The sequence below is a fragment of the Thalassophryne amazonica genome, chromosome 15 (assembly GCF_902500255.1).
Source record: "Thalassophryne amazonica chromosome 15, fThaAma1.1, whole genome shotgun sequence".
NCBI lineage: Eukaryota > Metazoa > Chordata > Actinopteri > Batrachoidiformes > Batrachoididae > Thalassophryne > Thalassophryne amazonica.
This window is the reverse complement of record NC_047117.1, coordinates 84,865,731-85,088,394: the sequence shown is the minus strand read 5'-3', so window position 1 is coordinate 85,088,394 and position 222,664 is coordinate 84,865,731. Positions and strand designations below refer to the sequence as shown.

General features: G+C 41.4%; 1 protein-coding gene across 1 annotated transcript; it reads right to left on the bottom strand.

Annotated features, from left to right (window-relative positions):
* Positions 1 to 38,593: 38,593 nt before the first annotated feature.
* On the bottom strand, positions 38,594 to 158,369 carry LOC117526659 (multidrug and toxin extrusion protein 1-like). Its single transcript, XM_034188713.1, has 16 exons — positions 158,220 to 158,369; positions 151,848 to 151,949; positions 150,520 to 150,588; positions 137,867 to 138,015; positions 126,290 to 126,332; positions 126,122 to 126,166; positions 125,949 to 126,046; positions 125,083 to 125,180; positions 120,642 to 120,823; positions 119,025 to 119,133; positions 107,893 to 107,968; positions 40,176 to 40,245; positions 39,941 to 40,073; positions 39,757 to 39,851; positions 38,928 to 38,991; positions 38,594 to 38,826 (listed from the first exon to the last, which is right to left on the bottom strand). The coding sequence occupies exons 1-16, from the start codon at positions 158,367 to 158,369 to the stop codon at positions 38,594 to 38,596; spliced, it is 1,716 nt and encodes a 571-aa protein (XP_034044604.1).
* Between the last annotated feature and the right edge of the window lie 64,295 nt (positions 158,370 to 222,664).

Genomic DNA, 222,664 nt, shown 5'->3' with positions numbered 1-222,664 from the left:
TGACACCAAGCAAATCCGAAAACTATCACACTTCACATCAGCATGCGAGCAACAGTCAAAGTTCAATCAAATCCAACTTTCACAGCAGCACATTGTGCCATATATTCACACAACCACTATAAATGAGGCATCCAGCCCAAAACATGGAAGACATCAAAGTGCAGAAGTGATGTCAATCAATCAATTTTATTAATCCCACAAGCGCAATTTCATTTGAGTAGTCTGTTAAAAAAAAAAAAACAATAACGTACAACATAAAAACAATCAAACTAATAAAAACAAATAAAACATACTGAATGAGTTAAAATGAATAGCAAGAATAAACTAGGACTGCAAGCAGTCATATATGGGCCCTCGTACCGCGCGACCGCCTGCCCAGGCTAAGGCATGCCCTTGTGACCAGATGTGGGCATGTGCGTACAGCGGCAACCACTCATACCACAGTTCAAATTTCATGCAAATCACACAATGCCTGAAGGAGTTAAGACATGTTGATGCTTCATCCACTAGGGGGTGCTCAGTGTACAAACAGAGGGGCCAGGTGTGTTGAGGGGCCAACTGTCATCATACATGTGAAGTTTCAAGTCAGTTAGGCAAAGCATGAAGGGATTATCATGACTTGATGTTCCATGGCGAAGGGTCAAAATGGCGGCACCATAGCGGCCACAGCCTTCAACATAGGGAAAAGCTTTTGATAACTTTTGGTCAGTATCATCTCTGGATGCTGTTAAAGAAATTTGAAGTGCATTGGACAAAATCCCTAGGAAGAGTTTGTTCAAATACAATGTGTGGAAATCATGGCAAAATGACAAGAAAATTAAAAATGGCCGACTTCCTGTTTGGAGTAGACCAATGGTGCAAGAGACTTTTTTGTACGTCTATGCAAGTCACACATGTGTACCAATTTTCATCTCCCTACTCCAAAAAACCCCTATGGGGAGGGGTTTTTGAATGTTTTAAGGGGGCGCTATTGAGGCATTTTGCCCCACCCATGGGTGACGCCCCTATGAATTGTAAGAGGTTGTCGTGCTCGACCTGTGTATCAATTTTCATGATGTGACAAAATTAAAGCTGTCAAAAGGAAGAATGGAATTTCATGGCGAATGGGCAATATTCGGCACGCTGCCACACGGACGCCGTTACTCGTAACTTCACGGCGTTCATTGCCTAGATTCACCAATTTGTTCTGCATGTTTTAGAAGTGGAATGAAGTTGATTGGGTTAAGTATGTGACATCAGGACCTCTTAAAGTAAAAATAGGACATTTCCGCCACCACCGGGGGGCGCTATGGCGCAGGTGGGAACTTAAGATATGTAGACGTTCAGGGCGGAGCCCTCATCATGTCCAGCAAGTTTGAAGGATCTACGATGAAGTATGTGGGCGTGACAGCCGTTCGAAGTGAAATGGCGTGCTCCGAAAAGCTCACCAAAGTTTGACGACCCCTAGCAGCCACGCCTTTTGACTTAATTAGAATCTTTTGATAACTTTTGATCACCATTGTGTTGTGATCATTTTGGCCAAATTTGAAGACGATCGGATGAAATCCCAAGGACGGTTCGTTCAAATGTAAGTAGTGGAAATGGCCAACAATGGCAAAAATTTGCTCAAAATCGAAACTTAAAATCAAAATGGCCAACTTCCTGTCGATATTTCACCATGACAGTAAGAGACTTTTTCGTGCGTCCTGGCATGGTAAATATGTGTACCGAATTTCGTGAGGCTACGACGAAAAAAAGCCCAATGCGGAGGGGTTTTTGAACATTTCTAGGGGGCGCTATTTCGCAATGTTTCTGCAACCATGTGCGACGCCCCGAAAATATCGAATTTCGTATCCGGCCGGACGACTTTGGAAAGTTTGGTGAGTTTTTGAGCATGAGAAGAGGCTGAAATTTTGATTTCAAAACTGAGAATAATAATAATAATAATAATAACAACAATAACAAATAATAATAATAATAATAATAATAATAAACAGCGCAATTACAATAGGGTCCTCGTAGGACGTTGCCTACTCGGGCTCTAATAATAATAATAAACAGCGCAATTACAATAGGGTCCTCGTAGGACATTGCCTACTCGAGCCCTAATAATAATAATAATAATAATAATAAACAGCGCAATTACAATAGGGTCCTCGTAGGACGTTGCCTACTCGGGCCCTAATAATAATAATAATAATAAAAGTGCAATTACAATAGGGTCCTCGTAAGACGTTGCCTACTCGAGCCGTAATAATAATAATAATAATAATAATAATAATAATAAACAGCGCAATTATAATAGGGTCCTCGTAGGACGTTGCCTACTCGGGCCCTAATAATAATAATAATAATAATAATAATAATAAAAAGCGCAATTACAATAGGGTCCTCGTAGGACGTTGCCTACTCGGGCCCTAATAAATAAATAAAAACTTGGCAGACTGACAGAGCATTTAAAAGTCAAATCGTCAAAAGTAATAAATGACTTTAAAAAACGGTTGGTTCTACACACCGGGGAAGCATAACAGCGTCCTGAAGGAAGCAGAGAAAACTCTCCTAAAAGAACATGACCTGACAAGGACAAGATGCTTTCAGCCTTCAGGAGGATCTGTTGATTACAGAAAGAGTGTCAGTCTCTGTTTCACTCCGATAATCTTTAAACAGATTTTAACAATGTTGTTCAGGCTGTTTCTGTCTTTCACTGAGAGACCAGCAGATAAATGAAAAACACAAACGTCTCTCAATAAAGACTGATAAAAATGACAAAGGAGTGAGAGGAACGGTCAGAGGTCAAGTGTACACATGGCAAAAATGCTTACAAATTTACATCCATGGTTTATTTAATTTTCATTAGGAATGAAAAAAAATGGTTCTAAATTACAAAACTTTGTTTCTATGTCATTAATACCATTTCAAGTTAAAAAAAAATATACTGGAAAATTTGATGTTCCTCTATAAATTACACTGAACAAAAATATAAACTCAACACTTTTGTTTTTGCTCCCATTTTTCATGAACTGAACTCAAAGATCTAAAACATTTTCTACATACACAAAAGACCTATTTCTTTTAAATGTTGTTCCCAAATCTGCCTAAGTCTGTGTTAGTGACACTTCTCCTTTGCTGAGACAATTCATCCCACAGCACAGGTGTGGCATATTAAAATGTTGATTAGACAGCATGATTATTGCGCAGATGTGCCTTAGGCTGGCCACAATAAAAGGCCACTCTGAAATGTCCCGTTTTATCACACAGCACAATGCCACAGCTGTCACAAGTTTTGGAGACGCGTGCAGTTGGGATGCTGACTGCAGGAATGTCCACCAGAGCTGTGGCTCATTAAATTAATGTTCATTTTTCTACCATAAGCCGCCTCTGAAAGTATTTCAGAGAATTTGGCAGCACATCCAAGTGGCATCACAACCATAGACCAAATGTAACCACACCAGCCCAATCCAGCATGTTCACCTCCAAGATCGTCTGAGACCAGCCACCCGGACAGCTGCTGAAACAATCAGTTTGCAGAAAAAAATGCAATGTTTGTGCAAAAAATGTCTGCACAAACATCAGAAACCATCTCAGGGAAGCTGATCTGCATGCTCGTTGTCCTCATCTGGGTTTTGACCTGACTGCAGTTTGTTGTCGTAACCGACTTGAGGGGGCAAATGCTCACATTCAGTACTGTCTGGCTGCTGATTAACTCTATGCGAAGGCAATGTGTTGCACTGCTTGAGGCAACTGGCAGCCACACAAGATACTGACTGGTATTCTGGCCTCCCTAGATTTGGGAGAGGTGATGTCTGGGTGCATGGCAGCACCCTGACATCACCATCGGTGTGTCTGTATGAATAAGTGATTGTGAGGCATAATTGTAAAGTGATTTGAGCTTCTGATGCAGATGGAAAACACACTATATAAATGCAGTCCATAATATGTACAGTTTTAATTCTTGTCCATTCATTCATTCAATAAAAAACCCCAGTAATATAATATTTATTATAAAAACAGGAAATTATTTGAAAAATATGGTAGTGTGCCTGTTAAAGAATAAAAATACATTTGCTACAGTCATATCATTTACTCTTGATGACCATTTCTCAATACACTTGTAGTCAAATGGTGATAAACTACAAGATGACAGATTTTAATTTAGGAATTTCAGCATTTAATTGCATCATCCTCATTGATGATGCCATTGTCTTTAATGTTGTCATCATTACAGAGTGAACACAAAAATATGAATGACTTTCTTCATGTTGTCCGCCCTGTTTTTTATTTTGTTTGTCTGTCTGTCTATAATGAGCCTGGAACCCACAATTTATCATTATGAAATTTTTACACAGGATTCCTTTCCTGATAGGCAAGAACTGATTCAATTTTCAAGTTCATAGATCAAAGGGCAAAGACAGGAAAAATCTTTGAAAATTGGAAGAATCCCTATATTATACCATTGAATGAATACCATTGAAAACAAATTAATACCTTTGTCAAAAAACATTGAATTTCTTTCATATTTGAGAGTGTTATGTGGGATGGAGTGACAAAATTCCCCAAGACACAGGTGAAAAATAGGTGTGTGTGTATATATATATATATATATATATATATAGACAAAAGGTACAGGTTAAAGATTCAACAATACCAAATAGTGCTGGTCTCCTTTCATTATTATTGTGTACTTCAACAATCAGACAGTAAAATAAATAAAATAAATTATGTAAGTTATTTAAAATTATTTATTTGTTTGGCCTTATAATAACAGCAGTAACAAATTAAAAACCATTATGGTTTGAATTTATTGTGTAAATAATAAAAATCTCAGAATTTACAAATATAATTCATGGTCTGATAGTGATTACCATACAGCTGCTAAAGACTAGGCTAATCTTAGCTTTTCAAGCTGAGTCTTCAGTGGTGCATTAACATCATGTTTTATTTTCATAAGGTGTTTATCCACCTTAGACAAACTTTTAGACAAACTTTGTTGTTGCCTGTCAGGTTTTGCCCCTGCTCGGTCCGAGCCCGTTATGTTTTGTTGTCAGTCTCTTTATTGATTTCCTTTTGTCTGCTTTTTTGACAATCTGGTTATTTTGCTTTTGTCACAGCTGCTTATTTTCTGTTCATCACGCTATAGCCACATCTTGACTTCCGTTCTGGTATAGTTTAGTCTTTCAGCCACCATTTTTGATTTTTGTTCATCATTGCTTTTGCCACAGCTTTTCTGTTCATCATTCGTCAGCCACTTGCTGAGTTACATTCTGGTTTAGTTTTGATTACTTGTGTCACTAAGTTTATCAGGTTTACCACATTTGTCTTCATTTATAATATTCATGTCAGTTCTGTTCTAGTTTTAGCTTTTGATTTTCTAGTTGTTTATTTGATTTTGTTCATATTTAGTTTCAATGCGGTCTTCGGATATTTTAGTATTGTTAGTCATGTCCATGTTGTCACTACACTCCTTTGTCTCAGTTCTCATGCTTTCACATTCAGTTTCATTTGGATCACAGTCACGCCCTCAGATCACTCCACTCTCTTGCCCATCACCTTCTCAGCTCTGTTGGCCATGCCCAGTTTTGTTTCCACCTCCTTGTCCACCTGTCACTAGAAGTGGGCGGATCGATCTTAATAGATACCAACACTGGTATTGATAATGAACGATCCTCATGTAAAAAGATCGATACTCAAGCTTTTTTTCTCTCCCACACGCACTGACTGCTGCACACGCAGATTCATCAAAGTCTACTCTCTGTCTGTAAGAGCAGCGCTGCACTGTGTCACACAACACGGAGCAGCACTGTGCACCGTTGTATTGTGATTTGTCAGCCCTCTACCTCAGGAGATTTTGTTTTAAGTCGTGTTGAGTGATATTTTTTTAAACAAAAATGTTGATTGTGATAATAAAGTATTTTGTTGTCACATACAATGTTTGGCGAAATTCTATCCTAGGTCTTTTGGATCCTTTGGATCGATGAAGCTTAAATATGAAAAAGTATCGGTATTGACGATAATGGGCCTGTATTTACTTGGTATTGGATCAATACCAAAATTCCCGGTATCGCCCACCTCTGCCTGTCACAGCACTCTCTTGTCTTGCAGCCCGCATCTCTGTTAGTCCACGCCCTCCTCCTGCCTGCACACCACACCTTCTCCATTTCACTTCCTAATTAACTCAGTGTATTTAAGCTCTACAAGTTTTCTTTTCAACTGCTTTCTCGTTGATCTTGTTATCTTCGTCCTGGCCCTCATCACAGTTTCTTGCTCTCACATTTTGCTCGACCTTTCTTGTGTTCTGGATCTGGATTTTGTCTTTACCCATGTTACATTGTATTGCTGTGTTATGGAACCCTGCCTGTTTTTTTGATGATGCCTCTGCTTATCACCTGCCTGTACCTCCGCAACGCTGACTGCCATTCTGTGTACCAGACCGTTCCTGAATTATCGATAAAGCATTCCTGTGTGTCTGCATTTTGCTCCCTACCACCTGCTGTGCCCTGACTACCTCTGAATCATGACAGTTGCCAGCGTTTTGGCTGCCTCTCCCCCCTTCCTTTGTTTTTAACCTTATGTGTAGTTTGTGAGTTTTTCCCCCAGATGGCGCACTCAGAGTCAAGGAAAACCTGCTGTTCATCACTGCCACACACCTGACGTGTATGAGCAGCTGATCATCAGCAGCTTACAAAAACTCTGTGATCCACCTCTGATTCTCCATGATCATGTGCTGACCTTGATCTCGTCTTTCCTTCCTCTTTCATGCGCTCAGACGACGGAGCTTTCCACGGCTATATTCAAGGTAACCTGGCAAACTAATTCCTGTATCAGAGCGTGTTGATTTCCCTGGTGTTTCCAGACACTATCCTGTGCGGCTTCCATGCTGCATCCAGTCCTGGCTCTACAGCTACCTACACAACATCACCACTTTGGAACTCTCCAGCTCAGAGTGCTAAGCTCTGCCCCGCTTCAGTTAAGCTCCTTCATGTTTCTCTGGTATTCTGCTCTCACACATTCCTGCCGGTGACTGTGCATGACTAAGAACTGTTCCAAGAACTGTTTTCTAAGAACTGCATGGACTCTGATAGTGAACTACAAAGGAGTCTCCAAGTTGTTTCTAAAATCAAGTCCTGATTAATTGGAACTGCGTCACAAGACGCGTAGCAAATGACCTCAAGATAATCCATGAACTGGCAACGATTCCTGAACAGCAAACCTTATTTCCTAAGCAGAGAACACTATTTCCAGAACTGTCAACATTCCTGTTTCACTGTCTGTTGTTAAAGGCTTCAGTGTTACGGGTGCAATCACTCACCATCTTTCTCCTTCATTCTCTTAGTTTCTGTTCTTGGCTCTGTGCGTCTCACCTGGCCCCGGCTCCAGAATTCAAAAACTCCAGGATTTCAGTTCCCTTTCAAGACTACTTGGGAACCTGCGGCTCCCTATTTTCCACTGCTACAAGCAGGCTGACTCTCCACTCTGCAGGCAGCCCCAGCACAACATTATTATTTTCCTTCTTGTAAATAAATATCTTTTCATTCACAACCATTTCTGTTTCCTTGCTCCCTGCGTTTGGGATCATAGCCTATACTGGTCCAGTCCCGTCCAGACCTCTAACCATAATGAACTTGGTGTGAATGTGTCATATGTCCAGACTTGGAGAATGTTGGCTTAGTGAGAAAACTTCTCTCAGCATGCTGAACTCAATCATAAACACCACTAGTTCTTGTGATTTGTGTTGCTCATCTTCTGGCTCTGACTCACACACTGAGTGCTCATGGTGTGATCCCCTCCCCATTTGAGGGACACATGGGTCTTCATAACCAGGGTAAATTTCAGACTTGTGACAAAGAAAACTCCACCTCCTTTGTTCAATCAGAGGGGGTATTTTCCGCATGCAGTCGGGATGTATTGTGCTTCTATTGCATCTAGTGTGGACAGTCTTTTAGGGTCTTCCTGCTCCAGTCATATTCTGTGTTGGTGTGATGGATGTTCTTTAAGCTCAGTACATTGTATTTTTGTCTCCACTAAACTCGTTCCTGCAGACGTATGGCAGCGGTAACTTGAAGCGTGTGGGGGTGATTCTGCAGAGAGGGATCCTGATTCTGCTGCTGGCCTGTTTTCCCTGTTGGGCTCTTCTCATCAACACTGAGCCCATTCTTCTTGCTGTCAAACAGATTCCAGAAGTAGCCCGGTCAGTCTTTTACTTATTTCCTCAAATATCTTAACATCTAATTCAGAGTGACCCACACATTTTTATTTATTTTATTTTATTTTTTTTACACAAGCAGATTTTGCCTTTTGTAAAATAAATGTTACTACAATCTGTAGTTGGAAATGAGTATATTATACAAAATACTCTAGCTTCTAGAGTAGACGTACAACCCCAATTCCAGTTAAGTTGGAATGTTGTGTAAAATGTAAATAAAAACAGAATACAATGATCTGCAAATCCTCTTCAACCAATATTCAATTGAATACACCACAAAGACAAGATATTCATTGTTCAAACTGATAAACTTTATTGTTTTTGTGCAAATATTTGCTTATTTTGAAATTGATGCCTGAAACATGTTCCAAAAAACCTGGGACAGTGATATGTTTACTATTGTCTTACATCACCTTTCCTTCTAACAACACTCTATAAGCATTTGGGAACTGAGGACACTCATTGTTGAAGCTTTATAGGTGGAATTCTTCCCCATTCTTGCTTGATGTACAGCTTTAGTTGTTCATCAGTCCGGGGTCTCTGTTGTCATATTTTGTGCTTCATAATGCGCCACCCATTTTCAATGGGTGACAGGTCTGGACTGGAGGCAGGCCAGTCTAGCACCAGCATTATTTTACTACAAAGCCATGCTGTTGTAACACGTGGAGAATGTGGCTTGGCATTGGCTTGCTGAAATAAACAGGGACATCCCTGAAAAAGACATTGCTTGGATGGCAGCATGTCTTGCTCCAAAACCCTGCTGTACCTTTCAGCATTGATGATGCCATCACAGATGTGTAAGTTGCCCATGTCATAGGCACTAACACACCTCCATACCATCACAGATGCTGGCTTTTGAATATTGCGCTGGTAACAGTCTGGATGGTCTTTTTCCTCTTTTGTCCAGAGGACAAAATGTCCATGATTTCCAAAAACAATTTGAAATGTGGACTCAGACCACAGCACACTTTTCCACTTTGCATCTGTCCATTTCAAATGAGCTCAGGCTCACAGAAGGCGGCGCTGTTTCCGGATGTTGTTGATGTATGGCTTTCACTTTGCATGGTAGAGTTTTGACTTGCACGTGTAGATGTAGTGACGAACTGTTAACTGACAATGGTTTTCTGAAGTGTTCCTGAGCCCAAGGGGTAAGATGCTTTACACAATGTCAGTTGTTAATGCAATGCTGGCTGAGAGATCGAAGGTCACGGGCATTCAATGATGGTTTTCTGCCTTGCCGCTTACATGTAGTAAGTTTTCAAGATTCTCTGAATCTTCAGATTATATTTTGGACTGTAGATGATGGAATCCCTAAATTCCTTGCAATTAAACATTGAGAAACATTATTCTTAAATTGAACTATTTTTTTTCCACACAATTGTTCACAAAGTGGTGATCCTCACCCCATCTTGTGAACAACTGAGACTTTTGGGGATGCCCCTTTGACACTCACAATTACTGTCCTCAGTTCCCAAATGCTTTTTGAGTGTTTTTAGAAGGAAAGGTGGTGTAACAGTGGTAAACATACCACCGTCCCAGCTTTTTTTGAAAGGAGTTGCAGGCATCCATTTTAAAATGAGCAAATATTTGCACAAAAACAAAGTTTTGTACTCCATCTTATACTGATGTGTGACTTGTACTCCAGAAAATGCTGCAAATTTTAATTTAGTTGAAAATGGCCTTTATTGTCATTGTAGTAGATTTTGTAAAATGGGTGGAAATGAATGTGGTGAATACTTACTTTAAGAAAAGGGAGGAGCACAGGGTAACATAAGAGTGGAGGAAGGTGCACACAGGTGGACTACATTCTTTGTAGGAGATGCCAGCAAAAAGACAAAGGAGACTTTGTAAGGTGGTGACAGGAGAGAGTGTAGCTAGACAGCATAGGATGGTTGTTTGTAGGATGACTTTAGAGGTGAAGAAAAAAAGTGTGAGAGCTCAGCAATGGATCAGATGGTGGAAGCTGAAGGAGGAAGACTGTTGTGTGAAATTCAGTGAACAGGTGAGAGAGGCACTTGATGGAAGGGAAGCAATTTTCAACATATGTAAAAGCACTGCAGATGTGATAAGAGACAACTGGGAAGGTACTGGTTGTGACACCTGGACAGGGAAAGCAAGACCAGGGGCCTCATGTCCAAAGACTTGCGTTGACTTTCTAAATGTTGGCGTACGCAAAAACCCTGAATCAGGCATAAGCACAAATATATTCAGATGTATCAAAGTGTGCGTAGGCATGAATCCACGCACGTTTGGTTTGTACATCCTACTGAACGTGGAATCAAGCACATCACACACTAAACTCCTCCCTGGCCACGTCTCTATCTGAATATGCAAATCTATTCAAATAGTATGTCATGCTGACAGCACAGTAAGTGTGGAGTGTTGTGTGTTTGACACCCACCACTGTCAGTGTTGTTTTGTGTAAAAAAAAAAAAAAAAAAAAAATTCTGAACTTTCAGAGACATACACAAACAAGGAAAGCTGTGAGATTTTCGTTCTCTCAGTTCGCTGTCATGTAAAACGGAAATTAAATGAGTATGTTTGTGTGTAAATGTTGAACTGAGCTGCACACACACACACTGAAGTAAAAAGATATTAGGTGCACGGCGGCTGTACGTGTGACATTAACATGATGCACGCTTTTATTGACAAATACTGAACACAAATCGGGGCTTGTTAAGAAGCTCATCTCTAGTTTCACCATCAAGAACAAGAAAACTAATTTAAAAAGGTCTTGTAATTGAAATTGGTTCATGAGCCAATTATCGTCATTTGCAAGTAAATCCTCGTGTTCCCTGAGTACATGCTCACATCAGAGTGCACCATTTGTAAGGTCCTCTAACAATGCGAACACAGCTATTGTTCCATTTTATGCATCACTTTGCGTGTGCTTTTATATCCATCCATATAATTGCAAACACGTGGGTGTGTTAAATGTTCAGTGTGCCTCTGATGTGCACATCACTCTGACTTCTTGTTTTCACACTATTAACAGTTCCCCGCATCACCTTTACATGTCCACAGTGGAACAATAGCTGTAGAAATGTGTGCACGGCAGCCTGGATTTTTGTGTGACACCGCACATTTCCATGCTCACATCACTTTTGATACCTTTGGATGTGGAGACGGGTGTACGCCAGGTTTTTGTGAGTAAACTGGTGATTCCTAGACTACGGGCACTTATGTCCTTTGATCATATTGTATGAAAAACATAAAAAAGGGTAGATTTCACACTTTTATAGTTATCTTTACAATGAAAGTGTGTTAAGAAATTTGTTCTAGTAGTCTGATGACTTTTTTTACCTTTTTTCAGCATCATTATATGCAAATATTGCCGTTTTGTGCTTGTCCCACACCCAGACTTTTGATCTTCAATGATAAAAATGAATGGTAAAGAAACGTTTTTTCTAATGTTTTAAAATCTCTGAATAAAATCAGTAAAATAATCAAAACATAATTGGAGTATTCAATGTCATACTACTTATTTTTTTAAAACAAAAAAACCCCACTATTGCTGTAATTTCCACCACAACACTGTAATGTCTTTTTGAACAATTTGTATGAAAGATTGTTTGGGTAGTTTCTATGGAGATAAACAGTGACATCAGAGCACATGTATATAGCGCCAAATCACAACAAACAGTTGACCCAAGGTGCTTTATATTGTAAGGCAATGGTGTGGTGGAAATTACATTTACAAGGCCAATAGTGCCCGTAGTTAAAGAATCACCCAAACACGCTTTGTACATGTGACCCCCGGTGACTTGGTGGTGGATCAAAGATGCTCAGAAAACATAAGGAGAAACAGGCTGATTAAAAAGAACTGGGATAATTACAGATATGAAGAAAGCACCCAAACCTCTGGTGGCAGAGCTCTTGATTTACTGATCGATCTACGTTATGACCCTCAAATATGGTCATGAGATTTGGATCATGACCTCAAGAACGAGATCACGAGTACAGGTGGCCGAGATGAGTTGCTTCCGCAGATGAGGGTGGCTGGGCGCTCCCTTAGAGATAGGGTGAGGAGCTCAGTCACTTTTGAGGAGCTCGGAGTCGAACCTCTGCTCCCCCACGTCGAAAGGAGCCAGTTGAGGTGGCTCGAGCATCTTTTCCGGATGGCCCCTGGATTCCTCGCTGGAGAGGTGTTCCAGGCACGTCCCATTGGGAAGAGGCCCCGGGGAAGACCCAGGACACGCTGGAGGGACTACGTCTCTCGCCTGGCTTGGAAACGCCTCGGGATTCCCCCCTAGGAGGTGGGGGAGGTGTGTGTGGACGGGAGGTCTGGGCGGCTTTGCTTGAGCTGCTGCCCCCATGACCCAACTCCGGAAGAAGATGGATGGATGGAAGAAAGCAGACATGATTCCAAGGAGATGCCTTTATTTATTTTACTTTCTCCATGGGTGTGCTGCCTGTTATTGCTGTGTTGGCAGTGCACTATGAAACATCAAGACTGATAACACTGTTGATCATGATGTGTCAAAGTATAATTGACTTCTTGTGAATTTAAAGAGAAACAGTAAAACTTGTCCTGCATTTTGTGATAATCAGTCACAGCACATATGAAACAAAGTCCCAGAAAATGCGAACAGATTGAATGACTCTTGTTTGATGTATCCTATACAGATCAATCAAAATTGCTGGTGACTCAAGAGCATAAATTGAGGCCTCATTGTGTCGTGAAGTTTTTATTTCTGTGAGTGGGTTACTTGCTCACTTCCGGCCAAATGTGAATTGCACTCCAACCTTAATTTTAGTGTTGTTCAGTTACTTGTAATGACTGTCATGCTTGTCACTGTACAGGTTTTTACCAAAAGTATTTTTCAGATTGTGAAGAAAACATGAAATGTGGCACATGTATCACAGGGTATATAGGAAGTAATTTGGGGTGGACACCAGTGAAATTCATCTTCTTAAAGGGTGTGGCAATGTTTTTTTTTGAGTGCTAAATTTTTTTTATTTTTTTTTTAAATTGTTCTGTCCTTGCATGCTTTGTTTTTTATGACTGTTGAAATTCTTTTAAAAAACCTCACAAAGCAATGTGTTGCATTTTGAGAAGTGCATTTTCAGCATTTTTAACCCCCTGCCTTTGACTTTCACACTGCATTTTTTTTTTGTTCGAGGCATGAGTATAACGAACTCTCACTTCTCAGCAACTCAAGCATGCAGAGGGTTGTGTAAGTGCAAATGAAATGCCCCGATTTGCACCGAATGATGTGCTTGTGAAGGAGGCTGTGCAGAGTAGATTAATATATATTACTGTATAGGGGAGGTGATGGTCTAGTGGTTAAGGCGTTGGACTTGAGACCAGAAGATCCTCAGTTCAAATCCCAGCCTGACTGGAAAAATCACTAAGGGCCAAGGGTCAGAATCAGAATGCCTTTTATTGTCATTATACATTGGTACAACAAGATTAGGGCCATCCAGTTGCAGTGCAATGAAATAGAATAAAAATAGTGTTAAAAAAAGAGATAAAAATAGTGCAAGAGTATGTATCAAAAACAAGATAAAGAAAAATTCAACAATGTAAGGAAAAATATATATACAATTGACACTAGTGCAAGGTGCGGCTAGGATATAAATATATTGCACAGAAATGTATATTGTCCATGGGTGATTGGGTTATTGCACATGGTCAAGGTCTTTAATCCCCTAGTTGCTCCAGGTGTGTAATGAGCCCCATGTATGGCAGCACCCTGACATCGGGGTGAATGTGAGGCATTATTTGTAAAGCACTTTGAGCGTCTAATGCAAATGGAAAAGCGCTACATAAATTCAGTCCATTTATGACACATTTTGTTGCTTTAATATGTACAACCCCTGGCAAAAATTATGGAATCACTGGCCTCAGAGGATGTTCATTCAGTTGTTTAATTTTGCAGAAAAAAAGCAGATCACAGACATGACACAAAACTAAAGTCATTTCAAATGGCAACTTTCTGGCTTTAAGAAACACTATAAGAAATCAAGAAAAAAAGATTGTGGCAGTCAGTAACGGTTACTTTTTTAGACCAAGCAGAGGAAAAAAATATGGAATCACTCAATTCTGAGGAAAAAATTATGGAATCACCCTGTAAATTTTCATCCCCCAAATTAACACCTGCATCAAATCAGATCTGCTCATTGACATTGACCCTATGCCATGACATTGACCCTATGTGTCTTTTTGCAAGGAATGTTTTTGCAGTTTTTGCTCTATGGCAAGATGCATTATCATCTTGAAAAATGATTTCATCATCCCCAAACATCCTTTCAATTGTCCAAAATATCAACATAAACTTGTGCATTTATTGATGATGTAATGACAGCCATCTCCCCAGTGCCTTTACCTGACATGCAGCCCCATATCATCAATGACTGTGGAAATTTACATGTTCTCTTCAGGCAGTCATCTTTATAAATCTCATTGAAAAGGCACCAAACAAAAGTTCCAGCATCATCACCTTGCCCAATGCAGATTCGAGATTCATCACTGAATATGACTTTCATCCAGTCATCCACAGTCCACAATTGCTTTTCCTTAGCCCATTGTAACCTTGTTTTTTTCTGTTTAGGTGTTAATGATGCCTTTCGTTTAGCTTTTCTGTATGTAAATCCCATTTCCTTTAGGCGGTTTCTTACAGTTTGGTCACAGACGTTGACTCCAGTTTCCTCCCATTCAGTCCTCATTTGTTTTGTTGTACATTTTTCGATTTTTGAGACATATTGCTTTAAGTTTTCTGTCTTGACGCTTTGTCTTCCTTGGTTTACCAGTATGTTTGCCTTTAACAACCTTCCCATGTTGTTTGTATTTGGTCCAGAGTTTAGACACAGCTGACTGTGAACAACAACATCTTTTGCAACATTGCGTGATGATTTACTCTCTTTTAAGAGTTTGATAATCCTCTCCTTTGTTTCAATTGAGATCTCTCGTGTTGGAGCCATGATTCATGTCAGTCCACTTGGTGCAACAGCTCTCCAAGGTGTGTTCACTCCTTTTTAGATGCAGACAAACGAGCAGATCTGATATGATGCAGGTCTTAGTTTTGGGGATGAAAATTTACAGGGTGATTCCATAATTTTTTCCTCAGAATTGAGTGATTCCATATTTTTTTCCTCTGCTTGGTCTAAAAAAGTAACCATTAGTGACTGACACAATCTTTTTTTCTTGATTTCTTATAGTGTTTCTTAAAGCCAGAAAGTTGCCATTTGAAATGACTTTAGTTTTGTGTCATGTCTGTGATCTGCTTTTTTTCTACAAAATTAAACAACTGAATGAACATCCTCTGAGGCTGGTGATTCCATAGTTTTTGCCAGGGGTTGTATATACATGCAACTGCTGATGCAAGAGTTAGTATCTCAACTTCTGTCTGGTTGTCTTTCCTGCAAAGGACGGAGTCAACCTGTTTTCACCTTCTGACAGTGTTACACATCATCTTTTGTTCCTCCTTCTTCCTAACATATGTAACAATGACTTCCTTTTCCATCATTTTTGCAAACAGTAGTTATTAGGAGAATCATCATATGGATTTCAGTTTTAAAATCACTGCAAAAGAATATCTACAAAAAAGTAAAATCATGTCACTGAAACGAAAACAAGATTTATTTTCAAAATTTGTGGCCTTTTTCCAGTGATGCCGCCTCCTTTCCAAACCCTGAGACACTTACAAAGATTTGAATTAATACATAATTAGTAACTGCAAATTAAAGGTCACTGTATTAATATTTGTACTCACTCTGCTGACGTGAAAATATATCCAATGATATTTCTTGTGATGATCAGAATCACTCCAACGACATGCGATTATCACTATATGATTGGGGAGAAAAAAATAAATAATAAAAAAAAATCACATCGACAACATGTTAATAAAACTAGACTGTGTGAAAGTATGTGAAAAGGAAAGGGGGGGGGGGTACTGAACACTATTAATATATTCCTATTCATGGTTCTGCAGATGAAACAACTGCTGAGCAGCTGAATAATATTGCATAATTTAATTTTACTGTGAGTGAAAGATAAAGTGGAAAGGGAGAAAGAAAGCTAAAACTATTTTTTGGAGTGGCTATAAAGAAAGATGGTTAAATGGTTAAAAAAAATGTTAAAAATGGTTAGAAATGCTTTCAGAGGCCAAAATGTCCAAATTTTCATAAATCTCCCAACTTGAGAAAGCGATTTCTGACTAACTGCAGAGAGCCTGCTTGTGGAACTTTTTGTGGACAAAGTTTAACTATTTAACTTAAAGAAAACCACAATAGAAAGTATTTCCCATTTTACTGGAACAGGAGTCAAATTTTAAGCTCTTCCTGAGAGCTAGCCTATAGCCTAAAAGGTTTCACTGTTGCCAAATGCCTCAAATGATTAAAAAAAAAAAAAAAAAGATTTCACCACCGCTGCAATTTGATTGTCCATTTAAAGATCACCATCCATCTTAAAACGAAGATTAAGCATAACCGGATTAAAATATGCTCCCAAGGGTCCCAAATCGACAGAGGAGGTCTCACAAAGACAACTAGGTCCAAATAACACCACCTCTCTTTTCTTTTCATTGAACCTTGGGAGATTCAAGGTAAGCCAGGCTTTAATATCCTCTAAACATGCCAGGATCTGGCATGTTAACACTGTTACCTCACAGTGAGAAGCTCACAGGTTCACTTCTCACACGATCCTTTCTGTGTGGAGTTTAGGATTAGGATAATATTTATACTTAATATGATTATAAATTACTTTGGACATATTGAAAAATCTAGAGGACCAGTAATTTACTGTTGTGTGTTACCAATGGCAACTTTATTTTATATGAATTTTACATGTATGAAACTTATTGAAAAAATATTCTGTTCAGATCAGTGATGAACTGGAAGGGTAACTACTCACACTTCATTCACACTCACAGGCTTTAATAAGTGTGCTTTGGATATCTAATAGATATTCAAAAATAGATTTAAAAAAATGATAAAAAAAAAAGATTTAAAAAAAATGAGGTGGGCTTCATAGATAATTGGCAAAGCTTCTGGGGAAAACCTGGTCTTGTTAGGAGAGATGGCATCCATCCCACTTTGGATGGAGCAGCTCTCATTTCTAGAAATCTGGCCAATTTTATTAAACACTCCGTGACTATCCAGGGTTGGGACCAGGAAGCAGAGTTGTAGTCTTACACACCTCTCTGCAGCTTCTCTCCCCCTGCGATCCCCCCAATACCCCATCCCCGTAGAGACGGTGCCTGCTCCCAGACCACCAATAACCAGTAAAAATCTATTTAAGCATAAAAATTCAAAAAGAAAAAATAATATAGCACCTTCAACTGCACCACAGACTAAAACAGTTAAATGTGGTCTATTAAACATTAGGTCTCTCTCTTCTAAGTCCCTGTTGGTAAATTATATAATAATTGATCAACATATTGATTTATTCTGCCTTACAGAAACCTGGTTACAGCAGGATGAATATGTTAGTTTAAATGAGTCAACACCCCCAAGTCACACTAACTGTCAGAATGCTTGTAGCACTGGCCGAGGGGGAGGATTAGCAGCAATCTTCCACTCCAGCTTATTAATTAATCAAAAACCCAGACAGAGCTTTAATTCATTTGAAAGCTTGACTCTTAGTCTTGTCCATCCAAATTGGAAGTCTCAAAAAACAGTTTTATTTTGTTGTTATCTATTGTCCACCTGGTTGTTACTGTGAGTTTCTCTGTGAATTTTCAGACCTTTTGTCTGACTTAGTGCTTAGTTCAGATAAGATAATTATAGTGGGCAATTTTCACATCCACATAGATGCTGAGAATGACAGCCTCAACACTGCATTTAATCTATTATTAGACTCAAATGGCTTCGCGCAAAATGTAAATGAGTCCACCTACCACTTTAACCATACTTTAGATCTTGTTCTGACTTATGGTATGGAAACTGAAGACCTAACAGTATTACCTGAAAACCCCCTTCTGTCTGATCATTTCTTAATAACATTTACATTTACTTTAATGGACTACCGAGCAGTGGGGAATAAGTTTCATTACAGTAGAAGTCTTTCGGAAAGCGCTGTAACTAAGTTTAAGGATATGATTCCTTCTTTGTTATGTTCTCCAGTACCATATACCAACACAGTGCAGAGTAGCTTCCTAAACTCTGTGAGTGAGATAGATTATCTCATCAGTAGTATTACATCCTCATTGACCACAACTTTGGATGCTGTAGCTCCTCTGAAAAAGAGAGCCTTAAATCAGAAGTGCCTGACTCTGTGGTATAACTCACAAACTCGCAGCTTAAAGCAGATAACCCATAAGTTAGAGAGGAAATGGCATCTCACTAATTTAGAAGATCTTCACTTAGCCTGGAAAAAGAGTCTGTTGCTCTATAAAAAAGCCCTCCGTAAAGCTAGGACATCTTACTACTCATCACTAATTGAAGAAAATAAGAACAACCCCAGGTTTCTTTTCAGCACTGTAGCCAGGCTGACAGAGTCAGAGCTCTATTGAGCCGAGTATTCCTTTAACTTTAAGTAGTAATGACTTCATGACTTTCTTTGCTAATAAAATTTTAACTATTAGAGAAAAAATTACTCATAAACATCCCAAATACATATTGTTATCTTTGGCTGCTTTCAGTAATGCTGGCATTTGGTTAGACTCTTTCTCTCTGATTGTTCTGTCTGAATTATTTTCATTAGTTACTTCCTCCAAACCATCAACATGTCTATTAGACCCCATTCCTACCAGGCTGCTCAAGGAAGTCCTACCATTAATTAATGCTTCGATCTTAAATATGATCAATCTATCTTTATTAGTTGGCTATGTACCACAGGCTTTTAAGGTGGCAGTAATTAAACCATTACTTAAAAGCCATCAGTTGAACCAGCTATCTTAGCAAAGTATAGGCCAATCTCCAACCTTCCTTTTCTCTCAAAAATTCTTGAAAGGGTAGTTGTAAAACAGCTACCTGATCATCTGCAGAGGAATGGTCTATTTGAAGAGTTTCAGTCAGGTTTTAGAATTCATCATAGTACAGAAACAGCATTAGTGAAGGTTACAAATGATCTTCTTATGGCCTCAGACAGTGGACTCATCTCTGTGCTTGTCCTGTTAGACCTCAGTGCTGCTTTTGATACTGTTGACCATAAAATTTTATTACAACGATTAGAGCATGCCATAGGTATTAAAGGCACTGCGCTGTGGTGGTTTGAATCATATTTATCTAATAGATTACAATTTGTTCATGTAAATGGGGAGTCTTTTTCACAGACTAAGGTTAATTATGGAGTTCCACAAGGTTCTGTGCTAGGACCAATTTTATTCACATAATACATGCTTCCCTTAGGCAGTATTATTAGAAAGCATTGCTTAAATTTTCATTGTTATGCAGATGATACCCAGCTTTATCTATCCATGAAGCCAGAGGAAACACACAAATTTGTTAAACTGCAGGAATGTCCTTCAGACATAAAGACATGGATGACCTCTAATTTCTTGCTTTTAAATTCAGATAAAACTGAAGTTATTGTACTTGGCCCCACAAATCTTAGAAACATGGTTTCTAACCAGATACTTACTCTGGACGGCATTACCCTGACCTCTAGTAATACTGTGAGAAATCTTGGAGTCATTTTTGATCAGGATATGTCCTTCAATGTGCATATTAAGCAAATATGTAGAACTGCTTTTTTGCATTTGCGCAATATCTCTAAAATTAGAAAGGTCTTTTCTCAGAGTGATGCTGAAAAACTAATTCATGCATTTATTTCCTCTAGGCTGGACAGTTGTAATTCATTATTATCAGGTTGTTGTAAAAGTTCCCTGAAAAGCCTTCAGTTAATTCAAAATGCTGCAGCTAGAGTATTGACGGGGACTAGAAGGAGAGAGCATATTTCACCCATATTGGCCTCTCTTCACTGGCTTCCTGTTAATTCTAGAATAGAATTTAAAATTCTTCTTCTTATAAGGTTTTGAATAATCAGGTCCCATCTTATCTTAGGTACCTCATAGTACCATATCACCCCAACAGAGCGCTTCGCTCTCAGACTGCAGGCTTACTTGTAGTTCCTAGGGTTTTTAAGAGTAGAATGGGAGGCAGAGCCTTCAGCTTTCAGGCTCCTCTCCTGTGGAATCAGCTCCTAATTCAGATCAGGGAGACAGACACCCTCTCTACTTTTAAGATTAGGCTTAAAACCTTCCTTTTTCCTAAAGCTTATAGTTAGGACTGGATCAGGTGACCCTGAACCATCCCTTAGTTATGCTGCTATAGACTTAGACTGCTGGGGGATTCCCATGATGCACTGAGTGTTTCTTTCTCTTTTTGCTCTGTATGCACCACTCTGCATTTAATCATTAGTGATTGATCTCTGCTCTCTTCCACAGCATGTCTTTTTCCTGATTCTCTCCCCTCAGCCCCAACCAGTTCCAGCAGAAGACTGCCCCTCCCTGAGCCTGGTTCTGCTGGAGGTTTCTTCCTGTTAAAAGGGAGTTTTTCCTTCCCACTGTCACCAAGTGCTTGCTCACAGGGGGTTGTTTTGACCGTTGGGGTTTTTCTGTAATTATTGTATGGCTTTTGCCTTACAATACAAAGCGCCTTGGGGCAACTGTTTGTTGTGATTTGGCGCTATATAAATAAAATTGATTTGATTTGATATCTGATTATATCAGTGGATAATATTACTGGTCTGTATAAAAGGCTCCAGTCATGTTTCACTTTTTGACAAATCAGTGGTTTACAAGTGTAATATGTTTGACTTTCCAGCCCAGGGTCACATTTTTTTGTGTGCTCCCGTCAAGAAATGAGTAAAATTTGCATGACTTTTTTTTTTAACTCTATTACTAACCCTACTCCTAGTGCTTCCCCCAACCCTAACCACAACCTCCCACCCCCACCCCCCGCTTCTCTTTAAATTTTGTGCAGCCATCAGGGAATGAATTTTTCCTGCCGTGACGAAAATGAGGCGCATTTTGTCAAAATATCATGAACCGATAGATTAATGCATATTTTGTGCTGCTGAATCACAACTTGCCATGAGACCAGGTTTGACTTCTTATTCAGGATCTATTCCACCTCAGCAAAACATCATCGTTTTAAATGTTTTGACAGGCCAACTACAACCAGAGAAGCAAAAATGTAGCACTGAAAATGTATTTTATTTTGGGTTGTTAATACACCTGCTACCACATGTGGAAACAAAAGGCTGATGCTCAGGAGTGGCAGTTGGCATCAAAGAACACACATAACAGTTGTTCACATTCACTTCATTAGCCAAAACATATCTGTACCACATGTTCATTTGATATGGGTTATGTGGTGTATCAAACATCCACTCAAACTTCATGGTTTCACTTGCTTCTGGTCTGAATTGTAACATGGTTCATATATTTTTTCATACCAATACACAGTAAATGCCACAATTACAGCAATAACTGTCAAGATCATTAGCAGAGTGTGTGCTCTGCAACCCGCTCTAGCAGCAAATCTTTCCATAGCTAACACAGTCTTTGAACAACCTGTTGATATTTATCTCCCTCTCTTTTGTGTTTTTTTTTTTCTCTTTTATTCTCGGGAGAGAGAGGACAGTTCTGGTCTTAAAGTTGTCTTCTTTATTTGGTGACAGTTCAAAAAATCAGTTTGTCTGGGCTTAGGGGCTGAAGATGACAGTTCACAGTCTCAGTTCAGCAAGGAACTGAGGGAATCAGGAACTGTTTCAATGTTATTTCCCTTCAGCTGTAGTGCATAAATCTGTGCTATCATCAGTATGTGTAAAGCATGCTGCAATTGGAAGTAAAATAATGTGTCATGCGCTCTGTCCTGTGCCCTGTTCTTGACATTTCTTTAAATGCAGGTACACAGGAGTAGAACAGGATCTTCTCGTGTCTCATTCTCAAAGAAGTGGATTTGTCTGCTTCTTTGTCCAGGTCATCAGTGCTCTATTTCAAGCTTGTAGTCCGTCTGCTTCTAATCCTGGCTTGTGTTGACAGGATCCTCCTTGACTATTGCTGTTTTCTCGTCTGCTTCAGGACCCTGGATAGGCTTAGGTGTCGTATCTGGTTCAACTTTTGGTTTTTGTCTATTTTCACTCTGATCACAATCCCTGTGCTATTATGACATGCTTCCAGCCGTTGCTGGACCTGTAGGCCATCAGCCGAAACTGTTACACATCATTCTCCTTGTCTGAGTCAGGATCTTTCAGGTATGTTTGTCTTTTGCAGTGGGATAGATGCACCCAAGATGACCTCTCTGCAATTTTCAATGCAGTGGGGGTGGCTAGCAACACTCCGAATGGACCGTCCCACCTCTGAGAAATGATGACTTGGTGAGGGCACAAAAGGGGAGTGCCGGAAAGCCGAGCGGAAATGGCACAAGTCAGTTACAGAGTCATTATGTATAAAGAAATGCTATGTGTGTTCAACCAAACTTTACATGAAACAAGGGAGAGATAGTTTTCCGATTACAAAGTGCAGCAATAATTCCAGAGTCCTGTTTGCCACAGTAAATAGACTGACAAACCCTCCAGTCACACTGCCCTTGGAACTAATTTCTACATCTAAGTGCAATGAGTTTACAATATTTTAACGGCAAAGTTCAAGGCATTAAAAATGGTATAATTCCCACAGCACAAATGAAAACCCCCCAGTCAGTTAAACATCTAGAGCTGACACATATCACACCTGTCACTGAAAATAAAATTGAAGAGGTCATCTCCAGTCTGAGTTCATGTACATGTTCTCTTGATGAGCTACCCACAAGATTTCTGAAGTCTGTGTTGAGCAGTTTGTTACCACAACTTGCTCACTTAGTAAATATTTCACTACATACTGGTACATTTCCAAAAGATCTGAAAACTGCCATTATTAAATTTCTTCTAAAAAAGAGCATTCTTGATACTACAATTTTAAACAACTACCGACCCATCTCAAACCTGCCATTCTTGGGTAAAGTCCTGGAGAAAGTAGTCTGCCAACAACTTATTAATTTTCTGCATCAAAACAATGTCTTTGATACTTTCCAGTCAGGTTTCAGCCCCCATCACAGCACTGAGACAGCTTTAATTAAGGTCACAAATGATATCCGCCTGAACACAGATGGAAGCAAAGCCTCAGTCCTAGTTTTGTTGGACCTGAGTGCTGCTTTTGACAAAGTGGACCATGTGAATGTACCACAGGCTTTTAAGGTGGCAGTAATTAAACCATTACTTAAAAAGCCATCACTTGACCCAGCTATATTAGCTAATTATAGGCCAATCTCCAACCATAAAGACATGGATGACCTCTAATTTCCTGCTTTTAAATTCAGATAAAACTGAAGTTATTGTACTTGGCCCCACAAATCTTAGAAACTTGGTGTCTAACCAGATCCTTACTCTGGACGGCATTACCCTGACCTCTAGTAATACTGTGAGAAATCTTGGAGTCATTTTTGATCAGGATATGTCCTTCAATGTGCATATTAAGCAAATATGTAGAACTGCTTTTTTGCATTTGCACAATATCTCTAAAATTAGAAAGGTCTTGTCTCAGAGTATTTCTTCTTGGCTGGACAGTTGTAATTCATTATTATCAGGTTGTTGTAAAAGTTCCCTGAAAAGCCTTCAGTTAATTCAAAATGCTGCAGCTAGAGTACTGACGGGGACTAGAAGGAGAGAGCATATTTCACCCATATTGGCCTCTCTTCATTGGCTTCCTGTTAATTCTAGAATAGAATTTAAAATTCTTCTTCTTACTCATAAGGTTTTGAATAATCAGGCCCCATCTTATCTTAGGAACCTCATAGTACCATATCACCCCCAATAGAGTGCTTTGCTCTCAGACTGCAGGCTTACTTGTAGTTCCTAGGGTTTGTAAGAGTAGAATGGGAGGTAGAGCCTTCAGCTTTCAGGCTCCTCTCCTCTGGAACCAGCTCCCAATTCAGATCAGGGAGACAGACACCCTCTCTACTTTTAAGATTAAGCTTAAAACTTTCCTTTTTGGTAAAGCTTATAGTTAGGGCTGGATCAGGTGACCCTGAACCATCCCTTAGTTATGCTGCTATAGACTTAGACTGCTGGGGGGTTCCCATGATGCACTGAGTGTTTCTTTTTCTCCACCTCTTTTTGCTCTGTATGCACCACTCTGCATTTAATCATTGATCTCTGCTCTCTTCCACAGCATGTCTTTTTCCTGACTCTCTCCCCTCAGCCCCAACCAGTCCCAGCAGAAGACTGCCCCTCCCTGAGCCTGGTTCTGCTGGAGGTTTCTTTCTGTTAAAAGGGAGTTTTTCGGGAGAGTAGCGTGATGAGCGCTGAGACGTAGACGTGCATTTTTGCTCTCCACACTGAATGTGTATTAAAGTAATTATTTTTGGCTCATATTTAATCTACAATGCCCCAAGCGTGTGTGTGATGTCGTTGGATGACTTTATTGTGCAATCTGGATCAAGTAAGAAGAGAGAAATGGGCAGACAAGGAGCCAAAGCTAAAGCTAACAATAGCGACATGCTAACATGCAACAGCCCCGGGCAGGAGTCTGCGGGCGAGGCCGAGGATGCGGGCCTACCAGGTAGCCAACATGAAGACGAAAGTGACTCAATCGTGTGTAAAGTAACCGCCAACATATCCAAAATACTTGACGACAAACTAAAGCCCTTAAACGAGATCTCTGGGAAGTTTGATAGTTTAATAGAGTGGATGGACACGGTTGAACAGAGAGTGTCTGACTTGGAAGATGCAGCGGTGAGTGAGTCACGTATCAGCGCGCTAGAAACACAGCATCAGAGAGCGCTGGAAAGAATTGATAGTTTTGAAAATCAAGGCAGAAGACAAAATGTGCACATTTTTGGCTTGAAAGATGGATCTGAGGGGGCATTGCCAGTGGACGTTTTCCAAAAGTGGATACCAGAAGTTCTCGGCTTGCAACATGACAGTGTGATCAACAGGGCCCACCGCAGCAGGCCTCAGACGAGGCTTGCGGGATCAATGGGACCGCGAGCTGTCCTGGTTCGGCTGCACTACTACACTGATGCGCAAAAGATTGTCCGGGCTGCCAGGGCAAAAGGCACAGTGGTCACCGCGGCAGGTACAGTGTCATTCTACCAAGATTTCTCCGCAGCAGTGGCGAAGAAAAGACAGGAGTCAGCTGGTGCACGCAGAGTGCTCCGAGATGCAGGGATCAGGTACTCCTCCCTGTACCCAGCCACCGTCAAGATATTCAACTCTGATGGAACCAGTCTCATACTTAAGACCACGAAGGAGGTGAATGACTTTGTGATGAGGCTGCCAGGAGCCAAATAACTGGAATTGCAATGACCTAAACACCTGAAGTAGGTGGATCGCTTGGGGCTTATATTTGTTTTATCATAATTTGTATATTAGTGAGCCATTATGTAAACATTTAAGTTAACTCAGTGTAGGGACACATCTGGACTCTCCTTTAGCTGTACTTTAGTGTAGAGTACATCTAGTATGTTATTCCTGTGTATAGTGTTGTTTTTGTTTAATTCTCATTCCTAATGAGAAGTTCTTTGGATCCAGGCATGTTGTTTAGGTTTTGCCTGGCTCCTGTTCTTTTTGAATTTATGTTCGATGCTACAGACTGGTCTATTTTTAGTAGGGTTTACATTAAAGGAAAAATATGGGTAAAATGCTTCATATTTACTACATATGATATTGAAGATAAGTACTTGGAATGTTAAAGGGTCCAATAACATGATTAAGAAAAAGTCTATTTTGAATTATCTGAAAAAAGAATCAATTCATGTTGCTTTTGTTATGTGTCGACGCGGGTTGAGGAGCGGACCTGCGTCTGACGGAACCCAGCGCTAAAATAACCAGAAAGCGGTTCCAATAACAAAACAATTTATTATTTCCACCCTCTGGTGCATAACAAAGTGAATGAACAAAAAATGCGTCAGTCTGGTGGAGTGAAGGCTGGCACGCTCTTCAGCGCCTAAAAGGATCGAAGCCCGGCGCTTCTGGACAACAAACCGACTCTCTGCGAAGGATAGAAGAGGTGAGGTAAGTCAGCAGTTACAAGCAATATCCTTCAAAAGGCACACACTATCAGCAACACATTCAGGTCTGTATTTAAGCTTTATGTAAATGAGCAGCTTCTCACAACAGGTGGAGGATCACCAGTCCGCACGCCACGGCAGTGAGAAGCGAGCTGCACAATTCTCATCACAATTCAAATATAATAATAAATACCAAGTTACTATCAACAATTAGTCAAACAATTAATCACCTCTGATGTGTGCTGACAGCATGTGTCCCTCACCCTTCTTCCTTCACAGGCACGATGTGTCAAACCCAGGCGCGGTCCTCAGCGTCTCACAAACGAACATCACAAGGTCGAGTTCCCGGCAATTCTGCTTGAATCACACATGGCTTAAATGCAGAACGCCATCTAATTATCTGCTTCAGCTGAAAGTCTTTAAGGTTGCATGTGAGCACCATCCACAGGTGCTGCACATAACGTTGATGAGGGTGAAGGACTCTTCAGCCAGCACCTTCTCCACAGACAAATCAGTTTTCATACCACCTGGAGAGCAAAGAAAAGAAAAGAACACCAAAATGTCCAGCCACACCCCCCCAACACACAACAGTTTTCCTGCAGGAGACTCATTTAATGGATGAAGAGCATAAGAAATACTGTAGAGAATGGGTGGGGCAAGTATTTTATTCCTCTTATTCTACAAATAAAAGAGGGGTTATCACTCTAATACACAAAAATCTCCCTTTTACTGCTATTTCCTCCCATAAGGACAAGGAAGGGAGATATATATTTGTCAAGGGGGTGTTACATGGGGAAAATGTCCTTCTCTGGAATGTATATGCTCCAAACTTACAGGATGAGGAATTCTATATAACGCTGCTAGCAGAACTGATAAACATGGAGTGTGATAATGTGATATTGGCCGGGAATTTTAATTGTACGTTATACCCAGAACTCGATAGAATCCCCCCACAATCAGTTCTTACCAAAAACTCTAAATTATTGTTGCAGTTACTTGCTGATCTTGATTTGGTTGCTACTTGGCGCCATCACAACCCACTGGTGAAACATTTTAGTTTTTACTCAAATCCTCATCTCTCTGCTTCCCGCATAGACTATATTTTCATGTCTAAACATATTTGTCAACTGATCACAAAGGTGAACATAGGCATTATAGGTCTTTCAGATCATGCTTCAGTATTTCTCAGTATGCATCCCTTGCGGGCTACTGAGCACTCTAGATCCTGGAGAAAGAGCACATTGCTTCTTCTAGATGATAAATGTATAAATTTTTTAGTAGAGCAAACAACTTTGTTTTTAGAGATCAATGATACTGAAGACATTGACCCAAGAATCTTATGGGATTATTATAAGGCTTTTATGAGAGGAATAATTATCTCGTATACAGCTTACAAGAAAAAAACAAAGGCTTGCACAACAATTAGAACTGGAAAATAACATAAAAAAGTTAGAGAAACATTATTATAAGACACAGTCACCTGAAATATCAACTGAGATCAAAAGTGCTAGAACAGCTTTAAATAATTTGATACAACGTAAAGCTGAAAAGGATGTTTTATTTGCCAAACAAAGACTCTTTGAATCAGCCAAAAAACCCAATAGATTTCTGGCTAGAATTGCAAAGAATGCGCCTTCAAATACTTATATAACAGCTATAAATGATTGTAATAATGTAAGGCATACAGGAAATCGGGAAATCAATAAGAGGTTCAGAGACTTCTACTCAAATTTATACAGCTCTGAGATGGACAGTTCAAAGCTTAATTCTGGCTTTTTTCTGGATAGCCTGAAATTTCCCAGTCTGTCTGAAGCTCAAGCCAATTTTTTGGAGTCTCGTATAAGGAAGGGGTAGTGGTTTCTATGGATGCTGAAAAGGCATTTGATAGAATTGAATGGGAGTATATGTTTGAAACACTGAGAAGATTTGGCTTTGGTCACAGTTTTGTGGGTTGGATCAAATTGCTGTACAAATCCCCAACAGCGTCTGTCTTAACTAACGGTCTGCTCTCTTCTCCTATTGAGATGGGCAGAGGTACAGCTCAGGGCAGTCCCCTGTCACCATTGCTGTTCGCTTTGGCCATTGAGCCACTGGCCATGGCTGTTCGACAAAATTCAAATATTCACGGTGTTAGGATTGGTGAGGTAGAACACAAGATACTACTATACGCTGATGATATACTGCTGACAATGACAGATCCTACTAAGTCTTTACCAGTCCTGATTAGTTGTTTTGGGGATTTTGGTCTTATATCTGGCTATAAAGTGAACTTTGACAGGTCAGTCATTATGACTCTATCTGATTCGGGAAATGTAGAGCCTTCTTATGTGAAGCCCTTTCGCTGGGAGCCATTGGGTTTTACATACCTGGGAGTGAGGGTTACTCCACGGGTGAATCAGTTATACACAGAAAATATAAATGGGACGATCAGGAGCATATGTGAAACAATGACAAGGTGGAAGGCTCTCCCAATATATTTTCTAGGCCGAATTAATCTTATAAAAATGGTTATCCTACCTAAAATATTATACCCTATATGCATGCTGTTTGTTATTTTAAAATCTGAAGACATAAAAATCATCAATAAAGCCATGGTGGATATGGGCAGGGAGAAAAACAAAAATCAAACTGGAGACACTTCAATTGCCTAAAGAACAAGGCGGTTGGAACCTACCCAATATAGAGTATTACGTTCTTTCAGTACAAGCTAGGATTTTAAGTGTGTGGATACATGAAAACTCAGACTCACCGTGGTTTAATATTGAATTAGTGTTGTGTAATCTATCATTGCCTATCAACTTAATATGTGCCAAATTGAACACCCTATCAAGCAGAGTTAAAAATAACCCTTTACTATGTAATGTATTATGGACCTGGGATAAACTTTGAAAACTTTTTAAATGCAGCCAATCATCTCCAATTTTGTCCAAACTGGTGGGTAACCCAAATCTCTGGTGCCAATTTGCAAAATTGGCACCAGAGATTTGGGTTACCCACCTGGCTGGGATCCATAGGTTTTTTTGACCTGTTCAAACAAGGAGAGTTCAAATCCTTTGAATCTCTCAAAGCTCAATATTCTCTACTGAATAAGGACTTTTATAAATATTTACAACTAAGGCATTATGTACAAGAAAAGATTAAATTTCTTAAGTTTATGCCAGATACATATCACTTAGAGATTTCCCTGATTAATAATAAAGAACATAAACATTTTATTTCTAAATTTTACTCAGAAATATATTAACTTAGTGTGGACAAACTTTCTTGGCTGAGAAAATCATGGGGAATCCTGTTTAAATGTGAGATAAGTTTACAGGTATGGGACAAGATTCTTACTTTGCCATCAAAAGTTTCAATTTGTAATAGGTTTAAAGAATTGCCTTACAATATCTTGCACAATGTTCACATTTCTCCAAATATTTTTAGTAAATATAATGTGGGTATGTCACCAAATTGTTTAAAGTGTAAAATTCATGTGGGTACAAGGTATTACTGCTTATGGGAATGTATTTATATCCAGAAATTTTGGAACAAGGTCTGCTCTAATATAAGTAAAGTTATAGGACAACAGGTAATTGAAAATACAATGATGTGTTTGCTCGGTCATGTCCCTGTTTCAATTACAAAAAATGAGTGTTGTTCAGCCAACTGTTGTTGGCTAGAAAAAGTATTATGATGAAGTGGGTGGGGGAGGACCCTCCATCTATTTCTTTATGGAAATCCTTGATTGTAGACCTAATGACTATGCTTAAACTTGGACATTTCATTGATGGCAAAACTCAGTCATTCATAAACACATGGAGGAAACCCCTGGAAGCAATGGGACTCAGATTTCAAAGAGACTTTGACAGGTCAGTCATTATGACTCTATCTGATTCGGGAAATGTAGAGCCTTCTTATGTGAAGCCCTTTCGCTGGGAGTCATTGGGTTTTACATACCTGGGAGTGAGGGTTACTCCACGGGTGAATCAGTTATACACAGAAAATATAAATGGGACGATCAGGAGCATATGTGAAACAATGACAAGGTGGAAGGCTCTCCCAATATATTTTCTAGGCCGAATTAATCTTATAAAAATGGTTATCCTACCTAAAATATTATACCCTATTTGATTGCCTCTGACACACGAGAAAACTGCATAACTGACACAGTAGCATTATTATGTTTCTTATTTGATAATGGCCACAAAGTGAGTAAAAACAAAGTTCAGTTGTGTAGGGATAAAGTAAAATATTTAGGACATGAATTATCAGCCACAGGGTGCACGATCCTGTCTGACAGGAAGGAAGCAATTTTGCACGCTCCAAAACCACAGACCAAAAGGCAGATGATGTCATTTCTTGGACTGACTAATTACTGCAGGGCATGGATTCCCTGTTATGCAGAATTGACTAGTCCACTTTCTGATTTGATGTACAAGGATGATATTTCAATGTCAACCGTGTTGGAATGGAATGGAGATGCTGAGGAAGCTTTTGTAAAAGTAAAACAAACATTAGTGTCATCCACAGTTTTGGCACTACCAGATTATAGTAAACCATTCAAACAGTTGATTGTAAGAATAAGTTCATGACTAGTGTTTTGGTTCAAGTGTATGGCTCAACATTGAGGCCAGTTGCCTACTACTCATCTAAATTGGATGCAGTGGCAAGTGCTCTACCACCATGCGTACAAGCTGTTGTTGCAGCCTCTATGGCTGTTCAAAGTAGCAGTAATGTTGTTCTATTCCATCAGTTGACACTGAAAGTTCCACATGCAGTTTCTGCACTTCTGTTGCAGACGAACATGAGCCTCTTGTCCCCAGCAAGACATCTTTCGTGCATGTCCTTGCTATTATCACAACCACACCTTACGGTAGAGCGCTGTACAACATTGAATCCCTCCACATTGATACCTTTACCTGAGGATGGTGAGCCGCACAATTGTCTTGATGTAGCAACAGTCTGTACGAAAGCACGCCCGGACCTCCGGGACACACCCATCCCAAACAGTACAATTGTGTATGTGGATGGTTCTTCCACTAAAAATGCTTATGGACAAACGCAATCTGGATATGCTGTTGTCACAAATTCAGAAGTATTGGACTCTGCTTCATTGCCATCGTCATTTTCAGCACAAGCAGCTGAATTAGTTGCTTTAACTGCAGCTTGCTATCTGTTTAAAGGTACGGCTGTATCAATTTATACAGACAGCCAGTACGCTTTCAGCACAGTGCATGTGTTTGCAAAACTGTGGGAAGAGCGTGGAATGGTGACATCATCTGGAAAGCCGGTGACTCATGCCACTCTCCTAACTGCACTACTGCAAGCTGTGAAATTGCCTCAACAAATTGCTATATGCAAATGTGCGGCTCACACCAAAGGCTCTGACAGTGTTTCAAAAGGAAATGATTTTGCTGACAGAGCAGCAAAAGAGGCAGCAGCAGCTTCTATTTTTGTTGTACAGGAAACCACTCCAGATTTGCATTTAGGTCGTACACTGCTTGCTGACATGCAACAGCAGGCAACTGACAGAGAAAAACAAATGTGGATAACTAAAGGAGCTACATATGCAAATGATTTGTACGTGTGACCACAAAGGAAACCCATATTGCCAAAAAATATGTTTAAATGGGCGGCTATTATGAGCCATGGCGTGACGCATGTCTCATCAGGGGGTATGATATCGCAATTGCAATCTATTTTTTGTCTTTATGGGTTCGATGCATATGCAAAACAGCATTGTAGAGCATGCATGACATGTGCAAAACACAATTCACAAGGCAATTTGAGACCCCAAAGAGGCAAATTTCCAACACCACAATATCCCTTTCAAGTGATTCATATGGATTATATACAGCTGAGTAAACATGAAGGGAAGGAATTTTGTTTAGTTGTAATCGATGCCTTCTCAAAATGGGTAGAATTGTTCCCTACAAAACATGCAGATGCACTTACAGTGGCTAAGGCATTGTGCAAAGACATCATTCCACGATTTGGAATACCAGAAACAGTTTATTCAGATAATGGAGCGCATTTTGTTAATACAATAGTGCAATACGTAGGAGAAGCGCTACAGGTCAGTCTCAAAAATCATTGTGCTTATCATCCACAAAGTGCCGGATTAGTGGAAAGGATGAATGGAACAGTAAAAAACAGACTTAGAAAGACAATGGAGGAAACAGGCAGACCATGGACACATTGTGTAGATTTGGTAAAAATGTATATAAACATAACTAGTACCATGGGGTTGACACCGTATGAAACATTGTTTGGCAGAAAATATCGATTGCCATATTATGGGCAAATTTGGGATGTACCTGAGGAAGCCAATTTGGCGGATTACATGAGAAAAATGTTAGAAGGACAACGAGGGAGAGTTCCAAACACTGATGATCCCATTTCTCCACAGGAGGACCCTAAAGTGGTACCTGGAGACTGGGTGTTGATAAGAAGCATCAAGAGAAAACACTGGCATTCACCTAAATGGGAAGGGCCCCATCAAGTACTACTCACAACACCCACAGCCTTGAAAATTGGGGAAAGAAGTACATGGATTCATTTAACTCACTGTAAGAAAGTCATTTCTGCAGACACAGACAAACAGTAAGAACAGTAGGACAAGACTAGTAATAGTGTGTGAGCTTGGTGTTAAGATCCAGGTTAGACACGAAAGCTAGCAGAAGACATTAAGAAGCCACTGTTCTGAACATAGGTGTGCTGTAGTGTGCAGAAATGGCGAAAGAAAAAAACAAAAAGAACGAGGGTTTCTGGACCCCATGGACAGTCCTTGTTATGCTACTTTTCTTTTTTGGATTGGGCTTATTATTAAAAGCCATAAGCACGGGACATGATAATAAGGATCACCTCCGCAGATTGCAGAGACCAAAAAGAAGTAACGAAGACCCCAGTCCGATAATAAATGCCACAGTACATAGCTGTGATAGGAACAATGCGTACCGATTTGGTATACAAGCCTGCATTCCTAGAAATGCTTCTGTGGTCATCTCTGTACCATATAGTGCTCTTACCCATGGAATATGGGATGGTGGGGATGGTGACAGAGGGACTAATTACGGAAATAGTTTCTCATGGTATATGACCAATGATCAACAAGATAAGAGATGGGAAACGTTGGTAGCCGATGAATGGAGTAGATGGACACCAAGATGGGCACAAACCGAGTGGGCTAAGTACCAGAGTCAAATTCTCAAAATGTATCAAACAGATGATAAGCTGTCTATAGTGGTGAATACCACAGAAAAAGGAACCATATTCCCACCTGATATAGAGGGAGACTGTTGGTTGTTCCTCCTTTGGGTATACAAACCAGGAAAAGATCCGTATTTCCATTTTTTCCTCTGTGAAACAGATAGAGTACAGCAACCAATATTGACAGAATTGAGTGCGCCAAAGGGGGTGTCCATACAAGCAAAGGGGGTGTCCATACAAGCAAAGGGGATGTCCGTACAAGGCACAAAAGACATGAAGGCAGATGACTGGTTCCTAGTAACTACAGGAATTAGTGGACAAAATAACAATTGGCTTTTAATGGCAAAACAAGCAGGACTAGCAGCAAAGAAGGACTGTGTTGTATGTATGGGACCCAGACCTATATTACAGGTAATACCGGCAGCATTACCCAAAGACTGTCTGCTGACTGTTATGACACAGACATACATTGCAGCAAACAACAATTGTTCTAAGTGGGACAAGATCTATCCATTGACCAAATTGACTAAGACCAAACCGTTATTTTCAAGCAAAGTTGGGCATGCTAACCATACATGTGTACACTTGACAGGGACAAGTAAGACTTTGGGTAGCTTAAACCACACTGCCTGGTGTAAGAATGTGGTCCATAGTACTCCCACATTCAAACCTGTCGGTAGGAGTGACGTATGGTGGTGGTGTGGTGATAACAGAATCTTTGACAGACTGCCACGAAATGTGTCAGGTTATTGTGCATTAATATCATTATTGTTACCAGTTAAAGCTATACCCATGACCCCTGAAGACGTTACGACATATGCAGCCTCTCTTATTCCTGAAGATTGGCAGAAAGGCATAGCCAGACATAGAGTAAAAAGAGATTGGAAAGGAGTGGGAAATCCAACATATATTGATGCAATAGGAGTCCCCAGAGGAGTGCCTGACGAGTATAAACTGGTTGATCAAATAGCAGCTGGATTTGAATCTTCCATCTGTTGGTGGTGTTCAATTAATAAAAACGTGGACAGAATAAACTACATCCACTACAATGTACAGAAATTAGGAAATTGGACTGAGGAAGGATTTAAGGCTGTCCATTCACAGTTAGAAGCCACGTCCCTTATGGCCTTCCAGAACCGTATTGCTCTGGATATGTTGTTGGCAGAGAAAGGAGGTGTTTGTGCCATGTTCGGAGAACAATGCTGCACATTCATTCCCAACAACACGGCTGCAGACGGCAGTCTCACTCAAGCCATCGACGGGCTGAGGACGTTGAACAGGAAGATGAAAGAGCACAGTGGAGTAAACACCAAAGGCTGGGATTGGTGGCTGGAAGGGATGGGAAGATGGAGGTCTTTGATTTCTTCACTATTAGTGTCTATAGCAGTATTTGCTGCAATTCTAACATTGTGTGGATGTTGTTGTATTCCATGTCTCCGAGGCCTTGTAAATAGAATGATAACCACAGCAATAAGTCCAGGACCAGGAGGGGGACCAGCATCATATCCACTCCTGGGGCAAGACGACACCGAGGAGGACGATGACTCCCATGACCTGTACCCAGACCAATGGAAGTATGATGACCCAGACACCGATGATGGTGACAATGATGACATCACCTCTGGGGTGTAAGCCTATAGAACATACCATGATGAACCTCTTAGTGAAAATCTCAAAAAAAGAAGTGCTAAGCTGGGTGATGCCTACTGTATGTTTAACAGGCGATAAACAGGAGGGGAATGTTAAAGATTTTGTACATATGTTATCACTGTTAAACATTTGTACCTTTGTCTTCTTTCTCATGAGAACGGTGTTGTGCTGTTTTGCACCTAACCCTGAGACTGTACGTGTTATTCAACCTTGTTTTAGCATGCTGGGGTCAATCTGAACTGGGAATGAAGAGCTGGATGTACTTATTATTATTATACAACTTGTTTTTGTAGCCGCTAACGACTGGGAGTGAAGCATGACGGGGTCAGGCTGAACTGGGAGTAAGAGAACTGAAGGTTGTTTTGACTGTTGTGATGTGATGCTTAGTGTGAAGGAGTGTGAAGGACAGGACACTTCAGGCAGATGCAGAACAGCTGATAACTGCAACAGACGAATGAGATGTGCTGACCTTCGACGATAAGAGTAAAAGAAAGAAACTGTTTTTCCTTACAGCTGCACTTATTGACGTATGTGTTTATGTTACGGGAAGAAACTTGTCTCGCGTTGTCCCCCCCCCCCCCCCCCCCCTTAGGACAAGTTTTATGATGTAATGAGGGCTTCTCTAATAAAAAGAGCGGGAGCACAGGCCAGACTTTAGTGTAGCCTTGGTGTACAGCCTGGCCGCACTCCGCGCGTGATTAATTTGACTTTCTGTCTCACTGGTGTTTCTTGACTCTGTTTGTCTTATCAAGGTTTTAAGAATGTTTGGAGGAGAAAATACCCAACACCCTATATGCATGCTGTTTGTTATTTTAAAATCTGAAGACATAAAAATCATCAATAAAGCCATGGTGGATATGGGCAGGGAGAAAAACAAAAATCAAACTGGAGACACTTCAATTGCCTAAAGAACAAGGCGGTTGGAACCTACCCAATATAGAGTATTACGTTCTTTCAGTACAAGCTAGGATTTTAAGTGCGTGGATACATGAAAACTCAGACTCACCGTGGTTTAATATTGAATTAGTGTTGTGTAATCTATCATTGCCTATCAACTTAATATGTGCCAAATTGAACACCCTATCAAGCAGAGTTAAAAATAACCCTTTACTATGTAATGTATTATGGACCTGGGATAAACTTTGAAAACTTTTTAAATGCAGCCAATCATTTCCAATTTTGTCCAAACTGGTGGGTAACCCAAATCTCTGGTGCCAATTTGCAAAATTGGCACCAGAGATTTGGGTTACCCACCTGGCTGGGATCCATAGGTTTTTTGACCTGTTCAAACAAGGAGAGTTCAAATCCTTTGAATCTCTCAAAGCTCAATATTCTCTACTGAATAAGGACTTTTATAAATATTTACAACTAAGGCATTATGTACAACAAAAGATTAAATTTCTTAAGTTTATGCCAGATACATATCACTTAGAGATTTCCCTGATTAATAATAAAGAACATAAACATTTTATTTCTAAATTTTACTCAGAAATATATTAACTTAATGTGGACAAACTTTCTTGGCTGAGAAAATCATGGGGAATCCTGTTTAAATGTGAGATAGGTTTACAGGTATGGGACAAGATTCTTACTTTGCCATCAAAAGTTTCAATTTGTAATAGGTTTAAAGAATTGCCTTACAATATCTTGCACAATGTTCACATTTCTCCAAATATTTTTAGTAAATATAATGTGGGTATGTCACCAAATTGTTTAAAGTGTAAAATTCATGTGGGTACAAGGTATTACTGCTTATGGGAATGTATTTATATCCAGAAATTTTGGAACAAGGTCTGCTCTAATATAAGTAAAGTTATAGGACAACAGGTAATTGAAAATACAATGATGGGTTTGCTCGGTCATGTCCCTGTTTCAATTACAAAAAATGAGTGTTGTTCAGCCAACTGTTGTTGGCTAGAAAAAGTATTATGATGAAGTGGGTGGGGGAGGACCCTCCATCTATTTCTTTATGGAAATCCTTGATTGTAGACCTAATGACTATGCTTAAACTTGGACATTTCATTGATGGCAAAACTCAGTCATTCATAAACACATGGAGGAAACCCCTGGAAGCAATGGGACTCGGATTTCAAAGAGACCTAAATGGGCAGCCACTTTGGACTTGATCAGCCCTGAATATCTTCGGACTCTGTATTGTCAAATACCAATACATGTCTGACCAGTCTATACTGCTTTTGTTTTTGTTATTGTTATAACTATAATAGTTATAAAAAATATATTTCCCACTGTCGCCAAGTGCTTGGTCATAGGGGGTCGTTTTGACCGTTGGGGTTTTTCTGTAATTATTGTATGGCTTTTGCCTTACAATATAAAGTGCCTTGGGGCAACTGTTTGTTGTGATTTGGCGCTATATAAATAAAATTGATTTGATTTGATTTTACTACAGAGGTTATAAAACTGGGTGGGAAGCTCAGGCATTGCTCTACGCTGGTTTAAGTCCTACCTGGAGGACAGGACATACTTTGTTGAAATTGGTAACTATGTCTCTGATAAAATGGCTGTGACCTGTGGAGATCCCCAGGGATCTATTTTGGGACCCCTTCTGTTCAAGCTATATATGCTTCCATTGGGTCAGCTAATATGCAGCAACAATGTGTCCTACCACAATTATGCAGATGACACTCAGATTTACGTGTCACTGACGGCAGGTGAACATGGGCCTGTAGATTCACTCTGTAGCTGCATTGAACAGATAAGTGTGTGGATGCTAAACAACTTTCTCCAGCTAAACTCAAACAAAATTATTGTTTTTGGTCCACAGAAAATAAGGGAAGGTGTTATCAGCCACCTTGAGTCTCTGTCTGTAAAACCTAAAAAGCAGGTCAGAAATCTAGGAGTAAACATGGACTCAGACCTGAATCTAAACAACCATATTAAATCAATAACATCAACATCCTTTTACAATCTGGAAAACATTGTTAAAATTAGAAACATAGTGTGTAAACCAGACTTAGAGAGACTAATTCACACATTTGTTTCCAGTAGATTAGACTACTGTAATGACTTACTCACTAGTCTCTCTAAACGTGCTGTATGACAGCTGCAGTGCATTTAGAATGCTGCTGCTCGAGTCCTGACTAGAACCAGGAAATACAACCATATTAGTCCAGTGCTCGGGTCTTTGCACTGGTCTCTTGTCGCTCAGAGAATAGATTTCAAAATAGCTCTGCTTGTTTACAAATCTTTTCATGGTCTTGCCCCAAAGTACATCTCCTGTTGGTTCCCAGAGTGAGGACTAAACAGGGAGAGGCTAAGTTCCAGTTTTATGCAGCTAAAATCTGGAACAAACTTCCAGAAATGTTTAGACAGGCTTCAACTTTGACAATGTTCAAATCTAGGCTGAAAACAGTTTATTTTACCTGTGCATATGACGATTGAAAGTATTTTATTAGCTTTTTTCGTTTTAATGTAATTTTTAATGTTTTTTTTTTATTTTATGAATTGATTATATCTGATTGTAAATTTATGTAATTGAAAAGCACTTTGAATTTTCTTGTGTATGAATTGTGCTCTATAAATAAACTTGCCTTGCCTTTTATTCATTGCTGAATTTATGTGATATTATTAATTTTAAATGTTTTTATGAACCTTTCCAATAACTTCATTCTGCAGTTATTTAAACAGCTTCATGAGGACGTTTTTGATGATGATTCCAGCAACGAGGATGAGGATCATAATCAGGACAGTCAAGGAACGGCGTAGAAGAAGTTGTTTCAGTGGCAGAACCTCTCCCACAGTCATGGTCATGGATTCATTCTGGACTGGACCTTGCAACTCGTGCTGTGTGCTGTTTTCCTCAACTCTCACATGAGGATTCATGACCAGATCTGGGCCTGGATTTGAGTCTGGAGGTTTAAAAGAAGTGTTCCACATTAACACTGGACTGTGACATAAGACACATCATGCAACTACTGCAACATACAAAGTGATAATGAGTCTTTGTTACCTGGATTTTCCATCTGGTCCACTTGTTTTCTTTGTGAGGTTTTGATTCCGGCTCTTAAAACAGCCTGATCGGAGACACAAAAATACTTCAGAGTCGGTAGTTTAATTTGCTCAAATGAATGAGTTGCAAACTGTAGCTTAATTTTTATTCGCAATATCACCTGTGACCCACAGGGGGCCACAGTGGTGAGAATGACGCCTTTGCTCCAGATCTTGACCATCTGTACATTTGAACTGAGGCCAATTCCACGCGTTTGCATGTTCTCTCCATGTTTGTGTGGAACCTTTATAATTGTCCGGGTCTACCTTGCAAAAGAGGTCTCGACCTCAAAGGGACTAACCAGGTGAAATAAAGTAATTATTTGTTCGACATAATGTAATAAATGAAAACACAGAAGTGAGACAAGAAAACTTTAGTTTTTCATTTGTATCATAATTCTGCACATTAATACTTGCCTAATAATTGTGCACACATATATTACCATGAGAAAGCCTAAACTCAGTTTTACTTTGTTAAACATTCAGATTTGAGAATTTTTGGACTGACTGAGAACACTGTATTTGTACAACAATAAAATCAATCCTCAGGAAAACAACTTGCCTAATAATTAATCATGTATTATAAGATGCACACTGCAAATGGGTTAAAGTTAGCCACTTATTTCATTTTTTTTTTCAAGCTGTGATATGAAATAAACCAATTCCATTACATTCTTTCATAGAATCCAAGTAGACTGTGGCACTGACTGTGAAAGTGACGTGTGCTGGTTTGTGCCAGCTGTAAGGTTGGACATTCATCATTCTGAGTGTTCTTGGTTGTATTCACGAACCTCTTCAGCAGCTTTCTCCCAATTCAGCTTGCAAAAAAACACAATATAAAAAATTGCTTGCAGAGTAACAGAAATGGTCAGTCCAGTCCACAGACCTAGTCCAGAGAGAGAAGAACGTTCTGGTTACGGTGTTCTCTGATGATTGCTGAAACATACCAGAGAAGATTACAACACCTGTGCTCACCTACAATACCCATATGAGCTGCAAACATCAGTGACACGCCAACGGGGAAGCCGATGACGTAATATCCCACCAGGCTACACGCAGCACCAATCAGCTGTTTCCCGACTCCTCTGACAACACCTCCAGCCACTCCCTGTGGACATCAAACAGATCAAATCACATGCTGTCTCCATCAGTATAAGATGTGGGACATCATACTGACAATCAGAAAGACGGATTTAAAATTATTTCTCACCGCAGCAGTGTCAGTAAAATGCATGAAGCCATATATAAATATCACCTCACCAACCCTCTGGACGATGTCTCTAAAGACAAGACAGAGTCACATTGGACACCAACGTATATTCAGACAAGGACAGTGACAAGAGAGGAGATTTTTAGTTCAGTGCCATCAATGAGTCTCATATGTTGTAGTACCAGTTGATGATGATGTGACAGAGAACACCAAACTGAAAGAGGAAGAACTCCACCCCCTTTGTGGGGAAAATCTGCTGTTTAAAATCATTAGCTCGAAAAGGGATTAGAATTGATGAGATGTTATTAATATCAATGATGCCAATGATTTTTTCCTCAATTCCTTTGATTTCTGATAGATTCTCTGTCTGGAAAATGTACCTCTACAAAGGTTTTCAGCGTCACTGCAGCCATTTACCTTGTTGTTCAAGCATTTGACTTCATGACGTCACGTCTGATGTCGTGATTACAAGACTGAACAGTCAGAAAAACATCAGGCCATGATGCGAAACAGTGATGCAATGTCTGAGGCACACAGTTCCATTGGGCTTAAAATTTGGGACTGGTTCGCAACTGGAACCAGTTCTCTATTCCCATCTGTAGCGAAGATACTCTCATTCAGAATTAATGCCAATAGAGTACATTAATTCTCTTTCACAAAACGGCTGATGTCTCAAACTGAAAAGACCGTTGTTACACATTTGTCCTGATGTCCTGGTTTCACTTGGGAATTTCTGTTATATGTCGGACGCAGCCCGGAGAACCGACCAGCGTTTGAAGGACCCAGTATGAAATAAGCAGAGCACGGTACAAAGGATAACAGAGTTTAATAAACATAACAGTGAAGTGATACGAAAACAACAAAAGAGTGCGCGGTCTGGCGTGGTGGATTGCGGTGCGCTCCCAGCAGCGCTAACGGTTCGGAGCCAGAAAACTGTTTGGACCCAAGGACCCCGCCGACACCCCCCAGGTGGCCGCGACAAACCGAGTCTGTGAAAGAAGAAATCATTATGTGAGTCCACACTCAACACACAGAGAGACCACTCAAAGGTGTACAAACAGCAAACACTTCCTGGCTTAATTGCAAATCAGCTTCCCACCCTGCAGGCATAGAACACCCTGTTCACAAAACTCCACTGCAGTGGAAGCTGATTTAAACGACTAACATACAGCTCAATATAATAAGGTGTGAGGGACACCACATTTACTGACTGTATAAATGTTAGTCACAAAACCAAACGTACCTCAGGAAGTGTGCTGACGAGTGTGAGACCTCACCCCCTCCTCTTTCACAGACCATGCATCAAACCTGGATGTTCTCTGCATCCACTGATGGGAGATGGCTCTAGAGACGACGATCTCACCCGTCTGGACACAAGGTCGAGTCTCTGGCAAACACACACTGTGCACTCCAGACTTAAATGCCACCATGTTCCAATCCGTGTAGATTCACCACAGCTGTGAGTCCTGACGAGCTGCACGTGATCAGACTCAGGTGATCAGGGTGAGGTCCTGATAAACTCAGCTACACAGCCACTCAGTCCCAAATGCGCACCACCTGGGAGGAAAACCAAAAAACAGGAACAGAAGACACACAAAAGCCAGCCAGGCACGCCAGCCACAACAGCACCCCACCCTCACGGGAAGCCTCCCGGCGACCACACAAACCTGGCCCAGGAGAAACACCCCCCTCCAGGGACCATGGCTGGAAACCATATCTGCATTCGTCTTCCAACAGAATCTTCATTTAACAGAACGGTTGATGTCTTCTCCTCTGGCTGCATCTTTGCCTTTGTTTCTGTCAGTCACTTAGCACAGGTGTGGCCAGGAGTTCTTAAACCTGTGCGGTCAGCCTTTGTCCAACCATGTTCAGTCTGATTAGTCATAAAACAAAAAAGACAAACATAAACAACCAAACCACCCCCCCCTCCCCAGGGGACGGTCCCATCAAACCCCGGGAGGAGGAGAAAAGAAAAACACAACCCAAACTTAAGCTTGCAAATAAAAACGCTAACACCCACCCCCCCCCCCCCCTCCCCAGAGGACTGTTCCATCAAACCCCGGGAAGGGGAGAAAAGAAAAACCCAAACTTAAGCTTGCAAATAAAAATGCTAACACCCCCCCCCCCCCCCCCAATGACATGTAGGGACCAACACCCCCCAGAGGACATCCTGCCAGCTCCAGGAGTAATAACCACAGCCGAGGTCCCTCTGGGATCCAATGTCACCCACGGGGACTCCCAGCGCCTCCCAGAGGACCATTCCATCAACCCCAGGAGACGCCTCCCCTCATGACCAATGGATCCAGCCCTGGCCATCTATGGCTAGATGGACCCACAGCCCTTTCCCCCCCAGAGGACGCCACAGTCACACCCTGAGGGCGGAAACTGGGGGGAAAAACAAAAGGAAAGAAAAAAAAACATACAAACAAAACAACCCCAACCCCACCCCCTTGGCGCAGTGGAAACTGGAAGCACGTCCAGCGTCACCAACCGTGACTATACCCCAGAAGCCAACTGGGAGGAGTGGAACAGCGGTTATGGCAGACGGCACAAAACGGCGCCACTCCTCTGACTCCCAAACCAGCCACCAGCTGCGGGTATATTCTACTGCCCCAAACCTCAGCCACGCCGATGGCAGACGGCTCAAAGGCGCGCTGAAGCCGGAGGTGGAACAGGGAATCAACAAACAAAAAAAAACAACAACACCCCGAACCCCCCCCCCCCCCTCCCAGGTGCAGAGGTTACCTGGGAAATGCCCAGCATAACCAAACTGCACCACTCCAGCAATGCCGACACGTACGGCTCACCCGGCTGGAGTCAGAGGAGAAGAGAGGGCATAACAAAAAACAAAAAAAAAAAAAGAAAAAAGAAAAAACAACCCAATTACCCCCTCATCACCCCCCAGGGGACCGTCCCATCAAACCCTGGGGAGGTGAAACTAAAAGAAATAAAAAGAAAGACTAACAGACTAACATAAAGTCGCTTGGGTCCTTTTTGTGCTCCAAACAGACTGCAGGGACACGACCCCAGACACTAATAGTGTAAAAAAAAAAAATCCCACACAAAAACCAACTCAAAAAACACCCACACAAAATGAACTAACACAAAACTAATAAGTGATTTATACCGTCAAGCTCAAACAAATGGAACACACCTGTTCCAACTTAAGAGCTTAACAGTAATGTGACTCAGTCACCAAAAGAGGGAGCCAGAGTGCTAAAAATAAAAACCCCTTTGGTGACAGAGAAAACAAACTCAAGCTGCTTTTCTGTGCACAGCTGTGTGTAACACACAACCAAAATGTGTTTCAACTAAATAACGCCGGAGCTGTCACAACAGACGCAGTAGTTATCTTCATCCGGGGAAATGGGGCTACAACTGTAACACGGGAAGCTCAGCGACCCATGCCACAGAGCTCCGCCGTGCGCATTCACCCATTACAGACACACTCTTGCAGCTCCCGTTCAAACCTCTTATCCGGTCGGAGCGCGACGCGAAGCCGTTGCCAGTCACACTCCACCACGACCCACGGATAAGGCACAAACACAGGAAACACGGCTGCAAGAGAGCACGAATCAGCACTCAGCAATGGGCCCTCAAACACGCACCATCCAGGCGGAGAGCACCCGCAACTGATCTGGATAACTTCTGAACGTCTGCTGCCGCCTTCCCGGCGCATTACCGTCTCTGCTACCGCTGGGTCCGTGATGTTTGGCCAGAGACTACTGTTATATGTCGGATGCAGCCCGGAGAACCGACCAGCGTTTTGAAGGACCCAGTATGAAATAAGCAGAGCACGGTACAAAGGATAACAGAGTTTAATAAACATAACAGTGAAGTGATACGAAAACAACAAAAGAGTGCGCGGTCTGGCGTGGTGGATTGCGGTGCGCTCCCAGCAGCGCTAACGGTCCAGAGCCAGAAAACTGTTCGGACCCAAGGACCCGCTCCGACACCCCCCAGGTGGCCGCGACAAACCGAGTCTGTGAAAGAAGAAATCATTATGTGAGTCCACACTCAACACACAGAGAGACCACTCAAAGGTGTACAAACAGCAAACACTTCCTGGCTTAATTGCAAATCAGCTTCCCACCCTGCAGGCATAGAACACCCTGTTCATAAAACTCCACTGCAGTGGAAGCTGATTTAAATGACTAACATACAGCTCAATATAATAAGGTGTGAGGGACACCACATTTGCTGACTGTATAAATGTTAGTCACAAAACCAAACGTACCTCAGGAAGTGTGCTGACGAGTGTGAGACCTCACCCCCTCCTCTTTCACAGACCATGCATCAAACCTGGACGTTCTCTGCATCCACTGATGGGAGATGGCTCTAGAGATGACGATCTCACCCGTCTGGTCACAAGGTCGAGTCTCTGGCAAACACACACTGTGCACTCCAGACTTAAATGCCACCATGTTCCAATCCATGTAGATGCACCACAGCTGTGAGTCCTGACGAGCTGCAGGTGATCAGCCTCAGGTGATCAGGGTGAGGTCCTGATAAACTCAGCTACACAGCCACTCAGTCCCAAATGCGCACCACCTGGGAGGAAAACCAAAAGACAGAAACAGAAGACACACAAAAGCCAGCCAGGCACGCCAGCCACAACAATTTCTCCTGAAACACCTCCATCAGCCTCCACATTCCAGCAGAGGTATCCTACCTATAATTAAATGTTTTTTCAAAGAGGTTCCTTGAAGGTTCCTTTCAGCAAGGGACTCCGACAAGGGCGGTTGCATTCCCTCCCCAATCCCCCTCCTACCCCCATCAAACTCCCCCCACGCCTGCGTCTGCTCATGTCATTCCTTCCCCCTTCTGCGGGGGTGGTGCAGTTTTAGCTGAAGTTGTCCTCCGTTCCTCCCCCCAAGCTGATGGTGGCGGCGCATCTCAGGGTTGCTGCGTGGCCTTCACCCACTTGCCTCAATTCGGATAATGGACTTCTTCAAACTTAGTGCACATAAACAATGTCAAATGTGAAGGTGCTGTCTTTAATTCTGATGTGTGCCATTATTATGGTAAACAAGTAATAATTGTGGACTAATTGCTGTCTGAGGTAACTGGAGTGTAAACATAATTTCTCCACTGTGAGATCAATAAAGTATATCTAATCTAATCTAATCTAAACTGTACCAGGGAGTGTAAATTATCAAACATTTTAAGTGCCACACATCAATGAAAGAAACTTTCCAGACCAGGCAGGGTGTCTCTCCATTTCACTTCAAAAAACACAACCACTTTGTCTTACAAATAACTTTATTTTATCCAACTGTAATATTTTTCTTGTGTTTATAAGTACGCAAAATACATTACATATTTCCCAATTTAACCTGACATGTTTTCTTGTATAACTTGACGTATGTTCAAGGTGATTCTTGAATTATTAATGCTTTGCCATGGTGAAATGTTTTTCTTTGGTTTGTAAAAGGTATTTAGAAAACTAATTACATTTGTGGTAGTGAAACGAGCCTAAGAACAAACTGTATGTCAATATATTTATTGTCTTTAAGTATTTTAAACTCCTCTGATTGTCTCTGCTTGGCAAAACTACAAAGCAAATGGCTGGAACTTTTAGTGATGTAGAGTCCTCTTTAAAAATTCCAGAAAAAAGTTGTTCTTTTTTTCTCTCTTGTTGTGTTTTCTATTATTCTCTTATTTTGGCTCTCTCTTGCCTCTTACCTCTGGCTTACTTTTCTTTGTGGCTGAACAGGCCTCATAAGCTAAAAAGCTACCATGTGGCTTCTTTGTGAATATTATTTGCTCATTATTTTGTATGTTTTGATAGCAACGCACCAGCCTTTTTAAGAAGGATGACCCATGGTCGAGGGATAACAGACAGCACACTGACTAAAAGGGTGCATGTAATGTCTCGTGTTTCTGTGTGCAATGCTTTGGAGAAGTTCAGTGGTGTGCACACTGCTACTTCTGAAAGACCTTCGTCCACTCAGGTTGCAGATGTCTTTTGCCAGTGGCTTGAAGCACATCCACCATTTGCAGGCTATCAGGCTGATCACCTTGTGTCTATTTCCACTGGTGTTTTTGCTGACAAGTCCATCAGCTGTGACAATGCCTTTCAGATTGGTCAAACAGCAGCATCTAAAACTGCAGGGAAGCCATTCACAAAGATCACTCTGCATCGCAGTGATAAAGTCAAAACTACGGGAGACAGGATCAGTATTAACATGAACCCACCCTTTGTTTCAACAGGGTCACGTGTGTTCTTAGGACAAGTTCTGACATGGAGCAGTTCCTGTCCTATGAGCTGGCTCCTCAGCCTCCATCTTTGTTTCAAGATGATGCCATTGGGAAAACCAAACAAAAGTGCCTTGCGTACTCCCCTCAAATCATTTGCTCTGTTCAACCCAACAGTCCAACTGCCAAATTGTCATCGATGGGGGCCATCTCTTACAGTCAGTAGTCTGGCCAAGACCAGCAACCTATGGATGTGGTGGCAGTGCTATGTTACCTATGTCCTCAAGCACTATGGTGCTGGTGCTACTACTGTGTTTGATGGATATAGCACCATCTTGACCAAGGCAGCAGAGCAAATGTGCAGAACAAAGAAGTCAACATCACGTGATATCCTCTTTGATGAGAACATGCAAACCACTACTACTCAGGCTGCATTTGTGGCAAATTACCACAACAAGCAGAATCTGATAGAGATACTCAGTGGCATGCTGACTCAAGTGGGCATCCTTGTGAAGCAAGCAGACACCAATGCAGATGCCTTGATTGTGTCAACTGCTCTGACCCTGGCCAAGTCTGGCAAACCTGTTGCTGTAGTCGGCACTGATACTGGCCTGCTTGTAATGCTTGTGATTCGAACAAACACAAACAAGAACATGCGCTGCAAGAACCCTACAACACTCTACAAAGTTTAAGACATTCAAAGAACCACTGGTGACACAAGATGATGTTGTTGCATGCCATAAGCGGATTCGACACTGTGTCTACTCTACATCGCCAAGGAAAGCGCAAGGCATTCAATCGGGTGCACACCAATAATGACTATGACTTACTCGACAGATTCATCAACAGGGAGAGTACTCATCAGCAAGTACAAGAAGCAGGTGAAAGCTTTCTTTTTAAACTTCATGGTGCATCCAGTTGTGAATCACTTGACCAGTTTCATTACATTGCCTACCACAAGGCAATCATCAGCACATCACTTTCCTCAAACTTTCAGCTGGCTACACTGCCTCCAAAAAGTGCTGCAGCCAAGCAACATTCCTGCCGAGCAGATGGCTGTGGAGTGTTGTGTGGTTGCAGGAAGATGGGAGTTCACTGCTCAGCCCTGTGTTCAAAGTGCACAGGTCAAACATGCAACAACACAACTCCAATACCTCTCCAGACAGATGTTGAGGGAGATTCTGAGAAATCAACTCAAGTTTCTCTGGAGTATGATAATGATGCTGAAAAGTTTAATGAAGTTAGGACATTGTATGAAATGTAAATACAAACACAATACAATGATTTGCAAATCCTCTTCAACCTATATTCAAAAGTTCAAACTGATAAACTTTTGTTTTTGAGCAAATATTTGCTCATTTTGAAATGGATGCCTGCAAGAAATTTCCAAAAAGCTGGGACAGGACAACAAAGACTGGGAAAGTTGATGAATGCTCAAAGGAGACCTGTTTGGAACATTCCAGAGGTGAACAGGTTAATTGACAACAGGTGAGTGTCATGATTGGGTATAAAAGGAGCATCCCCAAAAGGCTTAGCCGTTCACAAGCAAAGATGGGGCGAGGATCACCACTTTGTGAACAACTGCTTGAAAAAATAGTCCAACAGTTTAATAACAATGTTTCTCAACATTCATTTGCAAGGAATTTAGGGATTAGGAGTTGTAAATCATCAAGCAGTGACAGGCCTAAAAAGACCGAAAACCAACATTGAATGCCCGTGACCTTCGATCCCTCAGGTGGCACTGCATTAAAAACCAATATTGTGTAAAGGATCTTACCATGTGGGCTCAGAAACACTTCAGAAAAGCATTGTCAGTGAACACAGTTCATCGCTACATCTACAAGTCCAAGTTAAAACTCTACCATGCAAAGCAAAAGCCACACTTAAACAACATCCAGAAACACCGCTGCCTTCTCTGGACCCGAACTCATTAGAAATGGACAGACGCAAAGTGGAAAAGTGTGCTGTGGTCTGATGAGTCCACATTTCAAATTGTTTTTGGAAATCATGGACGTCGTGTCCTCCGGACAAAAGAGGAAAAAGACCATCCAGATTGTTAACAGCACAAAGTTCAAAACCCAGCATCTGTGATGGTATGGGGGTGTGTTAGTGCCCATGGCATGGGCAACTTACACATCTGTGATGGCACCATCAATTCTGAAAGGTACATCCAGGTTTTGGAGCAACACATGCTGCCATCCAAGCAACATCTTTTTCCAGGATGTCCCACCTTATTTCAGCAAGACATTGCCAAGTCACCTTCTGCACGTGTTACAACAGTGTGGCTTTGTAGTAAAAGAGTGTTGTGTGGGCCGCCAGAAGAGGAGATACTGCTGGCCCACCACCAGAGGGCGCCCTGCCTGAAGTGCGGGCTTCAGGCACGAGAGGGCGCTGCCGCCATGGACACAGCCGGGGGTGACAGCTGTCGCTCATTACCTCTTGACAGCTGTCACCCATCTACTCAACATCATCTCACTCCATAAAGACCAGACGTCATCTCCACCTCGTTGCCGAGATATCATACTTCATTGGAGGTAATATCCTCAGCCGTTTTGTAATTGTAATATTTGTATTTTGTGAGTGTTTGCAGGAGTACCAGTTCCTCCGTCGGTGGAAGCTGTGAGAGCGCTGAAGGCACTCTTTTCCCCTGAGGAATCCACAGTACTCTGCAAGTTATTGAGTGAGAGGTGGAGGTGGCATTCCCACCGTTATTGTTACTGGGTGTACACACACCCACACTTGACTGTCTTTGTTCTTCACCAGCAGTACCAGATCTGACAGTCGGGGACGGTGATCACCTGGGAATTCGGGACTTGGCGGCTCCAGTATTCACCAGGTTCTGGGGCGGCGGAAATCGTGTGGTTCCGGCTCTTCTTAGGACAGACGTCTTCTATCCTCGAGCCTGCCCACACGTCACCTTTGTGTATTGACTGTTATGATATTCTGAGATTGTCTGTATGTTTGTTGTGCACATTCACAACATTAAATTGTTATATTTTGGCTCATCTATTGACCGTTCATTTGCGCCCCCTGTTGTGGGTCCGTGTCACTACACTTTCCCAACAGGATATCTCGGCCAGCGTCATGGACTCCGAGGGGTGTCACCCAGCTGTTGAACGACCAATGGGAGAGCAGGGAGCGCAGGCGTCTGCAGGAGACATGATTGGTGAGCTGCAGCACATTCTCACCGCCTTTACGGCTCGGTTGGATCAAATGACTGAGCAAAACATCCTCCTGAACCGCAGGGTGGAGGCTTTCTCCGCGCAGATGGCGGCGAGCGCTCAGGGCGCTGCTGCAGCTCGTCCTCCTGCCGACCCTGTGCAGGATATAAACGTTCCAGTGGTGGTTCAAACAACCCCTCCCACCATCCCCTGAAGCATACATAAGCCCTCCTGAGCCGTACGGAGGTTGTGTGGAGACGTGCGCGGATTTTCTTATGCAGTGTTCGCTCGTCTTCGCACAACGTCCCGTCATGTACGCGTCAGATGCTAGTAAAATAGCTTATGTGATTGCTCTGCTTCGGGGTAAAGCACGCGCCTGGGCTACGGCGCTCTGGGAACAGAACTCACGGTTGTTATCAGCATACACTGGGTTTGTGGGGGAGTTCAGAACAGTGTTTGATCACCCTAACAGAGGAGAGACCGCTTCAACAGTGCTGCTGTCAATGAGACAGGGACGCGAGAGCGCAGCCGCTTATGCAGTCAACTTCCGCATCGCGGCTGCGAGGTCCGGCTGGAATAACGTTGCGCTCCGCGCCGCCTTCATAAACGGACTGTCGTTGGTTCTGAAGGAGCAGCTGGTAGCTAAGGAGGAACCGCGGGATTTAGATGGGCTTATCAATCTCGTTATACGGTTAGACAATCGGTTGGAGGAACGCCGTTGGGAGCGAGGCGAAGGACATGACCGGATACGCGCCGCCCCTCTCCCTTCCGGGTACGAAAAGGGGCCGCCCTCCCCACGCTCCTCAGCCGCAGCGCTTTGTGGGGCAACAGCTCCCCCTGCTGACGTTGTTAGCGAAACGCACAGGGCCAAAATGGGGAGGCTGATCCGTGGAGAGTGTTTTCTCTGCAGCTCAATTGAGCACACACAGAGAAACTGCCCCAAACGGCCAAAATGACAACACTCGCCCTTAGAGACTGGGCTAAGGGGGGGGTCAAAACATTCAAGTGAGACACACACAAATTGCCACACGACTCCCAGTCACAATCCTGAGCGGGGATTTAACCCTTCAAGCCCGAGCACTGGTGGACACGGGGTCAGAAGGGAATCTGCTAGACAGCAGATGGGCAAGGGAGGTAGGGCTCCCTCTGGTGGCGCTTCCTTCGCAGTTGCAGGTGCGGGCACTAGATGGCACCCTCCTCCCTTTACTCACACACAAGACACAACCAGTAACTCTGGTGGTGTCTGGAAACCACCTGGAGAAGATTGAGTTTTTTGTAACTCCTTCTACCTCCCGCGTGATTTTGGGCATCCCATGGATGTTGAAGCACAATCCCCGGATTGATTGGCCGTCTGGGGTGGTAGTTCAGTGGAGAGAAACCTGCCATCGGGGGTGTTTAGGATCCTCGGTTCCTCCCAGTTCACAGGCTAAGGAGGAGGTCAAAGTCCCTCCCAATCTGACAGCAGTGCCGGTTGAGTACCACAATCTTGCTGACGTCTTCAGGAAGGATCTGGCACTCACCCTTCCCCCGCACCGTCCGTACGATTGTGCCATTGATTGGAGTTCCCGTCCAGCAGGCTGTACAACCTCTCACGACCTAAGCGCGAATCAATGGAGACCTACATCCGGGACTCATTAGCTGCCGGGCTGATCCGGAACTCCACCTCCCCGATGGGGGCAGGTTTCTTTTTTGTGGGCATGAAAGATGGCGGACTTCGTCCATGTATTGATTACAGGGGTCTGAATGAGATTACGGTTCGCAACTGATACCCGTTGCCATTGTTAGATTCCGTGTTTACCCCCCTGCATGGAGCCAAAATCTTTACTAAGCTGGACCTTAGAAATGCGTATCACCTGGTTCGGATCCGGAAGGGAGACGAATGGAAGACGGCATTTAACACCCCATTAGGTCACTTTGAGTACCTGGTCATGCCGTTCGGCCTCACCAACGCCCCCGCGACGTTCCAAGCCTTGGTTAACGACGTCTTGCGGGACTTCCTGCACCGATTCGTCTTCGTATATCTGGACGATATTCTCATCTTTTCTCCGGATCCTGAGACCCATGTCCAGCATGTACGTCAGGTCCTGCAGCGGTTGTTAGAGAACCGACTGTTTGTGAAGGGCGAGAAGTGCGAGTTTCACCGCACGTCTTTGTCCTTCCTGGGGTTTATCATCTCCTCTAACTCCATTGTCCCTGATCCGGCCAAGGTTGCGGCAGTGAGAGATTGGCCCCAACCAACAAGCCGTAGGAAGCTGCAACAGTTCCTCGGCTTCGCTAATTTCTATAGGAGGTTCATTAAGGGCTACAGTCAGGTAGTTAGCCCCCTGACAGCCCTGACCTCTCCAAAAGTCCCCTTCACCTGGTCGGATCGGTGCGAAGCCGCGTTCAAGGAGTTGAAACGACGGTTCTCTACTGCGCCAGTTTGGTGCAGCCCGACCCTAGCCACCAGTTCATGGTGAAGTGGACGCCTCTGACTCAGGGATAGGAGCCGTGCTGTCCCAGAGCGGAGAGACCGATAAGGTACTTCACCCGTGTGCCTACTTTTCACGCAGGTTGACCCCGGCTGAACGGAACTATGACGTCGACAATCGAGAACTCCTTGCGGTGAAAGAGGCTCTTGAGGAGTGGAGACACCTGTTGGAGGGAGCGTCTGTGCCATTCACGGTTTTCACTGACCATCGGAACCTGGAGTATATCAGGACCGCCAAGCGGCTGAACCCCAGGCAAGCCCGCTGGTCACTGTTCTTCGGGCGTTTTGACTTCTGGATCACCTATCACCCCGGGACCAAGAACCAGAGGTCGGATGCCTTGTCCGGGTACACGAAAGAGGAGGTCAAAACTGCACTGTCGGATCCACCGGAGCCCATCCTGCCTGAGTCCACTATCGTGGCCACCCTCACCTGGGACGTGGAGAAGACCGTCCAGAAGGCCCTGGCACGGAGCCCGGACCCAGGAACAGGTCCGAAGAAACCGTCTGTACGTCCCACCAGAGGCCAGAGCTGCAGTCTTGGACTTCTGTCATGGTTCCAAGCTCTCCTGTCATCCAGGGGTGCGAAGGACCGTGGCAGTTGTCCGGCAGCGCTTCTGGTGGGCGTCTATGAAGGCAGACGTCCGGGAATATATCCAGGCCTGCACCACCTGTGCCAGGGGCAAGGCAGTACACACAAAGGCCCAAGGACTCCTCCAGCCGCTGCCGGTGCCTCATCGCCCCTGGTCCCACATCGGCCTGGATTTTGTCACGGGCCTCCTGCCGTCCCAGGGCAACACCACCATCTTCACGATAGTGGACCGTTTCTCCAAGGCGGCCCACTTCGTGGCCCTCCCAAAGCCCCCAACAGCCCAGGAGACAGCAGACCTCCTGGTCCACCACGTTGTCCGTCTGCATGGGATACCCTCCGCCATCATCTCAGATCGTGGCCCCAGTTCTCCTCACACGTCTGGAGGAGCTTCTGCAGGGAACTGGGGGCCACCATGAGCCTCTCGTCCGGGTACCATCCACAGACGAACGGACAGGCAGAGCGGGTCAACCAGGAACTGGAACAGACCCTCCGCTGCATCACATCCGCGCACCCGACGGCCTGGAGTAACCATCTGGCCTGGATCGAGTATGCGCATAACAGCCAGGTGTCTTCGGCCACCGGCCTCTCCCATTTGAGGTGTGTTTGGGGTATCAGCCCCCGTTGTTTCCCGTGGTGGAGGGAGAGGTCGGTGGGCCCTCGGTCCAGGCCCACCTGCGGAAGTGCCCTCGGGTTGTGGCGCTCCGCCCGCTCTGCCTTGTTGAAGGCCAGGACGAGGGCGAAGACCCATGCAGACCGCCGGCGATCCCCGGCCCCTGCTTACCAGCCCGGGCAGGAGGTGTGGCTTTCCACGAAGGACATCCCCCTCAGGTGGACTCTCCGAAACTCCAGGACAGGTACATTGGCCCCTTCAAGATCCTCAAAGTCCTCAGTCCTGCCGCAGTGAAGCTCCAACTCCCGGCTTCACTACGGATCCATCCGGTTTTCCACGTGTCACGTATCAAACCTCATCACACCTCACCCCTCTGTGCTCCCGGACCAGCGCCCCCTCCTGCTCAGATCATCGACAGGGGGCCGGCTTGGACGGTGCGCCGGCTCCTGGACGTCCGTCGGATGGGTCGTGGGTTCTAGTACTTGGTGGACTGGGAGGGGTATGGACCCGAAGAACGCTCCTGGTGAAGAGGGGCTTCATCCTGGATCCGGCCCTCCTGGCCGACTTCTACCGCCAACACCCCGACAAACCTGGTCGGGCGCCAGGAGGCGCCCGTTGAGGGGGGGGTCCTGTTGTGTGGGCCACCAGAAGAGGAGGTATTGCTGGCCCACCACCAGAGGGCGCCCTGCCTGAAGTGCGGGCTTCAGGCACGAGAGGGCGCCGCCGCCATGGACACAGCCGGGGGTGACAGCTGTCGCTCATTACCTCTTGACAGCTGTCACCCATCTACTCAACATCATCTCACTCCATAAAGACCAGACGTCATCTCCACCTCGTTGCCGAGATATCATACTTCATTGGAGGTAATATCCTCAGCCGTTTTGTAATTGTAATATTTGTATATTGTGAGTGTTTGCAGGAGTACCAGTTCCTCCATCGGTGGAAGCTGTGAGAGCGCTGAAGGCACTCTTTTCCCCTGAGGAATCCACAGTACTCTGCAAGTTATTGAGTGAGAGGTGGAGGTGGCATTCCCACCGTTATTGTTACTGGGTGTACACACACCCACACTTGACTGTCTTTGTTCTTCGCCAGCAGTACCAGATCCGACAGTCGGGGACGGTGATCACCTGGGATTCAGGACTTGGCGGCTCCAGTATTCACCAGGTTCTGGGGCGGCGGAAATCGTGTGGTTCCGGCTCTTCTTAGGACAGACGTCTTCTATCCTCGAGCCTGCCCACATGTCACCTTTGTGTATTGACTGTTATGATATTCTGAGATTGTCTGTATGTTCGTTGTGCACATTCACAACATTAAATTGTTATATTTTGGCTCATCTATTGACCGTTCATTTGCACCCCCTGTTGTGGGTCCGTGTCACTACACTTTCCCAACAAAGAGTGCGGGTACTAGACTGGCCTGCCTGCAGTCTAGACTTGTCACCCATTGAAAATGTGTGGTGCATTATGAAGCGCAAAATACAACAACGGAGACCCCAGACTGTTGAACAACTGAAGTCGTACATCAAGCGAAAATGGAAAAGAATTCCACCTACAAAGCTTCAACAATTAGTGTCCTCAGTTCCCAAACGCTTATTGAGTGTTGATAGAAGGAAGGTGATGTAACACAGTAGTAAACATACTACTGTTCCAGCTTTTTTGAAATATGTTGCAGGCAGCCATTTCAAAATGACCAAATATTTGCACAACAACAAAGTTTATCAGTTTGAACATTAAATATCTTGTCTTTGTGGTGTATTCAGTGGAATATAGGTTGATGAGGATTTGTAAATCATTGAATAATGTTTTATTTACATTTTACACAATGTCCAAACTTCACTGGAATTGGTATTGTATGTTTCAAAACTTTGACATTTGTAATTTTTTTGATATAATTATCTGAAGTTATGTACCTATAAGAATCCATGAATATGCAAATGTTACAGTTGGGTTTCTACAGTATTACTACCATACAGTGCAGTTGTTTTATAATTTCTTGTTTAAATGCATATGTTTTATAGAATCCTTAAATGTTGTTGAAATTGGATTCCTTGCAAAAAAAAAAAAAAAAAAAAAAAAAAAGAGACATTTTTAGGCACATTATTTGCATCTCGATGATGTTTACAGTCTGAAATTTGAGAAAATCTCAAACCGGTGGCCATCTTGGATGCCATCATTAATTGAACAAAAGTCACGGGGTGGATTCTTGGGTACTTTTAGCATGTTATTTATGACAGTTTTATTAACATATTCTGAAATGTTCAACTTGTTACGAATTTGTTTCATGTTGAACCCTAATGCTTCTGAACTAAAAAAGCTAAGTGACCCATCAAAGATTCATCAGGGCTTTGTTCAGTGGTACAAGGTGGCTTCATACAGTTTCATTTGATCATTTTCTTAATAATCATTGGCTTCAAAATTCTTACCTAAATACCAATTAGATTTAGTCACTTAATTCCTTAAACTTTTTTCCACTTTGTTTTTTTTTTTTTAACTTTCAACATCTCATGAATAGCTACATGCATCCATCATTGTTCATATCCTCAAAATACCAGTAACCTGTTTATCTCTTGTATACTTGTAAATAAAAATGTAAATATCCCTGCAGTGGTTTTATTGTTTTCTGGTGGAAAAAGCACTGGTCAATCACTGAATTTATGACTTTTAGATTTGAGACTGATTAATGATTATTGATTAATCATTAATGTCGGGCAGCATGGTGGATTAGTGGTTAGCACTGTTGCCTCACGGCAAGAAGATCGTGGGTTCAATTCCCGTGGCCTTTCTGTGTGGAGTTTACATGTTCTCCCCGTGTTTGCGTGCATTTCCTCCAGGTGCTCCGGTTTCCTCCCACATCCAAAGACATGCAGGTTAGGTGGATTGGAATCTTTAAAATTGTCCTTAGGTGTGTGTGTGTGTGGGTGTGTCTGTGTTTGTTTGTCTGTTTGTGGCCCTGCGACAGACTGGCATCCTGTCCTCGGTGTACCCCGCCTTGCGCCCTATGACTGCTGGGATAGGCTCCAGCCCTCCGCGACCCTTAATTGGACTAAGTGGTAGGAGATGAATTAATGAATGAATAATCATTGCTTAAAATAGATGGTGCCTTTAAAACTTTGAGGCAAATAAAAATCATTCCAATTAAATACTGTCTTTACAAATGAGGCATGACTTACCTTGGTCCCCATAAGGAAGACCTTTCAAGATTAAAGATTAATGAATCTTAATATTCAGATTTGTTACATTTTTTTTTTTTTTTACATTTTTATCCAAATAATTATTAAATAATCAAATTGTTAATTATGTTGGTGCCCCACTGATCTTAATAATGATTAAATATTCAAACCTGCTACATCTTATGTTGCTGCCATGTGCATCCAAAATTTAAACTGCAAACTAGACCATCCATTCGCTGTACTGCACTGTTGTGACGAGAAGGCAGCTGAGCCAAAAGATGAAGCTCTGTATCTGCTGGTCAATATTCATTCCTACTCTTACCTTTGGTCATAAGGATTGGGTCTTGACCGAAAGAACTACATCATGGGTACAAGTGGCTGAAATAGGCTTCCTCAGGAGGGTCGCTGGCATCTCCCTTAGAGATAAGGTGAGAAGCTTGGTCATCTGTGAGGAGCTTGAAGTAGAGCCACTGCTCCTTCGCTTTGAAAGGAGCCAGCTGAGGTGGTTTGGCTATCTGGTAAGAATGCCCCTGGGTGCCTCCCGAGGGAGGTGTTCCAGGAGACTCCTGGGAAGATCCAGGACTAGGTGGAAAGATTATATCTCCACACTTGGCTGGGAACACCTCGGTATCCCGCAGTCAGAGGTGGTTAATGTGGCCTGGGAAAGGGAAGTTTGTGATCTCCTCCTGGACCTGATGCCCCTGTGACCTGATCCTGAATAAGCAGTTGAAGATGAGTGAGTGAGTGATATTTTCATATGCATATATGGATGTATGTATATATGTATATACATGCAACTGCTGATGCAAGAGTTAGTATCTCGACTTCTGTCTGGTTGTCTTTCCTGCAAAGGACGGAGTCAACCTGTTTTCACCTTCTGACAGTGTTACACGTCATCTTTTGTTCCTCCTTTTTCCAAAAATATGTAACAATGACTTCCTTTTCCATCATTTTTGCAAACAATAGTTATTAGGAGAATCATAATATGGATTTCAGTTTTAAAATCACTGCAAAAGAATATCTACAACAAAGAAAAATCATGTCACTGAAACGAAAACAAGATTTACGAGGTAGGCTGAAAAGTTCTAAGGCTCCCCATGAAGGAGTAATGCATTAACTGCATTATAGTGAGCCTTAGAACTTTTCAGCCTACCCTCGTATTTTCAAAATTTGTGGCCTTTTTTCACTGATGCCGCCTCCTTTCCAAACTCTGAGACACTTACAAAGATTTGAGTTAACACATAATTAGTAACTGCAAATTAAAGGTCACTGTATTAATATTTGTACTCACTCTGCTGATGTGAAAATATATCCAATGACATTTCTTGTGATGATCAGAATCACTCCAATGACACATGCAATTATCACTATATGATTGGGGAGAAAAAAATAAATAATAATAATAATAAAAAAAAAAATCACATCGACAAGATGTTAATAAACTAGACTGTGTGAAAGTATTTGAAAAGGAAGGGGGGGGGGGGATTCTGAACCTATAATATATTCTTATTCATAGTTCTGCGGTTTGAAACAACTGCTGAGCAGCTGACTAATATTGGATATTTAATTTCATTGTGAGTGAAAGATAAAGTGGAAAAGGAGATAAAGAAGATAAAACTATTTTTTGGAGTGGCTATAAAGAAAATAAGGGCACATTTAATTACTTTGAGTGTATGCATTTCATATTTTGATTTTCATATTTTGATTAATCTTGAGCAGATACATCACCTTTTGCTGACATTTCTGCTTCTGCACATATTATTGTACATATCATAACAACAAAAATCTTTAAGTGATATTAAATCTTAAATACCAGCCCTCCTTTTGCATTCTTGGGATACAGAATTATTATGTGCCATGAAGGTTAAAAAAGAAGTCAGCAGTCCACAGAGCTTTCTCCTATCATGCACATGTTCTGTGGAATGCTCTACCTGCTGAGATAAAACAGTTTGATTCTTTGGAGTCCCTTACAGCTATGTTCAAAACTATACATACCCTGGCAGTATTTTTATTTTTTAGCCATTTTTATGGAAATATAAATGATAACACAAAAACTTATTTTTGACTTGTGGTTCATGGTTGGGTGAAGCCATTTCTTGTTAAACAAGTGTGTTTACTATTTTTAAATAATAATGACAACAGAAACTACAGAAATGACTGTGAGCAAAGGTTTACATACCCCTTTTCTTAATCCTGTGTATTGCCCTATTTAACATCAATGACAGTTTGGAGTCTTTTCTGGTGGTTGTGATTGAGGCTCTGATGGTAAAGCTGCAACTAAATACAATTGTAATCAAACGTTTGGGCACCACTGATCATTTTCATGATTTTCCTTTATAAATCATTGGTTGTCTGGATAAGAAATTTCAGTTAAATATATAATTTAGCAGATGAACACACTGATATTTGAGAAGTAAAATGAAGTTTCTAGTCTTTACAGAAAGGGTGCAATCATTATTTATTATTGATTTGAAGACATGTAGCACTAATCATTGGAACACAAAACTGGTTGGTAAGGTCATTGACCCTTGACCTCCTTACACAGGTGAATCCAATCATGAGAGAGTATTTAAGGTGGCCATTTACAAATGTTTCCCTTCTTTGCATCTCTTCTAATGAGTGGCAACATGGGAGCCTCTAAACAACTCTCAAATTACCTGAAAACAAAAATTGTTGGTTGTTGGTTTAGGGGACGGATACAAAAATCTATGTCAAATATTTCAGCTGTCAGTTTGCAGTGTGAGGAACATAGTCAGGAAATGGAAGACCACATGCATCATTCAATTATACATCACACATTGAAAAGGAGATGCTGTAATGTAGAGGAGGCCTTTCTGCGTGCACGCTACAAAACAGTCATTGAGGTATGCTAAAGCACATTTGGACAAGCCAGCTCATTGTGGAATAAGGTGCTGTGATTACACTAAAATTGAGTTATTTGGACATAATAAGGGGCAGTATGCATGGCTGAAAAGGAACACAGCATTCCAAGAAAAACACTTGCTACCTACAATAAAATTTGGAGGTGGTTCATCATGCTGTGTGGCTGTGTGGCCAGTGCAGGTACTGGGAATCTTGTTAAAGCTGAGGGTCACTGGATTCCACTCAATATCAGCGATTTCTTGAGAACAATGTTAATGAATGAGTCACAAAGTTGATGTTGCATTGGGGATGGATCTTTCAAAAGAAAACAACCCTAAACACTGCTCAAAATCTACTAAGGCATTCATGCAGATGAATGAGTACAGCGTTGGAATGGCCACCTCAGTCCCCAGACCTGACTATCATTGAAAATTTGTGGTGGGGACAGTAAGTGGGCTGTCCAGGACAGCTCTCCAGAGGGTCGTCACCAAGCCCAGGAGATCACGGGTTGTCTCTTGCCTTCATTAGAGTAACTGTATACAGTTGTTGTCTCAGGAAGGCAAGGACTATATCAGAGACCCCTCCCATCCTGGACACTATTTATTTGAATTATTGCCATCAAGCAGATGATACAGGGCACTTAAGGCAAGAACAAACAAACTTAAAAAATAGGTTTGTGGGAAGAGCTATTTGTGCACTGAATGCTGCTGGACCTGCCATTTTATGATTGTGATTAAGTAAGTGTTTTAACTAGGTTTATGTAGACTTTTTAGGGTTATTTATTATTCTATTTATTTATTTTAAATGTGCTTTTAAGAGATTGTTTTTAATTTCATTGTCATGCACAGTATTTTTTTTATGGTGTCATGTACAATGATAATAATAAATTCTATCTATTTTATTCTATGCTCGGAAACCAACAAACCTGAGATGTTTTGTAAAGAAGAATGGTCCAAAATACCTTCAACCAGAATCCAGAATCTCATTGGAAGCTATAGGAAGTGTTTAGAGGCTGTTATTTTGCAAAAGGAGGATCTACTAAATATTTTTATATTTTTTTCTGCTGGGATGCCAAAATGTATGTACCTGCCTAATCTTGTTTAAATAATTATTGCACAATTTCTGTACATCCTATAAACTTCATTTCACTCTCAAATATCACTGTGTTGTCTGCTATATGATACAGTGGGGCAAAAAAGTATTTAGTCAGTCGCTGATTGTGCAAGTCTCCTACCTAGAAAGATGAGAGAGGTGCTGTAATTTTCAACATGGGTACACTTAACTGTGAGAGGACAAAATGAGAAAAAAAAAATCCAGGAAATCACATTGTAGGATTTTTTTTTAAAGACTTATTTGTAAATTATGGGTGGAAAATAAGTATTTGGTCAATAACAAAAGTTAAACTCAATACTTTGTAACATAATCTTTGTTGGCAATGACAGAGGTCAAAAGTTTCCTTTAAGTCTTCAATCAATCAATCAATAAATTTTTTTTATATACTGCCAAATCACAACAAACAGTTGCCCCAAGGCGCTTTATATTGTAAGGCAAGGCCATACAATAATTATGTAAAACCCCCAACGGTCAAAACGACCCCCTGTGAGCAAGCACTTGGCTACAGTGGGAAGGAAAAACTCCCTTTTAACAGGAAGAAACCTCCAGCAGAACCAGGCTCAGGGAGGGGCAGTCTTCTGCTGGGACTGGTTGGGGCTGAGGGAGAGAACCAGGAAAAAGACATGCTGTGGAGGGGGAGCAGAGATCGATCACTAATGATTAAATGCAGAGTGGTGCATACAGAGCAAAAAGAGAAAGAAACAGTGCATCATGGGAACCCCCCAGCAGTCTACGTCTATAGCAGCATAACTAAGGGATGGTTCAGGGTCACCGATCCAGCCCTAACTATAAGCTTTAGCAAAAGGAAAGTTTTAAGCCTAATCTTAAAAGTAGAGAGGGTGTCTGTCTCCCTGATCTGAACTGGGAGCTGGTTCCAAGGAGAGGAGCCTGAAAGCTGAAGGCTCTGCCTCCCATTCTACTCTTACAAACCCTAGGAACTACAAGTAAGCCTGCAGTCTGAGAGCGAAGCACTCTATTGGGGTGATATGGTACTACGAGGTCCCTAAGATAAGATGGGACCTGATTATTCAAAACCTTATAAGTAAGAAGAAGAATTTTAAATTCTATTCTAGAATTAACAGGAAGCCAATGAGAGAGGCCAATATGGGTGAGATATGCTCTCCTTCTAGTCCCCGTCAGTACTCTAGCTGCAGCATTTTGAATTAACTGAAGGCTTTTTAGGGAACTTTTAGGACAACCTGATAATAATGAATTACAATAGTCCAGCCTAGAGGAAATAAATGCATGAATAGTTTTTCAGCATCACTCTGAGACAAGACCTTTCGATTTTAGAGATATTGCGTAAATGCAAAAAAGCAGTCCTACATATTTGTTTAATATGCACTTTGAATGACATATCCTGATCAAAAATGACTCCAAGATTTCTCACAGTATTACTAGAGGTCAGGGTAATGCCACCAGAGTAAGGATCTGGTTAGACACCATGTTTCTAAGATTGTGGGGCCAAGTACAATAACTTCAGTTTTATCTGAGTTTAAAGCAGGAAATTAGAGGTCATCCATGTCTTTATGTCTGTAAGACAATCCTGCAGTTTAGCTATTGGTGTGTGTCCTCTGGCTTCATGGATAGATTAAAGCTGGGTATCATCTGCGGTAACAATGAAAATTAAGCAATACCGTCTAATAATACTACCTAAGGGAAGCATGTATAAAGTGAATAAAATTGGTCCTAGCACAGAACCTTGTGGAACTCCATAATTAACTTTAGTCTGTGAAGAAGATTCCCATTTACATGAACAAATTGTATCTATAGACAAATATGATTCAAACCACCACAGCGCAGTGCCTTTAATACCTATGGCATGCTCTAATCTCTGTAATAAATTTATGGTCAACAGTATCAAAAGCAGCACTGAGGTCTAACAGAACAAGCACAGAGATGAGTCCACTGTCCGAGCCATAGGAAGATCATTTGTAACCTTCACTAATGCTGTTTTCTGTACTATGATGAATTCTAAAACCTGACTGAAACTCTTCAATAGACCATTCCTCTGCAGATGATCAGTTAGCTGTTTTACAACTACCCTTTCAAGAATTTTTGAGAGAAAAGGAAGGTTGGAGATTGGCCTATAATTAGCTAAGATAGCTGGGTCAAGTGATGGCTTTTTAAGTACTGGTTTAATTACTGCCACCTTAAAAGCCTGTTGGTACATAGCCAACTAACAAAGATAGATTGATCATATTTAAGACGAAGCATTAAATAATGGTAGGGCTTCCTTGAGCAGCCTGGTAGGAATGGGGTCTAATAAACATGTTGATGGTTTGGATGAAGTAACTAATGAAAATAACTCAGACAGAACAATCGGAGAGAAAGAGTCTAACCAAATACCAGGCATCACTGAAAGCAGCCAAAGATAACGATACGTCTTTGGGATGGTTATGAGTAATTTTTTCTCTAATAGTTAAAATTTTGTTAGCAAAGAAAGTCATGAAGTCATTACTAGTTAAAGTTAATGGAATACTCAGCTCAATAGAGCTCTGACTCTTTGTCAGCCTGGCTACAGTGCTGAAAAGAAACCTGGGGTTGTTCTTATTTTCTTCAATTGGTGATGAGTAGAAAGATGTCCTAGCTTTACAGAGGGCTTTTTTATAGAGCAACAGACTCTTTTTCCAGGATAAGTGAAGATCTTCTAAATTAGTGAGACGCCATTTCCTCTCCAACTTACGGGTTATCTGCTTTAAGCTACGAGTTTGTGAGTTATACCACGGAGTCAGGCACTTCTGATTTAAAGCTCTCTTTTTCAGAGGAGCTACAGCATCCAAAGTTGTCTTCAATGAGGATGTAAAACTACTGACGAGATACTCTATCTCACTTACAGAGTTTAGGTAGCTACTCTGCACTGTGTTGGTATATGGCATTAGAGAACATAAAGAAGGAATCATATCCTTAACCTAGTTACAGCGCTTTCTGAAAGACTTCTAGTGTAATGAAACGTATTCCCCACTGCTGGGTAGTCTATGAGAGTAAATGTAAATGTTATTAAGAAATGATCAGACAGAAGGGAGTTTTCAGGGAATACTGTTAAGTCTTCTATTTCCATACCATAAGTCAGAACAAGATCTAAGATATGATTAAAGTGGTGGGTGGACTCATTTACCTTTTTGAGCAAAGCCAATAGAGTCTAATAATAGATTAATGCAGTGTTGAGGGCTGTCATTCTCAGCATCTGTGTGGATGTTAAAATCGCCCACTATAATTATCTTATCTGAGCTAAGCACTAAGTCAGACAAAAGGTCTGAAAATTCACAGAGAAACTCACAGTAACGACCAGGTGGACGATAGATAATACAAATAAAACTGGTTTTTGGGACTTCCAATTTGGATGGACAAGACTAAGAGTCAAGCTTTCAAATGAATTAAAGCTCTGTCTGGGTTTTTGATTAATTAATAAGCTGGAATGGAAGATTGCTGCTAATCCTCCACCTCGGCCGTGCTACGAGCATTCTGACAGTTAGTGTGACCGGGGGTGTTGACTCATTTAAACTCACATATTCATCCTGCTGTAACCAGGTTTCTGTAAGGCAGAATAAATCAATATGTTGATCAATTATTATATCATTTACCAACAGGGACTTAGAAGAGAGAGACCTAATGTTTAATAGACCACATTTAACCGTTTAGTCTGTGGTGCAGTTGAAGGTGCTATATTATTTTTTCTTTTTGAATTTTTATGCTTAAATAGATTTTTGCTGGTTATTGGTGGTCTGGGAGCATGCACCGTCTCTACGGGGATGGGGTAATGAGGGGATGGCAGGGGAGAGAAGCTGCAGAGAGGTGTGTAAGACTACAACTCTGCTTCCTGGTCCCAACCCTGGATAGTCACGGTTTGGAGGAGGATTTAAGAAAATTGGCCAGATTTCTAGAAATGAGAGCTGCTCCATCCAAAGTGGGATGGATGCCGTCTCTCCTAACAAGACCAGGTTTTCCCCAGAAGCTTTGCCAATTATCTATGAAGCCCACCTCATTTTTTGGACACCACTCAGACAGCCAGCAATTCAGGGGAACATGCGGCTAACAATGTCACTCCCGGTCTGATTGGGGAGGGGCCCAGAGAAAACTACAGAGTCCGACATTGTTTTTGCAAAGTTACACACCGATTTAATGTTAATTTTAGTGACCTCCGATTGGCGTAACGGGTGTCATTACTGCCGACGTGAATTACAATCTTACCAACCTTTACGCTTAGCCTTAGCCAGCAGTTTCAAATTTCCTTCAATGTCGCCTGCTCTGGCCCCCGGAAGACAATTGACTATGGTTGCTGGTGTCGCTAACTTCACATTTCGCAAAACAGAGTCGCCAATAACCAGAGTTTGATCCTCGGCGGGTGTGTCGTCGAGTGGGGAAAAACGGTTAGAATGTGAAACGGGTTGGCGGTGTACACGGGGCTTCTGTTTAGAACTAAGCTTCCTCCTCACAGTCACCCAGTCGGGCTGCTTCCCGGCTGCTCGGGATCTGCCAGGGGGTAACTAACGGCGGCTAAGCTACCTTGGTCCGCACCGACTACAGGGGCCTGGCTAGCTGTAGAATTTCCAAGGTGCGGAGCCGAGTCTCCAATTTGCCCAGCCTGGCCTCCAAGCTATGAATAAGCTACACTTATTAAAAGTACCGTTACGCTAAAGGAGGCCGAGGAATAACTAAACATTTCACACCCAGAGCAGAAAAGTGCGGGAGAGGAAGAGACAGGAGAAGCCGCCATGCTAAATCGGCTAAGAGCTAGTAGCTACGCTAAGCTAGCGGATTCCTAAAAACACGCAAAGTGAATAATGTATAAATATTTAGAGGTGATTCAGCAGGAGTGCTTTAGTTAAGGCACGTAAGATACACTGGGAAACAAATCGTAATCTAAGATAACTAGATCAATCTAACTGCGCAGAATTAAACAGCTAACAGATACAGAAAAACAACCGCTGTGCTTCCGGAACAGGAAGTGATACAATACCGCAGTGAGAGCCAACCACCAATAGAGGCAAGCAAGGAAGTTTGCACACACTATAGCTGGTATTTTGGCCCATTCCTTCATGGAGATCTCCTCTAGAGCAGTGATGTTTTGGGGCTGTCGCTGGGCAACATGGACTTTCAACTCCCTCCACAAATTTTCTATGGGGTTGAGGTTTGGAGACTGGCTAGGCCACTCCAGGATCTACAAATGCTTTTTACGGAGCCACTCCTTCGTTGCCAGAGCGGTTGTGTTTGGGATCATTGTCATGTAGGAAGACCCAGCCATGTTGCATCTTCAATGCTCAGACTGATGGAAGGAGGTTTTGTCTTAAAATCTCACGATACATGGCCTGTTCATTTTTCCTTTAACACGGATCAGTCGTCTTGTCCCCTTCGCAGAAAAACAGACCCAAAGCATGATATTTCCACCCTCATGCTTCACAGTAGATATGGTGTTCTTGAATGCTCAGCATTCTTCTTCCTCCAAACATGACAAGTTCAGTTTTTACCAAAATGTTCTGTTTTGGTTTCATCTGACCACATGATATTCTCCCAGTCCTCTCTGGATCATCCATATGCTCTCTGGCAAACTTCAGATGGGCCTGGACACATACTGGTTTAAGCAGGGGGACATGCCTGGCACTGCAGGATTTGAGTTCCTCTCTGCATAGTGTGTAGCCTTTGTACTTTGGTCCCAGCTCTCTGCAGGTCATTCATCAGGTCCTCCGTGTAGTTCTGTTATTTTTGTTCACCGTTCTCATGATCATTTTGACCCAGGAGTGACATCTTGTGTGGAGCCCCAGATCGAGGGAAATTAATGATCTTGTATGTCTTCCATTTTCTACAATTGCTCCACTGTTGATTTATTCACACCAACCTATTAACTATTGTATATTCACTCTTACCAGCCTGGTGCACATCTAAAATTTTCTCCTGGTGTCTTTCAACAGCTCTTTGGTCTTGGCCATGGTTGAGTTTGGAGTCTGACTATTTGAGGCTGTGGACAGGTGACTTTTATACAAATAACAAGTTAAACAGGTGCCATTAACACAGATAACAGGTGGAGGACAGAAGAGCTTCTTAAAGAAGAAGTTACAGGTCTGTGAGAGCCAGACGTCTTGCTTGTTTGGGGGTGACCAAATACTTATTTTCCACCATAATTTACAAATAAATTCTTTAAAATCCTACAATGTGATTTCCTGGATTTTTTTTTTTTTCTCATTTTGTCTCTCATAGTTGAAGTGTACCAATGTTGAAAATTACAGACGTCTGTCATCTTTCTAAGTCGGAGAACTTGCACAATCAGGGGCTGACTAAATACTTTTTTGCCCCACTGTGTATGTAACTGAAATTTATGATCCAGATCACCAATGATTTATAATGCAAAATCATGAAAAGTATCAGGGGTGCCCAAACCTTTGCAGACAACTGTATGTCTTGGACTTTATTTGCATCAATTATGAATAAACACAAACAGTATGGCACTCTATGATAAATCTGCATGGACTAGACAGTTCTTAAAAAAACTGACTGTGCAAGAAGGAGAAGAATGAGGAAAGCCACCCAGACACCCAGACAACCCAGAAGAAGTTTTAGGCTTCTGTGGCTGTGTTTGGAGACATTGTGCAAAGTGTAATCTTTGCATATTGTATCAGGAGTTACACAACTTCATGATGAAGTGGTATAGGGGAGGGTTAAAAAAAAGTCCTGAAAGTTCAGCTATAACTTGCCAGAATGTACATCTGAGATGCAAGCATAGATTTGATATGTTTTGGTGAAAAAATATCCATCTTTGCTCAACTTCACTATGAAACTAAGAGTGGTGATGCAAAATGCAAAATTTGCACTATGCGCAGTTTCTTGAATTGTTCCCTCTGGATACTGAGAAAAGAAAATTTGCTACAGCATAATTAATAAACAATAATTTGTGTGGTTTACTCTGTCAGAGTCTGCAAGTACCTGTAAATGTGCATTTAAATGCGTTTCAAAACATCATTTCAGTGTTTTCATTTCATGTAATAAAATCTAGTAAGTGAGAGTAAGACCACTTCCTGGTTAAGTGGTTGGTGGTCATAGAGTCTCTGGAAGGTTGTAAACCTTTCACAGTCATGTGACCTGAAGCTGGGTTTTATCTTGAACATTAAACCTTTCCTCAAGGATGCAGCGATTTGCATTGTTTTTTAAAGGGTTTTATTGATCTGAATTTACTGGACACACGTTTGCGGTGTCCAGTATAGCCTGCCCTCAATCTGGCTGGAAAAATGATTGGTACATTGACAACCACATGGGCTTTGGTGTTCCAAGTCCAACAGCCAGCTGCTTTTTTTTATTTTGTGTCCTTTTGCAATTTTCGTATGACATCATTCAAAGCAAAGATCAGCTCAAAGCACTCTTGGAGTCTTAAAAATGCACTTCAAAGGTATCACTCCAAATTTTTTACTATCTGAAATCAAAACAAGAAGCCGGCAGTAAAATAACACAGCTGCAATACCTAGTTATCAATTGATAATGTTTGATATCATGTTGGATGTCACATAATATGAAAGAAGATTGCAGCAAAAGCACTCTGGAGGATTTGCTTTGAATCAAAGCTATAAATTCAAGGTTGTCTCACAAGCTGAAATCAAAACAAGTGGATGGTGAGCAGCTGGCAGCCGAATACTTCAACAGCTTCATCAGACAGTGAGCTTAAAGCACCTTCACAGTTTATATATCCTAACAGAATAATATTAACACCACACTGTGAAGGGCCACCTGAAAAGCTTATAGTGGTTCTACACCATGATCATTACTAAGTCCCTTCAACTGCTCCTTTGTTTGCACTCGGGGTCACAGTAAACCCAAGGTGGATCTGCATGTTGAATTGGCGCTGGTTTTATGCCAGATGCCCTTCCTGACGCAACTCCACATTGCATGGAGAAATGTGGCAGGAGTGGGGTGTAAACCACAACCCTGAGGCACGGAAACCAAGTGCAATAACCCACTTGGCCACCAACGCTGCTATGCCATGATCATTAAATGCATTAATTTTTGTTATGTGATGGCAGGTGATACTCCCTATGTTTGTGTGTGTGTGTGTGTGTGTGTGTGTGTGTGTGTGTGTGTGTGTGTGTGTTGTGTGTGTGTGTGTGTGTGTGTGTGTGTGTGTGTGTTGTGTGTGTGTGTGGTGTGTGTGTGTGCGCGTGTGTGAGTGAGAGAGGGGACTGAGCATGGTTGGTCTTTTTGGCTAATAATACAAGGTATAAACTCAGTTGGCAGTTTATTAGGTACACCGAATGAAAAGTAACAGCCCTGTACCAATAACCCCATCATGAAGAAGCAAGGTGCCCATCGTCAAATTCAGTACTGTCCACCTCCACTGGTTCAGAGTGCAATATTTATGTGTTTTTATCAGCCAGTTTATTTGGCTCAACTGAGAAATACATTATTTTCCTGAGTGTGTGTGATATAAAGCAAATATGTTCTCATGAATGCACTGACTCACATGTACAGATGATGGGGACTTTGGAAGACAGTCTGGCCTGCTCTATGTTTCCCGCACCAAGTGCACTCCCAACACGTACACTGGCAGCAGCAGAGAACCCAAATGGAATCTGTGGCAGAAAGTTGCATATGTAACATTATTTGTGCTCATCTTTATAGCCCTGTGACAGCTTCATGATTTACAACCCCCTAATCCCTAAATTCCTTGCAATGAATGTTGAGAAACATTGTTGGACTATTTTTTTCATGCAGTTGTTCACAAAGTGGTGATCCTCACTCCATCTTGCTTGTGACTGGCTGAGCCTTTTGGGGATGCTCCTTTTATACCCAATCATGACACCACACTGTTTCCAATTAACCTGTTCACTGTGGAATGTTACAAACAGGTGTTCTTTAAGCATTCATCAACTTTGTCCAGCCTTTTGTTGCCCCGTCCCAGCTTTTTTGAAACATGTTGCAGGCATCCATTTCAAAATGAGCAAATATTTGCACAAAAAACAATAAAGTTACCAGTTTGAACATTAACTATCTTGTCTTTGTGGTGTATTCAGTTGAATATAGGTTGAGGAGGATTGCAAATCATTGTATTCTGTTTTTATTTACATTATACACAACGTCCCAACTTCATTGGAATTGGGGTTGTAGTCAGCATATGCCGACTTATGATAAATTTAGCGAATACGCTGGATACATTGAATATGTTATGCAGCTGTCACACCATGACAATTTAGTCAGTGTATGCAGACAGCCCTGTTTTCACTGAGTGGTCTGGTTGGTGTGGTACAGGTCTGAAGGGTTTGGTTTGCATTTCCACCACCAGTAACAGCCTTTTGTCTGGTAGGCGGAGCATACAGATGTTACAATGCATGTAATCGAGCATGCCGTATGCTGTGGCGTATGCTGTGGTGCGGCCTTGCCCCTCCACAAGGAGGCAACACAGAGTAATTTAATATTTTCAAATTTTATTTAATTTTATTTTTGTCTTGTGGATCATGGGATTTATTTCATCATGTGCCTGATGTCTAGTAAACACTGACAAGAATGAATGAGGTGCTGTGGCTCTTTCAACTTTTTAAATACATAATTTTGTCATTGTTGCACAATTGCTGACATTCTCTGGATCAGACTCATAAATGCACCCAGAGCAGACAAAAACAGAGGGACTGCTTTAAAAACACCATGGTTCTTCAGCCATGAGGAGGAACTAAAGTATGTTCAGACACCATTTTCCAAAATCAGTGTATGAGTCATACACTGGCATGCGTCAAAAATATTGTGCATGTCCAAAATTGACAGACTCACCGTAATACTACGTACATACCAATGTGCTTCAACGTGCTCTTAACTTATTCAAACATACCCATAACTTATTAGACACAAGCCAGCATATTCAGCATGTTTTTTGTGACAGGTGTGACAGGGCCATGAATAAAGTTTTTTTTTTCTTTGTGCAGTCAGTGTATACAGTGGCCTGTAATACTTTGGCATACTTGGAGATTGATACATTTTATTTTAAGTTCTTGTCATATCCATTTTGATAACTTCATTTTTTTTTCTTCCATCCCTCACACCCATCATCTGCAATCTGTAATTAAAGTGAGGAAACAGAGGAGTTACCATATAGATTATGAAGGATATCTGGCATGATATGGACTGTGCTCCCACTTCAGCTTCACTAATCAAACCGGACAGGAATCCTCCCAACTCAAATATCCACCACTCCAGACAAAGCATAAGCATGCTGGGAACAGCCAGTTTAATGAAGAAACCCCACTCCTGCAGACAGTCCAGTGACCAACCTGTGGGTCAGAGGTCAAATGTAAAGTCAATGTATAAAATTAGATGAGGGTGAAATTTATTCCAGGAAGAATTTTACTTGAACATGACTTCATAAAATTCTTAAAAAAAACCAAAAAAAAAAAACCAGAATGGTTCTCATGTTCTGGCTGTGCCTTCAGTAGATTTCTGCACTTGTTAGATGTTTTCATGCCTTGTGACCTCCTGTCAGTACCTCTCAGTGTGTATATGTGTTTGTTTTGTCTCCCTGTCATTGCTCTCTGACCTGCACACCTGTTGTTGATTTACACATCATCCATTCAGTCTTCACTTTGCAGTATTTCAACTCCGGCTTTTTTTCATTGCCAGAAACTGAGTGAACTTCCCTGGACGTCTGATAATCACCTGCAGTGTCCTCTTCTGCCTTCCTCTGTTTCTCTTCCTGTCATTCTGTTTGTTGCCTTCAGTTTTGTCATTGATATGTTGACATGCTTGTTTTCTTGCCTGCAGCTCCATCTAACTTCACCAGTACTAGCGGCCTCCTGGTCAGCTCTCACAATCACTGTCTCCAGAAATCATCTCACCAGACTTACACATTCTCCTGCAAAGTTTTGCTTCCACCCACCACCCTTTCAAAGTAAGCTCCAAAATGATTTTTTTCATCTGCCCATCCATCTGATGATTCCAATTTTTATTTACTTCATCATTCCAACAATCAATATCTTTGCCTTCCTTCCTCTGTCCAGATGTTGCACTGAGTACCTTCCTATTTGTTTCCCTAACCACATCTGTGGTAACTATCCATTTATTTAGCATCACTCTATCTCCATCCACTGCCTGTCTCACCTCCTCCCTGAATCTCACATGACAGTGATCCACCTTTCTCAGAATTACACCCGATGCCCTTCTTGATGCAACCCTACACTAAAAAAAAGAGAATGTTTGAACCACTTTAAAAAAGTTTACAATTTGTAAAAACCTGAATGAATTAAGTGTTTAAAGTTAAGTTTGAAAGTTAAATCAACTCTAACTTACAAACTTAAGTTCAACAACTTAATTTCCTGGGCTTATTTCCGAAGATAATACATTTGTTTAACCTAAATGAAGCGATCATTTATTTGATCAAATCTCTATTAACATTTGTGTAGTTCCATCTCCATCATGTCCAGGAGCTATCCCAAATGATCCCCACTACCAAACACAGTCGTATCATCAGCAACAAAATACATCTCACAGACTTGGAAACCAAACCTATATCATTAATATACAACAGAAACAGTAACAGCACAAGAACTGAACTCTGGGGCACCCCACATGTATTCCTCAAAATTTCAGAATTTATCCACCCAAAGTGGACACATTAATACCTGTTGCATAAATAGCTTGCTATCCATTCAAGGGCTAGTTCTCCAATACCATACTTCTTTAATTTGTCCATTAGTAAAGTGTGATCTATGGTGTCAAATGCTTTCTGCAAATCAAAAAGAAGTCCTACAGTGTATTTCTTCTTCTCTATTGCATCTGTAACTTTTTCAACAAATCAATTAAGCCAGTGAAGTAGTATGATTTTTTTTTTTCTAAAACCAGACTGCTGTTCACTGAGTATGTGATGTTTAGTTATGAAATTGTTCAACCTCTTACAAGTATCTTTTCCAGAATTTTTGAAAACTGTGGTGACAATGAGATTGCCCTGTAGTTTGAATAGACATGTTTGTCACCAGATTCGAACAGGGGTATCACCTTAGCTATTTTCATTTTGGAAGGAAATTTCCCAGTCATCAGTGACAAATTACAACTATAAGTCAAGCGTTTATAATACAATTAATAATATTTTTTATCAAAAACATATCAAGGTTGTCACTGTCAGTTGATTTTTTGCACTTTTAGCTCATGAAATATGTTAATAATTTCATTTTCATCTGTTTATTTAATATACATTGAATCCAGAGTTGTATTAATTGTTTTGCTGTGTCCAAAGAGCATGTTTTTGAGATACAATTGAAGTTTTTACCCACATTGACAAAATAATCATTGAAATGATAAGCAATAACTATTTGCTTTTATGATTTTTCAGAATCTGTAGGAAAATAAGATGGATAATCTTTAACAACTTTTTTCTTTTTAATGATTTCATTTAAAAGCTTCCAAGTGCCTTTAATGTTGGTTTTATTTTTTCCCAATAAATTGTAGTAATACTGCTTTTACACGATTGCATAATGTTTGTTAATTGTTTTTGTATGTTTTATATTTGCTTTCAGCTTCTTTTGTTCTGAATTTTATGAACTTATAAATCTGGAGATCCTTGGTAACCCATGGTTTATCAGTTTGTTGCTTATTTCCAGTTCTTAGCACTAACAGGCAATATTTGTCATACAAGTTGGAAATAAATAATTCCTACGATTTGTTAATATCCTCACAATAAATGCCACACCAACCTTGATGCATTAAGTCAATATTAACATCATTATTTTCCTTTGAGATTTGTGGTTTGCTTTTGATCATTTTTATCAGTTGATGATTAAAAAGCTACGAAAACTGGCAAATGATCACTGACATCACTAATGAGAAGTCCACCTGTTATGTTCCCTACAGTAGCATTTGTTAATAATATTGTTGATAAGTGTTGATGTATTCGTAGTTATCCTAGTTGGATGTGTGATCACTGGATACAATCCCATACAAAACAGAGTTTATGAATTCTGTTATTGTAACTGACCATGAGGATTCAGGAAATCTATATTTTTCATGCTCCTGCCCATGAGGGTTTCATTTCATTTCCTGAATCTTGTATTTTTATTTATGATATCAGGTTGCCATTGTCATGCTTCAGTTATGTTTTGTCTTGTTTTTATTTATTTTTATGTTTCATGGGCTTGCCACGTATTAGTTTTGCTTAATGTTATTATTTGCTTTCACTCTTGATCCCTTAGTTGCTTTAGTCTTAGGTTCATTCTTTTTATCACATTTATTATATTGTGCTGTTTCATTATTGCATTATTCTGTAGTCATCTGGTTTGTTTATTCTCTGTTTGTCAGTAGTTTTATTTTTGCTCATCTCATTTGTGATTTCAGTTATGCTTTAACGTCAGGTTTTGTTTCCAGTTCCATGTTCATGTTCTGTTCCTGATCCTGGTTATAGTTGCATTTTATTCTGTCCATGGTTTTTGTTTTGATTGCCCCTGCACCAGAACTTGTGTCTTTGTCTGTCACTATGACTCTTTTTGCTCTGTGTTTTCTTCCACTTCCACTCTTGCACCTGCTCACGTGTCTTTGTTTCTTTCATCACTCCACTCTGTGTTTTCCTGCCTTCACTTTCTTGCACTGTGCACAATCTTGTCTTCCTCGGTCACGCCCCTTCTAGAACCTTCACTGACACCTACATCTTGTTTCACTGATTACACCACCATTATTTAAGCCCTCACAGTCTCACAGCTCCACGCCAGATTGTTGACTTTGTCACTTTCCAGCCTCTGTCTCATGTCTTGTTTTGTCCAGCTTATCAGTATTTTGACCTTGCCTGTTTTTGACCTAGAGTTTTGTCTTGCCTTTGATTGCCGGTATGTTGTGTATTTTGACCTGTGCCTGTTTTGACTACGCCTCTGTTTCTTGTCTGCCTGCTACCACTGCACGCTGCTGGACCACACGTGTACCGACTACCTGCCTGTTGAGCCAATTAAATCCCTTTTTGAACTCTATCAGTCGTGTGAGTTTGCAGTTGTGTCCTACAGTTTGTGCCACGCTGATAATATTAAAGTCTCCACAGACAAATAAAAGCTTATTATTATTAACTGTGTTGTACATTCAGTCAAAGTATCCACAAAAATATCTATATTTGACCCCAGAGGTCTATAAACACAGATTATAATTATGTTTTTTGATTTTTCACATTTCCACTGTGACACATTCCATAATATTTTCCAAAGAAAATGACGTTTTGGTATATTTCACTTTGGAAATTTAAACATACATTTAGTGCCACACCACCGCCCTGTTTTTTTTTTTTTTTTCTTCATCCTATTTGTGGCAAAAAAAAAACATCATAACCCTCAAGATGGACAGAGTCAACATCTCCTCTCTCAACCAAGTCTCAGTAATTGCAATAACAGGGAAAAAAAAATGTTTATTAGATATTTTCAAGCAGTCCTGAATTTTTTGAAATGTTCATGAGAAGACTTCTACTATTAAAATGTATTATTGAGGAAAATCACATTTGTCAAAGAATAATCCTTTGTTCTTCAGTAAAGTATTTACAATATTTTCACAAAAAAAAAAAATCCAGATTAATATTATTATAACACAACTGACCTCCCATGTAGATTTTAACAGCTGCTTCCACCAGATGTACGTGTATAAGAGCCCCAACAGACTATACTGTGCGATCGTATTGGCTGCTGCAGACCCACTTTAAGGAGAAAGACATGATAAAAACAGGTTTTAGATTTCCCAAAGGAAATAAAAGTAACCACATAATGAACTTTTTTTAACAAATCCATATCTGTTAATATCTGTAAAACATGACAAGACGTCCCCAGTCATTCATGTCAATAACTGTTAAGAAAGTAGCAAAGAGTAACAAGAATGAATGAATTATTATTTTTAAATAAAGTCCCTTGATCTTTTAATGCAAGTGAAAACAAAATAGACAACATTACTTAAAATTATTAAAAACATGACAGAATCTTGGATTGTACTCTCTTTAATACATCACAATTAAATATCCTTTTTCAGTGATGCGGGTTAAACATGGACACAAAAACCATGTATACATGGAAATTTAAATCATTTCTCATGGATTACAAGGCCATAAACCATGTCAGAACAACATGAACAACATACAACTTGAAAAGTCAGATTAATTAGTTTTTCACATTCTATCACAGACAGAACGTTTGTGCCATTTAAACTGTGCAGACTTTTAATGACAGATGGACAAATGTAATAAATTTAAAATATTGTTAAAATGTACATTATTTTTTTATATTGATTACACTGGAAAAAGTGTTTCTAATTTTGTGTTCACTTTATAGCTTCCCACCTGTTATAAAATCCATGAACATTTTAACTCTAATTAAAGCAGTTCTCATTTAATCTGCCAATATAACCAGGTGTTCAATAGTACAGTCATACTTTGGAGCTTAAAGACAAGAAAATAATGAGACAGGAATACTTACACCACTCCTAACTGCAGATAATAAAGAAGGACGGCATTGATGATGATGTTAACCACATTGCTGCTGCTCCAGTTATAACCTGAGGCCATACAATCCCCTGTAACGAGCGTCGACTGGGATTAATTTACATTTTAACAAATGCATTTGATGTCTGATTGTGTCAGAACATCACCTGGTTTTGAAGATACCGCACTTGTAGGTGGAACATAAATGCAGCCTGAATAAGCAAAAACACAAGCTTGCAACTTTATCATGACACAAGCACATGTGAAGTCCAGAAAAGGAATAAAACCCTCAACAAATTTCTATTTACTATGATTATGTGTAGGATGCACTCACAGGCAGAGCAGGCATGATGATCTCCACATACAGCTGGGCGACACTTCATGTTAGAAAAAAATTGTACAAATTGAACTGATTTGCAGCTTTACACTTTCAAGGTTTATCAGTTTGAACATGAAATATCTTATATTTGTGTTGTATATGAATGTAGGTTGAAGAGGATTTGCAAATCATTGTATTCTGTTTTTTATTTACATTTTACACAATGTCCCAACTTCATTGGAATTGGGGTTGTAAATAAATTTACTTTATTTCATTTATATAGTGCCAGATCACAACAAAGCTGCCTCAAGGTGCTTCATACAAGTAAAAGGTCTAATGTTACCAACCTCTAGAGCAAGCACACATGTGTGGTAAGGAAAAACTCCCTCTGATGATTTGAGGAATAAACCTGCATACCAATGATAAACACTCTTTTTTGCAAATAACACAGCTTGAACTTGTAAAAAATTGTTGTGAATAACATAATTAACATTAAATACTGAACACATTTTATATAATGTGGCCTTATACAAATCCTATACAATGGCGCCAAAAGTTACATTTTCGGTCTACTTTGTATCTGAAGCACTCATTGTAAAGAATAAACAAAAAAGGTATTACTGCTGACAGTAATATGATGGAAAAGAATAGGCTCATCATCTGTGTGGTGATGAACTCAACTAATTAGGATTATCATGTGGGCTTGTGAGGTGGGCTTCATAGATAATTGGGAAAGCTTCTGGGGAAACCTGGCTTGTTTGGAAAGACAGCATCCATCCCACTTTGGATGGAGCAGCTCCCATCTCTAGAAATCTGGCCAATTTTATTAAACCCTCCAATCGTGACTATCCAGGGTTGGGACCAGAAGCAGAGTTGTAGTCTTACACACCTCCCTGCAGCTTCTCTCCCCCTGCCATCCCCACCAATACCCATCCCCATAGAGACCTGCCTGCTCCCAGACCACCAATAACCAGCAAAAAATCTATTTAAGCATAAAAAAATACATATATATAATATAATATAATATAGACCCTTCAACTGCACCACAGACTAAAACAGTTAAATGTGGTCTATTAAACATAAGGTCTCTCTCTTCTAAGTCCCTGTGAGTAATGATATAATAATTGATCCAAACATATTAATTTATTCTGCCTTACAGAAACCTGGTTACAGCAGGATGATTATGTTAGTTTAAATGAGTCAACACCCCCGAGTCACACTAACTGTCAGAATGCTCATAGCACGGGTCGAGGAGGAGGATTAGCAGCAATCTTCCACTCCAGCTTAATTAATCAAAGACCCAGACAGACTTTAATTAATTTGAAAGCTTGACTCTTAGTCTTGTCCATCCAAATTGGGAAGTCTCAAAAACAGTTTTATTTGTTATTATCTATCGTCCACCTGGTCGTTACTGTGAGTTTTCTTTGTGATTCTTCAGACCTTTTGTCTGACTTAGTGCTTAGCTCAGATAACATAATTATAGTGGGTGATTTAACATCCACATAGATGCTGAGAATGACAGCCTCAACACTGCATTTAATCGATTATTAGACCTAGTTGGCTTCGCTAAAAATGTAAATGAGGCCCACCCACCACCTTAGCCACACTTTAGATCTTGTTCTGACATATGGCATAGAAATTGAAGACTTAACAGTATTCCCTGAAAACCCCTTTTTGTCTGATCATTTCTTAATAACATTTACATTTACTTTAATGGACTACCCAGCAGTGGGGAATAAGTTTCATTACAGTAGAAGTCTTTCTGAAAGCGCTGTAACTAGGTTTAAGGATATAATTCCTTCTTTATTATGTTCTTCAATGCTATATACCAACACAGTGCAGAGTAGCTACCTAAACTCTGTGAGTGAGATAGATTATCTCATCAATAGCTTTACATCCTCATTGAGCACAACTTTGGATGCTGTAGCTCCTCTGACAAAGAGAGCCTTAAATCAGAAGTGCCTGACTCCGTGGTATAAACCACAAACTCGCAGCTTAAAGCAGATAACCCATAAGTTGGAGAGGAAATGGCTTCTCACTAATTTAGAAGATCTTTATTTAGCCTGGAAAAAGAGTCTGTTGCTCTATAAAAAAGCCCTCTGTAAAGCTAGAACATCTTACTACTCATCACTAATTGAAGAAAATAAGAACAACCCCAGGTTTCTTTTTCAGCACTGTAGCCAGGCTGACAAAGAGTCAGAGCTCTATTGAGCCGAGTATTCCTTTAACTTTAACTAGTAATGATTTCATGACTTTCTTTGCAAATAAAATATTAACTATTAGAGAAAAAAATATTCATAACCATCCCAAAGACATATCTTTATGTTCGACTGCTTTCAGTAATGCTGGTATTTGGTTACACTCTTTCTCTCTGATTGTTCTGTCTGAGTTACTTTCATTAGTCACTTCCTCCAAACCATCAACATGTTTATTAGACCCCATTCCTGCCAGACTACTCAAGGAAGCCCTACCGTTAATTAATGCTTCGATATTAAATATGATCAATCTATCTTTATTAGTTAGCTATGTACCACAGGCTTTTAAGGTGGCAGTAATTAAACCATTACTTAAAAAGCCATCACTTGACCCAGCTATCTTAGCAAATTATAGGCCAATCAATTGAATCATATTTATCTAATAGATTACAATTTGTTCATGTAAATGGGGAGTCTTCTTCACAGACTAAGGTTAATGATGGAGTTCCACAAGGTTCTGTGCTAGGACCGATTTTATTCACTTTATACATGTTTCCCTTAGGCAGTATTATTAGAAAGCATTGCTTAAATTTTCATTGTTACGCAGATGATACCCAGCTTATCTATCCATGAAGCCAGAGGACACACACCAATTAGTTAAACTGCAGGAATGTCTTTCAGACATAAAGACATGGATGACCCTCTAATTTCCTGCTTTTAAATTCAGATAAACTGAAGTTATTGTACTTGGCCCCACAAATCTTAGAAACATGGTGTCTAACCAGATCCTTACTCTGGATGGCATTACCCTGACCTCCATAATACTGTGAGAAATCTTTTTGATCAGGATATGTCCTTCAATGCGCATATTAAGCAAATATGTAGGACTGCTTTTTTGCATTTGCGCAATATCTCTAAAATTAGAAAGGTCTTGTCTCAGAGTGATGCTGAAAAGCTAATTCATGCATTTATTTCTTCTAGGCTGGACTACTGTAATTCATTATTATCAGGTTGTCCTAAAAGTTCCCTGAAAAGCCTTCAGTTAATTCAAAATGCTGCCTCTTCATGTTAAAAGGGAGTTTTCCTTCCCGCCGACGCCAAGTACTTGCTCATAGGGGGTCGTTTTGACCATTGGGGTTTTTCTGTAATTATTGTATGGCTTTTGCCTTACAATATAAGCACCTTGGGGCAACTGTTTGTTGTGATTTGGCGCTATTAAATAAAATTGATTTGATTTGATTTATCACGTCAGTGTATGTAAAGTTTGGTGTTATCAAGTCATATCACATATACATCTGCATATGCCTGATTCTACTTGTACAACAGTCATCAGTTGGCTATTCATCAGACAAATCATATTTGAACAACTTTAACCTCAATCCATTCCATTTATACAGTACCAGATCTAGGGTGGTTCAAAAAAATAAAAGTTCATTTATGATGCTTTGGGAAAAAAGAAAGCCTGCCAAATATTTTTGTCATACATTAATATTTAGAGGTAGCACATCATAGCTGAAGGTTGTAAATATATCAGTTATCGCTGCCCGAGTGCCCGTGCAATAGGTTATCCAGTATCTAATCACATCACTTTATATTCAATTTAAAACTATACCTGGGTTTAACTATTTCTCACAACAACATACTTTCAAAAGTGTTATTTTAGGCTACAAGCTGAAAATTTTGCTTCAATTCACAGCTTCTTTTCTTTCAGATCTTTGGTGATGGTGAATCTAACATGAGATAAATGTAAAAAAGACACTTGCTGACTTAACATGCTTAACCATTAACTGGAACTTCAGTAAAACATGTCAGCTACTAGAAGTAGAACATTTGTATACCTTATTGGTTCCACCGACTGAAATAAAGGGAAACAAATTGCCCTCAAATGGGCAAATACTCAAGGTATTTTCTTCAAACACACTGATTTGAAGAAACCTGTCCATGATGCTGCTGTGACCTCTATAGACATGGCAATTCCTTTTTGGGACAGAGCTAGAATCCCACTGAGGACAAAGCAGCATCTGATCACAAAGTTAGAAAAGGTGTTCGGAAAATGGAAAACATTGAAAAAGACCAAGAATCGCAATACAGACAAGCAGAAGAAAGATGAAACAGTGTTTTGTGAATCTTTGGAGGACTTGTTTGACATGGCACATCAGGATGTCCTAACAATGATAAAGTTTGAAGATGACAGACACTTCCTACTTGCTCAGCGAGAGAAAGGTAGAGGATGCATGACAGGCATAGATAAAATACAAACTGCCAAAGAACAAAGAGCAGAAAAAAGGAAAGCTGCAGAAGCAAAATACAAAGAGAAACTGGAGGTGCCTGGACCATCTAATGTCTCACTACCTGACACTGTCTCCAGCCAGAGTGAAGAGAACACAGAAAGTCCAGATGAAGAATTTGTTATGCCAGTGCCACAAAAAGCCAGTAAAATTAAAGCTGTTGTAACACCAGGACTTGCAGCAGCATTGGATAGGACCAAAACAACAGACAGAAGTGCCACCTATATTCTGACTGAAACGGCAGCAAGTCTTGGTCATGATGCAAGCAACTTAAATATCATTATCATGTAAAGGATGTTCTCTTATGTTACACAGCTGTATAATTGGTTCTTGTGCTGATTCATACATTTTTGAATATTAAGTACTGCAAGGCATAAAATTATTGTTTGGAGTGAGATCAAAATATATGTGGAAATATATAAAGCATAGACTTATTTAAATTTATCAATAATGAAACAGTATTTCATCAATAAAATGAAAATGCAATGTTTGATTGTTACAAAATCTTCGCTACCCCAGTATGTAGGTATTGTAGGAGCATGATACATGTACGAGAAGAACTGCATCTCACAATTCATGTTTTAGTGTTAACTATTTTATGGGATATGAAAAGATTTGATTTTCCAATGTATTGCCATAATTTCTGTCCTGACATATCAATATTAAACTGACAGAAATAATTTGGAAATATCTGGAAATGACCATACTATATGACAAAGTTATTGCGAGCAAAATCTTTAAGGGCTGTGTGCTACCAGTAAAAATTAGATTTTATGAAATTGTACATGATGTGTTTTTATGTTAGGTACAACACATTTAGAGGGTGAGACTTGAAGTTTTTTGAAAAAAATTTTTTGACCATTTTTATGGACCAACCTAACCAGATCACAACAAAGTCACCTCAAGATGCTTCACACAAATAGAGTCTAACCTTACCAACACCAAGAGCAAGCCACACGTGACACTGGCAAGGAAAAGACTCCCTCTGATGATTTGAGGAAGAAACCTCAAGCAGACCAGAGTCAAAAGGGGTGACCTTCTGTTTGGACCATTCTACCGACACAATTGACAATATGAATATACAGGAAATTTTGGAAGTCCATGATGGTGCACAGAACGGGAGGCCTGCAGAAGGCACCCACTCCCATTTCTGGATGGAGCTGCAGAGAGAACAGAGAGAAAAAACAGAATCAGGCAGCCAAAAGACAACAAATACAGTATAATCTGTCAGTATTAAGCGACAATAAAACCAGAAGAAATAATAGGTGATTGCCGGCCACTTGCCCTAAGCTTCACTAAAAGGCTGAGACTTTAGATAAAGTTGAGGCCGCGGCCCTCTCTGTTTCCTAATAAAGTGAATTTAAAATGGTAGAAAGCATAGTAACATACTATGCCAGTATGCTAGCCATACGAAAGGGAAAATAAGTGCATCTTAAGTCTGGATTTGAAAGTCTCTACAGAATGTTATTGTTTTATTGTTGAAAGGAAGATCATTCCACAAAGCAGGTGCATGATAAGAGAAAGCTCTGTGACCCGTTGACCTTTTATTCACCCTAGGGACACAAAGTAGTCCTGCACCCTGTGAACGTAAAGCCTGGGCCGGTACGTAGGGTTTAAGTAGGTCAGCTAAGTAGGAAGGCGTTAGTCCACAAATAATTTTATAGGTTCATAGCAACTTTGGAATTAATCTGTGCCTCGTTCCTAACATTATCAACTACATTACATTGAAGCGCATGGTGGGGTGCTTCTAGTTGCGATGTCAAATGTCAGAAACATCCAAGTACTCACGAGTACTTTGTTTTGTCTCCTTAGCTGTTTCTTCTGAATGCCGTATACTTTGAAATCGGTTACGGAAGTGCACAAAGTAACCCTGGTGGATCACTGGATGGTCACTAACAGCCTAAATATTAATTGTTATGATTTTGGTGTGACATGTCCTTTACAGGTTATACATGTCACAATATACATATTAAAGCAACAAAATGTGTCATAAATGGACTGAATTTATGTAGCACTTTTCCATTTGCATCAGACGCTCAAAGCGCTTTACAAATAATGCCTCACATTCACCCCGATGTCAGGGTGCTGCCATACATGGCGCTTATTACACACCTGGAGCAACTACGGGATTAAAGACCTTGACCAAGGGCCCTTAGTGATTTTCCGTCAGGATTGCATTTGAACTGAGGATCTTCTGGTCTCAAGTCCAACGCCTTAACCACTAGACCATCACCTCCCCTATACAGTAATATATTAATCTACTCTGCACAGCCTCCTTCACAAGCACATCATTCAGTGCAAATCGGGGCATTTAATTTGCACTTACACAACCCTCTGCATGCTTGAGTTGCTGAGAAGTGAGCATTCGTTATACTCATGCCTCGAACAAAAAAATGCAATGTGAAAGTCAAAGGCAGAGGGTTAAAAATGCTGAAAATGCACTTCTCATAGAATGCAACACATTGCTTTGTGAGGTTTTTACCAGTCATAAAAAAACAAAGCATGCAAGGACAGAACTGTTCAAGGAGAGAACTATTAAAAAAAAAAAATCTTTTTAGCACTCAAAAAAAAAAAAACATTGCCACACCCCTTAAGAAGATGAATTTCACTGGTGTCCACCCCAAATTACTTTCTATATACCCTGTGCTACGTGTGCCACATTTCATGCTTTCTTCACTATCTGAACTTTTGGTAAAAACCTGTACAGTGACAAGCATGACAGTCATTACAAGTAACTGAACTACACTAAAGTTAAGGTTGGAGTGCAATTCACATTTGGACAGGAAGTGAGCAAGTAACCCACTCACAGAAATAAAAAACTTCACGACACAATGAGGCCTCAATTTATGCTCTTGAGTCACCAGCAATTTTGATTGATCTGTATAGGATAAATCAAACAAGAGTCATTCAATCTGTTCGCATTTTCTGGGACTTTGTTTCATATGTGCTGTGACTGATTATCACAAAATGCAGGACAAGTTTTACTGTTTCTCTTTAAATTTACAAGAAGTCAATTTTACTTTGACACATCATGATCAACAGTGTTATCAGTCTTGATGTTTCATAGTGCACTGCCAACACAGCAATAACAGGCAGCACACCCATGGAGAAAGTAAAATAAATAAAGGCTTGGAATCCTGTCTGCTTTCTTCCATCCATCCATCTTCTTCCGCTTTATCTGGAGTCGGGTCGTGGGGGCAGCAGCTCAAGCAAAGCCGCCCAGACCTCCCGATCCACACACACCTCCCCCAGCTCCTAGGAGGGAACCCTAAGGTGTTCCCAAGACAGGCGAGAGACGTAGTCCCTCCAGCGTGTCCTGGGTCTTCCCCGGGGCCTGCTCCCAATGGGATGTGCCTGGAACACCTCTCCAGCGAGGCGTCCAGGGGGCATCCAGAAAAGATGCCCGAACCACCTCAACTGGCTCCTTTCGACGTGGAGGAGCAGCGGCTCGACTCCGAGCTCCTCCCAAGTGACCGAGTTCCTCACCCTATCTCTAAGGAGCGCCCAGCCACCCTGCAGAGCAACTCATCTCGGCCGCCTGTACTCGCGATCTCGTTCTTTTCGGTCATGATCCAAATCTCATGACCATAGGTGAGGGTCAGAACGTAGATCGATCAGTAAATCGAGAGCTCTGCCACCAGAGGTTTGGGTGCTTTCTTCATATCTGTAATTATCCCAGTTCTTTTTAATCAGCCTCTTTCTCCTTATGTTTTCCTGAACATCTTTGATCCACCACCAAGTCACCTGGGGTCTCACGTACAAAGTGTGTTTACTCACAAAAACCTGGCGTACACCGGTCTCCACGTCCAAAGGCATCAAAAGTGATGTGAGCATGGAAATGTGCGGTGTGTCACACAAAAATCCAGGCTGCCGTGCACACATTTCTACAGCTATTGTTCCACTGTGGACATGTAAAGGTGATGCGGGGAACTGTTAATAGTGTGAAAACAAGAAGTCAGAGTGATGTGCACATCAGAGGCACACTGATGAACATTTAACACACCCACGTGTTTGCAATTATATGGATGGATATAAAAGCACACGCAAAGTGATGCATAAAATGGAACAATAGCTGTGTTCGCATTGTTAGAGGACCTTACAAATGGTGCACTCTGATGGAGCATGTACTCAGGTGAACACGAGGATTTACTTGCAAATGATGATAATTGGCTCATGAACCGATTTCAATTACAAGACCTTTTTTAAATTATTAATATGTTTTCTTTTTCTTGATGGTGAAACTAGAGATGAGCTTCTTAACAAGTCCCCCACTTGTGTTCAGTATTTGTCAATAAAAGCGTGCATCATGTTAATGTCACACGTACAGCCGCCGTGCACCTAATATCTTTTTACTTCAGTGTGTGTGTGTGCAGCTCAGTTCAACATTTACACGCACAAACATACTCATTTAATTTCCGTTTTACATGACAGCGAACTGAGAGAACGAAAATCTAACGGCTTTCCCTTGTTTTGCATGTTGTCTCTGAAATTCTTTTTTTTGTTGTTTTTACACAAAACAACACAGAGACAATGGTGGGTATCAAACACACAACAATACACACTTACGGTGCTGTCAGCATGACACAGTCGAATATTTGACTAGATTTGCATATTCAGATAGAGACGTGGCCAGGGAGGAGTTTGGTGCGTGATGTGCTTGATTCCCGTTCAGTGGATGTACAAACCAAACGTGCGGGATTCATGCCTACGCCACACTTTGATACATCTGAATATATTTGTGCTTATGCCTGATTCAGGGTTTTTGCGTACGCCAACATTTAGAAAGTCAATGCAAGTCTTTGTACATGAGGCCCCTGGTCTTGCTTTCCCTGTCCAGGTGTCACAACCAGTACCTTCCCAGTTGTCTTTCTTATCACATCTGCAGTGCTTTTACATATGTTGAAAATTGCTCCCCTTCCATCAAGTGCCTCTCTCACCTGTTCACTGAATTTCACACAACAGTCTTCCTCCTTCAGCTTCCACCATCTGATCCATTGTTGAACTCTCATACTTTTTTCTTCACCTCTAAAGTCATCCTACAAACAACCATCCTATGCTGTCTAGCTACACTCTCTCCTGTCACCACCTTACAGAGTCTCCTTTGTCTTTTTGCTGGCATCTCCTACACAGAATGTAGTCCACCTGTGTGCACCTTCCTCCACTCTTATGTTACCCTGTGCTCCTCCCTTTCCTTAAAGTAAGTATTCACCACATACATTTCCATCCATTTTACAAAATCTACTACAATGACAATAAAGGCCCTTCTTAACTAAACTAAAATTTGCAGCATTTTCTGGAGTATAAGTCACACCTCAGTATACGATGAAGGAGCACAAAATAAGTACAACCCCAATTCCAATGAAGTTGGGATGTTGTGTCAAATGTAAATAAAAACAGAATACAATGATTTGCAAATCCTCTTCAACGTATATTGAATTGAATACACCACAAAGACAAGATATTTAATGTTATAAACTTTATTGTTTTTGTGCAAATATTTTGCTCATTTTGAAATGGATGCCTGCAACAAGTTTCAAAAAAGCTGGACAGTGATATGTTTACCACTGTGTTACATCACCTTTCCTTCTAAAAACACTCAATAAGCATCTGGGAAATGGGACAGTAATTGTGAGTGTCAAAGGAGCATCCCAAAAGTCTCAGCCGTTCACAAGAAAAGATGGGGTGAGGATCACCACTTTGTGAACAATTGTGTGAAAAAAAAAATAGTTCAACAGTTTAAGAATAATGTTTCTCAATGTTTAATTGCAAGGAATTTAGGGATTCCATCATCTACAGTCCAAAATATAAACTGAAGATTCAGAGCATCTGCAGAATTTTCTACATGTAAGCGGCAAGGCCGAAAACCAACACTGATTGCTCGTGACCTTTGATCTCTCAGCCAGCACTGCATTAACAACTGACATCGTGTAATGGATCTTACCACGTGGGCTCAGGAACAACTCAGAAAACCATTGTCAGTTAACACAGTTTGTCACTACTTCTACACGTGCAAGTTAAAACTCTACCATGCAAAGTGAAAGCCATACATCAACAACATCCAGAAACAGTGCCGCCTTCTGTGAGCCTGAGCTCATTTGAAATGGACAGATGCAAAGTGGAAAAAGTGTGCTGTGGTCTGAGTCCACATTTCAAATTGTTTTGGAAATCATGGACAAAAGAGGAAAAAGACCATCCAGACTGTTACCAGCGCAAAATTCAAAAGCCAGCATCTGTGATGGTATGGGGTGTGTTAGTGCCTATGGCATGGGCAACTTACCCATCTGTGATGGCATCATCAATGCTGAAAGGTACATCCAGGTTTTGGAGCAAGACATGCTGCCATCCAAGCAACGTCTTTTTCAGGGACGTCCTTGCTTATTTCAGCAAGACAATGCCAAGCCACATTCTCCACGTGTTACAACAGCGTGGCTTCGTAGTAAAATAATGCGGGTACTAGACTGGCCTGACTGCAGTCCAAACCTGTCACCCATTGAAAATGTGTGGCGCATTATGAAGCACAAAATATGACAACGGAGACCCTGGACTGTTGAACAACTGAAGTTGTACATCAAGCAAGAATGGGGAAGAATTCCACCTACAAAGCTTCAACAATTAGCGTCCTCTGTTCCCAAATGCTTATAGAGTGTTGTTAGAAGGAAAGGTGATGTAAGACAATAGTAAACATATCACTGTCCCAGGTTTTTGAAATGTGTTTCAGGCATGCATTTCAAAATAAGCAAATATTTGCACAAAAACGATAAAGTTTATCAGTTTTGAACAATGAGTATCTTGTCTTTGGTGTATTCAATTGAATATTGGTTGAAGAGGATTTGCAGATCATTGTATTCTGTTTGTATTTACATTTTACACAACATCCCAACTTCACTGGAATTGGGGTTGTACTTCTACTCAAGAAAATAGAGTATTTTGTATGATATACTCATTTCCAACTACAGATTGTAGTAACATTTATTTTACAAAAGGCAAAATCTGCTTGTGTAAAAAAAAAAAAAATGTGTGTGTCACTCTGAATTAGATGTAAAAATATTTGAGGAAATAAGTAAAAGACTGACCGGGCTACTTCTGGAATCTGTTTGACAGCAAGAAGAATGGGCTCAGTGTTGATGAGAAGAGCCCAACAGGGAAAACAGGCCAGCAGCAGAATCAGGATCCCTCTCTGCAGAATCACCCCCACACGCTTCAAGTTACCGCTGCCATACGTCTGCAGGAACGAGTTTAGTGGAGACAAAAATACAATGTACTGAGTTTAAAGAACATCCATCACACCAACACAGAATATGACTGGAGTAGGAAGACCCTAAAAGACTGTTCACACTAGATGCAATAGAAGCACAATACATCCCGACTGCATGCGGAAAATACCCCCTCTGATCGAACAAAGGAGGTGGAGTTTTCTTTGTCACAAGTCCGAAATTTATGATGGTTATGAAGACCCATGTGTCCCTCAAACGGGGAGGGGATCACACAATGAGCACTCAGTCTGAGCTAGAGCCAGAGGATTAGCAACACAAATCACAAGAAGGTGGTGGAATAAGAATAATGCTTTATTGATAATTTAGGCACGGTCTGGTACACAGAATTGTCAGTCAGCGTTGCGGAGGTACAGGTAGGTGATAAGCAGAGGCATCATCAAAAAAACAGGCGGGGTTCGATAACACAGCAATACAATGTAACATGGGCAAAGACAAAATCCAGATCCAGAACACAAGAAAGGTCGAGCAAAATGTGAGAGCAAGAAACTGTGATGAGGGCCAGGACGAAGATAACAAGATCAACGAGAAAGCAGTTGAAAAGAAAACTTGCAGAGCTTAAATACACTGAGTTAATTAGGAAGTGAAATGGAGAAGGTGTGGTGTGCAGGCATTAGTAAGGCGGGGACTAACAGAGAGGAGGACCGCGAGACAAGAGAGTGCTATGACAGGCAGAGGTGGGCGATACCGGAAATTTTGGTATCGATCCGATACCAAGTAAATACAGGCCCAGTATCGTCAATACCGATACCAATACTTTTTCATATTTAAGCTTCATAGATCCAAAGGATCCAAAAGACCTAGGATAGAATTTTGCCAAACATTGTACGTGACAACAAAATACTTTATTATCACAATCAACATTTTTGTTTAAAAAATATCACTCAACACAACTTAAAACAAAATCTCCTGAGGTAGAGGGCTGACAAACCACAATACAAGGGTACGCTGCTCCATGTTGTGTGACACAGCGCAGTGCTGCTCTTACAGACAGAGAGTAGACTTTGATGAATCTGCGTGTGCAGCAGTCAGTGCGTGTGGGAGAGAAAAAAAGCTTGACTATTGATCATTTTACATGAGGATCGTTCAATACCAATACCAGTGTTGGTATCGATATTAAGATCGATCCGCCCACCTCTAGTGACAGGTGGACAAGGAGGTGGAAACAAAACTGGGCATGGCCAACAGAGCTGAGAAGGTGATGGGCAAGAGAGTGGAGTGATCTGAGGGCGTGACTGTGATCCAAATGAAACTGATGTGAAAGCATGAGAACTGAGACAAAGGAGTGTAGTGACAACATGGGCATGACTAACAATCCTAAATATCCGAAGACCGCATTGAAACTAAACATGAACAAAATCAATAAACAACGAAAATCAAAAGCTAAAACTAGAATGGAACTGACATGAATATTATAATGAAGACAAATGTGGTAAACCTGATAAATAAACTTAGTGACACAAGTAATCAAAACAGTGGATCAAAACTAAACTAAACCCAGAATGTAACTCAGCAAGTGGCTGACGAATGATGAACATAAAAGCTGTGGCAAAAGCAATGATGAACAAAAATCAAAAATGGTGGCTGAAAGACTAAACTATACCAGACCGGAAGTCAAGATGTGGCTATAGTGTGATGAACAGAAAATAAGCAGCTGTGACAAAAGCAAAATAACCAGATTGTCAAAAAAGCAGACAAAAGGAAATCAATAAAGAGACTGACAACAAAACATAACGGGCTCGGACCGAGCAGGGGCAAAACCTGACAGGCAACAACAAAGTTTGTCTAAAAGTTTGTCTAAGGTGGATAAACACCTTATGAAAATAAAACATGATGTTAATGCACCACTGAAGACTCAGCTTGAAAAGCTAAGATTAGCCTAGCCTTTAGCAGCAGGCTGTGTTAGCTTTTGCTAGCTGTATGGTAATCACTATCAGAACATGAATTATATTTGTAAATTCTGATATTTTTATTATTTTTACACAATAAATTCAATCCACAATGGTTACACACACACACACACACACACACACACACACACACACACACACACACACACACACACACACACACACACACACACACACACACACACACACCCACCTATTTTTCACCTGTGTCTTGGGGAATTTTGACATAACACTCTCAAATATGAAAGAAATTCAATGTTTTTTGACAAAGTTATTAATTTTTGAAAATGCATTCAATGTTAAAATATGGGGATTTTTCAAATATTCAAAGATTTTTCCTGTCTTTGCCCTTTGATCTATGAACTTGAAAACTGAATCAGTTCTTGCCTATCAGGAAAGGAATCCTGTGTAAAAATTTCATAATGATAAATTGTGGGTTCCAGGCTCATTACAAACAGACAAACAAACAAAAAAAAAAAACAAGGAGGACAACATGAAGAAAGTCAGATTCATAGTTTTGTGTTCACTCTGTAATGATGACAACATTAAAGACAATGGCATCATCAATGAGGATGATGCAATTAAATGCTGAAATAACTAAATTAAAATCTGTCATCTTGCAGTTTATCACCATTTGACTACAAGTGTATTGAGAAATGGTCATCAAGAGTAAATGTATTTTATTCTTTAACAGGCACACTACCATATTTGTCAAATAATTTCCTGTTGTTTTTTAATAATATTTATATTACTGTGGTTTTTTATTGAATGAATGAATGGACAAGAATTAAACTGTACATATTATGGACTGCATTTATATAGTGTGTTTTCCATCTGCCATCAGAAGCTCAAATCGCTTTACAATTATGCCTCACAATCACTTATTCATACAGACACACCGATGGTGATGTCAGGGTGCTGCCATGCACCCAGACATCACCTCTCCCAAATCTAGGGAGGCCAGAATACCAGTCAGTATCTTGTGTGGCTGCCAGTTGCCTCAAGCAGTGCAACACATTGCCTTCGCATAGAGTTAATCAGCAGCCAGACAGTACTGAATGTGAGCATTTGCCCCCTCAAGTCGGTTACGACAACAAACTGCAGTCAGGTCAAAACCCAGATGAGGACAACGAGCATGCAGATCAGCTTCCCTGAGATGGTTTTCTGATGTTGTGCAGACATTTTTTGCACAAACATTGCATTTTTTCTGCAAACTGATTGTTTCAGCAGCTGTCCGGGTGGCTGGTCTCAGACGATCTTGGAGGTGAACATGCTGGATTGGGCTGGTGTGGTTACATTTGGTCTATGGTTGTGATGCCACTTGGATGTGCTGCCAAATTCTCTGAAATACTTTCAGAGGCGGCTTATGGTAGAAAAATGAACATTAATTTAATGGAGCCACAGCTCTGGTGGACATTCCTACAGTCATCCCACCTGCACGCGTCCCCAAAACGTGTGACAGCTGTGGCATTGTGCTGTGTGATAAAACAGGACATTTCAGAGTGGCCTTTTTATTGTGGCCAGCCTAAGGCACATCTGCGCAATATCATGCTGTCTAATCAACATTTTAATATGCCACACCTGTGCTGTGGGATGAATTGTCTCAGCAAAGGAGAAGTGTCACTAACACAGACTTAGGTAGATTTGGGAACAAATTTGAAAGAAATAGGTCTTTTGTGTATGTAGAAAATGTTTTAGATCTTTGTCTTTAGTTCATGAAAAATGGGAGCAAAAACAAAAGTGTTGAGTTTATATTTTTGTTCAGTGTAATTTACAGAGGAACATCAAATTTTCCAGTATATTTTTTGACTTGAAATGGGATTAATGACATAGAAACAAAGTTTGTAATTTAGAACCATTTTTTTTTCATTCCAAATGGAAATTAAATAAACCATGGATGTAAATTTGTAAGCATTTTTGCCATGTGTACACTTGACCTCTGACCGTTCCTCTCACTCCTTTGTCATTTTTATCAGTCTTTACTGAGAGTCGTTTGTGTTTTTCATTTATCTGCTGGTCTCTCAGTGAAAGACAGAAACAGCCTGAACAACATTGTTAACATCTGTTCAAAGATTATCGGAGTGAAAAAAAGAGACTGACACTCTTTCTGTAATCAACAGATCCTCCTGAAGGCTGAAAGCATCTTGTCCTTGTCAGGTCATGTTCTTTTAGGAGAGTTTTCTCTGCTTCCTTCAGGACGCTGTTATGCTTCCCCGGTGTGTAGAACCAACCGTTTTTTAAAGTCATTTATCCCTTTTGACAATTTGACTTTAATGCTCTGTAGGTCTGCCATGTTTTATTTATTTATTTATTTATTCTTGCTATTCATTTTAAATCATTCAGTATGTTTATTTGTTTCTATTTGTTTCATTGTTTTTTATGTTGTACGTTATTGGTTTTGTTTTGTTTTTTTACCGGACTAACTCACATGAAATTTGCCCGTTGTGGGATTAATACAATTGTTGATTGATTGACATCACTTCTGCACCTTTGATGACTTCCATGTTTTGGCTGGATGCCTCATTTATAGTGGTTGTGTGAATATATGGCACAATGTGCTGCTGTGAAAGTTGGATTTGATTGAACTTTGACTGTTGATCGCATGCCGATGTGAAATGGGGATAGTTTTCGGATTGCTTGGTGTCACTCACGCCTCTGTGAGGGACTTTTGTGTTAGAGCAATGCGTGCCATGTTTTTGCATTTTGTGTGAAATATACGGTGGCCCTAAGAGGCCAAACGCACAGCAACTTAAGAAAACACCAGCAAACACAAAACACTGCAAACAGAAAAATGCTGCAAAAAAATAAAAAAAATAAAATAACCGCTGCAAACAGAAAAATGCTGCAAGACAAAAAAACAAACACAAAAAAAAAAAGCAAAACACTGCAAACAGAAAAAACATTGCAAAAGCACACAAAACAAAATGGAAGTTGGAAAAAGAAAATGGAAGTCTGAAAAACAACACGGAAGTAAATGCACTGCAATTGTAGAAAACACCAGCAAACACAAAAATGCAATAAATAAATAAATAAAATTAAAATAATCGCTGCAAACAGAAAAATGCGGCAAACAGAAAAATGCTGCAAAAGAAAAACAAAAAACACAAAAAATACTGCAAACAGAAAAACGCAGCAAACAGAAAAATGCTCCAAAAGAAAAACAAACAACAAACAAACAACAAACAAAATGCTGCAAACAGAACAACACTGCAAAAGTACACAAACAAAATGGAAGCTGGAAAAAAGAAAACAGATGTTGGAAAAAAGAAAACACAAATTAGAAAAATGAAAACAGAAGTTGGAAAAAACAACACTGACGAAAATGCACTGCAACACAGAACACAGAAAAACACTGTAAAAAGGAAAAAACGCTGCAAAATTGAAAAATGCTGCAAAAACAAACAAAACAAAACAGAAGTTGAAAAAATGGTGGCGGTCGTGCCCCATGTCCATTTGCAAACCGCAGATCAACTTGACAGACTGTATTGAGGAAGTTTTTTTTTTTTTTTTTTTTTTTTTTCTGTTTGCAGCATTTTTCTTTTTGCAGCATTTTTCTGTTTGCAGTGTTTTTCTGTTTGCAGATGCTTTTTTAAGGGCCCCTTCACACATATTGTGAATTTGGTCGATTTGAGCATAAAGTGTGCATGAAGCAAGAATCGAGTGCAAAACGTGTAAAATCGTAGCTGCCTCTAATGCGTCGTACACCTGTTGCTGCAAGTATTTACGCACACCAGCGGCTGAAAGACAGAGTGTACACTGTGCGAACCCATTGAACCCTCTTGCGGCAGGTGTTGGCCAAATTCCAGGTGACACACACGGACATCTAACACCACTTGTTTGGCACTTAGAAAATGTGCGGCCATTTGCACTATGGCAAAACTAGTCAGCAGACAGTCACTGTTGAGCTGCATGTGAAATCTGTCTCGTGTTCCCACAAGTGTGGAGTTGCAAAAAGCCACACACATGTGGTGCATGTGTCTTGCACGTCTCCACAACTCCCCCAACACATCTTGTTTGCGCTGTGTGTAACACACAACCAAATGTGTTTCAACTAAATAACGCCGGAGCTGTCACAACAGACGCAGTAGTTATCTTCATCCGGGGAAATGGGGCTACAACTGTAACACGGGAAGCTCAGCGACCCTGCCACAGAGCTCCGCCGTGCGCATTCACCCATTACAGACACACTCTTGCAGCTCCCGTTCAAACCTCTTATCCGGTCGGAGCGCGACGCGAAGCCGTTGCCAGTCACACTCCACCACGACCCACGGATAAGGCACAAACACAGGAAACACGGCTGCAAGAGAGCACGAATCAGCACTCAGCAATGGGCCCTCAAACACGCACCATCCAGGCGGAGAGCACCCAACTGATCGGATAACTTCTGAACGTCTGCTGCCGCCTTCCGGCGCATTACCGTCTCTGCTACCGCTGGGTCCGTGATGTTTGGCCAGAGACTACTGTTATATGTCGGATGCAGCCCGGAGAACCGACCAGCGTTTTGAAGGACCCAGTATGAAATAAGCAGAGCACGGTACAAAGGATAACAGAGTTTAATAAACATAACAGTGAAGTGATACGAAAACAACAAAAGTGCGCGGTCTGGCGTGGTGGATTGCGGTGCGCTCCCAGCAGCGCTAACGGTCCAGAGCCAGAAAACTGTTCGGACCCAAGGACCCGCTCCGACACCCCCCAGGTGGCCGCGACAAACCGAGTCTGTGAAAGAAGAAATCATTATGTGAGTCCACACTCAACACACAGAGACACCACTCAAAGGTGTACAAACAGCAACACTTCCTGGCTTAATTGCAAATCAGCTTCCCACCCTGCAGGCATAGAACACCCTGTTCATAAAACTCCACTGCAGTGGAAGCTGATTTAAATGACTAACATACAGCTCAATATAATAAGGTGTGAGGGACACCACATTTGCTGACTGTATAAATGTTAGTCACAAAACCAAACGTACCTCAGGAAGTGTGCTGACGAGTGTGAGACCTCACCCCCTCCTCTTTCACAGACCATGCATCAAACCTGGACGTTCTCTGCATCCACTGATGGGAGATGGCTCTAGAGATGACGATCTCACCCGTCTGGTCACAAGGTCGAGTCTCTGGCAAACCACACTGTGCACTCCAGACTTAAATGCCACCATGTTCCAATCCATGTAGATGCACCACAGCTGTGAGTCCTGACGAGCTGCAGGATCAGCCTCAGGTGATCAGGGTGAGGTCCTGATAAACTCAGCTACACAGCCACTCAGTCCCAAATGCGCACCACCTGGGAGGAAAACCAAAAGACAGAAACAGAAGACACACAAAAGCCAGCCAGGCACGCCAGCCACAACAATTTCTCCTGAAACACCTCCATCAGCCTCCACATTCCAGCAGAGGTATCCTACCTATAATTAAATGTTTTTTCAAAGAGGTTCCTTGAAGGTTCCTTTCAGCAAGGGACTCCGACAAGGGCGGTTGCATTCCCTCCCCAATCCCCCTCCTACCCCCATCAAACTCCCCCCCGCCTGCGTCTGCTCATGTCATTCCTTCCCCCTTCTGCGGGGGTGGTGCAGTTTTAGCTGAAGTTGTCCTCCGTTCCTCCCCCCAAGCTGATGGTGGCGGCGCATCTCAGGGTTGCTGCGTGGCCTTCACCCACTTGCCTCAATTCGGATAATGGACTTCTTCAAACTTAGTGCACATAAACAATGTCAAATGTGAAGGTGCTGTCTTTAATTCTGATGTGTGCCATTATTATGGTAAACAAGTAATAATTGTGGACTAATTGCTGTCTGAGGTAACTGGAGTGTAAACATAATTTCTCCACTGTGAGATCAATAAAGTATATCTAATCTAATCTAAACTGTACCAGGGAGTGTAAATTATCAAACATTTTAAGTGCCACACATCAATGAAAGAAACTTTCCAGACCAGGCAGGGTGTCTCTCCATTTCACTTCAAAAAACACAACCACTTTGTCTTACAAATAACTTTATTTTATCCAACTGTAATATTTTTCTTGTGTTTATAAGTACGCAAAATACATTACATATTTCCCAATTTAACCTGACATGTTTTCTTGTATAACTTGATGTATGTTCAAGGTGATTCTTGAATTATTAATGCTTTGCCATGGTGAAATGTTTTTCTTTGGTTTGTAAAAGGTATTTAGAAAACTAATTACATTTGTGGTAGTGAAACGAGCCTAAGAACAAACTGTATGTCAATATATTTATTGTCTTTAAGTATTTTAAACTCCTCTGATTGTCTCTGCTTGGCAAAACTACAAAGCAAATGGCTGGAACTTTTAGTGATGTAGAGTCCTCTTTAAAAATTCCAGAAAAAAGTTGTTCTTTTTTTCTCTCTTGTTGTGTTTTCTATTATTCTCTTATTTTGGCTCTCTCTTGCCTCTTACCTCTGGCTTACTTTTCTTTGTGGCTGAACAGGCCTCATAAGCTAAAAAGCTACCATGTGGCTTCTTTGTGAATATTATTTGCTCATTATTTTGTATGTTTTGATAGCAACGCACCAGCCTTTTTAAGAAGGATGACCCTGGTCGAGGGATAACAGACAGCACACTGACTAAAAGGGTGCATGTAATGTCTCGTGTTTCTGTGTGCAATGCTTTGGAGAAGTTCAGTGGTGTGCACACTGCTACTTCTGAAAGACCTTCGTCCACTCAGGTTGCAGATGTCTTTTGCCAGTGGCTTGAAGCACATCCACCATTTGCAGGCTATCAGGCTGATCACCTTGTGTCTATTTCCACTGGTGTTTTTGCTGACAAGTCCATCAGCTGTGACAATGCCTTTCAGATTGGTCAAACAGCAGCATCTAAAACTGCAGGGAAGCCATTCACAAAGATCACTCTGCATCGCAGTGATAAAGTCAAAACTACGGGAGACAGGATCAGTATTAACATGAACCCACCCTTTGTTTCAACAGGGTCACGTGTGTTCTTAGGACAAGTTCTGACATGGAGCAGTTCCTGTCCTATGAGCTGGCTCCTCAGCCTCCATCTTTGTTTCAAGATGATGCCATTGGGAAAACCAAACAAAAGTGCCTTGCGTACTCCCCTCAAATCATTTGCTCTGTTCAACCCAACAGTCCAACTGCCAAATTGTCATCGATGGGGGCCATCTCTTACAGTCAGTAGTCTGGCCAAGACCAGCAACCTATGGATGTGGTGGCAGTGCTATGTTACCTATGTCCTCAAGCACTATGGTGCTGGTGCTACTACTGTGTTTGATGGATATAGCACCATCTTGACCAAGGCAGCAGAGCAAATGTGCAGAACAAAGAAGTCAACATCACGTGATATCCTCTTTGATGAGAACATGCAAACCACTACTACTCAGGCTGCATTTGTGGCAAATTACCACAACAAGCAGAATCTGATAGAGATACTCAGTGGCATGCTGACTCAAGTGGGCATCCTTGTGAAGCAAGCAGACACCAATGCAGATGCCTTGATTGTGTCAACTGCTCTGACCCTGGCCAAGTCTGGCAAACCTGTTGCTGTAGTCGGCACTGATACTGGCCTGCTTGTAATGCTTGTGATTCGAACAAACACAAACAAGAACATGCGCTGCAAGAACCCTACAACACTCTACAAAGTTTAAGACATTCAAAGAACCACTGGTGACACAAGATGTTGTTGCATGCCATAAGCGGATTCGACACTGTGTCTACTCTACATCGCCAAGGAAAGCGCAAGGCATTCAATCGGGTGCACACCAATAATGACTATGACTTACTCGACAGATTCATCAACAGGGAGAGTACTCATCAGCAAGTACAAGAAGCAGGTGAAAGCTTTCTTTTAAACTTCATGGTGCATCCAGTTGTGAATCACTTGACCAGTTTCATTACATTGCCTACCACAAGGCAATCATCAGCACATCACTTTCCTCAAACTTTCAGCTGGCTACACTGCCTCCAAAAAGTGCTGCAGCCAAGCAACATTCCTGCCGAGCAGATGGCTGTGGAGTGTTGTGGGTTGCAGGAAGATGGGAGTTCACTGCTCAGCCCTGTGTTCAAAGTGCACAGGTCAAACATGCAACAACACAACTCCAATACCTCTCCAGACAGATGTTGAGGGAGATTCTGAGAAATCAACTCAAGTTTCTCTGGAGTATGATAATGATGCTGAAAAGTTTAATGAAGTTAGGACATTGTATGAAATGTAAATACAAACACAATACAATGATTTGCAAATCCTCTTCAACCTATATTCAAAAGTTCAAACTGATAAACTTTTGTTTTTGAGCAAATATTTGCTCATTTTGAAATGGATGCCTGCAAGAAATTTCCAAAAAGCTGGGACAGGACAACAAAAGACTGGGAAAGTTGATGAATGCTCAAAGGAGACCTGTTTGGAACATTCCAGAGGTGAACAGGTTAATTGACAACAGGTGAGTGTCATGATTGGGTATAAAAGGAGCATCCCCAAAAGGCTTAGCCGTTCACAAGCAAAGATGGGGCGAGGATCACCACTTTGTGAACAACTGCTTGAAAAAATAGTCCAACAGTTTAATAACAATGTTTCTCAACATTCATTTGCAAGGAATTTAGGGATTAGGAGTTGTAAATCATCAAGCAGTGACAGGCCTAAAAAGACCGAAAACCAACATTGAATGCCCGTGACCTTCGATCCCTCAGGTGGCACTGCATTAAAAACCAATATTGTGTAAAGGATCTTACCATGTGGGCTCAGAAACACTTCAGAAAAGCATTGTCAGTGAACACAGTTCATCGCTACATCTACAAGTCCAAGTTAAAACTCTACCATGCAAAGCAAAAGCCACACTTAAACAACATCCAGAAACACCGCTGCCTTCTCTGGACCCGAACTCATTAGAAATGGACAGACGCAAAGTGGAAAAGTGTGCTGTGGTCTGATGAGTCCACATTTCAAATTGTTTTTGGAAATCATGGACGTCGTGTCCTCCGGACAAAAGAGGAAAAAGACCATCCAGATTGTTAACAGCACAAAGTTCAAAACCCAGCATCTGTGATGGTATGGGGGTGTGTTAGTGCCCATGGCATGGGCAACTTACACATCTGTGATGGCACCATCAATTCTGAAAGGTACATCCAGGTTTTGGAGCAACACATGCTGCCATCCAAGCAACATCTTTTCCAGGATGTCCCACCTTATTTCAGCAAGACATTGCCAAGTCACCTTCTGCACGTGTTACAACAGTGTGGCTTTGTAGTAAAAGAGTGTTGTGTGGGCCGCCAGAAGAGGAGATACTGCTGGCCCACCACCAGAGGGCGCCCTGCCTGAAGTGCGGGCTTCAGGCACGAGAGGGCGCTGCCGCCATGGACACAGCCGGGGGTGACAGCTGTCGCTCATTACCTCTTGACAGCTGTCACCCATCTACTCAACATCATCTCACTCCATAAAGACCAGACGTCATCTCCACCTCGTTGCCGAGATATCATACTTCATTGGAGGTAATATCCTCAGCCGTTTTGTAATTGTAATATTTGTATTTTGTGAGTGTTTGCAGGAGTACCAGTTCCTCCGTCGGTGGAAGCTGTGAGAGCGCTGAAGGCACTCTTTTCCCCTGAGGAATCCACAGTACTCTGCAAGTTATTGAGTGAGAGGTGGAGGTGGCATTCCCACCGTTATGTTACTGGGTGTACACACACCCACACTTGACTGTCTTTGTTCTTCACCAGCAGTACCAGATCTGACAGTCGGGGACGGTGATCACCTGGGAATTCGGGACTTGGCGGCTCCAGTATTCACCAGGTTCTGGGGCGGCGGAAATCGTGTGGTTCCGGCTCTTCTTAGGACAGACGTCTTCTATCCTCGAGCCTGCCCACACGTCACCTTTGTATTGACTGTTATGATATTCTGAGATTGTCTGTATGTTTGTTGTGCACATTCACAACATTAAATTGTTATATTTTGGCTCATCTTTGACCGTTCATTTGCGCCCCCTGTTGTGGGTCCGTGTCACTACACTTTCCCAACAGGATATCTCGGCCAGCGTCATGGACTCCGAGGGGTGTCACCCAGCTGTTGAACGACCAATGGGAGAGCAGGGAGCGCAGGCGTCTGCAGGAGACATGATTGGTGAGCTGCAGCACATTCTCACCGCCTTTACGGCTCGGTTGGATCAAATGACTGAGCAAAACATCCTCCTGAACCGCAGGGTGGAGGCTTTCTCCGCGCAGATGGCGGCGAGCGCTCAGGGCGCTGCTGCAGCTCGTCCTCCTGCCGACCCTGTGCAGGATATAAACGTTCCAGTGGTGGTTCAACAACCCCTCCCACCATCCCCTGAAGCATACATAAGCCCTCCTGAGCCGTACGGAGGTTGTGTGGAGACGTGCGCGGATTTTCTTATGCAGTGTTCGCTCGTCTTCGCACAACGTCCCGTCATGTACGCGTCAGATGCTAGTAAAATAGCTTATGTGATTGCTCTGCTTCGGGGTAAAGCACGCGCCTGGGCTACGGCGCTCTGGGAACAGAACTCACGGTTGTTATCAGCATACACTGGGTTTGTGGGGGAGTTCAGAACAGTGTTTGATCACCCTAACAGAGGAGAGACCGCTTCAACAGTGCTGCTGTCAATGAGACAGGGACGCGAGAGCGCAGCCGCTTATGCAGTCAACTTCCGCATCGCGGCTGCGAGGTCCGGCTGGAATAACGTTGCGCTCCGCGCCGCCTTCATAAACGGACTGTCGTTGGTTCTGAAGGAGCAGCTGGTAGCTAAGGAGGAACCGCGGGATTTAGATGGGCTTATCAATCTCGTTATACGGTTAGACAATCGGTTGGAGGAACGCCGTTGGGAGCGAGGCGAAGGACATGACCGGATACGCGCCGCCCTCTCCCTTCCGGGTACGAAAAGGGGCCGCCCTCCCCACGCTCCTCAGCCGCAGCGCTTTGTGGGGCAACAGCTCCCCTGCTGACGTTGTTAGCGAAACGCACAGGGCCAAAATGGGGAGGCTGATCCGTGGAGAGTGTTTTCTCTGCAGCTCAATTGAGCACACACAGAGAAACTGCCCCAAACGGCCAAAATGACAACACTCGCCCTTAGAGACTGGGCTAAGGGGGGGTCAAAACATTCAAGTGAGACACACACAAATTGCCACACGACTCCCAGTCACAATCCTGAGCGGGGATTTAACCCTTCAAGCCCGAGCACTGGTGGACACGGGGTCAGAAGGGAATCTGCTAGACAGCAGATGGGCAAGGGAGGTAGGGCTCCCTCTGGTGGCGCTTCCTTCGCAGTTGCAGGTGCGGGCACTAGATGGCACCCTCCTCCCTTTACTCACACACAAGACACAACCAGTAACTCTGGTGGTGTCTGGAAACCACCTGGAGAAGATTGAGTTTTTTGTAACTCCTTCTACCTCCCGCGTGATTTTGGGCATCCCATGGATGTTGAAGCACAATCCCCGGATTGATTGGCCGTCTGGGTGGTAGTTCAGTGGAGAGAAACCTGCCATCGGGGGTGTTTAGGATCCTCGGTTCCTCCCAGTTCACAGGCTAAGGAGGAGGTCAAAGTCCCTCCCAATCTGACAGCAGTGCCGGTTGAGTACCACAATCTTGCTGACGTCTTCAGGAAGGATCTGGCACTCACCCTTCCCCCGCACCGTCCGTACGATTGTGCCATTGATTGGAGTTCCCGTCCAGCAGGCTGTACAACCTCTCACGACCTAAGCGCGAATCAATGGAGACCTACATCCGGGACTCATTAGCTGCCGGGCTGATCCGGAACTCCACCTCCCCGATGGGGGCAGGTTTCTTTTTTGTGGGCATGAAAGATGGCGGACTTCGTCCATGTATTGATTACAGGGGTCTGAATGAGATTACGGTTCGCAACTGATACCCGTTGCCATTGTTAGATTCCGTGTTTACCCCCTGCATGGAGCCAAAATCTTTACTAAGCTGGACCTTAGAAATGCGTATCACCTGGTTCGGATCCGGAAGGGAGACGAATGGAAGACGGCATTTAACACCCCATTAGGTCACTTTGAGTACCTGGTCATGCCGTTCGGCCTCACCAACGCCCCCGCGACGTTCCAAGCCTTGGTTAACGACGTCTTGCGGGACTTCCTGCACCGATTCGTCTTCGTATATCTGGACGATATTCTCATCTTTTCTCCGGATCCTGAGACCCATGTCCAGCATGTACGTCAGGTCCTGCAGCGGTTGTTAGAGAACCGACTGTTTGTGAAGGGCGAGAAGTGCGAGTTTCACCGCACGTCTTTGTCCTTCCTGGGGTTTATCATCTCCTCTAACTCCATTGTCCCTGATCCGGCCAAGGTTGCGGCAGTGAGAGATTGGCCCCAACCAACAAGCCGTAGGAAGCTGCAACAGTTCCTCGGCTTCGCTAATTTCTATAGGAGGTTCATTAAGGGCTACAGTCAGGTAGTTAGCCCCTGACAGCCCTGACCTCTCCAAAAGTCCCCTTCACCTGGTCGGATCGGTGCGAAGCCGCGTTCAAGGAGTTGAAACGACGGTTCTCTACTGCGCCAGTTTTGGTGCAGCCCGACCCTAGCCACCAGTTCATGGTTGAAGTGGACGCCTCTGACTCAGGGATAGGAGCCGTGCTGTCCCAGAGCGGAGAGACCGATAAGGTACTTCACCCGTGTGCCTACTTTTCACGCAGGTTGACCCCGGCTGAACGGAACTATGACGTCGACAATCGAGAACTCCTTGCGGTGAAAGAGGCTCTTGAGGAGTGGAGACACCTGTTGGAGGGAGCGTCTGTGCCATTCACGGTTTTCACTGACCATCGGAACCTGGAGTATATCAGGACCGCCAAGCGGCTGAACCCCAGGCAAGCCCGCTGGTCACTGTTCTTCGGGCGTTTTGACTTCTGGATCACCTATCACCCCGGGACCAAGAACCAGAGGTCGGATGCCTTGTCCCGGGTACACGAAGAGGAGGTCAAAACTGCACTGTCGGATCCACCGGAGCCCATCCTGCCTGAGTCCACTATCGTGGCCACCCTCACCTGGGACGTGGAGAAGACCGTCCAGAAGGCCCTGGCACGGAGCCCGGACCCAGGAACAGGTCCGAAGAACCGTCTGTACGTCCCACCAGAGGCCAGAGCTGCAGTCTTGGACTTCTGTCATGGTTCCAAGCTCTCCTGTCATCCAGGGGTGCGAAGGACCGTGGCAGTTGTCCGGCAGCGCTTCTGGTGGGCGTCTATGAAGGCAGACGTCCGGGAATATATCCAGGCCTGCACCACCTGTGCCAGGGGCAAGGCAGTACACACAAAGGCCCAAGGACTCCTCCAGCCGCTGCCGGTGCCTCATCGCCCCTGGTCCCACATCGGCCTGGATTTTGTCACGGGCCTCCTGCCGTCCCAGGGCAACACCACCATCTTCACGATAGTGGACCGTTTCTCCAAGGCGGCCCACTTCGTGGCCCTCCCAAAGCCCCCACAGCCCAGGAGACAGCAGACCTCCTGGTCCACCACGTTGTCCGTCTGCATGGGATACCCTCCGCCATCATCTCAGATCGTGGTCCCCAGTTCTCCTCACACGTCTGGAGGAGCTTCTGCAGGGAACTGGGGGCCACCATGAGCCTCTCGTCCGGGTACCATCCACAGACGAACGGACAGGCAGAGCGGGTCAACCAGGAACTGGAACAGACCCTCCGCTGCATCACATCCGCGCACCCGACGGCCTGGAGTAACCATCTGGCCTGGATCGAGTATGCGCATAACAGCCAGGTGTCTTCGGCCACCGGCCTCTCCCCATTTGAGGTGTGTTTGGGGTATCAGCCCCCGTTGTTTCCCGTGGTGGAGGGAGAGGTCGGTGGGCCCTCGGTCCAGGCCCACCTGCGGAAGTGCCCTCGGGTGTGGCGCTCCGCCCGCTCTGCCTTGTTGAAGGCCAGGACGAGGGCGAAGACCCATGCAGACCGCCGGCGATCCCCGGCCCCTGCTTACCAGCCCGGGCAGGAGGTGTGGCTTTCCACGAAGGACATCCCCCTCCAGGTGGACTCTCCGAAACTCCAGGACAGGTACATTGGCCCCTTCAAGATCCTCAAAGTCCTCAGTCCTGCCGCAGTGAAGCTCCAACTCCCGGCTTCACTACGGATCCATCCGGTTTTCCACGTGTCACGTATCAAACCTCATCACACCTCACCCCTCTGTGCTCCCGGACCAGCGCCCCCTCCTGCTCAGATCATCGACAGGGGGCCGGCTTGGACGGTGCGCCGGCTCCTGGACGTCCGTCGGATGGGTCGTGGGTTCTAGTACTTGGTGGACTGGGAGGGGTATGGACCCGAAGAACGCTCCTGGGTGAAGAGGGGCTTCATCCTGGATCCGGCCCTCCTGGCCGACTTCTACCGCCAACACCCCGACAAACCTGGTCGGGCGCAGGAGGCGCCCGTTGAGGGGGGGGTCCTGTTGTGTGGGCCACCAGAAGAGGAGGTATTGCTGGCCCACCACCAGAGGGCGCCCTGCCTGAAGTGCGGGCTTCAGGCACGAGAGGGCGCCGCCGCCATGGACACAGCCGGGGTGACAGCTGTCGCTCATTACCTCTTGACAGCTGTCACCCATCTACTCAACATCATCTCACTCCATAAAGACCAGACGTCATCTCCACCTCGTTGCCGAGATATCATACTTCATTGGAGGTAATATCCTCAGCCGTTTTAATTGTAATATTTGTATATTGTGAGTGTTTGCAGGAGTACCAGTTCCTCCATCGGTGGAAGCTGTGAGAGCGCTGAAGGCACTCTTTTCCCCTGAGGAATCCACAGTACTCTGCAAGTTATTGAGTGAGAGGTGGAGGTGGCATTCCCACCGTTATTGTTACTGGGTGTACACACACCCACACTTGACTGTCTTTGTTCTTCGCCAGCAGTACCAGATCCGACAGTCGGGGACGGTGATCACCTGGGAATTCAGGACTTGGCGGCTCCAGTATTCACCAGGTTCTGGGGCGGCGGAAATCGTGTGGTTCCGGCTCTTCTTAGGACAGACGTCTTCTATCCTCGAGCCTGCCCACATGTCACCTTTGTGTATTGACTGTTATGATATTCTGAGATTGTCTGTATGTTCGTTGTGCACATTCACAACATTAAATTGTTATATTTTGGCTCATCTATTGACCGTTCATTTGCACCCCCTGTTGTGGGTCCGTGTCACTACACTTTCCCAACAAAGTGCGGGTACTAGACTGGCCTGCCTGCAGTCTAGACTTGTCACCCATTGAAAATGTGTGGTGCATTATGAAGCGCAAATACAACAACGGAGACCCCAGACTGTTGAACAACTGAAGTCGTACATCAAGCGAAAATGGAAAAGAATTCCACCTACAAAGCTTCAACAATTAGTGTCCTCAGTTCCCAAACGCTTATTGAGTGTTGATAGAAGGAAAGGTGATGTAACACAGTAGTAAACATACTACTGTTCCAGCTTTTTTGAAATATGTTGCAGGCAGCCATTTCAAAATGACCAAATATTTGCACAACAACAAAGTTTATCAGTTTGAACATTAAATATCTTGTCTTTGTGGTGTATTCAGTGGAATATAGGTTGATGAGGATTTGTAAATCATTGAAATGTTTTATTTACATTTTACACAATGTCCAAACTTCACTGGAATTGGTATTGTATGTTTCAAAACTTTGACATTTGTAATTTTTTTGATATAATTATCTGAAGTTATGTACCTATAAGAATCCATGAATATGCAAATGTTACAGTTGGGTTTCTACAGTATCTACCATACAGTGCAGTTGTTTTATAATTTCTTTGTTTAAATGCATATGTTTTTATAGAATCCTTAAAATGTTGTTGAAATTGGATTCCTTGCAAAAAAAAAAAAAAAAAAAAAAAAAAGAGACATTTTTAGGCACATTATTTGCATCTCGATGATGTTTACAGTCTGAAATTTGAGAAAATCTCAAACCGGTGGCCATCTTGGATGCCATCATTAATTGAACAAAAGTCACGGGGTGGATTCTTGGGTACTTTTAGCATGTTATTTATGACAGTTTTATTAACATATTCTGAAATGTTCAACTTGTTACGAATTTGTTTCATGTTGAACCCTAATGCTTCTGAACTAAAAAGCTAAGTGACCCATCAAAGATTCATCAGGGCTTTGTTCAGTGGTACAAGGTGGCTTCATACAGTTTCATTTGATCATTTTCTTAATCATTGGCTTCAAAATTCTTACCTAAATACCAATTAGATTTAGTCACTTAATTCCTTAAACTTTTTTCCACTTTGTTTTTTTTTTTTAACTTTCAACATCTCATGAATAGCTACATGCATCCATCATTGTTCATATCCTCAAAATACCAGTAACCTGTTTATCTCTTGTATACTTGTAAATAAAAATGTAAATATCCCTGCAGTGGTTTTATTGTTTTCTGGTGGAAAAAGCACTGGTCAATCACTGAATTTATGACTTTTAGATTTGAGACTGATTAATGATTATTGATTAATCATTAATGTCGGGCAGCATGGTGGATTAGTGGTTAGCACTGTTGCCTCACGGCAAGAAGATCGTGGGTTCAATTCCCGTGGCCTTTCTGTGTGGAGTTTACATGTTCTCCCCGTGTTTGCGTGCATTTCCTCCAGGTGCTCCGGTTTCCTCCCACATCCAAAGACATGCAGGTTAGGTGGATTGGAATCTTTAAAATTGTCCTTAGGTGTGTGTGTGTGTGTGTCTGTGTTGTTTGTCGTTTGTGGCCCTGCGACAGACTGGCATCCTGTCCTCGGTGTACCCCGCCTTGCGCCCTATGACTGCTGGGATAGGCTCCAGCCCTCCGACCCTTAATTGGACTAAGTGGTAGGAGATGAATTAATGAATGAATAATCATTGCTTAAAATAGATGGTGCCTTTAAAACTTTGAGGCAATAAAAATCATTCCAATTAAATACTGTCTTTACAAATGAGGCATGACTTACCTTGGTCCCCATAAGGAAGACCTTTCAAGATTAAGATTAATGAATCTTAATATTCAGATTTGTTACATTTTTTTTTTTTTTTTTACATTTTTATCCAAATAATTATTAAATAATCAAATTGTTAATTATGTTGGTGCCCCACTGATCTTAATAATGATTAAATATTCAAACCTGCTACATCTTATGTTGCTGCCATGTGCATCCAAAATTTAAACTGCAAACTAGACCATCCATTCGCTGTACTGCACTGTTGTGACGAGAAGGCAGCTGAGCCAAAAGATGAAGCTCTGTATCTGCTGGTCAATATTCATTCCTACTCTTACCTTTGGTCATAAGGATTGGGTCTTGACCGAAAGAACTACATCATGGGTACAAGTGGCTGAAATAGGCTTCCTCAGGAGGGTCGCTGGCATCTCCCTTAGAGATAAGGTGAGAAGCTTGGTCATCTGTGAGGAGCTTGAAGTAGAGCCACTGCTCCTTCGCTTTGAAAGGAGCCAGCTGAGGTGGTTTGGCTATCTGGTAAGAATGCCCCTGGTGCCTCCCGAGGGAGGTGTTCCAGAGACTCCTGGGAAGATCCAGGACTAGGTGGAAAGATTATATCTCCACACTTGGCTGGGAACACCTCGGTATCCCGCAGTCAGAGGTGGTTAATGTGGCCTGGGAAAGGGAAGTTTGTGATCTCCTCCTGGACCTGATGCCCCTGTGACCTGATCCTGAATAAGCAGTTGAAGATGAGTGAGTGAGTGATATTTTCATATGCATATATGGATGTATGTATATATGTATATACATGCAACTGCTGATGCAAGAGTTAGTATCTCGACTTCTGTCTGGTTGTCTTTCCTGCAAAGGACGGAGTCAACCTGTTTTCACCTTCTGACAGTGTTACACGTCATCTTTTGTTCCTCCTTTTTCCAAAAATATGTAACAATGACTTCCTTTTCCATCATTTTTGCAAACAATAGTTATTAGGAGAATCATAATATGGATTTCAGTTTTAAAATCACTGCAAAATAATCTACAACAAAGAAAATCATGTCACTGAAACGAAAACAAGATTTACGAGGTAGGCTGAAAAGTTCTAAGGCTCCCCATGAAGGAGTAATGCATTAACTGCATTATAGTGAGCCTTAGAACTTTCAGCCTACCCTCGTATTTTCAAAATTTGTGGCCTTTTTTCACTGATGCCGCCTCCTTTCCAAACTCTGAGACACTTACAAAGATTTGAGTTAACACATAATAGTAACTGCAAATTAAAGGTCACTGTATTAATTTGTACTCACTCTGCTGATGTGAAAATATATCCAATGACATTTCTTGTGATGATCAGAATCACTCCAATGACACATGCAATTATCACTATATGATTGGGGAGAAAAAAATAAATAATAATAATAATAAAAAAAAAAAATCACATCGACAAGATGTTAATAAAACTAGACTGTGTGAAAGTATTTGAAAAGGAAAGGGGGGGGGGGGATTCTGAACACTATAATATATTCTTATTCATAGTTCTGCGGTTGAAACAACTGCTGAGCAGCTGACTAATATTGGATAATTTAATTTCATTGTGAGTGAAAGATAAAGTGGAAAAGGAGATAAGAAGATAAACTATTTTTTGGAGTGGCTATAAAGAAAATAAGGGCACATTTAATTACTTTGAGTGTATGCATTTCATATTTTGATTTTCATATTTTGATTAATCTTGAGCAGATACATCACCTTTTGCTGACATTTCTGCTTCTGCACATATTATTGTACATATCATAACAACAAAAATCTTTAAGTGATATTAAATCTTAAATACCAGCCCTCTTTTGCATTCTTGGGATACAGAATTATTATGTGCCATGAAGGTTAAAAAAGAAGTCAGCAGTCCACAGAGCTTTCCCTATCATGCACATGTTCTGTGGAATGCTCTACCTGCTGAGATAAAACAGTTTGATTCTTTGGAGTCCCTTCAGCTATGTTCAAAACTATACATACCCTGGCAGTATTTTATTTTTTAGCCATTTTTATGGAAATATAAATGATAACACAAAAACTTATTTTTGACTTGTGGTTCATGGTTGGGTGAAGCCATTTCTTGTTAAACAAGTGTGTTTACTATTTTTAAATAATAATGACAACAGAAACTACAGAAATGACTGTGAGCAAAGGTTTACATACCCTTTTCTTAATCCTGTGTATTGCCCTATTTAACATCAATGACAGTTTGGAGTCTTTTCTGGTGGTTGTGATTGAGGCTCTGATGGTAAAGCTGCAACTAAATACAATTGTAATCAAACGTTTGGGCACCACTGATCATTTTCATGATTTTCCTTTATAAATCATTGGTTGTCTGGATAAGAAATTTCAGTTAAATATATAATTTAGCAGATGAACACACTGATATTTGAGAAGTAAAATGAAGTTTCTAGTCTTTACAGAAAGGGTGCAATCATTATTTATTATTGATTTGAAGACATGTAGCACTAATCATTGGAACACAAAACTGGTTTGGTAAGGTCATTGACCCTTGACCTCCTTACACAGGTGAATCCAATCATGAGAGAGTATTTAAGGTGGCCATTTACAAATGTTTCCCTTCTTTGCATCTCTTCTAATGAGTGGCAACATGGGAGCCTCTAAACAACTCTCAAATTACCTGAAAACAAAATTGTTGGTTGTTGGTTTAGGGACGGATACAAAAATCTATGTCAAATATTTCAGCTGTCAGTTTGCAGTGTGAGGAACATAGTCAGGAAATGGAAGACCACATGCATCATTCAATTATACATCACACATTGAAAAGGAGATGCTGTAATGTAGAGGAGGCCTTTTCTGCGTGCACGCTACAAACAGTCATTGAGGTATGCTAAAGCACATTTGGACAAGCCAGCTTCATTGTGGAATAAGGTGCTGTGATTACACTAAAATTGAGTTATTTGGACATAATAAGGGGCAGTATGCATGGCTGAAAAGGAACACAGCATTCCAAGAAAAAACACTTGCTACCTACAATAAAATTTGGAGGTGGTTCCATCATGCTGTGTGGCTGTGTGGCCAGTGCAGGTACTGGGAATCTTGTTAAAGCTGAGGGTCACATGGATTCCACTCAATATCAGCAGATTCTTGAGAACAATGTTAATGAATGAGTCACAAAGTTGATGTTGCATTGGGGATGGATCTTTCAACAAGAAAACAACCCTAAACACTGCTCAAAATCTACTAAGGCATTCATGCAGATGAATGAGTACAGCAGTTTGGAATGGCCACCTCAGTCCCCAGACCTGAATATCATTGAAAATTTGTGGTGGGACAGTAAGTGGGCTGTCCAGGAAAGCTCTCCAGAGGGTCGTCACCAAAGCCCAGAAGATCACTGGTTGTCTCTTGCCTTCATTAGAGTAACTGTATACAAGTTGTTGTCTCAGGAAGGCAAGGACTATAATCAGAGACCCCTCCCATCCTGGACACTATTTATTTGAATTATTGCCATCAAGCAGATGATACAGGGCACTTAAGGCAAGAACAAACAAACTTAAAAAATAGGTTTGTGGGAAGAGCTATTTGTGCACTGAATGCTGCTGGACCTGCCATTTTATGATTGTGATTAAGTAAGTGTTTTAACTAGGTTTATGTAGACTTTTTAGGGTTATTTATTATTCTATTTATTTATTTTAAATGTGCTTTTAAGAGATTGTTTTTAATTTCATTGTCATGCACAGTATTTTTTTTATGGTGTCATGTACAATGATAATAATAAATTCTATTCTATTTTATTCTATGCTCGGAAACCAACAAACCTGAGATGTTTTGTAAAGAAGAATGGTCCAAAATACCTTCAACCAGAATCCAGAATCTCATTGGAAGCTATAGGAAGTGTTTAGAGGCTGTTATTTTGCAAAAGGAGGATCTACTAATATTTTTATATTTTTTCTGCTGGGATGCCAAAATGTATGTACCTGCCTAATCTTGTTTAAATAATTATTGCACAATTTCTGTACATCCTATAAACTTCATTTCACTTCTCAAATATCACTGTGTTTGTCTGCTATATGATACAGTGGGGCAAAAAAGTATTTAGTCAGTCGCTGATTGTGCAAGTTCTCCTACCTAGAAAGATGAGAGAGGTCTGTAATTTTCAACATGGGTACACTTCAACTGTGAGAGACAAAATGAGAAAAAAAAAAATCCAGGAAATCACATTGTAGGATTTTTAAAGAATTTATTTGTAAATTATGGTGGAAAATAAGTATTTGGTCAATAACAAAAGTTAAACTCAATACTTTGTAACATAATCTTTGTTGGCAATGACAGAGGTCAAAAGTTTCCTTTAAGTCTTCAATCAATCAATCAATCAATTTTTTTATATAGCGGCCAAAGCACAACAAACAGTTGCCCCAAGGCGCTTTATATTGTAAGGCAAGGCCATACAATAAGTATGTAAAACCCCAACGGTCAAAACGACCCCCTGTGAGCAAGCACTTGGCTACAGTGGGAAGGAAAAACTCCCTTTTAACAGGAAGAAACCTCCAGCAGAAACCAGGCTCAGGGAGGGCAGTCTTCTGCTGGGACTGGTTGGGGCTGAGGGAGAGAACCAGGAAAAAGACATGCTGTGGAGGGGAGCAGAGATCGATCACTAATGATTAAATGCAGAGTGGTGCATACAGAGCAAAAAAGAGAAAGAAACAGTGCATCATGGGAACCCCCCAGCAGTCTACGTCTAGAGCAGCATAACTAAGGGATGGTTCAGGGTCACCTGATCCAGCCCTAACTATAAGCTTTAGCAAAAAGGAAAGTTTTAAGCCTAATCTTAAAAGTAGAGAGGGTGTCTTCTCCCTGATCTGAACTGGGAGCTGGTTCCACAGGAGAGGAGCCTGAAAGCTGAAGGCTCTGCCTCCCATTCTACTCTTACAAACCCTAGGAACTACAAGTAGCCTGCAGTCTGAGAGCGAAGCGCTCTATGGGGTGATATGGTACTATCGAGGTCCCTAAGATAAGATGGGACCTGATTATTCCAAAACCTTATAAGTAAGAAGAAGAATTTAAATTCTATTCTAGAATTAACAGGAAGCCAATGAAGAGAGGCCAATATGGGTGAGATATGCTCTCTCCTTCTAGTCCCCGTCAGTACTCTAGCTGCAGCATTTTGATTACTGAAGGCTTTTTAGGGAACTTTTAGGACAACCTGATAATAATGAATTACATAGTCCAGCCTAGAGGAAATAAATGCATGAATTAGTTTTTCAGCATCACTCTGAGACAAGACCTTTCTGATTTTAGAGATATTGCGTAAATGCAAAAAAGCAGTCCTACATATTTGTTTAATATGCCTTTGAATGACATATCCTGATCAAAAATGACTCCAAGATTTCTCACAGTATTACTAGAGGTCAGGGTAATGCCATCCAGAGTAAGGATCTGGTTAGACAACCATGTTTCTAAGATTTGTGGGGCCAAGTACAATAACTTCAGTTTATCTGAGTTTAAAAGCAGGAAATTAGAGGTCATCCATGTCTTTATGTCTGTAAGACAATCCTGCAGTTTTAGCTAATTGGTGTGTGTCCTCTGGCTTCATGGATAGATAAAGCGGGTATCATCTGCGTAACAATGAAAATTTAAGCAATACCGTCTAATAATACTGCCTAAGGGAAGCATGTATAAAGTGAATAAAATTGGTCCTAGCACAGAACCTTGTGGAACTCCATAATTAACTTTAGTCTGTGAAGAAGATTCCCCATTTACATGAACAAATTGTAATCTATTAGACAAATATGATTCAAACCACCGCAGCGCAGTGCCTTAATACCTATGGCATGCTCTAATCTCTGTAATAAAATTTTATGGTCAACAGTATCAAAGCAGCACGAGGTCTAACAGAACAAGCACAGAGATGAGTCCACTGTCCGAGGCCATAAGAAGATCATTTGTAACCTTCACTAATGCTGTTTCTGTACTATGATGAATTCTAAAACCTGACTGAAACTCTTCAAATAGACCATTCCTCTGCAGATGATCAGTTAGCTGTTTTACAACTACCCTTTCAAGAATTTTTGAGAGAAAAGGAAGGTTGGAGATTGGCCTATAATTAGCTAAGATAGCTGGGTCAAGTGATGGGCTTTTTAAGTAATGGTTTAATTACTGCCACCTTAAAAGCCTGTGGTACATAGCCAACTAACAAAGATAGATTGATCATATTTAAGATCGAAGCATTAAATAATGGTAGGGCTTCCTTGAGCAGCCTGGTAGGAATGGGGTCTAATAAACATGTTGATGGTTTGGATGAAGTAACTAATGAAAATAACTCAGACAGAACAATCGGAGAGAAGAGTCTAACCAAATACCGGCATCACTGAAAGCAGCCAAAGATAACGATACGTCTTTGGGATGGTTATGAGTAATTTTTTCTCTAATAGTTAAAATTTTGTTAGCAAAGAAAGTCATGAAGTCATTACTAGTTAAAGTTAATGGAATACTCAGCTCAATAGAGCTCTGACTCTTTGTCAGCCTGGCTACAGTGCTGAAAAGAAACCTGGGGTTGTTCTTATTTTCTTCAATTAGTGATGAGTAGAAAGATGTCCTAGCTTTACGGAGGGCTTTTTTATAGAGCAACAGACTCTTTTTCCAGGCTAAGTGAAGATCTTCTAAATTAGTGAGACGCCATTTCCTCTCCAACTTACGGGTTTATCTGCTTTAAGCTACGAGTTTGTGAGTTATACCACGGAGTCAGGCACTTCTGATTTAAAGCTCTCTTTTTCAGAGGAGCTACAGCATCCAAAGTTGTCTTCAATGAGGATGTAAAACTATTGACGAGATACTCTATCTCACTTACAGAGTTTAGGTAGCTACTCTGCACTGTGTTGGTATATGGCATTAGAGAACATAAAGAAGGAATCATATCCTTAAACCTAGTTACAGCGCTTTCTGAAAGACTTCTAGTGTAATGAAACTTATTCCCCACTGCTGGGTAGTCCATCAGAGTAAATGTAAATGTTATTAAGAAATGATCAGACAGAAGGGAGTTTTCAGGGAATACTGTTAAGGTCTTCTATTTCCATACCATAAGTCAGAACAAGATCTAAGATATGATTAAAGTGGTGGGTGGACTCATTTACTTTTTGAGCAAAGCCAATAGAGTCTAATAATAGATTAAATGCAGTGTTGAGGCTGTCATTCTCAGCATCTGTGTGGATGTTAAAATCGCCCACTATAATTATCTTATCTGAGCTAAGCACTAAGTCAGACAAAAGGTCTGAAAATTCACAGAGAAACTCACAGTAACGACCAGGTGGACGATAGATAATAACAAATAAAACTGGTTTTTGGGACTTCCAATTTGGATGGACAAGACTAAGAGTACAAGCTTTCAAATGAATTAAAGCTCTGTCTGGGTTTTGGATTAATTAATAAGCTGGAATGGAAGATTGCTGCTAATCCTCCACCCCGGCCCGTGCTACGAGCATTCTGACAGTTAGTGTGACTCGGGGGTGTTGACTCATTTAAACTAACATATTCATCCTGCTGTAACCAGGTTTCTGTTAGGCAGAATAAATCAATATGTTGATCAATTATTATATCATTTACCAACAGGGACTTAGAAGAGAGAGACCTAATGTTTAATAGACCACATTTAACTGTTTTAGTCTGTGGTGCAGTTGAAGGTGCTATATTATTTTTCTTTTTGAATTTTTATGCTTAAATAGATTTTTGCTGGTTATTGGTAGTCTGGGAGCAGGCACCGTCTCTACGGGGATGGGGTAATGAGGGGATGGCAGGGGGAGAGAAGCTGCAGAGAGGTGTGTAAGACTACAACTCTGCTTCCTGGTCCCAACCCTGGATAGTCACGGTTTGGAGGATTTAAGAAAATTGGCCAGATTTCTAGAAATGAGAGCTGCTCCATCCAAAGTGGGATGGATGCCGTCTCTCCTAACAAGACCAGGTTTTCCCCAGAAGCTTTGCCAATTATCTATGAAGCCCACCTCATTTTTGGGACACCACTCAGACAGCCAGCAATTCAGGGAGAACATGCGGCTAAACATGTCACTCCCGGTCCTGATTGGGGAGGGGCCCAGAGAAAACTACAGAGTCCGACATTGTTTTTGCAAAGTTACACACCGATTTAATGTTAATTTTAGTGACCTCCGATTGGCGTAACCGGGTGTCATTACTGCCGACGTGAATTACAATCTTACCAAATTTACGCTTAGCCTTAGCCAGCAGTTTCAAATTTCCTTCAATGTCGCCTGCTCTGGCCCCCGGAAGACAATTGACTATGGTTGCTGGTGTCGCTAACTTCACATTTCTCAAAACAGAGTCGCCAATAACCAGAGTTTGATCCTCGGCGGGTGTGTCGTCGAGTGGGGAAAACGGTTAGAGATTGTGAACGGGTTGGCGGTGTACACGGGGCTTCTGTTTAGAACTACGCTTCCTCCTCACAGTCACCCAGTCGGGCTGCTTTCCCGGCTGCTCGGGATCTGCCAGGGGGTAACTAACGGCGGCTAAGCTACCTTGGTCCGCACCGACTACAGGGGCCTGGCTAGCTGTAGAATTTTCCAAGGTGCGGAGCCGAGTCTCCAATTTGCCCAGCCTGGCCTCCAAAGCTATGAATAAGCTACACTTATTACAAGTACCGTTACTGCTAAAGGAGGCCGAGGAATAACTAAACATTTCACACCCAGAGCAGAAAAGTCGGGAGAGACAGGAGAAGCCGCCATGCTAAATCGGCTAAGAGCTAGTAGCTACGCTAAGCTAGCGGATTCCTAAAAACCGCAAAGTGAATAATGTAGTAAATAATTTAGAGGTGATTCAGCAGAAGGAGTGCTTTAGTTAAGGCACGTAAAGATTACACTGGGAAACAAATCGTAATCTAGATAACTAGATCAATCTACTGCGCAGATTAAACAGCTAACAGATACAGAAAAACACCGCTGTGCTCCGGAACAGGAAGTGATACAATACCGCAGTGAGAGCCAACCACCAATAGAGGCAAGCAAGGAAGTTTGCACACACTATAGCTGGTATTTTGGCCCATTCCTTCATGGAGATCTCCTCTAGAGCAGTGATGTTTTGGGGCTGTGCTGGGCAACATGGACTTTCAACTCCCTCCACAAATTTTCTATGGGGTTGAGGTTTGGAGACTGGCTAGGCCACTCCAGGATCTACAAATGCTTTTTACGGAGCCACTCCTTCGTTGCCAGAGCGGTGTGTTTGGGATCATTGTCATGTAGGAAGACCCAGCCATGTTGCATCTTCAATGCTCAGACTGATGGAAGGAGGTTTTGTCTTAAAATCTCACGATACATGGCCTGTTCATTTTTCCTTTAACACGGATCAGTCGTCTTGTCCCCTTCGCAGAAAACAGACCCAAAGCATGATATTTCCACCCTCATGCTTCACAGTAGATATGGTGTTCTTGGAATGCTCAGCATTCTTCTTCCTCCAAACATGACAAGTTCAGTTTTTACCAAAATGTTCTGTTTTGGTTTCATCTGACCACATGATATTCTCCCAGTCCTCTTCTGGATCATCCATATGCTCTCTGGCAAACTTCAGATGGGCCTGGACACATACTGGTTTAAGCAGGGGGACATGCCTGGCACTGCAGGATTTGAGTTCCTCTCTGCATAGTGTGTAGCCTTTGTTACTTTGGTCCCAGCTCTCTGCAGGTCATTCATCAGGTCCCTCCGTGTAGTTCTGTTATTTTTGTTCACCGTTCTCATGATCATTTTGACCCCAGGAGTGACATCTTGTGTGGAGCCCCAGATCGAGGGAAATTAATGATCTTGTATGTCTTCCATTTTCTACAATTGCTCCCACTGTGATTTATTCACACCAACCTATTAACTATTGTATATTCACTCTTCCCAGCCTGGTGCACATCTAAAATTTTCTCCCTGGTGTCTTTCAACAGCTCTTTGGTCTTGGCCATGGTTGAGTTTGGAGTCTGACTATTTGAGGCTGTGGACAGGTGACTTTTATACAAATAACAAGTTAAAACAGGTGCCATTAACACAGATAACAGGTGGAGGACAGAAGAGCTTCTTAAAGAAGAAGTTACAGGTCTGTGAGAGCCAGACGTCTTGCTTGTTTGGGGGTGACCAAATACTTATTTTCCACCATAATTTACAAATAAATTCTTTAAAATCCTACAATGTGATTTCCTGGATTTTTTTTTTTTCTCATTTTGTCTCTCATAGTTGAAGTGTACCAATGTTGAAAATTACAGACGTCTGTCATCTTTCTAAGTCGGAGAACTTGCACAATCAGGGGCTGACTAAATACTTTTTTGCCCCACTGTGTAGTAACTGAAATTTATGATCCAGATCACCAATGATTTATAATGCAAAATCATGAAAAGTATCAGGGGTGCCCAAACCTTGCAGACAACTGTATGTCTTGGACTTTTTTGCATCAATTATGAATAAACACAAACAGTATGGCACTCTATGATAAATCTGCATGGACTAGACAGTTCTTAAAAAAACTGACTGTGCAAGAAGGAGAAGAATGAGGAAAGCCACCCAGACACCCAGACAACCCAGAAGAAGTTTTAGGCTTCTGTGGCTGTGTTTGGAGACATTGTGCAAAGTGTAATCTTTGCATATTGTATCAGGAGTTACACAACTTCATGATGAAGTGGTATAGGGGAGGGTTAAAAAAAAGTCCTGAAAGTTCAGCTATAACTTGCCAGAATGTACATCTGAGATGCAAGCATAGATTTGATATGTTTTGGTGAAAAAATATCCATCTTTGCTCAACTTCACTATGAAACTAAGAGTGGTGATGCAAAATGCAAAATTTGCACTATGCGCAGTTTCTTGAATTGTTCCCTCTGGATACTGAGAAAAGAAAATTTGCTACAGCATAATTAATAAACAATAATTTGTGTGGTTACTCTGTCAGAGTCTGCAAGTACCTGTAATGTGCATTTAAATGCGTTTCAAAACATCATTTCAGTGTTTTCATTTCATGTAATAAAATCTAGTAAGTGAGAGTAAGACCACTTCCTGGTTAAGTGGTTGGTGGTCATATGAGTCTCTGGAAGGTTGTAAACCTTTCACAGTCATGTGACCTGAAGCTGGGTTTTATCTTGAACATTAAACCTTTCCTCAAGGATGCAGCGATTTGCATTGTTTTTTAAAGGGTTTTATTGATCTGAATTTACTGGACACACGTTGCGGTGTCCAGTATAGCCTGCCCTCAATCTGGCTGGAAAAATGATTGGTACATTGACAACCACATGGGCTTTGGTGTTCCAAGTCCAACAGCCAGCTGCTTTTTTTTTATTTTGTGTCCTTTTGCAATTTTCGTATGACATCATTCAAAGCAAAGATCAGCTCAAAGCACTCTTTGGAGTCTTAAAAATGCACTTCAAAGGTATCACTCCAAATTTTTTACTATCTGAAATCAAAACAAGAAGCCGGCAGTAAAATAACACAGCTGCAATACCTAGTTATCAATTGATAATGTTTGATATCATGTTGGATGTCACATAATATGAAAGAAAGATTGCAGCAAAAGCACTCTGGAGGATTTGCTTTGAATCAAAGCTATAAATTCAAGGTTGTCTCACAAGCTGAAATCAAAACAAGTGGATGGTGAGCAGCTGGCAGCCGAATAACTTCAACAGCTTCATCAGACAGTGAGCTTAAAGCACCTTCACAGTTTATATATCCTAACAGAATAATATTAACACCACACTGTGAAGGGCCACCTGAAAAGCTTATAGTGGTTCTACACCATGATCATTACTAAGTCCCTTCAACTGCTCCTTTGTTTGCACTCGGGGTCACAGTAAACCCAAGGTGGATCTGCATGTTGAATTGGCGCTGGTTTTATGCCAGATGCCCTTCCTGACGCAACTCCACATTGCATGGAGAAATGTGGCAGGAGTGGGGTGTAAACCACAAACCTGAGGCACGGAAACCAAGTGCAATAACCACTTGGCCACCAACGCTGCTATGCCATGATCATTAAATGCATTAATTTTTGTTATGTGATGGCAGGTGATACTCCCTATGTTTGTGTGTGTGTGTGTGTGTGTGTGGTGTGGTGTGTGTGTGTGTGGTGTGTGTGTGGTGTGTGTGTGTGTGTGTGTGTGTGTGTGTTGTGTGTGTGTGTGTGTGTGTGCGCGTGTGTGAGTGAGAGAGGGACTGAGCATGGTTGGTCTTTTTGGCTAATAATACAAGTATAAACTCAGTTGGCAGTTTATTAGGTACACCGAATGAAAAGTAACAGCCCTGTACCAAATACCCCATCATGAAGAAGCAAAGGTGCACCATCGTCAAATTCAGTACTGTCCACCTCCACTGGTTCAGAGTGCAATATTTATGTGTTTTTATCAGCCAGTTTATTTGGCTCAACTGAGAAATACATTATTTTCTGAGTGTGTGATATAAAGCAAATATGTTACTCATTGAATGCACTGACTCACATGTACAGATGATGGGGACTTTGGAAGACAGTCTGGCCTGCTCTATGTTTCCCGCACCAAGTGCACTCCCAACACGTACACTGGCAGCAGCAGAGAACCCAAATGGAATCTGTGGCAGAAAGTTGCATATGTAACATTATTTGTGCTCATCTTTATAGCCCTGTGACAGCTTCATGATTTACAACCCCTAATCCCTAAATTCCTTGCAAATGAATGTTGAGAAACATTGTTGGACTATTTTTTTCATGCAGTTGTTCACAAAGTGGTGATCCTCACTCCATCTTTGCTTGTGACTGGCTGAGCCTTTTGGGGATGCTCCTTTTATACCCAATCATGACACTCACCTGTTTCCAATTAACCTGTTCACCTGTGGAATGTTACAAACAGGTGTTCTTTAAGCATTCATCAACTTTGTCCAGCCTTTTGTTGCCCCGTCCCAGCTTTTTTGAAACATGTTGCAGGCATCCATTTCAAAATGAGCAAATATTTGCACAAAAACAATAAAGTTTACCAGTTTGAACATTAACTATCTTGTCTTTGTGGTGTATTCAGTTGAATATAGGTTGAGGAGGATTTGCAAATCATTGTATTCTGTTTTTATTTACATTATACACAACGTCCCAACTTCATTGGAATTGGGGTTGTAGTCAGCATATGCCGACTTATGATAAATTTAGCGAATACGCTGGATACATTGAATATGTTATGCAGCTGTCACACCATGACAATTTAGTCAGTGTATGCAGACAGCCCTGTTTTCACTGAGTGGTCTGGGTTGGTGTGGTACAGGTCTGAAGGGTTTGGTTTGCATTTCCACCACCAGTAACAGCCTTTTGTCTGGTAGGCGGAGCATACAGATGTTACAATGCATGTAATCGAGCATGCCGTATGCTGTGGCGTATGCTGTGGTGCGGCCTTGCCCCTCCACAAGGAGGCAACACAGAGTAATTTAATATTTTCAAATTTTATTTAATTTTATTTTTGTCTTGTGGATCATGGGATTTATTTTCATCATGTGCCTGATGTCTAGTAAACACTGACAAGAATGAATGAGGTGCTGTGGCTCTTTCAACTTTTTAAATAACATAATTTTGTCATTGTTGCACAAATTGCTGACATTCTCTGGATCAGACTCATAAATGCACCCAGAGCAGACAAAAACAGAGGGACTGCTTTAAAAACACCATGGTTCTTCAGCCATGAGGAGGAACTAAAGTATGTTCAGACACCATTTTCCAAAACAGTGTATGAGTCATACACTGGCATGCGTCAAAATATTGTGCATGTCCAAAATTGACAGACTCACCGTAATACTACGTACATACCAATGTGCTTCAACGTGCTCTTAACTTATTCAAACATACCCATAACTTATTAGACACAAGCCAGCATATTCAGCATGTTTTGTGACAGGTGTGACAGGGCCATGAATAAAGTTTTTTTTTTCTTGTGCAGTCAGTGTATACAGTGGCCTGTAATACTTTGGCATACTTGGAGATTGATACATTTTATTTTAGTTCTTGTCATATCCATTTTGATAACTTCATTTTTTTTTCTTCCATCCCTCACACCCATCATCTGCAATCTGTAATTAAAGTGAGGAAACAGAGGAGTTACCATATAGATTATGAAGGATATCTGGCATGATATGGACTGTGCTCCCACTTCAGCTTCACTAATCAAACCGGACAGGAATCCTCCCAACTCAAATATCCACCACTCCAGACAAAGCATAAGCATGCTGGGAACAGCCAGTTTAATGAAGAAACCCCACTCCTGCAGACAGTCCAGTGACCAACCTGTGGGTCAGAGGTCAAATGTAAAGTCAATGTATAAAATTATATGAGGGTGAAATTATTCCAGGAAGAATTTTACTTGAACATGACTTCATAAAATTCTTAAAAAAAAACCAAAAAAAAAAAACCAGAATGGTTCTCATGTTCTGGCTGTGCCTTCAGTAGATTTCTGCACTTGTTAGATGTTTTCATGCCTTGTGACCTCCTGTCAGTACCTCTCAGTGTGTATATGTGTTTGTTTTGTCTCCCTGTCATTGCTCTCTGACCTGCACACCTGTTGTTGATTTACACATCATCCATTCAGTCTTCACTTTGCAGTATTTCAACTCCGGCTTTTTTTCATTGCCAGAAACTGAGTGAACTTCCCTGGACGTCTGATAATCACCTGCAGTGTCCTCTTCTGCCTTCCTCTGTTTCTCTTCCTGTCATTCTGTTTGTTGCCTTCAGTTTTGTCATTGATATGTTGACATGCTTGTTTTCTTGCCTGCAGCTCCATCTAACTTCACCAGTACTAGCGGCCTCCTGGTCAGCTCTCACAAATCACTGTCTCCAGAAATCATCTCACCAGACTTACACATTCTCCTGCAAAGTTTTGCTTCCACCCACCACCCTTTCAAAGTAAGCTCCAAAAATGATTTTTTTCATCTGCCCATCCATCTGATGATTCCAATTTTTTATTTACTTCATCATTCCAACAATCAATATCTTTGCCTTCCTTCCTCTGTCCAGATGTTGCACTGAGTACCTTCCTATTTGTTTCCCTAACCACATCTGTGGTAACTATCCATTTATTTAGCATCACTCTATCTCCATCCACTGCCTGTCTCACCTCCTCCCTGAATCTCACATGACAGTGATCCACCTTTCTCAGAATTTACACCCGATGCCCTTCTTGATGCAACCCTACACTAAAAAAAAGAGAATGTTTGAACCACTTTAAAAAAGTGTTACAATTTGTAAAAACCTGAATGAATTAAGTTGTTTAAAGTTAAGTTTGAAAGTTAAATCAACTCTAACTTACAAACTTAAGTTCAAACAACTTAATTTCCTGGGCTTATTTCCGAAGATAATACATTTTGTTTAACCTAATGAAGCGATCATTTATTTGAATCAAATCTCTATTAACATTTTTGTAGTTCCATCTCCATCATGTCCAGGAGCTATCCCAAATGATCCCCACTACCAAACACAGTCGTATCATCAGCAAACAAAATACATCTCACAGACTTGGAAACCAAACCTATATCATTAATATACAACAGAAACAGTAACAGCACAAGAACTGAACTCTGGGGCACCCACATGTATTCCTCAAAATTTCAGAATTTATCCACCCAAAGTGGACACATTAATACCTGTTGCATAAATAGCTTGCTATCCATTCAAGGGCTAGTTCTCCAATACCATACTTCTTTAATTTGTCCATTAGTAAAGTGTGATCTATGGTGTCAAATGCTTTCTGCAAATCAAAAAGAAGTCCTACAGTGTATTTCTTCTTCTCTATTGCATCTGTAACTTTTTCAACAAAATCAATTAAAGCCAGTGAAGTAGTATGATTTTTTTTTTTCTAAAACCATACTGCTGTTCACTGAGTATGTGATGTTTAGTTATGAAATTGTTCAACCTCTTTACAAGTATCTTTTCCAGAATTTTTGAAAACTGTGGTGACAATGAGATTGCCCTGTAGTTTGAATAGACATGTTTGTCACCAGATTCGAACAGGGGTATCACCTTAGCTATTTTCATTTTGGAAGGAAATTTCCCAGTCATCAGTGACAAATTACAACTATAAGTCAAGCGTTTAATAATACAATTAATAATATTTTTTATCAAAAACATATCAAGGTTGTCACTGTCAGTTGATTTTTTTCACTTTTAGCTCATGAAATATGTTAATAATTTCATTTTCATCTGTTTATTTAATATACATTGAATCCAGAGTTGTATTAATTGTTTTGCTGTTGTCCAAAGAGCATGTTTTTGAGGATACAATTGAAGTTTTTACCCACATTGACAAAATAATCATTGAAATGATAAGCAATAACTATTTGCTTTTATGATTTTTCAGAATCTGTAGGAAAATAAGATGGATAATCTTTAACAACTTTTTTCTTTTTAATGATTTCATTTAAAAGCTTCCAAGTGCCTTTAATGTTGGTTTTATTTTTTCCAATAAATTGTAGTAATACTGCTTTTACACGATTGCATAATGTTTGTTAATTGTTTTTGTATGTTTTATATTTGCTTTCAGCTTCTTTTGTTCTGAATTTTATGAACTTATAAATCTGGAGATCCTTGGTAACCCATGGTTTATCAGTTTGTTGCTTATTTCCAGTTCTTAGCACTAACAGGCAATATTTGTCATACAAGTTGGAAATAAATAATTCCTACGATTTGTTAATATCCTCACAATAAATGCCACACCAACCTTGATGCATTAAGTCAATATTAACATCATTATTTTCCTTTTGAGATTTGTGGTTTGCTTTTGATCATTTTATCAGTTGATGATTAAAAAGCTACGAAAACTGGCAAATGATCACTGACATCACTAATGAGAAGTCCACCTGTTATGTTCCCTACAGTAGCATTTGTTAATATATTGTTGATAAGTGTTGATGTATTCGTAGTTATCCTAGTTGGATGTGTGATCACTGGATACAATCCCATACAAAACAGAGTTTATGAATTCTGTTATTTGTAACTGACCATGAGGATTCAGGAAATCTATATTTTTCATGCTCCTGCCCATGATGGGTTTCATTTCATTTCCTGAATCTTGTATTTTATTTATGATATCAGGTTGCCATTGTCATGCTTCAGTTATGTTTTGTCTTGTTTTTATTTATTTTTATGTTTCATGGGCTTGCCACGTATTTAGTTTTGCTTAATGTTTATTATTTGCTTTCACTCTTGATCCCTTAGTTGCTTTAGTCTTAGGTTCATTCTTTTTATCACATTTATTATATTGTGCTGTTTCATTAATTGCATTATTCTGTAGTCATCTGGTTTGTTTATTCTCTGTTTGTCAGTAGTTTATTTTGCTCATCTCATTGTGATTTCAGTTATGCTTAACGTCAGGTTTTGTTCCAGTTCTCATGTTCATGTTCTGTTCCTGATCCTGGTTATAGTGCATTTTATTCTGTCCATGGTTTTTGTTTTGATTGCCCCTGCACCAGAACTTGTGTCTTTGTCTGTCACTATGACTCTTTTTGCTCTGTGTTTTCTTCACTTCCACTCTTGCACCTGCTCACGTGTCTTGTTTCTTTCATCACTCCACTCTGTGTTTTCCTGCCTTCACTTTCTTGCACTGTGCACAATCTTTGTCTTCCTCGGTCACGCCCCTTCTAGAACCTTCACTGACACCTACATCTTGTTTCACTGATTACACCACCAGTTATTTAAGCCCTCACAGTCTCACAGCTCACCGCCAGATTGTTGACTTTGTCACTTTCCAGCCTCTGTCTCATGTCTTGTTTTGTCCAGCTTATCAGTATTTTGACCTTGCCTGTTTTTGACCTAGAGTTTTGTCTTGCCTTTGATTGCCGGTATGTTGTGTATTTTGACCTGTGCCTGTTTTTGACTACGCCTCTGTTTCTTGTCTGCCTGCTACCTGCCTGTTGAGCCAATTAAATCCCTTTTTGAACTCTATCAGTCGTGTGAGTTTGCAGTTGTGTCCTACAGTTTGTGCCACGCCTGATAATATTAAAGTCTCCACAGACAAATAAAAGCTTATTATTATTAACTGTGTTGTACATTTCAGTCAAAGTATCCACAAAAATATCTATATTTGACCCCAGAGGTCTATAAACACAGATTATAATTATGTTTTTTGATTTTTCACATTTCCACTGTGACACATTCCATAATATTTTCCAAAGAAAATGACGTTTTGTATAATTTCACTTTGGAAATTTAAACATACATTTAGTGCCACACCACCGCCCTGTTTTTTTTTTTTTTTTCTTCATCCTATTTGTGGCAAAAAAAAACATCATAACCCTCAAGATGGACAGAGTCAAACATCTCCTCTCTCAACCAAGTCTCAGTAATTGCAATAACAGGGAAAAAAAAATGTTTATTAGATATTTTCAAGCAGTCCTGAATTTTTGAAATGTTCATGAGAAGACTTCTACTATTAAAATGTATTATTGAGAAAATCACATTTGTCAAAGAATAATCCTTTGTTCTTCAGTAAAGTATTTACAATATTTTCACAAAAAAAAAAAATCCAGATTAATATTATTATAACAACAACTGACCTCCCCATGTAGATTTTAACAGCTGCTTCCACCAGATGTACGTGTATAAGAGCCCCAACAGACTATACTGTGCGATCGTATTGGCTGCTGCAGACCCACTTTAAGGAGAAAGACATGATAAAAACAGGTTTTAGATTTCCCAAAGGAAATAAAAGTAACCACATAATGAACTTTTTTTAACAAATCCATATCTGTTAATATCTGTAAAACATGACAAGACGTCCCCAGTCATTCATGTCAATAACTGTTAAGAAAGTAGCAAAGAGTAACAAGAATGAATGAATTATTATTTTTAAATAAAGTCCCTTGATCTTTTAATGCAAGTGAAAACAAATAGACAACATTACTTAAAATTATTAAAAACATGACAGAATCTTGGATTGTACTCTCTTTAATACATCACAATTAAATATCCTTTTTCAGTGATGCGGGTTAAACATGGACACAAAACCATGTATACATGGAAATTTAAATCATTTCTCATGGATTACAAGGCCATAAAACCATGTCAGAACAACATGAACAACATACAACTTGAAAAGTCAGATTAATTAGTTTTTCACATTCTATCACAGACAGAAGTTTGTGCCATTTAAACTGTGCAGACTTTTAATGACAGATGGACAAATGTAATAAATTTAAAATATTGTTAAAATGTAGCATTATTTTTTTATATTGATTACACTGGAAAAAGTGTTTCTAATTTTGTGTTCACTTTATAGCTTCCCACCTGTTATAAAATCCATGAACATTTTAACTCTAATTAAAGCAGTTCTCATTTAATCTGCCAATATAACCAGGTGTTCAATAGTACAGTCATACTTTGGAGCTTAAAGACAAGAAAATAATGAGACAGGAATACTTACACCACTCCTAACTGCAGATAATAAAGAAGGACGGCATTGATGATGATGTTAACCACATTTGCTGCTGCTCCAGTTATAACCTGAGGCCATACAATCCCCTGTAAAGAGCGTCGACTGGGATTAATTTACATTTTAACAAATGCATTTGATGTCTGATTGTGTCAGAACATCACCTGGTTTTGAAGATACCGCACTTGTAGGTGGAACATAAATGCAGCCTGAATAAGCAAAAACACAAGCTTGCAACTTTATCATGACACAAGCACATGTGAAGTCCAGAAAAGGAATAAAACCCTCAACAATATTTCTATTTACTATGATTATGTGTAGGATGCACTCACAGGCAGAGCAGGCATGATGATCTCCACATACAGCTGGGCGACACTTCATGTTAGAAAAAAAATTGTACAAATTGAACTGATTTGCAGCTTTACACTTTCAAGGTTTATCAGTTTGAACATGAAATATCTTATATTTGTGTTGTATATGAATGTAGGTTGAAGAGGATTTGCAAATCATTGTATTCTGTTTTTATTTACATTTTACACAATGTCCCAACTTCATTGGAATTGGGGTTGTAAATAAATTTACTTTATTTCATTTATATAGTGCCAGATCACAACAAAGCTGCCTCAAGGTGCTTCATACAAGTAAAAGGTCTAATGTTACCAACCTCTAGAGCAAGCACACATGTGTGGTAAGGAAAAACTCCCTCTGATGATTTGAGGAATAAACCTGCATACCAATGATAAACACTCTTTTTTTGCAAATCACACAGCTTGAACTTGTAAAAAAATTGTTGTGAATAACATAATTAACATTAAATACTGAACACATTTTATATAATGTGGCCATTATACAAATCCTATACAATGGCGCCAAAAGTTACATTTTCGGTCTACTTTGTATCTGAAGCACTCATTGTAAAAGAATAAACAAAAAAGGTATTACTGCTGACAGTAATATGATGGAAAAGAATAGGCTCATCATCTGTGTGGTGATGAACTCAACTAATTAGGATTATCATGTGGGCTTGTGAGGTGGGCTTCATAGATAATTGGGAAAGCTTCTGGGGAAAACCTGGTCTTGTTTGGAAAGACAGCATCCATCCCACTTTGGATGGAGCAGCTCCCATCTCTAGAAATCTGGCCAATTTTATTAAACCCTCCAAATCGTGACTATCCAGGGTTGGGACCAGGAAGCAGAGTTGTAGTCTTACACACCTCCCTGCAGCTTCTCTCCCCCTGCCATCCCCACCAATACCCCATCCCCATAGAGACACTGCCTGCTCCCAGACCACCAATAACCAGCAAAAATCTATTTAAGCATAAAAAAATACATATATATATAATATAATATAATATAGCACCTTCAACTGCACCACAGACTAAAACAGTTAAATGTGGTCTATTAAACATAAGGTCTCTCTCTTCTAAGTCCCTGTGAGTAAATGATATAATAATTGATCCAACATATTAATTTATTCTGCCTTACAGAAACCTGGTTACAGCAGGATGATTATGTTAGTTTAAATGAGTCAACACCCCCGAGTCACACTAACTGTCAGAATGCTCATAGCACGGGTCGAGGAGGAGGATTAGCAGCAATCTTCCACTCCAGCTTAATTAATCAAAGACCCAGACAGAGCTTTAATTAATTTGAAAGCTTGACTCTTAGTCTTGTCCATCCAAATTGGAAGTCTCAAAAACAGTTTTATTTGTTATTATCTATCGTCCACCTGGTCGTTACTGTGAGTTTCTTTGTGATTCTTCAGACCTTTTGTCTGACTTAGTGCTTAGCTCAGATAACATAATTATAGTGGGTGATTTTAACATCCACATAGATGCTGAGAATGACAGCCTCAACACTGCATTTAATCGATTATTAGACCTAGTTGGCTTCGCTAAAAATGTAAATGAGCCCACCCACCACCTTAGCCACACTTTAGATCTTGTTCTGACATATGGCATAGAAATTGAAGACTTAACAGTATTCCCTGAAAACCCCTTTTTGTCTGATCATTTCTTAATAACATTTACATTTACTTTAATGGACTACCCAGCAGTGGGGAATAAGTTTCATTACAGTAGAAGTCTTTCTGAAAGCGCTGTAACTAGGTTTAAGGATATAATTCCTTCTTTATTATGTTCTTCAATGCTATATACCAACACAGTGCAGAGTAGCTACCTAAACTCTGTGAGTGAGATAGATTATCTCATCAATAGCTTTACATCCTCATTGAGCACAACTTTGGATGCTGTAGCTCCTCTGACAAAGAGAGCCTTAAATCAGAAGTGCCTGACTCCGTGGTATAAACCACAAACTCGCAGCTTAAAGCAGATAACCCATAAGTTGGAGAGGAAATGGCTTCTCACTAATTTAGAAGATCTTTATTTAGCCTGGAAAAAGAGTCTGTTGCTCTATAAAAAAGCCCTCTGTAAAGCTAGAACATCTTACTACTCATCACTAATTGAAGAAAATAAGAACAACCCCAGGTTTCTTTTCAGCACTGTAGCCAGGCTGACAAAGAGTCAGAGCTCTATTGAGCCGAGTATTCCTTTAACTTTAACTAGTAATGATTTCATGACTTTCTTTGCAAATAAAATATTAACTATTAGAGAAAAAAATATTCATAACCATCCCAAAGACATATCTTTATGTTCGACTGCTTTCAGTAATGCTGGTATTTGGTTACACTCTTTCTCTCTGATTGTTCTGTCTGAGTTACTTTCATTAGTCACTTCCTCCAAACCATCAACATGTTTATTAGACCCCATTCCTGCCAGACTACTCAAGGAAGCCCTACCGTTAATTAATGCTTCGATATTAAATATGATCAATCTATCTTTATTAGTTAGCTATGTACCACAGGCTTTTAAGGTGGCAGTAATTAAACCATTACTTAAAAAGCCATCACTTGACCCAGCTATCTTAGCAAATTATAGGCCAATCAATTGAATCATATTTATCTAATAGATTACAATTTGTTCATGTAAATGGGGAGTCTTCTTCACAGACTAAGGTTAATGATGGAGTTCCACAAGGTTCTGTGCTAGGACCGATTTTATTCACTTTATACATGTTTCCCTTAGGCAGTATTATTAGAAAGCATTGCTTAAATTTTCATTGTTACGCAGATGATACCCAGCTTTATCTATCCATGAAGCCAGAGGACACACACCAATTAGTTAAACTGCAGGAATGTCTTTCAGACATAAAGACATGGATGACCTCTAATTTCCTGCTTTTAAATTCAGATAAAACTGAAGTTATTGTACTTGGCCCCACAAATCTTAGAAACATGGTGTCTAACCAGATCCTTACTCTGGATGGCATTACCCTGACCTCCAGTAATACTGTGAGAAATCTTTTTGATCAGGATATGTCCTTCAATGCGCATATTAAGCAAATATGTAGGACTGCTTTTTTGCATTTGCGCAATATCTCTAAAATTAGAAAGGTCTTGTCTCAGAGTGATGCTGAAAAGCTAATTCATGCATTTATTTCTTCTAGGCTGGACTACTGTAATTCATTATTATCAGGTTGTCCTAAAAGTTCCCTGAAAAGCCTTCAGTTAATTCAAAATGCTGCCTCTTCATGTTAAAAGGGAGTTTTCCTTCCCGCCGACGCCAAGTACTTGCTCATAGGGGGTCGTTTTGACCATTGGGGTTTTTCTGTAATTATTGTATGGCTTTTGCCTTACAATATAAAGCACCTTGGGGCAACTGTTTGTTGTGATTTGGCGCTATATAAATAAAATTGATTTGATTTGATTTATCACGTCAGTGTATGTAAAGTTTGGTGTTATCAAGTCATATCACATATACATCTGCATATGCCTGATTCTACTTGTACAACAGTCATCAGTTGGCTATTCATCAGACAAATCATATTTGAACAACTTTAACCTCAATCCATTCCATTTATACAGTACCAGATCTAGGGTGGTTCAAAAAAATAAAAGTTCATTTATGATGCTTTGGAAAAAAGAAAGCCTGCCAAATATTTTTGTCATACATTAATATTTAGAGGTAGCACATCATAGCTGAAGGTTGTAAATATATCAGTTATCGCTGCCCGAGTGCCCGTGCAATAGGTTATCCAGTATCTAATCACATCACTTTTATATTCAATTTAAAACTATACCTGGGTTTAACTATTTCTCACAAACAACATACTTTCAAAAGTGTTATTTTAGGCTACAAGCTGAAAATTTTGCTTCAATTCACAGCTTCTTTTCTTTCAGATCTTTGGTGATGGTGAATCTAACATGAGATAAATGTAAAAAGAGACACTTGCTGACTTAACATGCTTAACCATTAACTGGAACTTCAGTAAAACATGTCAGCTACTAGAAGTAGAACATTTGTATACCTTATTGGTTCCACCGACTGAAATAAAGGGAAACAAATTGCCCTCAAATGGGCAAATACTCAAGGTATTTTCTTCAAACACACTGATTTGAAGAAACCTGTCCATGATGCTGCTGTGACCTCTATAGACATGGCAATTCCTTTTTGGGACAGAGCTAGAATCCCACTGAGGACAAAGCAGCATCTGATCACAAAGTTAGAAAAGGTGTTCGGAAAATGGAAAACATTGAAAAAGACCAAGAATCGCAATACAGACAAGCAGAAGAAAGATGAAACAGTGTTTTGTGAATCTTTGGAGGACTTGTTTGACATGGCACATCAGGATGTCCTAACAATGATAAAGTTTGAAGATGACAGACACTTCCTACTTGCTCAGCGAGAGAAAGGTAGAGGATGCATGACAGGCATAGATAAAATACAAACTGCCAAAGAACAAAGAGCAGAAAAAAGGAAAGCTGCAGAAGCAAAATACAAAGAGAAACTGGAGGAGCCTGGACCATCTAATGTCTCACTACCTGACACTGTCTCCAGCCAGAGTGAAGAGAACACAGAAAGTCCAGATGAAGAATTTGTTATGCCAGTGCCACAAAAAGCCAGTAAAATTAAAGCTGTTGTAACACCAGGACTTGCAGCAGCATTGGATAGGACCAAAACAACAGACAGAAGTGCCACCTATATTCTGACTGAAACGGCAGCAAGTCTTGGTCATGATGCAAGCAACTTAAATATCATTATCATGTAAAGGATGTTCTCTTATGTTACACAGCTGTATAATTGGTTCTTGTGCTGATTCATACATTTTTGAATATTAAGTACTGCAAGGCATAAAATATTATTGTTTGGAGTGAGATCAAAATATATGTGGAAATATATAAAGCATAGACTTATTTAAATTTATCAATAATGAAACAGTATTTCATCAATAAAATGAAAATGCAATGTTTGATTGTTACAAAATCTTCGCTACCCCAGTATGTAGGTATTGTAGGAGCATGATACATGTACGAGAAGAACTGCATCTCACAATTCATGTTTTAGTGTTAACTATTTTATGGGATATGAAAAGATTTGATTTTCCAATGTATTGCCATAATTTCTGTCCTGACATATCAATATTAAACTGACAGAAATAATTTGGAAATATCTGGAAATGACCATACTATATGACAAAGTTATTGCGAGCAAAATCTTTAAGGGCTGTGTGCTACCAGTAAAAATTATTAGAGTTTTATGAAATTGTACATGATGTGTTTTTATGTTAGGTACAACACATTTAGAGGGTGAGACTTGAAGTTTTTTGAAAAAAATTTTTTGACCATTTTTATGGACCAACCTAACCAGATCACAACAAAGTCACCTCAAGATGCTTCACACAAATAGAGTCTAACCTTACCAACACCAAGAGCAAGCACACACGTGACACTGGCAAGGAAAAGACTCCCTCTGATGATTTGAGGAAGAAACCTCAAGCAGACCAGAGTCAAAAGGGGTGACCTTCTGTTTGGACCATTCTACCGACACAATTGACAATATGAATATACAGGAAATTTTGGAAGTCCATGATGGTGCACAGAACGGGAGGCCTGCAGAAGGCACCCACTCCCATTTCTGGATGGAGCTGCAGAGAGAACAGAGAGAAAAAACAGAATCAGGCAGCCAAAAGACAACAAATACAGTATAATCTGTCAGTATTAAGCGACAATAAAACCAGAAGAAATAATAGGTGATTGCCGGCCACTTGCCCTAAGCTTCACTAAAAGGCTGAGACTTTAGATAAAGTTGAGGCCGCGGCCCTCTCTGTTTCCTAATAAAGTGAATTTAAAATGGTAGAAAGCATAGTAACATACTATGCCAGTATGCTAGCCATACGAAAGGGAAAATAAGTGCATCTTAAGTCTGGATTTGAAAGTCTCTACAGAATGTTATTGTTTTATTGTTGAAAGGAAGATCATTCCACAAAGCAGGTGCATGATAAGAGAAAGCTCTGTGACCCGTTGACCTTTTATTCACCCTAGGGACACAAAGTAGTCCTGCACCCTGTGAACGTAAAGCCTGGGCCGGTACGTAGGGTTTAAGTAGGTCAGCTAAGTAGGAAGGCGTTAGTCCACAAATAATTTTATAGGTTCATAGCAACTTTGGAATTAATCTGTGCCTCGTTCCTAACATTATCAACTACATTACATTGAAGCGCATGGTGGGGTGCTTCTAGTTGCGATGTCAAATGTCAGAACATCCAAGTACTCACGAGTACTTTGTTTTGGTCTCCTTAGCTGTTTCTTCTGAATGCCGTATACTTTGAAATCGGTTACGGAAGTGCACAAAGTAACCCTGGTGGATCACTGGATGGTCACTAACAGCCTAAATATTAATTGTTATGATTTTGGTGTGACATGTCCTTTACAGGTTATACATGTCACAATATACATATTAAAGCAACAAAATGTGTCATAAATGGACTGAATTTATGTAGCACTTTTCCATTTGCATCAGACGCTCAAAGCGCTTTACAAATAATGCCTCACATTCACCCCGATGTCAGGGTGCTGCCATACATGGCGCTTATTACACACCTGGAGCAACTACGGGATTAAAGACCTTGACCAAGGGCCCTTAGTGATTTTCCGTCAGGATTGCATTTGAACTGAGGATCTTCTGGTCTCAAGTCCAACGCCTTAACCACTAGACCATCACCTCCCCTATACAGTAATATATATTAATCTACTCTGCACAGCCTCCTTCACAAGCACATCATTCAGTGCAAATCGGGGCATTTAATTTGCACTTACACAACCCTCTGCATGCTTGAGTTGCTGAGAAGTGAGCATTCGTTATACTCATGCCTCGAACAAAAAAAATGCAATGTGAAAGTCAAAGGCAGAGGGTTAAAAATGCTGAAAATGCACTTCTCATAGAATGCAACACATTGCTTTGTGAGGTTTTTACCAGTCATAAAAAAAAACAAAGCATGCAAGGACAGAACTGTTCAAGGAGAGAACTATTAAAAAAAAAAAAAATCTTTTTAGCACTCAAAAAAAAAAAAACATTGCCACACCCCTTAAGAAGATGAATTTCACTGGTGTCCACCCCAAATTACTTTCTATATACCCTGTGGCTACGTGTGCCACATTTCATGCTTTCTTCACTATCTGAACTTTTGGTAAAAACCTGTACAGTGACAAGCATGACAGTCATTACAAGTACTGAACTACACTAAAGTTAAGGTTGGAGTGCAATTCACATTTGGACAGGAAGTGAGCAAGTAACCCACTCACAGAAATAAAAAACTTCACAACACAATGAGGCCTCATTTATGCTCTTGTGTCACCAGCCATTTTGATTGATCTGTATAGGATAAATCAACGACAACAACAACAAGAGTCATTCAATCTGTTCACATTTTGTGGGTCTTTGTTTCATATGTGCTGTGACTGATTATCACAAAATGCAGGACAAGTTTTACTGTTTCTCATTAAATTCACAAGAAGTCAATTTTACTTTGACACATCATGATCAACAGTGTTATCAGTCTTGATGTTCATAGTGCACTGCCAACACAGCAATAACAGGCAGCACACCCATGGAGAAAGTAAAATAAATAAGGCTTGGAATCCTGTCTGCTTTCTTCCATCCATCCATTCTTCTTCCGCTTTATCTGGAGTCGGGTCGTGGGGGCAGCAGCTCAAGCAAAGCCGCCCAGACCTCCCGATCCACACACACCTCCCCCAGCTCCTAGGAGGGAACCCTAAGGTGTTCCCAAGACAGGCGAGAGACGTAGTCCCTCCAGCGTGTCCTGGGTCTTCCCCGGGGCCTGCTCCCAATGGGATGTGCCTGGAACACCTCTCCAGCGAGGCGTCCAGGGGGCATCCAGAAAAAGATGCCCGAACCACCTCAACTGCTCCTTTCGACGTGGAGGAGCAGCGGCTCGACTCCGAGCTCCTCCAAGTGACCGAGTTCCTCACCCTATCTCTAAGGGAGCGCCCAGCCACCCTGCAGAGCAACTCATCTCGGCCGCCTGTACTCGCGATCTCGTTCTTTCGGTCATGATCCAAATCTCATGACCATAGGTGAGGGTCAGAACGTAGATCGATCAGTAAATCGAGAGCTCTGCCACCAGAGGTTTGGGTGCTTTCTTCATATCTGTAATTATCCCAGTTCTTTTAATCAGCCTCTTTCTCCTTATGTTTTCCTGAACATCTTTGATCCACCACCAAGTCACCTGGGGTCTCACGTACAAAGTGTGTTTACTCACAAAAACCTGGCGTACCCGGTCTCCACGTCCAAAGGCATCAAAAGTGATGTGAGCATGGAAATGTGCGGTGTGTCACACAAAAATCCAGGCTGCCGGCACACATTTCTACAGCTATTGTTCCACTGTGGACATGTAAGGTGATGCGGGGAACTGTTATAGTGTGAAAACAAGAAGTCAGAGTGATGTGCACATCAGAGGCACACTGATGAACATTTAACACACCCACGTGTTTGCAATTATATGGATGGATATAAAAGCACACGCAAAGTGATGCATAAAATGGAACAATAGCTGTGTTCGCATTGTTAGAGGACCTTACAAATGGTGCACTCTGATGTGAGCATGTACTCAGGTGAACACGAGGATTTACTTGCAAATGATGATAATTGGCTCATGAACCGATTTCAATTACAAGACCTTTTTTAAATTATTAATATGTTTTCTTTTTCTTGATGGTGAAACTAGAGATGAGCTTCTTAACAAGTCCCCCACTTGTGTTCAGTATTTGTCATAAAAGCGTGCAATCATGTTTAATGTCACACGTACAGCCGCCGTGCACCTAATATCTTTTTACTTCAGTGTGTGTGTGTGCAGCTCAGTTCAACATTTACACGCACAAACATACTCATTTAATTTCCGTTTTACATGACAGCGAACTGAGAGAACGAAAATCTAACGGCTTTCCTTGTTTTTGCATGTTGTCTCTGAAAATTCTTTTTTGTTGTTTTTACACAAAACAACACAGAGAGCAATGGTGGTATCAAACACACAACAATACACACTTACGGTGCTGTCAGCATGACACAGTCAGAATATTTGACTAGATTTGCATATTCAGATAGAGACGTGGCCAGGGAGGAGTTTGGTGCGTGATGTGCTTGATTCCACGTTCAGTGGGATGTACAAACCAAACGTGCGTGGATTCATGCCTACGCACACTTTGATACATCTGAATATATTTGTGCTTATGCCTGATTCAGGGTTTTTGCGTACGCCAACATTTAGAAAGTCAATGCAAGTCTTTGTACATGAGGCCCCTGGTCTTTGCTTTCCCTGTCCAGGTGTCACAACCAGTACCTTCCCAGTTGGTCTTTCTTATCACATCTGCAGTGCTTTTACATATGTTGAAAATTGCTCCCCTTCCATCAAGTGCCTCTCTCACCTGTTCACTGAATTTCACACAACAGTCTTCCTCCTTCAGCTTCCACCATCTGATCCATTGTTGAACTCTCATACTTTTTTTCTTCACCTCTAAAGGTCATCCTACAAACAACCATCCTATGCTGTCTAGCTACACTCTCTCCTGTCACCACCTTACAGAGTCTCCTTTGTCTTTTTGCTGGCATCTCCTACACAGAATGTAGTCCACCTGTGTGCACCTTCCTCCACTCTTATGTTAACCCTGTGCTCCTCCCTTTCCTTAAAGTAAGTATTCACCACATACATTTCCATCCATTTTACAAAATCTACTACAATGACAATAAGGCCCTTCTTAACTAAACTAAAATTTGCAGCATTTCTGGAGTATAAGTCCACACCTCAGTATACGATGAAGGAGCACAAAATAGTACAACCCCAATTCCAATGAAGTTGGGATGTTGTGTCAAATGTAAATAAAAACAGAATACAATGATTTGCAAATCCTCTTCAACGTATATTGATTGAATACACCACAAAGACAAGATATTTATGTTATAAACTTTATTGTTTTTGTGCAAATATTTGCTCATTTTGAAATGGATGCCTGCAACAAGTTTCAAAAAAGCTGGGACAGTGATATGTTTACCACTGTGTTACATCACCTTTCCTTCTAAAAACACTCAATAAGCATCTGGGAAATGGGACAGTAATTGTGAGTGTCAAAGGAGCATCCCCAAAAGTCTCAGCCGTTCACAAGAAAAGATGGGGTGAGGATCACCACTTTGTGAACAATTGTGTGAAAAAAAAAATAGTTCAACAGTTTAAGATAATGTTTCTCAATGTTTAATTGCAAAGGAATTTAGGGATTCCATCATCTACAGCCAAAATATAAACTGAAGATTCAGAGCATCTGCAGATTTTCTACATGTAAGCGGCAAGGCCGAAAACCAACACTGATTGCTCGTGACCTTTGATCTCTCAGCCAGCACTGCATTAACAACTGACATCGTTGTAATGGATCTTACCACGTGGGCTCAGGAACACTCAGAAAACCATTGTCAGTTAACACAGTTGGTCACTACTTCTACACGTGCAAGTTAAAACTCTACCATGCAAAGTGAAAGCCATACATCAACAACATCCAGAAACAGTGCCGCCTTCTGTGAGCCTGAGCTCATTTGAAATGGACAGATGCAAAGTGGAAAAGTGTGCTGTGGTCTGAGTCCACATTTCAAATTGTTTTTGGAAATCATGGACAAAAGAGGAAAAAGACCATCCAGACTGTTACCAGCGCAAAATTCAAAAGCCAGCATCTGTGATGGTATGGGGTGTGTTAGTGCCTATGGCATGGGCAACTTACCCATCTGTGATGGCATCATCAATGCTGAAAGGTACATCCAGGTTTTGGAGCAAGACATGCTGCCATCCAAGCAACGTCTTTTTCAGGGACGTCCTTGCTTATTTCAGCAAGACAATGCCAAGCCACATTCTCCACGTGTTACAACAGCGTGGCTTCGTAGTAAAATAATGCGGGTACTAGACTGGCCTGACTGCAGTCCAAAACCTGTCCACCCATTGAAAATGTGTGGCGCATTATGAAGCACAAAATATGACAACGGAGACCCTGGACTGTTGAACAACTGAAGTTGTACATCAAGCAGAATGGGGAAGAATTCCACCTACAAAGCTTCAACAATTAGCGTCCTCTGTTCCAAATGCTTATAGAGTGTTGTTAGAAGGAAAGGTGATGTAAGACAATAGTAAACATATCACTGTCCCAGGTTTTTTGAAATGTGTTTCAGGCATGCATTTCAAAATAAGCAAATATTTGCACAAAAACGATAAAGTTTATCATTTTGAACATGAGTATCTTGTCTTTGGTGTATTCAATTGAATATTGGTTGAAGAGGATTTGCAGATCATTGTATTCTGTTTGTATTTACATTTACACAACAGCCCAACTTCACTGGAATTGGGGTTGTACTTCTACTCAAGAAAAATAGAGTATTTTGTATGATATACTCATTTCCAACTACAGATTGTAGTACATTTATTTGTACAAAAGGCAAAATCTGCTTGTGTAAAAAAAAAAAAAAATGTGTGTGTCACTCTGAATTAGATGTAAAAATATTTGAGGAAATAAGTAAAAGACTGACCGGGCTACTTCTGGAATCTGTTTGACAGCAAGAAGAATGGGCTCAGTGTTGAGTGATAAGAGCCCACAGGGAAAACAGGCCAGCAGCAGAATCAGGATCCCTCTCTGCAGAATCACCCCCACAACGCTCAAGTTACCGCTGCCATACGTCTGCAGGAACGAGTTTAGTGGAGACAAAAATACAATGTACTGAGTTTAAAGAACATCCATCACACCAACACAGAATATGACTGGAGTAGGAAGACCCTAAAAGACTGTTCACACTAGATGCAATAGAAGCACAATACATCCCGACTGCATGCGGAAAATACCCCCTCTGATCGAACAAAGGAGGTGGAGTTTTCTTTGTCACAAGTCCGAAATTTATGATGGTTATGAAGACCCATGTGTCCCTCAAACGGGGAGGGGATCACACAATGAGCACTCAGTCTGAGCTAGAGCCAGAGGATTAGCAACACAAATCACAAGAAGGTGGTGGAATAAGAATAATGCTTTATTGATAATTTAGGCACGGTCTGGTACACAGAATTGTCAGTCAGCGTTGCGGAGGTACAGGTAGGTGATAAGCAGAGGCATCATCAAAAAAACAGGCGGGGTTCGATAACACAGCAATACAATGTAACATGGGCAAAGACAAAATCCAGATCCAGAACACAAGAAAGGTCGAGCAAAATGTGAGAGCAAGAAACTGTGATGAGGGCCAGGACGAAGATAACAGATCAACGAGAAAGCAGTTGAAAAGAAAACTTGCAGAGCTTAAATACACTGAGTTAATTAGGAAGTGAAATGGAGAAGGTGTGGTGTGCAGGCATTAGTAAGGCGGGGACTAACAGAGAGGAGGACCGCGAGACAGAGAGTGCTATGACAGGCAGAGGTGGGCGATACCGGAAATTTTGGTATCGATCCGATACCAAGTAAATACAGGCCCAGTATCGTCAATACCGATACCAATACTTTTCATATTTAAGCTTCATAGATCCAAAGGATCCAAAAGACCTAGGATAGAATTTTGCCAAACATTGTACGTGACAACAAAATACTTTATTATCACAATCAACATTTTTGTTTAAAAAAATATCACTCAACACAACTTAAAACAAAATCTCCTGAGGTAGAGGGCTGACAAACCACAATACAAGGGTACGCTGCTCCATGTTGTGTGACACAGCGCAGTGCTGCTCTTACAGACAGAGAGTAGACTTTGATGAATCTGCGTGTGCAGCAGTCAGTGCGTGTGGGAGAGAAAAAAAGCTTGACTATTGATCATTTTACATGAGGATCGTTCAATACCAATACCAGTGTTGGTATCGATATTAAGATCGATCCGCCCACCTCTAGTGACAGGTGGACAAGGAGGTGGAAACAAAACTGGGCATGGCCAACAGAGCTGAGAAGGTGATGGGCAAGAGAGTGGAGTGATCTGAGGGCGTGACTGTGATCCAAATGAAACTGAATGTGAAAGCATGAGAACTGAGACAAAGGAGTGTAGTGACAACATGGGCATGACTAACAATACTAAAATATCCGAAGACCGCATTGAAACTAAACATGAACAAAATCAAATAAACAACGAAAATCAAAAGCTAAAACTAGAATGGAACTGACATGAATATTATAAATGAAGACAAATGTGGTAAACCTGATAAATAAACTTAGTGACACAAGTAATCAAAAACAGTGGATCAAAACTAAACTAAACCAGAATGTAACTCAGCAAGTGGCTGACGAATGATGAACATAAAAGCTGTGGCAAAAGCAATGATGAACAAAAATCAAAAATGGTGGCTGAAAGACTAAACTATACCAGACCGGAAGTCAAGATGTGGCTATAGTGTGATGAACAGAAAATAAGCAGCTGTGACAAAAGCAAAATAACCAGATTGTCAAAAAAGCAGACAAAAGGAAATCAATAAAGAGACTGACAACAAAACATAACGGGCTCGGTCCGAGCCGGGGCAAAACCTGACAGGCAACAACAAAGTTTGTCTAAAAGTTTGTCTAAGGTGGATAAACACCTTATGAAATAAAACATGATGTTAATGCACCACTGAAGACTCAGCTTGAAAAGCTAAGATTAGCCTAGCCTTTAGCAGCAGGCTGTGTTAGCTTTTGCTAGCTGTATGGTAATCACTATCAGAACATGAATTATATTTGTAAATTCTGATATTTTTATTATTTTTACACAATAAATTCAATCCACAATGGTTACACACACACACACACACACACACACACACACACACACACACACACACACACACACACACACACACACACACACACACACACACACACACACCCACCTATTTTCACCTGTGTCTTGGGGAATTTTGACATAACACTCTCAAATATGAAAGAAATTCAATGTTTTTTGACAAAGTTATTAATTTTTGAAAATGCATTCAATGTTAAAATATGGGGATTTTTCAAATATTCAAAGATTTTTCCTGTCTTTGCCCTTTGATCTATGAACTTGAAAACTGAATCAGTTCTTGCCTATCAGGAAAGGAATCCTGTGTAAAAATTTCATAATGATAATTGTGGGTTCCAGGCTCATTACAAACAGACAAACAAACAAAAAAAAAAACAAGGAGGACAACATGAAGAAAGTCAGATTCATAGTTTTGTGTTCACTCTGTAATGATGACAACATTAAAGACAATGGCATCATCAATGAGGATGATGCAATTAAATGCTGAAATAACTAAATTAAAATCTGTCATCTTGCAGTTTATCACCATTTGACTACAAGTGTATTGAGAAATGGTCATCAAGAGTAAATGTATTTTATTCTTTAACAGGCACACTACCATATTTGTCAAATAATTTCCTGTTGTTTTTTAATAAATATTTATATTACTGTGGTTTTTTATTGAATGAATGAATGGACAAGAATTAAAACTGTACATATTATGGACTGCATTTATATAGTGTGTTTTCCATCTGCATCAGAAGCTCAAATCGCTTTACAATTATGCCTCACAATCACTTATTCATACAGACACACCGATGGTGATGTCAGGGTGCTGCCATGCACCCAGACATCACCTCTCCCAAATCTAGGGAGGCCAGAATACCAGTCAGTATCTTGTGTGGCTGCCAGTTGCCTCAAGCAGTGCAACACATTGCCTTCGCATAGAGTTAATCAGCAGCCAGACAGTACTGAATGTGAGCATTTGCCCCCTCAAGTCGGTTACGACAACAAACTGCAGTCAGGTCAAAACCCAGATGAGGACAACGAGCATGCAGATCAGCTTCCCTGAGATGGTTTCTGATGTTTGTGCAGACATTTTTTGCACAAACATTGCATTTTTTTCTGCAAACTGATTGTTTCAGCAGCTGTCCGGGTGGCTGGTCTCAGACGATCTTGGAGGTGAACATGCTGGATTGGGCTGGTGTGGTTACATTTGGTCTATGGTTGTGATGCCACTTGGATGTGCTGCCAAATTCTCTGAAATACTTTCAGAGGCGGCTTATGGTAGAAAAATGAACATTAATTTAATGAGCCACAGCTCTGGTGGACATTCCTACAGTCATCCCACCTGCACGCGTCCCCAAAACGTGTGACAGCTGTGGCATTGTGCTGTGTGATAAAACAGGACATTTCAGAGTGGCCTTTTATTGTGGCCAGCCTAAGGCACATCTGCGCAATAATCATGCTGTCTAATCAACATTTTAATATGCCACACCTGTGCTGTGGGATGAATTGTCTCAGCAAAGGAGAAGTGTCACTAACACAGACTTAGGTAGATTTGGGAACAAAATTTGAAAGAAATAGGTCTTTTGTGTATGTAGAAAATGTTTTAGATCTTTGTCTTTAGTTCATGAAAAATGGGAGCAAAAACAAAAGTGTTGAGTTTATATTTTTGTTCAGTGTAATTTACAGAGGAACATCAAATTTTCCAGTATATTTTTTTGACTTGAAATGGGATTAATGACATAGAAACAAAGTTTTGTAATTTAGAACCATTTTTTTTTCATTCCAAATGGAAATTAAATAAACCATGGATGTAAATTTGTAAGCATTTTTGCCATGTGTACACTTGACCTCTGACCGTTCCTCTCACTCCTTTGTCATTTTTATCAGTCTTTACTGAGAGTCGTTTGTGTTTTTCATTTATCTGCTGGTCTCTCAGTGAAAGACAGAAACAGCCTGACCAACATTGTTAAAATCTGTTCAAAGATTATCGGAGTGAAAAAAAGAGACTGACACTCTTTCTGTAATCAACAGATCCTCCTGAAGGCTGAAAGCATCTTGTCCTTGTCAGGTCGTGTTCTTTTAGGAGAGTTTTCTCTGCTTCCTTCAGGACGCTGTTATGCTTCCCCGGTGTGTAGAACCAACCGTTTTTTAAAGTCATTTATCCCTTTTGACAATTTGACTTTTAAATGCTCTGTAGGTCTGCCATGTTTTTATTTATTTATTTATTTATTCTTGCTATTCATTTTAACTCATTCAGTATGTTTTATTTGTTTCTATTTGTTTCATTGTTTTTTATGTTGTACGTTATTGTGTTTTGTTTTGTTTTTTTAACGGACTACTCACATGAAATTGCCCGTTGTGGGATTAATAAAATTGTTGATTGATTGACATCACTTCTGCACTTTGATGACTTCCATGTTTTGGGCTGGATGCCTCATTTATAGTGGTTGTGTGAATATATGGCACAATGTGCTGCTGTGAAAGTTGGATTTGATTGAACTTTGACTGTTGATCGCATGCCGATGTGAAATGGGATAGTTTTCGGATTTGCTTGGTGTCACTCACGCCTCTGTGAGGGACTTTTGTGTTAGAGCAATGCGTGCCATGTTTTTGCATTTTGTGTGAAATATACGGTGGCCCTAAGAGGCCAAACGCACAGCAACTTAAGAAAACACCAGCAAACACAAAACACTGCAAACAGAAAAATGCTGCAAAAAAATAAAATAAAATAAAATAACCGCTGCAAACAGAAAAATGCTGCAAGACAAAACAAAACAAAACAAACAAAAAAAAAAGCAAAACACTGCAAACAGAAAAAACATTGCAAAAGCACACAAAACAAAATGGAAGTTGGAAAAAGAAAATGGAAGTCTGAAAAACAACACGGAAGTAAATGCACTGCAATTGTAGAAAACACCAGCAAACACAAAAATGCAATAAATAAATAAATAAAATTAAAATAATCGCTGCAAACAGAAAAATGCGGCAAACAGAAAAATGCTGCAAAAGAAAAACAAAAAACACAAAAAATACTGCAAACAGAAAAACGCAGCAAACAGAAAAATGCTCCAAAAGAAAAACAAACAAACAAACAAACAAACAAACAAAATGCTGCAAACAGAACAACACTGCAAAAGTACACAAAACAAAATGGAAGCTGGAAAAAAGAAAACAGATGTTGGAAAAAAGAAAACACAAATTAGAAAAATGAAAACAGAAGTTGGAAAAACAACACTGAAGAAAATGCACTGCAACACAGAACACAGAAAAACACTGTAAAAAGGAAAAACGCTGCAAAATTGAAAAATGCTGCAAAAACAAACAAAACAAAACAGAAGTTGAAAAAAATGGTGGCGGTCGTGCCCCATGTCCATTTGCAAACCGCAGATCAACTTGACAGACTGTATTGAGGAAGTTTTTTTTTTTTTTTTTTTTTTTTTTTTCTGTTTGCAGCATTTTTCTTTTTGCAGCATTTTTCTGTTTGCAGTGTTTTTCTGTTTGCAGATGCTTTTTTAAGGGCCCCTTCACACATATTGTGAATTTGGTCGATTTGAGCATAAAGTGTGCATGAAGCAAGAATCGAGTGCAAAACGTGTAAAATCGTAGCTGCCTCTAATGCGTCGTACACCTGTTGCTGCAAGTATTTACGCACACCAGCGGCTGAAAGACAGAGTGTACACTGTGCGAACCCATTGAACCCTCTTGCGGCAGGTGTTGGCCAAATTCCAGGTGACACACACGGACATCTAACACCACTTGTTTGGCACTTAGAAAATGTGCGGCCATTTGCACTATGGCAAAACTAGTCAGCAGACAGTCACTGTTGAGCTGCATGTGAAATCTGTCTCGTGTTCCCACAAGTGTGGAGTTGCAAAAAGCCACACACATGTGGTGCATGTGTCTTGCACGTCTCCACAACTCCCCCAACACATCTTGTTTGCCAGGGGGAGCACACTTGCAAAAATGCTTATTTGTATGTACAGATCTGATTACATGGGGGCCAGACAGTCTGATTGGACACAACATGGGGAGGGGCCTGTCAGCTGATCACAGCACACTGACATCTGGATGACAGACACAGAAACCACCGCCAGGACAGTTACATAAATAATTACGACAATACCTACATACCAATTACAAAACAAATAAGAAAAATGAATGACCACATAACACAGAGTGGCATGTTGGTCTGGGCACCAAATAGAAAGGGGGCATGCAGCTGTAAAGATCTCTGCTCCTGCTCCGGGCTGCAGTGGCTGCACACAGCGCACCGTGAAAAGTCCTTAAAGCGACAGAATCACCTCAAAATCTCTCATCAGCTGTTAAAATTTTCACTGAAAACCAGCTTAATTTTTCGAACCATGTCCACTTCGATGTGTCTCACAGGTTTAGAAAAAATTTTGATCAAACATAGCGCCAGTCTCTCAGCAACTTCTCAGACAAAGGAATTCCGACGACGGGCTGGACGACTCCTCCCACAAGGAGTGCTCACAGGCGAATGACGTCACCGACAGGTGTGGAAAAACTCACGCATGCGCACGAGGGTTCAAGCATGTCTGACGTAAAAACATATGAATGAAATCCATATAGTTTTTGAAAAAAATAAAAAGGACCTATACTTTACGGACAGCCCTCGTACATATTTGCACCATGTGTGAATTAGCACTAATTTGCAGTGCATTTGGTCTCTTAGGGCCACTCTAGAAAGATGCATAATAGTGTCAAAATTCACCATTTCTAGATGAACAAATGAATGAATGAATGAATGAGTTTATTCAGCACACAATTCAACAACAAAAACATTAAAACTCATAACAAAGCAACTTTACGAAAGTCCTGCGTGGCCGAAAGGGTGAGGGCAGAAGCAGAGCTTATAAATACCCACCACTTATAATAAAAAATATACATCTACACACAAACAAAATTTCATAAATACATAGCTGCACAATCACACACACACACACACACATATATATATATACACATACATGTATATACACATATACAGTGGTGGGCACAGATAACCAAAAAATTTAATTAACTTCGATAAAAGATAATCAGATAACTGAAAAGTTATCTTCGGTAAAGATAAAACAATAAACCACCCAAAAATGTATGGGAAGTTACAGATAACTGATAAATTCCAATATTGTCTCTGGTACATTTACTAGTAAAACGAATTTAAGTTTTAATGCCATAATAAGTTCTACTAATATTAAAAGTAACAACAGACCCACACACTGAGACCACACTTTTCTTTTTGAACATTCTGCCCCTGCTGGAAGCTCTTTTCTACTACAGAGCTCCCAACACAGAGGCACCCTGAGAGCAGCCATAAAGCTAGCTCTCTATCAATTACAACACTCCGGTCAGGCAGAGGTTTTGAAAAATAAAGTCATGCTGACTTATGGTTTTGATTTATCAATAACATTAATACCGATAGAATAACTCCATTAATGTCAATTCTGTCATTTGTCAGCATATATCTTTTAATGTTGAATAATGCACTAATTCTGAGGTTTTGTAACAAACAGACAAATCACAAAGGATTCTGGGTAAAAGTGCCTCTGCTAAACATTGATTGGTTCAGTCATTCATTATGTAAACCAACACGTTAATGTGACGTCTGTCGTGTGTTGGTCTTCATTTTTTTATTTGTAAAAACAGGCATTTTTATGGAGCCCTGGAAGTGTCATCGCAAAATGTTTTGCATGTGGAGAGAATGTGCGCACGTTTTATGATGTTGTAAAACGTGCTTTACACTGTGCGAGATGATTTTTCATGCAGGAATTTTTTGGACCGAGTTTCAGATTAATCGCGCGTCCTGTATCATGTAGTGTACATGGAGTAACAAGCTGCGTTTAACATCTCAGGACCACCTCCTGATTGCCGATCATATGGTCCAATGAAATTCAAACCTGTTTGATATTTTTCTTGTCGGCCGTTGTGAGGTTATCCTCCTGCTGAAAATCAAATCAAATCAAATCAATTTTATTTATATAGCGCCAAATCACAAGAACAATTGCCCCAAGGAGCTTTATATTGCAAGGCAAAAGCCATACAACAATCACAGAAAAACCCCAACGGTCAAAACGACCCCCTATGAGCAAGCACTTGGCGACAGTGGGAAGGAAAAACTCCCTTTTAACAGGAAGAAACCTCCAGCAGAACCAGGCTCAGGGAGGGGCAGTCTACTGCTGGGACTGGTTGGGGCTGAGGGAGAGAACCTGGAAAAAGATATGCTGTGGAAGAGAGCAGAGATCAATCACTAATGATTAAATGCAGAGTGGTGGATACAGAGCAAAAAGAGAAAGAAACAGTGCATCATGGGAACCCCCCAGCAGTCTACGTCTATAGCAGCATAACTAAGGGATGGTTCAGGGTCACCTGATCCAGCCCTAACTATAAGCTTTAGCAAAAAGGAAAGTTTTAAGCCTAATCTTAAAAGTAGAGAGGGTGTCTGTCTCCCTGATCTTAATTGGGAGCTGGTTCCACAGGAGAGGAGCCTGAAAGCTGAAGGCTCTGCCTCCCATTCTACTCTTACAAACCCTAGGAACTACAAGTAAGCCTGCAGTCTGAGAGCGAAGCGCTCTATTGGGGTGATATGGTACTACGAGGTCCCTAAGATAAGATGGACCTGATTATTCAAAACCTTATAAGTAAGAAGAAGAATTTTAAATTCTATTCTAGAATTAACAGGAAGCCAATGAAGAGAGGCCAATATGGGTGAAATATGCTTTCTCCTTCTAGTTCCCGTCAGTACTCTAGCTGCAGCATTTTGAATTAACTGAAGGCTTTTCAGGGAACTTTTTGGACAACCTGATAATAATGAATTACAATAGTCCAGCCTAGAGAAAATAAATGCATGAATTAGTTTTTCAGCATCACTCTGAGACAAGACCTTTCTAATTTTAGAGATATTGCGCAAATGTAAAAAAGCAGTCCTACATATTTGCTTAATATGTGCATTGAAGGACATATCCTGATCAAAAATGACTCCAAGATTTCTCACAGTATTACTAGAGGTCAGGGTAATTCATCCAGAGTAAGGATCTGGTTAGACACCATGTTTCTAAGATTTGTGGGGCCAAGTACAATAACTTCAGTTTTATCTGAATTTAAAAGCAGGAAATTAGAGGTCATCCATGTCTTTATGTCTGTAAGACATGGTGTGTGTCCTCTGGCTTCATGGATAGATAAAGCTGGGTATCATCTGCGTAACAATGACAATTTAAGCAATGCTTTCTAATAATACTGCCTAAGGGAAGCATGTATAAAGTGAATAAAATTGGTCCTAGCACAGAACCTTGTGGAACTCCATAATTAACCTTAGTCTGTGAAGAAAACTCCCCATTTACATGAACAAATTGCAATCTATTAGATAAATATGATTCAAACCACCGCAGCGCAGTGCCTTTAATATGAGTCCACTGTCTGAGGCCATAAGAAGATCATTTGTAACCTTCACTAATGCTGTTTCTGTACTATGATGAATTCTGAAACCTGACTGAAACTCTTCAAATAGACCATTCCTCTGCAGATGATCAGTTAGCTGTTTTACAACTACCCTTTCAAGAATTTTTGAGAGAAAAGGAAGGTTGGAGATTGGCCTATAAATAGCTAAGAAAGCTGGGTCAAGTGATGGGTTTTTAAGTAATGGTTTAATTACTGCCACCTTAAAAGCCTGTGGTACATAGCCAACTAATAAAGATAGATTGATCATATTTAAGCTTGAAGCATTAATTAATGGTAGGGCTTCCTTGAGCAGCCTGGTAGGAATGGGGTATAATAGACATGTTGATGGTTTGGAGGAAGTGACTAATGAAAATAACTCAGACAGAACAATCGGAGAGAAAGAGTCTAACCAAATACCGGCATTACTGAAAGCAGCCAAAGATAACGATATGTCTTTGGGATGGTTATGAGTAATTTTTTCTCTAATAGTTAAAATTTTATTAGCAAAGAAAGTGATGAAGTCATTACTAGTTAAAGTTAAAGGAATACTCGGCTCAATAGAGCTCTGACTCTTTGTCAGCCTAGCTACAGTGCTGAAAAGAAACCTGGGGTTGTTCTTATTTTCTTCATTTAGTGATGGGTAGTAAGATGTCCTAGCTTTATGGAGGGCTTTTTATAGAGCAGCAGACTATTTTTCCAGGCTAAGTGAAGATCTTCTAAATTAGTGAGACGCCATTTCCTCTCCAACTTATGGGTTATCTGCTTTAAGCTGCGAGTTTGTGAGTTATACCACGGAGTCAGGCACTTCTGATTTAAGGCTCTCTTTTTCAGAGGAGCTACAGCATCCAAAGTTGTCTTCAATGAGGATGTAAAACTATTGACGAGATACTCTATCTCACTTACAGAGTTTAGGTAGCTACTCTGCACTGTGTTGGTATATGGCATTGGAGAACATAACAAAGAAGGAATCATATCCTTAAACCTAGTTACACCGCTTTCCGAAAGACTTCTACTGTAATGAAACTTATTCCCCACTGCTGGGTAGTCCATTAAAGTAAATGTAAATGTTATTAAGAAATGATCAGACAGAAGGGGCTTTTCAGGGAATACTGTTAAGTCTTCTGACAGTTAGTGTGAATCGGGGGTGTTGACTCATTTAAACTAACATATTCATCCTGCTGTAACCAGATTTCTGTAAGGCAGAATAAATCAATATGTTGATCAATTATTATATCATTTACTAACAGGGACTTAGAAGAGAGAGACCTAATGTTTAATAGACCACATTTAACTGTTGAAGAGCTACAAGCATCCAACCGCTCGCACTGTGCCAGTGCAAACACTGCAGAGCTGTCTTGTAATGTTATTATTATTATTAATTTTTTTTTTTTTTTGCTGTTGTTTTGTTTTTTTTTTAAATTTCATTTGTAAAAAAAAAAAAAAAAAAAAAAAAAAAGCCATTTGCAAAGCCAAAAAGTTGATTTGACAATCATCTGATATAACTAGGGTCAAACAAATACAACACTGCCATCTACTGGTTCTCAGACGCTTAGTACTTAGGGCGAATACTGCCATGAACACTACTGGCCATTAGATGGCAGTAGAGGCCTTGAAAACAAAATTCCAGATAATCCCGTCTGCTACATTTAAAATGCGTGGAATTTAACAATCGCAAATACAATAACAACGTCTATAAACCCAGATAATATATTCAAGAGAGTTTTAGGCACTAGAGTTTAATGCTGTTGTCTGTGGAGCCTGAACAGAGTGTCTGAAATGCATTTGTCCTGTGTAAATATGAGATTACATCATCCTACCCATAATGCACTGCTGGGCTCAGCATGTGCTCACCAAACCTTAAAAATTAGCACATTACTTTAAAACTAAAACATATATCTGATATTTTCACTTTATAAAACTTCAGACATGACAGTAATTTTAAATAACTTGTCCAAAATTAGTTTGGTTAAAATTTGAACCATAAGTTAAAAATGTATGCCTCTGGATGACTTAGGTGATATTGCCAGCATATTGGTATGATGTTAAAGGAAATGTTTTTTTGTTTTTTTTTTGTCTGCAGAAGATAGTTTTTTTTTTTTCATAGAAACAGCTCTTTTCTGTTTGCAGAGGGTATAACTGTATATCTATTACAAAACTTTTAACAGATAGATGCTGAATTGATTTTAAATTTTAGAAATGCTTGTTGTTGTTAAGCTTTGTTTATCGGTCTTAAAGATAATTGGTCCAATAATGGTTTTTAAAGTTATCTAAAAAGATAATCTGATAATGAAAACATTATCTTCGATAATTATCTGTTATCGGATTATCGGAACTGTGCCCACCACTGCACATATATACATACACATATGCAGATATATAAACGTACACATACCTACATGTACATACATACGCACACACGATGACAATACCAAAAAGAAAAAAACATGCAAACTTAGTCAATGAACTCAAATTTACAAAATATAACCAGACAATACTGGCACACAACACACAAACATGAAAGTAATAACAAGACCTAAGTTTTCAACTATAGCATGCAATTTTGTTATTCTTGTAATGTCTTTTAAAGCCTACTAACGTACCAAGTACTTTAATGTTGTCGGGGCAGTTGCTCCAGATGTTAACACCTTTGACAGATACACAATGACTTTTTGCAGTAGTTTGGATCCTTGATTTTTCAAACAAAATTCCTCTCAAATTATAATTATAAGATCAATTTGTCATGGTGAGATAAGATGTGTGATCACATCTGATCATATATGTGAAGTAGTCACATCAGCAGTAATGTGGAAACAATGTGGTCTTGGTCTGTGCATAACTCACCAACTTTTTCATTTTATGTGTGTGTGTGTGTGTGTGTGTGTGTGTGTGTGTGTGTGTGTGTGTGTGTGTGTGTGTGTGTGTGTGTGTGTGTGTGTGTGTGTGTGTGTGTGTGTGTGTTGAGAGAGAGAGAGAATAATCAACTTTTATTGTAACTATACCTGACTGATGAAGGTATCAAATGTTTGTGCCAAACCAGTGCCAATGGAAACACCAGTGATATTAAATATCTGCAGTTTAAAAGAAAGAAAGATAATTACTGTCTGCAGACCTCATGTGCAGCAAATCCATTAGACAAACAAACAAATACATTGCTGTGAAAAGTAAAGAATGTAAAAGGGCTGACACTTGATTTAAGGTACATGTTCATCATGGTAAATCACATTTGGAATCATTCGTCATACATGGGTCGCTGAATGGCTAGGTACTATATTGAAATTTGCAAAAGGAAAAAGAAAAAAAATCGGCATCCTCTTTCTGATTTCTTGATATTGCAATATGTAATGTGCCTGTAAGCAGCTCACTGGCAGACCAGTCCTCAAACATGACTGTAAATTTTCAGTGATCTACCATAAATGGCAAATGGTAAACCAACAGCAGTTAAAAGTTAACACAAACCTGCCACAATGTCAATAACAGTGAAGGCAGAATCCTCATGAAATTGCCATGATTGATTATCTATCAGCAATTATCAAGGCTGAGACAGGCAGTGTTGCCAAAGTAAGTTTGAAAGTTACGTTATTAGTTACTTTAATCAGTTACATTTTACAGTTAATTCATTCGCAGCTGCAGACAACTTGTTGGCAGCTGCTAAATGAAACTAATAAAGTAACTAGTAATCTAACATGGTTATTTTGAAAACTGAGTATTCAGAAAAGTAACTATTAGTTACTTTGCTGATTAGTAACTGCTGATTACTCAATCTTAAAAGTAACCAAATTAGATTACTAGTTAGCTTATTAGTTACATTATTTATTAGTTTAAAGTTGTCAGCAGCTCCTTATGAAGTAACTGCATAAAGCTCCTATTGAAGTAACTGTATAAAGTAACTAATAAGTAACTGCATAAAGCTCCTATTGAAGTAACTGTATAAAGTAACTGTAAAAAGTAACTAATAAGTAGCTGCATAAAGCTCCTATTGAAGTAACTGTATAAAGTAACTGTAAAAAGTAACTAATAAGTAGCTGCATAATGCTCCTATTGAAGTAACTGTATAAAGTAACTAATAAGTAACTGCATAAAGCTGCTAATGAAGTAACTGTATAAAGTAACTAATAAGTAACTGCATAAAGCTGCTAATGAAGTAACTGTATAAAGTAACTGTAAAAAGTAACTAAAAAGTCACTAATCAAGTAACTGCATAAAGCTGCTAATGAATTAACTGTTAAAAGTAACTAATAAAGTAACTTTTCAAAGTAACTTTGGCAACATTGAAAACAGGACAAGTATGCGTGAGGTTTAAGATAGCAGCAGAGAGATTTTTCCTCACCGAAATTGCCAGTGATACTCCGGCAAGTTCAGTTTTTCCCAAATGACCACAGAACACTGTGCTGATGACACTGATCGAGAAGATTGTCAACTGTGAGAGAACCTGGAGGACAAAAGCAAACACAACACACATGTTGAAAACAGAACTGCTTCTTTGTTCTTAGAAACTTTTTATTCAGTGTGCATAATATCCAAAGCCCCAGGTTCACGTCCTGCCTGGTCCTTTCTGTGTGATGTTTGCATGTTCTCCCTGTGTTTACATGGAATCCCTCTTAGTACTCCAACTTAATCCACTTCCACAGACATGCAGGTTAGGTGAATTGGTGACTCTAAATTGGCCATAGGTGTGAGTTGTCTGTACAGGTTGGCCTTGCGATAGTCTGGTGATCTGCCCAAGATGTCCACCCACCTCTTGCCCAATGACTGATGGCATAGGCTCCAGCCCTTCACAGAATACCATAACTGTGCTATTACAGTAACAGACAAGGCTACACTACAGTGCACTGATACTGGGTGTGTGACCTAAATATTTCGCTGTTCTTTATCTTGGAAACCACCAGTAGTTATTCCTGTTTTGTCTGTGATTCACATCACCTAAATGAGAAATTTTGGAGTTGCAGATTAATTCAAACTGTTGTACAATTTAAAATAAGAGCATTCAGAGATTTCTGATGTCCACCAATCCAGATCACCTCCAAAATTCATGGAGTCTTCCATGCCCTAATTATCTATCTGTGGTGCAAATATGGTGAGAATCTGTGAAGTAGTTTTGAAGTAATTCTTCAAATCCTATATAAAGTGAAATCTTGATCCAGAATCTGGATTTGGAACTAGAGCACCTCCAAAACTGAATGGAGTTTTCCATGGCTTAATATTTAACTGTGGTGAAAATTTCACCATAATCTGTGCAGTATTTTTAAAGTAATCCTGCTAACGGGGAGTTAGACAGACAAATAAATAAACACTGATGACTGTATTATGTCCTTGGTGGATGTAAAAAAAAAAAAAAAAAAATCACTTTTATTTTCAAGGTAGGTTTTATATTCTTGTTTTTTTTTTTTTTTTTAAATACATGTGACTTCCCTGACCAAGAAAAGGAGCATCATAACATTTTATCATCTGGAATATCATGATTATATACATTTGTTTATTTAATCACAGCCAGCGAGCTTTAAAAGGATATAATACATAGTGTAATATGTACATTATTGAGTTTTCTGTGTTATGTAATGAACACCATCTAAAAGCATCTCAGCAAACCAGTCACACAGAATCTAAATATACAGCTTTGCAGTAGTGGCTTGCTGAATTTGACTCACTCCCAAATGCACAACCAGTAACACTGGACATATGTTTGAGCATGTTAATTTCCTCTCAACAACCGCAGCGACTGCAGTTCACCTCACATTACTAAGCTCAGCTACATTGCTGCTATGCTCAGTCACATGACTGTGACCAAGATGAATAATAAGACTGGCACGACAAACTAACAGACTAACAAAGGTTCTGTTTTATAGAAGAAAACGCCATGAGGCAGAATTATGGCAAATTAATATAATGATCATATTCTGCACTGTCTGGTCCCCACAGTGGACATACTTCATCATGATGCTCCTCTTTGTAGGGGAGACTCATGTCACATGGTCAAAGAAAGACCTTTGAACATGTGACATTGTACAGCACTGATTTACACATGACCCAGCGATCATCATTGCCTACCTTTATATGACAAAGCAACAAATAACATAAAAAATTTTTAGCAGATAGAAAAAAAGACTTATAGAGCTTCTTAGGGCAAAGATATGTTGATAAAATCAGTGTTAAATACTATACTTCACACATACTCGCTCATCTTCAGCCGCTTACTCCAGTTAAGGGAGGCTGGAGCCTAACCCAGCAGTCAGGGCGTGAGCACGGGGTTCACTCTGGACAGGCCAACCAGTCTATCACAGGGCCATAAATACGATACTTAGCCACTTAAATTATTATATCATATCAATAAAAACAATACAAACTGTTGTGGCTGGCGTGCCTGGCTGGCTTTTGTGTGTCTTCTGTTTCTGTCTTTTGGTTTTCCTCCCAGGTGGCGCGCATTTGGGACTGAGTGGCTGTGTAGCTGAGTTTATCAGGACCTCACCCTGATCACCTGAGGCTGATCACGTGCAGCTCGTCAGGACTCACAGCTGTGGTGCATCTACATGGATTGGAACATGGTAGCATTTAAGTCTGGAGTACACAGTGTGTATTGGCCAGAGACTCGACCTTGTGACCAGATGGGTGAGATCGTCGTCTCTAGAGCCATCTCTCATCAGTGGATGCAGAGAACGTCCAGGTTTGATGCATGGTCTGTGAAAGAGGAGGGGGTGAGGTCTCACGCTCGTCAGCACACTTCCTGAGGTACGTTTGGTTTTGTGACTAACATTTATACAGTCAGTAAATGTGGTGTCCCTCACACCTTATTATATTGAGCTGTATGTTAGTCGTTTAAATCAGCTTCCACTGCAGTGGAGTTTTGTGAACAGGGTGTTCTATGCCTGCAGGGTGGGAAGCTGATTTGCAATTAAGCCAGGAAGTGTTTGCTGTTTGTACACCTTTGAGTGGTCTCTCTGTGTGTTGAGTGTGGACTCACATAATGATTTCTTCTTTCACAGACTCGGTTTGTCGCGGCCACCTGGGGGGTGTCGGCGGGGTCCTTGGGTCCGAACAGTTTTCTGGCTCCGGACCGTTAGCACTGCTGGGAGCGCACCGCAATCCACCACGCCAGACCGCGCACTCTTTTGTTGTTTACGTATCACTTCACTGTTATGTTTATTAAACTCTGTTATCCTTTGTACCGTGCTCTGCTTATTTCATACTGGGTCCTTCAAACGCTGGTCGGTTCTCCGGGCTGCGTCCGACACATAACAGTAGTCTCTGGCCAAACATCACGGACCCAGCGGTAGCAGAGACGGTAACGCGCCGGGAAGGCGGCAGCAGTCGTTCAGAAGTTATCCGGATCAGTTCCGGGTGCTCTCCGCCCGGATGGTGCGTGTTTGAGAACCCATTACTGAGTGCTGATTTGTGCTCTCTTGCAGCTGTGTTCCTGTGTTTGTGCCTTATCAGTGGGTCGTGGTGGAGTGTGACTGGCGACGGCTTCGCGTCATGCTCCGACCAGATAAGAGGTTTAAACGGGAGCTGCAGGAGTGTGTCTGTAATGGGTGAACGCGCACGGCGGAGCTCTGTGGCACGGGTCGCTGAGCTTCTTGTGTTACAGTTGTAGCCCCGTTTCCCCAGATGAAGATAACTACTTGCGTCTGTTGTTCAGCTCCGCGTTATTTAGTTGAATCACATTTTGGTTGTGTGGTTACACACAGCTGCGCACAGAAGAGCAGCTTGAGTTTGTTTTCTCAGTTACCAAAGGGGTTTTTCATTTTTAGCACTCTGGCTCCCTCTGTTGGTGACTGAGTCACATTACCGTCAAGCTCTTAAGTTGGAACAGGTGTGTTCCATTTGTTTGAGCTTGATGGTATAAATCACTTATTGGTTTTGTGTTGGTTCATTTTTTGTAGGTGTTTTTGAGTTGGTTTTGTGTGGGTTTTTTTTTTACACTATTAGTGTCTGGGGTCGTGTCCCTGCAGTCTGTTTGGAGCACAAAAAGGACCCAAGTGACTTTATGTTAGTCTGTTAGTCTTTCTTTTTATTTCTTTTAGTTTCACCTCCCCAGGGTTTGATGGGACGGTCCCCTGGGGGTGATGGGGGGGTAATTGGGTTGTTTTTTCTTTTTTTTTTTTGTTATGCCCTCTCTTCTCCTCTGACTCCAGCCGGGTGAGCCGTACGTGTCGGCGTTGCTGGAGTGGTGCAGTTTGGTTATGCTGGGCGTTTCCCTGGTAACCTCTGCACCTGGGAGGGAGGGGGGGTTCGGGGTGTTGTTGTTTTTTTTTGTTTGTTGATTCCCTGTTCCACCTCCGGCTTCAGCGCGCCTTTGAGCCGTCTGCCATCGGCGTGGCTGAGATTTGGGGCAGTGGAATATACCCGCAGCTGGTGTCTGGTTTGGGAGTCGGAGGAGTGGCGCCGTTTTGTGCCGTCTGCCATAACCGCTGTTCCACTCCTCCCGGTTGGCTTCTGGGGTATAGTCACGGTTGGTGACGCTGGACGTGCTTCCAGTTTCCACTGCGCCAAGGGGGGTGGGGTTGGGGTTGTTTTGTTTGTATGTTTTTTTTTCTTTCCTTTTGTTTTTCCCCCCAGTTTCCGCCCTCAGGGTGTGACTGTGGTGTCCTCTGGGGGGGAAAGGGCTGTGGGTCCATCTAGCCATAGATGGTCGGGGCTGGGTCCATTGGTCATGAGGGGAGGCGTCTCCTGGGGTTGATGGAATGGTCCTCTGGGAGGCGCTGGGAGTCCCCGTGGGTGACGTTGGATCCCAGAGGGACCTCGGCTGTGGTTATTACTCCTGGAGCTGGCGGATGTCCTCTGGGGGGTGTTGGTTCCTACATGTCGTTAGGGGGGGGGGGGTTAGCATTTTTATTTGCAAGCTTAAGTTTGGGTTTTTCTTTTCTCCCCTTCCCGGGGTTTGATGGAACGGTCCTCTGGGGGGGGGGGGGGGGGTGGTGTTAGCATTTTTATTTGCAAGCTTAAGTTTGGGTTGTGTTTTTCTTTTCTCCTCCTCCCAGGGTTTGATGGGACGGTCCCCTGGGGAGGGGGGGGGGGGTGGTTGGTTGTTTGTTTGTGTTTTTTGTTTTATGACTAATCAGACTGAACATGGTTGGACAAAGGCTGACCGCACAGGTTTAAGAACTCCTGGCCACACCTGTGCTAAGTGACTGACAGAAACAAAGGCAAAGATGCAGCCAGAGGAGAAGACATCAACCATTCTGTTAAATGAAGATTCTGTTGGAAGACGAATGCAGATACGGTTTCCAGCCATGGTCCCTGGAGGGGGGTGTTTCTCCTGGGCCAGGTTTGTGTGGTCGCCGGGAGGCTTCCCGTGAGGGTGGGGTGCTGTTGTGGCTGGCGTGCCTGGCTGGCTTTTGTGTGTCTTCTGTTTCTGTCTTTTGGTTTTCCTCCCAGGTGGTGCGCATTTGGGACTGAGTGGCTGTGTAGCTAAGTTTATCAGGACCTCACCCTGATCACCTGAGGCTGATCACATGCAGCTCGTCAGGACTCACAGCTGTGGTGCATCTACATGGATTGGAACATGGTAGCATTTAAGTCTGGAGTACACAGTGTGTATTGGCCAGAGACTTGTCCTTGTGACCAGACGGGTGAGATCGTCATCTCTTGAGCCATCTCCCATCAGTGGATGCAGAGAATGTCCAGGTTTGATGCATGGTCTGTGAAAGAGGAGGGGGTGAGGTCTCACGCTCGTCAGCACACTTCCTGAGGTACGTTTGGTTTTGTGACTAACATTTATACAGTCAGTAAATGTGGTGTCCCTCACACCTTATTATATTGAGCTGTATGTTAGTCGTTTAAATCAGCTTCCACTGCAGTGGAGTTTTGTGAACAGGGTGTTCTATGCCTGCAGGGTGGGAAGCTGATTTGCAATTAAGCCAGGAAGTGTTTGCTGTTTGTACACCTTTGAGTGGTCTCTCTGTGTGTTGAGTGTGGACTCACATAATGATTTCTTCTTTCACAGACTCGGTTTGTCGCGGCCACCTGGGGGGTGTCGGCGGGGTCCTTGGGTCCGAACAGTTTTCTGGCTCCAGACCGTTAGCGCTGCTGGGAGCGCACCACAATCCACCACGCCAGACCGCGCACTCTTTTGTTGTTTACGTATCACTTCACTGTTATGTTTATTAAACTCTGTTATCCTTTGTACCGTGCTCTGCTTATTTCATACTGGGTCCTTCAAACGCTGGTCGGTTCTCCGGGCTGCGTCCGACACATAACAACAAACACCTTAAAAAAGCAAAAGGGGTCCACCATAACAACTGTACATGCCTGTCAATTTTTTTTTTCTTTGTAATAAATTGCTTTTGAGAGTGGCTTCAGGCCATACAAAAAATATATATTTATTTATGACTCAACAACTTGTAACTGAAGATGGTGAACTGTGAAGTTTGCAGTCAAAGGCTCACGATAGAGCAGAACACAGAAAAAAACTGTTAAAAAGAAGACATGGAACCTTGGCTTGGTTCCATAAACTTCTGGCAAGAGGTGGTGCTTTGGGATTGATGAGCAAAAGTTTTAAATATTCGTGTAATATTCTACATTTCTTTTTTCATTTACATTCGATGTTCTCAAACATTCTTAAGAATCCCACACATCTGAATACTTTTCAAGACACTGTATATAGAATGCACAGCTCAACAACTGGGATGTAAAGAGAAAAAAAAAAAACTTAAAAGCACCTTTTCATATAAATATTTTTATTCTACTGTGTACTGTCGCGTCTTACCACTGGACCTGCTAGTTTGACAAGTTCCATGAACTCGTTCCAGTACTTCACAGGTATAAAGTTCTGAATGGTCTTCAGGTATTTGCTGCAGCCGTCACTGGATCCCCGACTGTCACAAGCTGCTTCACCTGCTCCCGACTCTTCTTCCATATTGGGTGGATATTTTGAAGCAGTTTCTGTTTTAGAGTCATCCATATCAGAATGACAGCACAGCACAGTCTGCTCCAACTGGTTTCCGATAAACAGTAACACCACGTAATGAGTCTTGTATGTTTGCACTGAATGTCATGTGAGCAGGTACTGAAAAAAAAAGAATAAATAATAACCTTTCTGTATGCAGAAATCCTGAATGAACACAACTAATAAACACTTGCACCTGGGGAATGTTTCAGAAAGGAGGTTGAACAAACTGAGTGTAAACCTGAGGGCTCCTTCACACATAAAACGAAAGACGCAGAAACTGGAAGACAATCCAGGAACCAAACAGGAATTGGGGAACCATAGTGTGCGTGCACAAACACAGTGCGAGTAGCTGTGATATGTTGCTCCACATAGCGCATCTGATGTGGAAAAAAATAAAATAAAATGCAGCTGTATAATTAGTGAATATCACTGGGTTGATATAAACAATAAATTAAAGGGGACACAATGTAAAATCTTGCAGTTAATTAACCCTGGTTAAATAAAAAAAAAAAATGCCACTCAGAATTCAAGCCTAAATTTACAAAAGCTGTGATTACCAGACAGAAACTTTACCACTGTGCTACAATCACTGTGTTATAACAGGAGCGGAAAATACCTAAAATCAACAAGGAGATAAACAGATTTTTTTAAAAAGAAAAAAAAAGCGCCATGATAATTGACAAAACGCAGTTTGTTACGGTGTATTTCTGCTGATACATGACTGAAAGTGGCGTATTTGTGGCACTGTTGGCTTGTCCTGCAGTGTGCCACTCACAGGGCATGCGTGTCCACCATTTAACACATACATTGTTTTCCCTCCCATGGGTTACACAATGTATTTGAGACATCACGATCATCACAGCTGTAATACTAGACTTGCAGATGCGGACAGCATGCTGCTTGCCAAAGGCAAGTTGATGCACGTGACAGGGCCAGTGCACTGCCACCGTGTCCACAGCATTTCCCTCTGGAGGTGGAATTACGTGGCAGCAGTGTACCCAGCTGGTACAATAGAGAAAAAATAACTGTACTGTGTGCCTCATGCCACGTGACACCCAGTTTAAATGTGACACGTTATTTAAAAACACTGCAGTAAAATAAAAACCATCACAGAGGTCCTTGGGGCAGCCGATCTGCTTTGTGTCAGCCTGATCCTGCCAGAGCTCAGAAGCTAAGCAGTGCAGGACCTGGTTAGTACTTAGATGGGAGACCTATTTGGAACACCAGCGGCTGCGTGTGTTTCTCCAGGTTACACTGGAGTTGTGTCAGGAAGGGCATCCAGTGTAAAACTTGTGCCAAATACCAATGCGGATCTGGCTGTATCTGCTGTGGCAACCCCGAACAAAAAATGGAAGCAGGCAAACAGACAACAACAACAACAACAGAGATCCTTGGGGACCAGTGTTTCATTGAATGTGGATACTGTTGTGAGTTTACAACATGTTTATTAAAAAGATAAAGGCAGGGATTACCTGGTGGAACTGAATGCAGTACATTGTGAACCTGAGGTGCTGCATATTGTTTGAATTTCATCTTGTGAGGCAGAGATAGTCTGAAATGAGTATCTGAAAATGGTAGAGAAGCTTAAATCTTCAACTGTACTGGGTTGCTTGACGCAAGGACGTTTCGCTTCAAATCGCAGAAGCTTCCTCAGCTAAAATTCTTGCTCTGGTGGTCTGACTTCTGTCTTGACTCTTGTAGAGAAGAATAATCGAGAAGTCACAAAAGCTGGAGTTTAAAACCTAACCAGACCCCTCCTACCGAGAGGCAGACTGCTATAGGCTGGTGACTAAACAATAGCTCTAATTAGCACCTATTGTGCTCTAGTTAACACCCTCCTAATGACAGGGCAGCTGTCCCTCTCCTGATGGCTCCCTTGATGACTCTGCTGATGATGTGAATGACTCATTACCATGAACAAAAGACTGAAACTGCTTTGACTTGAGTACCCCATTGTAAACAGGGGATAAAGCGTGTCTCAGACCCCCTCCCCGGTTAAGGCTAGGTTTCAAACGTTTCACAAAGAATGCCTCCTTGACCCCTCTCTCAAGAGAAAGACGTAAGAAAGACGGGTCCGCGCGTCGGGACGCAGCCAGCGCGGTGCGGCGGCACAGGAAAAACACCTCCGTGTTGATAACCATTTGTAAAATCCAGGCAGCTTTTGATGGCTTTCAGTGGCGTGAGTATATGAGAAATTGTTTAACAGTTGGGCATGTTCCAACTTGTCCTTAAGGCTTCCAACAGAGGTGTTTTTCCTGTGGCGGAGCATCGCGGCGGCTGCGAGCCGACGCTGCAATCCGTCCGCACGTCTTTCATTAAAAAAATCTCCTTTAACAGTGGAATATCCGGATAAAATGCTGAAACCGACTTCTTCTGAAACTTCTCTGTTCTCTCACGACGTCCTGGATCAATAGAGCCTGAAATGTGGAGGTTTTCAGCTTGAAACAGGCTGACGACGGCGCCTGGGAGCGCTGCGTGACGTCCCGCTGTGTTGGAAGTCCTTAAAGCGACAGTATCACCTCAAAATCTCTCATCAGCCGTTAAACTTTTCACCGTTTAGAAAAATTTTGATCAAACAAAGCGCCAGTCTCTCGGCAACTTCTCAGACAAAGGAATTCCGACGAGGCGCTGGACGACTCCTCCCACAAGGAGTGCTCACAGGCGAATGACGTCACCGACAGGCGTGGAAAAACTCATGCATGCGCACGAGGGTTCAAGCATGTCTGACGTAAAAACATATGAATGAAATCCATATAGTTTTTGAAAAAAATAAAAAGGACCTATACTTTATTGACAGCCCTCGTAGGTTGAAGAGGATTTGCAAATCATTGTATTCTGTCTTTATTTACATTTTACACAACATCCCAAATTCATTGGAATTGGGGTTGCAACAGAACTTAATAGAATCCAGTGGGGTGTCTTTCTCCAGATCCAGTTCTACCTTGACCTCATCAGATCAGAGTGGTGACCCCTTGTTATAGCATTTTTTTTATATGTTCCACACCACCATTTATCTTTAATCCTAAACTTTGGGTAAACAATATAGCAAGACGTAAGGTTACAGCTGTCAAAAGGACTTTAAAACACAATGCAATGTTCATTTGTCAGAGTTCTCTTCATCCTCATCACAGATGGAATGGAGCCTAGGCCCTCTTATTGTGCTTTTGTTTTGCGTATGCTTACTCCACTGCAATGCACTGATGTGTTCACCACTCCTTTTATGCTGCAAGGCAGTGTGCCCTCTGCTCCTGCATCAGGGTCTGTTTGTTGTGAACATTCTTTCACCTGGAGTGTAGGAGTGTAGCAAAAGTCACATGTAAGAACACATGCAATGCACACACATTGAATTATTTTACACATTTGTGGATCTAGTTACACACCCATGGATTTTTTTTTTTTTTTTTTTGACACATTTGGACATCTGGATACACACAGATGGATTTTTTTTAACACATTTGGGGATCTAGTTACACACACACACACACACACACACAGATTATTATTATTATTATTATTTATTTTTTTTAATATACATTTATATATCTGGTTATACACATTTGCAAATACTTTTGCTACAATAATGGCCCCATACCTTTGACCTGTTCCCTATTGAAGCAATGAAGACTGTGTTTTGCATATTCTTGTCTGATATCTGTATTGGGGTCTAAACCATCCACAAGTTGGACAAACAAAAACTGTTAAACCATTTAATGCTAAGTATATGATACATATAGCATGGTATCATAAGACATTATGAATGATTCTGAATCAGTTATTGGCATATGACTATAAATGAGTAACGGAGTAAATGCAAACCAACAGCTTTTCCTCACACAATAGTAAATATATAATAGTATTTGTCCATGATAAGTGTGCTCGGGACACCTGATTATATCAGGGAATAACAATACTGGTCTATATAAAAGGCTCCAGTCATGTTTCACTTTTTGACAGATCAGTGGTTTATGAGTCTTCTGCATCTCACCATGTCATTTAGGTCCTTTAGACTTTTTTTTTTTTTTAATAAATGCTTCGGTGAAGCATGAGCATTGCTAAAACCTTTCAGCTTCTTGGGAAGCTCGGCTCCCCAGACCCCCCTGTTTACAGCCCTTTTAACCCCCTGCCACTTTAAGCATTTTTAAATGTAGATGTGAATTAATATTCAAAGTTTTCAGCTAATTGACAGTAGGGCTGTACAATATGGCCAGATTATCACATCACAATATTGTCATATCAATACGATATACGATATGACTATGATTTCACACAAAGTGCAGCAACAGTTAATATTAAACATTCTTAAAAAAAACAGTAATAATACCACACTCATTTTGCACTCATCATAAGGTTAGGATACAGTGTCCTCCAAAAGTATTGGAACAGTTGGTATTTCACACATTATATGTTCAATGTTGCTGACATTCATGAGTAAAGCTGTTCACTATCTGTGCATATATCATCAAACAATAATTTTAAATTGAATAATTGTCCAGCTGCCTCCGGAGTGTTCTGATAAACTGGACCTTTTCAAATCTCGGTTGTCGTCCTGTGTCCTTGCTTTTGTCTGTGTGATTATTGTTTTTCTGTGCTGATGGGGATTTTTTTTTTCCTCATTGCCACTGTGTAATGCAGCGGCTATGACGGTTTTTTTTTTTCTCCTTTTCCCTCGTGTTTTGCTTTCATATATATGTTTTATGTACCGGGCCGGCCTATGTGTTGTGTGTTGTGTGTGTGTTGTTTGTTATGGGTCGGTGTTGGTTTGCTCAGCCCTGCTGTTGACCAAGGCAGGGATGTACATCTGGAGCTGGTCCCCGGGCGCCTAATGGCGACTTCTGCTCCTACTGGCAATTAGGATGGGTTAAATGCAGTAGACACATTTTATTGTGCAGGGAACATGTTCTTCTGTGCATATGACAATAAAACTTCTTTGAATCCTTTGAATCCTTGAATTTTTGGGTGGTTTATTGGTTTATCTTTATCAAAGATAACTTTTCAATTATCTTATTATCTGTTATCGAAGTTAATTTTTTGGTTATCTGTGCCCACCACTGTTGCTTTGTGAGTACAGAGATTGGATGGCCCTGAGAAGTGACCTCCTCACTCCATACTCCCGCAGGACCTCAGACAGTATCTCCCGAGGTACCCGATCACACGCCTTCTCCAAGTCCACAAAACACATGTGGACTGGATGGGTCTACTCCCAGGCAACCTCCAGGATCCTTGTGAGAGTAAAGAGCTGGTCAGTTGTTCCACGACCAGGATGGAACCCGCATTGTTCCTCTTCAATCAGAGGTTTGAGTATCGGCCATACCCTCCATTTCAGCACCCTGGAGTAGACTTTTCCAGGGAGGCTGAGTAGTGGAATGCCCCTGTAATTGGCACACAATCTCTGGTCCCCTTTTTTAAATATGGGGATCACCACCCCAATTTGCCACTCCTTAGTCAATGTCCTAGACTTCAATGCAGTGTTAAAAAGACGTCTCATCCAGGACAGCCCCTCCACACCCAGAGCCTTCAGCATTTCTGGAGGGATCTCATCAACCCTCCAGGCCTTGCCACTGCAGAGTTCTTTGACTACCTCAGTGACTTCCACCAGGGAAATTGACGATAATCCCCCATCAGCTTCCTTCTCTGCTCCTCTGACAGAGGGTGCTCCAGTCTGATGCAGGAGTTCCTTAAAGTGTTCCTTCCAGTACCTAATTAAAACCTCAGTTGACATCACCAGACTCCCATCCTTATTGTAGACAGCTTGGATGGTTCCATTTTTTCCCCTCCGGAGGTGTCTCACGGTCCGCCAGAAGCACCTTGGTGCGGACCGAAAGTTTTTCTCCATGGTTACCCCAAACTCTTCCCCCACTGCTTTGCCTCCCCCACAGCAGAGGTTGCTGACCTTCAGGCCTGTTGGTACCTTGCAACTGCCTCCGGAGTCCTCTGAGATAACATATCCCAGAAGAACTCCTTCTTCAATCCGGCGGCTTCCCTGATCACCGTTGTCCACCACTGTGTTCTAGGGTTGCCACCACTTGAGGCACCTAAGACCTTCAGGATACAGCTCCTCCACTGCAGCTTCAGCAATGGAAGCTTTGAAGAATGCCCATTCTGGTCCAATGCCCCCAACCTCCACAGGGATGCTGGAAAAGCTCCGCTGGAGATGTGACTTGAAGATCTGTTTGACAGTGGGCTCCTCTAGGTGTCCCCACTTCACCCGCACTATCTGGTTGGTTTTACCAGGTCCAAAGTCCTCCCACAGCCCTCTGATCAACTCACCACGAGAGATGGGTATCAGTTGACAACTCTGCCCCTCTCTTCATCCGAATGTATAGAACATGCGGCCTCATATCAGATGATATGATCACAAAACTGATCACCGATCTTCAGTCTATGGTGCTCTCGTACCATATACACTTATGAGCATCCTTATGTTCGAACATGGTGTTCATTATGGATAGTCCATGACTAGCACAGAAGTCAATAATAAACAACCGTTCGCCTTTAGATCGGAGAGGCCTGTCCTCCCAGTCATGCCTCTCTGGGTGTCTCTGTCATTACCCATGTGTGTACTGAACTCCCTAGCAACTCTGGATTCCCCCACCGGAGCCTCATACAGGACTCCATTCAGGGACTTCAGGAGGTTGAATACTCCAAACTGCTGTTTGGTGTATACGCACAAACAGCAGTCAGAGTCGGTTCCCTTGTGGGTGGGGAGCTCACAGAGTGGGATGTGACCGACCGGGCTTCATGGACAAGGCTCGCCACAAGGTGCTTGCTGACGGGCCCTCCATCCAAGCCTTGTTCCAGACAGGGGCTCTGGGCTTCCTCAGGGCCGGGTCCATTTCTTCTGCCTCTTTTTGTCTTGGCGTCTTGTGAACCATTCTTAGTCTGGCTCTCGCCTGAGACCTATTGCCATGACAGACCCTCCCAGGAGCACATCGGCTCCAGACTACAGAGCTCTCAGGTTCATAGTGGCACACACCGTTTCCACCATGATAAGGTAATGGATCCCAGAGATTTTGGTTTTGATTAGTATTTTGTTTTTGTTTTCATCCAGTATTGCCATAAACATCATCTCTGATAAGGTTAAAGAGCTCTTGGTGTGATCTTCTGTCCACATGTACTGGGTCATGTATTTGAGAATGTCATATGGATTTCTCTGTCCATCATGTGACCTATAATTGTGGAATGTGCTTCCACCTGCATTTTAAAAATCCAGAATATACATACATGTCTCCTGAAATGCCACTTGTTCTGTGCCCTGTATTATTTTGAACCAGGTGTAATGGGCAGTGTTGCCACGGTTACTGTGAAAAGTTACTTTATTAGCTAGGTTAGTTACTTTACACAGTTACTTTATACACTTCCTTCATTAGCAGCTTTATGCATTTACTTTATTAGGAACTGCCTGCAACTTGTAACTAATAAGTAATGTAACTAATAAGGTAGCGAGTAGTCTAACACTTGGTTCCTCTTAAGTAACTATATAGTTACTTTGCTGATTACTTAATCATAAAAATAACCAAGTTAGATTACTAATTACTTTATTTGTTACATTCAGCAGCCGCCGACAAGTCCACAGCTGCTAATGAAGTAACTGTACAAAGTAACTGTATAATGTAAGTGTTAAAAGTAATTCTTCAATTCTTTAATCGGACAGAAAATCACTTGGTGTCCTCAAGGTCAAGTTGCTCCCCGGTGTGCACTTGCACACACTGACATTGGTGTATGCATAAATGTATGAATTTTACACATTATTCTCAGAGGTGTCAAATCCATCTTCAGAAAGTAAAAGTCGAGCCACATATTTGTTCCATCTTCCCAATAAACCAACTGATTGTAATTAGTTCAGCTCTTCAGGCAGGTGGATGTGCTAATTATTGAGATCACTTGTTTTAGGTGCACAGGTAGAAGCAACACATGGGAGGGTTTTTACTTTCCGAAGCCGGATTTGACAACTCTGATTATTCTAAAGTGCTTTGACTCTTTGCATCAAATGGAAAAGCAAAACATGAATGCAGTCCATTTACTGCTGTATTTCAAAAGATTAGCATGTCATGAAAAATGTTAGTATTTTTTGTGAGATATCTCAGAAAATGAAAATTCTATATATTATAGATACATCACATATCTAAAATCTTGCAAGCATATTTTAAGTTAGATAATTACTTGATACAGCTAAAAGCAAAGAAATGAACAAACAAGAAGATTGCTGACCTGACAGTTGTCCAGAAGACACTTACTGACGCTCTCGAGAGTGCTGAAAGTGCCATCTCTTCACAGTGCTGTATCAAAGCATATTCATGGAAGGTTTACTGGATGGAAAATGTGTGGTAGGAAAACATGCACAAGCAACAGGGATGACTTCACCCTTTAGAAGACTGTCAAGTAAAGTGGATTCAAGAAGTTGGGGAGCTTCACAAGGAGTGGTCTGAGGCTGGAGTTAGCGCACCCAGAGCCATCATGCACAGAACAGTCAGCCCTTTCAGGAGTGACTTTCTGTGGCATGCCCTCCTTGTGGAGGGTGTCAATGAGCATCTAATGGACAACTGACAAGTGAGCAGTCTTCTCCTTAACTGTGGTGTGTGTACTGAACCAGATTGGGAAATTAATATGAGCGAAGCGTTGCACAGCGGCACAAATCTCACTCATGGTACAGGGTGTCTGAAACAGGAAGTGCCAAATTTCAAATCCACAGTAAAACAGGAAATGTTCAAATGTCAAACACTTCCTGAATTGACAGACGAGATCCCATGGAGTCTCGTGGGAACTCAGTGGCAAGCTCACACTCAAACAGGAAGTGCCAAATTTTCAGTCACAGTGAAACAGAAAATGTCAAATGTTGAACACTTCCTGGCATTGGTGGAGCTAGAGAGAAGGCCGGGGTTTCATTGGACTTCTGTGAAACCTGACTGGACACAGATGGTTGACATGTCACGGTACCACAGGTCTGATTGAAAGAGCTGCATTTTGAAATTAGTGAGTCTCATTGACTGCCAGGTTTCTCCTGTCCAGTAGTTTGTGCTGTGTACCAGAGAAAGTTTTAATCCACCTTAGTCTAAGGTGAAAATTATTCAGAACTATGGACTTCTAATCACACCAAACTTATATTGGAGAGCAAACAACCATATTTTATGCCAGAAATGATGTCCCGGTTGTTAAAACAGCATTTCTCCTTTAGCTCGGGTTGCCGTATATACACGTTTAATCTAACAAACAGCAGCTGGTTGCTCTGTTGGCTTATTATTGCAGGAGATAACTGAAATAGTCCTTCAAATGGTGATACAAGCATCAAATTCAGCACAATACAGCTGGAGCAAATTATGGAACAACTTAACTTTTGACCCCTGTACAAACTGAAAATGACCTTTGTACCATTCTTGCTGCTTTTACCTCATAACTCCATAACATTCAGTCACAGATTTTCCAAACTACACCTTTTTTGATGCTTATGATCAGCAAATAATGTGGTGTAGTTTTCTATATGACGGAGCATTTTTTTTTGCCCCTGTGTATTTCTTCAATTAACCCCTACCTTGCTGCCTATTGGAAATTCAAGTGGCCAATCATTTTTTTAAGAGTTAATGTCTATGGATTATTTGTGCCAAATGCGATGCTTGTATCACCATTTGCAGGATTCCACTCTAAATATTCTCTTATCTGCTGCACTATACTTGTATATGATATATAAGGTACAGTTTTGGTATAGTTTTTAAAAAATTGTAGATAATTGAGCAAGAACATTGCAGGAACATCATATGAACAAAGAATGAGGACAGGTAATGTTCGCATTCGAACATTCTACAAATGTTCATTTAATGTTCTGAACATGTGTGAACGTTTGTATATTGTTCATTGAATGTTCACATACAAACATTACATGTCCTCATTCTTTGTTCATATGATGTTCATGCAACCGTTCAATGAACTGGATGTGTTCTTACACCATCAATTCAATCAATTCAATCAATTTTATTTATATAGCGCCAAATCACAACAAACAGTTGCCCCAAGGCGCTTTATATTGTAAGGCAAGGCCATACAATTATTATGTAAAAACCCCAATGGTCAAAACGACCCCCTGTGAGCAAGCACTTGGCGACAGTGGGAAGGAAAAACTCCCTTTTAACAGGAAGAAACCTCCAGCAGAACCAGGCTCAGGGAGGGGCAGTCTTCTGCTGGGACTGGTTGGGGCTGAGGGAGAGAACCAGGAAAAAGACATGCTGTGGAGGGGAGCAGAGATCAATCACTAATGATTAAATGCAGAGTGGTGCATACAGAGCAAAAAGAGAAAGAAACACTCAGTGCATTATGGGAACCCCCCAGCAGTCTAAGTCTATAGCAGCATAACTAAGGGATGGTTCAGGGTCACCTGATCCAGCCCTAACTATAAGCTTTAGCAAAAAGGAAAGTTTTAAGCCTAATCTTAAAAGTAGAGAGGGTGTCTGTCTCCCTGATCTGAATTGGGAGCTGGTTCCACAGGAGAGGAGCCTGAAAGCTGAAGGCTCTGCCTCCCATTCTACTCTTACAAACCCTAGGAACTACAAGTAAGCCTGCAGTCTGAGAGCGAAGCGCTCTATTGGGGTGATATGGTACTATGAGGTCCCTAACATAAGAAGGGACCTGATTATTCAAAACCTTATAAGTAAGAAGAAGAATTTTAAATTCTATTCTAGAATTAACAGGAAGCCAATGAAGAGAGGCCAATATGGGTGAGATATGCTCTCTCCTTCTAGTCACCGTCAGTACTCTAGCTGCAGCATTTTGAATTAACTGAAGGCTTTTCAGGGAACTTTTAGGACAACCTGATAATAATGAATTACAATAGTCCAACCTAGAGGAAATAAATGCATGAATTAGTTTTTCAGCATCACTCTGAGACAAGACCTTTCTAATTTTAGAGATATTGCGTAAATGCAAAAAAGCAGTCTTACATATGTGTTTAATATGCGCTTTGAATGACATATCCTGATCAAAAATGACTCCAAGATTTCTCACAGTATTACTAGAGGTCAGGGTAATGCCATCCAGAGTAAGGATCTGGTTAGACACCATGTTTCTAAGATTTGTGGGGCCAAGTACAATAACTTCAGTTTTATCTGAGTTTAAAAGCAGGAAATTAGAGGTCATCCATGTCTTTATGTCTGTAAGACAATCCTGCAGTTTAGCTAATTGGTGTGTGTCCTCTGGCTTCATGGATAGATAAAGCTGGGTATCATCTGCGTAACAATGAAAATTTAAGCAATGCCGTCTAATAATACTGCCTAAGGGAAGCATGTATAAAGTGAATAAAATTGGTCCTAGCACAGAACCTTGTGGAACTCCATAATTAACCTTATTCTGTGAAGAAGATTCCCCATTTACATGAACAAATTGTAATCTATTAGATAAATATGATTCAAACCACCGCAGTGCAGTGCCTTTAATACCTATGGCATGCTCTAATCTCTGTAATAAAATTTTATGGTCAACAGTATCAAAAGCAGCACTGAGGTCTAACAGAACAAGCACAGAGATGAGTCCACTGTCTGAGGCCATAAGAAGATCATTTGTAACCTTCACTAATGCTGTTTCTGTACTATGATGAATTCTAAAACCTGACTGAAACTCTTCAAATAGACCATTCCTCTGCAGATGATCAGTTAGCTGTTTTACAACTACCCTTTCAAGAATTTTTGAGATAAAAGGAAGGTTGGAGATTGGCCTATAATTAGCTAAGATAGCTGGGTCAAGTGATGGCTTTTTAAGTAATGGTTTAATTACTGCCACCTTAAAAGCCTGTGGTACATAGCCAACTAATAAAGATAGATTGATCATATTTAAGATCGAAGCATTAAATAATGGTAGGGCTTCCTTGAGCAGCCTGGTAGGAATGGGGTCTAATAGACATGTTGATGGTTTGGATGAAGTAACTAATGAAAATAACTCAGACAGAACAATCTGAGAGAAAGAGTCTAACCAAATACCGGCATCACTGAAAGCAGCCAAAGATAACGATATGTCTTTGGGATGGCTATGAGTAATTTTTTTTCTCTAATAGTTAAAATTTTATTAGCAAAGAAAGTCATGAAGTCATTACTAGTTAAAGTTAAAGGAATACTCAGCTCAATAGAGCTCTGACTCTTTGTCAGCCTGGCTACAGTGCTGAAAAGAAACCTGGGGTTGTTCTTATTTTCTTCAATTAGTGATGAGTAGTAAGATGTCCTAGCTTTACGGAGGGCTTTTTAATAGAGCAACAGACTCTTTTTCCAGGCTAAGTGAAGATCTTCTAAATTAGTGAGACACCATTTCCTCTCCAACTTACGGGTTATCTGCTTTAAGCTGCGAGTTTGTGAGTTATACCACGGAGTCAGGCACTTCTGATTTAAAGCTCTCTTTTTCAGAGGAGCTACAGCATCCAAAGTTGTCTTCAATGAGGATGTAAAACTATTGACGAGATACTCTATCTCACTTACAGAGTTTAGGTAGCTACTCTGCACTGTGTTGGTATATGGCATTAGGGAACATAAAGAAGGAAACATATCCTTAAACCTAGTTACAGCACTTTCTGAAAGACTTCTAGTGTAATGAAACTTATTCCCCACTGCAGGGTAGTCCGTCAGAGTAAATGTAAATGTTATTAAGATATTTATGTTACACGTAACTTTTGCTACACTTCTGCTGCAAAACATCCACAAATGCCTGCAATGATTCGTACTTTTATGGAGACTAACCACCAGGGGACACAAGCACCAATGATATCAAGCCCCGCTACTGTTTTAAGACTGGCTGGGCTCTCGAAGAACATCTTTGAGGGTATGTTTTATTTTTGTTTTTTCTTGTGTTTCGGAGTCCAGGAACATGAATGGATCTTCTTGCATCTTTTAATTTTAAGTTGAATGTTTCATTTTCATGAATTGTTTGGGTCCTATTGCTGTCCAGAGAGGCATACATCTGATCACACTTCTAAAGGTCTGAATACCATATGGAAGAATTGTAATCAAAATTACACTTAAACAGGGAAGAAAAAAGTTTCTTACTCTGCAAATTTAAACTTCTGGTATGATGATACAAACACTTGAGTCTTTTTGAGCTTTTGGAAACTGACTTACAAATTACGAGATAGAAATTGATATGAAAGTAAACCTAAATATCAAACCCGTTCCATTGATTCACTGTCAATCCCACTACACCAGACCTTTAATCTGTTGCTCTTGTATATATTTATTTTAGATGCAAACAGAATAGAGTCAATTTTACCAAAATGAATTGATGACTTATTGTCCAACAACTATTCAACTACATTTCTCAACTCATTGCTTAAAATATTTTGTATGTCAGATGCGTTTTTACCAGATAAAAGCAACGCAGAATCATTGGTGTACAGTGAAAGCTTATAGCCAACAGCATTTGGCAAGATAAAGGTCAAGGTTACTTTCTTTGTACATAAAGACTGACCTGGTATGGCATGTCATTAACATACAACAAAAACAGCAATGGCCCCAAAATGGACCTGCACTGGACACTTAGGGAACACCACAAGATACATTAACACTGCCAGTGTACACATGGTCCTACAATGACCCAGTGTAGGACCATGTCCTCACTGTCAGTGTTAAAGGCCCCGTCACACTCAAGCACCTTTCACACCGGGCTTGCATACAGTTGCGTTGTGATCTGTATAGAGTACGCGGTAAAATTGTGCTGATTTGGCATTGTCCCTGCATAGGCTGGTGCATGATGACGTATTGTTACATACCTAGTCTTGCTCACAGTTGCATATAGTTGCTTACTGTATGCTTACTGGCACATATGGTTTTTGGCTCTTGCTTGCCTCTACTGGTGGTTGGCTCTCACTGCGGAATTGTATCACTTCCTGTTCTGGAGCACAGCGGTGTTTTGCTGTATATGTTAGCTGTTTAATCTGCGCAGTTAGATTGATCTAGTTACCTAGATAACGATTTGTTTCACAGTGTAATCTTCACGTGCCTTAACTAAAGCACTCCCTCTGCTGAATCACCTCTAAATTATTTACACATTATTCACTTTGTGTGTTTTTAGGAATCCGCTAGCTTAGCGCAGCTACTAGCTCTTAGCCGGTTTAGCATGGCGGCTTCTCCTGTCTCTCCCGCACTTTTCTGCTCTGGGTGTGAAATGTTTAATTATTCCTCGGCCTCCTTTAGCAGTAGTGGTACTTGTAATAAGTGTAGCTTATTCGTAGCTTTGGAGGCCAGGCTGGGCAAATTGGAGACCCGGCTCCACACCGTGGAAAATTCTACAGCTAGCCAGGCCCCTGTAGTCGGTGCGGACCAAGGTAGCTTAGCCGCCGTTAGTTTCCCTCTGGCAGATCCCAAGCAGCCAGGAAAGCAGGCTGACTGGGTGACTGTGAGGAGGAAGCGTAGCCCTAAACAGAAGCCCCGTGTACACCGCCAACCCGTTCACATTTCTAATCAATTTTTCCCCACTCGGCGACACCACCCGCCGATGATCAAACTCTGGATTGGCGACTCTGTTTTGAGAAATGTGAAGTTAGCGACACCAGCAACCATAGTGAATGTCTTCGGGGGGCCAGAGCGGCGACATTGAAGGAAATTTGAAACTGCTGGCTAAGGTAAGAGTAAATTTAGTAAGATCTGTAATTCACGTCGGCCAGTAATGACACCCGGTTACGCCAATCGGAGGTCACTAAATTAACATTGAATCGGTGTAACTTTGCAAAAACAATGTCGGACTCTGTAGTTTTCTCTGGGCCCCTCCCCAATCGGACTGGGAGTGACCTGTTTAGCCGCAGTTCTCCTTGAATTGCTGGCTGTCTGAGTGGTGTCCAAAAATGAGTTGGGCTTCATAGCAAATTGGCCAAAGCTTCTGGGGAAAACTGGTCTGTTAGGAGAGACAGCATCCAACCCATTTGGATGGCAGCAGCTCTCATTTCTAGAAATCTGGCCACTTTTATTAAATCCTCCAAACCGTGACTATCCAGGGTTGGGACAGGAAGCAGAGTTGTAGTCTTACACACCTCTCTGCAGCTTCTCTCCCCCTGCCATCCCCTCATTACCCCATTCCCGTAGAGACGGTGCCTGCTCCCAGACCACCAATAACCAGCAAAAATCTATTTAAGCATAAAAATTCAAAAAGAAAAAAATAATATAGCACCTTCAACTGCACCACAGACTAAAACAGTTAAATGTGGTCTATTAAACATTAGGTCTCTCTCTTCTAAGTCCCTGTTAGTAAATGATATAATAATTGATCAACATATTGATTTATTCTGCCTTACAGAAACCTGGTTACAGCAGGATGAATATGTTAGTTTAAATGAGTCAACACCCCCGAGTCACACTAACTGGCAGAATGCTCGTAGCACGGGCCGAGGCGGAGGATTAGCAGCAACCTTCCATTCCAGCTTATTAATTAATCAAAAACCCAGACAGAGCTTTACTTCATTTGAAAGCTTGACTCTTAGTCTTGTCCATCCAAATTGGAAGTCCCAAAAAACAGTTTTATTTGTTATCTATCGTCCTCCTGGTCGTTACTGTGAGTTTCTCTGTGAATTTTCAGACCTTTTGTCTGACTTAGTGCTTAGCTCAGATAAGATAATTATAGTGGGCAATTTTAACATCCACACAGATGCTGAGAATGACAGCCTCAACACTGCATTTAATCTATTATTAGACTCAAACTGGCTTTGCTCAAACTGTAAATGAGTCCACCCACCACTTTAATCATATCTTAGATCTTTTCTGACTTATGGTATGGAAATTGAAGACTTAACAGTATTCCCTGAAAACTCCCTTCTGTCTGATCATTTCTTAATAACATTTACATTTACTCTGATGGACTACCCAGCAGTGGGGAATAAGTTTCATTACACTAGAAGTCTTTCAGAAAGCACTGTAACTAGGTTTAAGGATATGATTCCTTCTTTATGTTCTCTAATGCCATATACCAACACAGTGCAGAGTAGCTACCTAAACTCTGTAAGTGAGATAGAGTATCTCATCAATAGTTTTACATCCTCATTGAAGACAACTTTGGATGCTGTAGCTCCTCTGAAAAAGAGAGCTTTAAATCAGAATCAGAAGCTTTAAATAGACCCCATTCCTACCAGGCTGCTCGAGGAAGCCCTACCATTATTTAATGCTTCGATCTTAAATATGATCAATCTATCTTTATTAGTTGGCTATGTACCACAGGCTTTTAAGGTGGCAGTAATTAAACCATTACTTAAAAAGCCATCACTGGACCCAGCTATCTTAGCTAATTATAGGCCAATCTCCAACCTTCCTTTTCTCTCAAATTCTTGAAAGGGTAGTTGGTAAAACAGCTAACTGATCATCTGCAGAGGAATGGTCTATTTGAAGAGTTTCAGTCAGGTTTTATTATTCATCATAGTACAGAAGACAGCATAGTGAAGGTTACAAATTATCTTCTTATGGCCTCAGACAGTGGACTCATCTCTGTGCTTGTTCTGTTTAGACTCAGTGCTGCTTTTGATACTGTTGACAATAAAATTTATTACAGAGATTAGAGCATGCCATAGGTATTAAAGGCACTGCGCTGCGGTGGTTTGAATCATATTTATCTAATAGATTACAATTTGTTCATGTAAATGGGGAATCTTCTTCACAGACTAAGGTTAATTATGGAGTTCCCCAAGGTTCTGTGCTAGGACCAATTTTATTCACTTTATACATGCTTTCCTTAGGCAGTATTATTAGACGGCATTGCTTAAATTTTCATTGTACGCAGATGATACCCAGCTTTATCTATCCATGAAGCCAGAGGACACACACCAATTAGCTAAACTGCAGGATTGTCTTACAGAATAAATACATGGATGACCTCTAATTTCCTGCTTTTAAACTCAGATAAAACTGAAGTATTGTACTTGGCCCCACAAATCTTAGAAACATGGTGTCTAACCAGATCCTTACTCTGGATGGCATTACCCTGACCTCTAGTAATACTGTGAGAAATCTTGGAGTCATTTTTGATCAGGATATGTCATTCAAAGGGCATATTAAACAAATTTGTAGGACTGCTTTTTTGCATTTACGCAATATCTCTAAAATTAGAAAGGTCTTGTCTCAGAGTGATGCTGAAAAACTAATTCATGCATTTATTTTCTCTAGGCTGGACTATTGTAATTCATTATTATCAGGTTGTCCTAAAAGTTCCCTGAAAAGCCTTCAGTTAATTCAAAATGCTGCAGCTAGAGTACTAACGGGGACTAGAAGGAGAGAGCATATCAATCAATCAATCAATCAATCAATTTTCAGCCATATTGGCCTCTCTTCATTGGCTTCCTGTTAATTCTAGAATAGAATTTAAAATTCTTCTTCTTACTTATAAGGTTTTGAATAATCAGGTCCCATCTTATCTTAGGGACCTCATAGTACCATATCACCCCAATAGAGCGCTTCGCTCTCAGACTGCAGGCTTACTTGTAGTTCCTAGGGTTTGTAAGAGTAGAATGGGAGGCAGAGCCTTCAGCTTTCAGGCTCCTCTCCTGTGGAACCAGCTCCCAATTCAGATCAGGGAGACAGACACCCTCTCTACTTTTAAGATTAGGCTTAAAACTTTCCTTTTTGCTAAAGCTTATAGTTAGGGCTGGATCAGGTGACCCTGAACCATCCCTTAGTTATGCTGCTATAGACTTAGACTGCTGGGGGGTTCCCATGATGCACTGAGTGTTTCTTTCTCTTTTTGCTCTGTATGCACCACTCTGCATTTAATCATTAGTGATTGATCTCTGCTCCCCTCCACAGCATGTCTTTTTCCTGGTTCTCTCCCTCAGCCCCAACCAGTCCCAGCAGAAGGACTGCCCCTCCCTGAGCCTGGTTCTGCTGGAGTTTTCTTCCTGTTAAAAGGGAGTTTTTCCTTCCCACTGTCGCCAAGTGCTTGCTCACAGGGGGTCGTTTTGACCGTTGGGGTTTTTACGTAATTATTGTATGGCCTTGCCTTACAATATAAAGCACCTTGGGGCAACTGTTTGTTGTGATTTGGCGCTATATAAATAAAATTGATTGATTGATTGACATATGTACCCTTTTTCCATTATTTTTCTGCCTCTGAGTCCACTCCTGCCTACATTTTGGGCTTTTTTGGCATTGTGGAAATGTGATCCATTGTCAAAATGGTACATGAAAAAAGGAAATGGCACTCACATTTCCAGACATAGAGAGGCACACAGTGCTGCCTTGTCATGGCTTGTGAAATCAGATCGCAAAGTTCAGAGCCCCCCACCCCCCAAAAAATAAGTACAAAATATTGCCATTTAAACTCAAAAGCATACTTAAACATCACATTTCTTGTTTCAGCATTCAGAGTGAAACGGAGAGAGAGCTATCTCTCTCTCTGCTCTTTTTTTCAAGATCTGCTGTTTCTGTCCTCTGGATTTCAAAATAAATCCAATTTATGAATTGAAAGAATGTAAAACAGTTTACTGAAGTGCATGTAAACAGCTCATTCACCCATTTTATGAATACACACACACACACACACACACACACACACACAGCTGAGGAATTATTTCATCACACACACGTGTGCCAGTTCAGTCACATATTCTAAGCACACAGGCACTGCAGGCTGCGTCTATCATTTCACCGCACACTTGCATGGCCGTTCGATCACCTGTTGTAAAGCAGGGACCAGGTGCTGTGGACCTAGACATACACCAGTAAGTAATGAAATGACGTGGATTACTGTTCTCCCATTTAAGGTTACATGAATTACCTGATGCGCTCCTCTCATGAAGACATCAGCCGGGATTGTGTCCAGCGCGCAGTGTTCCGCTGGTGACCGCATTGCAAATGTGATACGTGTTTTAATTATTACAATGCATGGAAATCCTGCAGCGACACGCGTCTCGCAGTGATTCTCAGCATGGCACAATATTCATCTGCATTATGTGCTGATGCAGCAGTCAGCAGAAGTGATATGTTTTAATTTATTCCCACCTGAGGACAGAATAGAATAGACTAGAATGCTTTTTACTGTCATTATACACAAGGTACAATGGAATTAAAAGACAACTCCCGTAGTGCAAAGGTGTAAAAGTAAATATAAAAAATATACAAAAGACAAATAAGAATATATACATGCATTTACAAGGGAGCCAGTAGGTGTATATAAATAGAAGTCTGTGCTATTCATTGCATTCACCTTTATTAAAAATAAATGCAATGAATGGTGCAGACTGAAGGCTAATGTGCATTCTATACTCGTATTGAAGAAGAACATGTTGTTGAGTCTGGATGTGCGGGCCTTGATGGACCGGTACCTCTTTCCTGAGGGCAGCAGTGAGAACAGGCTGTGCCCGGGGTGTGAACCATCGAAGCTGATGCTTCTGGCCCTGCGCAGCCATCTGGTGTTGTAGATGTCTGACAGAGGACAGCTACACTCCTATGATGGTCTGTGCTGACTTCCTGACTCTCTCCAGAGCCTTTTTGTCAGCCTGAGAGCAGCTCCTGTACCACACCAAGATGTTGTTGGTGAGGACGCTCTCTACAGAACACCTATAGAAGGACAGCAGCAGTTCCTGTGACAGGTTGACCTTCCTCAGTGACCTTAAAAAGTACAGACGCTACTGTGCCTTTTTTACAAGGGCACTGGTGTTGGTGCCCCATGTCAGGTCCTGAGAAATGTATGTTCCCAGGAAGTTGAAGTCACTGATCCTCTCTACGGTGTCTCCCTGAATGAGAAGGGGGGGGGGGGGGTCCTCCCTCTTCCGCCTAAAATCTAGCACCAACTCCTTTGTCTTTGAGGAGGTAAGTGCCAGGTTATTTAGGGAGCACCAAATAGTCAGGTTCAGGACCTCCTCTCTGTAGGCCGTCTCATCGTTGTTATGAATCAGCCCAACCACAGTAGTGTCATCCTCAAATTTGAGAAAGATGTTGCTGCTGCGAGTTGGTGTACAGTCATGGGTGTAGAAAGTGTACAGCATGGGGCTGAGCACACAGCCCTGAGGGGCCCCAGTGCTTACTGTCAGCACTGAGGAGTGGTGGGACCCCATCCTTACTGACTGCAGACGGTTGGTGAGAAAATATCTGATCCATCTGCAGGTGTGCTTGCCAATGCCCAGACTGTGCTGTTTGAACATCAGTCTGCTTGGAACAAGTGTTTTAAAAGCAGAACTGAAGTCCACAAACAACATCCTCGCATAATTGCCAGACTGTTCAAGATGTTGACACACTGTGTGGAGGGCTGTGTTGATGACATCACCTGTGGACCTGTTGGCTCTGTATGAGAATTGGTGCTGATCAAGGCTGGGATGCAGTAAGGATTTTATGTGCCTCAGCACCAGCCTCTCAAAGCACTTCATCACAGTTGAAGTGAAAGCCACAGGTCTGTAATCATTCAGACTGCTGACCGACTGTCTCTTGGGGATGGGCACGATAGTGGCAGATTTTAGGCAGCTTGGGACTGTGCAGGTAGCCAGCGAGAGGTTAAAAATGGTAGTAATACAGCCCCTTAATACTCTCCCCTGGACACATCGGGACCAGCAGTCTTCGATGGGTTCACACCCCGGAGCACCGTCCTGACCTCTTCCGTGCTCACAGTGAGGGCCAGATGGTCAGCAGGTGACAGTATGGGGACACTCTCTTCCTCGCTAACTTCAAACCTAGCAAAGAAACAATTTAGCTGCTCTGCTAGGCTTGTGCTGGTGTTGGTGGTGGTGGCATTAGAAGAGGAAGTGTTCAAGTTGACAAGATCACGAATGCCCTGCCAGACATGTCAGGGGTTCCCCTCCGTGAAGTGCCCCTCGATCTTCTTAGCATATGCTGCCTTTGCCCGTTTTATGCCTCTTTTCAGGTTGGATCTGGCTGAGCTGTACAATTCCATGTTCCCAGACCTGAAAGTAGAGTCCCGGTCTCTCAGCAGCTGTTTGACCTCACTGTTCATCCACTGTTTCTTATTTGGATAATGTCTAACCCTCTTCTCCACCATGACATTATCCATGCACGTTTAATATAAAACAGGACAGTGGATGTGTAGTCCATGAGGTCCTATTGTGTGAAGATGTCTCAATTGGTAGTTTGGAAGTAGTCCCAGAGCTGTGGAATGGCATCTTCAGGCCAGATTCGAACAGATCTCACTTCAGGCAGAGTTCTTTGTATGAGAGGCCTGTATGCTGGGGTGAAGAACAGGGACAGATGGTTTGATTGTCCGAGGTGAGGGAGGGGGGAGACTTTATATGCACTGTAACCCCTATCCAGCATGTTATGGCCTGTCGTTACACATGTAATTTGCTGGTAAAAGTTAGGAAGCACAGATCTTAGGTCAACATGGTTGTAGTCTCCGGTCACAATGAAAATGCCATCTGAGTGGGCACACTGTTGTTTGCTAACAGCTGTTAGCAGGGTCTTTAATGCTACATTAGCATTAGCACTCGGTGGTATGTACACAGCCGTTACTATGATGACCGTGTGCTCTCGGGCCAAATAAAACGGATGGCATCTGAGTGTCATAAATTCCAAATCAGGGGAACAGTGGGTCTCAGTCACTGTAGCATTTGTACACCATCTGTTGTTGGACTAGATGACCAGTCCTCCTCCTCTGCTTTTCCCTGAGTCACTCGTCTGGTTGGCTCGGTGCGCTGTGCGGCCTGCTAGCACGATAGCTTCATCTGCTACCCCGGGGTGAAGCCAGGTCTCCGTCACGGCGACGATGCAGCTATCCCGCACAGTTTTCTGTGCTTCGATGGTGACTGATAGCTCATCAAACTTGTTGTTCAGTGACCTGGCGTTCGTGAGGAAGATGCTGGGTAATGCTGGTCTGTGCGGGTCTCTCTGTAGCCTAGCCTGGACACCATCTCAGCAGCCCCTCTTCCTACGCCATCTCCTCCTTTGTTTATCCCAGGTAAGCTCCAAGCTGCTTGCTGGTCGTGCGATCTCCGGTGGAAAGTTACCATTAGAACTCCGTTTGGAGTCTGCCTCACATACCAATCCAGAGTAGCTCCTCTCTGCTGTACTTCACAGAACACATAATTGAGTATGTTGTTGTGGGCTGCCGAAGAGGAGGTACGCTGGCCCACCACCAGAGGGCGCCCTGCCTGTTGGCAGGTTTCAGGCACGAGAGGGCGCAGTGGCCTGTTTGGATCACCAGATGCACCTTGTCAGCTGTCATCCATCAGTGATCACCTCATCTATAAAAGCCTGGGAGAGACACCACTACTCTGCCGAGTTATCTGCTTACCTTTCAGGTAAACCTACTCAGCCGTTTTGTGCCGTACGCACATCATTGTTACTGAAGTCTTTGCAGTTGTGACTTATACTTGCAGCTTGTAGCCGAGTTTGTGGAAGTGGAGGAGTTGGGTCTCCACTCCTCACTTCTGACTTACAAGATAAACAATTGACACTGCACGTCCTCCAGTTTTTCTCTGCACTCTGGGAGTATCTGGATTATTTCCTGCAGGAGGATTTCTGTGAGTTACTGACTTTGTGGGTGTACACGACACCCACCTAACCTGTGTTTGTTCCTGCCAGCAGTACGGGTCTGACAGCTGGAGCGGTGGCCACCTGGGGATTCAGGAACTTGGCGGCTCTGGTGTGTTGCAGGTCTCTGTTGGCGGTGGAACTTCTTGGGTCCCGTCTTCTTCTCTGGATAGGCATCTCCTACCCTTGGGCCTGCCCCACGCGTCACGTTTTGGATTGACAGACTAAAAGCATATTTGACTGATTGTGCACATTTGCAAAATAAATTGTATTTATTTGGAATCTCTATTGACGTCATTTACGCCCCTGGTGTGGGTCCTTGCATTCACTTTTTCCCAACATTCACTTTTTGGTGTAGTTATGCAGATGTCATATTCTACAGCCACTATCAGTGTTTCTCAGCTGTGACTATGAGCACAGATATGTGAACCATTTGCACGTTGCAGGGAAACATGCCTCCCTTTGTCTGGGGCATCGCTGCTGTGGGAAGAAAAAATAAAAAAAGCACACCATAACAAGCAGCACATATGAATCCCTTTATCAAGTGAAAACACAAGTATGATCTTCTGTCCTCTCTAGATGACCATGGTATCAGACATACAGTCATGAAATGACATGATTGAAGCAGTGCACTTTTATCATTTCCACATCTGCTGACCCTGCGTGTCCAGCCAGCCCTGCGTGTGTGTCCAGTGAGTGGCGCGCCGAAGGAGAAACACTGCGTCATGTGGACCAGAGCTCACATGGATGATGTGACATTCAAATTGCCAGCTGAGTGTCCACATGATCAAATGGAGCAGCCTGCCAGTGCACATGCTGAGCAACAGCTCCAGCCCCTGGCAAATGCGAAATATGTTTTTATGTATTTCCACGTGAGGACAGCAGTCACATGCACATGCATCATGGTGTAGTGTTGTAAGGTCATGTCCTTCAAAACACGGGACGTGTTCTCCAGCTGTGACTCACGGACCCTGAGATCTCAACAGCTGCTGTTCTTTTGGGGCCACACTCACCTGTTCATGCAGCGCACAGAACAAAGTGTCACTCTCTGTTTCTATAATCATTTGTTTTATTTATTTGTTATGTAAATGTGTATGTAGTTATTGTAGTACTTATTTATATCCCTGTCCTGGCTGTGTGTGTTTAATGTAACATTTCGTGTGCACAGAGCCATCATTTCCAGCTGTCATTGAGTGACTGGCTGGACATCAGCTGAGGGCACCTTACTGTGCTGTGTGCGCTCAGACATGGCTGGCCGATCCCCATGTGATCATGTCTGCACATACATATCAGTATTTCATGCAAGTGTGTTCCCCCCGCACTCCACATGTGTTGTCGGGGGAGACTGGGGTGGGGGGTATCTCACACGCAATACACGTGTGCACTATGCATGCCACGTGTTGAGGGGGAAGCCAACACTCTGGCACACCACGTGTGTTGCTAGGTTATGCCACACTCGTGGGACACTTTGACTCTTCACAGACACCTCGAATGTGGTCGACTGCTGTCTACTATTGTATGAATACCCACGCCTATCGAAGTGCCCGGCAAGCAGTGTTAGAGTCATGTGTGGCACCTGGAATTTGGCTGATACCTGGGGTCAAATGGGCACATGCAGGGCATTCGCTGTCTTTTGGCCGCTTGTGTGTGCGAATGGCTCAGGACTGGATTTATATAGCGTTTTCCATCTGCATCAGACACTGAAAGCTCTTTACAGTAATGCCTCGCATTCACCCTGATGCCAGGGAATGGTTGTGGCAACAGATATACGAGGCATTTGATGCAGCTTTGATTTTCACGAGGAGCATGCAATTCCTCCTCCCTGCTCCAGTCGGCTTCAATCATGTTATGTGTGAAGGAGCTTTTTTTTTTTGGCTTTCTTGTAATTTTAATCATTTTATTGCTTTCTTCTTTCCGTCTATACTTCTTTGGTTGTTTACTGTTGTACAATATGAGTTTCTGTCTTGTGGCGCTGCAGTGTAGCATCCAAAGAACATTTCTATCTGATGACAATAGTAGAGAAGCTTGAATCTTCGACTGGACTGGGTTGCTTGATGCGAGGACGTTTCGCTTCAAATTGCAGAAGCTTCCTTAGATAAAATTCTTGCTCTGGTAGTCTGACTGAAAGAGCAACAACTTGTCCGGAAAGACCTCACAGTATGTGGGTACCCACGATGGTCCCTGGATAAAGTGCAGAAGTCCCAGAGAACAAAGAGACCAGACAGACAGGAGACGGAGACAAGAAGAAGAGTGTCTCTCCCTTATTTAGCAGGAGTAGGGGAAAAACTACAGAGGATCTTCAGACAGCGCAAAATCCCAGTTTACTTTAAACCTGTTAACATCTTGAGACAGAAATTAGTTCACCTTAAGGACAGGATCCTTAGTTATAAACAGAGCAATGTAGTGTATTCTATCAGATGTCAGGAAAACTGTAACGAACACTACATAGGTGAGACTAAGCAGCCGTTACACAAAAGGCTATTCCAGCACCACAGAGAGGGCACCAGTGGACCTCAGTCTGCAGTTCATCTCCACCTTAAAAACACTAACCACATGTTTGAGGACAAGGAAGTTAAAACCTTAGCCAGAGAGAAGAAATGGTTTGAGAGAGGGGTGAAGGAGGCATTGTATATGAAACAGTTGAAATTCAGCCTTAACCAGGGAGGGGGTCTGAGACACGCTTTGTCCCCTGTTTACAATGGGGTACTCAGGTCAAAGCAGTTTCAGTCTTTTGTTCATGGCAATGAGTCTTTCACGTCATTAGGAGAGCCGTCAGGAGAGGCGTCAGTTCCATTGTTAGGAGGGACAGCTACCCTGTCATTAGGAGGGTGCTAACTAGAGCACAGTAGGTGCTAATTAAAGCAATTGTTTAGTAACTAGCCAATAGCAGTCTGCCTCTCAGTGGAGGAGGGGTCTGGTTAGGTTTAAAACTCCAGCTTTCGTGGCTTCTGTTTGTTCTTCTCTACAAGGGTCAAGACAGAAGTCAAACTACCAGAGCAAGCATTTTAGCTGAGGAAGCTTCTTCAATTTGAAGCGAAACATCCTCGCGTCAAGCAACCAGTCTAGTCGAAGATTCAAGCTCCTCTATATTGAAACCACCTGGACAACTGAGAGCCTTCACAGAACATCTGATGACAATGGAACTAGATCTTGACCTGAATGCTAAAAGTTGACTCTGTAAGACTTTGCCTTTTTGGGTTTTGGCCAATGTCAGCAATGTCACTAGCAGTACTGTATCTTGCATCAACGTCAGCAGACATAAACTGGTAATCTGTCATATCATGCATTCTTCTAGCAGGCCAATTCACATGCCAGGTCTCTCACAGTTCCACAGTTTAATGACTTTCCTCATAGAAATTCACTTACTATAAACATAATTTTGGGCTGACTCTTCTCTTTTCAGACTACCAGGGTTTCTTCTAAACTGGGGATCAGTGACGCTGCCTGATTTTACGTTTGTCATGCACCATCTACGAAATGCCAGTTTAATCGCACAAGTCACGTGAAAACTACAGTGAACAGATCACAGTGACAGCAAGACACAGAGTGCAGAGTCCACATGTGACCTTGTCCATCATGAAGGTAGTGTCACCATCACAGAATGAGGAAATGTAGAGCTATCATGTGCACTTTAAAGAAAAGAAATTATATCACCATGACCAGGAGCACTGGTGATCATGATGAGGGTCTATGGTTTGTAATACAAGAATGTCAAAACAGCAACTGCAGAGCTCCAGGAAAAAAAATGAATATGTATAATTTTGTATGGGAAATATGCACTTTTTTAAATAAATTTTCAAGATGTGCAAATTTTTGTATTGATTGTAAGCGTTCTAGCCACATTCAGTGATGGCTGACGGTTCCCACTGGTGGCACACCTACGATACATATGTGGCACAGGGAGTCCACCTTCTAGTTCTCTCTAACTCTATGGAATATGTCAACCTCTCTGACTTGCTACAGGCAGCAAATGGAATATCACAAATATTTCATGTTCCAAATGGAATTTCACAGTAAAAACATTTTCATGTAAAAGCAGTGTCAGCATCATTGCAATGACTTTTAAGTTAAAAAAAAATGTCACTCATTTCAATTTAAACTTTCAATTTATTTCATTCATATAATGCCAAATCACAACAAAGCTGCCTCAAGGCGCTTCACACAAGTAAGGTCGAACCTTACCAACCCCAAGAGCAACCACGCAGGAAACAGTGATAAGGAAAAACTCCCTCTGCTGGCTCTTAACATGGCAACGCTCAGACAAGGGATCATTTCTTCCAGGGACCCTTAGGTCATTAGGACAGAAGTTGGTTGCTAACCTGGACCGCAGCTTGTCGGTGTTTGCCATCCCATTGTCAGCCAAATCCATGACTCATCAAGGACTGTTGACTGGGCCTGTGGCTCATCGGAGGTTGCTGGCCAGGCTTGCAGCCTGGCGGTGGTCGTCATCCGTGGCCCATGACTCATCGGAGGCTGTCAGCTGGATCTGTGACTCATCAGAGGCTGCAAAAACATGCCCGCAGCTCGTTAGAGGTTGCTAATGAAGCCCGCAGCTCATTGGAGTTGCAAATTAGGCCCGCAGAGCATCAGTGTCTGCCAGTCGGACCCGCAGCTTGCTGGTGGCCGCTGGTTGGACACCACTGATTGGATTTGCTGCTCAGTGGAGGCTGTTGACTGGACCTGCGACTCGTTAGAGGTTTCCAGCCAGGACCAATGGAGCAGTGGTGACCACCACTACATCGGCAGTGGGCTTGTCATCCCTGCGGGGACGCCGGATGTGCCAGCTGGCTTTAGACCAAGACAAGCTATTTTACGTGCTAGCAGTTAGCTTTGCTAGCATCTAGCTGTGCATTAGTTTGGTTGACTGTTGCTGTGAATTTTAGCCTTATTATTTTACCCTTTATTTGATTACTTTATTTGATCATTTTTAATAATTGTCAATTTTAGGTGTGGGTTATTTTTTAGTAGTTTTTGGAGTTTTAGGAGTTTTTTACGTAATTTGCGTGATACTGGCAGAAAGGGTGGCTATTTTTAGAGAGTTGTGTCCGCAAAATGGAACAGCTTATTAGCTCATTGGCACTCCACATAAGGTTGGTATTGGTCTGACTGGCATGCCCGGTGGCATCAGCCTAGAAACACTGGTTGTGGAGGACGGTTTTTAGACTGTGGTCAGGCAAAGGAGGCCACATGGGGCCCAGTGGAAGTCACGTGGGGCTCAACACCAGCTGTGGCATGCAAATTACTCTTGCCTTTGGGAACTATGAACCACTTGTCTCCCCTAGATATGCCTCATGTGGGTTTTTCGATCCCACAGGTGACTTACACTCCTGTCCCTAGTCTGAAACGCTGGGCCTTGGGGGATTCTATTACCCTCACAGTTAGGTTGTAGATGCCGGCTGACGTTAGATCTATTCCTGGGGCTAAGAGCTCCTGACATTGCCTCCCACCTCAGCGTACTGACACTGCAGAACAGCAAACAGATGAAGGTGTATGACATGAGATACAGTCATATAGTTATTCATGTTATTATCGTAATATCAGGATGAAGCATTCAGAAGTTACTAAAATGGATATAGAGAGGACTTGTAATGTTGCCAGAAAGATGTGTCAGCATCAATTGGTGGTCTCTGGTCCCCTCCCCTCCCGGGGTGGTGATGAGGCATTTAGCAGGCTGTTTTCATCAAATAGGTGGCTGCAACAGTTTTGTGCACAACACGGTTTTAGTTTTGTTGATAACTGGCCTTTGTTTTCGGGCTGCCGTGATTTCCTGATGCCGGACAGCCTTCACCCTACTGGGGAAGGCATCACCATCTTGTTTGCTTTATGGGATGACATTGAAATTGAGGATGGCCCATTGGCTGTTCCAGCAATGTCAAATAGTTCATGGCACTGACAACCTGCATGCATTGTCGTAAACCTAAACCTACTTCCAGGCTCCTTGTACATGTTACTTTGGAGCCACCCCTAGTTTCGAACTGTTCAACTTAGTTTGGGTTTTATTAACATCAGATCATTGTCCTCAAAATCATTGATGGATAATGATCTAATTGTTGATCACCACTTAGATATGCTTGGGTTATGTGAACCCTGTCTTAGACCTACAGCTACAGCTGTCCTTCCTTTAAATGAGGTCTGCCCGCCATATACATTTAGTCATGTTCCTCGTGATGTGAAGCAAGGTGGGAGTGTTACTTTTATTCATGAATCTTTGTTCACTTACTAGCTGTCAGGGTCAAAAATATAATTCTTTTGAGCATCTGACTCTCTGCTCTGACCATGATGCTGTGTATTGTGAGGATCAGAACAATGGAAATCAGTTGTGTTATTTTGTCATTGTTTATTTATAGGCCTCCCGGCCCATACTATGAATTCTGGCATCTTTTGCATCTTTTTTTTAATTCTTTCATTTATTTATTTATTTATTTTACTTTTTCCAGTGCTTTTTTGAACTTTTAATTGTGCTTTTGATCTTTGAATTTTATTTTACATTGTCCTTGAACAATTTTTTGTGAGGTGCTTTGAGGCGATGCTGTCTCAAATTTTAAACTGAATAAATCGAAACTGAAGCATTGTCCAGTATATTTACAGTCTGTGGGAAAGACAGAAAAAAAAAAAAACAGTCAATAGTCTTGGTGTAACTGCTTGAAATGTTCGATCCCCAAAAATTTTATAACAAGTGTTTGGGACCATCAGCAACTTCTGTCCTAATGACCTAAGGGTCCAGGAAGAACAACAAGGTTTCAGCAGGTCAGAAATGTACTGCAGAGCTTCTCCATAGGGCCCTAAAAGTTAAAACAAAAAATTTAAAATGAATTCTAAAATTTTTTGGCATCCAGTGACGAGAGTCCAAAACTGGAGTGATGTGAGTGCTTCTGTTCGTGGCAGATAAAAGTCTTGCAGCAGCATTCTGTACAGTCTGAGGCCGTTCCAAAGCTGATTTGTTAAAACAAGTAAAAAGACCTTTCAATAACCAAAAAATGAAGAAACAAAATTATGAATAATAAACTCCAGCCTTTGATGTGAGCAGTCTGAGTTTTGAAATATTCTTTCAATGATAAATGGAATTTCCCACCAGGTGTATTGAATGTTGCTCAAAGGGCACTGAATTATCAAAGACAACAAGTAGATTTCTAAGACTTGACTGGAAGAAGAATTTTATATTTTGCTTAATTTCTGGAATGCTGTTGTCAGGGGGAATGATCAAAGTTGCATTTTATTCTGTATTTTACTGGAAAAAATTTCTTTATTTTTTTCCCTTTTTTATTTTACTATGAAAATCATTGTTGTGGGCAATTGTTTGCAATTCGAAAGAAAAATCACCCGTTAATTTAGCACTGACAGTGTTAAATTAACACTGCCAGTGTCTATATATTCCTCACTGACCCAGTGAGGACCCATATAGACACTGGCGGTGTTAATTTAACACTATTGATTTTACTGTGTAGTGCTGAGCCATGAGCCAAAATCCTGTGTTTACTGAAAAATGAGCAGGAGTGAACCATACACAAAAGGGGAAAACACAGAAATTTTCCACAGATTGGATCATGTTTCAGTTCATAGTGAAGCTGAAAATTTTTATCTTTGGGTCAGTGTCTTGAAGAATTGAAACATTTAGGTGAGCCTGCCTATGACGTTGCTCCAGTGGTGGATCCACAGGGGGCAGGGCAGGGGTGTTCTAGGTCTTGGGGTTGTTCAGGTTGCTGGATCACTCATTTCCTAACTGAAATGTTTTAAATATGCTTCAATTCTGTGTAATTCTATCTGAGCCCATTCAAAAATGTAATAATTAGATATATTTTCTTTTTAATTTTTGCATAACTGATAACACAATTTGAAATATGATATTGAAATCATTTGCTATAGCAGGGCTGCACAACAGGCAAACCTGCACTGATATGACATGTATGAGGCAAATGTTTTTGGGGAGATGGAACAATTCAAGCCTCAAAAGCTTTGGAATTCAGCAGAAAACTTTGGGGTCTCAACACCCAATGGACCATCATGGCATCAGCACTTATGTAGACATTCATTCTTTTTGTCTACCTGCTTACTTCAGTCAAGGGTCACGGTGGCGTGGAGCCTTTCCCAGGAGTCACAGGGTGAGAGGCAACCATTCAACCAATGTGGATCTGAACAACTTCAAACTCCCTTTTTACATTTTTCTCTCACATTATTTTTTTTAAATGAAAATAGAGAATCAACAGTGAACAATAATAAAAAAAAACATATTCAGACTCCACTGCAGAAAAACATTAAATAAATACATTTAACAGAAGCGTCTTACCACTGGACCAGCGAGTTTGACTATTTTCAATAACTCATTCGAGTATTCCTTTGGTACAAAGTCCCACATGCATTTTGGATGGTGGTTGGAGCCATGAGCCTCTTCCTCACTGGAGCCATGAGCCTCTTCCTCTGCTCCTATATGGCTTCCTTAAGCCCAGGTGTATATTTTTGTATTGTTGTGTTAAAGCCACTCATGACTCAATAATCTGAGGCAACGTCTTCAGCAGAGTCGAGCGTAACTGGATTCACGTAAGCTACTGTGTGATATGTTCAAATGATCCTGGTCTGTTTTGCACTGACAAAAGTCTAAAATGTGTGTAAAAAATATGAAGAGAGAGATCCTGATTGGACAGAAACAAACTGCACTCTGACAGTCACACCTAGAGTTGAGGATTGTACACGTGACTGACTTGAGAACATTATGCATGCTTGCATGTGTTTGTACTTTCAGTGGCCTTGATGTGGAAATGATTAGGCCAACATACAACCCCTGGCAAAAATTATGGAATCACCGGCCTCGGATGATGTTCATTCAGTTGTTTAATTTTGTAGAAAAAAAGCAGATCACAGACATGACACAAAACTAAAGTCATTTCAAATGGCAACTTTCTGGCTTTAAGAAACACTATAAGAAATCAAGAAAAAAATATTATGGCAGTCAGTAACGGTTACTTTTTTACACCAAGCAGAGGAAAAAAATATGGAATCATTCAATTCTGAGGAAAAAATTATGGAATCACCCTGTAAATTTTCATCCCCAAAACTAACACCTGTATCAAATCAGATCTGCTCGTTGACATTGACCCTGTGCCATGACATTGACCCTATGTGTCTTTTTGCAAGGAATGTTTTCGCAGTTTTTGCTCTATGGCAAGATGCATTATCATCTTGAAAAATGATTTCATCATCCCCAAACATCCTTTCAATTGTCCAAAATATCAATGTAAACTTGTGCATTTATTGATGATGTAATGACAGCCATCTCCCCAGTGCCTTTACCTGACATGCAGCCCCATATCATCAATGACTGTGGAAATTTACATGTTCTCTTCAGGCAGTCATCTTTATAAATCTCATTGGAACGGCACCAAACAAAAGTTCCAGCATCATCACCTTGCCCAATGCAGATTCGAGATTCATCACTGAATATGACTTTCATCCAGTCATCCACAGTCCACAATTGCTTTTCCTTAGCCCATTGTAACCTTGTTTTTTTCTGTTTAGGTGTTAATGATGGCTTTCGTTTAGCTTTTCTGTATGTAAATCCCATTTCCTTTAGGCGGTTTCTTACAGTTCGGTCACAGACGTTGACTCCAGTTTCCTCCCATTCGTTCCTCATTTGTTTTGTTGTGCATTTTTCAATTTTTTAGACATATTGCTTTAAGTTTTCTGTCTTGACGCTTTGATTTCTTCCTTGGTCTACCAGTATGTTTGCCTTTAACAACCTTCTCATGTTGTTTGTATTTGGTCCAGAGTTTAGACACAGCTGACTGTGAACAACCAACATCTTTTGCAACATTGCATGATGATTTACCCTCTTTTAAGAGTTTGATAATCCTCTCCTTTGTTTCAATTGACATCTCTCGTGTTGGAGCCATGATTCATGTCAGTCCACTTGGTGCAACAGCTCTCCAAGGTGTGATCACTCCTTTTTAGATGCAGACTAACGAGCAGATTTGATTTGATGCAGGTGTTAGTTTTGGGGATGAAAATTTACAGGGTGATTCCATAATTTTTTCCTCAGAATTGAGTGATTCCATATTTTTTTCCTCTGCTTGGTCTAAAAAAGTAACCGTTACTGACTGCCACAATCTTTTTTTCTTGATTTCTTATAGTGTTTCTTAAATCCAGAAAGTTGCCATTTGAAATGACTTTAGTTTTGTGTCATGTCTGTGATCTGCTTTTTTTCTACAAAATTAAACAACTGAATGAACATCCTCCGAGGCCGGTGAGTCCATAATTTTTGCCAGGGGTTGTATTCTAATGTAAGGAATGTCATGATAGGGCCTCTGAATTTTGAACAGTAGCTGATCATCCAGCCTGCAGACAATAATTAAAGGTTGGGACAATAATAAAAGGTTGGGAGCATGATTAACAGTTTAGCCACCATTAAAAAAAAACCTTGAAAGCTGAGAAATGAAGATTCTTGTGAGTGCTCTCTTTGTGAATAACTCTGCTGCCTCCGTCCATGTTAAGATCACACACATTATGAAGGAGATGGGGAAAAGGAATTTGGATCCTCATCTCCAATAGGAAGAAACCACAAGAGCGTACCATGGGACTTGCTAGTCGTCTTTGGGACTGGGATCACTGTAGATGATTTCCAGCTAACCAGAATTTGGTGAGAATTGAGAGACATTTGAAAAATATGGTGGAGTACACCACTAAGCTGGTCCACACAATGCCGTAGTGTGTGCCCACAGATGTTACCTGGACCAGGGGCCTTTCTAATGTTTATACCCTTCAGAATATTTTTGACCCATTCCTGGTCAATGACAAGACCAGACTCAGGACTAAGAGACTTTCTAAACAGGGAGATATCTTTGGAAAAGTCAAGTCATGCTTTTCAAATCGAAAAAAAAAAAGCAATCCCAGCACGAATTGTCCTAAAAAGGACCAAAGTGCAACAAAAACTCTGAGGTAAGCTCCCCTCATGGTCAGAAGCACTTCCACATTAACTCCAAAACAGAAGAGATAAAAGAACACCCCAGCAAACTGAGAGACAAACTGAGAGACAAATAAACGAACAAACAGACTCTGCTCTCAGGTCACACAGGTAGCATGAGCGCCCCGCCTCACACATCTGGGTGGCACCTGGGGTGTTCAATCAGATTTCAGGGGAGTCCAGTGCAACCCAGCTCCACCCTTGCCAGGAAGTGTACAACATTTGACATTTCCACACAATCGTTACAGAGGATTAAATACAACAGCAAAACCAACATATAAACAACAGGTTAATTAAAAAAACAAAACAAAAAATATCAAAACTAGGGGGTAATTATATAAAAAAACTTTCCAAAGTTAAACACATTTGACATTTCCTGTTTCACTGTTCACTCAAAATTGGCACTTCCTGTTTCAGTCTCAACTTAACACTGAATTCTCACAAGATCCCATGAGATCTTCTACACTGTCAATCCATGAAGTGTTCAACACTTGACATTTCCTGTTTCACTTTGGGCCCAAAATTTGCTACTTCCTGTTTCAGTCTCAACTCGCCACTGAATTCATGCAAGATTCCACGAGATCTTGTGTATTGTTAATCCAGGAAGTGTTCAACATTTGACATTTCCTGTTTCAGTCTCAACTTGCCACTAAATTCCCATGAGATCCCATGAGCTCTTGTTTATTGTCAAAACAAGAAGTGTCAATCCAGGAAGTGTTCAACATTTCTTTTAATTTAATGAGACAATCAAAAAGTTAACCGGAAACCTTCCAGAGGATTACTGTAAATACAACAGCAAAAACAACATAACAAAGAACAGGTTATTAAAAAAAAAAAAAAACACAGACCAAGCTAGGGGGGAATTATCAAAAAAAAAAAAAAAAAACTTTCCAAAGTTAAACACATTTCACATTTCTTGTTTTACTATGGACTCAAAATTTGCCACTTTCTGTTTCAATCTCAATTTGACACTGAATTTCCATGAGATTTTCTGTACTGTCAATCCAGGAAGTGTTCAACATTTGAAATTTCCTATTTTATTGTGGGCTCAAAATTTGCACTTCCTGTTTCAGTGTGAACTTGCCACTGAAGACCCACGAGATTCCAGGAGATCTTGGGTATTGTCAATCCAGAAAGTGTTGATCTAGGAAGTGTTCAACATTTGACATTTCCTGCTTACCTGTGGACTAAAAAAATGGCACTTCCTGTTTGGGACTCAGTGTACCGTGTGCTGTGCTTTATGGTTTATAAAGTAGTGATTAAGTGGTTATTAATAAAAGCAACTCATCAATTAATCATTATAATATGCATATGTCGCAGACATGAATGAGCGAAGCTCGTCACCATCTCACCATGTCATTTAGGTCCTTCAAACTTTATTTTGAGTAAATGCTTCAGCAGAGCATTAGCATAGCAAAAACCTTTCAGCTTCTGGGGTCGCAGACATTAGGTGCAGGAATGATGGCAGACTCTTTCGAAAGAGCTGAAACAGTGTGTCTAAGAGCTGTTGAGAAATTTTGCACCAAACAGCAATAAATACCAATGCACCGTATTTATTAACAATGGCAGGTAAACCATCAGGGCCTGTAGATTTATGATTGCAAACACTACTATGCTCCAGGTGTCCACCCGCATAAACCACCTCAGGTTAGGACAGCACTGCAGCACCACACCAGCCACAATCCTCCAAAAACAAGACCCATGCTACTCTCCTGTGGTTTCTTCCCATTGGAGATGAGGATCCAAATTGCTTTTCCCCATCTCTTTCATAATGTGTGTGATCATCCCATGGAAGGAGGCAGCAGAGTTACTCACACCATGAGCACTCACAAGAATCTTCATTTTTCAGCTTTCAGCTTTATGAGATTTTATTTATTTATTTATTTATTTTTATATATATTGTGGCTAAACTCTTAATCATGCTGCCAACCTTTCATTATTGTCTGAACCTTTAATTATTGTCTGCAGGCTGGAGGATCAACTACTGTTCAAAATGCAGAGGCCCTATCATGACATTCCTTACATAAGAATATGTTGGCGTAATCATTTCCACATCGAGGCCACTGAAAGTACAAACACATGCAAGCTTGCATAACGTTCTCAAGTCAGTCACGTGTACAATCCTCAACTCTAGGTGTGACTGTCAGAGTGCAGTTTGTTTCTGTCCAATCAGGATCTCTCTCTTCATATTTTTTACACACATTTTAGACTTTTGTCAGTGCAAAACAGACCAGGATCATTTGAACATATCACACAGTAGCTTACGTGAATCCAGTTACGCTCGACTCTGCTGAAGACATCGCCTCAGATTATTGAGTCATGAGTGGCTTTAACACAACAATACAAAAATATACACCTGGGCTTAAGGAAGCCATATAGGAGCAGAGGAAGAGGCTCATGGCTCCAGTGAGGAAGAGGCTCATGGCTCCAACCACCATCCAAAATGCATGTGGGACTTTGTACCAAAGGAATACTGGAATGAGTTATCGAAAATAGTCAAACTCGCTGGTCCAGTAGTAAGACCCTTCTGTTAACTGTATTTATTTAATGTTTTTCTACAGTGGAGTCAATGTTTTATTTTTATTGTTCACTGTTGATTCTCTCTTTTCATTTAAAAAATATTGTGAGAGAAAAACGTTGATTTAAAAAGAGGTTTTGAAGATGTTCAGATCCACATTGGTTGAATGGTTGCCTCTCACCCTGTGACTGCAGGGAAAGGCTCCAGGCCACCGTGACCCTTGACTGAAGTAACAGGGAGACAAAATGAATGAATGAATGTCTACATAAGTGCTGATGCCATGATGGTCCATTGGGTGTTGAGACCCCAAAGTTTTCTGCTGAATTCCAAAGCTTTAGAGGCTTGAATTGTTCCATCTCCCCAAATCATTTGCCTCATACATGTCATATCAGTGCAGGTTTGCCTGTTGTGCAGCCCTGCTATAGCAAATGATTTCAATATCATATTTCAAATTGCGTTATCAGTTATGCAAAAATAAAAAAGAAAATATATCTAATTTATTCATTTTTTGAATGGGCTCAGATATAATTACAAAGAATTTGAAGCATATTTAAAACATTTCATTTTAGGAAATGAGTGATCCAACAACACTGAACAAACCCCAAGATCGAGAACACCCCTGCCCCCCCGATCCCCTGCCTTTTTAAACATTTTTCTTTATTTGCCTCTCACATGCCTGGAACAGCTCCTTACCATCTAACCATGTCATTTAGGTCCTTCAGACTTTTTTCAGTAAAATTGTTCTTGGGAGCATGAGCATGACTAAAACCTTTCAGACCCCCTGCCTTTTTAAGCATTTTCCGTATTTTGCCCTTGCAGCTTCTGGAGGGTATCTGCCTTTTCTTTTCTTTTTTTTCAGCTGACACCCCCCCCCCCCCCATTACAGCCATCTTAACCCCCTGCCACTTTAAGCATTTTTTTTTTTTATGTAGATGTAAATTAATATTCAAAGTTTTCGGCTACTTGACAGTAGAGCTGTACAATATGGCCAAATTATCGTATCTCAATATTGTCATGTAAATTGTCATGTAAATGTCACTTATACAACCCCTGGCAAAAATTATGGAATCACCGGCCTCAGAGGATGTTCATTCAGTTGTTTAATTTTGTAGAAAAAAAGCAGATCACAGACATGACACAAAACTAAAGTCATTTCAAATGGCAACTTTCTGGCTTTAAGAAACACTATAAGAAATCAAGAAAAAAAAGATTGTGGCAGTCAGTAACGGTTACTTTTTTAGACCAAGTTATATCCCGGTTATATCAGATGGTGGTCAAATCAACTTTTTGGCTTTTTTTTTTTTCTACAAATTAAGTTTAAAAACAGCAACAACAACAAAACATTACAAGACAGCTCTGCGGTTGGATGCATGAAGCTCTTCAGCAGCAGGAGGTGGTTGTGAGATGTTAAAGCTTGTTACTCCACTACACGATGTAGGACGCGCGATTAACCTGATACTCGGTCCAAAAAATTCTCGGACGAATGAAAAATCATCTGAAAAATGGCCAAAACACGCACAGTGTAAAGCCAACATTTATGTGTCATGATAAGGCTTTTCAGAACTGACTAATTGTTAACCTTGTCCTTTGTTTTATCTGTTTTCATTGTTTATTATTGCATTTTAACCTGTGAAGTGCTTTGCGACTTATGTCTGTGAAAGGCACTATATAAATAAATTTACTTACTTACTTACTAATATTGAGTGCACGTTTTACAACATCATAAAAGTTTTAAAACATGCACACATCATCAAACGTGTGCACGGCATTAATAAAACATGCGCACATTCTCTCCACATGCAAAACATTTTGCGATGACACTTCCAGAGCTCCGTAAAAATGCCTGTTTTTACAAATAAAATGGAATATTTTACAAAAGCACATTTATCTTTAAACCAACACACGACACACGTCACATTAACGTGTTGGTTTACATGATGAATGACTGAACCAATCAGTGTTTAGCAGAGGCACGTTTACCCAGAATGCTTTGCGGTCTGTGTTTGTTACAAAACCTCAGAATTAGTGCCTTATTCAACATTAAAAGATATATGTTATATTTTAACTTTGTACAAATGACAGAATTGACATTAATGGAGTTATTCTATCAGTATTTTCATAAAACCATAAGTTAGTATGACTTTATTTTTCAAGACCTCCGCCTGACCGGTGGTGTAATTGATAAAAAGCTGTCCTTATGGCTGCTCTCTGGATGCCTCTGTGTTGGGAATATGGCAATAAACAAGTATTTCCAGCAGGGGCAGAATGTTGAAAGAAAATGTTTATGATTAGTAGTAGAAAGCTGAATTTGTTCTCAGGATTTGTCTGTGCTGTATTCTACAGAGAGCAGCATAGTCAAACATTCTGGCTCATTCTTTGGGTCTTTTGATGCTTTCAAAAGCCATTGTTTAAAATTAATTTCAGCTTTTTAGTAATTGCAAATGTACCAGAGACAACACTGGAATTTATTGATTATCTGTAACTTTTAATACATTTTTGGGTGGTTTATCTGTTTATTTTTATCAAAGATAACTTTTCAGTTATCTTATCATCTGTTATTGAAGTTAATTTTTTGGTTATCTGTGCCCACCACTGCACACAATGTCCCAACTTTATTGGAATTGGGGTTGTACTATGTGTTAAGTGGCCTTTAGAAAAGTCAGGGTTTGTTACATGAACATTTCCAAAGATGGTACTTTTTGGTAAGTCTGTGTGGAGAAAATTTACGTGTCATATTAAAGGAGGATAATTTTATAAATTTAAATATAGAGAAGCCTGAATTACTTTTGTGTTCAAAATTGCACAAACAAGTTAAAATATGTAAAAGTCCAAGTCATTGAAAATGAGGACCAGAGTTTGTTGGGGAGTCACCTGCAGTGGACTGGTGTCCCACAGAGGGAGAGTCGAACAGACTTATTCTACATGACTAAGAAATGACCGGTTGTGGTGCCAGTAACATTAAAGATGTATGACATTTCAAATTTTCAAATTTGATTGAAGAGAACATATTTATCTGAGAATTTCAAGGTGAATATTGTCTTTTCCTTCAAACGCTGTGGTGCAGATGAACCACAGGAGGAAGCGTGTATGTGCGTGTGTGAGATTACCTGTGACCTGACCCCTGATTTTGAGATTACCTGTGACATGACCCACTTGCTTGATGCGCGTACACGGGGTATGCATGCTAACATCCGTTTGATGTTTTGTAAGTCCTTTCATCAGTGTTATCCGGTTACAAAGAGATTTTAGATTTTGAAGTGTTTATTTCTCACTAACGTTTACAAAATACAAGCTACAGATTTATACAGAAATAAGCTGTTTTGGAGCATTTTCCTTTATCTTTGTTTGTTTTGTTCGATCCAGCAGCCAGCTGAGGTCATGCTGCTTTTCTTTGCTCAGACTAGTAGTTGCTGTGTCCTCCCCAGCACCCCTCATGCAGCTTGATGGAAGCCCCCACATGACCTGAGGTCGCTATTAAATGTAGGTCATGGTGCCTGATCGCTTCAGTCTGTACCCTTCAAGGGTCAAAATTCTAAATTGTTTCCAGACAGCATACATTTTTCATCATATTGGCATATTTCATCATATTGGCAATATCATATTATAAATCTCTTACATATTTAAATTGTAAGGAACAAAATTATAATGGTGTAATTCTTTTTTGGACTTAAATCTTTAAAAACCCAAAGGCCATGCAGCTTTAGAAGGGCCTGGCAAGCATGTGAGAAATTAAAAAAGCCATTTTCTGTTAAAACTTAGTTTGTCTCCATGCATACACAGAATTGTGAACAATTTCAAACATCATTTTCATTCTCAGTCACCCAGAAGTAGTAAAGTTTGACTACATGGATTTCAGAAGCATTGTGGCTGTGGACCATTGTAACATTACAGATGGAAATGAAACTTTTCAAGAATTCCGTCTGACTTTGTGCAGTTATTTGAAGAGTTTCATGACAAAAGTATTGGTTAAGATTCCAGCAACAAGGATAAAGACCATCAGCAGGACTGTCAACGAACGTTGCAAAACCAACTGTCTCCCTGACAGAACCTCTCCCACTGTGTTGGTCATGGATTTATTCTGGACTGGACTTTGCATCTCATGGCGGTTGTCATTCTCCTCACCATTTGCCACAGTAGTTGGAGGAGTCATGAGAAGAGCTTCACCCTGGATTGGATCTACAGGTTTAAGGGAGTGTGTCACATTAACACGGAGCTGTCTGACAGCAGTAGGCTGTGTAACTATAGGAAATACACAAAGTGATCCTGATGACTTGGTTACCTGCATTTCCCAGCTGGGCTGTCCAGTTTTGTTCTGTGGTTTGGATTCCAGCTCTCACAAGAGCCTGATCAGAGACATTTAGGAAACATTGAGAGCACATTTCAAATTAAACATACATCAAAGACCAAGTACAAATTCTTAACGAAATATTGATTTTACACTTTGATAACTCCATTACAATTACAATCAGAGCAAATTTTTAATGGCGAGTTAAAATATATTCAGAGTTTGCCATCATTGAAATTCTATTACCATAGAATTGCACATTTGCAAAACTAACTTTGAATTTTATTCAAAAAACCTCTTTGAACTCATGTGGGGCCAAGTGGTATACCCCCGTCACACATAGCCAGAATCACGTAGAATGGTGCCAGAATGATGAATCGGCACACATCCGAAAAGTGTCAGATTTCAGTCCCAAAACGTTCTGACAGCCATCTGTGGAAGTCCACACAGTTGGTCAAAATTGACCGGCAGCCCCGAGTGTGATGCATATGTTTAAAACCCTCCGGGCACCGTCAAGATGGGACACCTATCCGACGGTGGTCCATGTGCAATCTGCAATCTGAGGACCATCTGACCACGATTTACATATTCCAATGGTAGAAAAAACAGGATCTGAAATGATGTTCATGTGCCACTGCGTCGGATTATGGCAATATTTGCCATGTCGGTTGGGCTCCTGCACATTCTTGCTATGTGTGACGGGGCTGTAACATTAAAGTGTTTAAGGTTGTACGAGATCTGTCCATAAAGTATTGTACCTTTTTTTTTTTTTAAACTTTATGGATTTGATTCATATGTTTTCACGTCAGACAAGCTTGAACCCTTGTGTGCATGCATGAGTGCGTGAGTTTTTCCATGCCTGTCAGTGACGTCATTCACCTGTGAGCACGCCTTGTGGAAGGAGTGGTCCCGCCCCGTTGTTGGATTTTCATTGTGTGGAAATGGCGGAATGATTTGGGTTTTTTTTCCCATCAGAATTTTTTCAGAAGCTGTTAGAAACTGGCACCTGGAAACTATTCGAAAAATGTATCTGGCTTTGCGGAGGCTTCGCGCGTCACGACAGATTGGCTTTGGAAGCGAGACAAAGGAACACCTCCGTTTCGGCGTGCCAGAGGACAAGTTTGGACATGTCTATCTCGGCTTTCAATGCTTACAGTCCAGTAAGTATCAGTGAAATTGTGGAGAGCTAGACATGTCCAAACTTGTCCTCTGGCATGCCGAAACGGAGGTGTTCCTTTGTCTTGCTTCCAAAGCCAATCGGTCGTGACGCGCGAAGCCTCCGCGCGGCTTTCAATTTTAATTTTCAATTTATTAATTTATATAGCGCCAAATCACGACATAGTCGCCCCAAGGCGCTTCACATAATTCACAACAACACAAATTACTCTAAATTCAAAATTAAAAGCACGAAAAGCACAGTTAAAAGATAAAACACAGTAGAATAAAAAGAAATTACAAAGCAAACACAAACAGATTAAAAAATTAATAATAAGACAGTCTAAAAAAGTGGGTCTTCAGTCTTGATTTAAAAATCTCCACCGTGTCAGACTGCCGACAGCAGGTAGATCATTACAAGAGCCAGACCACGGTAGGAGAAGGCTCTATACCCCACAGACTTTTTGTTCATCCTCGGAACACGCAGAAGCCCTGCGCCCTGCGAACGCAAAGGCCTCGCAGGTACGTAGGGCTTAACCAAGTCCGCCAAGTAGGAGGGCGCCAGTCCATGAACAATTTTAGAAACCAACAATAAAACTTTAAAATCCAATCTGGCAGAAACCGGTAGCCAATGAAGGGATGCCAGAATGGGAGTAATGTGGTCAAACCTTCTACATTGTGTCAAATTCTGGCAGCAGCATTCTGCACCAACTGAAGTCCTCGAATGCTAGACTGCGTCAGGCCAGAGAATAAGCATTACAATAATCCAATCTAGAAGAGACAAATGCGTGAATCAGAGTCTCAGCATCAGCCATAGACAGGATGGGGCGAATCTTTGCTATATTTCTCAGATGAAAGAAAGCAGTCCTCGTAATGTCCCTAATGTGGAGGTCAAAGGACAACATAGGATCAAAGATTACCCCAAGGTTCCTCACTTTGTCAGTATGATGTATAACACATGAACCTAGGCTAAGCGCCAGCTGATCAAATTGGTGCCGATGTCTTGCTGGGCCAAGAACCATCATTTCAGTCTTATCAGAGTTCAATAGTAGAAAGTTGCTAGACATCCAACTTCTCACTGCTGCAAGACAGTCCTGTAAAGATTTTATGTGGACAGGATTTCCAGCAGCTATCGGCATATACAACTGAGTATCATCAGCATAACAATGAAAAGCAACCCCGAAACGCCACAAAATGTTCCCAAGGGGTGCCATATACAGGGAAAAAAGCAAGGGACTCAGAACGGATCCCTGCGGAACCCCGAACTTCATGCCCTTAAAGTCAGAGGTAGTGTCATTGCACAAAACACAATGGGAATGACCAGACAGATAAGACGTCAGCCACTCAAGAGCAGTTCCAGTAATCCCGAAACAGTTTTCTAGCCTATCAAGTAGAATATGATGATCAACTGTGTCAAATGCAGCACTGAGATCCAACAACACCAATGCTGTAGTAGTATCCGAGTCCATTGCTCGCAGAAGATCATTAACTACTTTAATAAGTGCTGTTTCTGTGGAGTGATGTCTTCTAAAAGCAGACTGCAGTGGCTCAAAAAGGTCATTCTCAGTACGATAGGCCCACAAGCTGCCGTGAAACCAGCTTTTCCAGAATTTTAGAGCAGAATGATAGATTTGATATCGGCCTATAATTTTTCAATTCACCAGGATCAAGATTAGATTTCTTGAGTAGTGGTTTAACCACTGCAGATTTAAAAACAATTTGGAACAGATCCAGAGTTTAAAGAAAGGTTAACAATTTCCAGCACAGTCGGCCCAAGAATGGGCCAGAGATCCTTAAACAATTTTGTTGGTATAGGATCAAATAAACAAGTTGTGCTTCTAGTAGACATCACGAGTTTCGTCAGCACACCTTGTGAGATACTGTTAAATTCCGTGAATCTAGGTAGCACCTCAGTAGTAGTCCCCAGCTCAGTAGCTGGATACAATGATTCAACCAAAGTATGCTGAGATGTGCTCAACCTAATATCTTCTATTTTCTTTTCAAAATAGTCCAGAAAGTCCTGTATCTGAAAAAGGAGAACGACCAACGGTGGCTGTCCATGAATAAGAAATGCCACCGTATCAAACAAGAACTTTGAGTTATGCTTGTTTTTGTTGATCAATTCAGAATAATACGCCTGCTTCGTAGCCAATAAAGCATGCTTATAATCTAAAATAGCTTCACACCACGCAAGGTGAAACACCTCTAGTTTGGAACTACGCCATTTCCGTTCCAGCCCTCTAGCCTTCTTCCTAAGGTCACGCAAATAACTGTTGAACCAGGGTGTCTGTGCTTTGGGAAGGCATGGCTTTAATAGAGGAGGCGCAATCTTATCAAGTGTGGATTTTAGCACTAAATTCAGACAATCTGCAAGACTGTCTACTGACTGAAATTTCATCAAGCTTGAAGTTACGATTTCAGGTAGTCTTGCTTCGAGTTCAGTCAAAGTTGAAGGTTTAATTTGTCGCCGCAATGATAGGCAAGGTTGTTGCTCCACTAAACGCAGCAGCGTAATTGTAAACCTAACAAGCGAGTGGTCAGAGACTGCGGATGCAAGAGGCAGGATGTCGATATTCGTGACAGCAAGGCCATGTGCAAGAACCAAATCCAGAGTATTACCACTGATATGCGTTGAACCATGAATGAACTGCCGAAATGCTAGTGCATCCATGATTTCCATAAATGATTTACCAAGGGGATCAGAGAGCTAATAATCACCAATAATCAAAATGTTGTCAACACTAGTTGAAAGACTAGAGATGAACATGCCAAATTCATCTAAAAAATCAGAATATGGGCCAGGAGGCCTGTAGACAGTGACAATATAACATAGCTGATTTCCAGTTTTATGACCTTGAGAGTACTTAGCATCATGGGCATAACAGAGAATCAGATGCTCAAATGAATTATATTTCTGACCCCCAACAGTTACTAAAGTAAACCTGGATTTATAAATAAAAGCAACACCCCCGCCTTTCTTCACATCACGTGAAACGTGACTAAAAGTGTACTCCGGTGGGCAGGCCTCATTCAGAGGAAGGACAGCTGTGGATTTAATCCAGGTTTCACATAATCCAAGCATATCCAGACGATGATCCACAATTAAGTCATTCACCAGCAATGACTTCAGAGACAATGATCTGATGTTAATGAGACCCAACTAAGGATCTCGGTGGGATCAGCAGGTTTTAACGAGGTCATGCGGAAGTTCTGCTCCTCAGCAGCCAGTGACGCAGCGTGTTTCAATGGCCGGAGGAGCTCGGGTGAAATGCCGCGTCTGCGAGCCCGCAGACAACAGCACCGGCATAAAAACTCCACAGCCCGGCGAGAGGCAGCAGCGGGAAGCTGCGGCACAAATGTGCACAGCTTTAGTGGAGCCGGTCCGGTCATCAGTTCAGCAACAGGACGAATCCAGCAGCCTCTCGTGCGCAGCATGCGCTCCCACACCCAAAAATATTGTCCATCCCAGAGGAGGCGAGGATCAGACCCTCTAGTGAAGGCTGCCAGGTAAAACTTAAGTTTCACCAACACCCCACTCCGCTTTCCGCGCCTTCTAAAGCGCCTCCTCCGGACAGGAACGCAAGGAAAACGGAGCAGGTGCAGCGGGACGTCCGCGAGCACAGGTGGCAGAGCAGGGCGGGGCCCTCCAAGCCCGGACCCAGACGATAGCAGCGGCTCATTAAGAGCATTAATGTCCAAGAGAGACTGGCGACCATACACAAGCAAGGCTGAAGTGTCCCGGCAGAACACACAGAGCAAAACACAGCAACAAATAGCAAAAAACTCGACGAGTGACAGGGCTGACGGCATGCCAAACACACAGGTGCCATCTTGCCAAACCTTTCTCCTTTCCTTTCTATGACAAAATCTCTTGTTAAAAGTGAAATCTGCCGGAAAATGGCTGATGTCCAGCTCTTGTGATAACCAGAGAAAGAGCACACGACGGTCTCGTATCCACAGAGCCATCCGTTTAGAATGGTCCGGTGGCTTGTGCCGTGTCGTCGGAGCTCGGAGCGTGGCGCGCTGAGTGTCCTTAAAGGGGTCCTTAAAGCTGTACTAACAGACCTTATTCTCTGTGAAGCCCGTAAAATTTTCACCAAAAGCCAGATACATTTTTCAAATAGTTTCCAGGTGCCAGTCTCTAACAGCTTCTGAAAAAATTCTGATGGAAAAAAAACCCCAAATCATTCCACCATTTCCAGACAATGAAAATCCGACAACGGGGCGGGACCACTCCTTCCACAAGGCGTGCTCACAGGCGAATGACGTCACCGACAGGCGTGGAAAAACTCACACATGCGCACAAGGGTTCAAGCTTGTCTGATGTGAAAACATATGAATCAAATCCATATAGTTAAAAAAAAAAATAAAAAGGTACGATACTTTATGGACAGACCTCATATATACACACCTTTTCAGCAGCTTTCTGCCAATTAAGTCTGTACACAAATATGATTAAAAAAGATGCCTGCAGGGTCAAACAAACAGCCAATCCGATCCACAGACCTAATCCAGAGAAGAGAAAAGAATGTCACGACTGCTTTAAATGTTAGTTGAAACGTGTCAGAGAAGACAAAGCATGTTCTCACCTGAAATGCCTAAATTTGCTGCAAACATCAGTGACATGCCGATAGGGATACCGATGAAGTAGTATCCCACAAGATTACACGTGGCACCAATTATTGGTTTTCCTATCCCCTTGACAACACCTCCCATGACTCCCTGTGGACATCAAACACATCCATCCACCTTCCATCTCTGTCACATAACACATCTGGGATACTGTCAACTGATTCTCACCACAAAAGCATCTGGCACATGGACGAAACCATATATAAGCATCACCTCAGCAACCTCTGTATGATGTCACTGAAAAAAAAAAAATCACGTTGGACACAAAGGTATATTATAAGAAAGACAGTGACAGGTGTGATTTTCAGTTCATCATTAAGGTGACATCATCTAGTCTCAAAGCATCTATTACCATCTGATCAACCTAGCACGTGTCAATGAAAATGAAGAGAGATTTTATGTCATGCAAAACATTTTAGTCTTGTCGTTTTTCGTTATATCGTCTAAAACCAATGAAGACAAGACAGCGTCAGTGTCTTTGTCCCTAACCCTAACACTGTCATTACCTCAGTGTGTATTTTAGTCTGAGTTTGCCCCTGTGTTTTTGCCTGTTCTTTTACATTGGTTACATTTTGGTCTGTGTTGTTCATCTCACATTTGTAAGTATTTTAAAAACTGTTTGTGACCTCTTGTTGTTGCTGTATTTTATGGAGGTTAAAATTGTCTCATTAATATTTGTAAATGCACACAGGGTGTCTACAAATACTCATTGATTTGCAAATGTGTTCAGATATCCACAAATGCAAATTTCATATTTGTAACTTGGTAAATTGGTCTTTGCAAATATGTTGTATTTGCAAATATAAAACTTAATTTGTAAAAAAAAAAAAAAAAAAAAAATGACATTTGTAAAACTGGAAATTGTATTTGTGAACTGAGTTTCAGCATTTGTGGATCACCAATTACACGCATTCATCGCTTTCCTCTGTGACATCATTTTGAGACATTCTTTTCGTGAAATCCACACAGATCCACCAACAAATGCCGTCTGATTCGCAAATACACACTCACGCACACTGGATACCACTAGATGGCAGTGTGGTTCCATTCATTGATGTGGCAAGCTGAAACTATATGCTCCCGGGTGACTCTTTAATCATGATCGTTACTTTTTAAAATGCTTATCGCAAAGCATTCTTTTTTTACGACATCATGCAAGTTTTATAAGTCCGCGGACACTGATCTGTGTAGATACAAATCAGTTTCCTCGGATCCGCAGAGTTTCAAGAATAAATGCCACTCAAAGCCTGGCTGTTGCGACAGTTGTCGTAAAGCGGGACTGGCTGGTTACTGCGGTGACACTGTGTGGTTCCTGTGCGAAGCTTAGCTAATGTAGCATGTGTACATCGCAAACTTTTACAACTTTCAAGTTTTTAAAAGAAGAATTTTGCAGCATGTCTGTGTCACGGAGCATGCACAGGCGCAATGCTGTTTAATACACTTATTTGAACCACTGCGTTAAAGAGTACAACACTGACACCCCCGCCCCCCTCCCCATGATGAAATCCACAGACACATAATTTTAAACAATAATTGACCTTGCAGACAATATCACCACATAGATACCCATCCATCAGACGCCTCCATTATGGTAATGTGAAATGATTTATTCTGAAATGTTGGTCTTCTCTCATCCGGGAGCATATAGTTCAGCTTGCCACATCAATAAATGGAACAACACCTGCCATCTAGTGGATATCCAGTGTGCGTGAGTGTGTATTTGCGAATCAGTAGGCATTTGTTTGTGGATCTGTGTGGATTTCGCGAAAAGAATGGTCTCCAAATGACGTTGCAGAGGAAAGCAATGAATGCGTGTAATTGGTGATCCACAAATGCTGAACTCAATTCACAAATACAATTTCCAGTTTTACAAATGTAATTTTTTTTTTTACAAATTAAGTTTTATATTTGCAAATACAACATTATTTGCAAAGACCAATTTACAAGTTACAAATATGAAATTTGCATTTGTGGATATCTGAACACATTTGCAAATCAATGATTATTTGTAGATCACCCTGCGTGCATTTACAAATATTAATGAGACAATTTTAACCCCATAGTATTTAGTTTTATTTGTGTGGGTTTATTCTTGGTATACTTGGATTCCTTTGACATGTTTTGTTTGGACCCTTTACTCTCTCCCTGTATGGACTGTTTGGTAATTTTTGGTAGAACATTAAATCACCTTGTTTAAAATTACCATCTGCCTCCTTGCTGCCTGCATCTTGGGTTCAATTTTGACTTTGCTAAAACTGCAACATAAAGATACACAATCTAACAGCAGCACAACAAAGTGAAGGCTCATTGCTGTCTTCTGCCCCAAACCGTGAGACACTGTCATGGTTTTGAGACATATCATACAAAATCAGGCACTGCAAAAAGAGTTTTTGTGTTTACATATATACTCACTCCTCTGAAGTGAAAATGTATCCAACCACATTTCTACTGGTGATCAGAATCGCTCCAAATACACATGCTATTATGGCTGCATGAGAGGGAAAAAACATGTAAAGGTTTATCATAAAACTATTAAATATTTTAAAATGGTTGTATTAAAAAAGGGAAAGCAACAAGCAACAAAATAGCAGTGTATACATAACAAATAAAATGACAGAGTTTTCACAATTAGAAATTAGAAGCACTGAAGAAGAAGAAAGAAATTAGAAGACTGCAAACCTCCGCCAAGGCCATAGGGTCACTGACCCTAAAGAGATTCCCTCCTTGGCACAGTGATCTATTCAACAATTCAGTGTTACAATCAAAACTATGATACATACACTTTTCTTCCTGTATATTTGACATCACTGACCATGAAAACATACCACTAGAACTTGGAATCACTTTTATGTCTTTATTAGTTCAAAGTTATTGTATAAAAACGATTTTTTCGGTAATGGCGGTTTCTTCCTCTGGATCTAGCTCCATAACATTTGAAGCTACATCAAATCAAATCAAATCAAATCATTTTATTTATATAGCGCCAAATCACAACAAACAGTTGCCCCAAGGCGCTTTATATTGTAAGGCAAAAGCCATACAATAATTACAGAAAAACCCCAACGGTGAAAATGACCCCCTGTGAGCAAGCACTTGGCGACAGTGGGAGAAAAAACTCCCTTTTAACAGGAAGAAATCTCCAGCAGAACCAGGCTCAGGGAGGGGCAGTCTTCTGCTGGGACTGGTTGGGGCTGAGGGAGAGAATCAGGAAAAAGACATGCTGTGGAAGAGAGCAGAGATCAATTACTAATGATTAAATGCAGCGTGGTGCATACAGAGCAAAAAGAGAAAGAAACACTCAGTGCATCATGGGAACCCCCAGCAGTCTAAGTCTATAGCAGCATAACTAAGGGATGGTTCAATCTGAAATCTGATGACACCTTACTGAATCAGTACAGATACAGCTACAATTTGGTGTTAGTTGTGCATCTCTAGCTTCATTTGTCACCTCACACTGACACATTTTCTATTTTCCCTATATGTTTGCATATTCTGGACTTACGCATAGACAGAGGTGGGCCTGGATGGGCCTGAGCCCACCCACTTGTCAGCCAGGCCTGCCCCATCCAATGAGAAGGCTGAGTTGACACTCGACAGTCACCTGTTGTTGCCTCATTGTATTCCTATGATATGGTATTGCATTAGCACTGAGCAACAATTAATAAATTTTGTCAAAAAAATCTGGTTCATCTTCTGTGATTTTTATTAATTCATTTTCAGAGTACAGTGGTCCCTCGCTATAATGCGGTTCACCTTTTGCGGCCTCGCAGTTTCGTGGATTTTTTTAGAGCAATTTTGCATGCTTTTTTTTTTAATGGCGCATTGTGTTCTGTGTCCTTATCAGGCGGGCTGGTCGCAGCACTGGTCGGCATCACCGCGATTACTCTCACTGCCTCCGATGCGCTTTCTGTGGGCTCGGTAAACGCAGCAGTGGGCCACTCATACAGCCCTCCTGTCTGCTGTGCGGAATTGCGCCAAATCTGGCAACAGGTCCAGAGACTACACTCGCTGTTTTGATGCAGATGTTGAGCTCCGTGACCACAGAGACAGGACTTGGATTCTTTGCGGGTCCCGCATCCGTACCTCCGGAAGCAGCGAGCGACTCTGTCGACAATGTCGGACTCTGTAGTTTTCTCTGGGCCCCTCCCCAATCGGACCGGGAGTGACATGTTTAGCCGCCTGTTCTCCTTGAATTGCTGGCTGTCTGAGGGTGTCCAAAAAATGAGGTGGGCTTCATAGATAATTGGCAAAGCTTCTGGGGAAAACCTGGTCTTGTTAGGAGAGACGGCATCCATCCCACTTTGGATGGAGCAGCTCTCATTTCTAGAATCTGGCCAATTTTCTTAAATCCTCCAAACCGTGACTATCCAGGGTTGGGACCAGGAAGCAGAGTTGTAGTCTTACACACCTCTCTGCAGCTTCTCTCCCCCCTGCCATCCCCTCATTACCCCATCCCTGTAGAGACGGTGCCTGCTCCCAGACCACCAACAACCAGCAAAAATCTATTTAAGCATAAAATTCAAAAAGAAAAAATAATATAGCACTTCAACTGCACCACAGACTAAAACAGTTAAATGTGGTCTATTAAACATTAGGTCTCTCTCTTCTAAGTCCCTGTTGGTAAATGATATAATAATTGATCAACATATTGATTTATTCTGCCTAACAGAAACCTGGTTACAGCAGGATGAATATGTTAGTTTAAATGAGTCAACACCCCGAGTCACACTAACTGTCAGAATGCTCGTAGCACGGGCCGAGGAGGAGGATTAGCAGCAATCTTCCATTCCAGCTTATTATTAATCAAAAACCCAGACAGAGCTTTAATTCATTTGAAAGCTTGTCTCTTAGTCTTGTCCATCCAAATTGGAAGTCCCAAAAAACAGTTTTATTTGTTATTATCTATCGTCCACCTGGTCGTTACTGTGAGTTTCTCTGTGAATTTTCAGACCTTTTGTCTGACTTAGTGCTTAGCTCAGATAAGATAATTATAGTGGGCGATTTTAACATCCACACAGATGCTGAGAATGACAGCCTCAACACTGCATTTAATCTATTATTAGACTCTATTGGCTTTGCTCAAAAAGTAAATGAGTCCACCCACCACTTTAATCATATCTTAGATCTTGTTCTGACTTACGGTATGGAAATAGAAGACTTAACAGTATTCCCTGAAAACTCCCTTCTGTCTGATCATTTCTTATAACATTTACATTTACTCTGATGGACTACCCAGCAGTGGGGAATAAGTTTCATTACACTAGAAGTCTTTCAGAAAGCGCTGTAACTAGGTTTAAGGATATGATTCCTTCTTTATGTTCTCTAATGCCATATACCAACACAGTGCAGAGTAGCTACCTAAACTCTGTAAGGGAGATAGAGTATCTCGTCAATAGTTTTACATCCTCATTGAAGACAACTTTGGATGCTGTAGCTCCTCTGAAAAAGAGAGCTTTAAATCAGAAGTGCCTGACTCCGTGGTATAACTCACAAACTCGCAGCTTAAAGCAGATACCCGTAAGTTGGAGAGGAAATGGCGTCTCACTAATTTAGAAGATCTTCACTTAGCCTGGAAAAAGAGTCTGTTGCTCTATAAAAAAGCCCTCCGTAAAGCTAGGACATCTTTCTACTCATCACTAATTGAAGAAAATAAGAACAACCCCAGGTTTCTTTCAGCACTGTAGCCAGGCTGACAAAGAGTCAGAGCTCTATTGAGCTGAGTATTCCATTAACTTTAACTAGTAATGACTTCATGACTTTCTTTGCTAACAAAATTTTAACTATTAGAGAAAAAATTACTCATAACCATCCCAAAGACGTATCGTTATCTTTGGCTGCTTTCAGTGATGCCGGTATTTGGTTAGACTCTTTCTCTCCGATTGTTCTGTCTGAGTTATTTTCATTAGTTACTTCATCCAAACCATCAACATATTTATTAGACCCCATTCCTACCAGGCTGCTCAAGGAAGCCCTACCATTATTTAATGCTTCGATCTTAAATATGATCAATCTATCTTTGTTAGTTGGCTATGTACCACAGGCTTTTAAGGTGGCAGTAATTAAACCATTACTTAAAAAGCCATCACTTGACCCAGCTATCTTAGCTAATTATAGGCCAATCTCCAACCTTCCTTTTCTCTCAAAAATTCTTGAAAGGGTAGTTGTAAAACAGCTAACTGATCATCTGCAGAGGAATGGTCTATTTGAAGAGTTTCAGTCAGGTTTTAGAATTCATCATAGTACAGAAACAGCATTAGTGAAGGTTACAAATGATCTTCTTATGGCCTCGGACAGTGGACTCGTCTCTGTGCTTGTTCTGTTGGACCTCAGTGCTGCTTTTGATACTGTTGACCATAAAATTTTATTACAGAGATTAGAGCATGCCATAGGTTTTAAAGGCACTGCGCTGCGGTGGTTTGAATCATATTTGTCTAATAGATTACAATTTGTTCATGTAAATGGGGAATCTTCTTCACAGACTAAAGTTAATTATGGAGTTCCACAAGGTTCTGTGCTAGGACCAATTTTATTCACTTTATACATGCTTCCCTTAGGCAGTATTATTAGACGGTATTGCTTAAATTTTCATTGTTACGCAGATGATACCCATCTTTATCTATCCATGAAGCCAGAGGACACACACCAATTAGCTAAACTGCAGGATTGTCTTACAGACATAAAGACATGGATGACCTCTAATTTCCTGCTTTTAAACTCAGATAAAACTGAAGTTATTGTACTTGGCCCCACAAATCTTAGAAACATGGTGTCTAACCAGATCCTTACTCTGGATGGCATTACCCTGACCTCTAGTAATACTGTGAGAAATGTTGGAGTCATTTCTGATCAGGATATGTCATTCAAAGCGCATATTAAACAAATATGTAGGATTGCTTTTTTGCATTTACGCAATATCTCTAAAATCAGAAAGGTCTTGTCTCAGAGTGATGCTGAAAAAACTAATTCATGCATTTATTTCCTCTAGGCTGGACTATTGTAATTCATTATTATCAGGTTGTCCTAAAAGTTCCCTAAAAAGCCTTCAGTTAATTCAAAATGCTGCAGCTAGAGTACTGACGGGGACTAGAAGGAGAGAGCATATCTCACCCATATTGGCCTCTTTTCATTGGCTTCCTGTTAATTCTAGAATAGAATTTAAAATTCTTCTTCTTACTTATAAGGTTTTGAATAATCAGGTCCCATCTTATCTTAGGGACCTCGTAGTACCATATCACCCCAATAGAGCGCTTCGCTCTCAGACTGCAGGCTTACTTGTAGTTCCTAGGGTTTGTAAGAGTAGAATGGGAGGCAGAGCCTTCAGCTTTCAGGCTCCTCTCCTGTGGAACCAGCTCCCAATTCAGATCAGGGAGACAGACACCCTCTCTACTTTTAAGATTAGGCTTAAAACTTTCCTTTTGCTAAAGCTTATAGTTAGGGCTGGTTTCTTTCTCTTTTGCTCTGTATGCACCACTCTGCATTTAATCATTAGTGATCGATCTCTGCTCCCCTCCACAGCATGTCTTTTTCCTGGTTCTCTCCCTCAGCCCCAACCAGTCCCAGCAGAAGACTGCCCCTCCCTGAGCCTGGTTCTGCTGGAGGTTTCTTCCTGTTAAAAGGGAGTTTTTCCTTCCCACTGTAGCCAAGTGCTTGCTCACAGGGGGTCGTTTTGACCGTTGGGGTTTACATAATTATTGTATGGCCTTGCCTTACAATATAAAGCGCCTTGGGGCAACTGTTTGTTGTGATTTGGCGCTATATGAAAAAATTGATTGATTGATTGATTGAAGGGAGAGTATGCACATTGTGTTCTGCGAGTATCTGTTTATAATCTTCTCGCACAGAAGAAAAAAGAGAGTGTTTACACAAGAGAGAAAAGTGAGAAAATGTTAATGCCTGTTTGAGAAAAGTGTGGTAGTGAGGGGTTATACAGCCTTGAAACAACTATAACAATTGCAAAAAATAGCGCTGACTACTTCGCAGATTTCGCTGTTTTCTTCTGTTAAATAGATAAAACGTCCACCAGAACATCCATGTTGACTCACAGACTGAATGCACTCTCCATGCTTTCCCTTGAAAGAGAACTGACCGAATCGTTGGACTGTGATGACGTGATAAGAGAGTTCAACAAAAAAACCCGTCGTCTCCTGCTGTAGCATTAAAAGGATTCATCAAATGTAAGTGTGAGACCATTAATTACTTTTTTCTTCTAAATAGGCCTAATTACCTCCGCCAAGGAGGTTATGTTTTCGGTCGAGTTTGTTTGTTTGTTTGTATGTCTGTCTGTTTGTAGTTTTTCCTATCAAAGTAAATTTTTTGGATGTCAGTGTCTTTGTATGTATGTTTTGTATGTTTGTGTTTCTGTGTTATGTGATCATTGTTTTTAGTTATTTGACATATAATTGTGTATGTAGTAATTGTAGTAATTACTTCTATAACCAGGTGGACATAATAAAACATAATGAGAGCGCACTGCTTCATTCATGCCATTTCATGACTGTACGTCTATGACCATGGGTCATATACAGAGGCACAGAGGGATCATATTTGTCTAGATATTGGAAATTGCGGGGTTTTATACGGTGTGTGGTTTTCTTTTTTTTTTTTTCCATAGTAGCAGCGGGATATGGTGCAACACATTCCAGCTGCTCCCACTTGCAGCAGGATCATTCATGCCTGCCTGACCATGTGTCCATCCCGACGTAGGCTCAATGTTTTGGTGGTTTGGTCATTTGGGCTGTTTCGTTGTGATTTGCCCTGATTGGTACTTATTCGTATTATGTTTGAAGGGGTCCTTAACGCCCTTCTCTGAATGTGTTGGCTCACCTGAACAGATGATGGGAACTTTGCAAGACAGTTTGGCCTGCTCTATGTTTCCTGCTCCGAGTGCATTTCCGACACGTACACTGGCACCACCAGATAACCCAAGTGGAATCTGTGGGAGAAAATTGATTCTATCATTATCCTGACTCGTCTTTTTTTAAACCCTGCCCCCACAGACATGCATGCCCAAGTACCCTTCTTATTATTGTAACGAATAATATATATGAATGCATGAGTGTAATGGAAGTACAGAATCATCACACAAGTATAAAGGACAGCAAAGACATTACTCCTGCTTAAAGATCATATTTAGTTCTGATTTAAAAAATTTTTTTAATTGCAGCTTTACTTCTCTGCAAAGTCAATTTTATTTGCAGTTCCTTAAAACCACCCAATTTAAATCCAGTTTAAACAATATATATCTTGAAAACCTACCACAAAAGTCTTGCAAAGCAGTTGATTCAGTTGTCTATACTGTACTGTGAGTGATCCTGGAAACTCATGGGATCCTCAAACAGCTGCATTACATCATAGTTAGCCTATAGATGAACAGCACGATATCACATGGCCTATGAGCCTTTACATGTTCCCCCGTGCATCTTTTTTAGTGTTAACAGTGACATGCTGGAGGCCAACTTTTTGCAAATTCAAACAAATTAAAAAGGGCACTGATAAAGTCAGGTATCAAGAAGAAGTTCAGTGATTTTGAAGAGTACATTCATGCTTAAAGACTGTCAGATGTGAGCACAATGTGAGCAAGTGGCCACCTGTACTCTATGGATCCGTTACCACGGCATGCACTTTTAAACATAAATTTCATAGTTTGTGTTAAAAAGAATTTTGGTTGCAATTTACACAGAGGTAATCAGAGCACCTCAGTCCGTATCAGACAGGCAGAGGACTGTCTGGACGGGTACTTGTGGAATCATGCAACTGTTGTGAAGAAGGAGAGAGAGAGAAAGCATGTGTGCAAGCAGCAGGTTCGGAGGAAGGACAGAGACTCAGCACTTTGAATGATACAGAGGAGAAAGGTAGACATACTGCACACAAGATACCAAGTGGAATGGGAAAAAAGGCAGGAGCATCAGAAGTTGGTCCAAACGGTTTCTATCGTGTTGAGAAATGTGTGGGCATAATCCTCAAGGAAGAGAATGTAGTTAAGGTGAAGACAGTGGTGTGATGGAGTGACAAGGTCTCCAGCTACAAACTGATGAGGCGATGATGAATGTCATCACAGGTGCTCCACAAGTGGATTGTGTGATTGTGTGAGAGAAGGAAGATTTCTGACTGTGTCACAGGGAGATAAAGTGGTGGACAGCGTACCTAAGGGCCCTTCACACATAACATGAATGTGGATGAATGGCGCATGAAGGAGGATTTGAATGGCAGTCGTGAAAAATCGGGGCCGCACTTGAACACCTCGTATTCAGCCACAGCACATGCACTCCACATTCTCATCGCACTACTGTTCTTACTGTCATCTGACCATGGTCGCAACACTCATACAGCATGTCGACTGTAGTTGAGGGACTGCATGAAGTGATCGGCCACCTCGAACCCTGGCCGAATGTGGTGAATGAACTAGCCTTCACAGAAGTGTCTAAATAAGGATGAATAGCACTAAATGGCCATTCAACCCACGCTCACCAGAATCGCGGTGCCACCCACAAACTTAAACAGCAGTTGCTGGGCACTTACAAAATGTGGGCCCATTCATGCGGCCAGCACGAATTTCTTGCACAGGATACCACCGTTGAGGTGCGGTCATAAAGGTAAAAGCTCAAAGGGAGATCAGTTTGTTGTGTCCGCCCCTGAGCAAAACAAATGGCGTGTGAGTGAATCATGCTCCCCAACGAGCAACACGAATGGTCATCCGGGCGCCCTCCCCTCCACTTCTGTCGAGGAGCCCATGGAAGTGGGACGGGCCCGCCTCACCAACAAAGAGAAGGAGCACTGCCGTGTGGAGGGACTCTGTTTGTAATGTGGACAATCTGGTCACGTTCTCATACATTGTCCGGTCATGGTGCCCCGGTGCGGCCAAGAGCAGTAGTGCGGGTGAGTCAAATCTCAATAGTTCCCTCTTCTCAGAATGTGTTAAATGCAGAGCTAAAGTCTGATTTGTCCACCCTGGTCTGCCCAGTGTTTTCTGATTCTGGTGCCGATTCTAATTAAGTGTTATCCTCTTTTGCCAGGTCCCTCCATCTTAAGTTGTATCGACTGTCATGCCCTCTGGTGGTCCATGCAGAGGATTGTCGCCAATTAGGCCAAATCGTGTTCCACACCCAATCAGTTCGTATGACCATTCCAGACAATCATTCAGAACTCATCAGTTTCCATATTTTTGACAAAATGACTCATCCGGTGATCCTGGGGCACACCTGGTTGCAATGCCACAAACCCCGTCTAGACTGGTCTCACGTGAAGATAGGGTCTTGGGGACCTGCATGTAATGATATCTGTTTAACTAAGCTGGTCAGCACTTCTGGTGTAAATAAGTCAGATCTAGAGGGGGTTCCTGCATGCTAGCATGATCTCGCAAAAGTATTTAGCAAAGTTAAAGCCAAATCGCTTCCACTACATCGCGAGTACGATTGCACCATTGTATTACTCCTGGGGGCTGCCGTGCCCCAAGGAAAATTGTTGTCTCTTTCAGTGCCGGAACGTGAACACATATATACAGGAATCACTTTCGGCCGGCTTGATTTGCCCCTTGTCCTCACCCGCCGGGGAGCGGTTTTTCTTCATAGAGAAGAAGGACAAATCACTCCACCCCTGTATTGACTATCGTGGCCTTAACGACATCACGGTTAAGAACCAGTATCCCCTGCCATTGATTTCATCAGAATTCGAGCTGCTGGAGGGAGCTAAGATCTTTACTAATCTGGGTTTACGAAACGCATATCATCAGGTTCGCATTCATGCAGGGGACGAATTGAAGACCGCCTTTAAGACACCCATTATAAATATTTGGTAATGCCTTTTGGACTCACCAACGCTCCCGCAGTATTTCAAAACCTTGTTAATGACATCCTGTGCGAGTTTTTGAACAAGTGCATCTTTGTTTATTTGGATGACATATTGATTTACTCTCCTGATGTAGAGACTCACACTCAACAGGTGCATTCTATTCTCCAGACTCTGCTGCAAAACAATCTCTATGTCAAAGCAGAAAAGTGTTAATTCCACTGTTCCACAGTGTCATTCTAGGTTTTGTGATTTCAGAGGGTCAGATTCAGATGGATCCGGCTAAGGTGGCTGCGGTCCGCGAGCTGGCGGTTCCTAAATGCCGCAAGGATGTTCAGAAGTTCCTGCGTTTCGCCAGCTTTTATCGCATATTCATCCGCAATTTCAGTACAATTGCAGCTCCGTTACATAATGTATCCTCCTCTCTTCGTTTGTTTGCGTGGACTCCTGAATGCGATGAAGCATTCCAGAACCTAAAGAATTATTTCAGAACAGCCCCATGGCTGCTCCTTCCTGACCCCACCCGGCAGTTTGTGGTTGAAGTTGATGCATCCGATATCAATATTGGGGCAGTACTTTTCCAACCAGGTCCAGGGACAACAAGTTGCATCTAAAAAACTCACTGCTGCCGAACGTAACTACGGCATCAGAGATCGCGAACTGCTGGCAATCAAAGTGGCCTTGGGGAGTGGAGTCACTTTTTTGGTCTGGACTTATCTTAAGAACCTGGCATATCTCCTAAGCGTCTCAATGCATGTCAAGCTCAGTGGGCCATCTTTTTCAGCCGGTTCAATTTTATTTTGTCGTATCATTCAGGGTCCAAGAATGGCAAGCCTGACGCGCTTTCCCATTTAGGTGAGTCCACCGACTCCACTCCCACTCCAGAGCCGATTCTTCCCGAAACATGTTTCGTGTCTGCTCTCACCTGGAATATCTAATCTAAAATTAGGTCGGTATTGAGGAATACTCCCATCCCCCCAGACTGCCCCAACGGCAAGTTGTTTGTTCCTACCTCTCTTAGGGGGGAGGTCATTCACTGGGGACATGACAGTTGCTTTTCCTGCCACCCAAGCGCCCAAAGAACAATGTATATTCTCACTAAAAGGTTTTTGTGGCCAAAGATGTTGTCTGATGTCAAGGAATATGTAAGTACTTGTTCCATCTGTGCTATGCATAAACCTTCTATGTGTCCACCTGCAGGTACTCTGTTACCTCTACCCATTCCTGTTCGTCCTTGGACTCATATTTCAGTGGATTTCATGACTGGCTTGCCGCCCTCTAGGGGCTACTCTGTAATTATGACTGTAGTAGATCAATTGTCCAAAATGGTCTGTTTTGTACCTTTACCTAAACTCCCGTCCACAAAAGAAACTGCTGAAGCACTCTTGGTACATGTTTTTAAGCTACATAGTTTGTCTCAGAACATAGTCTCAGACCGGGGTCCCCAGTTTGTTTCACAGTTCTGGAGGGAGTTCTGCCAGCTAATCATGGTCACGTCTAGTCTTACCTCGGGTTACCACCCTTAAGCTAATGGCCAGACAGAATGCCTTAATCAGGAACTGGAGAAAGGCCTGCATATTCTGTCCTCCCAGTTTCCCACCTCCTGGTCCACTCAGTTACCCTGGATTGAGCTAGCACATAATTGCCTACCTACTGCTGCCTCTGGTTTTTCTCCGTTCCACGTTGTTTTTGGTAATCAACCTTCTCGGTTTACCGCCACAGATCTGCGCTCACGTGTACCTTCTGCTCTGGGACTCTTCATGCGGTGCCGATGGACCTGGGAGCCGGCCCGGAGGGCCCTGTTGCAGTCCTCCAAAACTTACAAGGCGGCGGCGGATCATAGACGGTCAGTGGCACCCTCTTATGTTCCACAACAACAGGTCTGGCTATCCACGTGACACCTGCTGCTTCATGGTGTACTTCGGAAGATGGCTCCCAGGTTCATTGGCCCATTCCCTGTAGCTAAGATCATTAATCCAATCTGTCTGTCTTCGTCTTCTAAGGTCCATGAGAGTCCATCCCACTTTCCACGGCAGCCATCTTAAACCGGTCCGTTCCAGCCCTTTGTGCTCACCTACTGATCCCCGCCGGCCGCCCTGTTTGTGGATGGGGGGCCATCTTTGCTGTGCGGCGCCTCCTGGCTTCCAGGTGGCAGGGTTGTGGCTTCCAGTACTTAGTGGACTGGGAGGGTTATGACCCTGAGGTGCGGTCCTGGATTCCTTCCCGGTTTATTTTGGACCCCGGTCTTGTGCGTGAGTTTCATGCTTCTTACCCTTCTGCTCCAGGACCGTCAGGGGGCGGCCCTGTGGTGGTGGTGGGTGGTGGTGGGGGTACTTGGGTTCTGGATGGTTGGTTGTTTTGTGTTCTGTCTGTCACTTGCTCTGTCTTTCTGCTTGGGTTTTCTCTGTCCTGCTTTTTCTTGTCTCCCTCTCTTGGCTCTTGGTGGTGGGTGTCTCTCTCTGTTTGGCCAAACCCCGGTTCTGGGAGCATCTCCGCACACATGTTCTTGAATTGCAGTTAATCACCTGGGTGCTTTATAAGCCTCACAGTTTGCCTTTGCTCTTCAGCAGATCGATGTGCCTTCCTTCCAGCTCAGTTCCTGTATTTTTGCCTTGCTCTGTTTGTGTACTTTGACCACGCTTTTTTGCCTGATGTTTTTGATACTGTTGCTCTGCTTGGACTGCCTTTCTGTGTACCAACCCAGCCTGTTTTACTCAGTAAACGTTTTTACTCCACTGAGCTGTGTTCCTGCGTCCTGCATTTGCGTCCAGCCTGTCCTGCCTATCGAACCTGATACAAACTCCCATGGCACGTTGCAGCACAATGGCCATTGTTTATCAGTTAGATAAAATGATAATACTTCCATAAATATTTCTCGTATCAACTTTCTGTTTTCACAGCATTCATCCTTGACCCAAAATACATAAGCATACCAGATGGCCAATGTCAGCTCCCCCGGTTTTTGCATCATCGAAGCCATACACATGCCGCGTGTGCACACACACACCACACAACACACACACACCACACTCACACACACACAAAAAGAGGCCACTTGGCTATTATAATACAGATTTTACATTATATATTATCAAACATGCCCCAGTTATTCTCATATTTGAAAGTGAGGTGCGGCTGGCACTGACAAAGTTTGATCTGGATCTTATCTGGACTGTGGATTTTGTGGACATTTGAATTTAATATTGAAAAGTCCATCTAATGTACATTTTGCATAATATCTCAATCAAAAGTGCCTCAATCACTCTCATTTGTGTCAATGAGGTGCAAACTTGCACTCTCAATGAACAGACTAAGTTTGATATGCATGTGATCCACATTGCAGATTTAGCAGATATTTGATATTAACATTGAAAAGCCCTTTTGATCTATATTTTCTATTATATTTTTGCTTATGAAAAGCCACTTTTAAACAGGACTTTGACCTTGAAATTTTTTTTCCAAGGTTAAATATGTGGAATTGTAAACTAGAGTTGGCTGACGTTTGCACTTTGTGAGTGAGGTGTTCTTGATGAACTTGTAATTATCAACCCATGACCTCAGTCACACTCACTTGTGTTATCTGTAATTGAAGACAAGAAGCAGAGTTACCATGAAACGATGATAGACAGCTGGTGCGCAATGGACTGTGCTCCCAGCTCAGTCTCACTAATCAAACCGGCCAGGAATCTTCCCAACTCAAACATCCACCAATCCAGACAAACCATAAGCATGGTGGGACGGCCAGTTTAATGAAGAGTCCCCACTCCTGCAGACAGTCCAGGGACCAACCTGTGGATCAGAGGTTTTATGGATTTAAAAGAGCCATGACCGTTTTATGTCATTTCTACCAGCAGGTAGGCTGGTATAATCACTGGAACATAATATGAAAATAAAAATAAGAGTGGATCATTCCAGATGAGGAAAATCTGAATTCAAATCAGTTTAATCTTTCATATGCATCTCAACGTAATTGTTGTGTGTGGGCCGACAGAAGAGGAGGTACTGCTGGCCCACCACCAGTGGGCGCCCTGCCTGAAGGGCGGGCTTCAGGCACGAGGGGGCGCTGCCGCCACGGACACAAGCCGGGGGTGACAGCTGTCACTCATTATCTCTTGACAGCTGTCATCCATCTACTCAACATCATCTCACTCATAAAGACCAGACGTCATCTCCACCTCGTTGCCGAGATATCGTACTTCATTGGAGGTAATATCCTCAGCCGTTTGTGTGGTACAATATAATTTGTATATTGTGAGTGTTGCAGGAGTACCGGTACCTCTGTCGGTGGAAGCTGGGAGAGTGCTGGACGGCACTCTTTTCCCTGAGGAATCACTGCGATACTCTGCAACATATTGAGAGGTGGAGGTGGCATTCCCACCGCTGTTGTTACTGGGTGTACACACACCAACACTTGACTGTCTTTGTTCTCGCCAGCAGTACCAGATCCGACAGTCGGGGACGGTGATCACCTGGGAATTCGGGACTTGGCGGCTCCAGTATTCACCAGGTTCGGTGGCGGCGGAAAATCGTGTGGTTCCGGCTCTTCTCATGACAGACGTCTTCTATCCTCGAGCCTGCCCACACGTCACCTTTGTGGATTGACTGTAATCATATTCTGAGATTGTCTGTATATTCGTTGTGCTCCTTCACAACATTAAATTGTTAATTTTTGGCTCATCTATTGACCGTTCATTTGCGCCCCCTGTTGTGGGTCCGTGTCACTACACTTTCACAACAGTAATCTCCTTGTAATTACTAAAACTTAGTCACTAAGGAGTGCGCAAACTTTTCCATTCTGCATGCTGGATAAACATTTGTCATTCAGTGTAAATAAGAAAGCAAGCTTTCACCTCAAGATGTGAAAAAGTATGTTTGCAGAACTGAATAATAGTAAAACAATCGTGGTATTTATAGCTGACCTCCCCAGGTGGTTTTGTGCAATCCCTTCCAGCAGGTGGTACATGTAGAGGAGCACCAACAGACTAAACTGTGAGATGACACTGGCTGCTGCAGACCCTCTGAAGGAAAAAGAAAATTATTAAAAACAGTTTATTTATTTATTATTTATTTAGGAAGGAAAAACATAATCACAGAAGGTAATCTGTCCACAAATCCACAGCTGTCAGCATCTGTAAATCACAATTTCTGATAAACTGGACCTCATCTTACACCAGAGCCAACTTGGATAAACTTTAAAAAAAAAAATACTGTAATTTGTTACCTATATTTATATTGTTTTTCAAAGTGCATTTATAACATGGTTGAAAACTTATGAATATACTTTGAGAGAAACACCAACAAAACCCTGGGTCAAACGCACCTTAATTGGGTGATTTCATGATGTGATTCAGTCTCAATGTAAACACATCAAATTAAAAAAACTGAAAACAAAATAAAAGCAAAATAACTGATTACTGTTACTGATTGACTTTTTTGAAATTATCTTGGCATCAAATTCACATGTTGCAAAAGTTACAAGCTTATAGCATTCATCATCTTTATATTATCATATTAACAATTTGAAGGGGATGGACACTTTACTGTACCCATCTACTCACACTACATTTTAGAGGGTACTTGCCTAAGCTTTTCTAAAGCTTACTGTAACGATCCTCTCTATTTTCCGCCCCCTAGTGACTGTTTCTGGTGTTGTTATTATTTGAAGTTCCTGTGGATTATATGTCCATTTGTGCTGTCTGTATCCTTGTATCTCCTTGTAAGTTGTGGGATTATTGCTGTTTGGTTTGATTATAAGGTTTTGTTTCTGTATTCTGTATTTATTTAGTTCATGTTTTATTCTGGTGGTCGCATTTCCTTGTGTATTTTGTTAACTTTCTTCCTGTGTCTCTCCAAGCTGTTGTCAGTTGATTGTGATTAGCTTCACCTGTCTCCCATTTCTGTGATCCTCTCCTGTTTATTTATACCCCTGTGTTTCTCTTGTGCGTTTTGGCCTTTTCTTGCCTCTAGTTTTATAGTGCTCCTGGTGATTGACTTTTTGTTGTTGAAACTGGGTTTTTTTCTCTCTCTCTCGCTCTCCCTCTTCCTGAGTGTGTTTTGAGATTATATGCTGCTTTGGACACTATCACCAGTTGCGCTGTTTGCTGTCTGTGCCTTGACCTCGAGCTCGGTTTTTGGTCCATCTGCCTGCCTATCCCCTCTTCGACACTGTCACCCTCATTGTCTGTCTTATCTTATGTGTACTGACCTTTGACCTCTTCCTGGTACTGTAATAAAAAACATTTTATGCCAGACCATCTTGAACGCTACGTTGGGGTCTCAACCAACTGTGACAATTATGACTATCACGTTTACAATGTGTGACTTTCCAAAGTTGGAGTTTTGAGAAAAAGAGAATTACCTCGATACGTACCCAAGAATTAAGAAATTTCTCAAAAACTTCCAGTTTACCAAAGGCATGTTGGCACATCATAGTTCACCAAATTCATTAGTTTTCACATTTTATGACAAACAGAAGGTTGGGAGTTGCAGTAACAGATGGGCAAATAAAAAAATTATGTGCTGACGTCA

Bases quoted from the DNA above. Each gene is read 5' to 3' on its own strand.
- LOC117526659 (XM_034188713.1), bottom strand. From the start codon at position 158,369: ATGGAAGAAGAGTCGGGAGCAGGTGAAGCAGCTTGTGACAGTCGGGGA. The intron at 120,824-125,082 runs GTCAGTTGTTGT...TCTGACCCACAG, and splicing joins GTTAAAATCTACATGGGGAG to GTTGGTCACTGGACTGTCTG. The intron at 40,074-40,175 runs GTGAGAAATAAT...TGATGTCCACAG, and splicing joins ATTTTACTGACACTGCTGCG to GGAGTGGCTGGAGGTGTTGT.